A 284,532-nucleotide genomic window follows, 5' to 3' on the forward strand; every position below is an offset into this window, starting at 1 on the left:
CGACCCTCAGATCAAGTTTTGGGGCCCCCAAGAAGAAACTTAAAAGCTGGGCTCCTAATTCTTTTTCTCTGTGGCTGCCTCCCGCCCCCTCACCCTGTCCCCCTTCCCTCCTCTCTCCCCGTTCACTCCGCAGACAGGCAGGGGGCGGGCGCGGGGCGTGGGGGGCACACTCTCTGGTGCCCGCTCTGCACAGGCCCAGGCTCCCGGGCACACGGAGTTGGTTAAGTTGGGCGTTCCTGACTCCCTCCTGCCCTCCCACGGAAGGCGGCACCGAAGCGGGTGTCACTCTGATCAGGTAACTTGGGACCCAAAGCCTGGGAGGGACTCCTGCTTGGGGCCCTGGATGAGGAGTTCCCAGGGCAGGGGCTCCCGTGAAGCTGGGGTCTTTCTGGGGGACCTTTAAGGCCTGGGAGTTGGTCGTCCTCCTCTCTCCGGAAGCCCTCCATTTCTCCTCCTTCCACGCTGACCCAGCACTGCCCTCCTGGCCAGTGCCCTGATGCCCAGACTTTGTCCCGTGACTGCGGAGCTGTGTCTGCGGGTGCCGAGCGCTGTCACTCATGCATCAACATGAGAGGGGCAGCGAGGGGAGCCGCACCTCTGGGGCTGGGCCTCAGCTTGGCCACTGCCAGGTGTACAATTTGGGACAAAGTAGTTAGCCTCTCTGGACCTCAGTTGTCTTATCTGTGAAATGGCCCTGAAAATACTCAGCTTGTGAAATGAGAGCTAAGGTATACAGTGAGCCTCACAGAATCGCACAGAGGATGTGGCCTTATTGTCATTGTCTCGGCCCTCATCCTGGGTGTGCCAGTCACGGTTGGGGGGGGGCGGGGGTGTGCGTGGGAGGGCGCTGAGGAGCACTGCATTGCAATCCCCAAGGGCAAGCACCCTAGGCTGGCTGTGGTGTGGTCCAGGCTGCTACTTACTTGGCCCAACTTCTGGCCGAGGGACCTCGCAGTGTGCTTGGCCAAGACTCCTGCCCTGACGGGCCAGGTGAGCTAAAGAGGAGACCTCAGCTGTGGCAGAAGCCCACACATCCTCCCACCCCCTCCATGCCCAGCCTGGTGCCCATGTACAGGGCAGGAGCCAGAGGAACGAGGGGACTAGTGTGATTGCCTGCTACAGACCGGGCAAATGCCATGTCACGTCCTGCCAATGAGCCTGTGATGTAAATATTATTTATTTTATAGATAAAAACTAAGAGTTCAATGATGCCTCCTTGGTGTCACAGACTGCCTCGCCATGCTGGTGGCAAAGCTGGGCTCACAGAGGAGCTGGCCCAGGATGCCCTGCCAGCGCACAGCAGCCTCTTTTCCAAATGGTTCTTGCAGGCTCAGCTCCCGCAAGTGAGACTACTGGGGGAAATGGCGCAGGTCTGGCGCCCCAGCTCAAAAATTCCTCCAGTCCAAAAGGGCCCCACCTATCACCTACACCCAGGCTCCCTCTTGGTCCACTCCAAAGCCAGGGAGAGGGAGTGGGCCATCTTGATGGCTGTGAGTCCTGGGTGTCCCACTGCTTGAATTCCTCCCCTGGCCATATGAGCTGGGAAGTCTTGGGGGAAATCATCTCATCTTCTTGAGCCTCACTTTCCCATCTGCAAAATGGGGATAAGCATGGTGCCCTCCCCCCCGTGAGACGGTGGTTTGGATTAAATGAGATGGTGCATGTCAAGTTTCAGCCCCCAGAGCATGTTACATGTCCGCTCTGATTATTTGATTCCCAGATTCTCCTCCTCCCTTCCCAGATGCTCCTATGTCCTGGACAGGGCTGATCTAGGGCAGAGAAGACAAGAGAAGGAGGCATCAGGTGCAGCCTCATTGGACCTGGTCTCCCCAAGTTCACAGCCAGGGCCCCCCTCCCCGAGCCTCCCCAGAGGCTGACCGCCTCTCAGCCTCTTTCTCGTTCTGAAGTAGAGATCAGGTCAGGAGGGGCTGAGCAAAAGCTTGAAGCTCTTTGGAAATGACAGACAGAGATGATGCCCTGTTCGTTCTTACCTTTCTGATTGGTCGGTGTCCACGCTCTGCCGGCTGGCAAATATTTTTCATATCACCCCTGGTTGTAAATCTGGTTCAGCTGCATGCATTGCTTTCCCACTGTGTGTGTTCTGGTTTTAGGTTATGTGGGGGGGTGGTGAGGGAGGGAGCAACCGAGGTGACTTCCCTGGTGGCGCAGTGGTTAAGAATCCACCTGCCAGTGCAGGGGACACGGGTTCGAGCCCTGGTCTGGGAAGATCCCACATGCCGCGGAGCAGCTAAGCCTGTGCACCGCAACTACTGAGCCTGCGCTCTAGAGCCCGCGAGCCACAACTACTGAGCTCGCGTGCCACAACTACTGAAGCCCGTGCGCCTAGAGCCCGTGCTCCGCAACAAGAGAAGCCACCACGATGAGAAGCCCGCGCACCGCAACCAAGGGTAGCCCCCGCCCGCTGCAACTAGAGAAAGCCCACGTGCAGCAACGAAGACCCAACGCAGCCAAAATAAATAAATATATTTATTTAAAAAAAAAAATCAGCCTTGAACTGGGGGCTGTGTTTGGTGGAATGTAGGATTTGCTGGAGGAGGGATTTACAATTAAACCAGAAAAGGCACCACATATTTGATCCCCAAAGTGGAGCTAGTGGTAGGGCAGAGATGCACTCAGATTTCCTTCCCATGCCGGGGCCTCTGGGCCCAGTTCCTCAGTCATAAAATGGGGGAAAAAACACATCTTCCTCATAGGGCTGCTAGGAGCTAAAAAGAGCCAGGGTGTGGAAGGCTCCTGGCTCACTGTAGGTACTCATAAAAGCCGAGTCCTTCCGTGTTTCTCTTCCGCCCACCTGCTTTGCAAGCACAGACTCAGTCCCCATCACAGACTTAGCAGAATCAGAGTTAGTTGTGGACTTGAATCTCAGGGTAGCATAAGCTCCGGAAGGCAGGGGTGCCATTAGGTCCAGTCAACAAACAGTTATTGAGAGAGCGCCGAATCCTAACCACTAGACCACCAGGGAACAAACATTTCTTGAAATATCATGGTGTGCAGCCTGCCGGCCCCCTGAGGGAATACAGTGGTAGTGCCTGGTCCATGGAGAGCTCTCAGTAAGTGGAGAGAGATGAAGAGATGGACAGATGGAAGGAGAGGTGGAGGGGGGATGGAGAGGAAGGAGGGGAGTGGAGAGAGGGCTGTTGGCTAGATAAAGGATAAAAGGGTGGAGGGATGGGTGGAGGGAGGAGGGAGAAATAGAAGGAGGGAGGGATAAAGGGATGAGTGGAGGACTGGAGAGATGAATGGTTGAAGGGATGGAAGGGTGGAAAGTGGATGGAAGAATGGAGGGATGGAGAGGTGGATGGATGGATGGATGACTAGATGGATGACTGGATGGGTGGATAGGTGGATGCGTGGATGGTTGGATGGGTGATGGGATGGAGGGAGAGAGGGAAAGATGACTAATTGGCTGGAAGAAGGGATAAGGGGGAGAGTTTGAGTGGAGGAATGAGGGAGGGATAAAGAGAAGGATGGAGAAAGAGAGAAATTGATAGATGAAGAGATGGAAAGGTAGAGGGGGGCTGAGGAAGGGATGGAGAGGTAGAGAGAGAGAGATGAAAGGAGGAAGGACAGAGGAAGGGAGGGAGGGATGAATGGAGAAATGGAGAGTTGGATGGATGGATGGATGGATGGATGACAGGGTGGAGAATGGATGGATGATCATCCTCTAAGGAGCTCACCTTTACCTGTCCCTGCAGATCCTGGCACTGGGTAGGCACCTGTTTGATTTCAGGGTATGTATATTTGTTTCGTTGAACCCAACGTGGGTGGCCATGCTTTGGAAAGACTGCAGGCCCTGCAAATGCTGAAACATCCCATTTTGTCTCCTCCTTGGTCGGAAGTAGGAGGTCCTTTGAGGAAGACAAAGAGAAAAGAGGCAGGGAAGTCTGCTAGGGGGAGGAGGAGGAGAGGGCAGCTCAGCTGTTCAGTGCAAAAGTCCCACCCTGGTGGCATATGGGGAACATGTGGCCCCCTCCCTCCTGGCACTGGAGGCGTGTCATGCCAGGAAAGCTGGCAGCCAAGGGCACGGAGCGTTCCCAGAGGGAACTGCTGGCAGTTGAGCCGGAGGCAAAACTTGAAGCTACAGCCTGGAGTGGGCTCTGGAGCGGGCCCCGGGGGACCGTGGGAGGCTGGGAGAGGTGGGCTCTGTGCTGCCTGTCCCCCGGGGCTCTGGGAACAGTCGCCCCACCGGGCCTCCAGCAGGGAGCAGACCCCCGCCCATGCAGGACTTTGGAGCCCAAGTCACTCCCAGGAACCAGTGCTGTGGAAAGAGCCCTGGACTCGGGGTCCACTCTGCCCCTCACTCACCACGGGATCCAAACATGTCACTTCTTTCTGGGCCTCAGTTTCCACGTTGTTCCAAACACTGTCCTGCTCACAGCAGCTAGTCAATAAGGAGGTTTTTATCACCAAGGAAGAAAAAAAAAAGCACTGTATATTGAGATTTCCAAAAGGCCCAGTGCTTTCTGTGTTAAGAACTGCCCATTATCTTGAAATCATACCCACCTTCCTCTTACATTTTTGGCATTAAAGAGTACCGTTTCTTTTATAAAATAAGGGCTGGTAATGGTAATTTTGTCAGACAACCGCCCTTTATTTTTGTAATTCTTAACAGGGTACACAAAATCGCAAATCGCGAACCACTAGACAAGATAATTCCTAAAGGGCCTTCCAGAATGGGGTAGAATTCTGTCTTAGATGTACCCCCTCCATCCCCCTCCCCGCTCTCCTGCTCCCCATCAGGGAGCATCAGGGCCTGTGTTTGGAACCCAGGCTCCCCATCAGGGCCTGGGTTTGGAACCTCGATGTCTACAACTTCCTTCTTGAACCTTCCACCTGCCCCTGGGGGCAGCAGTGCCCTTGGGGTTCTGGTGCAGGCAAGGGATGCTCTTTGGGGCCAGAACTGGGCCTTGCCTTCAACAAGCCAGCTCAGCCCCATTTGATGCTCAGTTCACTCTCCACCCCCTACCACATACCAGACACCCGGATCAGCTGGAACCAGTTTACTCCTCCAGGGATCCTGAGACCAGACTCCCTAGAGGTGCCCCAGGACAACTCCAGACAGGACACATGTGGGCTGACCATGGCTCCCTGTGAACTGCACTACATCTGGAGAGAGTCAAGTTCAAGTTCAGCGGGGGAGCAGCCAGTTAGGTTGGGTGGATCAGACCACAGAAGACATGATTGAAGGCTTGTGCGCCTCAGCACATGTGGACTGACTACTCCGGACCCTCCGTGCTCGCACGCCCTGCCAGACGTGGGGATGGGCAGACCATTAGGGGCAGCGGGAGCTCGGCAGTCAGAGGCACTCCCAGGCAGGGCCAGAGCCTTGCTCCCAGAAGCCCCTCCTGGGACACAGCTCTCCTTTCATTTTCTCTTCTTCCCTGGGTAACCCGACCGGTGCCAGCTCTCCTGGGCTCAATAATTACAAAAGAAACGTTAAGAGCAGCCCCGGTGAGACAGACCAGCTCAGCGGTGTCTCCCGCTGAGCAGACGACAGGCAGCTTGGAAGGCCGGAGAAACTGCAGACAGGCTGGGCCCAGCCCGGCTCTCTCGTTTCCTGGATCTGAGAGTTTGCGCTCATTTATTATTTAGTAAATATGTCTTAATCACTGACTAAGGGATGGGTAAAGCACCCCAGAGGGCGTTGGGAGCATGTGTGTCTGTGTCTGCGCGTATCTGTGTCTGTCTGTGTGTCTGTCTGTCTGTGTGTATGAGTGGGTGGGGGTGGGGAGGGGGTTTCTGAGATCAGTCAAGTAGGGCCTCTGTGCACCAGAGACCTGAATCCAGCAGGTGTGCACATGGGGGAGGCCGGCGCACCCCTGTTCACAGGAGCGAATGCAGAGGGTGTCAGTAGGAGCTCCTGCTATGATGCGCCAGGCCCTGAGATGTCGTCACCAGCAAGGCAGCCCCAGGGATAAGTCAGGAGCCTTTACTTTGCTAAACGGACTGCGGTTCCCGGAAGAGGAGGAAACGTAGAAAGGCTTACATTTAAAGTTCGGGGTTTTTTGTTTGTTTTTTAATTGGTAATACACATACCATTTCACAAATGGAGGTAATTTGAAAGGATAGCAAGCCAACTTCCCACCCTCCCCACCTGCCAGAGTCACGCGCTCCCCCTGAATCTGCATTCACAGGAGAGGCTGTCCCATCCTGTCCAAGGGTGTGGTCAAGGTGAGAGCATCCCATCCGGATGAGGAAACTGAGCTGTAGACCCTGCAGGGCCTCAGGGATTATCTCAGCCAATCTCCTTCCTTCCATAGACTAGGAGAGAGACAGAGAAAGCGGGAAAGGGACCTCGAATTAACAAGGCAGGTGAGGCCGGGGGGTGGGCTGGGTGGGGGGTGGGCAGGTCTGGAACCCAGACCTCCTGACTCCCATCCATCACCCTCTCTCCTGACCCCACTGCTTCCCTGGCTACTGACCAGGGGCAGGTGGGACCCCCGAGAGGACTGACGACGTGGTCAGTGGGGGTGGGGGTATCCCCAGACGAGAGCCACATGCTTAACAAGGCCTCTGATCACTGAAGTCTCCTGGGTCTGAGCCAAAGCAGGAGCTCATGGCTGGGGGCCCCAAGCAGCCCCTGAGAGTGGGGACTGAGGCATGGCCCTGCTCGGACTAGCTTGTCACTGCTGGCACATATGGCACTCTCTCCGGGGGCCTCCATATGGTCACTCCCAAAGTTGGGATAATCCCAGAACTGACTCACAGGCCAGCGGTGAGGATGGAATGGGATGATCTGGAGATCTCAGCTCCGAGCCGGGTCCAGATGCTCCTCTCAGCGTTAGAACGAGGAGGAACAGTGTGGCTACTGCAGCAGTTATGCCACCTCCACCTTGACCTTGTTTTCTCCATGGCACCGTCCGGATCTGACATTCTATGTAGTTTACTCATTTCTTTCTCATCTCTATCCACAAGATGTTCCACGAGGACAAGGATTTTTAATTGTTTTTGTTCACTGCAAATTCCAGCACCCAGGGCGGTGCCTGGCACGGAGGAGATGCCCCATGTAGATTTGTGGAGTGAATGAATGAGCAAATGAATGAAGCATTTCGTCTTGGAATCTGAACACCCCATCGTGTCTCAGTGAAGAGTTGTGAACTGAATGAGGGAGTGAGTAGGAGGGATGGAAGTGAACCCTGCCCAGAAGAATGTTAGGGGCTGACCAGTCATCAGGAAGGTCTCCAGCTCCATCAAGGATGACGGGGACCCCATGAGCAGAGGAGCTGGGGGAGGGGCTCCCCATAGCCAGCGAGGTTTCCAGGCACCGAGAAAGTGGTTCTCCACCAGGTCATTGCCTGGAGGTGAGGACAAGCCTCAGGGTACCCCTTCCGTAAGACCCTGGGTCCCGAACGGTGGGACAACCCTGGGAAGTCTATCTTCCCTGTGCCCCCTGGGCCTCCTCATGCTCCCAAATACCCTGTGCTTCTGGCTGCCCCACCAACATTACCACAGACCACCTGGCTCTGCGTCTCCCCTGTTACTTGGGGCGGGGAGCAGGGCTGATGGGCCATTATTTACCCAACTCCTAGCATGGAGTCAAGGTGTCATCAGGACCCAAGGGATGTTGGAGGTGAAGGAAGGAAGGAATAAGTCCCACCTCACCCCCTCATCTCCATCCCTCATCCCCACCCCCCAACCCAGATGGCTGCCTCAGCACCAGCGCCTCTGGCCTTGCTGTCTGCCTCTTGTATCTTGGCCACTTATTCAATGGGCAGCCTTCGGGAAGCTCACAAAGGCCCGTCTGTGAGCACAGACCCTGCATCTTTTCCCCTCCCTTCCTCCTCCCACCCCCAGGATTGGTCTCAGCCCCTCTCCCTTCAGCTCCCATTAAAATAAACATCCATTTAACGGGATTTCCTTAGGGCACCTCCTCCTCCCAGGGAAGCCCCAAGCCTGGCTTGGAAAACTGCCTTCCCACCTCTGGGTTTCCTTTTAATTGTCCTTTTCCTCTTACTTGCTGGGGAGCAGAGGGGGGCGGTGGGCACCGAGATACAGCTGGGCCCTTCCCCGCCCCCGCTCCCTCCCCTCCCCGCCGCAGGCAAGGATTAAGTCAACAGGCTGCCAAATGCTCTGGGGCAGTCACCCCTGGCCCCTGGGCTGGGCGGCTCCCTGCAGCCAGCCAGTGAAGGGAGGAAGATGTGAGAAGAGGGGGGTGTCTGTCCCGGTCCAGCGAGGTGCTGAAACATTGCAGAACAGGGATTTAGGGGCTTCCTTCCAGCTGTTTCCCACCACCACCACCACCTCGCCCTTGATCTTTTTTCTGCTGCAGCTTCGGTCACCGGGCCTGCTCTGCTGTGTGACCTGGGCAGGCTTCCGACCTCTCTGGCTTCCCATTTACTTTCTGGAAAGTGAGGCAGAAAGAATGAGCCTGAGAGGGTGTGGGACTTCGTCCATTGTCAGAGTCCCTTTGGACTCTCCATTCATCAGTCCTGCCTTCAAGTATTGGTTCATTTAGCAAACATTTTCTGGGCCTCAGAATGTGCCAGACCAGGTGCTGGGGATGCAGGGGTGAACAAAGCGCAGAGCCAGCCCTCAGGGAGGCAGAGGGGGAAGAAACAAAGAGAATTCAGTGTGAGCAGGGCTCTTGACAAAGAGGAGACAGAACCCAGCGGGGCGCAGAGAAGGGTGTCTGTACCTGGTGATGAAGCAAGGGAAGGTTGACATCTGAGAGACAATCAGCGGTAGCCAGTAAGAGAAAGTCCTCATCAGACCTAAAACTGCCCTGCCCTACGGCCAGGGCTGCTCCTGCAGCTTCTCAGTAGAGACCCAGGCTTCCTGGTCTCATCTTCCCTGGTAATGGCTGTACTCCAGTTACAACCATCTGTCAGCTTCACTGGGGTTCTTGAATGCCCTGACTCCTAGCATTAGTCAGGGTTCTCTGGATAGAACTAATAGGAGATGATAGATAGATAGATAGATAGATAGAGAGAGAGAGAGATAGAGAGATAGAGAGATAGATAGATAGATGATAGACAGATAGATAGATAGACAGATAGATAGATAGATGATAGATAGACAGATAGGTAGATGATAGATAGATGATAGATAGATAGATAGATAGATGATAGATAGATAGACAGATAGATAGATAGATAGATAGATGATAGATAGACAGATGATAGATAGATAGATAGATGATAGATAGATAGATAGATAGATAGGTGATAGATTTATTATAAGAAATTGACTCGTGTGATTATGGGGGCCGAGAAGTCCCATGATACGTCATCTGCGAGCTGGAAACCCAAGAAAGTCAATGGTAATTCAGTCCCAGTTTGAAGGCCTGAGAACCAGGAGCGCTGAGGGCAGGAGAAGGTCGGGGTCCCAGCTGAGCAATCAGACAGGAAAGGCTGAATTAGTCCTTCTAGCCTTGGGTGGCCTCAGCCTGCAGTGGCTTGAAGCAGGATTTCGGTGCCCTGGCCAGAGATTGAAGTCAGGCCACAGCAGTGAGGGCCCTGAATCCTAGCCACTAGACCACCTGGGAGCAGTGGCCAGTGACAAGGCCCTGGCCCGTACGACTGCAGAAATGAATTCCCACAAAGACGGAAAGTAGTGGAACAAGTAAAGTGTTCATTAGGAGGAAAAAGAGTACATGTGGATAGACATACAGGTGGGCTTAGAGAGAGAGTCACGCCTTCGTGGTGGTTTGAATCACTTATATGGGGCATTTCTTCTGGGTTTCCTTTGGCCAATCATCTTACTTTGCTTGGTCCCTATTTGGTTTATCTCAGGGTCCTCCCATGTGTGCGCACGCATCTCTTAGCCAAGATGGATTCTAGCGAATAGGCCTATGGGTAGGTTGACATCATCTACTATGGGGTGACGCCCCCTCCCTTTGACCTCTGAGGAGCCTTTCTGCACCTGTGCAGTCGGGAAGGTCTTCCTGACCTCGAGAATGAGAAATATGTGGTCTCTTATCTGGGCAGGGCTTAGCTCCTCCTCCTCTTCATCTTAGAGTATGTGTCCACAGGGGACAACTCCAGCTGTTCAGCCTGGGGCCCATCTATGTCCTGCCTCACTTCCTTTGCCTTTTTGTTCTATTCAGGCTCTCAACGGATTGGATGCTGCCCATCACACTGGGGAGGGCAAACTGCTTTACTGAATTCCCTGATTCAAATGCTAATTCCATCCAGAAACGCCCTCACAGACACACGCAGAAATAATGTTTAGTCAAATATCTGGGCACCCCATGATCCAGGCAAGTTGACACACTAAACGAACCATTATACCCTTTTATTTACTTCCTTTCTGGCAACCACCTTCCACCTCTGCTTTCTTCTGCATCCAGCTTAGAATCCATGGTGGTCCACCATTTCAGTGACCCTCTGGCCAGTTCCTGAATCACACTTTTCCATCTGTCTTTTGCACCCACCTGCAAAATTGCGACCCTAGATGAGTTGATTCTCAGCTTTCTCTTTACCCGCACCAGGACAGAAGGAGGAAATCACCCCCTACAGCAGGTTGTTTCCACTGAAAATACAGGAGCCTCCTAATACCCACAATGCCCTAATGTATCTCTGGACCACTCATCTCCCAAGCCCTGAAATATCTAGTCCGGTTCCTACTGCTGCATACCAAACACCCCAAAACTCACTGGCTTAAGACAACATTTGTTTAACTCACAAATCTGTGATTTGGGGCAAGGCTTGGCTCTGCTCCATTCAGCGTCAGATGGGGCAGCTCAAGGGAGTTTGGAGAATCCACTTCCAAGGAACTCATTCATGTGGCTGGTGAGAGTGGTGGTCTGAACGCGGGCTGGAAAAGAATTTCCAGACATAAGGCAGAATGTAAAGAAGATAGAATTTATTAGAGGGAAGGGTCGCTGCCAGAACAGCGGGCCAACTTCCTAGTAGTCTAGGAGAGTCGAGCCCGAACATGTGCTACTGATCAGTTTTTATAGCCAGAAAACAAAGGAATGGTCCGAGGTGAAAATTTCATTTACTGATCGGTCGAGGCGCATATACCTTCCTTCTATAGGGTGGGAGTGGGACAGGGCATATGCCTTTCCTTATTTGGGACAGGTCCTGTTGCCCAGGTGGGCGTTGCCCAGGTGGGCTCAGGAATTTCGTAACCATCGCAACAGGGTGGAGAGGGCGATTAAGAGTGTGGTAGGGGGTGTAACTCTGAAACTTTTTCAGGCAGGGTCGTCCTTTGTCGTTGAAGCACCATTGTCCTTAGAGCACCATAGTAAGTTGGTACTGTTCTCAGCTGAGAGCTTGGAAAAAATTGTGTGTGTGCTGGGGTCAGGACATGGGGGGGCTGGGAGGGAGGGGTGATAAAGCAATGGCGTTAAATGCTTACAATAAGTGGATTTGAGTGAAGGGAATATACATGTTCATTGTACTCTTTTTATTTTTACAACTTTTTTGTAAATTTGACATTATTTCTAAATAAAGGGTTAAGAAAATAGAAGTGTACTACATAACTTCTGAACATTTGAAAATGTTGCGGTTATCATCATAATTGATTTCACAATGGTCAAAGACTAGCCTGTACTCTGTACTATTTCAATCTTTGGAAACTTTTTGAAACTTCTTTTATGGCCTGGTAGAATCTTTTGGCAAATTCCATATGCCTTTGAAAATAATTCTGTCATTATTTGATGTATTTCTCTATATACATCAGGCATTGCCTGTTAATTAGGTTATTCATATCATCTGCATACTTATTGATTTTTTTTTACCACCTTGCTCTAAAGTTACTGAAGAAGGTGTGTTAAAATCTCCCACTAAGAAGCAGCAACATAGCACAGGGAGATCAGCTCGGTGCTTTGCGATGACCTAGAGGGGAGGGATAGGGAGGGTGGCGGGGAGGCTCAAGAGGGAGGGGATATGGGGACACATGTATGCATATGGCTGATTCACTTTGTTGTACAGCAGATGCTAGCACAGCATTGTGAAGCAATTATACTCCAATAAAGACTTCTTTATTTATTTATTTATTAAAAAAAACTCTCACTAAGATTATTGATTTCTCTATTTCTTTTTGTAATTCTCTATTTTTCTTGTTGTTTATATATGACTAGGAGCACATAAAAAACAAACAGATACCAACAACAAAAATAATCCAAACAAAGCAACTTCCCTCGTGTCCTCTCCTGCCTCCCTCACAGCCAATCAATCTTCTCAAAAGACTTGCCTAACTCAGTGCAGCTCAGTTTAGGTAAGGACCAGCAGAGTCAGCATCACCTGGGAGTTTGGTGGAAAAGCAAGTTCTCTGCTCCACCCAAGACCTGCTGACTTAAAGCCCTGGGGGTGGGACCCAGGAATATGTTTGGACAAGCTCCAGGTGGTTCCCAGGCATGCTACACACCAGAAAGCACTCAACTTCATTGCTTGCCTTGTCCACGCCTTCCATTTATTCCTCTACCTATCCAATCTGGCTGCCGTCCCTCACTCTTCCAAAGTGATGGCTCCCATCAGGCCCCCAAATGATCTCCTAGCTACTACATCCACTAGGGATTTTACCCCTCAGCAGTGTTCCACCTGTTTACCATTTCTTCCTTGATTTTAGAGAACAATTCCTTGTTTTCTGTAAAAAATAATATGTATGCTTATTATAAAAATGAGTTACAAAATATGGACCTGAATAACGTTAAAAATTATCCCAAATCCCATCACTCAGAAGCAACTGTTATTAACACTTGGTTAATACAATTCCAGGCATTGCTTTATGCATACTTATGGAGAGAAGGATGGACAGAGAGATAATAAAAAAATAGAGAGAAGTACTATAATAATATGGGATAACAAAAATCCTATTTTAAAATAAAAAGTATTGCATTTAATTTTACTTGACTCTAATCGTATAAAATAGTATAAAAACAAGTTTAGTGGGGGAAAAGGAACTGACCTAAGTAACTCTGAAAACAGTTTTTTGACTCAATACTGTAAACCTAAAGAGGAAACACGGTACACAGACACTATACTCTCACCCTCCAGGTTATCCATTCTCTGTACTAGGGCTGTATATACATACATACATACATACATATATATATATTCTAGATAATGAGAGCCAGTTTTTTCACTGTTAAAGAAAGACATTACAAATAAGTAAGGGGGAAGGCTAGAATGAATGCTATAATGGTGGATTACAGTCAAGATGTCAGTATGAACTCTTGTTTATTATAATATATATATAAGTAAATGCAGAAATAAATATAGTTATGTGTGTATACATACATTTTCTAGCTCTGTCTGCTGAGAGGACCTGGAAGCAGTGACACTCCAGTAACAATAATCACACCTAGTACTCAGATCTTGATTTCTAAATATCATTCTCTAATAAAAAGAACCAGGTCTCCCTGGAGAAATGGCTGATTCTGGGACTGAATTCTAGAAAAAATATAAGATGAGCCTGGAGCATCTTGTACTGCCAGAAAGAAGTAAGAAAGTGCTTACTTAAAAAAAAAAAAAGTGGAGGCCTGTCAAATGACACAGGAGGCTATACAACATCATAAGTCATTAGGGAACTGCAAATTAAAACAACACTGAATTACCACCACACACCTATTAGAAAAGCTAAAATCTAGAACACCAAGTGCAGGTGAAGATGTGGAGCCGCCGGAACAGTCATACACTGCCGGTAAAAATGCAAAACATTACAACCATTCTGGAAGACAATTTGGCAGTTTCTTACAAAGCTAAACATAGTTTTACCACAATCTAGCAACTGTGCTCCTAAGCATTTACCCAATTTATTTGAAAACTATGTCCACACAAAACCTGCATATGAATGTTCATAGCAGCTTTACTGACAATTGCCAAAACTTGGAAGCAACCAAGATGTTCCAATAGGTGAATTGATAGGTGGATGGGTAAACAAAACGTCGTATATCTATACAATGGAATATTACTCAACGATAAAAAGAGATTAGCTATCAAGCCACAGAGACATGCAGGAACCTTAAATGCATATTGCTAAGGGAGAGGGGCCAAGCCGAAAAGGCTACTTACTATATGATTCCAACTATGTGACATTCTGGAAGAGGCAAACCTATGGAGACAATAAAAAGATCAGTGGTTGCCTAGGGTTCAAGGGTAGGGGATGAACAGACATGACACAGGGGATTTTTAGGGCAGTGAAACTACTCTGCATGATATTACACTGGTGGATACATGCCATTATACATTTGTCAAAGCCCGTAAAATGTACAACACAAAGAGTGAACCCTAATGTGAGCTATGGACTTCAGTTAATAATAGTGTGTCAATATTGGCTCATCAGTTGTAACAAATTAACTACACGGATGCAAGATGTTAGCAATAGAGGAAACCGTGTGTGTGGAGGGGTGAAGGAGGGGAACTTTCTGTATTTTCCACTCAATTTTTAGGTAAACCTAAAACTGCTCTAAAATATAAAGTCTATTCGGTGGAAAAAAAAAAAAAAAAACCCACTGGAGCCCACCTGATAAAGCTCTCAATGGCCAAGGCTGGAATAATTTAGATAACAAAACAGATGATAGTATTGGTTATAACCCAAAGAATAAAATAAACATTCATGAGTCCATACTGCCATAAACAAATGATTAGCTAAATAAATAAATGGAAGGGACAAATATTCCTTGTAGAGAATTCCAAATAATAAACGGAGAAGGAATGAGGGCAATAGAAAATCATCATTTGAACACAAGAGTAATAATTCTACAGGCAAGATCCACCGATGATGTCCCCAAAGTATCTCTCCAAAAATATTTATTCATTGCTGTGGTGGTTTTAATATATGTTCACAAATTCTTTCATACTTCTCTCTCTAGGAAGTGGAGATTAATTCCCCTCCCCTTAAATAAGGGCTGGTCTTAGTGACTCACTTCTGTCCAGTGGAGTACGGAAGGGGAAAAACAGGTTCTTTTCACAGAGGAACCTGGCAGACCCCACCTCAACCAAGTGAAACCAAGTGATCAAGGTTAATGTCACCAGTAATAACTCATGTTAATTTCACGTACTTCCTGATATGATATGAGAAGGGCATTTTTACTCTTTTGGTATTCCTCCCCGAAATCTGTAGTCTCAATCTAGTCCAGAGGAAACATCAGACAAACCCAAACTGAGGGACGTTGTACGAAATGCCTGACCAGGACTCTTCAAAAGTGTCGTTTGTGAAAGACAAAGAAAGACTGAGAAACTGTCACAGATGGGAGGATACTAAGGAGACACGGGACAACTAAATGTAGTGTGCTACCCTGGACTGGATCCTGGAACAGAAAAAGGCAGTTAGTGGGAAAATTGGTGAAATCTGAATAAAGTCTGTACTTCAGTTAATAATATTGTTTCAACGTCGGTGTCTTACTGTGGACAAATGTGGAGTGGTTATGCAAGATGTTAACATTAGGAGAAGCTGGGGAAAGGGTATATGGGGGACACTTAGCAACTTTTCACTCTAAAATTATTTCCAAATAAAAAGCCTAAAATAGGGCTTCCCTGGTGGCGCAGCGGTTGGGAGTCCGCCTGCCAATGCAGGGGACACGGGTTCGAGCCCTGGTCCGGGAAGATCCCACATGCTGCAGAGCAACTGAGCCCGCGAGCCACAACTACTGAGCCTGAGTGCCACAACTACTGAAGCCCACGCGCCTAGAGCCCGTGCTCTGCAACAAGAGAAGCCACCCAATGAGAAGCCTGGGCACTGTAACAAAGAGTAGCCCTCGCTCGCCACTTAGCCTGCACGCAGCAACAAAGACCCAATGCAGCCAAAAATAAAAAAAATAAATAAATTACCACAAGTGACATTAGTTCCTATAAGGCATTTTAAAATGAATAAAAATAATGTATAAAATATTAATTATGAGATTAGAATAATCATGTTATTTTAAAAATGACATTTTCCAACTTTATCCCAAATATCTATTGATTCTTGCTGTGAAAAAAATGAGGAAATTAATGCATTCACACTTCTTCCCACCATCTCTCCTCCAACTCCCAATTCTTGTTAGTCCTATTAATATTATCATTTTATTGTTGATGTTTACAACATTTACACTGTGTCCTATACTCCAAATTCACAAAGATTTTTCTTTTTTTTAATTGAACCATAGTTGATTTTTTATTTTTATATTTAAATGGATTCAGTGTTGATCACCAATGTGCTTACCCTGGATTCTCCATTCTGAGCCATTTATTTTGATAAATCCCCTTGTTGACTAGACTTCATTGCCCAGTAGTTTGCATGTTTCAAGAAGGACTAAGAGGGAATCATTCTCTAGGTTCTTGGATGTTTGGGAATGTCTGTCTGTGGCCTTTCTTTGAAGGCAATTTATCGGGGTATAAATCCCTTGGGTCACAATTTCTGTTCTTCAGGACTTTGTAGATGGTGGCCCCTGACCCTGGCACAGAACATGTACAGAGAGACGTTTGCAGCCAGCTGGATTTCCCCCATTCCTATGAATTGAGATTTGTACCTTGATGCCCATATGATTCTTTAGCCTTGACGTTCAGTAGTTTTATTAGAATATCATGCTTGATGCTGATGGTCTTGAATCAATTTTGTATCTCCACATTCAAATCTTTATTTCAGGACAGTTTTGCCCTGTTGTCAGAATATTTCCCATCATCGTTCCATTTGTTCTAGTTTTCTTTTTATGAACACTAACTGTGCAAATGTTTTATCTCTTGGGTCTGTCCTCCACGTCTTTTAGTCTTTCCTATAACTATTTGTTATGGGCTGAGTTGTATCCCCTCAAAAAGATGTGTTGAAGTCCTTGCCCCCAATACCTCAGAATGTGAGCTTGTTGAGAAATAGGGTTGTTGCAGATGTAATGAATTAAGATGAGGACATGCTGGATTAGAGTGGACCCTTCAGGCAATAGGACTGGTGTCCTTATAAGAAGAGGAGAGACCCAGAGAGAAGACCAACATGTGATGATGGAGGCTGAGATTGGAGCATGATACAGCCACAAACCAAAGATGCCAAGGCTGGCCAGCTGTCCCCAGGAGCTAGGGGACAGCTGTGGCACAGATTCTCCCTCAGAGCCCACAGAAGGAGCCAATCCTTCTCACACCTGGATTTCGGACTTCTAGTCTCCAGAACTGTGGGAGAATACATTTTTGTTAAGACACTCCATTGGTGGTAGTTTGATACAGCAGCCCTAGGAAACTAATATACTCTATATGTTTGTTCTTTTCTATTTATTTTTGTGTATTTTGCTGTGTGCCCTTTCTCGGGTCTAGGTTTCTGTTTATTCTGAATTGTTTTTCTTCTTTTCAATATGTCTTTTTAATTTCTAAATGTCTGTCCTTGTTGCTTCCACTTTTTCCCTGAGGGCCGCCAGCTCACTCTCTTTCTGTCTGCTGCTTTACAATCTCTTTAAAAACCTTGACATCTTAGCTCATTCAGAGAGGTTGGACTGCCTCGAATCCGAGTCCATGGAGAGCTGTGCCTGAATTCTCCCTCTGTTTTTGTTTGTTAAATAACTCCTCTTGTGCTGTAGGCTCCTTTGCCTTTTGCTTATCTCCATTTCCTCTTTTTTTTCCCCCAGTCCCGTGATGTTCCTTTGTGATTATTATTCACCTTGGAACAGGCTGGCAGTTTGTTGAAGGATGATGTTGAAAGAAACAGGGTAGGTAGTCCGGGAGTGATGAGGGTGTGTGTTCTCCAACACACTCTTCTTTTTTTTTGTTTGTTTAATAAATTCTATTTATTTATTTATTTTTATATTTATTTTTGGCTGTGTTGGGTCTTCGTTTCTGTGCGAGGGCTTTCTCCAGTTGCGGCGAGCGGGGGCCACTCTTCATCGCGGTGCGCGGGCCTCTTCACTATCGCGGCCTCTCTTGTTGCGGAGCACAGGCTCCAGACGCGCAGGCTCAGTAGTTGTGGCTCACGGGCTTAGTTGCTCCGCGGCATGTGGGATCTTCCCAGACCAGGGCTCGAACCCGTGTCCCCTGCATTGGCAGGCAGATTCTCAACCACTGTGCCACCAGGGAAGCCCTCCAACACACTCTTACTAAACCTTTCATTTCCTTTTCCAGGAGCACATCGTCCCCCAGTCTCAGCCCTCAGGGTTCCCAGGCTCTCAGGAAAAGCCTCTGGGCTGCCAAGCTCCAGAGTTGCAATCTGCAGCTTCTTCCTCCTTCTCCATCTCACCCCAGCAGTCTCCGCACGCTGGGAGGTGTTTTGTGCTGGGCAGGGAGAGATGCTGAGTCAGCAAGCTCCCTCCCCACCCCCGCACAGTCCCGTGGTATTGAGCTGGATCTGAAGCCTCTGATGCCTCCATGGTCTGTACTCAGCCCAGACCCTGTCATCCACTGAGCAGACCTCTCAACTATGCCATCTGGAGAGACAATCACTTCCTCCTTGGACCTCTGTTTCCTCTCTTGTTTGAGATCATATTTTATAGCATTCGGCAGGTATACTTTCTGGTTTAATAAAAGAAGGAGGTGCACAGCAAAGGAAACCATCAACAAAATGAAAAGGGAACCTACTGAACGGGAGACATTATTTGCTAATTATATATCAAATAAGGGGTTAATATCCAAAATCTATAAAGAACAAATACAACTCAATAGCAAAAACAAACAAACAAACAAAACAAACCCAAACAATCTGATTAAAAAATAGGCAGATGATCTGAATAGATATTTTTCAAAGAAGACATACAGATGGCCAACAGGCACATGAAAAAATGCTCAACATCATTAATCATTGGGGAAATGCAAATTAAAACCCCAATGATTTATCACTTCACACCTGTTAGAACGGCTATTATCAAAAAGACAAAAAAATAACAAGTGTTGGCAAAGATGTGGAGAAAAGGGAATCCTTGTGCACTGTTGGTGGGAATGTAAATTGGTGTAGCCACTATGGAAAACAGTATGGAGAGTCCTCAAGAAATTAAAAATAGAACTACTGTATGATACAGCTATTACACTTCCGGATATTTATCTAAAGAAAAGGAAAACACTAGTTTGAAAAGATACAGGCACGTCTATGTTCATTGCAGCACTATTTACAACAGCCAAGATATGGAAGCAACCTAAGTGTCAATCAGTAGATGAATGGATAAAGAAGATGTGGTATATATATATATATACACACACACACACACACACAATGGAATACTACTCAGTCATTTTAAAAAAATGAAATCTTGCCATTTGCGACAACATGGATGGAACTTGAGGACATTATGCTAAGTGAAATAAGTCAGAGAGAAAGACAAATACTACATGACTTCACTTATATTTGGAATCTAAAAAACAAAAAAACCAAACAAAACAAAACTCATAGATACAGAGTGGTAGTTTCCAGAGAGGAGGGGGCTTGGGTGTGGGTGAAATGAACGAAAGGGGTCAAGAAGTACAAACTTCCAGTTATAAAATAAATAAGTCATGGGGATATAAAGTAAAGCATGATGATTATAGTCAATAATATTGTATTGCATATTTGAAAGTGGCTAAGAGTAAATCTTAAAAGTTCATTTCACAGTGTATACAAATATTGAATCATGTTGTATACCTGAAATTAATATAATGTTATATGTCAATTACATCTCAATTTTTTTAATAGCAAAAAAAAAAAAAAAAAAGATGGAGATCTTGCTCTTTTTTTTTTCTCCCTCCTCCAAATTCATTGTTGTTTTTAGTAGGCTTTGGGTACATGAAGCAGAGTAAATCAGCCTTCAATCTGCCATTTAAAATTCCTGCATTCTTTGAAAACTCTCTTCCCTTAGCTTCTAGGACCTGAAATACATGCCCAATTTCCCTCTTTTCTTGCAGGCCTTGCTCCATCCTTCTGTATCCAGCCATGTGATGTGGGCAAGATGGAGATGCCTTGCTGCAGGCCACACTGCTGGTAAGGGGAGGGGCTGGGATTCCAACCTCAGGCACCCTGGCTCTACCACTAAGGGACAGGGCTTCTCGGGTGTGAGCTCATTCCCACTGGGCACTGCCTCGCATGCAGCTCCCGAGGAACTGCTATGCCATCCTCACTCCCTTCTCAGGCCAGAGTCCCTAGAATAACAACCAAGGGCTCTCACAGGACAAAGGACTCATCCCACCTCCTTCCATCAGCCACAGACCTGGGAGAGGGGGGCGGTTGGCCTCTAGGAACCCTGGATAATGACTCACCTGGAACATTATGGGAATTGTAGTGAAAGGAACACCAGTTTCCAAATATAAACAAGCCCTCAGGAAACTGTGCCCAGCCATCTGGTGCCACGTACTCAGCCAAGGAATAGATAACAGGACCCCTCGGCATTGAGGAGGGGGATAAACCCCAGACTCTGCCGTTGATTGACCTGGGGGGCACCTTGGGAACCGCCGGCCTCTCTCATCTCTTTGTCTCCATGCGTCCAATGGGTGGGGTGGCCTGGAGGATCCCTGAGTCCCTGCTGGTGCGATGCTCCAGGATTCTGGGCCCCCCTCCAAGCCATCTCCTGGGGGCTCACCTTGTTCCTCATTCCTCCTGTAATCCAGCTTGGGCAACTGAGTGAGGATTATTCCCTGAGACTTCTCTAGGGTGTGTCTGAGGCGAGGGCCAGTGGGGCAGCACTGGGGTGCTTGTTTCTGAGGACCTCACGCTACAATGATATTCACTCTTCCTTGTCGGTGGAAGAGGAGCTCAGGGCTTCTCTTCCCCAAGGAGCAACTTCATGGTTGGTGAACTGTGGGGCTCCCGAGGCTCTGAGGGAGCCTTTCTGGCCAAGGGCAGTTCTCTGGACAAGCACCTGGTCCTCTATGCTCTAAAGGAAGTCTCTACTTATTCCAGGGACACAACTTCAAGTCGGCCTACAGGCAGCCAGTGGGAGGTTACATTACAGGGCATCATTGAGAATTGGGCTGTGGTCAAAGGTTGGGTGGTAAGTGGGCTTTGAGTCTCATCTCCAGTCACCGAGACCTTTTGATCTTCCTGCCATTCTCTTGCTTCCCTTCTTCTATCCTTACTTATGAAAGGAGAGGATAGAACTTCCAACCATCCATCCATCCATCCATCCATCCATCCATCCAAGACTATCATCTGTCCATTCTCTATACATCATCATCATCCTTCATCTTCTCATCCTTTCACTCATTATCCATCCACCATCATCTATTCATTCAGCCATCCCTCCCTCACTCTGTAAACCCCTTGTTCAAAAAACCATAGGCTTAATAACAATAACAACAACAATATTGCTATGAACAATAATGGTCACTATTTATTGAAAGCTGACCATGTGTCAGGTGTTATGTTAATTGCTTTACTTGAATTATCTCATTTAATTTATGTCTATCCAGTGGGTCCCATGTTACGTTAAGGAAACTGAGATAAATAATCACCTAAGTACTCCCTGAGGATGCAAATATGAAGAAAATACCAAATCTCTAACTTCCAGTGCTCACCATGGAGTGAAGGAGACCAATCTGTGAAAACACAGGGTCTCCATAAAGTCTACAAGATAGTATAGATAATCATTATATGTTTACATAGATAATAATTATATATTTACATACATATATTTGTTTTACAGATTGAAGATATCCTTGACATTATATATAGTTATATATATATTATAGATATTATATACGTATATTATATATAATATACATATATAATATATTATACTTAATATAGTTACAGACACTCTGTACAGTAGAAATGCATCCTATGATAATTTCCAAAAGATGAAAATGTTTGCATGCTTTCGTTTTGATGATTAAATCTAAGAAATGATTTCCTACACATAAAATATTAAGAATTATGTCTGGCACGTGGTAAACTCTCCTTACATGGGAGTTATTTTTAAGGAAAAAAATGCTATTACCTTTTATCAAGGCAATACCTCCCTTTTGCAGTGATAATTGACAACAAAAGACATTTTCCTAGACTGAGACTTTGGTTCTTAGGTCAGTATTTCTCAAATCGGGGCCTGTGGACCTTAGGGTCCCCAAGACATGTTTTCTCCCGTCAAAGGGCCTACATACTAGTCAAGTTTGAATGAGAAACACAGGTTTGGGGGGCCGGGAGAGCAGGGAACCTGGGCTCAGGATACCTCTTATCTCTGCTCTCACAGCTTCCCCGCAGCCGGGATGACTTGCTTTTTCCTGAGGTTGGTGGAGACCTTGGAAACACACGTACCTTTCCCAGGAAAATGAGTTCCCGGAGAGGTCTCCCGGCCCACGGACGTGCTCCAGCACCTGTGTTCTGTAATGTAGCCCTAATTGAAATCACATTAACATTATGATTCCATTATGGGGAACAAGAGGCTGGCTGCAGGAATGTGCCCCATGGGACCTAATCAGCTGGACTGGATCATTTATAAAGGGCTGTACATCTGCTGGAGCTCAGTGTTAAGTAAGGTAGACGGGGGCCTATTCATTATTAACAAGGCTTCATGCGTTCAGCCAGGCAGGACTACAAAGCTGGCCGAAAGGCGAGTCTGATGGAGGAGAAGCACTGAGGCACTGACTGCCTACGCCCCATCTGCCTTGCCCATTGGTGGAGCCCAAGATGCCTTCACCCAGATGGAGGTGACTCCTATCCCCAAAGCCTTGCCTGTGACAACCCCTCCTGCCGATGGGAGAGATTAAGTAAATTGCCTGAGCTCCCAGAACTACTATGTGTAGAGTCGGAATTTGAACGCAGGCAAGCTGGGTCCAGAGCCCACAAGCTTAGCCAGCTTGCCGTACACAGTCCAGCCCTTGGCAGCTCATGCCTATCCTGGGTTGTGGCATTGTACCACCCGGTGTTCCGGCAACTCCAGGTCTTTGAGGTTTTGATGTAAAGGAAGGAGCCCTGGAAATCAACAAAGGAAATCAGCAAACGCGTTTGGAGGTTCAGCTCTCCTAGTTAGTTTATTCATTGCTCTAAGTCCCAGGGCTATGACAGGCACTGTGCTCGTGCAACAACTGAAAAGGTGAATGGGGACTTCCCTGGCGGTCCAGTGGTTCAGACTCTGCATGCTTCCACTGCAGTGGGGACGGGTTCGATCCCTGGTTGGGGAACTAAGATCCTGCATGCTGAGAGGCGCAGCCAAAGGAAAAAAGAAAGAAAGAAAAAGAAGAAAAGAAAAGGTGAGTGACACCCAGTCTTGCTCCAGAGGAGCTCAGAACAAGTTATAATATAATGTGTAGAAACCATAACCAGAGAAACTAATGAACTATAAGTATTCCACTATAAGATGTGTGTAGAAAATTAAATACTAAATTAACTAAATATGATTAGAGGTGATATTATATGATGGTTAGCAGTACAGTCTCTGGAATCTGACAAACCTCAATTCCAATCCCGGATTTGTGGCTTAACTGTTGTGTTCACCCCGATCATGTTATTTCAGCTCTCTGGGTTCACCCCTGACTGTTCCTTCTATCTTGCCTCGTCCTGGGTGTGGGGGATGAGGTGGAAGGACAGGCAATACTGACATCTTGTAGGAAGGGGTTTGCATAGTGTTTACAACTTTGGAGCTGGGGAAGGAAATTTTGGTCAGTAGAGTGTGGTGGTTGAGGGTATGAGCTCTGAAGGATCTGGAAGGCTATGAAGAATGGATCTGTTTCCAAATCACAGCTCTGGTCTGACGGCTGTGGGACCCTGGGCAAGTCCTGCATTAGGAATCTCAGTTTCTACACCTGTAAAATGGGGACAATAGCAGCACTTACCTTACCAAGCTATTATGAGGATCGAATGAGGTGACGGATGTAAAGCACACAGCACATGATCTGAGACACAGTAAGGATTCAAAAGAAAACAAAACACTTCAGTTATCATTTTAGAGGACTATCCAAGGTGTGAAGGGAGCATCCCTAGATCTCCACCAGCTGTGTGACCTCAGGCAAGTCTCCCGGTCCACTTGAGCTGGTAGCACAGGGTGAATATGTTTTGTAAGTGGTAACACCATGCACAAATGTGTAACTCTCCTTACTGAGCACCGATTGTATACCGGTACAGAGCTCAGATACGGGAGATGGGGGAAGGGAGCCACGGCCTTCTGCTCTCCAAGGGTACGCAGGTGGCAGTGGGAGGCATCATGGCAACTCACGCTACCCCATGTGTGTGGTATCAACTGAAAATGCAGGCCCTTGGTGGGGAGAGAGTGAGCTTATTCCTCCCCACCCATGGCATTTTGGGGGACGGTCTGTTCACTAGATATGCGCATGACCTCTCTTGTGTCTTTTTTTTAACCCCACAGTTTATCTTTTTTTTTTTTTGGTGAGAACATTTAAGTTCTACTCTCTCAGCAAATTTCAGTTATACAACACAGTATTATCAACTATAGTCAGCGTGCTGTACATTAGATGCTCTGACCGTATTCATCTTGTAGCTGAAAGTTTGTGCCCTTTTACCAGCCTCTCCCTATTTTCCCCAGCCACACCCCCACCAGACCCTGGCAACCATTTTTCTATTCTCTGTTTCTATGAATTGAACTTTTCTTTTTTACATTCCATCTGTAAGTGATACCATGTGGTATTTGTCTTTCTCTGTCTGGCTTATTTCACGTAGCCTAATGCCCTCCAGGTTTATCCATGTTGCTGCAAATAACATGATTTCTTTCTTTTTAAAGGCTGAATAATATTCTACTGTGTGCGTGTATAAATATTTACATGTCATATTTTCTTGATCCATTCATCCATGACGGACACTCAGGTTGTTTCCACACCTTGGCTATTGTGATTAATGCTGCAGTGAACATGGGAGTACAGATATATTTCGAGATAATGGTTTCATTTCCTTTGGATAAATACCCAAAAGTGGAATTGCTGGATCATATGGTAGTTCTATTTTTAATTTCTTGAGGAACCTCCATACTGCTTCCCATGGTGGCTGTACCAGTTTACATTCCCACCAACAGTGTATAAGTGTTCCCTGTTCTCTGAATCCTCGCCAACATCTGTTTTCTTTTTGTAATAACTATCCTAACAGGTATGAAGCGATAACTCATTGGGGTTTTGGGTTGCATTTCCCTGATGATTAGTGATGTTGATCGTGCATTCCCCTCCGCATTCCAGGGGACAGTTAGATTTCCTTCCTTCCTGGGTGCTGAGGAGCCTAATCCTGTCCAAGGAATAATTTTTTAAAAGCAATCAACCTTTACTATGAGCTGGGCCCTAAGTCCTTTACATTCAACCATAACAGCTGTGCTGGGAGCAGTCTTACAGATGAAGAAACTGAGGCTCAGATAGGGGAAATGACTTGTTCCAGTTTCCACAGCCCGTTAGGTGCAGCCTGTATGATGCTGAACTCACAAGTGCCCCCTCTCTACCCCAAGGATGCATTTTGTGACAGGGGCATCTTCCCATGTCATTTCTTGCTCTGATAATGAGAGAGGAAGAACCAGCATAGGAAGAGATCCAGACTACAACAGCCCCATCCCCAAATATATAGTCTAGACCACACCCTATAGCAGTGACTTTGGTTTACTTGTTCTTTCATCCCAATCTTCTCATGAAATAACAACAACGACAACAATAATCACAACAGCTGCCATCTAGCTAGTGCTTACTATATCCTCTGGTGCCGTCACTCTCCTAATCATCATGTTAACCATAGGAGGTGGTTGCATCTCTTACAGATGAGGAAGCCGAAGCTTAGAGAGGCTAAGTGAGCCTGGATGGGAACCCAGGCAGCTTTCCCCAGGAGTTCAGCTCCATTTCCTTTAATGCTCATTGAGCACTTCTTCTGCAGGTGCCACGTGTGCTAAGCTCTGCACACACACAGTCACATTGAATCCTCAAAATATCCCTGCCAGGTGGTACTACTGTTACCCCATTTCACAGATGAGGCAATTGAGGTTCTACAAGATTAAATTAAATACACAATTTAAGTAGCAGAGCTGCAGCTCGAACCCACTACTTTCTGAGGTCCAAACCCGTGGTCTCCACCTTCCCTGTCTACTTGGGAAAGGCTTCCGGTGACCTTTCTCATGCTGGGGCTGGAGCAGAGGAGTTCCTGGGGACAGAGCAAAAGCAGCCCCACAGGGAAGACTGAGGCAGAGCCTCCTTTCAAAGCCACCCAAAGCAACCAGTTGTCTCCACCCAGCTGGCCCTGATTAAAAATAGAGCCTGCCAGCTTGGCTGCCCAGCAGCCGAGCCGACATCAGAAAACATTTCCAGCAAGCCTGGGTCTTTTAAGTTATTTATCTGCCTGCATTTTTCATCATTTGCCATTGACTTGCAAGGGCCCTTCCTGAGAGCCCCTCTGGTGCCCGCCTGGCACGGCAGCTGGCTCTTCGCCTCCCTCATCCTTGGGGTTCTCCCCCTTTCCTATGAAACGGCCCAGCACCAGCCGCCTGCTCAGTGGCCTCTAAACCTGGGTCCTCCGTAACCAGAACTGCCCAGCCAAAGGGTCTTTGTCTCCCCCTTCTCCCCACCTGCACCTCCCAACAACACGAGGCTGGGAAGTTCTGGAGGAAGCAGATCTTAACCAAAAGTTCCCCCTGCCCTCCTCTCTTATACCTGTCCCCTGCCCCCCCATCCAGGCTCTGCCCCTCCCTCCCTGCCCCAGGAGGTCGACCTCTAAGGATTGCATCCCCCAGGCTCCCTTACTCTCTCCATCGTGGTTGGCGTGAGGTACTGGGAGATACTGGCGCGAGATCAGAGAGGCGAAGGAGAGAGGGGTATTTCCACCAAGGTCTTGGCTGTGGGTGCCCCTCTCGCACTGCAGCCCTTGCCTGGTGCTCAAGGGTGTCTCAGCATTCCCTTAGCTCTGTGCACACCTCTGTAAAGTCCCTTCATTAAATCCTCCTCAAAGTCCTCTCTGATGTGATTTCTGCTTCCTTCCAAGATCCTGAGTGATCTGCGGAACTCCTGGCTCCATGAAACGGAAATTGTGGACAGAAATAAAAGCTCTCAGGGTAAAGCTGCCAAGGACCCAGGAGAGAAGCACGTTTATTCCCGGTTAGAGGATGCAAGTCATGCTCCCCCCACAACACAACTTAGGTGGAATGTCTTCACCCGCCTCTCTCTCTTTCTTCTTGATGGATAAACAGAGAGGCTCTGTTTTGTCAATGCTCTTTTGATAGCTGTTTTGTCTAGAAAGGTCTGAGGCTGGATTTGCACCTCCTGGATGGAAAGGGCAGAACCTCCTGATGGGGGAGTGAGTTTGGGTCACAAATCTCCCCACTGCGCTCTGGCCTTCCACTGTCCCTGGCCAGGGCATGATTTTAGGCAACTCTACCACAGACCTCCTAGAGTACCTCAGTTGGCATGTTTTGCCTGCAAGTGATAGAAAAACCGATGAAAATAGCTTGAATAATAAGAAATGTATTGTCTCACCTAACAAGGTATCTGGAATCAGTGGTTGCAGAGTTGGCAAGTTCAGCAGCTCAATGGAAGTAGGACTCTCACTTGGCTTCTCAGTTATCCCCTTGGTTTTCCCCTCATGTTAACAAGATGGCTGTCACAGCTCCAGACAGCACAGCAAGATCTAAAGCAAGAAGATCCTGTATTGGGTAGATCAGCTGCTGTAACATGACCCAAACTAGCAGTGGATTAAACAACATAGAAACCTATTTTCCTGTCCCTTTACGGTCCAACATCAGTTCAGGGTTAACATGGCAGCCAGTGAGATTGAGGACTAGACTTCTCTAAGTTGCTGTCCTTATCTACAAGGATGAAGATGGCTCATCATTATGTAAGTATTCTAGTCGTCAGGAAGAAAGAGGGGAGGGAAGAGAGGTCATGTACCTCCTCTTAACAGGCACAGCCACAGAAGTCACACACAACACTGGTACTTATACCATTGGTTAGAACTTGGCTACATGGCCACATCTAGCTGCAAGGGAGGCTGGGAAATGCAGTCTTTGGCTGGACAACCATGTGTCCAGCTAAAAACTCATCCTACATGGAAAAAGGGTGAAACAGCTGCAGACAGCAAACTATCTCTTCACAGGCCCTGTCCCATGTCCCTTTTGAATAATAAGGAAAACCCTCCCAAGTACCCCCTACCACCACCATCAGACTCTCCCTACATCTCATTGGCCAAGGTTCATAATGGACCAATTTCCTATCTTCAAAGAAGCCTGACCGAGATGCAAATTCTGTCAGGAAAAAAGAAGGGCAAGAATGGCTATTGAGTGGTCAACTCAAATTGTCTTCCAAATGGCAGAGCTACAACCTGCAAAGCAGCTTCATTCTTGTATTCTTTTCTCCCCCGCCATGCAGCTCCTTCTCCTTCTTTTTCTTTTTCTCCATCTTCATGGCCAGCAGCAGAAACTGGCTCTGCTTAGCTAGGCCAACATAAGAAGGAATGAATAAGCCAACAGTGACTGAAACGTCACTGGATCTCAGGGACCAGAAACAGAAAATCCAATGCCATAGGGTTCTCTTTTCTCTCTCTGCAGGCTGTGCTCTTTCCCTCTCCTTGCAGACTGAGTCCTCCATGGGTGGGCGACACGGCCAACAAGATCTCTGGAACCACATCTCGAGGTTCCCTCACCAGGCAGGAACACTTCCTCCGTTCCAGGGTGAAGGCACTCTGATTGGCCCAGCTGAGATCAAATCCCCACCAATCAGCTCCAATCTAGGGGTGAGGTCCTATAAGCACAGGGCAACCCCTTCTCAAAGCACAAGATGGAGTTGGGAGAGGGTAGTACTGCCAGAAAGAAGGGTCAGGGTGGAGCCTGGGCAACAGAACAATAGGTGAGCACTTCCATTCTTTAGTAAGACTGAAAAGAGGGCGTGGTGGGTAAGGATGGTGAGGTGGGGATGATGGGATTCTAGAAAACTGTTGAGGTCCCAAGAGGTACTGTCCCTGTGTAAACTTTGTGTGGGTCATTGTTTTGATGTGTTTTCTGGTTCAGGTACAAATATCGTGCTGAGGAGTGCCTGTACACTGGTTCTCAAACTGTGCTTTGAGGAACCCCTAGAGGCTGAAGGTGTGGGATGGCGCCACTGGAGCCAGAAAAGCAGTGCCGTTTTTACCTGATTTATCTATGCTTTGGTTTCTGCATCTTTAAATTGGCAATAATAATAGTAGCTATCCATCAGGTTATTTTTAGGATTAAATTAGATAATCCATGGGTAGTGCTTAACACAGGACCTGGCACATAGGAAGTACTCAAACCTCGTTGGCTAGTGTCATTATGATTTTCTATTTTACATAAGATGTACTTTGAAATAAGGGTTCCGTGGATAAAGGAATTTGAAATGACTGGTCTATTGGAACAGAGAGGGTCCAGGGATACAAAGACCTGTAACCTGGCAACCGTGGGATGCAGGGCGAATCTAGGCCTCCTCCTGCTGACTGGACCTGCCCACCCAGTGCCCTTGTGCCAACGAGAAAACAGCCCCCTCCCACCCAACCCTGGGACACAGCCCCATGCCAGGGCATGGGACAGGTCAGCCTGGGTTTCAACCCCCTCGTCCTGCCCCTTGAGGTGGGTGCCCTTAGGCAGTGCACGCCCTGCCCGTCCTTCCAGGCCTCAGTCTCCCGTTTGGTTAGGTGGGGGTCACATAGCACCCCGCTTGTCTATCAGGGCAGTTGTGACTGTCGATGTGGTGATGACTGTGCCCGGGTTTTGAGCCTGCTGTCTCCTTGTGAAGAGGGGGTGGAATTACAGCTATGGTGAGGTGACCAGCTGAGAGTCACAGGCAATGGGAGAGCAGGTGCTAGGGGTGGGTGGAGCGGCCAGGCAGGAGCCTTGGGAAGATCAGCCAGGAAGAGCTCTTGCCTGACCCCTGGGAGAGGCCTAGGGGTGTCCATCTGCCACCCTCCGTCACTCCTCACCCCAGGGCCAGCGGAACCCATTCATCGACTGGGCCCCAAGCCCCACCTGCCAGAGCCTTTTAGATGAGGCCTTTGACCTCGCATTCTGTCCAGGCTGCCAAACAAGAAGGACGCAGGGAAGGAAAGCGGGGATAGAATAGCCCCCTACCTCCATCAGCCCCAGGGCAGCCTCCCATCCATCCCCTCTGAGAGGACGTCCATCACAGGGAGACCTCCTTCCCTCCTTCACGAGCCGTCTCTTTAGAAACCGGCCGTTGCTGTCTGGGTACTTTCTAGCTCTCTCTGAGAAAGTCACTCGACAACCTAGTGCAGGATTTTGCAAACAAGAATCTCCTGGGATACTTGTCAAAATTACAGCTTCCAGAGCCTCACTCACCTGGCATTCTGACTTAATGAGTCAAGGCAGGGCCCAGGAATCTGCATTTTACCAGCAGTAAAGTTGGAGAGTCACATAGCCATTGAGATTAAAGGGATGGGCGATGGATCCCTTCTGACCTGGGTTAGATGCTGTGTGATCTTGGGCAAATGACTTAACCTCTCTAGTTCCATCTGAGACAAAATGGGAACAACAGAGCACCTACCTCAGAGGGTCGTTGTGAAGCCTGAGACCAAGCAGAAAAATCTCTTAGAATCTGCTTCGTAAGCATCAGCCAATGATAGTGACCATTATTCTTTTTGTTATTATTATTCATCTTATAGCCAACTCCTGCCAGCACTAGGTCATTGTGTTGCTTAAGTGAAGGGAATGTGGGACCACAGGGTACCTGTACCAGCATCTAGTCCTACATTTGCCCCCTCTTGGGGCCCCAGGATGAGCCTCAGCCCTGTCTGCCCTTAGGGTCTGTTAATACCATCAGCTCTCTGGCCACACCCCTCCTGCAGCACTCAACACCTCCCCTCCCCGGAGCCCCATCAGGCAGCCTGCCTGCTTCTGCCATCAAGGCTGCCTCCACCCAGGTTGTGTCCTTTGGGGTGGAGGCTAGTCAGTCCACTTCAGGTGATGGGTGGAAAGCTGCTGCAGACCCTGGCTGGGGGCTGGGGAGGGGACACGGGTTGGGCAGGGAGTAGGTGGGTGGGTGACGCCTCCGCCTGGATGGCCGCCAGTTCAGGGTCTGCCCTTGGTGCTTGGTCAGCTGCTGAGTCCCAAACTCTCACCTGGGTGGTGCGGAGGTTGGGACGAGGTTGCCCGAGTGGAGGGGAGCAAGGTGGAGGAGTATATGAAGAGTCCCCTGCGAGCCTGAGCCCCTCCTTCCCTTGGCCCGAGGGTGTAAGGTCCCAAGATCCAGAAACCAGATGTGTTTGCGAGCTCCACAGCTCACTCTGGGTCTGCAGAGGAAGCGCCCCGGCGACCTCTCATCTCGACAAGATTTCGTGGGAAGGCTGGCTGCGAGGCGGAGGTCTGATCAGTCCTGGCAATCGCTTTTTCCCACAGCCTCCAGCCCCTCGCCCCTACCTCGGCCTATGGAAGGGGGCAAGCCCCCGGGGGGACTTGTGGAGGGGAGGGCCGAAGGCTGGGTGGAAAGGGTCCAGTGTTGCAGTTCCGATTCCTCCTCCTGCTCTTCGTGTGCTCAGGGCGTTCCCCACATCATCTCATTTAATCCTTGCACGGACTTTGTGCAGGAGGCTGGCTACTACCCTCTCTTACAGCCGAGGCAGCCAGAGGCTCAGGGAAGAGAAGGGACCCGCCCAAGGTCACAGAGCTAAGTGAAGTCAGGCAGAGCCGCAGGGGTCTAGAGCCGGGTCCACTTAGGGTCACTTTGACCGACATGTTGACCTTGTGTTGCGGAATTCGAAGGCCAAGGAGGTTGGATTCCCTGCCCCAGGTCACAGCCCAGGGCTCTCTCCACGATGCCGCCAACAGCCTGCCCTGAACACTCAGGCAGACCCAAGCCCTTCCTCTTCTGATTTCTTTACCTCTTCCCTCCATGTCCTCATCCCACATGTAGATGGACACAGGGCCCACTTAGGGGCAGGTGATGAGGCGAACTCGGGCTCTCACCTCCAGATGCTGAGCACGGTGGCAGGTACATGGTAAATTTGGTAAATCCTCAGCATGTGAAGATTTTTTTTTTTTTAAAGATTATAATCTAGGGAGCTTCCCTGGTGGCGCAGTGGATAAGACTCCACACTCCCAATACAGGAAGCCCGGGTTCTATCCCTGGTCAGGGAACTAGATCCCACATGCATGCTGCAACTAAGTAGCCCGAGAGCTGCAACTAAGGAGCCCTGGAGCCGCAACTAAGGAGTCTGCCTGCCGCAACAAAGACCTGGTGCAACCAAATAATAAATAAATAAAGATTTTTTAAAAAAGAAAAAAAAAAGACTATAATCTAGGGCTGTGTTTCTCCATCTGTGGTGTGGGAAGAAGTTAGACTCAAATGAGCTAAGGGGTGTATCCATGCTTTGGAAATCGTAAGATTTAAACAGTCACGGAGAGGGGCTCAGCTCAAACCAGTGTAGTGGTTAAGAACACAGACCCTGGGACCAGCTGGTGTTCCAGTCCCCACTCTGTAACACAGAAGCATCTTGGGTGAATTCCTCCACTTTTCTGTGTCTCAGTTTCCTCATCTGTAAAATGGGAGTAATAATAGTTGCCACCTCCTAGCGTTGTTGTGAGGATTTAACAAGTTCACCTCTGTGTGAGGGGCTTTACATGATATCAGGATACGGTTAAGGACTTTATAAGTGTGAGTTGTTACTAAAAGTCTGGTTATTAGCCTTTGATCTTTCCAATCAGTTATAGTTACAGTATTAAAATGGAATGTGAATTCTATTAACCTCGCCAATATAAAAATAAAATCACACAGCCAACACACATTAAGGATTGGTCACTAATTTCCTCACCTTTCTTGGAAGGTCATCAGTAGATATTCCCTAAAACGGACACATGAAGAAACAGGAGTGTATTTTTAAAAGTTTAGTTCAGAAAAACTGAAAGCAAACTTGGAGTGTTTGGGAAGATAGAGAAATTTATTTTTTATTATTTTTTAACCATATGCATGTATTCCTTCCATGAGAAAAAAAAGTTTAACAAAATTTTAAGGCCAAATAAATGAAATACATCCACAAAATGACAAGCAGTTGCTCTCTATGTGCTGCCTTGGAAAGATTCCTCCACTCAATATTTAGTGTAAAAACGAACTGCAGAAGATTAGATTCAATATGATCTGGGTTTTGTAAAGGAAAAACAAAATTTAAGTGAGTGGATTGGGTGTTCGGCAAAAACGTGGAGAAAGGCACATGCTCAGTTATTAACGATGCCAGCCTGTCTCTGGTTAGTAAGAGAGAGTAGAAGCCAGAGAGAATCCTACACTCCTGCACCGCTTGAAGTGCTTTGACAGCAAGCAAGAATTACCTGTAAAGAGAAAATGTGTAAAGAAAGAAAGACATTGGAAGCAAATGTGATGATTTTTATTCCTGGCAGGAAGGAGCGCGACACCCAGAGCCACGTCCTCCTCCCGTTTCCCCTCACCTCTGACCAGATCCAGGCAGGAGCCCCAGCTCGCATCCCGGGACATTGCAAAGGTCTGGAAGGTGGACATTGCGCCTGGTCCTTTTCTGGCTGGGCCGTCAAATCCAGGTGGCCTCTGCTCAGGCACCCTGTAGGCAGAACTAAGGTTATCCCAAGCAACTTCCTGACCCAGTGCGGTGCCAGCCACCAGGACCAAGGAAGCCAGTGCTTAGCTGGCCCCACAGAAGTTTCTGGAACCGGCAGCAGACAGACCCAGGCAGCCCAAACAGGTGGTAATATGAGGGGCACCAGAGAGCCTCCTTCAACATGTCTCAGGTCATCCATTCATTCCCCCATCAAACGTGTGCTGAACCCTGACAATAACATCTGAGTTCTGACAACTTCATAAGTCTCTGCATCACCAGGTCTCAACCTTCTCACATCCGACACCTTCTATTTATGTTAAAATATGTAATATCCTCTTTAATACTCTGAAATGAACCTCATGGATACTGTAACCTACCTACATACTCCTTTTTAAAAATATCCGTATATAAAGTCTTAAGTGTAATGTAAAGCAGAAATATAAAGAATGTCACGTAAAATAAAGTCTGCAGCTGCTCTAGAAGGCATAATGAAGTTGTCAGGAGCTTGCGGTCCCTGCAGAACCGCCGAGAAGGTGGCTGCTCCGGATGTGGGGTTCAGAGCGGAGACTGCAACACTCCAAAAGGGTCACCGTCCAAAATTGCGAGCAACTCCTGGCCTGTTCTGAATAAAACGAAATACAGACTTCTCTTGTTATTGCCTTTAGTCAGTTGACCCGTGGAAAAATCAGTGTGTATTCACACTGTGCAAAATGCTTTATATTTATATGTAAAGCAGAGTTAAAGTCTAGATTCATATAATTATATACATCTTTCCTCCCTAGATGAATGTCCAGCAGGACACGTGAAAGTCATGTGCATCATGGGACCGTTCTCACTGGGCACGGCTGTCCCACTTTTTGCTCATCACCTGCCTTCTCCACCTACTAACTAGAATGGTGTTCCCCCCCATCCCCAGCTTTGTGACCAGCCAAAATGCCGCCGTCCAGTTCCAAAACATCCCCTGGGGCAGTGCCCCCCAATTAAACGTGTCATTTAATCATCTCAACAAGCTGATGTAAAAGGCACTAATATTATCCCCATTTTACAGATGAGAAAACTGAGAGCACCCAGGTGGGAGGGCTGAGCCAGTACCCTCCCCTGAGCTTGTCCTGAGTCCACCCAGTGGGCTACACTGCCTCCCCTCCTATCAGGTCTGGGCTGGCACTGGGAGACCAAATATGAGAAAGGCATTCCTCCTGGGGAACAGAGACACCTACATGCCTGGGTGAAGGGCAGGCAGGGGACGTGCAGCGGAGGAGTGACCATGGAGGTGGATGAGCACTGGGGGAAGGGCGTTCCCAGCAGGGGGAACTGCATGCGTAAAGGCATGAAGGACAGGGGGTTATGGGAGGCTCCTAGAGTCAAAAGGGGGTGCAGGGACATGGGCCTGGCAGGTATGATGTGAAGCATCCAAGGGGCCCGGTTTGGGTCGGGTAGGCAATAGGGAGCCATGGGCAGTTTTAGAGCAGGGCAGCTACTTGAGGGTTTTGGTTTAGAACAATCCCTGGGAGCAGGGAGGAGGCTGAACTGCAGGGTGGGGAGATGAGCTATGGGACCAGTGAGGGAGTGTCTCAGCAGTCCAGGCTGGGGATGGGGGCATGATGGGAGAACCAATTCAGAGGAAGAATTCTCAGCCTCATGACAGACGGGCTGTGGGGCCTGGTGAGGAGGAGCCTCAAAATGACTCGGGAAAGCAGGAATAGCTGGAGGAGAAACACATTCGAGCCGAGCTGCAGGCTGGGTTGGGACGTTTTGATGTGGAACTTTCTCCCACAGGTCTCTCTACCTGCTGCTCCTTCTACCTGGAGCTGTCTCCCCCAGTTCTCACCATGGCCAGGGTGTTAAAGTTCCCCTCTTGAGAGAGGCTGACCCTACCACCCTGTTTAGACAAGCCATCCCCTCAGTTATTTCCTGTCCTAGCATTCTGCTTGGTCTCGTTATAATACTCACTCCAATCAGTAATTATTACTATTCTTGATCTGCTTGTTTTCTGTTCCGTATAAGAGAGCCAGGCTCGTCCCTATTTTAGGTCACGTCTGTCTCCCCAGGGCCTAACACTGTGCCTGGCACACAGTAGGTGCTTGCAAATGTTTGTTGAGTGAACAAATGAGATACCAGAATGTCATCAGGAGAGAAATGCCCAGAATCACTCAGAAATGCCCCTGCAGGGAATTCCCTGGTGGTCCAGTGGTTAGGATTCCGGGCTTTCACTGCTGGGAGCTGGGGTTCGATCTCTGGTCGGGGAACTAAGATCCTGTAAGGAGCAGCCAAAAAAAAAAAAAAACAAAGAAAAGAAAAGAAAAAAAGAAATGCCCCGCAGCCTGAAAGTCACAATTTGGGCTCTTTCGATGTCAGCCCTGACCTCTCCTCACTTCGAGGTCCTTTAAAGTTGCAGAGGGGGATGTCAGCTCTTCTCTCTGAGCCCCTCCCCTAGGAAGGGGTGTATCAGGCTCGTAGTGGAAGCCTGGGTGGGGCGGGGTCTCTGTGGACCTTTCTCCCATGGGCTGCAAGAGGACAGTGGGAGCAAGTTCCCTCCATTCCTGCTCTGTGTGTGGGTGTTGGGGTGGGTTAGGAGGGGTGGGAGGATGGAGGGAGCCCGAAGCCCGTATCCCAAGTCTTTCCTGGGGGCCAGAGGCAGGATGCCCAACGCAGGTGTTCCTAAACAATTCCCAGGCTTCCAAGATGCCCCGCTATCCCACTCCCTGCCCCTGACCTACCTGAGGTCCTGAACCCCTTTTCCACCCTCCCCATAGAGCTCCTCAAAAGATTCTCTGCCCTCATCATAGAAGTTAAACGTCCTCAGTCGTGCTGTGATGTCCGCTGTCTCCCTTAAGTCCCACACGGGCGCTGGAGATGGACTGTCACCAGCCCTATCTCACAGACGGGGAGCCCGAGGCTGAGGGAGGCTGCGACTCACCCAGGACAGAGCCAGGCAGAGGCATAATCATGTGCTCTTAGCTGCCCGCAACATACACCGTCATCACCATCCCGGCCCCACGTGCAGGCGCCTCCCACGCTGGCGGAGGGAGCCGGACAGGGGAACCCTGCGGCCCTGAGCAGTCCACCCCGCCCTGGAGCCTCTGAGAGCCTCGCTCCCACTATCACAAAGCTCACGGGGGTCTGCCTTTCTCTCCCTATCTCCTAGGGCAGGAAACGTACCAGGAGAGATAAGAAGGAAAGACAGGAGGGGGGAGGCCTCTGAGGAGCAGGGTGGGGCTGCTACCTCCCCATGATCAGGGCAGAAGAATAGAAGGAAATGGCCAGAAAGAGGCAAGAGGCGCAGGGGGCAGGGAGGTTATCAGCTATAAATACCCTATCTCCAGGATCCCCAGGAGAGGAGGGAAGGGGTTGAGGTCAGAGGGTCTGGTCTCTGTGGCTGGGGGTGGAGGCAGTGGTCATTAGTGTCCGCCTGGGATTCAGATCAAAGAGCCAAACGGCAGATAACAGGCTTGACCCAGGACCCTCCCCCTTGCCTCCTGCTAGAAGTAGGTGCTCTGACACTATAGTTGGCCAAGCAAGTCTTACGTTCTCGCATCTTCCGTGCATTCCTGGATCCATCCATCTACCCACCCATTCAATCAGCCACCAGTTCACCCCACCCACTCATCTATCTGTCTACCCATCCTGCCTCCCTCCCTGCCTCTGAGCCTTCCCATTTGCTCTTCCTTCTGTCCACAACATGCTTCCGTTCCTCTTCACTTTGCTAACTTGTCCTTTAGGTCCCAGTGGAGAAACAAAGTCCTTCAGGAAGCCTTCTCAGACCCCACCCCCCGCCAAGTCCAGGGCAAGGAATGTAGCGCATCAGCTCCCACACCCCTGGTCTTCTGTTTCTATGGCATTTATCAAAATTATCATTTCATACTTGCTTCCATTTCCCCAGCTCCCTGAGGTGGCTTGCAATTCTGTAGCAGCTAGGACAGCAGGGGATGAGGAGGTAATACGGGTGGGCTTCAAGGAGGAGGTGGCCCTTGAGCCGGGACTTGACTGTGTGGACATTGCAGTGGGATAAGGGGTGGGCTCCGCTGGCTCAGGAGACACACAGGCAGGAAAGTGCAAGGTGGCGTCAGGGAGGGGGCCTCCCTGAAGCAAGGGGGGCAGAGGGAAAGTGATGAAAGCAATACAGTGGCAGATGGGGAGAGAGAGAGGGAGGGAAAGAGAGAGAGAGAGGGAGGGAAAGAGGACAGACAACATTACCGAGAGAGACAGAGACAAAACGAGAGAGGTCCCAAGACCTCCTTACATGCCAGGGTATGTGGTGAGGGAGACCAGAGGATGGACCAGGTGCCTGGATATGGTGTGTCCTGTTTCTGCTTCTGAGACAGTGGACAAACAGCTGGCTCCTAATCTCTTCAAGAGAAATGGTCATGGTCATAAGGCCTTAATGGAGCTGATGACTCCCGGCTGGAGACTGCTGCCTTGTGTACACGCAGTGGGGCGCACTGCCCATGTGGAGAACGACACCACGACAGCTCTGGCAAGGACGGGATGCTGGAGCCAAGGCCGGGTGTCCCAAGGCCTGCTTACTGCCTGGATTCCTCTGATGGGGAGGAGCTGGCCCCCAAAAGAGAGGCCAGGCTGAGCCCACTTCTGAGCCTCTGGCTGGGCTGTGCCCTCCTCCCACGCCCCAACCCCTTCCTCTCTGGGATTAGGAAGGGAGGTCCTTTCCCCAAGAAGGGTGGGCTTCTGGAAGTGGGGAGGTGGGGGCAGGAACACAAATCCTGGGGTCACTGTGGGTGCAAACCAGTCCAGGACCCAGTGTGGGATCTGCCATGTCAGGGACGTCAGCATGACTGGGAGGCCCCAGAGAGGGGAAATCGGCCAGGGATACTCCTGTCCTCGGAGCAGGAGGGCCAAGCCTGGCCTTTCTAGACCTAGATCTTAGCAAACCCATGTGTTGTCCATGCTTGAAGTCCAGGGAGTACAGGTTTCTCCTTTTCCCTCTGGGAGGACTTAATTATTAAAGCAAAATCAGCTACTGCTATTTATTGAGAACTCACTTTGTGCCAGTCTTGAGGCTACATACCTTATACAAAACATTGTGCTTGATCCTCCAAAACACCTATCAGTGGTACCCACAAGTATTATCCCCTGTTTCAATTATCTATTGCTGGGTAATAAATTACCCCAAATCTCAGCAGCTTAAGGTAAGACACATTTACTGTCTCACAGTTTCTGTGGGTCAGGAAGCTGGGCAGGACTTAGCTGGACCCTCTTCTTCAGGGTCTCTCCCAGGCTGCAGTAGAGCCTTCTGCCATGGTCTCAGTCTCATCTGAATGCTTGACTGTGAAAGGGTCCACTTCCCAGCTCACTCAGTGGTTGTTAGCAGAATTCAGCTCTTTGTGGGCTGTGGCCAGAGGCTGCCCTTAGCTCCTTACACGTGGGCCTCTCTCTTCATCAAAGTCTGCAAGCCCAGAAAGCAGTAGAGAGTCTCCTAGTAAGATGGAACTCATGGTCTTTTCTCACTGAATCAGGGTTGTAGCATCCCTCAACACTGCTGTAGTCTATTGGTTAGAAGCAATTTACTCAGTGGAGAGGATTACACAAGGCCATGAACACCAGGTGGCAGGATTACGGATGCCAACTCTGAGCCCATCTGCCATACTTCCATTTTATAGAGGCAGAAATGGAACCACGGGAATTTAGTCATCCAGAGTCACAGCTAATAAGTGTCAGGGCCAAGACTGGGATGCGGGTCTGTGGATCTCCAATCCACAGGGATGCTGAGCCCAGGCTCTGGTAAGAGCCTGGCTCTACCACTTGCTAGTGGTTGAGCTCGGGCAAGTGAGTTACCACCCAAAGCCTCAGTTTCTTCTTCTGTAAAATGGGATAGCAACAATCCTAATTTAAAAATCTCATACAGCACTTCTATGAAGTGTATGAAGACTTCTGGAGAAGTAAGGCACCTTATCCTTGCCAGCACTGTGCAGTATGAGCCCTCCTGTTCTGCCCACAGCAAATCACACCATGTCTTCCCCTTACTCACACTTGTCAGTGGTTTCCCTTCCCACTCGAAGCGAAAGTCAAAGTCTCTCCACGGCCTCTGAGGGCCTGCAGGATCCTCGTTCACCCCCTCCGGGCACACTGGCTTCCGGCTGCTTCTCAAACACGCCAAGCGCATTCTTCTGGGTCTCCGACAGGCACAGTTGCCTCAGTCTGGAGTCCCGTTCCCGTGGATACAGCTGTCTCCCTGCTGCGTGCAGGTATCCACCCAAGTGTCATCTCTCAGAAGGCCCTCCTGGACCCGTTTTAAACACCACACTCTCTCATTTTTCACCTCTTTACCCTTCTTCTTTTTTCATCATGGCACCTGACAGGACATTCTATAAATACTGGTTGGTTTATTCATTGTCTGTCTCCCTCCCTAGATTGTAAGTTCCATGCAGCTAGGAACTTGTTCTGTTCACCACCATATCACGGGAACCCAGAATAGCGCCTGCCCAGCCTAAAGGCACTCGATACATATTTGTTGAATGGATGAGTGCTTGGATGAGTGAATGATGGATGATCGAATGAAAACATTCGGCCTTGAGGGACACAACCACGAAAACACCTCTGACTCTCTGTTCATCCTGGCTGTACCTCCTCCTCCACTCTTTGCCTTCTCCCTCCCAGAAACCAATCAGGGTGAGAAGGAATCCTCTGGGAATAGCTGAAAAGAAGCTCAGAGTAGGGACATAGTCTGCCTCCAAAAGGCCAGATCTGCTCTGGTGTGTTCCACCCATCAGCCATCAGCTGCCATGCCTGATGCCCTACCCCAAAACTGGTCCATCCCACTAGCCTCTCCCACCCCCCTCCCCAGGGACTGCTGATTTCCCTGCTGCCAAGTGACCCCACTCAGCTGTGACCACTCCAGGCAAGACAGAAAGCCAGGGACAATAGGATACCACCATCAGGTAGGCCTCCAGGCTTTACCCAGCAAATCAGGCAGGAGCCAGGGGCGAAGAGCACATTCCCTGTTCTCTGGAGGATACTATCCCTGAATCCTACTAGCAGTAACTCCTTCCTGGGTTAGGATTTTTGTTTGCAAAGTAATATTTCTTATATGATATTTTAATTTGGTTTAAACAATTCAGTCAGAGCAGTCTTCACTTTCTATTACAGAGACAGAGAATACAATAATAAAAAAAACCTCCACACAAGTGTGAATACAAATGCAAATACAAATACCAATAACTCATGTTTATTGAGCTACTACCAGGTGTTCTGAGCTGTAGTGTGTCCTCTCAAAATTCATATTGAAGCCCTAACCTAACCAGTGCCTCAGAATGTGACTGTGTTTAGTCTTTAAAGAGGTAATAAAGGTAAAATTAGGTCATTAGGCTGGGTCCTAATCCAATATGACTGGTGTCCTTATAAGAAGAGGAGATTAGGACACAGACACGCACAGAGAGAAGACCATGTGAGGACACAGGGAGAAGACGGGCTTCTACAAGCCTAGGAGAGAGCCATGGTTACAGAAGAAACCATGCCAGCACTTTGATCTTGGACTTACAGCCTCCAGAATTGTGAGAAAACATATTTCTGTTAAGTCACCCAGTCTGTGGTACTTTATTATGGCAGCCCTAGCAAACTAAGACACCAGGCATGGAGCTAGGACATATGTGCAATTCTGGCCAATGGGATGCAAGAGGAAGTCAGGTCAGGTGCTTCTGGAAGGTTTTTCTCCCTCTCTAAAAAAGGAACAGCAGGAGGAAGGGGCCCACTCTCTTCAGATCTGTAGACATTGTCGTTTGAGCATGTTGGACCTGGAGCTGCTGCAGCCATTTTGCACCATGAGGCAATCAAGGATGGCTGAGCAGAAAAATGGAGGAAACCTGGGTCTTTGATGTCATCACTGAGCATAAATTATGTATTCTAGTTCTAGACTTCTATTTATATGAGAAAATGAAATGTCCTTACTCTTTCGGCTACTTTGAGTTGGGCTTTATATTATTTGCATGCTACACTAGGATGTAGCACCCTAGTGATGGAAGAGAACCCTGGTCACATCTGAGACACATTGAATTTGTCTCAGGTAGCAAAGCAGCTCTGTGATGTTGTATATTGAAACCCATGAGCCCCACAGATATAACTGGGATTCAGGAAAAGTTCTGCGGGGAGGGATGGCTGGTGTTGAGTTAATATCATAGCAACGTCAGAGCTGCTAGCATCTCTCTCTCTTGACCTTCCCCCTATGGTGTTAAGATGAGGGCTGGGCATGATTTGGGGGAGTTAACCAGCAGTGTCTGCCACAAGATACTTAGTAGCTAGAAAGAGATTAGGAAATTTTGGAATGTCTTCTATCTGTACCTCCATCCGCCTTTTTTGATCATCTAAGAGCCACATACTCTTGTCCATTTTAACTCCATCATACCCTCTCAGTTTGTCCCCTGCTTGTCATCCCTTCTGTGTGGACTTTGTTTGGGCTACAAAAGCCTGGGAACCACAGCAGCTGTTAAGTGGTCTCTCACGTTCCTGCCCGTCCACCTTCACCCAACAAAGCTCATTGAGTTCCCGCAATGTGTCAGGCACTGGTCTAGGCATTTGGGCTATTTCAGTGAACAAAACAAACAAGTCCTGCCCTCGTGGAGCTTATATTCTTGCAGGGGGAGAAGCAATGATCATAACAAACAAGTAAGTTAACCAGCAGGTGGGACGGTGACCTCCGGATGAGGGAGATCAGAGGCAGGGCTGCAATTTTAAATTTGGTGAAGTCAGGCTGGGTAGAGTGGGCTCCTACTAGCTCCTTATGAAAAGAGAGAATTTGGACACAGACTTCCATATAAGGAGAACACCATGTGAAGATGGAGGCAGAGATCTACAAGCCCAGGAATATCAAAGATTGCCAGCAAACCACCCCAACTAGAGGAGAGCATGGAACGGATTCTCCTTCATGGCCCTTGCAAACAACCAACGCTGCCAACCCCTTGATTTTAGACTTCTAGCCTTCAGAACTGTGAGGCAATAAATTTCTGTGATTTAAGCCACCCAGGTTGTATCACTTTGTTACTCAGCCCCCTAGTAAACTAACACAGTGATCAAGTAAGCCTCACTGAGAAGATGACTTTTGAATGAACATGTGAAGGACGTGGGTGTGAAGACAGTGAGGGTGTCTGGGGGAACAGCACACAGGCAGAGGGAACAGCCAGTGCAAAGGCCCTGAGGCAAGCACTTGCTTGAAGTGTTTGAAGAAAAGTAAGGTGGCCAGAAAGTAGTGAGCGAGGGATGCAGTGTTGCAGAAGAGGAGATGGGATAAAGGATAGATCGTGTAAGGCCCTTAGGCCATTGCACAGACTTTGGTTTTTACTCAGCATTGAATGGAGCCATAGCAGAGTTCTGAGCTGAAGAGTGACATAATCATACTTATATTTTAATAGAATCACTCTGGCTGCCGTGCAAGAAGAGACTTGAGGGGGTGGAGGGAGAAGAGGGGAGGGGGAAACAGAAAGTTAGTGGGTATTGCAACAACCCAGGCAAGAGATGATGGTGCCTTGGATGAGGATGGTGGTGGTGGAGGTGGGGAGAAGTGGATGGAGTCCAACCACTTTTTGAAAGCGCAGCTGACAGGATTTCCTGATAGACCAGATGTGGGGGGGAGAGAAGGAGCTGAGTCAAGGATGACGCCAGGTATTTTGGCCTGAGCAGCTGGAAGGATGGTGTTGCCATCAACGGGGTAGAGAAAACCATGGTGCTTCCTGCTTCCTGCAGGTTTGGGAGGAAGGGGGGGGTAGGTGGGAAAGATCGAGAGTTTGGTTCTGAGCAGGTCAAATTTACAAGTCTCAACTCCCATTAATCTTCAAAACAGCTGCCAGAGTGATGGTTCTTTAAAAAGCAAATGAACAAATGAATGAACAAGCAAACAAAAACTCTAGGTGGCTAAGGCATGAAGTCCCCGCTCTAGCATGGATGGAAGGGGCGTCAATAAATCCTGCTGAGCATATATTTCCAGCTGTTCCCCCTCGACCCTCCATGCTCCTTATGTGTTCAGACTCCACTGAGCCTCTGGCAGCTCATTCATTCACTTACTCACTAAGCATCTGTTTAGCATCTACTATGCCAGGCACTGAATTAGGCATCAAGGCTGCAGCCCTCATGGAGCTCACTGTCACTCCCACTATCACATTCTACACACCCCAGTGCCTTTGCACAGGCTGTGTCATTTGCCTCAAATCCCACTCACCCTGTTTCTCCTACCCCTATTCACTTTCTAAGGCCCAGCCATTACCCTTTCCTCTGCGGACCTTTTTGATGCCCTAGACTCAAGGAGGTTGGTGTTTCCAGGGCCCTATGTCCCTATTATCTGCAGGGTTTTCTCAAAGGCAGGGACCTGTCTTTATCCATCCCTCTATCTCCAAATGTTTGAATAATTGAATGGCTGAATGAGTGAGTGTTAGTAAGGATTCCCCAGCTTTGATCTTGGTCTGACCCACATTTGGCTAATAGTATCCTGGTCATGAGCTCAGCTGAGATGAGCTAGCCATGGGCCTAATGTCTCTTTTCAAACAAACTGTCAGCAGCGTCCTTTTGAGACAAGTATGGCCTCCTAGAGAATTATGGGAGGTTCTCCAGGCTGGAATCCCTTGGACAGGAGGAGAAAGGCCTGTTGAGGAGGGGCACGGGAGCCAGGGGGGTGTTTCTGGTCCCAGCTAGTCCAAGCCACCAGCGCCAGCATCCCCTGTGGCCTCTGAGGAAAGCCGAGGTAACCATGGCAACCAGGCACCGGAGCCAGGAGTGGAATGGAGCCAGGCCCATGGAGAGGCCTGTGGGCCAGGCTGGACTCCAGGGTCACTGTGTGTGTGTGTCAGGCACAGGAGGAAATAAAGGGGTATCCCAAAGACCAGGGGGTGAAATGGCTGTGGGAAAGGGGGGATCCGTAAGGCACAGATTCAGGGCTCTGAGTTGATTAACTGTCCTTATGCTTCATACGGTGCAGGGTTCTCTGGGTCCCAGCCCCCTTCTCTGAGAACAAGAAAGAAAAACAGAGTGAGGGGTGTGGAGACAGAGATTGATTGACACTGGGAAAGGAGAGGCAGAGATGCACAGAGCCCAACACCGAGAGAAGGAGGGAGGGAGAAAGAGAGAGATTATTAGGTGCAGAAATCACAGAGAGAAAGGGAGAGAAAGAGGAGCGAGGCAGATTCCTACATAGAGAAAAAAAGTACCGACGGAAGACAGAAAGAAACACAAGGACACGGAGACTGAGAGACACACAGAGATGGGTGGAGAGACAAAGGGGAAAAGCTAATAAGAGACAGAGAATGAAAGAAAGAAGAGAAGGTGAGACAGAGCCAGAGGAAGAACTAGATACAGAGGAAAGGAAGGCAGAGGAAACATGGGGCAGAGAATCAGAATCAACAAGAAGGTAACACAGAGAAGGTAGGCGAGAGAGACCAGCAGAGGAAAGAAAAAGATATAGAAAAAAATGAGAATGGCCAAAAATGAGAAAGAGTCAGAAATAGAGAGACGAGCAGGAAAGGGAGTGGGACGATAGAGGCTGAAAAATGATCAAATTGGCAGAGGGCGCCCAGCCCCGCCCCACACAGGATCGGAGGCCCCACCATGAGGGACCGGGAGAAGCCCAGTCTGCTCCAGGAAAGGTCATCAGGACTGTGGCCCTTGCCTCCCCAGAAGAACAGCCAATGTCCCATCAGTGTCCCCAGGGCCAGACGCGATGGGCCCGGCTGTTCAGTGGGGACCACAGGGAATAGCGGCGGCAGCGGTGCAGCAGCAGGTTGGCTGCTGAAGTATTTCCTGGGGGCGGCTGCACTCCCCGGGTCCTCCATATGTCCCGTGCATATGTTTAACAACCTGCCTCCAAACTGGAAGCTGTATTTACACTCAAGGCGGGTGACAGTCTATTGTCAGAGAAAGGAAGCAGGAAGTGTTTTACATTTCAAGGTGTTGTTGCCATCTTCGCAGGTTGGGATTCCCAGGCAACCTGCAGCTTCTGCTTAGTGGAAAGAGAAGAGCTACTGTTTTGCCGCCAAGAGATAAATTCCTCCTAGATGATGGTGCCAGGAAAGAGATTTTTCTCTTTCAAAGAACTTAATGTGCCTTTTTTTCCTCCGAAGATAAATGAGAGCTATAGAACCCAGTATCTCCTTCTGGCCTTGGCTGCCCGGGAAGCTCACATCTAAACGGCCTTTGACGTCTTTGGATCACCAAGGCTTTCTAAGGCCCCTGAAATTGTACGCAAAATTATTTCATCTGCTCCATAACAAAGCACCATAGGTTGGGTGGCTTGAACAACAAACATTTATTTTTCACAGTTCTGGAAGCTGGGAAGTTTAAGATCAAGGTGCCAGCAGATTCAGTGCCTGGTGAAGACTCTCTTTCTGGATTGTAGATGGCTACTTTTTTTGCTGTATCCTCATATGGTGGAGAAAGGAAGCTCTGGTGTCTCTTCCTTTTCTTGTAAGGGCACTGATCCCATCATGGGGTTCTACCTAATAAGCCTAATAACCTCCCAAAGGCCCTACTTCCAAATACCATCACATTGGGACGTAGGACTTCAACATATAAATTTGGGAGTACACGTTCAGTCCATAACAATTCCGTGTATGTATATTTTTCTGGGGAGGGGTCTTCAGCTTTCTCAACGTTCTCAAAGATGTTCATGACCTTTAAAAGGTCACAGAAAGGGGGCAGTCAGGGTTAGGCTTACACCATCCCTTGGATAACTAACCCTTTCTTTGAAGCCACAGCTTCTGTGAGATGGGGTATCATAGTAGGAATAGCTGATAATTGCTGTCATGAGGATTAAGCCACCTGACACACACACACATTTGGAGTAGAGCTGATAGCAGGTCTTGATCATTGTTGGTCGTCCCGATTGTTTTACCAAGTTGCCCTCTGGTGTGACTTCTAGCATGGCGCCTTGTATACAGTAGGCACTCAATGAACATGTGCCTGCCTGCCTAACTTACTATCCGTGCTTTTCAGTGTCCCCAGTGCCTCTCCTGGGCCTGGGTAAATACGGGCTGAACTAGAGAAATTTGAGAAGAAAGGGCAGGTGTAAGAAGACAAAATAAATCCCGTTTCTGGGACTTCCCTGGTGGTCCAGTGGTTAGGACTCCAAGCTTCTACTGCAGGGGGCGCGGGTTCGATCCCTGGTCAGTGAACTAGGATCCCACATGCTGTGTGAATAAAATAATAAAATAAAATAATAAAATGAAATAAAATAAAATAAGATAAAATATAAAAGCAAATCCCGTTTCTGTCTAGGCCCCTCTCACAAATGGACTCTCCGCCCCCCCTCCTCCCCCACAGGCTGAGCAAGCTCACCTGTCCTGTCTTTTCTGTCCTTTCATTTACTGTACTGGGGACTTGAGCCCAGGTGGGGGAAAGAGGCCCCGGAGGGTTGCCTCCCTCTGTCAGGAGCACCGGAGCCAATGATGAAGCTGAGAGGGACAGAGGCATTTGTGCTTAGTGGTGCCCCCTTCCCAGGCAGAGGGCACAGCCAGTGCAAAGGCCCTGGGGTGGGAATATGGCTGGCGTGCTGCTGTTGGAGCCCGTACGGCTGGGGCAGGATAGGCCAAGTAGGAGGTGGAAGGAGACAATACAAAGCAGTGGGTGGGCCAGATCTGGTTGGGTTTGGCATGTCATTATCAGAACTTCAGCTTTTACTCTGAGAAGCAGCAAGGACAGGCAGGGCTGCCCTTTGATCAGTCTTCTACTCTGGTTCTCAGAGGTCTGCGTTGGGGTGGGGGTGTTCTGTGGGAAAACACCCGATAGGAGTGAACCCCCCTGTGGATGACAGAGAGGAAGGGCCTGGATCACAGTCTCTGGCAAGCCACAGGATGGCCAGGTGTGCAGAGGCCGGGGGATACCTAAGCCCCGAGCCCAGGTGCTCCCTGTGCCCCTGGACCACCAGCATTGGCATCGTTGTCCTTTGACTTCTGAGCCCAGCAGTGAAGGCTGGGGTTCCCTCCCAGACCTGGGGTTGGCTGAGTCTTTTGGGCTCAACATGGCCAGTGGTTCCCTAGGAAACTTGCTTTTGCGACTGAGAACACACTATGGAGAATGACACAGGACAATCCAGGCATAAACAGGATCCTGAGTAGGGGGACGACAGGTAGAGGGGTGGAGAGAGCAGAGAAATAGAGGTATTTGTACATATGCAGAAGGTCTGAGCTGGAAGGGACTCACGGCTCATCTCATCCAACCTGGACAACTCAGAAAGGGCAGGGCCTTGTCCAGGCCACCAGCATGTTACCAGCAAAGCTCCAGCCAGAATCTTGATCTACTGACGTCCAGTGTGATCAAACCCCACGCCCGCACATCCTGCTGCCTCCAGGTGTTGGGCGTATTCAGGGCTCCGTGGAGCCCTGTTGGGTTTAATTGCTCCCTTCAATTCTTGCTAGTTTGTTTTAGGTGGTAGCGGTTCCAGGCTCTAGAAAGTGGAGTATAAATTGTACAGTGGGTTTTTCTCTCTATTAATACAGTGCTGATACTTAGCTTAGCCTCACAGGAGAGGCAGAGGGGTTCACCCACTCTTCCCATAACTGGGTGTTGGGGTCTTTCCCTGCCGTGGAACATGAGGAGGGACTGGGACTGCTTCTGCCTTCATCAGGCAGCCTCGTGTCCAGTCAATTCCAAAGTAGACAGCTTTCCCCACGATCTGTGAGCATCACTGGAGCAGGGGCCGCATCTGTCGGATTCACCATTATATGCCCAGCATTCACCTGGCATAGTTGGCCCATGCGCAGGACTCTAAAATATTGACTGGATGAAGGAAACCTCTTAGTTAAAGGATCCCGCCTCAGAATGCAGCATGGTGTCTCTGAATACAGGGGGCTCAGAGGCACAGATAATCAGAAGAACAAAATCTTTTTGGCCAGAAAGAATATGTATTTGGTTTTTTTTCCCTTTAGAGGAATTAATCTTCTAATTCTGTTTTGCTAAAACTAATGTTTATTGATTATTTGATTCACGCCTTCATTCACTAGATATTTATCGAACCCTTACAAGGTGCCAGGTGCTGTGAACTAGACAGCGGAGAAGTGGCTGGTTCCGTACACTCGGTGGTGAGCCGCTGCGATCCACCATGGTGCGATGGTCTGAGGGGACCCAGGGTCTTGTCGCAAAGCTCAGCCTCTTAAAAAATGGAGCCACTATGCAAACATTCTGGGGGAGCTTTATGGAGTTCAGCTGTCCATGCTGCGGAAACATTTCTACAAACCGCACATGGGGCCTTTTATCCACCTTATAATTGGCTCGGGCTCCTCTGTAACTGGTGATAAATCAGGCATAAGCCTGTCTCTAGGTTTATTGAGGTTTACATATTTGGAATAAAAAGTAAGGGATCTGGCAGGCAGTAGCAGAGAAAGAGAAAAACCTGGGAAGAAGAAAAACCAGAAGGAGAGAAGCTGGACCAGTGGGGCTTGACCCCAGTTCTGCTGCAAATCAGTGGATGAACTTGGCTGCCATCGACCCCCTGAGATCTGTGAGGTTCCTCATCTGCACAGAAAGTCAGTTGAGTAAAATCACTTTTGATAAACCGTGAAATACTCCCCTCTTCCTCTCTTCTGGGAGTTTTTATTCCCTGTCTTCCTTCGCAAGCTCTCACACTTCCTCTTTTGTCAGAATGCTAGACGGAGGCCAGCAGACACTGCTGCGAAAAGCAAGAAAAAGTCAGAAAAAAGCCAACCATTGCCCAATACTTGTTAACTCAGGAATGAGATCCACGTCATATTTTGTTGGTGGAGGGGTCTTGAGGGTCAGTTCATTTATTGGCACATGAACTAGCTGTTCCCATTAAATGAGTCAGTCACCATGTGAACATTAATTTGAGTAAGTGAATCAGCCTCACTGAAAAACAAAGAAGATGCCATGAAGCAGTGTGGACGTGTACCAACACACACGCATTTACACAAGCACAGACATGTACCATCACACACATACACACACACACACACACAGACATTACATTTACACATATACACACATCGTAAGCACAAACGTGTCACACACACACACACACACACACACAAACACACTCAAGCAGAGGGCTAGCCAACCATCCTGGTTCCTTCCATCTCTGAGGTCCTATAAGCTCACAAATCCTGTCACTGTGACAGCCAGGTGCAGATCTGTCCTTGAACTTCGAGGTGGCCCGGCAGGGAGCCAGGTTTCTCAGCCCAGCTCTCTGTAGCTGACTGGTGCCCCAGGGCACGGAATGGACAGCAGAATCGATGACCACAACGTGGCCTCGCCTTCCTGTCACTATGTCTAGCACACACCCCAGTGGCCTGAGAGCCCCATATGACTCCTGTGAGGTCACTTAGCTTCAAAGGAGGCAGCTCTTCCAGGCTAGAGGGAACTCATAGGCCAGTCACCTGCCCTGTGTCACAAAAGTCAAGGCCATCCCAGTCAGAACATCTAGGGTTCTTTCTAGTTCTGCTGCCGCCCTGCTCGGTGAGTTACTCCACCTCCCTGAACCTCATTTTGCTCATCTGTAAAATGGGGACAATACTAATAACCACAGGGTTATTGGGAAAAACAGAGAGACCATGGGTATGAAGCAGTGAGTCAGGATATAGACTGGAACTTGGGCTCTGGAATATGACTGACTGCCTGGGTTCAAATTCCAGCTCTGCCACTCACCAGCTAGGGCGTCGAGGACGGGCAACTTAACCTCTCTGAGCCTCAGTTTTCGAAGTCTCTGTAAAAGGGGGACAATCATAGACTCTTCCTCATAGGAGTTTTGGGAGGAATAAATGGAGGTACAGTGTTTAGTGAGGTGCCTGGGGTTTAGTAAGAGCTCGATAAAGTTCTTGGCTGTGGCCTTTGCAGCTTAGCCTCCCTCTAAGCACACAGTAGGCTCGCAATGCTTTGTGCATCAGTGAGACTTGGTCTGCAAGGAAAATAGGTAGAACAGTCTTGAACACTTACCCTGTGCCCGCTGTAAGCACTTTACATGTGCTATTTCAATGAACCTTCCAAAACCCCAAGAGGTATTTACTATCTTCATTTTGCAGAGGAGGAAACTGATCTTCAGGGAAGTTAAGTCACAGCCCAGGTCTAACCTGGCCTGGAGTCCAAGAGCTGCAACACGCTGACACTGCAAGGAAACTGATCTTAACCTCCATGACTTCCCTGCTGGCTTGAATGTCCCAGATGAGGTGTCCACTGCCCATGGGCGGAAGAGCCCTTGGCCAAAGACCCATGTCTAGGGCAATTCCTGGATGTTGCCTGAGGCCCCCGATTGACCAATAAAGTGCATTGCCAAGTCCTTCTTCGGGAGTTGCTTGCATCAGAGTAGAAAGGGTGGACATAGGCTCTTAGTTTAGGGAGCAAAGGTGTGGGGACTAATAGTTCATAGAGGGGAGATGGCATCCACTCCATCTGAGAGCAGAAAATGAGGCAGGTGGTTTGGTCAAAAGAATACCCATTTGGAAGCAGGACCCAAATTCCCCTAAACCCTGAAGTCAACTTGCTGGCAGATCTTGGATGAGTGGCCCCCTGCCCACCCTGGACTTAACGTCAGTGTTTTCATCTGTAAAATAAGAGGGCTATTGCACAAGATGAGTCTTAAATTTAAAAATTTTCTGATTGTGTTGATTGTTCAGTCATCCAAATGAAGGTAGGGACCGTACACATTCTCTGTTATTACTCAGGTTTGGATGTCCAGGTATGGAGCCATTCCCTGATCCACAGTTGCACCTTCACGAATATTTATTGGATGACTGAATTGTACCGGGGCGGGGGTGGGGGGACCCTGAGTTCTAAACATGGATGATAAAGATGATTTAAAAACCCAGAACTTAGATTTGTTACTTGCTTTCTGGTTTTCAAAGCCCCTTTGCAGATATCATCTCCTTCAATGTTTACAACTGCCCTGTGGGGTAGAGGCTATCATCTCCCTTTACAAAAGAAGAGGGAGGTTGAGAGAAGTTAGGCCACTTGGCCAAGGTCACACAGCCAGAAAGTTCAATGCCAGGATGGCCCCAGGTCTTCTCCTGACCTCTTCCCTGCCTAGCACTCTCTCCCTGTCTTATGAGCATATGGTTCCAAAGGTAATGAAAAGAGAAAGGTTTGAATCCCTGTTCTTTTTTTGCTGGGCAACTTATGGGAGGTCTCTGAGTTTCCCTCTCTGTAAAACAGGCTTCCTAGCCATCCCTACCTAATGGAGTTGTTTGGAGGCTTAGCGAGCTGGTGCTTTAACAGCATTATCACAATGCCTGGCATATAGTACACATTCCTCCTGTTAAAGATTAGGAGTCTAAAGCACAAAGAGGGAAAGTGACTTGCCCAAAGCCACACAGCTGGTAAACAAAAGAGCCAGGCTTTGAACCTGGGTTTATCCAACCTTATAACCTGAGCTTCTACCCAAGTGAGCACTCCATGAATGGTAGCTACTAGTATTGCATTACTTACTATCAGTTAATAAAGAAAATGAAGGTGATGATGAGGGTTCAGAAGTATCCTTATCTGGCAGGATCTATTCCAGGGAGCTGCTTTCTGGAAAGCTGGGCTACAAAGCATCCAGAGGAAGCTTGACCCTGGCCCCTCCCAGTGCAACCATCCAGAATCCACCTCTTTTCCTGCAGAGGGTTGGGGGGAGGGAGCACATGGGCCTTCCCTTTCTTCCAGCTCCCAGCCAGCAGCATTCCTGGGGATGGAGGAGGACCTTGGCAGACAGGCCCTTGGGCCTGGTGCTGAAAACCTCAGAGAGGCTGGCCAGTGTCTGTGGGTAGCTTGCTGGAGGGAGAAAAAGAGAGAAAGAGGGGGACCCTGTAACAGGTCCAGGTCTGGGAGGGTCAAAACTATATTCATCAAAGCTCCAAAGGATGTTCCTAGGATCTGCAAATTTATTTCTATGACAATCATGGCAAAGATAAACAAATTCAATCACACTCAGTTGTACATTTAATGAACTGTCATTTTGGGAGAAATGATTGCAAATTACATATAAAAAGAGACAATTCATAAAAAAATCAGGGAGGCAGTGATTAAATATTTAAAATGCAGGCTGCCTTGCAAAAGCTAGGTTGGAAGGTCAAGATACCTCCTGGGGAAAGGATCCAGCCCGGCCAGCATTCATCCAGCCATCCATTCACACATTAGGCTCACCTTGACTGAACATTTATTATATGCCAGGGGCTTTCCATGAGACTCTCACAGCCACCCCATGCCAGAGGTGCGTTTACAATTCCCATCTAGAAATGCATCATTCATTGAGGCTCACAGAGTTTTTAAGTGGGCAGTTCAAGGTGGCACAGTTAGGAAGTGGCACCCAACGTCCCCTGAGCGCTGGCTCTGCCAGGTGCAGAGGCCCTGGAGATGGACAAGGCAGGGCCCCAGTACTTGAGAGGATTACAGTCTGATTAGCCATAAATTTATAAATGTTAGAAGCAAATCTAGTGATTTCGAATTCTTTTTAAGTGAAGGACACTTTCTCCTTAAAATCTTATGTGAGGCACCAGCGTACAAAACAGATGAAAAGGGAACCTGCTTCTGGCTAAGGCTGGGAGGGAAGTTTCCCTCCCTCTTCCACGATCTTTAGGTACCTAGGAGTGGGAACTGCCAGCCTGACTTGAAACCCACTGATCCCGCCCAAACATCTCACTCATTTTACCGATGGGAACACTGAGGCCCGGAGAGGGAAGGGAATTGTCAAGATGGCCAGGACTGGAACTTCGGTCTGTGGACTCGTGGTTTGGGGCTCTTTGCTCTGCATTAGTGCCCCCAAGGTACCAATGTGTGGCTTCTCACCCCAGGTGTCCTGTGCCAGTGACTGGAGCACAATACCTGGGTTGCCCAACTGGCCACACTCAGGTGAGTTTGGGGCTTTCATGCCAATTCAACATTTTTTTTTTCCCAGATGACAGAGAAAAATGAAGTCGAAGAGCCCCCTTGGAGAAGAGGTGAATATTTTCAGAAGAACTATTTCTACTAGACCCCCAAACACCAGGGGAGTAGAAAGGGCCCTGGCCTCGGAGTCAGGAGGCCTGGTTCAATGCCCAGCTCTCTGACCACGAGTAGGAGATGATAGTCTGTGGTTCTTCCTCAATTTCCCCATCTGTAAGATGAAGTGGTTGGATTACAGTGAATTCTCCACAAGATTCCTTCCAGGGTGGGCAAATGGGGAATCTAGAACCTTCTGGGCCAGGCCACTTCTGGGTTCATGACCACCTAGACTCCAGTTGGTCAGCAGTGGTCTTAACACTACCTTCACTCCCTCCTGGGGACTGCTGACCCTCATCCCTCCCCGCTCCCAACACTTTCTCCCTTTTCCGGCCTCTCTCCTCAGTAAAGCCCTCTCCCTCCCTGTTTCCCAACAAGCCACAAATTTGGTTCCTTTCTTGCTTTTATCAAAGGATCCCAAAAGGGATTCTAGAAGCCATTTGCCCTGGGCCCTTGTGGTGCAGGTGGCCACACTGAGGCCAGACAAGGCAGGACTTCCCCAAGACCATCCTGTGAGCAGGAGGGAGGCCGGCTCTCTGTAAACCGGATCACCTTCTCTCATCCAGGACTAAACTCTTAGGGTTCCTGACTTTGGCCAAAAAGTACTTCTTAGCTAATATATTCAGAATTGTGTTTCCTGATTGTGGGGCAGTAGAGATAGTGAAGGAGCTATAAGGGGTCTTCAGTACCCTGACAGACCTCCTGGGAAGGAGGGGTGGGCATCCCTTTCCAACTCTCAGCCCTTTTGATCACAACTTGGAGTCTTGGTTTATTGCTGCTGTGTCCTTAACACCTTTCTATCCTTGTTAATCCCCCTTTTCCAGAGACAGTGGGGCCTCTGGCTTCACACCTTCCCTAAGCAGCAGTATTGTGTTGGAATTTTTTTTTTTTTTTTTTTTACTGTGGTTAAATATATATTGTTAGAATTTAATAACACCGTTTTATTTGCATTGTATTCATTTTTATGGTTACCTTCTATTTATAGTAACGTGATGCCCATTTTCCATTTATGGTAATGCTGTAACATTTCTTTGTAAAACAAGCACACTTACTTAAAAAAAAAAAAAAGATAAAACAAGCAAATAAAAAACCCAAGAGTTGATTTAAAGAAAGCGATTAAGCAAATGGTTCTACCTGGTGTGCAGATAGGGCCAGATTCTCAACGGAGGCAGAGAACTGCTGAGGTCTGGGAAGCTCTGACTTGGAACTAGAGCTCTCCTCCCAGCTGGGTGTCTGACTGTCCAAACGGCCTGCCCTGTCCTCACGCCCCTGTGCTCCTTTCTCCCGCTTCCTCCCGCTTCCTCCTGCCTGCTTCTGCCAATCCTGTGGATCCCCAGAAACTCCATCCATCCCTCCCGCTGCCCCTGGCCTCCACCTCCTGGGCCCCAGCACCCTCATGGTAGGTTCACGCTTTTTTCCTCTTTAAATTTATGTGGTGCCTTGCATCCAAGGAGGCGCACACGGACGGCCTCTTCCAACAGCATTCCAGAAACAAGAGCCTGTGAGGTTTCTCCGCGCAAATGGTCAGCCTCTCCCCCAACCCTGTTTTGGCAGCTGAAGGGGTGAATGTGGAGCCTGAAGCCCTTTCAAGTTTTCCTTGTCCTTGTTTTACAGAAATTGCATTAGTAGAGATTTTTCTTCCCTTAGGTTAAGGATTGCTCACTCTGGGTCCATTTAAAAACTGTGGATCCAGGTTTTTTTCTTCCAGCCACACCTCTACTGTATTAGGCCCTCCTCAATTTACTCAGGGAAATAGTTGAAAGGACCTGACATCTTCCAAGTCCTTAGAAGGATGTATCCTTTTCCTGGAATGTGGGTAAGGAAAGGCAGCGACTTCCTGCCCCTGCAAATGCTGCCCTGTGGCCTGACATCACCAACATTCCTATCCAAGACTGGAGTAGGTTCAACTCCTATCAGTCACTCACTCCTTAGTGCGAATCAGTTGACAAAGGGGTCTCCTGCAGAGCTTGTGTGTGTTTGAATGTCCTGGCAGGCAGGCACTGGGTGTGGAATCTTCAGAGCTGGGACTCAAAAAATTGTTGCCCAGGGACAAGTAGTGAGCAATCTGAGCCCCTCTCCTCTGTTGGGTTAGAGAGCACTTTCACTTGGGCTGTCTGCTTTGATCTGCTTGCTTGTCCATTTTGTCTGGGGCAGGCGGTGGGTAGCTACTTCACAGAAGAGGTTCAGAGGTTAAATGTCTTGGTGAAGTCATGTGTCAGCGGCTGGGGAGGGGGCCTGTGGCTGAGGCAGTGGTACAAAGATGAAAAGATAAGCCCTGAGATGGAGACACAGGTCTGGCCTCTTGCAATCAAGTCGTTTGCATCTGGTCTGGGGTGGGCACCCCCGCGCCCCCCACCTCTTGCTTCAACCCCTCCAGTCGCCTCTATTAACAGCATCGGTCCAAAGCAGCCCAGGGAGGGTGAATCCCCCTGGCTTTCAACAGGTCCTTCCAGGGCAGCGGGAAGATGAGGAGCGAGGTCCGGATGGGGGATCATCCCACCCTCCAGCCCTGCGGTCCGGCCACGGAGGTGGGGGGCAGCGTGGAAGTGTCCCTGGAATCAATACTCCGGTCTCGCGTGCCCAGCTCCCCACTCCCCCTACGGATCTCCTGAATTCAGACGAAGCGAGGGCCCGTGAGCAGAGTGGGGAGGAGGGCAGGGGCGACAGAAGGGGACAAGGGCAGAGGGTGGCCCCAGGGGCCCCCGGAGCGAGGCCTGGATGCTGGACTGAAGGCGGGGACCAAGCCCGGGAGGGGGCAAGTGGGGCAGCTCGCCGGAGGAGACGTGCCTTCACGGCGGCCGCCAAGGCAGCGGCGGCGGCGGCGGCGGCGACTGGAGACTGAAGGGGAGGAGGTTTGCGGAGGGGAGGGAGCGCGGGGGAGAGGGAGGGAGGGACGGAGCGGCGGCGGGGAGGTGGGGCCGGCGGGCGGGCGGCTGCAGCTGCCGCCGGCGTCTCGGGGGCTCCAGGCTGCGGGGCGGACGCAGCGCCTAGCGATCCACGGCGGAGCCGCGCGAGGCCGCCCGAGCCCGAGACCGAGCTCCAGCCCCAGCCCCGAGCCCCGAGCCCCGAGCGAGCGCCGCCGCCGCCTCTCGCCAGCCGGTCCCCGGACGCGCCGCCGCCGCCACCGCCGGGAAGGCAGCCGGTGCCGAGCAAGTTGCGAGTGCGCTTCTCCGCCCGGGGAAAGTTTCCCCCGCGGCCGCCGACGGGAGTTGGCGCGGGATCCGGCCACTGCCGCTGGAAGGTAGGGGTTCCGCACCTCAGTGCCCTCCGTGCGTCCCGCCGCCGCGCTCCCGGGGACTTGGGGACCCAAGCGCGCTTCCCCCCTCCCCCGGGCGACTGTTGGGCACGGTGGGGGTGGGGGTGGAATGGGGGGATCCCAGGATGGTCCTGGGGAAGCCCAGGAACCAAGTTCTACTTCGGCTAGGCTGGGGAAGGGGCGGGGGAGACGTGCTCGCCCCCATCCGAATCCGCCGAGGGCCAGAGGCTTCCCCCGGGACAGGTGCAGCGCTGCTCGGCGCTCCGGGCGGGTGATTGGCGTGGGGGGGCAGCAGAATGGTGGGGGTGGCAGGTGTGGTTACAAGTCGGGGTCTTGGCGAGGGCTGCGTCCTGAGGGAGGGGGTGCGCGCCATGCCACTCTGTAGGGGGGCAGGTGGTGACTGGGGATTAGGAGCGAGGATCCGGGCCGTGAGGATTGCCGGGCCCAGCAGGGCCACTGAGGGCTGGTCGCCTTCGGAGTCCCTGGAAGCGGGGCGGGGCGGGGGCGCCACGCTTTCCTTCGGGGCCCCCTTTATTCTGTACTCGGTGTGTGCGGTTTGGGGAAGCGGCGACTCCGCTGGGTGCTCGTTGGATCCGAGGCTCGAGCACGTCCAGATTTAGGGGGCGCAGCGGGAGTCCGCTTGGAGGGTTGGAGGGCACGGGTGGGTTCGCGCCGGCTTTGAGTCCCGGCTGGATTGAGGTGAGTTCGCTCCCGCGAGGGGGCGCCCTTCCCTGGCCGTTTCACCCACAGGAAGGCGAGTTCTGGTTCCTGCGAGACAAATGCACCGAAATCCAGGACCGACAACCGCAGACCAACCCCCAACACACGAGGGGCCAGCCCTGAGGAGCACCCCACCCCAGCCGGAATGGGGCAGAGGGTCGGAGTGTGAGGCTGGGATGCCCCCAGTTATAACTGCGCTGTGTATTGGAAAACTTGGCTGTCAGGAGCTGGTTTTTCTTGGGGGAGCTGGCAGGATGTATGGGTGAATAAAAAATTCACCCCCAGAAAAACAAAAAGGAGGGGAACTTTACATTAACAGCTAATTGGTGTGGAGTAAGTATATGGGAGCATTAACTTTCTGAGGTTTCTTTGGAGTCTGAAACCCAAACCGCTGAATGCACCCTTTTTGTAAAAGTTGTACCTTTGTTCCCTGGATCTGGCCAGATCCCTTTCTGGTGTGGGTGGGTTGAGGGTCTTGGGGTGAATCCAATCTCTGGGCACAAATAAACTGGGAGGCACAGGGTGGGGTTGATGGGGACCCTTAAAGACTTTAACAGTCCAGTTTCAAGTGGTAAATTTCTTAGTCAACAAGAGCCCCTCCTCTTTGGGTCTGGAGTCTACAGGCCACATTCATGTGGTCATTTCACAATTATTGGTGGAAACCTGCCATGTGTCCCCTTGTGGGACCTCAGGGCCCCTGTGTGTTGAGTCTGTGGGTCTGTGCCAAGGCCTCAGGGAGCCAGACGGCTGCTGGCATCTATGAAGAGCATCATCTTTGTCATGTGTGGGCTGTTCGACATTGGAGGGACCCTGAAGGCACTGTGGCCTCATCTTTCTCTCTCATTCCCTCCCTCTTCCCTGCACCCCAAGTGAGTACAAATGAGCAAATCAAAGAATGTGCAGTGGCCTCATAGTGGCTGGCGGAAGTTTTCATCTTTCTTGTGGATGCCAATGTGAGCTCATTGGGCAGCCCCCCTCCCCCCTCTCATGTCCCCAGAGTCCCCTGCAAAGGTGATGGAAAAGGGTAGTCCCTGAAAGAGAGTTGAGGTTCTTGCTTTCAGTGTAGCAAATGTTTTTGTTGGATGCTCTCAAATTGCTCGAGGACAAAGTTGCTGTAAAGAAAGATCAGCATGGTTTTTATTTTGAATAGAAGAGGACAGACGAGTAGGGAGGAGACAGAGGAAAGGGTGGAGAAGCCCGCTGCTGTCTCTGTATTTGTCTTCAAGACATTCCATGGGGCCAGAAAACAAAAGGAGTTGTTTTGTATTTTTGTTTTGTTTTGTTTTGTTTTGTTTTTAATGACTCTAGTTTTTCTGTGGAGGGAAGCCTGCCTGGAACAGCCCTGCCCTTGGAAACTGGCAGTGAGCAAGGGGCCCCCAGAGGGCTGGCGGCTCTGCGTTCTACCCCTGCTCCCTGCCCCCCACTCACACCCAACCTGCCCCGAAGATGGGAGGGAATTGAGACCCCTGGGACTGCTGACGTCCCTGTTTGGATGTGGAGTATCATGTGTGGACTCAGACTGCTTCCAGGCAAACTCCAAGATCTCTGATTCAGCAAAATTTCAGGTCTTGGGCACTGTGTCTCCTGGTCGTCCGGTCCCCAGATCCATTCAAATGGCAGACCCTTGGTGTATCTTTACCCAGCCCGAGGCTGAAATGGTGGTATATCAGTGAAAGTTCCAGGCCACTTTCTAGAAGCATCAGTTCATCTGGAGTTGGAGTTAGGACACCTTGGGCTGATCCAGGAAGTACCCCCTCCTCCTTTAAAAACTGCCCTGTCAGCCTGGAAACAGCTCCCTGAATTAGTGAGTTTTTAATGGTCTGGGGCCGGGGTGGCGGTGGAGGAGGCGGGGGCTTGAAACTTAAAGTCAGGAGAGTCTAACGTTTTAGGGCGCTAGGCAGCCCTGCTCTGCCTTCTGTCCAGTGGGGGGCGCCGCTCCCGGCCGTCTTGCCCCGCTCCGCCCCGACACGGCAAAGTGAACCAGGTGCCTGTCCTCCATCAGACTGCGGTTTGGGGACGGAGAGGGTGATGTTGGTGATCAGTTCCTGCTGGGATCCCCATTTCTGTCCACAAGCTTGCACGTTACCTTTCTCTGGAAGCCTGTGCAGCTTTTACTCCCTCCTCTTTCCTGGGAAGAGCAAAGAGTGGGGGCTGAACTGCCCCTCTTAGGGACCCCTCTTTCCAGAGGGTGGCTCTTCTGGTCTATTTCATCAGCCATTGAGAAGGAAAATCAGGAACATTTGTTCATGCTCAGCTGGGACACAGCAAAGGGAGGGGGCCTTGGAAACCAGCACTTTAGTCCCCCAGAGCAGATGATAGGTTGATGGGGTATTTTTGCAATCTGATGCTGTTAAGTAACCCGCCAGCCTGGGCTCCTCCTGCTGCATGGGCTGCCACCTTGGACCCGCATCAGTGCTCTGACTGGGGGGTGGGGTTGTGTGCAGATAATGTAACACTCATTAAAAAGAGAGGGAGAGGGAGATGGGTCCCAGTGTTTGCAGCTGGCAAAGCAGTTCTTTCATCTCAGCACTTGTTATCTTAAGGTCCAGCCCTTGCCCCTTGTTTGTACCCAAGACTGCTGGTTTAATTAGTAACTGAACAACTTGGAGATGAGCAACAGTATGTTCACTAGTCCTATGCGTGTGTGTACGTACTGATTGGCAACAGGATGGAGTGGAAAGGTCACTGGACCAGCTGGACCAGGAGTAAGGAGACTTGTGTTCTAGCCCCAATTCTGTTATACATGGAGCTGTGGGACCTCGAGTGATTCACTGCCCCTCTCTGAGCCTCAGTTTCCCTATTTCTCTAGACGCAGCATTGTGAGGCGGTTAGGCTGCCTGGGTTTGAATGTCGGCTTCCTTCTACTTATTAGCTGTGTGACCTTAGGCCATTCAACCTCCGGTGCCTCAGTTTCCTGATCTGTGAAATGGGACTAATTATACTGTATCAGAGTGTTGTGAAATGTCAGCGAGACAAAACATGGGAAACACTTAGCACAGTGCCCAGCAGGTAGTAAATGCTCAACAAATATTCACAGTCATCATTGTCATTATTATTATCATTACTAACACTCTTATTGTGAAATGGGAGGGAGGGATCAACGTTGATCCTTTCCAGCTCTGATATTTTTGGGCACAGTGTGTGTGTGCATGTGTGTGTGTGTGTGTGTGTGTATGTGTCTGCTTTTGAGATGGAAGACAAGGGTGAATAATGCAAAGTGCTTTTCTTTCTTTTTTATTTTCTTCCTTTCCCTGCCTCACTGAGGGACTCCAGAGTTAAAATCTTGTGAGTATTCTGATGATAGCCCCATCCTTGTGGCAGGAAGCCCAATGTGACGTCACTGAACATATCCTGGTTACTGGCACTTGAGGGATGATATTTCATCAGCTAGTATATGCCCATCCTTTCCCTTCCATCCTTTGTTTCCCACCCTTAACTATAGTACGAAGACCATATGTGCAGATAATGAGTTTAAGCTGATAAACAACTCCCAGATTCACCCAAATAAAAGACCATCCTCCTAGAAGACACTTTCGACTTTAAAATAAATAATCTGGCTCCTCTGCTGCATTGCACTATGTCTGGCTGGCCCCGCTTCTCTCTCTGTGTTCTGCCCCTCGGTCTTTTGCAGGGATGTGAGCTGGGCCAGGTCTGCTGTCTGGGCTATGTCAGCCATCCTGGCGGGGCAGCCTCTGGCTGCACCTCGGCCTCATCTCCCTCCAGCAAAGGCTGTTCTCTGAGCCATCCCAGTGATGATCTTCACTATGGCAGACACTTGGGGAGTGCTCACCATTGGCCAGGAGCTAGACAATGCTTCATCTCACCTCCACCCTCAAAGTTGGTTCAGATATTGTCCCCATTTTACAGATTAGAAAGTAGGGCTCAGAAAAATCAAGGGAGCAAGTGGTAGGACTGGAATTTGATCCTAGGTTGATCTGATTCTCCCTTCTGTGCTCGAAACCACTCTGTGATGTTTCCTCTCCTATCGAAACCTCCTGTGAGCTCCAAAGCCCCAGGAAAGATTTCCCTGAGATGCAATCAGGCCCCCTCCTCCCTGCTTTTGCTCTTTTTCCAGGCTCAGAGTGCTTTATGAGATTCTCTTTTCTCATCCTGCATTGATTACTCAGCCATCCTGGGGACACTGAGGGGTAGGAGTTTTTTGGGACAAGGTTGCTTACAGGAAGGGGATGATCTTATTCAGCAACAAAAGGTTGTAATTGAAAGAGGATGTGTGTTGGAGTCACAGATGTGAACTTGCATCTTGTTTCTGCCATTTACTGGCTATGTGGCCTTGGTTTCCTTATTTGTGAAAAGCAGAATAATAGCAACAATAACAGTGTTAAGCTAAGTAACACCAGCAGCCACAGCAGATGACCCCAGACTCTCAGTGGGTTTAATTCTCACTCACGTTACTTGTCTAACATGGATCTCTGCTGTACACAGTTACTCAGGGACGCAGGCGGATGGTGACTCCACCATGTTCGTAGCTGCACTTCCAGGATGATGTGGCATCCATGGTTACCGCAGAAGGCGAAGAGAGCAATGGAAAAGGAAAAGGCACAGTAACGCTCCACTGTGTCCCCCGGAGGTGACACACATCACTTCAGCTCCAGTCCATTGGTCAGAACTGTCACCTGGCCCGAAACCAGCTGCAAGGGAGGCTGAGTATTTACTGAGCACTAACTCCCTGCATTTATATTTCCTGGATAGAGTACTTTGAGGATTAATTGAGATGATGCATTTAAAGCTTCTAGTATAGACCTGGCACATAGTCCTTAAAACACGGACGCTTCCTTTCCTTAATGATCCCTGATGTGCATTGCTCTTTAGAGATTACAGACCATGTACATGGAAATGATCTCTGGACAGATCATATAGTGCCCATAATACACTGGAGGGGTGGGGGTGGCTCGGAGAGGCCAAGGGGCTGGCCAGTGAGCACACAGCAAGGGCACTAAGCCAGACCCTTGACCTTCACCCCAGTGCTCCCATGGCCTCCTTTGCCTTACTGAAGTTTACTGCTCTTAGAACTTCTTCCAGGACCCTCCAACACCTACTTCTGCTCCTATCTCCTCCTCCCATACCCTAATGGGGAAGAGCTTCTGTATTCATCTTCTGTGTGTGCATGGGACAGGGGGACAAGGGCCAAGGGGATAGAAGGCTGGCGGGAGGCTGCAGGAACTATCTAGAAGCTGAGGGAGTAGTGTAGGGGCATGAGAAGCCTTAGTTTTAAATATTCATAGTGAAAGCCATAGGAATTTCGGCCCCATATACACTACTTTGGGAACTGCTGTGCATTCAAGCTTTGGGGTGTCCCCCAAACGACACAGAAGGTTACCTATGCTTCCTGTCCCATCTATGCAGTCTCCTGCTGGCCCCTTTCGCTCCTTGTGGGGTTGGGCAGGTAAAGAGAGGAGGCCTGATGAGGGTTTCTAGCCCTGTTTTTCTGAGAACAGTAAGGTGGTCAGACCTAGCTTCGAATCCTGACACCTCTACTTAGCACTTGTTTATCTCTCTGAGCCTCAGTTTTTTCCTCTGCAAAATGGGAAGAATGTAGAAAGCTATAAAGCTGATCAAGTGCCTGGCACCTAGTAGGTATCAATATGTTTACACATCGCTCCTCGCCCACTTGAGTAAGAAACGAGAGATGCCTTTGGCAAGGGGCCAGCACCCCTAGGAGAGGCTCCAAGTGCCCCCCCTCCCGCCCCCACACACATGCCTGTCACTCCCATCTCTTGGATGAAGAGGCTCTGGGCTCCCATCCTGGGTGGCCTGGGGCTGGGCTCTCTAGTTCATAAGAGTTGAACTACTATGGCTTCCATTTGAAATGGGAGAAGAATTTGGAGCCCCAGCCCTTGGATTTAGGCCCGTCTTTTCACGTCTAATTACCACTGTGGGCGCGGGGCCTGAGGGTGCTGCCGAGAGGAGCCCCCCTCCTGTGTTGCTGCCTCTCCGGCTGGGACAGATTGCAGCACTCTCGCTGGCCAAGTGTGCCTCAGCCTCCTGGGGGGCAGCCCGCCACCACCTGGTGCCTGACATTTAGGGCTGTCTTCAGCAGGACCAGCCCAGGGTACTCATCTTGTCTGAGTTTTTAGCCCCCAGGGGAATGAGGTGCTTCTCCAGCCAAAATACAAGCACCCCTAGAATAATGGGGATTTACTGTCCCCTGCAAAAGACCTCACAGGAATAACTGGCGGGCTGGACACCAGGGCGGAGGGCTCTTTGAGAGAGTTTGGCTCCCCAAGACGGGATTCGGAGGTGGCCCGTGGCCCCCTGGCATAGTGGATGCTTGTTCCTGGGGGCACTGAGAGAGTGGCCTCCCACTGTAGCTGCACCAGGATGCTCCTGGCTTCTTTGAAAAGTGCTGGCGGGAGGCAGGCCGGTTAGGCTGTGAGTCAGGCACGTGGGGTCCCTAAAACACATCTCATTCACTCCTGCCCCCAGACCTCAGCTTCTGCAGTCCCTCCCCCCGAAACACTGGGGCAGAGCTGTGGACCAGCTCAAGAGCACGATGAAGTGATGCATTGGTTTCCTAGGGCTGCAGTAACAAGTACCATAAACTGAGGGCTTCTAACCACAGACATTCATCCTCGCACAGTTCTGGAGGCTAAAAGTCCAAAATCAGGTGTCAGCAGGGCTCTAGGGGAGGGTTCTTCCTTCCTTGCTTCTGGTGGCTATTGGCAATCCTTGGTGTTCCTTGACTCGTGAGCACATCACTCCAGCCTCTTCCTCTGTCATCACACGGTGTTCTCCCTGTGTCTGTCTTTCCTCTTCTTACGAGGACACCAGTCATATTGGATTAGAGCCTAATGACCTCATCTGAACTTGATGACATCTGCAAAGACCCTGTTTTCAAATAAGGTCACATTCATACATACCAGGGGTTAGGATACGTGGGGCACACCATTCAATCCATAACAGGTGGGTACTGTTATCGCTCCATTTAACAACCAAGAAAACCAACCCAAAAGGCTAAGTATTGTAATTTGCCCAAGGTCACACAACTATACAACTAGTAAGTAACAAGTAAATTAATCTCTGTACATTTCAGTTTTCTTGTCAATAAAGTGGGGATTTATACCCACCTCGTGGCCTAGTTATAAGCATCAAAAGAGTAAGTGTCTGCATCAAACACACTTTGTCCACTGCTAACATTTGTCAGATGCTGTTTTCCATATTTGTTCCCTCCCAACAGGTCTGGAAGGGTGCTGGGTGTTAGTGTGGGCTTAAGAAACATGGGTGCATGTGAATTATAAGCAATTGCAGATAGGATGTTTTCTAGAAGTAATGATTTGAAAGGACCGCGTGAAAGGCACCATTTACATTTTTCTCAACTTGTCTTTCTGGAGTTGCCTGCCGTCTCCATCTCCTCTCAGGCTGAAAATATCTGGTCCAGATGAATTGTTCTTCCTCTTTATCCTGAGTTCACCTTTAGCACCGGAAGCCACTGTGATGTCGGCAAGTTGGGTTCCTCTTCCCTGGCACGTCGTCTGGACTTCTCTGCAAGAGAAGGGGGCCGAGGAGGAAATAGCCAAGGCTCCCAGCTCTGGCGCCCATCTCACAGGGGCCCAGGAGGGTTTGGAGGCTCAGCTGTGGAGGCCGAGGGTTCAGATACACCGCCTCACCCCCATGCATTGAAAGCATAAGAGGCAACACGCCATCGGTGTTAGGAGTTCTGAACATAAGGGCTCAGGTTCAAGTCCCAGTTCCGCCACAGTCCATGGCCTCTGTTTGGCCTTTGACAAGATACTTAACTTCTCTGTACCACCGTTTTATTTATTTATTTATTTATTTTTATTTAAAAAAAATGTTTATTTATTTATTTGGCTGTGTCGCATCTTGGTTGCAGCATGCGGGATCTTCGTTGTGGCATGCAGGGTCTTTTCGCTGCAGCACGGGGGCTTAGTTGCCCTGCGGCATGTGGGATTTTAGTTCCCCGACCAGGGATTGAACCCGTGTCTGCTGCGTTGGAAGGTGGATTCTTAACCACTGGACCAGCAGGGAAGTCCCTGTACCACCATTTCACTTCATAAGGTTTTTTTTTTTTAATTGAGGTGTAATTGACATAAAACATTATATTAGTTTCAGGTGTACAACATAATTATCCAATATTTGTATATTTTGAGAAATGATCACCTCATAAGGTTTTATGAAGATAAAATAAGATCAAAATGCATAAATGTATCTTTTAGGATTGAATGTGGCACTTTAAAAGTATTCAATGAATGTTGGAATTATGCTAATTATTTTATTTATGATCTGTTTCCCTCAATGGAATGAGAGCAGAGACCTGTCTGTCTCAGTCTCCATGGAGCCTGCAGTGTGTAGCTCAGTGCCTGGGATTGAATAGATGTTCGTAGACGTTCATACATGCAGAATGAATGAGTGAGGGAATGAATGATGAATTCTTAGTCAGCTTCTTAGGGATCGCATCCTTCCTTGCTATGCACCAAGGCCTCTACCCGTAACCCCCCTTAGGTGGGGGCACTGCAGACAGCATGGAGACAAACCCAGTGGGGAGCCAGGGGTGCCAGGACATACTCATGAAAGGCACTTACATCTGGGGGCGGGGGCAGCGAAGGCCTCCCCATGGAAGTAAGCACAAGTTAAAGCCTGGAGGATGAGGAGGAGATGGGGAAGGACGGCCTGGAAAGTTGTGGTCACCAGGAAACAGGCTGTGTGGTGGCTCCCTGGGGAAAGCCACGTTTGCAGTATCAGGTGTCCCTGCGACTTATGGGGGAACAGACGGCCTCAACCAGCAGAGATGCCCGCCCACACTCTGACACATGGAAGGCCAGTCCTCCTCCGGTATTACAACCTAACAGGTGTACCTCACTCGAGGAGGCCGGATGTATGAAAATGCCAGCTGGATCAGAGGATCCTCATCCAATTTACAGACAGATTAACGCTGAGTCCCGTTCCTCCCTACTGCCTTAAAAATAAAATTCAGTTTACTGAAGTTCGACTTACACACTTTGTTAGGGAAAACATCTGTTGTGTAATGTGATCGTGCTAGCCGCCTCGCGCTCTCTCTCTCTCAGAAGCCCTTCAATAGATTCTCACCTGTGTTCAGAAGGCTTTCTTGCAGCCTCTGCCCCTCCCCCACCCAGGCCTGCCTCCCTCTGCTCCAGCCCACCAGCCACCTTGCCCCAACCCAAACAGGTCTGCTCTGCATGCTCTTCCCTCATCCCTGCAATGCTTTCCCTCCCTCTTTACCCAACTCCTCTTCATCCTTTGGATCCCATCACCTCCTCCAAGAAGCCCTCCTGGACTCCCAAGTGGGCCAAATTTCCCACCTATTGGCTCTGATTGCTCCACCATCCCCTCCCTAACAGGAGTTAGTCACGATTGGGCAATTGTTGACTGGTCTGTGTGACTATTTAACTTCCATCTCCCCCACTCTAGCGTAACCCCTGGAGGGCAGGGACCCTGTCTGTCTTTGCTCATCCATCCCAGGCACCTGTCAGGTGCTCACAAAATGCCTCCCTCCATTTTTCCCTTTGTAGACCAGTCTTTTTCAGGCTGTCTTGGGTAATGAGCGCAGCTGACTTACTGATCACTTTCAGTGTGCCAGGCACTTAACGAGTCTAATCTCATCCAATAGAATGGTTTAGGGTCCCAGCTCTACCACTCACCAGCTCCGTAGCCTTGGGCAAGTTACTCAACCTCTTTGTTCATCATTTTCTCGTCCATAAAATGGGACTAAAAATAATACCTAATTTATTGGGTTGTTGTGAGGACTAAATAAGTTAATTCTTATCAATTTTATTTTCTCACAGTTTTGGAGGCTAGAAGCTCATGATCAAGGTGTTGGCAGACTTGGTTTCTTCTGAGGTTTCTTCCTGGCTTGCAGAAGGCTGCCTTCTCATTGCTCTCACAGGGTCTTTCCTCTGTGCACGTGTACCTCTGGTGTCACCTGGGGGTCCAAATCTCTTCTTATAAGGGCATTAGTCAGATTGCCCTAAAAGCCTCATTTTAATTTAATCATCTCTTTAAAGACTCAGGAGGTCTGAACCCCAAGCCCGCTCTCCAGCATTACATGGTCTGTTCCCTGGCTCTGCTCCTCTGTGGGACACCAGGGTCTTCCCTGTTGGAGCCAGTCCATGTCTTAACAGCCAGAGTGGGAGAAAATCAGAATCTGGGGTCTTGGAGGCCTCTCACCTGGCCCTTTGCTCCCCCTCCAGTCCTTAATCCCCTGTTCGATGGCAGCTGTCAAACCCCTAAGGGAATTGGGACCTATTGTCCTGCATGTGGGCTGAGAGGGAGGCCAAGGGTACGAGGAGGTGAGAAGGAAGTGGGAGGGTTCTAGGAAGTGAGGGGGATTATCGATTCTGGGATTTTCTCCCTCTCCGTACTTCATTTATTTGATTTTCCAGGAGTTATCACAAGCTCTTTGAAACGAATCACTTTTTACTGGTGAAAGACCTAAGAAAAAAATAATCAGAGTAAACATAGTAAGAGAATACGGAAATAGATCAAAAGCATGTGCAATGGAAACTTGAGTCTTAAGCCAGTCTCCTCACCGAGAGACAACCAGTGTGAACAGCCCCCTGTCCCTGCTGAGTTGTTCTCCCAGTAAATGAGCACAGCTGTGTACATGGTGCCTGCCATTCCTATATACCCTGCGGCGTTGCATCCCTTCGACTCTGCATCTTGCATTTTTTCAATTGTTCTGTCTTAGCATGTACACTTCTGCCTTGGTTTAGTTGGGGGTTTCCAAAAACAGACCCTGAGCACGGATCTGGGTACATAGAGTTTATATATGATGAGGTTGGTTCCAGAGAGGTGAGTGGGCAGGGAGGGGAGGGGAGCCAACAAAAGATGCCCTAATTAGCAGCCTCCCGCTGTGGGCACCTGGGGCCCTGTCCCACTGGGGACCCTCCCAGGGACTGTGTGAAGCACACCTCAGAATCGACCCAGTGAATGGTCACCGACTTCTGTCTCTCATTGGTTGAGGGTTGCTCCTGGGGACATCAACTTCTGGAAGCTTCCAGGCTGCCTTCAAGCCAAGAGACTGAAGGAGATGCTTGAGTAGGGGCTACCAGAGTGAGCGGAACTGTCCCCTGAAGCTGTAGGGGGTCTCCAGGGTGGACCATGGGGTAGGGGAGAGGCACAGCTCACGTGTCAGTTACTTACCGCGTCCTCTTGTGATGGATGCCTAGTATATCCCTGCGTGGACAGCCGTGATGTTTTGCCTGATGCCCTACGGGCGAACTGAATTGCTTTTCTGGAACACACCTCTTTCTTGCTGCTCCACCCAGCAGACAATCTGTGGAGACCACCTACTGTGGAGTGGCCAGCTGGGTCAATGGCCATCTTCTCTCTCCCATAGTTGCTTGGTCCTCTCTGGCCTCTTCCTGCCCCCTGCCCATCCCCACTTGGTCCCTACAGATGTCGTTTTGACCCTTTCATCTCATGGGGTCCAGGAGCCTGGGCTAGGTGGGGTCTCTGAAAGACCCTGGGGCCCTTTGGAGAACACGTGTGAGAGGGAGGCCAGCAGGTCACTACAGAGGGTGGTTTCCACCTTCCTCCAGGGTTGGACAGGGACGTCCGTTGGCAGATCAAGAGGCTTTTTGTTGTTGTTTTATTTTCCTTTCTAGCGGCTTCTTGCTGGGGAAGCAGGCCGCGGAGCCAAGGCAAACAGAGCGAGCTCTGAGGCCACTGCCTGCCGGTTCTGCGAGGCTGAGGAGATGAAGCTTTGGCGCTGCGGAGGGGAGAGCGCTGGGGCCACAGGTGGCGGCTGTCCCCGGGGACCCTTCCCGCCTCTGAGCCCAGAGACCAAATGGGGACAACGCGGGCCGAGCTCAGAGCCCGATGGGCTCAAGGAGGCCTGGGATTTGGGGGAGGAGGGCGGGGTCACCAAGAGGGCTGGACCGCAGACTAGACTCAACCCCTGAGTTGCCGTCCTTACCGTCCGCAGCTGAAGAGATGGGGAGAGCCCTGGACTGGGAGTCCAGAGAGTCAGAACCTGGAGCCGAACCCCGTTTGGGCTCCAACTAGCGCTCGTGTCCGCAGAGGACCGCTGACATCGCGCCCACACACGGGGGGGTGGGGCTGCTTGTCCTCCATGTCCCCTCTGACTCTAGAACCTCCCTTTAGAGTCTGCAGTGGGGGCTACAACCGGAAAGGCTCGAACCCTCTGGAGACAAGCGCTCAGGAAGCCGAGGCGTGGTTGTTCATGGAAGCGGGGGTATTCAGTAAATTAAAAGTGTGGGAGGAAAACCCATCAGCATGATTCTCAATAGCTGGGATGATATGCATAACATTTCCTCCCTTTCACTTGATCATTTTCTCTTCCCAAAAGAGTTCGAAGAAAGAAAATGTCTGATGATTCGCCGCACACTAAGCTCAAATAAATATGCTCTTAAAAAAGTGGTTGCTATGTAATTGAATTCATATAATGGGCACATTTTCTTTCTAAGTAGCCCTACCACTCACAAAGGTCTATTCAAACCTGCTGGAGAGGTACGTGTGTGTGTTTGTGTGCAAAGAGAAAAAGATCTCACCGATAAGGAATTTTTTTGGCCAGACAATAATAATGATAACAATATATTTAAATAAAGTTGTGTGCATGTCTGCTGGGGAGGAATGTACGGGATTAAAGTTAAATGTTCTTCGAGAAGGAGGAGTTCCGACGGCAGCTGTAGAGTCCAGGTGGCATTCGAGTAGGGCTGTAAGCAAGTGGGAATTCCGGCTTCTGAATCCCACAGTTCAAATCCTGGCTCTGCCCCTCACAAGCTGCATGACCTTGGCAAGTTTTTTATCCTAATCGAACCTCAGTTTCCTCATCTGGAAGAAAAAGGGACAGGACAAGCGGGATCCACTGGGCCCTGGGCTTGGAGTGACCTGCCACGTCGGCCCTCTTTCCTTCCCTTTCCTCTCCAGAAGCACAGCAGAATTGTTGCATGTACCCAGCAGACCCATATATATGATCTCATTTGATGCCCCACAGTCTGATTGTGGTGAGATTTTTAATCCCCGTTTTATGGAAGGGAGACCTGAGGTGCTGAGATTATGGAATTCCATACATCCCCCAGTTGGTTGGAGGGATATGGGAAACTGGGAGGGTTTTTCTGAAACATTGCAAGGCCCCACCTTTTCCATTGTAAGGGGATCTTTGCCTGGGAGGCCTGTTGAATCAGTAAAGGAGCTCCTGGTGTTGCTTGGTGTAGGCGTTCATTCATTCTTTCTTTCTTCCATTGTGTGTCCAGACAGCCCTCCGCATCCACAGATTGTGCATTGGTGGATTCAACCAAATGCGGATTGAAAATATTCAAAAATAAAAATTTCAGAAAGTTCCAAAAAAGCAAAACTTGAATTTGCCACACTCCAGCAACTATTTACATAGCATTTACATTGTAGTAGGTACTATAAGTAATCTAGAGATGCCAGGGATACAGGAGGATGGGTGTAAGGTATATGCAAATACTACACCATTTTTAAAAAATAAATTTATTTTGTGTATTTATTTTTGGCTGCGTTGGGTCTTCATTGCGGCGCATGGGCTTTCTCTAGTTGCAGCGAGCGGGGGCTACTCTTCGTTGCGGTGCACGGGCTTCTCATGGCGGTGGCTTCTCTTGTTGCAGAGCATGGGCTCTAGGCACGCAGACTCAGTAGTTGTGGCACATGGGCTCAGTAGTTGTGGCTCGCGGGCTCTAGAGCGCAGGCTCAGTAGTTGTGGCGCACAGGCTTAGTTGCTGCGCGGCATGTGGGATCTTCCCGGACCAGGGCTCGAACCCGTGTCCCCTGCATTGGCAGGCGGATTCTTAACCACTGCGCCACCAGGGAAGCCCATACTACACCCTTTTATATGAGGGACTTGAGCATCGGTGGATTTTGCTATCCATGGAGGCCCTGTAACCAGTCTCGAGCGACGACTGTACCAGACTTTCACTGAAGGCTTGAGGTGGAGGGCGGTACATCCAGAGGGTGTGTAACCGTCCAGTCCAGTACTGCACAACAGTCTTTTCTGGTCTTGAAGCCCCTGAGCCATACCCACCAGGAGGAGCTCTCTCCTGGGTCCCTGACTCAGGCTGGGCCCTCTCGCTCACTCTTCTCACCTCCCAAGCTTCTCCCAAGTCTCAGGCCCCCTCGGCCCCTCCCTCTGAGGACGCGGAGTTTCTGCTCTCTTGGTCTCACCTGGAGGATCCCCTGCCCCTTATGTGGGTGACTCAGGCTTGGTACTGCTACCACGCAGAGAGCGATGGGGACACAGCCTCTCCAGTACCCACCTCGCCCTCCTTCCCTGCCATACAAAGTTGCCCTTTGCCAGAGATGCTTTCTTACCGGGTCCTGGCGGGGCTCCCGACCCTCACACTCCTGATGCCGCCTGATTCTCTGAGACTGTCTTTGCCTCGGTACCTAGAGGTTCTTGAGAGAACATTGTCCTTAAGAACCCCGCCATGGGGAGTGGCGGGTCATCTTCCTAGCTCACATCTGTAGTCTTGTCTCTCCTGCCAGTTTACAGGAGGCTGTGAACAGAAGCAGCACTTTTTCCCCCCAACAAGGAATTCAGGAGTTGATGTCGCACGTACGCATACACATGTGTGCACTTGGATGGGTTTTGCTGGGCCCTGAACCTGGGCCTTAAGGTGTCACCCAGAGCCTTGTTGGAAGTAAGTGTGATGTTGAAGGCAGCAGATGACTGTATCTTTGGGATGAGGAGGAACGGGATTAGGGCAAAGTCCATTCCGGTCATTTCAGTAGGTAATGGGAAGAGAGCCTTGTGGGGCAGTGGTTAGAGCCCGGGCCTGGGGTCAGGCCATCACGGGTAGATTCTGGCCCTGCCACTTTCTGGCGTGTGTGACCTTGGGCTGGTAAAGCCTTGATACTTCTTTCCGTTCCATGTGAAACTAGGTAACAGCAGTGCAGGTTGGTGGGAGGCTGAGTAACCGAGTCGGGGCCCCGCCATGAACACAAGTCCCCAGAAGTTTGGAGAGAAGTGTGTGCAGGAATAGGAACTCCTCATATTTTGAGTTGCCCTTGGGTCCTTTTTCCCGTCGCGTTAGTCCTGCCCCCTCTGGGAGTAGCCAGAAGTCTCCCAAACGCTGCAGCCGTTTCTGGTCTTGCCTTCACTTCCTGATGTGGATGTGGATGGGCATGCTGGGTGCCTTCCTCTGCTGCCCCTGGAAGCCCCAAATCTCCATAGAAGGCAAAGACTTGGAGGTGCAGATACAGCTGTTCCTGAGGGAGGAGATGCCGTTGTAACACAATCCGAGGACTCAAGTTTCGGGCACCTTTGGCTAAAAATGACCTTGAAAGTCAGGTCTGCAGATGTTAGGGAACTTTTAGTATTTTTGAGCTTAAGAAAAAAATTCTAGCATGAGTGAGGGGAGAAGAGCAAGAAGGAGCCCTGTGGCCTGGTTGAGGGAAGAAAATGAAATTGCTTGGTTTTCATTTGTAGCAAAACACACTGTGAGTTTTTCTGCAAATGTTAATAAAGACAGAAAGTGGTGGGACCACAGAGGCCCCCCTGGGCTGCTGCTGGAAGCACCTCCACGTTGGAGCCCCTCCCTGGGTTTGTGTGGATTATCGCTTTGGAAAAGGGCAATTTTTAGTGATGTCGGATCACCAATCTCAGCCTCATTAAGGAAAATCTCTTTCTTAGAGCCCAGGGATCAGCGTGAGAATGACTCCTCACCAGCTCTTGGCCGCGGCCTTGTCTCTGAGCTGAGATCCCAGCCTGCAGCCAGCCTGGGCGCTGTCTCCACTGTTTACTGCTTAGCAGGGAGAAGTGAACCAGATGTGATTGGTTTGAGATGAATGAGGTTACCATCGTGTTTCTGGCTTTTCCAGTAGTTCCTAATTGGTTGTGAGAGGCCCCCTGGAGTAGAGTGAAAGAGCCCTGAATTAGAAATGGGGAGATGGTTCAAGTTCCCCTGGGGCAAGGCACTAGCCCTCTCTGGGCTTGTTTGCCACCCATAAAACCTGTAGCCAAAACCCCAAACCAACAAAAACACCCCAGGGCAGACATAAATTATCTTCAAGGCAAGCGTCATAGGGTTGGCGTGGGAATCAGAATCAAATAAGCTAAAGAATGGGGCCAGGCTTGGGTTTGGTCCTTTCTCTGTTTCTTACCCATCCTGGGAATAAGAAGGCTGAACCACTTGAGAAAATGGCAAGGGTTTCCGGGGGCCAACACTGAATAGCAGGTGTGGCAAATACATTTCATCTCAAATGCCAACGCTGATCGATTGGTAGGGCCTGCTGAAGGGTAGATGAGGCTGGGTTATTCGGGCTCAGCAGGAAGGAGTGCCAAGATCAATTACTGATGTCTGTTACAGTTGCAGGAGGGTGGAGTGCTAGCCCACAGGGTAGATTTGGGGAACCCTGGGGTGCTAGGTAGAGCCTAGCCACTGGGAACCTGGGTGCTCTGCCGTCACTGGCTTTGAGATCTATGGCCTCAGGCAGTGGGTCTTAATTGGGCTACATTTCAAAATAATCATGCCTGGCTGTCCACATCCTCAGGAAGTCCGGTTGGTACTAGTGCAGTGCTGGGCATGTGTATTTTGAAGAGACTGCTCAAGTGATTTCAATGTAATTTCATCCTTGTAGAGCAGGGGTCCCCAAACCCCGGGCCGTGGACCAGTACCGTCCGTAGCCTGTTAGGAATCGGGCCGCACAGCAGGAGGTGTGCGACGGGCGAGCGAGCGAAGCTTCATCTGCCGCACCCCATCGCTCGCATTACTGCCTGAACCATCCCCCGCCCCCACCATCTGTGGAAAAAATTGTCTTCCATGAAACCGGTCCCTGGTGCCAAAAAGGTTGGGGACCGCTGTCATAGAGAAATGCTCACTGAAGGACAGCCATTGACAGCTTACTGAGGCCTCATTCACTCAGCAGTTTGGTGGAGGGGATTATGAGAATTTTCCCCACTGTATCATATGAATTTGTGAGGCACCAAGGAAGATGGTCTGGCCAGTGCCTAAAATGAATGAAGCGCACAGGCCAAAGGTGCAACGTGGTGGCCTGCAGGCCAGATCCAAGCTGCAGATGTATTTTGTTTAAGGTGCGCAATGTTTAAAACATGAAACTGACCCAACATTAAAATGTTGGGAAATGTAACTAAAACATACACATACCGTATGACCCAACAATTCCACTCTTTGCAACAGAAAGCGTACATGTGCTCTCCAAGAGGCATGTGTAAGAACGTCCGTAGCTTCATTCTCTATGAGAGGCCTGGAAACAACGCAAATGTCTATAAATGGTAGAATGGATATGGGAGCACTACACAACAGAGAATGAATGAACTCCTGCTGCTGATGGCAATCTGGGGGGAATCTCAGAGTCCTGATGCTGAGCAAAAGACAACAGAGGTGAAAGCAAGTGATTCTATTTACACAGAATTCTATCTACACAGAATGATTCTATTTATATAAAGTTCAGAGTCGGCGAAGTGAAGCTATGGTGTTAAAAGTCACGACAGTGATTCCGTTTGGGCAGAAGTCGGGGAGGGCCCGGAAGGAAGCATGAGGGGCTTCTGGGTGCTGGTCTCTTTCTTTTCTTATTCTGCTTGGTGGTTTCACAGGTGTGTCCAGTTTGTGACTATTCATGGAGTTGTACATTTCAGACCTACGTACTTTTCTGTATATATATTTCAAAATTTTAAATTCTGTTAACAAAACAGAAAACAGAATGAGGATTCTAACCAGTTGAAAAAGAGATGTAGCATAAAACTCTAGATTTCTTCCTTCCTTGACAAATAGGCCCCTACGTGGCAAGAGCAGGCAGGGGGTGAGCAGGGGCTGCCCCCTTGGGAGGGTGCACACCTCTCTCCCCTTCTGTTTCAGGTTGTTTGTTGGGATTTGCCTTTGAAACTCGTAACAAAACGCTGCCCTCTGGGACTCCCAACCTCCGTCAGAGAGAAGGGCTTTGCGGGTGAGTGATGGATGAGGTAGAAGGAGCAAGGTCTCCTTGTCAGGCTGGGTTCAGTCCTGACTGTGCGTACGTACACTTGCAATTTTGGGGACTTTGGGCGAGTGATTTAGTCTCTCTGAGCCTCGGTTTACTCATTTGTAAAGCGAGGAGAGTAATAACAACATCATAGGATTGTTTGGGGGTTGGGACTAGTTTACGATGAGAAAATGCACGGCGTGCCTGGTGGCCGTGGCTGCTTTGGCAGAGCTACATTTGCCTGCTCCCCACAGCCGGCCCGGTGCTGTCCCTTCATGCCCACTGGGAGTGGAGACTCGGCGGTTACTGAGACGTGGTCGCCCGGACCCAAGTTCCCTTTGCTGAGGTTGAGGTGGGAGATGGGAGACCTGTTCTCTGGGGCCCTGGCAGTGCCCTCCTCTCTGGCCCAGTCCTGTGCATCAGGCCCCAGCTTGCATGGAAGGGCAGGGCTTTCCTCTGGCTGGTCAGGGCCAGGCGCCCGGGTGAGGCTATGACCACAGCTTTAGTAGCTAATACTGACCATCATGGCGCCAGGCATTCCTGCACAGACGGGCATCTGCTTTGCCCCGTGGGGCAGCTGGGAACATTCCGTCCACTCCCTGCTTGCTCCTTGGTGCCTTGCTTCTCCATCCTGCTTGCAGCAGCCAGAGTGGCCCTGCCTCAAGGGGACGGTTCTCAGGAACACCTGGCGCCTCCAGGTGACACTTGCTGGTTGCATCTCCACTGCACACCAGGCTTCCTGATTCCAGGAATCACCCGGACAGGGAGGTGTAGGGACCACGTGACTTACCCTCTCCAAGCCTCAGTGGCCTGATCTGGAAAGTGGGCGTTGATCACACCTGCTCATCATGGCTGTTCAAGAATCCTAACTATGACTGTGAACGTTGCTGTCGCCGTTATTATTGGTTGCGAGAAAGCGTCACGTGGACCACTGAGGGTCTATTTTGGTGTAAAGGATGTGGTTTGAAATGGCTTCTTTGTCTCAGAACAATCTGTTTTGATTTATTCGGCTGTGGGAATTTGAAAACGGCCCAAATGTTTTTCCTCCTCTTGTTCTCTCTCCAGCACTCGGATTTCCTCCCACTCATTCACTCACTCCCCGCTCACAGCCCTCTTGCTCACACTTGTTCACACTTATCTGCTCACGGTCCAAGGGCAGGCGGGACGTCAGATGCCCCATAGGTTTTTCCCTCTCCCTCAGAGGCTCATGCTCTCACAACTGCTTACACTCAGAGTTATGAAGAGTCATTTTCACACTCAAACTCCCCTCCCGTCTCTCGCTCCCCCTCATCCCCTCCACCCCCCGGCCCCTCCAAGTGCCAGCAGAGCCATGAGGTCAGGAGATCTGGTTCTCACTCTGTCTCTTTTATCAAAAGCCACTATGGCTGTGTGACATGGGCCAAATCACTCAACCTCTCTGAGCCTTGGTTCCTCCCTCACAACAGGCAGAGCTGCCAGTTTTACTTTTAAAGAGATCATCACTTTCTTCTGCAGTATCTCAGATGGTCTGAGATGAGGTTCTTCCCGCATCTTGATTTCCCTGACTCTGCAAATGAGTGGATCCGATCTCATTAGGCGGACCATGTGCCAACCTGAAATTACTCTTTAGCCTTTTCCTGATACTGAAGAGACATCATTTTATTTGGAGCTAGAAATTAACATGGGGTCAGGAGAAACTACAAAGTTCAAGAGGATGATTCGTTCTTAACTTTGGAGAGACACAACGTGATAGCATCTCACTGGGTCCCATTCTTCTTCCTCTCGGTGACCCCAGTAGAGGTGACTAGGGAAACAGGGATGGTGGTCAGTTTGCTGCTGCTGATGGAGGAGGGGCCGTGGACACCAGGATAAAGACCTTATGTTTCCTGCACCAAGCCCATCAGCAGGATCCACTTTATTTTGTGTGCCTGTCCCCGCCCCAGGTTCTGGCCCTAAGAGAACTAGAATTTATTGAGAATACATGACATATACTGTCCTGATGAATCCTTGCGACAGCCCTACAGGTTATGTATGAAAATCATTCCTGTTTTAAGGATGGTGAGACAGGAGCCTGGGAGGCAGAATGTCACGCAGTCGATCAGTGGCACAGCTGGGTCTGTAACTGGGCAGTGATCTGCCCTTGCACTAAGCTTTGACCACCAAAGCATGCTGTCCTACGTGGCCCAGTGGTGCCAAGGTGGAGTGGAAAGACATAGGATTTCAAGACGGGAGTCTGAGTTTGAATCCTGCTCTGCTTACAAACTCATTATGAACCTTGGGTAAGTCCCTTACCCTCTCTGGGCCTCAGTCACTCATTGTAAAATGAAGGAGAGGACCAGCTGATCCCCACGTCCCCTTCCGGCGTGATATCTTGTGGCTGTCTGGGGCAGTATACGCAGTGATTTCAGGCAGTGATTAAGAGACAGGGTGCTGGGATCAGTCTGAAACGGACAATCTGATCACGTGGATAATCTGTTTAATGTAGATGCTGAGCAGCTCTCCTGCCTTTGCAACGGCAGGATGCAAAGGTAATTATTTAGGATTTAGGTAATTATTTCCACTATTCAACCTCACCTTTCCTGGGACAGTGTGTAAGATGGTCACCTCCTCTTAAAAAATAAATTCTTAATGTTAATAACTCTGATCTGTGTGACTAATCTAAAGATGTTTAAAAAGGAAATTCATTGACCAGTACTGTCAAGCGTCCTGATACAAGGTGATCGTTTCCCTATTCATAGCAGAGATGAACACCCTGAATTTTGTGAGGTTTCTTTTTTAATACAACAGCTTTATTGATATATATTTTAAATAGCATACAATTCACCCACTTTAAGTATAAAATTCAATGGCTTTTAGTATACGTGCATAGTTGTGGAACCATCACCACCATAGATTTTAGAACGTTTTCATCACCCTGAAAAGTAACCCTCTATCTGGTAGCAGTTACTCCCCATTTGCCCCATTCCACCACCTGCCCCGGCCCCTGGCAACACTAATCTACTTTCTATCTCTATGGATTTGCCTATTCTGGACATTTTTAATAAATGGAATCATAAAAGAAAAGAGACAGGGTGCTGGGGTTAAATCCGGTCTGAAGAGCTGTGTGTCCATGGGTAGGTTACTCAACTTCTCTGACGTGCAGGTTCTCCGTCTGCAAAATGGAGAGAAGATCAAGGCCTGTTGCATAAAGTTGCCACGAGCACTGAGAGAGATTAAAGTATATGGGACAGTGTAAGTGTTCCCGTGTGTGCCACCTTTATGATCTGTCTTGGCAGACTCTTTTGCTAGGGATGTGGGCTTGCTACCTGACATAGACAGCCCGTCCCAGAGTCAGAGGCATTCCATCCCCACGTGATAGTATACATGGATCACCATGATGCCTTTGAGTAAAAACCATTTGCCTATCAGAATGCCTGGGAGTTTCTTAACCAAGGTACATACAAGATGCTAAAGTGAAAAGAAGCTGTGATGACTTAGCCCAGTGACATTCAACTTACTTGTAGTCACAGACCTCAAAGAAAGTTCACCATGGAGCCTTGGAGCCTTCAGAATAACTCAAAAGGGAGCTGCCCTGTTGAAGCAGGCATAGGGGGCTGGTCCCCCCTCCGCCCCTCCCCCTCCATTTGGGTGTCTCCTGAGGAACCCCTGGGAAACCCATTCTGAGAATCACAGGCCATTAGGTGCTAGAGAATGAAACTGAGACCCTGAAAGGGGCAGTAACTCACCCAGGAATCAGAAGCAGGCACGTCTGCTAGAATCATTTTCATTAGCAGTATCATTTCCCGTTTTTATAAGAGGGCTGTCCTGTGTTTCTTTTGGCCACTGATCCTAATTAATCACCTAGAGATGCGTCTTTCAATATTGACGCTTACTTAGTGGCTGACAGTTATTCTGTCTCCTGCCTTCCTCACAGTCATAGGTAGAGGCTGGATGGATATTTATTGTTAAATCAAGGAAAATGAAGCTTTTTATTTGGAATCTTTTGAAAACAGTGTTTACCCAAACAATCGTGCCTGACTCTGCAAGCGTATATGACCCCAAAATAAAAATAAATAAATTGCGACCAGAATGAACCCATAGATGGGGTGATGTGTAGGGGCTCTCAAGAGCCCTACTGAGATGAAGCATCTCTCCCCACTCCCCCTTTTGCAGCCCTCCACCCCAATTTGGTTTTCCAGATCACAAGGTACTCCTCCCTCAAAACCTAATTTCCGCACAGATTTAACCAGCAGTGACCTGCCACGTGAAGAGCTTTAGTGAGAATCAATAGGTGTGGGTCTGTGGTGCGGGCTCCACGCCTGCTGCATATAAAACACCCCGGCAGCGAAAGTGAGATTGATGCTGGCAAAACATCTGGGGCATCATAGCACAGTGGGTCCCCCTGCCCATTTTAAAGGCGAGGTGATGGCCCAGAGACGCTTGGTGACTTGCCCAAGGTCACACAGTGATTTAAAGGGAGGGCCCATGTCCTCCAGGTTCCTAGGTCGGGGTCCTTTCCAACACACTGAAACCCCTCTTTGCTGAAGCCAGGCTGCGCTTTGCTTTATGATCTAGATAATAAACGAGTCTGTAGTGCCTGTGTGGGCAAAGAGAGAGATGGAGTGAACTATTAATTAGAGGCTGGCTTTTAGAGTCCCTGAATGGAGTATGCTATCAGAGCAGGGAGAGAGGTGCTCTGAGACATTTGCTGAGCATCCACTGGGGTCCAATCCCAGCCTGATGGGAGGTTCAAGAATGGAGAAGAGCAGGTCCCTGCCTGCAAGTGTGGGAGAGGAGAGACACATGTGAATTCAATTCAAGGCTGGCGAGGCTCGCGCTTGGCTTCCCAGCACACTGTGGTCTGGGAGGGGGTGGGAACACGGTCTTCTCCAAGCCTGACCCTGGCAGCCCGGCAGATGTGTTTATTTCTTCCTTTTCCACTTGGGAGGCAGGCGTCTGGCAGGGCGGTTAAGCAGGCAGCCTGTAGGGCCAGGCTGCCTGGGGTTCAGATCCCAGCTCTTACTGTTGAGATCTGTGATCTGAGGCTAACTACGTGATTCCATTTCCTCATCTGTAGAATGGGGAGAGTAACGGTGCCTTTCGCCTGGCGTGGCATGATGGCGAGGCCTTAATGAGGTAGTCCTCTTAAGTGCTTAGAGCCCCACCCACTCTGACAGATGGGATAAGCAAGCAACTGGTATTAACTGTTAGTCTGGGGAATCTTACATGGGTGTGTGTTTCTTCATTTAAAAAATAATGTTTATCACTTTTTTCTGATTATAAAAGTCACTTGTATACAAACGCCAGCTACCTAAAGATACCCATTGGTAACATTTTGCTGTAGGTTTTTCCATCTTTATCCCTGTGCATTGTGTGCGTGTGTGTGTGTGTGTGTGTGTGTGTGTGTGTAATTGGGCATGTACTGTCAAAGTATAAGTTTCAAAAAATTATAAATCCTATAGAATCACATGTACATCTAGAATGAACATGGGTCAGAGACTGATTTGACTTGTGAATGAGGAAGCCAACAGGAGATGCTCATTGGTAAAGCTGGAGAATTAGAGAAACAGCGGTTATGTAGGCATGGGAGAAAGAGTACTGGAAGAAGATGGCTGGATTGTATACACAAAGGTTAATCCTAACCGTTGGGTTATCTTTTCTACCAGGCCGAAAAAAATCTACAAATTCACCTGTAAGCTCTCATGAGTCAAAGTTACATTTCTCTAGACTCCCCTAGATAATGACCCCTTGGGTGAGTCTGCTAAACAGTGCTCCAGTATGATGTTGAAAGTTTGGTTATCACTTACCTTAACAGTATCTATATATTTTTTCTGATCATACACTAGAAAACTACACACCTTGCCTTCTACACTTACTATTCCATCACATTCATTTTCAAAAGAAAGTTTTGAGGAAGGACCAGGAGTCCCCCAAGGGTGTGACCAGCTCTTCAACCCAGCTTGATTGAGGTGCCCCCATCCCCTGCCATCTCGAGGTCCCAGGGCAACTGCATTTTATTGTGTTCGTCCATTTCCCTCTCTCTCTCTCTCCCCATCTAGACTGAGTTTCTTTTTTTTTTTTTAATTTATTTATTTGTTTGTTTTTATTTTTGGCTGTGTTGGGTCTTCGTTGCTGCGCGTGGGCTTTCTCTAGTTGCGGCGAGCAGGGGCTACTCTTCATTGCAGTGCGCGGGCTTCTCATTGTCGTGGCTTCTCTTGTTGCAGAGCACGGGCTCTAGGCACGCAGGCTTCAGTAGTTGTGGCACGTGGGCCCAGTATTTGCGGCTTGCAAGTGCTAGAGCACAGGCTCAGTAGTTGTGGCGCACGGGCTCAGTTGCTCCGTGGCATGTGGGATCTTCCCGGACCAGGGCTCGAACCCGTGTCCCTTGCATTGGCAGGCTGATTCTTAACCACTGCGCCACCAGGGAAGCCCCTAGACTGAGTTTCTTGAGGTCAGGGATTTGTTGAGCTGAACTGTCTTCCTGATCCTTCTCTCTCAAGCACCTAGTACGTGGCACATGGTGATTCTTCCAAGATGCTTGTCGAGTGAGCGAACAGGGATGTTAAGAGGCCTGGCCTTTGTCAGTTACAAAAGGCGAACCTTGCCGTTGGAACAAGCAGGGCTCCACTCCGGAACTGGCCGTGTCCTTCTGTTGAGTCAGAGAAGCTCCCAACCCCCGCACAGTGTCACGGCCTTCCACCTCCCCCATCCCTGATTCTGCCGTTTAATTGTGTTTGGAGGGCTCTAGACACTTGGTCTAGAAAACCCAGCTGTCTCTTCTCTGTAGGACTCTTAAGACTGAGCTCTCTGAGTTCCTAACTTTCTATCCTAATCAAGGTCTTAAAGGGGTAAAAAGTTCTTGGCCACTTCCAGCTGTGGAGGGAGAGATGTGATGGAAGGATTAATCTCTGTGCTGTGAATTTTAAAGCTCTCTTGTTCCATGTGTTGGGAAAACCTATCAAAATGTTAATAGATCTGCCCGTCTTCCCTCCCGCAGACGCTTTTCTGCATTGGAATATATTTACAGGGACTTGAGCAGGGAAGAATTACAAGGAGTTGGGGTGCCCTTTGCCCAGATTCCACTGCAGCCCTGTGGGTTATAAAGTCTGAATTAATAGCCCCACGTTGCGGAGGAGAGCTGTGGTTGGCTGTGGGGTTGGCCCTTTAGTGATGAGTTCTCAGCTTTTGGCTTCCTTGCTAGCGGCAGGGCAGCCAGTTTGGAAACATCTCTATTACTGTCGTGTGGCTTTTTAATACTGCTTCTCTCAGAGGCAGAATATCCTCTCACAGGCGCTCCCGTAGGTGTATGACTGACTGCACAGCGGATCCCCGTTGAGTTCAAGGTCTACAGTGTGTTGAGACACATTTTGTACCAAAGTCAGCTTCAGCACTGAGACAGACTTAGCTCTTCTTGAACCCTGTGCTAGAAGTGCTGGATTGTTCTTGAAGCCTTTGAAACACCAGGTATCTTTGTTTGAACAGCCCAATGGCCTGAGAACCTCTCAGATGCATTGTTGGAAGGACAGACACTATGGGGTTAGCCTAATGCAGGCTGGACTCAGGCGAAGTGGCTCCAAGACTTTGGCTGCAGACAAAATCGTTGGTTCTGGTCCTGCCTCTGCCTGGTCCAGCTCTGTCACTGCAGACAAGCTGCCTGACCTCTCTGAGCATCACTTCCTTCCTTTGCTAGTGAAGAAGAGAATGCTGGCCACTTGGTACAAGAGTTATGGGGCTCACATCTTTCATTTCTTTGCTCACACAGATGAACAAAGGCCAGGCAAGCCAGGCTACATCTTCAGAGATAAGTCCCTTAAATGATTAGGGCTTCCGGGTCCCTCTGGGCCCAAATGCTGGGCACTTGCCCGGCAGATCTGCTGGAGCCCTATCTCCTTGTGAGAATGAGTGAGCCTTCCTTAGCAAACACTGTTGTTGATTCTATTTCCCTTTCTCCACGAACTAAACCGATGTTTAATTACATAAAAATGCTGTGGCTCAGGCTCACTTTCCTCATCTGTAAAATGGGAAGAGTGGTAATATTGTCCTTGCAGTGTGGGAAGAAGAGGAGTGAAGATCAGAAGTAAAGTCAGCTCCAGTGTATGCATAGCCCTTGTCCTTACCCTCCTCAGGTACCAAAAAAGTGCTTCCAGACAGGAAAGAGGGCGAGCAGATGCAGGGCAATGCCCGCTGGTGACAGGGGGTCTCCCCAGTTCTCCTTCCTGCTCCGTAGAGCATCTTGGCGGTGGCGTCTGTTGTATGCATCCTATGGGGGAGGGCATGAGAGACCCTGGCTGGCATGTGCAGAAAAGCTCCAGACCTGCCAGCAGGTGCAGAGAAGGGGAGATGATCACTAATGACAGTTGCATTGAGAATAAACAGCTTCACATGTTAATTTATGGGGTTGGTACATCCCTCTTCTGGGTCCTTTCACCCTCCCCAAGCCACCAAGAGCCAATGGGCTCAGATTGGGAGTCCCTTGCCCATCGGGCAGACCCTCCGGGGCCCTTGCTAGCAGTGCCAGCGCCCACTGCACTGTGCCCAATGACAGGTAAGGAGTGGCCCTCCACTCCCAGAGCAAAAGTAAATCATAAATCCCAGCCTTTCTGAGGCTGTCATGGCTCCCCCTTCAGCCCCACTGTGACCCTGGGGCACATTAACCGGCTCATTCAGGGACTCATTATGGGAACAGAGGGTGATGGGGCTGAGTGACAGGGCGGGCGGCAGTGGGAAGCGCTCTCACTCCCCCAGCGAGACAAGTGCAGGTGGAGAGACAAGGCAGAGACACGATGCGCTCAGGCGGCTTCATTAAGGGCTGCCCAGGGGATCATTGAGATGCAGGACGCAGCAGGAGCTCGCCCTGAATAAGCCTTGGCTCCTCTCCCTCTCCCCCACCCTCACCACCACCCCCTGCTTTGCTAATTTAAAACAAAGCAAAACAAAGCCCCAGCTTTGCTTTGGAGCCATAAACTGCAGAGCTTTTATCCGTCAACAAGCGATGCATCAGGCTGGCAGTGGCCCAGCCTGGATCCTGTGGCCTGGCATCGGTGTGGGGAGAGGGGCCCGAGGATGAGCCGGCTTCTGGGACTCGCTGAGGACGCTGCTGCCCCTTCTTGTGGCACAAGACCAAGAGTCCTTGTGGTCACAGAACTCAGAAGGATGGCTGGTCCACTTTGGGTGGCTAGAGTGGAGGGGGGGTGGTGTGGGGAGGGATTTCTAGCAGGAGCTAGTCAGGAAGAGGCTCATCATTGAGCTGATCACCTTCCTCCCTCTCTCCTTTCTTTGCTGCCTCTTCCAGGAAGCCTTCCCAGCTCTCCACCTTCTCTGAAATCCTACTGACTTGGGATTCTAGGCTATTGAGAGGCTCTAAGTCACCTTCAACATTATGTGGAAACTTAATATATAAACGATCAGAAAGTCCAGCTGTTGTGAATTAAGTGGTAGGATGTATATATGGAGTGTAGGCTCCATCTGTTCTGAATGTAGACCCCTGAGGGAGAGAGGGAAGGGTCTGAGGAGTATGACTTGGAACCAGTGATCATGGCCACTACCCTTTTTATGGAGAGTATCAGCAGGTTCTACTTTACATAATTCCTGTGGCCTCCAAGGGCTCATTCTGTCCCGAGCACCATGGGAATCACTTATAATCCGTTAGCTCATCTAATCCGCAGCTCAGGCCAGTGAGGTAGGACTGTGATGGTCCATACTTCGCAGGTGAATAACCTGAGGTTTAGTGGGATAAGGAACTTTCCCAAGGCTCCACGGGTGGCAGGTGGCCTAGCCGAGATTCAGACCCAGGCCTGTGGGATAGGAAAGCCTGGTCTCTTGACCACAGTGCTTACTGCCATTTGATGCTGAAGGCTCCCACCTACCACCTACCCTGCTGCACATTGCAGAGAGGCAGCAGGCTCTAGTGGGAGATACGTCCCCACCCAAGCCCACTAACAGGTGACCATCCAAATACTGCTACACTGTCTACCTACCCTGACCCTTCAGCCATTTTAGGGTTCTTCCAAATGGCATCTTTTCAGAGGAGCATGGAACTTCCATCAGCAGTTGGCCTGTCCCAGGCCTATTGCACACAGCTGGCAAACCAACTGCCCCTCAGACTGGGGCTTGACTCAGACACAGGGAAACTTTGGTCTCCTTGTGGCACTGTTCTTCACCACTTGGATCAGCCAAGGCCAAGGCAGGAGGTAACTCTGACCCCTCCTTCCTAAGGCCTCATCTTGTAGCTCCACAGCCAGAGCAAGTGTTGGAATGGGGTGGACCTGGGGGCTGACAGTGTTTGACTGAGTGGTCTCTGCCTGGATTCATAAAGGACTAAAGCAAAGTACATTCATAGATGCAAGAGGCTCAGCCTCTCGGGGTCCAGAGAAAATTATACAAGTAGTTGAGAGTCATTCGTTCCCTCTCTTATCTCTATTAACCTGGTTTTGCCTTCCCACTCTTCATTTAACCCATTCTTTTACAGATATATTCACCTTCCAACTGTCCTGTTCATTTCTCCATTTCTCCATCCATCCATCCATCCATCCATCCATCCATCCATCCATCCATCCATCCATTTCTGCTTCCATGCATCCATGCATGCTTGCATTCATTTATCCTTACATTTCTGCATGCATCCATGCATGTGTCCATTCATTCACCTTTCTATCCCTTCAATTATTCATCCATCCCTGCAACCAACTACAGCCTAGTTCCTCTTTTTCTCTTCTACCATTCTGTTCTTGTATAGATCCATTCCCTACTCATCCATCTATCTATCATAGCAACTATCCATTCATCCAACTATTATTATCTGAGTCAGGAATTGAGACATCATCCCCATCTCTCAGGAACTCATAGAGCCCAGAGAACAGTGATTAATCATGCCTGTGGAAGTCTGGGAAGGTTTCTCAGAGGAGATATCCAAGGAAGGTTTTACAGGATGGGTAGGAGTTTGCCAGGTGATTTGGGGAGTGTGGGGGGTGCTGCAGTTCAGGGTTAGGAAAGGAAGAACGGACTTCCAGGCAGAGTGAACAGCAGCGAGTTTGGGCTGAGTGTGTTGGTGGGGCGTGTGAGTCCAGGTGAGTTCAGTTTAACTGTGGGGTCTGTGCATATTGCGAGGACCTGAAGATGGGCCTGAAAAGGCAACTGGGGATCAGATGATAAAAGGCCCTGTGTATAGGCAAAGGGAGGCCAGGGAACCAACTGAAGCAGGAGAGAAAGACATTTATGGGCTCAGTCTGACAGCAAAGGAGAGGGCAGGTTGGAAGGGACAGAGGCTGCAGGCCGGCAGACCAGCAGGAGCCTGTTTGCAGCAAGCAGATAGGCAACGATCAGGCTGAGCCCAGGCGGGGCTGGCAGGGGCAGTGAGGATGGAGAGGCAGGGATGATCTGGGAGACATGGGATGGTAGAGAAACATTGACTGGGAGAAGAGTGAAGAGTCTTTGATCTGGGTGTCCTGTTACACAGGTGTGCTCTGTTCTAGAGTAGGAATCATCAGGGTAGATATTTAAGTCTCTCATCTGGGTCCTATCCAGGATACTGAAGTGGCTATCAGAATTTTTCTTATAAATTGAGGGCTGGTATCCCCACCCAGTGCAGATTTGCTTTGATTGGAAGAAAGAAGAGGAGGAAGAAGGTCTAAGTTTTGAACTAGACCTTGCAAAATGGGCGCACCTGGCCAATATCATCACTAAGTACCACTGATTAAGCTCTTACTATATATTTCATGGATTCTAAGGCACGCTTTTTTAAAAAAAAATATTTTAAGGTCTCTAAAACCAGGATGCATCATACAAAAAGTGACATGTCATAATTAGTTTAACAGGCAGTGTTTTCTTTTTCTTAGAAATCCATATAATAATGGTACGATTATAACCCATGGAGTCTTACATTCAAGAAATAGGGTATCGTGTGCCAGGCTCTCGGCTAAGTCCTGTGTATACATTCCTCATATAATCCGCACAACCTCTTAGGAGGCATCAGCTGCTGTTAACCCTATTTTCCAGATGAGGAGTTGAGCACGGAATAGGAAGGTCATTTGCTCAAGGTCACAGAGCTAGTTAGAGTTGGACTCAGGATCCCAACCTGTGCCACTTCAAACCTGGGGGCGGCGGAGATCTTTGTACAAAAGCAAGAGCAGGTCTGGGGCCAGAACCGTGGGGGCCTCTCCCTTCCACGGCACAAGACAGCCCGGTCAACGGCGACCACCATCACCCAGCCCACCACCTTTCAGCGCTGCCTCTTGTCACCCAGCCCCAGTTCCCGTCTTGGCCCTAAACCTTGGGATTCTTTTCCCCCCTCCTGGGAGGGCTCCGGGCCTAACATCTGTAGTGACCTCCCTCCCCCATGGAGAGGAGGGGGCTGGAATGAGATCTCAGGGGAAAGGGGGAAGAAATTCCGAGCGCAGCTGGTTTCCCTCACACAATGCAGATCTGCTTAAATGGGAATTAGGATTAGTGCTGGATTTTGCCTCTCCTGGCAGACTGGTAATAAACTAATCTCCTCTTAGTCTGCAGGAAGGCAGAATTCCATCGAAGATGGGAGACAGCTTCAGGCTCGGGAGTGCGAAACCTGAAAAGTAATTTTGTTATTGACGGGCCTTGCCCGTACTGCCAGATGTGCAGCCCGCGGCTCCTTCCCGGCGTGGCTGCAGCCTTTAATTTTGTTAATGTGTAACATTCTCCCAGGCTGCGTGGCTGACAGGCACACTTGACATTAATACGTGTTCTTCGCGGTCCCCAGAGCTCATAAAAGCTCATTATCAGTTCTGAGCCTGTAAATGTAGTTCCCGGCTCAGGTGGGCCGGGAACTGGGAGCTGCTCTGGGGGAAGTGGAGGGGTGGACCTCTGTGTGAGCCAAGAAATAAACTCCTCCCTCATCCAGGGGATGCGACCTCCCAAGCCACCAGGAGGGGAGCAGAAAAGCAACTCTGTAGGCTGAACCCTGGGTTCAAATTTGCATTCAAGCAAAGGGGCTCCTGCCCTGCTATTTGAGGGGAGTTGATCCAGTATTTGGGGAAGGCAGTTTGCCAAATGTGATGTGTGCAGAGCCTCTGCCCGGCGGTCCCACTTCGGGGCATCTGGGCTTTGGAATTGCATGAACTTTTCCACACAGAAATGTGGGCACCAAGGGGACCGTTGCCGCAAGGTGGTAATGGCTAGAGATGGAAATATCCACATATCCATGGTGGGAGAGGTGAGTGCATTGTGGTCCACACCTCCCATGGGATACTGTGCAGCTGTGAAAAAGACTCCAGAAGATGCATGTGTGCTCACTCACAGAGGTAGACATGGTATCACTGATAACTGGGGTTGTAGAACATGCGAGGTAAGATCCCATTTGTGTAAAAAATTGCCACTGTCTGCTTGTGGGCCCCCATGGGCACATGCTTGTGCACACATGTACACACATGTGTGATTACATGTAATATAGCCTACAACGTCATATTACAAAGATTTTGCAGTGGGTTTATCTGTTAAATAGGATGAACGAGTATGGAAAAACTTTTCACTTTTGTAGTTAAAAATGAAAATTATATACATATACATCCATATCCGTATGTATATGCATGTGTATGGATATGGATATGGCTGTATATGTATATGGATGTGTATATGTATCATGAATTCCTCTGACTAGCCTTAGTCTGGCCCATGACACTTGAGGTCCCTTGGGCTGACACTGCCTGGGTGGACGTCTGAGGCAGAGATAGCTAAGTAAAACGAGATCACGTCCTCTGGCCAAGCCCTGTTCCCCGTCAGTTAGCAGGGAGTTCTGAGAACTTCTTTTATGCCCAGAGTGCACTGGTGTTGGGGTCTACAGGGTAGACCTTGAACTCACTGCTCTCCTGATCGCTCCTCTCCCGCCGTGGAGATGCACTTCCGAGGGACTTGACTTGCCACGGACCTGAGTGTAGCCCTGGCCCTGCCCCTTTTCAGTGGTAAGACCTTGGGTGAGTTAACGCCTCTGAATTCACCATGGCCCATCTCTAAAGTGGCCGTACTTTCTCATGGAATTGTTGAGGGCATCGGGATTACTGTCATTATCATTTGAGACAATGTGAAACTTGATCAGGGCTTCTTCTGTGCCGCCAGGTTGTTGGGAAGGGAAGGATGGGGGTGCTTAGCCCTCCCCGCTCCCACTCTGCTGTGAAGTTTTGCCCTTTTGTTGCTCAGCTGGGCATGTGAACAAGCTAGTCCCCTGGGACTGGCCTAAGCCTTGGCTGACAGGTATGTGGCCTGGACATGGTGAATTTGATCCTTCTCCCGTGACCTGGGGACTCTTTGTCAAACTGACAGAGAGGAGGCAGGGGTCGGGGGAGAGGCTGGACTTCTGGCCCCTGCACTCTGGGGCTGGGTCATTTTTTTCACCACCAAAGATTTCTCCACTTATTACTCACCTCTTCACAGATACCAGATCTTGAAAATATCGGTCTGCCCCAAAGCCTGCATTCATTAGGCAATGATTAGTTCGCTTTTGCATTTTCAAAATGACTCAGAAAGCCTTTTTTCTGCCTGAGGAAAATGGAGTTCCCACACCAAGATGATACTATTCTAGCTAGAAGCAAAGCGACACGATGTGCCGCTGTGGTTACAGCACGCTCCGTGTCATCACAGGGACGTTGTACAGGCTCCTGGGCTGATTTTGGGAGACTGAAAATATGCCCCAGTCCCTAGGCTCTGGGGATGCCATCCTGGGACCCTCTGTGGGGTTGGGTGCTTGCTTCTGTCTTTCTTTTTTCTTTTTTTTTTTTAAACTTATTTATTTATTTATTTATGGCTGTGTTGGGTCTTCGTTTCTGTGCGAGGGCTTTCTCTAGTTGCGGCAAGCGGGGGCCACTCTTCATCGCGGTGCGCGGGCCTCTCACTATCGCGGCCTCTCTTGTTGCGGAGCACAGGGTCCAGATGCGCAGGCTCAGTAATTGTGGCTCACGGGCCCAGTTGCTCCGCGGCATGTGGGATCTTCCCAGACCAGGGCTCGAACCCGTGTCCCCTGCATTGGCAGGCAGATTCTCAACCACTGCGCCACCAGGGAAGCCCCTGCTTCTGTCTTTCTGGCCACGGGGGCTGTGGCTTCTGCGCCTTCAGAGATGGGAGGAGGGAGCGGGTGCACATCTGGACGAAGTGGCCCCCAGAAGCCACATGCCCCCAACACTTGCCTTTTTAAAATGTATTTCTCCCTCTTTTCCTTCTAGAGTTTATCCTGAAGCTACCATCAGAAAGAGACTTCAAGAGAATCTTGACGCCCCTGAACGGAAAAGACACCAGTTGAAAGAGGTATGATTGGCGACATGGGAGTGTGGATCTTAACGTATTCAAATACGAGGGTCTAATCTTCTCTCTGCTCCCTGCCCCTCCAGACTCTCCATTTCTGAGTGAGGAAGCTCTCAGCTCGTGCTGGAGGGCAGGGCAGGCAAAGGGCGGCTTTTCTCTTGTCCTCACCCCCAGATGTTTGCTCACGGATGGGGAGCAAAGGTGAGGGGTGAGGAGACAGAGGCTGATGGGGTCTCACCAGACTGGGTGCCGCCCCACTGACGGAGCCGAAGGTCGTGCTTGGTCCTGAGTCGATCCAGGAAGTGAGGGTTGAAGGGTTGGAGGGAGTGAGCTCTCCAAGGGAAAGCAGAGCTCCTGGGGGATCACGGAGGGTCCCGCCTCTGTCAAGGACCCCTGCCACGCCTCCCCTTCCTCCACACCCACCATGGTCTTGGGATTGTGGGAAGGAAATACCTTCCTGGGGTGATTTCCAGCCCTTCCCTCACCCCATCCCCTCCCCCCATTCCAGGACTGTCGTTTTGGATAAAGTTCAAATCCACAAAGACTAGGATCAATCACCATATTCCATGACGGAATTGGGAACGGAGAAGACTTGGTCTGCTTCTTGGGCTCTGGGAGCTTCTTGGGCTGCCCACAATCCCAGGACTGGTGACGGGCTGGGTCACCTCAGGGAAGGTTCCTGAATGAGGAGCCAGGATATCTGTCCTCTGGCCCAGTCTGTGGCACCATTGTGCCTCAAGAGCCCTTACAAGCCATTTCCCTCATTGGGCCTCATTTTCGCATCTGTAAAGTGGGGCAGCAGTGACTTGAATCTCTGTTCCAGCCCGCAGGTCCTCAGTTGCTGAGGTCCCAAGACCAGGGCTGAGCTGGGGGAAGGGCAGGTGTGGGAGCAGCAGGGAGGCAGAGACGGAGGTGGGGCTTGGGCATGGCTGTGGAGACGAGAGGGGATTTGGAAGCTCTGAGATTTGATTGCCAGTCTTGAGCAAAGGATGACTCAGAGCCTCAGGGGAAAGACCACAGGGTCTGAGGTGCAGATGCGACTGTGTTTGAGTCCCAACTAATCAGAAGAGTCAGATTAACCAACACTGAGTGAGGGCTTCTCCGTGCCAAGTGGAGGGCTATGTGCAATCCCTCTACCAACAGCCCTGTTATCACCTCCATCTCAGGGAAGAGAAAACCAGGCCTCAGAGAAGTTAAGTGACTTGCTCCAGGTCACACAGCAGCAAGTAATGTGGCTTACTTGAAGCCCCTCCCTGAACTACCCAAGCATTCTTGTGCATTTTGCTTACCAGCTCTATGACTTGAATCTTAAGGTTAAAAAATCCTTGAAGCCAAATCACCTCTCTGAAATTCATTTCCTGAAAAAAGACATGGAAGTGATTTCTTTCCTAGAATTTTTTTTTTAAACGTTGGGCTCTTCGAAAAATCTCCGTGAGTCTTGATTTTCTGATCTCTGAAATGGGAACATCACACTTATTCATGGGGTTGTTTTGGGGAGAAGATGAGATGAGGGAGCTGAAGAAATCTCCCCACACCATCCCTCCCTACAGACCCCCTCCACCGGCCTTCCCCCTCCTGGGGCTGCTGTGAGGGTGGATGGCGTGTACCCACGTTAAAGTGCTGTGCCCAGCCGCCTGATGGCGTTTGCAATTTCAGCTGCCTCTGTTGCCCTTGGTTGGGAAGCACTGGCCACTTTCTGACTCACTGATCTGATATTCACCTGGTCTCCAAGCTCATCCTCTTAACTTTGGATGTGCCCCCTGGCTGGCCGGGATTATTTTAGGCTGGAATCCAAGGCAGGGTGGCCAGGTCCTAGCAGCAGATAAAACAGGGCCACGTCAAGGCCCACCCAAGTGGTCAGTGGCAGAGGAGCAGCGAGGCCGGGGCCTGGGGGGCTTCTCTCACTCCCTCGACAGCGTCTGTGTCCCACAGCTCACCCTGCTCTGCCAGCCGCCTGGGCCATAATCTTCATTGTAAGCCTCCTGGCAGCAGCCGCCCTGATCCCTGCAGGAAGCTATCACCTTATCACAGAGCCTGGATCCCGCCAGATTTTCTTAATCAGGAGAAGGCACTGAAGCGAGTCAGAAAAAGCTTAACTTCCTTGGGATCTTTCTGCAAGGGATGTTTCTCCATCAGGGGAAGCCGTGGGCCTCAGACGAGAGGAAAGAATCTCTTTAAGTACAGAAAAAAGCAGCAAGGGGGCCGTTGTTCTTGGTTTACCTTCAGCAGGGCTGCTGAGGGAGCAGAGTAATTTTGCCTGGGCCCCTGTTGTTAGTCAGGAAACAGAAATTATAGAGTCACAGGGAGAATCCAAAGATGACTGTCAGCAACGGGCAGACTGGCTTGAGCTGTTGTGGGAAATGTTTGCTGGGGTCTGGTAGCCGGGCTGGTGGAGGCTGAGTCGAAGCTCTGCCCTTCAGTAGCTGTTTGACTCCGGGTGAGTGCTTTGATTGCCCAGAGTCTCAGTTTTCTTATCTATAAAATGGGCAAACAGCACACACACACACATACACACACACACACACACACACACACACACCCCCCCAAGGTGGTTATGAGGGCCAGGAAATCACCAGCGAGATGATCCTGTGTGCTTTGAACGAGGGCAGCCCCCTGGAATAATGTGGGTAGCCTCCCAAGGTGACCTCCTTGAAGAGGCTCAGGCTCTTGGGATGTGAAAGCTGGGTGTTTGTGACCACACAGTGGGGTTACCCTGGAGACACATACCTCTCTCTGTGCGTGGTCTAAAAAAGGCCTGAGATGAAGGGCCTGGGTTGTGTCAGCTCTCTGTTCTGACACCCCTGGGGCATGGGGCCATCTCGGGTGTGAACAGTTCTCCCTGAGCCTTTATCCCATGGTTTACACTTCACTCCTGGTGATCTTTCCCGGGCCCTTTCTGTAGGTAATCACTGATCCTCCCCACATCCCAAGAGGCAGGGATTAATAAGCTCTTTTTAAGTGAGGACAACTGAGGTTCAGAAAAGTGGTAAATTAATCCAGGGTTCACCTCTAAAAAGCAGCAAGGTTAGGACCCAAACATGGGGCTCCTGCCCTAAGGATAGTGTGTTTACCATAGCCACCCACGGCACCCACAGTGCCTGCAAAGGCTCCACACCTACAGAGGTGCCCTGTGTGTGTCCATAGGGACTCCCCACAGCACTACAGTGGCTCCCCATGGTGCCCATAGAGCCACCTAAGGCATTCGTGAAGCACCCCCCAGGAACTCACAGCATCACCCCATGGCATTCATGGTGGTCCCCATGTGTCCCCAGAGCACCCCGCATACCCACAGCTCCCATGGTCGCACGGCTCCTGCGTTCTCCATCCAGCCTTGCGTGGAGTTTGGAGGTCAGGCAGAAAGGGGACTCCCTTGATGCTTTTATCTCCCCAGCCAGCCCTCTATAGCCGGCTGAGCAAATGAGTGAAGGCAATTTTTAGGAGGCCTCTGGATTGTCCTCCTGCTGAGATCTGACAGTGGGAAGCAGGTGGCTGGTGGGGGTGGGTGGTGGTGAAGGAGGCCTGACTGCCACCACAGCAGAGCCTGTACCTACTTATCTATTTTTCCTTTTGTTGCTTGTACTTTTGGTGTCATAGCTAAGAATCCATTGCCAAATCCAAGGTCATAAAGATTTACCTCTGTGTTTTCTTCTAAGAGTTTTAAGGCTTTAGCTCTTATATTTAGGTCATTGATTCATTTTGAGTTAATTTTTGTATATGGTGTGAGGTAGGGGTCCAACTTCATTCTTTGGCCTGTGGATATCCAGTTACTCCAGGACCACCGTTGAAGAGACTGTTTTTCCCCATTGAATAATCTTGGCACCCTTGTTGAAAATCCATTGGCCATAGATGTATAGGTTTATTTCTGGATTCTCAGTTCTATTCCACTGGTCCATATGTCTATCCTTATGCCAGTACCATGCTGTTTTGATTACTGTTGCTTTATGTGTAACTTATGGAGAAGTATTATTATATTTTAAAGCTCCCCAGGTGATTCCAATGTGCAACCAAGGTTTTGCACTACTGGTGTTTAGAGGAAGATGAGGCACAGTTAGGGAGGCTGGTTGAGAGGCTGCTGGAGTGATCCAGGGCAGTGCAGGGTGGAGAGGATGTGGCCCTGAACTAAAGCTGCAATCGTGGGGGTGAAGAGGCCATGATAGAGTTGAAAGAGGTTAGTGAGGGAGACATCCTGATTCTCCTTGATTACGGGAAGGCTTTAGAGATGCCAAAGGTGAGAACAGAAGCCAGTGGTCCAGGTGAGCTTGATTAACTTCTTACCCACCCCAGTGTGATTTGGAGGAAGACCTGAGTCCCAGTCCAGCTCTGCTCCACTGTGTGACCTTGGGCAAGTTGCTCAACCTCTCTGAGCCCCTCCATTGCCTCTGTAAGGTGAATTGATATTCTCTGCCTGCTCGTTCAGAGGGTTGGGTGTGGGTCAAGCAGGTCAGCTCTGCAAAGGCTGGAAGGGACTTAAAGGCCTTGGCAGATTCTTGGCAGAGAATGCTTGGCAGATTCTCCACCCCAAAGTTCCTGCCAGGTGGTTGTCAGTATCCGCCCAACCAGGGACTTGAGGCTCATAGCCTCCACTGCAGCCTATGCTGCCTTGGGCCACCTTGGGCTGTCTCTGACAGGTCAACATGTCTCCTTGTGCTGCACTGAAATCTATTTTCTTGTACCTTTCATCTTCTTGCCCCAAATCTGCTTTGTGGGGCTGAAGGGAACAAGCATCACCCCTTTCCCTCCCGGCCATTCTCCTGTATCCCCACCCCACACCTTCTCATCTTCTGGGTGCAGGGTCATCGTTACCTCTGCCTCCCTCTGAGGATGCAGGTCTAGGTGCTCTCTGGACTTCTTGCTCTCTTGACCCTCTTCTGAGTGGACTCTGGCCTGAACTTGGCACTCTCATAGTTCAGCCCGCAGAGCTGAGGCCAGAGCTCCAGCTGTGTTCTGAGTCCAGCCAAGGTGGGTGAGACCATCATCTCCCTCAGTCCAGAACTTTTATGTTTGTTCATGGAGCTGAGGTGGCATTGGGATCCAGTGATTCCCGCATCCTGTTTGGACTCAAGCTCCCATCTTTTCATTGACCAAGTAGAAAAGGGATTCACTCTTGCTACTTACATCACATTTCCATGCATTATTTGTAAATCATAAGGCAGGTTAATCCAGAAGGGAGAGCATAGCTTTGGTATTAGATGAATTTCAGGGCTATTTCTTAGCTGGGGCAGATGAACTCAGTTTACTCTCCTGTTAGATGAAGATAGTCATTACAACTGCAGGCTTCATGGTCAAGATTAAATGAGGCGATGGATATCAAGTGTGTAGCCCACTGCCCAGGAAGGAGACAACATTCCAGGAAGTGGTGGATCTCATTACCTGTGTCGTCCCAGTACCACCCTTCCTTTTTGTCCAATTCTGACTGATGGGGCACAAGCCCTGAGTTTAAGGGCAGGAAGGGGTCGCAGCCCCAGGCCTTGTCTCCCTCCTGGCTTCCCCCTCGCTCTCTGGGAGACGTGTGTGAGGGGACAGGGTGACAGGTTCTCACCACCCCAGTTTCCTGCTTACTCAGCTCAAAGTCTGCCAGAACTTTCTGGCCTGGGGCCAACCCTGTGTCCATATGTGACTCATGACAGCAACCTGGTCCTTCTCTGCCCTCTAGGATATTGTCTATCCCAAACCTTTTCCTTCTTTTCTTTTTCAAGTTGTTTTAAATTTGCACAAGAAGGTTCATCCCAGGACCACACACCCATTGTCCCTGATGGGAGGCTCAGCCGGTGGAGCTTTTCCCTCCGAGCTGCCCCCTCTCCCTGACCTGGTCGGCTGTGAGAGCAAGGCCAGACCACCCCCTCACTCTGTGGGGTGACCATTATTTAACATCATGGAGAGATAATAATAAGTCTAAACTTCCTCTTCTAAAGAATGAGCAAATCATTGTTTTTCTGTTCATGCAGCAAAAATTAGCAAAACATGCCCTTAAATGGCTTTATTATTATTTTTTAAGTAATGACATATATACACATTGTGAATCACAGCTGAAGAACTTTCAAACAACCAGATGTGGCAAAGAGGGAGGGAATAGAAACCCCATTTTCAGATGCATGTCAGCCTCAGAGAGGGGAAGTGACTTGCCCGAGGTCACACAGCTATGGAGTGGTAGAGATGGGCTCAGTCTGTGAGTCTTCTGACCTGGACTGGTGATCATTCTGCTGCACCCAGCTGCCTCTTTTATTATTTAAAAGTGTAAAATAATGTATTTTAATTTATAGCCTACAAATAAAGGAAGAAGTCCAAACTGGCTGGCAGTGATGCTTTGGTGGCTGTGGTAGTGTATTATCTGAGAAGAAATGAATGGGGCCATTCCTTGTGCTTTGGGGTTTGCCGAGCTGTCTTCCCTTTCTGGGCCATGGTCAGGGCTAAGTTATGAAAGAAAGGCACTGTGGGATGGAGGAAGGAGATTGGGCTGTGGACTCTGAAGCTTTTTTTTTTTTTTAATAGACTATTTTCTAGAGCAGTTTTAGATTCACAGCAAAATTGAGGGGAAAGTGCAGGGAATTCTCACATTCTCTGTCTCTATATACATCCCTACACACATGTGCAGCTTCCCACACTACTGACATCCCGCACCCGGTGGCACATGCATTACAATTGATGAACCTACATTGACACATCGTTATCACCCAAAGCCCATAGTTTATACTGTGGTTCTCTGTTGGTGTTGTACATTCATTCTATAGGTTTTGATACATGGCTAATGACATGTATCCACCATTATAGTATCATATAGAGTAGTTTCACTGCTCCGCCAATTCATCCTTCCCTCCCTACTAAGCCCTGGCAAAGCACTGATCTTTTTACTGTCTCCATCGTTTTGCCTTTTTCTTCACGTCATAGTGTTGGAATCATAGAATACGGAGCCTTTTTAGATTGGCATTTTTTCACTTAGTAGTATACATTTAAGGTTCTTCCATGTCTTTTCATGTTTTGATAACTCCTTTTTTTCCCCTATTTTTTTGTTTGTGGTAAAATATACATAACAGAATTTAATGTTTTAACCATTTTAATTGTACAGTTTGGTGGTATTAAGTGCATTCAAATTGTTGTGCAACCGTCACCACCATCCATCTCCAGAACTCTTTTCATCTTGTAAAACTGAAACTATACCCATCAAACAATAACTCCCTATTCCCTTCTCCCAGCCCCTGGCAAGCCCCATTCGACTTTCTGTCGCTGTGATTTTAACTACTCTAAGTACCTATGTAAGTGGAATCATACATTATTATTTTTTTTACTGCTTATTTCACTTAGTGTAATATCCCCAAGGTTTATCCATGTTGTAGCGTATGTCAGAATTTTCTTCCTTTTTAAAGCTGAATAATATTTCTCAGTATGTGTAAACCACATTTTGCTAATTCATTCATTTGTTGATGAACACTTGGATTGCATCCACATTTTAGCTATTGTGACTAATGCTAAGTTCATTTCTTTTTAGCACTGAATAGTATTCCATTGTCTGGTCGTACTACAGTTTGTTTATCCATTACCTACTGAAGGACATCTTGTTTGCTTTCAAGTTTTGGCAATTATGAATAAAGCTACTATAAAACTTCTGCGGGTTTTGGTGTGGACATAAGTTTTCAGCTCATTTGAGTAAATACCAAGAAGCACAACTGCTGGATTGTACAGTAAAAGTATGTTTAAATTTGTGAGAAACTGCCAAACTGTCTTCCAAAGTGGCTATACTGTTTTGCATTCCCACTAACAATGAATGAGAGTTCCTGTTGTTCCACATCTTTGCCAGGATTTGGTGTTGTCAGAGTTTTGGATTTTGGCCATTTTTATAGGTGTATAGTGGTATCCAATGTTGTTTTAATTTGCAATTCCCTGATCACATATGGTATAAAGCATCTTTTTATACGCTATTTTCCATCTGTGTATCTTTGGTGAGTTGTCTGTTCAGGTCTTTTGTCATTTTTAAATTGGGTTATTTGTTTACTTATTGTTGAGTTTTACAATGCAAGTTTACAAATTTACAAGTTCTTTGCATATTTTGTATAATAGTCCTTTACATATATCTTTTCCAAACATTTACTCCCAGTCTGTGGCTTCTTATTCTCTTGACAATGTCTTTCACAGAGCAGAATTTAAAATTTTAATCAAGTCTAGCTTATCAATTATTTCTTTCATGGATTATGATGTTGTATCTAAAAAGCCATTGCCATACCCAAAGTCATCTAGATCTTTCTCCTGTGTTATCTTTTAAGAGTTTCATAGTTTTGTGTTTTACTTTTAGGTCTGTGATCCATTTTGAGTTAATTTTTTTGTTGGTTATAGTATCTGTGTCTAGATTAGTTTTTTTTGCATGTGGATGTCCAGTTGTTGCAGCACCATTTGTTGAAAAGACTACTTCTTCTACACTGTATTACCTTTGCTCCTTTGTCAGAGATCAGTTGACTGTATTTATGTGGGTCTATTTCTGTGCTCTCTATTCTCTTCCATTGATCTAGTTGTCTATTCTTTTGCCAATGCCACACTGTCTTGATTACTATAGCTTTATAGTAAGTCTTGAAGTTGGGTAGTGTCAGTCTTCTGACTTTGTTCTTCTCCTTTAATATAGTGTTGGCTATTCTGGGCCTTTTTCCTCTTTATAAAACTTTAGAATCAGTAGCTGATATCCACAAAACAACTTGCTGGAATTTTGATTGAGGTTGTACTGAATCTATAGATCAGGTTGGGAAGAACTGACATCTTGACAATATTGAGTCTTCCTATCCATGAACATGGAATACTCTCTAATTATTTAGTTCCTCTTTGATGTCTTTCATCATAGTGTTGTAGTTTTTCCTCATATAGATCTCGTACATATTTTGTTAAATTTCTACCTTGTTTCATTTCTTTTGGTGCCAATGGAAATGTATTATTTTTTTTGTTAAATTTCAAATTCCACTTGTTCATTGCTTGTGTATAGCGGAGCAATGGACTCTTGTATACTAAACTTGTATCCTGCAACCTCACTTTGCTATAAATACTTATTAGTTCCAAGAGGTTTTTTTTGTCATTTCTTACAGATTTCATATGTAGACAATCATGTCATATGTGAACAAAGGCAGTTTTATTTCTTCCTTCCCAATCTGTAAAATTAAAACACCTGTAGAAATTTAAAAAGCTTCCTTCCCAATATGTGAAAGTAAAAAACCTATGTCTTATTGCATTAGCTAGGACTTCCAGTACAGTACTAAAAAGCAGTGGTGAGAGTTGTCGCATTGTTCCTTAATGCGAGAGTTTCTAGTTTCTCACCATTAAGGATGATGTTAGCTGTAGGTTTTTTGTAGATATTCTTTATCAAGTTGAGGAAATTTCCCTCTATTTCTTGTTTTCTGAGAGTCTTATCATAAATGAGTATTGGATTTTGTCACATGCTTTTTCTGTATCTATTAATATGATCATGTGATTTTTCTTCTTTAGCCTTTTGATGTAATGGATTACATTAACTGATTTTTGAATGCTGAACCAGTCTTACATACCTGGGATAAATCCCACTTGGCTGTAGTATATAATTCTTTTTATACTTTTTTCATTTCTATTTGCTAATATTTTGTATTTTGTTGAGGATCTTTGCATCTATGTTCATAAGAGATATGGTCTGTAGTTTTCTTTTCTCGGAATGTCTTTTTTGGTTTTGGTATTAGGTTAATGCTGGCCTCATGGGATGAGTTAGGAAGTATTTTTTCTGCTAATATTTTCTGGAAGAGATTGTTGCAAATTGGTACACTTTCCTCCTTAAATGTTTGATAGAATTCACCAGTGAACCCATTTGGGCCTGATGTTTTCTCTTTTGAAAGGTCATTAATTAGTGATTCAACTTGTTTAATAGATACAGGCCTGTGATTGTCTATTTCTTCTTGTACGAGTTTTGGCAGGTTGTGTCTTTCAAGGAATTGGCCTATTTCATCTAGGTTATCAAATTTATGGGCATAGAATTATTCAAAGTATTCTTTTATTTCCCTTTTCATGTTTGTGGGAACTATAGTGATGTCCTCTCTTTCATTTCTGATATTAATAATTTGTATCTTCTCTCTTTTTTTCTTAGCCTGCCTAGAGTCTTTTTTATTTTTATCAATTTTCTCAAAGAACCAGCTTTTGATTTTATTGATTTTCTCTATTGATTTCCTCTCCTTTGAAGCATATGTTTTAATCTGTCACTATCTGAGGGATCTTGAGGGTAAATCCCTTCTATTCTCTGTCTCAGTTTCCACATCCGCAGAATGGGTATTGTGGCAACAATACTTAGCCCAGTGTTAGTTTGAGGGCAGATATCAAACGTGAGTCCACATTCATTGATTCAATAAGTATTTGTTGAGCCCCTACTATGTACCAGGTTTTGCTCTACATTCTAGGAATATCATAGTGAACAAAAGAGCAGGGTCCCTGCCCTCGCGGAGCTTGGCTTCTAGTTGCAGGACACAGAGATCAAACAAACTGAATGTCAGGCAGTATTAGAGGCAGGAAGGGCCAGGGAGTGGCCAGGGCTGTGCTATTTCGCATAGCGGGTGCTTGGAAGGCCTTCCTGATCAGACGTCATTTGAACAGGGACCTGCAGGCAGTGAGGAATGAGCCTTGACTTCATCTGGGGGAAGAGCCTTCCCGGTGAAGGGAACAGCAAGAATAAGGGCCATTACGCAGGCAGGCGGCTGGCATGTTGGAGGACCAGCAAGGAGGCCAGGGTACTAGAGGGAAGGAGGTAAGGAAGGAGAGGCCAGGAGGGAGCTGCCAGCCAGGTGAAGATTTTGGATTTTCACTCTAAATATGATGGGAAGCCAGTAAACAAGGAAGAGACAGGATCGAATTTACATTTTACCAAGATCACTCTGGCTGCAGGGTGGAGGACAGACCATAGGGGACAAGGAGACCGGGGTGGAGACTGATGTTAGAATCCAGGCAAGGGATAAGGTGATTTGGAAGAACAAAATGGTGGTGGAGGTGCTTCGAAGCCAAAACATTCATCGTCTGTTTTGAAAGTAGAGCTGAAAGACTCACTGATGGGGTGGAAGAGAAAGAGAGGTGTCAAGGGTGACCGTAGAGTTTTGTAAACGGAGGAGCCTGGGTGGCTAGGCTTTGGAGGAGTCTAAGGAGAACGTACTGAGTTCTCTTTTGAGGCATTTTAAGTGGAGACATTTATCCATCCAAATGGACGTGGCAAGAACTTGGATGGAGATACAAACCTGGAGTTCAGGGGTGAGGTCCGGGCTGGAGAGACAAATTTGGGAGCCATCAGCTTATAGAGTATTTCAAGCCTTAGTGCTTAATGAGACCCCCTGGGGGTGAGTGTGGATGGAGAAGATGATCGGGGAGTGCAGGGTCTTGGAGAACCTGTAGAAGGTGCCCACTGGCTGCTACCTGGAGCTGCCCTGAGGGTGGCCCATCCAGGACACCAGGGTGAACAGATAGTTTTGCATTGTCCTGGGAACTGTTCCAGAAGAGAAGCCAGCTGCAAGAGCAAGCCCGGGCTTAGCCTGCCCTGAAGGCGGGCGCTGTTCAGCTGTCAGTGACCGACATAAAATAGAACAGGGGCAGCAGGACATACCTAGGATATTCAACACCTGGAGAAGATGGCTTTTTAACACCAGTCATCTCTATACAACAAAATTATTTTCAGTAACAGTGGTGAAGTAAAACCAATTCTAATAATGGTCAGAAAAGAAAACAGTGAACTGGGCTTCCCTGGTGGCACAGTGGTTGAGAATCTGCCTGCCAATGCAGGGGACACGGGTTCGAGCCCTGGTCTGGGAGGATCCCACATGCCGCGGAGCAACTAGGCCCGTGAGCCACAGCTACCGAGCCCGCGCGTCTGGAGCCTGTGCTCCGCAACAAGAGAGGCCGCGATAGTGAGAGGCCCGCGCACGGCGATGAAGAGTGGCCCCCGCTTGCCACAACTAGAGAAAGCCCTCGCACAGAAACGAAGACCCAACACAGCCATAAATAAATAAATAATTAATTTAAAAAAAAGAAAAAAAAAAGAAAACAGTGAACCTTTCCCTTTAGTGGACTTCGTATATAGAACCATGCCAGTCAACAAACAAACAGACATTACAGTGCAAAAAATGGGGGAAAAAGTAATGGGTTCATACTTGTTAATTACATTAATGTATATTTTGAAAAAAGAGAAAAAATACACAAAGTTCCAAAAGAGTGAACCCCACAAGTTTGGGAGAATGAACAGAGGTGGCGGCCTTGGCAATAATCCGTTTCTGTTTCCTCATCCTTACAATCACTGCGCTGTCATTGCCTAGTTAAAATCTACTGTTTAACTGTGAGAATATCTGGTGGCCTAGGGATTGGAGCTGTGTTCAAAGAGGACTCCAGCGATTCTGAATTCTTATTCTCACAATGAACGTGTGTAGCAGAATTGGCTTGTGTTGGGGAATAAGTGGGTGTTCTCTGAACTAACGTTCATGTAAACACAATGTTTATTAAAGGTCAAGTAATAAAAATGTGCTCATTTGAAGCTTCCACACGTATTATTAAAACTCAGCTGTGATTACAGCAATTGTTTAGAACCTGGAGCAACAGGATTTTTTTTTAAGGCGTATGTTTTATCATTGACATTGTTTAGAATTGTCAGCTTTCAGTCGTTTTTTTTTTTTTTATTTTTAGAATAACTCTAGGATGATGTCATGGTTGATGCCTTGAAATTGTGAATGGCTTTTTTAAAAAAAATTAATTAATTAATTAATTTTTATTTTTGGCTGTGTTGGGTCTTCGTTTCTGTGCGAGGGCTTTCTCTAGTTGCGGCAAGCGGGGGCCACTCTTCATCGCGGTGCGCGGGCCTCTCACTATCGCGGCCTCTCTTGTTGCGGAGCACAAGCTCCAGATGCGCGGGCTCAGTAGCTGTGGCTCACGGGCCTAGTTGCTCCACGGCATGTGGGATCTTCCCAGACCAGGGCTCGAACCCGTGTCCCCTGCATTGGCAGGCGGATTCTCAACCACTGCGCCACCAGGGAAGCCCTTTCAGTCGGTTTTATGTTTGTTTTTACATTCCCTACAGGCAATTCATCCCCTATGGACCCTGCGCAGACCGCTCCCACTGCCCCGCCCTTGTCAGATGTTTCCACGAGGGTCGTTGGGCGATGGAGGGGAGGGAGCGGAGAACTCTGAGGAGGAGACCCTGTGGGCTGGTCCTGCAGTATGGCCAGCTAGTTTCCAGGTGGACATAGGTGCAGAAAGGCCTTCCAGGTGTCCAGTACACACTGAAGAGGGAGGCAGGATGGAGCCTGGTGTCCTGGGGGACCCTGAGTAGGTTGGCATTAGGCTCTAGTTCCTAAAGGCCACCCTGGTTCTGAGCACCATCTGTGCACAGAGTTTAGTATTACAGAGAGTCGGGCACCGAAAGCTTCATCCGTGGGTGACAGTTTGCCCTGGTGGATGTGAGGCTACATCCCTCCCGGGGACACATCTGGCCCTGCCCAGTGGGATCCCTACCCTCTCTCCCTCCCTATCTCTCCTTCCCTTTCCCTTTCGGCAGAGCAGTCCGTGAAGACAGCCGTTCTAATGAAAAATCTCATAAATACCAGGAGATAAGCATCCAGGACTTTGGGTTTTTATCTCTTCCAAGACTCCCTGGAGAGCCTTCTTGGTAGGAAATATCCCTTCGGAGCTGAGATTTTCTCCCGGGCTTCAAAGATGGGGCTGGCTTCTTAGGAACACAACATCTGTTTAAACTGAACTTGAACCGAGAGGCAGGCGCGTCCCACGGGAGGGGGACAGGGCAAAGCAGGAGGGTGCAGAATCTGCTGTCTGTCTCTGGGGGAAGCCCCGCAGGCCTGTTCCTCCTTCTGGCGGTGCATCCCCCTGCTGGGCAGTGGCTTTGGGTAAATGCAGAGCACTGCGGGGCAGGGGGTCACAGACCTGCGGCTGTGTGCTGCCTGCTCTTCAAATAGCACCCAGGCCATGATTGTGGAGACCTCCTCAGCCAGGAGAGGGAGCGAGGAGACTCAGGGCGATAGAGTGGCTCCTCCAGCCTGGGAGGTCCCCTTGGGCCCCAGGAGCCCCTTTCCAAGTGCTGATTTCCCAGCTCTTGGCATTTGTGCTGACAACATCCTCCCTCTCTCCCTCCCTTTCTTCCTTTCTTTTTCCCTCCATCATTCACTGAGCATCCACTGGGATACAGGGATTAAAAATTCCCAGTCCTCGACTTCAATGAGCTCAAAATCTGATAGAACAACCTGATTCCTCTCAAAGATAAGAAAAGTCGAGCCCTTTGTGTGCTTGGGCGTGTGTGCCAGTGCACGCTGTTATTGTTAAGGCCGTAAAACAACATTACAGAGAGCTTGGAAAATGAAGGGAAGAGAAATCATTCAGTGCCCCTCTCAAGACAAGAGGCCCATTCGTTTCCTGCTTTTGTTCCCACTCAGGAGCGTGTTCGGCAGAGATGCCTCCAGAAAGGCCGCTGAGTTCGGCTTCCTGCTTTTCTTTGCGCACCAGCTCCCGCTGCAAAACAATCGCGTAGTACTCCTTCCTGGGCAGCACTGGGTTAGGGGCCCCCTCTGTGGGCATGCAGCTTGCTTCCAATGTCCACCAATGTTAGATGCTAGATGCGTGCCTCCTGGAAACGGTCGCTAGGTTAGCAAATAAAACTACAGGATGCCCAGGTAAATTTGAACTTTGTATAGCCAGTGAATCATTTTTTAGTGCGAGTATATCCCATCAGTATTAGTCCCATGGACTATTTGGGACATAAGCTAAAACATTATTTAGTGTTTATCTGAAATTCAAACTTCACTGAGCATCCTGGATTTTATCTGGCAACTGTGTGCCTGGAGTGTCTTGTGGCGTGTGGGTATTCAATGCTGCTTTATTTAATGATACAGAAAACTAGCTGCTGCTATCTTTTCTTTCCTATTTCATGGGGGGAACACTCTCCCTAACTTGAATCTATCCTTTTTTGCTCTTGATCGTGCCTCCCCGACAACTCTGATCTCCACGGCTCTGTGGCTTAACACACTTGGAGGTCAAGGAATCTAGCCCCTGTGGTCCCTCTGAGCGCATCCTTTCCCCGGCCTTTTTCTGGAAGCTTCCAAGGACTGCAGATGTTTGGTTTGCTTTGTGGAGGGAGGAGGAGGGGCTGGTGGGAGGTGTGAATTAGCACTCCCCCTTGGGCCCGAGGAACTGCTTCCTCTAGAGCCCACCAGCTCCTTTGGCAGCCACGGATATAGGCAGTGTACTTGCCTTTGCCCTGTTAGAGAGAGCAAAGGTTTGAGGATGTTGATCCAGGGCTGCAAACCCATAGAGGTTTATGACATCCTTCTCTCCATCAATGAACTTATTTTTCATTCTAAGGCAGCTTCAGGGAATAAAAATATAAATCGAAGTGGCAGACAGTAAAGAAAAAAATGATTGACTGGAGAGTGGGAAGACAGAGTGATGCCTTGTGGTTAAATGGATTTTCTGTTTAACTGAGGGTTAAGTAGAAAACTCATTTTGATTCATCCTCTGCTCTTGCAAATCTTTCTGAAATGTATTAGGCTGCTCCCTGGTTTTCCTAAGTGCACCATAATGACCATAATTGAATCTCTTTGCTGGCAGAGCATCCTGTGGGCGTCGGGGTGCACTGTTGTAAATGTCAATCCTCTAGGTGCGGCCAGGACTTGGGCTTTAGAGCCTGCGGCGTAGGCTGTGCAGTGGCCCTTCCTTCACTTTCGCTACTGTCTCACTCTGTCTTCCCAGCCACCCTGGGCTGGGGCTCAGGAAAGGACCATTTTAGAGATGTGGAAACTGAGGTCCACCAGGTGAAGGACTTGCTCCAAGTCACTCTGGCTGGTAGAGGAGCTGGGCCTGAAGCCAGTAGAGGTGGCGATGGTGAGTTGGTCTGGATTCAAATACTGGCTCTCACTTCCTGGCTGGAAGAAGACCATTAAGCTTCATGAGCCTTGGTTTCTCCATCTGTGAATTGGGCATAATAACCTTTCCTTACAAAGCTGCTGATGAGATTAAGTGAGGTAATCATGTGGGTGGGCTGCATACCTGGGCCTTTATATATTTAAAAGAAAAACAGCACACACACTCCCTTACCCCCAAAAGTCCCACACACCCTGGTCCTGGGACCCTGCATCCAGCTTCTTTCCACTTTGCTGTCCTTCCTCCTCTGTGCGCTAGTCATTTTGCGAGACTCCAGGGCCAGAATGTCTGGGTTTGAATCCTGACTCCATCTCCCACTCCCTGTGTGGCTGTATTTCTGGGCCTCAGTTTTACCATCTATAAAATGGGGATAATAGTAACCTTCCTCCTAGGGCTGCCATGAGGATTAAAAGCAAGAGAGCTTGTCCAGGCAAGTGCTATGCAAGGATTTGCCATTGTCCTTCTAGGACTTGCTTAAGTGAGTCCAGGTTCACCAGTCTTTCAGGATTTGGTCCATATCCTGAGCATGTTAACAGGAGTGGGCTTTGGGCCCAAGCTCCCTCTTGGTGCCCCAGGAGCTTGCACGGTCAGTCTGGGGAGAAGGAAAGAGCCCCACTTTCTTCCTGCCATTGTCTGGCTTACGTTTACCCCTCCCCAGGTGCTCAGAGATGGACACCAAGAGGGAGCCGTGGTAACTTATGAGGGGCCCTGGTCACTGGATGGAAGACTTCTGCCCTGACAGGGCCCCCTAACCAGAGGTCATTGCCCTCCAATAGCCTGTCTGTCTGGGACCTTCGTGCTCCCTCTCCGTATGTCATGGATTTCTAGCATTTCAGGAAGGCATTTGTTTTTCTCCTTATCAAGGGATCCACTTGGAGCACAGAGGCCTGTGTGTGACCTCTGGACCCTCCCTGGGGTCAGGGTTAGGGGGTGGGGAGTACTCTTCTCCAAGCCAAACCCCGGCCAATGAGGCCACCTGTTCTGGCCTCTGGGCTGCTGGGTCCACAACTCCGTGGGTCTTGTAGGCAAATCTGCTCCAGCTCCAGAGTGATCAGCACTGACCCCTACCTCTGCTGAGCCCCCTCCCGCTCTGGGACTCTTTCACGAGGGTTGCGACTAACGAAATAGTCACCCTGGTACTTTAGGACAGGAACAGCAGCCTGGGTGCAAAGCCCTGGGTAGGCTGGTTTATTTATGCATTTATCTTTAACAGGAGGGCTGAGAGAAAGTGCGCGGTTTGTGAATATTTACAGGCAAATTACTACGGGGAGGAAATGAATTCATTCTCTCTCCTCTCCCACTGTTAACAGATCACACTGTGGTTCCCCACCGCCTGCCTCTTGAAGCCCTCCCTTTCCTTTCTTGCAATTCCCTGTAGGCTTTACTCCAGCTCCAGAAGGGGCGGCCGGGGAGATGTGTCAGTATAATTCCCCATGCACTTATCGAGCACCTACTGTATTCCAGCCCCGGTTCGGGTGCTGGGGGTACTGAGGCGAGCAGCTCACCCGACGTCCCGGGCCTCTCTGTCAAGGGGGCACGTGGACAAAGAACAGCAGTGTCTGTTGGAGGAAACAGTTGCTTCGAGACCTGAGGGGACAGGGGGATGGGCAAGATGGGCTCTATCCGTACGACTCTGGGGAAGGCTGGGCAGAGGGGCTGCCTCTTGTCCTGGGCCTGGAAGGATTTGTTTTCTCAGCAGAAGGGGTAACTGGGGCAGCGGGAAGAGCACAGAGCCTTGGAGGTATGAAGGACGGCACTTCCTGGGGGGCAGGGACATAGCACCTGTGGAAGGAAGCAGGAGGAGGGGGAGCTGCCGAAATGCGGGTTTGGCTGGATTATTTCTGGTTTTGAGCTGGGGAAGGTACTGACAAGGGAAGAGCTGGCCCAGGGTTGCCCAGTTTCCAGAACTAGCCGGGCTGAGCCTGCTTCCCGCCTCCTGTGGTAAAGGACTAAGTTGGCAAATAATGGCCTCTATTGAGAGATGGGAGTTTTCGCCTCCCCTCCCCCCTCCCCTTGAGGCCAGGAGTAGCAAATACGAGGCAGATGTGCTGTCACTCCTCCCTCCCTTTCAGAGACATCACTGATTGATTGTGGCACTTTCACTGGACACAGAATCCTCAGTAAAGCAAGGGAGGCGGGTACTTATAACCAGTGTAAACCAGCCCTCCCAGAGGAAGGTGGAGGCCTTACAGTGGACGGCTGGACCTTAGGGTAGCCTCGGCAATGGATTGGTGATGAGAAAATTGCTTCTTTTCTCCAGGCCTCAGTTTTCTCACCTGTGAAATGGGGACAGGGATGGCCCACTTGATCTCTGAGGAACGTCCCAGTGGCTAGCCAATATTTGTTCATCCACTCATTCATTCATTCTCTCCACATTGTGCACGTACCATGGCTGGCACTGGGGAGGGGGTTCCTAGGAATATACTGGTGAGTCAGGCGGCCAAGACCTGGCTTCAGTCGTGGTCTGAGCTGATGGTCCTGTGGTCTGTGGTTTTCAGAATCTTAAGTGTTGAGGTCAGCTGTGACCAAGGACAGGGCTGGGGACCTTGATTGTTCCAGACAGATGGCAGTCTATGTGGCCACCTGTCCAGTGGCCAGAGGGCACGGGGGTCTCTTGGGACATCGGGCTTCGTCCCTGGGCCCACACACCAGGCATCCCCACACCGGTTGGTCAGGTGCCCATCAGGTCTAACCTGTGCACTGAGAACCTCGGCCCAGGCTCCGGGTCCTGCTGAGCCGAGGGAGGAGCTAGTCTGGTCACTGTGGGCCTTGTGAGGGCTGCAGGCTGGACCCAGTGTATCTCTCCTGGGAGCCTGCCCCGGGATTGACCCCTGGGCTCTTCTCAGCAGGGAGAACCTTCTATCGTGCTCACTTTCCTTCCAGCTTTGTGTGTTCTTCCTCAACCCGCCTCCCCAGATTCCCTGCTGGCTGCGTCCTTAGTTTATCCCAGGTCAGGTGAAGTAAGACCAGCCCTTTATCCTCAGGATTCTGATATGGGGCCAGGGAGGGAGCAGAGATTTCAGAACTGTCTAGGACCTCCTCTGGCCTGGCGCCCTCAGATGCTAATAAAAGCACCATGCTTTTTGTATTCAGGGAGGGCCCTCCCTGACCTGCCATAGGCGGAAGGGAGTGGGGCAGGCCAGCTGGGGCAGATCCCAGGGAGGGTTAGTCGGGGGCAGCAAGCTTCCCAGGCTGGGAGCCTTTGGGATCAGGGCTGTGGTTGAAATGTGTTACCGTGGGAGCTGATGGAGCCCGCCACCGTGGTCTTGTTAAGACACAGATCAATTGCTTTCAACTGCTTCTAATGGGCACACACACCTGCCACACCCATGCCTTAGTGCTCACCGTCCCGCGCACACGCTGACCACATACCTGTGCACCTACGACACGCCTGTGCATACCTACGCACTCCTGCGCACGCCACGGACCACTGCACACGCCCATCCACGCAAACGCCTTCACACCCCTGCACGTGCCTCTCCTCCACACCCACCCCGGCTCCCACTGCCCACCCATGGCCTTCCTATGCACACTCCGTCCTTCCCACAGAGTTCCTGTCTCCAAACACAGGTCCTCCCTGCCCCGCCCCACCATTCACACGTGCATGTGCGCGCGCACACCACACACACACACACGCACAGGCTGCAACCAGACTTTTGGATGATCTTGCTTGTTTCTCAGCTCTTGGCCTGCAGAACTCTGGATTATCTGGGACACTTTTACCCGGACGCTGAGCCCAGCAAGAGCTCCAGGGAGAGTGGGAAAGTTGAACTGGGGACTAATCCTGGGCCCAGTGTAAGTGCCCTGTGAGGCTGGTGCATTTCTTGACTCCTCCTGTTTCACACACCCATCCATCCATCCATCTATCCATCCCTCCATCCATTCATTCATTCATTCACATATTCATCCACCCAGTGATTCATTCCAGCACATACTGATAGCAGTGAGGCAGGCATTTCCTTCAGATTTCTGAGGTTTGTTAAGGAGAAAATGACATGGGGACTTGATACTTGTTTTTGGACCCAGAAACTCTAGAGTCAAATTTCTGCCACTTGCTAGCTGTGTGGCCTTGGTCTTGTCCTGTCATCGCCGAGCCTCAGTTTCCCCACCTGGAAAATGGGGATCATGGTGCCTCATCCCAGGAAGAGCGCTGGGCCCTGTGGATGGCAGCTGTGAACACCAACTTGGGGACTTCTGTGTCCATCGTCAAAACCCTCCTTGAAAACTCTAATTTAGAAAGATACATGCACCCCAATGTTCATAGCAGCACTATTTACAGTAGCCAAGACATGGAAACAACCTAAAAGTCCATCGATAGATGAATGGATAAAGAAGATGTGGTATATATACATACAATAGAATACTACTCAGTCAAAAAAAAGAATGAAATAATGCCATTTGCAGCAACATGGATGGACCTAGAGATTATCATACTAAGTGAAGTAAGTCAGAGAAAGACAAATATCATATGATATCACTTATAGGTGGAATCTAAAATATGTCACAAATGAACTTATTTACGAAATAGAAACAGACTCACAGACATAGAAAACAAACTTATGGTTATCAGAGGGGAAAGTGGGGGAGGGATAAATTAGGAGTTTGGGATTAGCAGGTACAAACTACTATATATAAAATAGATAAACAACAAGGTCTTACTGTAGAGCACAGGGAACTATATTCCGTATCCTGTAATAAACCATAATGGAAAAGAACATGAAAAAGAATATGTGTATGTATAACTGAATCATTTTGCTGTACACCAGAAACTAACACAGCATTGTAAACCAATTATACTTCAATTAAAAAAATAAATCAAAACCCTCCTTAAAACAGGGATGAAATGAGGTGAAATAAACTCCCTGCAACCTGCAAGCTTCTGGGGCTGGAATGAGAAGTGGGGATGCGGGTGAAGAGTTTCCAAGTCCTGGTGTGTCTTTGGGCCTGAATGTGGAATGCCTACTTTTCAGCCATGGTTGGTCAGTTTCTATTTTTCTGTTCTTTTAAGAGAAAGCGATTGAGAAAGGACTGGCTTATTACACACATTAAGGAAATGTGAGGCTCTAGAGGTTTCTGCCAAGGGCTGGAGGACCAGCCAGAAACCGGTGGCTTAGTCATCTTGCGGCTGCACTGGAGGGCCCCCAGCCAGTTGTGCTGTCTGTAGAGACGAGATAGTGAAGCTGTTGGCGGCTTGGAAAACCTTGCTGATGGCAGCTTGTTGGGCCTTGCTGAAGGGCAGCCCACAGTCACCAGATCCCACTGAGACACCCGCCCCCTCCTCACCTGCCTCCCCCCTCCCTCCGCTACCCCGGGGCCTCCTTGATGCAGGTCCAGATGTTGGAGGTGCTGAGGGCCTGGGGGGATGAAGAGGTGGCTGAGTGGCTATTTTTTTTTTTAAATATTATTACACTTTTATTGGTTAGTGGAAGCTATGACGGCTAACTTCGTGAGAAGTGAGACACACACACTCACACACACACACACGCACAGGAGGACTGTTAGCTCATTGATGGATGGGACGTCACCTTATAGGCCTTAGTTGCTCCAGAGGCCATAGTAGCACACAGTAGGGGTAACAGATCTTTGTTGGATGAGGAATGAATGGAATGTTCCAGCAGCTTGCCTGTGCTTGCCTCTGTCTTTTCTCCCCTGTCCCTGGCATGTTTGGTGACAATGCCAGACTATGGAGCCTCTAAAACACGGGGGAACAGGAGAGATGTCCTTTAAGGGTACAGTCTTGTAACTAGGAGACAAATAAGTCCTGGAGAGCTAATGCACAGTCTAGTGAGTATGGACACTATTGTATTAAAATCACTAGCCTTGCTAAGAGCCTAGATCTTAATTATTCCCACCTCAAAAAAGAAATGACAATTATGTAACATGACAGAGGTGCTATCACTATAATGGCAATCATATTACAGTATATACGTGTATCAAATCAACAAGTTGGACACCTTGAATTTACACGATGTTATATGTCAAATATATTTAAATAAATAAATAAATAAATAAATAAATACACTTGTTAAAAAAATAAATAAAATAGTTGAAGGACTTATATATATTTTGATCCAGCAACTTTTTTCTTTTTCCCGCAAAGAATTTGAAACTTTATTGAGGTACAATTTATATACAGATCTAAAGTGTTCATTCCATTTTGACCTTGTTTACTTACACCCATGTAATCCACATTCCCAGCAAGATAGAAAACTTTTCCATCAGCACAGTTTCCTCATGCCCCTTCCCAGCTAACCACTGATCTGCTTTCTATCACTATAGGTTAGCTTTGCCTGTTCTAGAACCTCCTATAAATGGAATCCTACAGTTTGCCCTCTTGTGTCTGGCTTCCTTCCCTCAGCTTGATATTTCTGAGATTCATCCATGTTGTTGCCTGTATGGGGAGCTCATTACTTTTATTGCTGCACAGTATTCCATCTGATGTATACACAATCTTTATTTATCCATTCATCCTTTGATGGACATTTGGATGTTCCCAATTTGGGGCTACTATGTAATCAAGCTCCTATGAACATTTGAGTACAAGTCTTTTTGTGGACACGTGCTTTCTTTTCTCTCATGTAACTACCTAGGAGTAGAATGATTGCATTATAGGGCAGGTGTGTGTTTAACTTATAGGAAACTGCCAAGTTGTTTTCTAAAATGGTTGTACCATTTCACACCTCCACCAGCTGTGTCTGAGCATTCCAGTTCCTCCACAGCCTGATCAGCATTTGGTATGGTCAACACAGCTTTTTGATTTTAGACATTCTGTAGTTGTGTAACGCTATCTCATTGTGGTTTTAATGTACACTTCCCTGTTTGGCTAGTGAAGTTTAGCATCTTGTCATGCATGGGCTTATTGTCATCTGTATCTTCTTTTGTGGAACATCCATTCAATTCTTCTGGCCATTTTTTTAAATTGGATTGTTGGTCTTTTTATTACTGAGTTAAAGGAATTCTTTAATTTCTGGAAGAAAACATGGGAGAATAACTTCACGACCTAGTAGTGGGCAGAGGTTTCTTAGAAGGGACAGTAAAAATAGGAACCTTTAAAGGAAAAACTGATGAATTGGACTTCACCAAAATTTAAAACTTCTGCTCACTTCTGTCAAGAAAATGAATCAGAAAGCCAGAGAGTAGAAGAAGAAAATCATAACACATGTGCCCAGGATGTACCACAACCATTTGTGAGGACTAGCTTATAGCCGGCACTTTCCCAAACCTATGAGGTCTTACAGCTCCCACTCCCCCAGCAGCCAGGGTGCTCTTTGTTGAAACACTGGTCTGTTCCAGCTCGCCCCCTGTTGAACTTCCAGCACTCAAAGGATAAATCCCAACATCCTCGACGTGGCCTGAAGGCTCTGCCCCATCCCTTTCACTATCTGTGCCAGTGTTGTGTGCACTGGCTTTCTCTCAGTCTCTCAAGGCTCTAAACCCTTTCCCTCGGGGAGCTGCCTTCACAAAGGCTGTTCTTCGAGAATACGCTTTTCCTGGCTGTTCACGCTACCTCTCCTCCCCCTTCAGAACTCACCTCCAGTGTGGCTTCCTGAGGGGAACTTCCCTGGACCCCAGAGGCAGAGCCTGGCTCATTTCCGGGGCTGGGAAGGGAGGGGAGAAGTCATGGTACAGCCTGCATTGCTGGCTTGCGGGGAGAGATTGAGGTACGATTTAGAACCCCATCCTTTGACTCAGGGGCAAAATGCCAGCTATTTAATGACAGATGGGTACTGGCACTGACCAGCCAAGGTAGACACTGGTCATAGTGCTGGGTCCCAGAGGTCTCTAGGGCAGGGGCAGACGTCCCCTGCTTTAGCTGCTGGGGAGGGGCTGGGGAAGCTGTGGGAAGACTTTGGAGCCCAGAGCAACAGCTAATTACCAACCAGTGCCAGCATACGGCAGGACTGTGTTCTGTCGTGTGCAGGCGGGCTCTTGGCCCTGCCTAGTCGGCCTTCTGTTCCTGGCTCATGGTCTTGCCTTTACCCTGTTTTCTCTAAAGCCTTTTTATTCATATCAACCCATTACCTTTCCAACAAGCCTTCAGATTATGAGAATGTGTTCAGGCATTAATGCCCCCACTGCTGCCCCTCAGACCTGTTGAACCCTTTGCCATAAGCTCTCTGGGGACCCTGAGCTATCACTTCTCATATTTCTCTCGATGTAACTAGGTACTATTATAATATTCTTTGTCCACTGTCTCCATTCCTGGACTGCAGCCTCTGAGAAGTCTTCTGCCGCATCCCCTGCCCTGTCCCCAGCACTCGGGGCTGAGCCCGGCACACAGGAATTGCTCAGTGAGTATGTTACCAATTAGTGAATGTTAACCAACAACCACCCGGCAAGATAGACAACTAAGTACATCCTCCCATTTTCCCGATTGGGAAACTGAGGCTCCAGGAGGTTCAGTGGCTTGTTCAGGGTCTCACAGCTGACGAGAGGTAGAGTCACAAGTGAAAGGCAGATCTAGTTTCTAGCACTTCTGCCCTACGACGGCTGCATTCCTTCCTTCTAAGTTTAAACCCAATAATGCAAGTGGTGAATGCTATAAAAATGTGGAGTGTTATATAAATAAAAGGTATCATTAAAAATGTCTATGGTGATTTTAATCATCCCTAACCACGATAAAGACAAAGCATTATTCTAAATATGGGCAGGGTTAGTGCTAAAATCCAGATATTTCTTAGGGGCTTGATATGTCTCACGTGTAAATGCTTCTGTTGAAAGTTGATGAGATACGAAAGAATATTTATCAAATAAGTGTAGGGAATCAATTATAACAATACACTGAACACGTGAGTACCCACCGCCCCGACCTAGAAACACCAAAGACCTCACCCAGCCTGAGGCAGCGTCTTCCCATCCTGGAGTTTGCATTTATCCCCCTCTTGCTTTTTTTTTTTTTTTTTAATGGCTTTTCCACATCCGTTACTTTAATATTTTCTCTTCATTGAAATATTTATCCAGCAAATGCCTGTAGAGCTCTACTCTCGTGGGAAGCGTTACAGAATCTCCTGGTCCCACCCCTGCAGTTGTTAAAAGGGAAGAAAGATAGGTGATTTTTTTTCCGCTGACAAAAACAAATTCTCCTGGTGGTATGTGTGCCCCACGGCCCACCACTCCCTGAAGCCAGCTTTTCCCCTCAAATGCCTTATTTTCATTTTGGCCCACACTGCAGCCCACTGTGAGTTTTTTCCACAAAATATTTGTGGCTTTAGCACGGTGGCTTATACCATTAATAGTGTTCCCTTTGTCCAGAGGTTCCCCCCTCTCTGTTCTACTCTGTATGCATCGGGTCATTGACTGGACCTGGCAAAGCAGAACTTTGCTCCCAGGCCCTTTAATTCTATTTACGTTTTATTGATTGAAATTTAATAGCCACATGTGGCTAGTGGCTGCCTTAGTGGAGAGTGCAGGTTGGAGGAGGGATTTCCTGCAAAGGGACGTGTTTGACAAGAGCTGGTGGCACCTCGCCGGTAGCTTTATTTCTCCTGTACCTGGAGAAGCTGGCCAGGATTGAGGAGGTCACGTGTCAGAGTTGATTCCTAATTCCCTCCCCACTACTCCAAGGAGAGGAGAGAGCAAGAGAAAGGAAGAACCCAGGAGTTTGGCCGCCTTTGCCTTTCTGCAGACAAGGCTGTGCAGGGTGCCTGGGCATCCAGAGAGGAATGGGAACAGCAAAGGAAGAGAAACGTGCAGCAACTTTGAAACACCACCCTCGTGTCAGTGGCTGGATTTCATTCATGCAGGGAGAAGGGAGTGTTGTATGAATTCATCAATGAATTCTTTTCACAGCTTAAGAATGTTTACGCGAGGCAGGGCTGGAATCGTCAGAAAAGCTGAGGTTCTCACTTCCCAACAAAAATAAGTCATGGGCGGGGGAATGAAACAATCACCCAGTGGTAGATCTTATAGGGTTTTTCCCATCTTTAGCTGACGCCAGGATGAAATTGTCCAATTTGGAACCTTGGAAAGGAAAATAGCTCTATTGGCTTTCATATCTGCTAAGAAAAACAGCTTTCCATGATTTGTCTGTTCCTTTGTGAACTTGCTGTATGCCTAAGATAAGTTACTTCACCTCTCTGAACCTCAGTCTCCGGTGGGCAATGATATCTTGCAGGGGGAGGAATTTGCCGAGACAGAAAGCAGGGCTGTGATATGGCAGAGAGAGGTGTGCTCACGAGGAGACTTCAAGATTAGTGACGCTGATTCAGGAGCAAGCCAGGGGTGGGTTGTGTGCCAGAAACCCAGAATTATGGTATTTGTGGAATGAAAAGAAAAAATACCCCACATCAGTGGAAAATGAGTCTTTATCTTCATAGTCTGTCAGCAGGACGCTGCAAGCATCAGAAAAGGAAAAACAATAATTGTCCATGTTCAAAAGGCAGCCCTGGCCCCCTCCTCCCAATCCTTATCTGTGGGACTGTGTAGGGTGCACGGACCAGAAGGACCCCTTCTGGAGCCTTCGCCCCATGCCAGAGCCCCTTTTGAGTGCTTTGGGGGCCTGGGGGATGCCGGCTGGTATTCCAGGGAGCAGGGTCTCTTGGGATTTCATGGGCTGTGAGAAGGACACCCATCATGAGAATGTCCTCATCCTGTCCCTGTCTCCAAGACCTCAGGCATCATGGACTCACTGCCCTTGGTTAGTTACCCGGACAGCAACTTCACTGCTGGGCTATCGGGGGCCAGGAAGGTGCCTGGCTGCTGTGTGTGTGCATGTGTGTGTGTGCACGTGTGTGTATGTGTGTGTGTGTGTATGTGCCTGTATGCATGCTTGCTCTGAGCTCTCGGAGAACAGAAAAGGAGATGGGATGGCGGATGTCTAAGGACCCCTGGAACCTTGTCAAGCAGAGTGAGGTACCTGAAACGGGGACACCACAAGGTTTAGAATCCTGCATTTCCCCTAGGAGCCTCAGCTTCCTCATCTGTGAAGTGGGACCGTGGAAAGCTAATTCACAGGGGTAGAGAACAGGTCAGTGCAGGGCCAGGTGCACAATGGTAGCCAGGACAGGCTGCTCTGGTGACAGTGTCATCCTAAACTGGCTTCTTCTTGTGGATCCCTTTAGGAAAGGGCATTTTTGTGTCAGAGGTGGGAATTTCCTAGTGCATCTAGGGCAGGGTCTCTCCTGAGAGCCTTCTCCAGGCCCTCAGAAAATGAAGGCTACACTGGACCCTTCATTTTCAGCCCTCTGCAGCCCCAACCAAGCCCAGTGTGAGTGGCAGCCTTCTGGGGGGTTCCATTCCCTGGGAGCTTTTGGAAACTGGGCCTAGGGTGGCCTATCCCATCCCCTGTCTCCTCTCTCACTGCTGAAACATACAGCAGGGATGGAAGGCAAGGTCAGCGGGGATGCCCCTGGCAACTCTCTGCCGTTGATTGACTCCAGCCCGGGCCTCCGGGCCTAGTGAGTGAGTAAAAGGACCAATGTCATTGGGCCCCTGCTCCTCCTGCTTTGGGGGGGAAGATAGAGGTATGCCTGGAACACATCCATAATAATATGCAAACTTTTGAGCTAATGGGCTCATAAGTTCAATTAATAATGGACATACTGGGTCCTGTGAAGAGGCTGGAGAGCTTTCATCTGGACCCGCAATGTGGGGAGGCTGGAAGACTTGGCAGTGGTTAAGGAGCTGGTGGGGACGTCTTTCCGTTCTGAAGAATAGCTACCCCTGCCTCCACCGGCCCCACATCCTCGTGGGCACCGAGAGATGCTCAGAGGCAGCCCAGTCAGCTCTTCGGTGGACCATCTCCTCCTCCAGGTCGCCACTATGTCCCCTGCCATGGAGGAGCCATCACCAAGATCTGGGCATCTGCTCTGGAAAGAGGGGACAGGCTCCAGGGGCAGCACGCTGGGTGTGGTGTTGCTGGTGAGGGTTCATGGTCAAGTCTGGTGGTCAAACCCCAGGACTGTGGAGCCAGGACGCCCTTGGTCTCTGTGGCCTTGGGCAAGTCATTTCACCCAGTGAGCTTCAGTGTGTAATAGCACGTACATCAAAGGACTGTTTCTCAGCAGTCGATTAGGGGCTCGGACTCCATTCATTCATCCAAAAATATTTATTGAGCATTTATAAATGTGCTGCAGCCACTATTCTGGGTACTGGGGTTACAGCAGTGAACAAAGGTCTCTCCTTTCTGGACCTCGTACTCTAGTGGGAGAGACAGACAACTAAGTATATGGTCAGCATGAATTGATTTATGTTCTATAAATATTATATATTTAATTGTATGCCTATCATTAAATATATATTTATTGTAGGCTCTTATATATAAACAAATATATATTGAAGGTAGTGAGAAAATCAGTGAGCGATGATGGGGAAAGCTGTTTGCAACAGAGGGGTCAGGGAGAGCCCTCTGAGGGGGACATTAAGTGGAGACCAGAGGAAGTGAGGGAACAAGCCCAGGGCTTCTGTGGCACAGAAGGCTGCAGACAGAGGAACCGCAGGCAAAAAAGGCTTGGGGTGTGATGGGCTGCCGTGTCCCAGGACTGGTGTGGTGAGTGGGGGGACGAGTGCAAGGAGGTGGGGGGCAGCCGGGGCCATCATATAGGGCCTTGCAGATGTGGTGAAGACCGTGGGGCTTGTCTTACCACCACTCGGCACAGACTAGGTACTACGTAAGTGCGCTTTCATTCCCTCATTCGGTGTTTGTTAGCACTTCCTCAGTGATGGACCCTGAGCGGGCCGTGAGGATGTGGAGATGAAGGCACACCCTGCCCTGGGGGCTCACAGCTGTCTCCGGGACACCAAGTACATCTTCTTCAAGATGGGGCTTTCGTGGAAGTGAGGTAGAAACAAGGAGGTCCCGTGCCCCTCTGAGCCCCTTCAACGGTGGCTGAGGTTTAGGGAAGGCCTCCCGGGCGAGGGGATGCCTCAGCCAGCCCTTGCAGGGCACGTGGACCTCAGCCCCAGGAAGCAGCCTGAGAAGGAGGCGCCGAGCAGAGTGCACAGACCAATGGCACGTGCCAAGGCCCTGAGGTTCGGGAGAGCGCGGCTGTGGGGAAAGGCGGTCTTTCAGTGTGGGTGGAAGTCCAGGGTGTGCGGGGGATGGGGAAGTGCTGAAAGCCAAGGTCTGGGTATGGGAGCAACTCCAGCATGACCTAGTGTGTGATCGAGGTCAGGCTGTCCCTGGAGCAGAGCCCGAGAAGAGGGTTCTGTGCAAGTGATTTGTTAAGGATCTGCTCCCAGGGGAATTGCCAAGGGAGGGGAGGGGAGAACATCAAGTCAGGGGATCCCAGGCAATGTCCCCCCAGAAGGTGGCTTCCACTGGACCCCACAGGGGAGCTCAGAGCTTGTCCTCAGCCAAGACCAGGGAACTGGGCTTTCCTGTCGGCTATCGGCTCAGGGCCCCCCAGCATGGTGGTGGGTGGCTTAGAGCACTTCTGACTCTGCTTGGCGGGTAGAGCAGCTCCAGGGCCCAAGAGCCATGTGAAGAAGAGTCACAGGTGTAGGTGTTAGCAACAAATACACAGGAGGTGGACCCACCATCCATTTGCCAGGGACCAAGGGGTTTCCTGGGATGCAGGACTTCGAGTACTAAAACCAGGATGGTCAGTCACCCAGAGCACCACCACAGCAGCCACTACCATGACCTCACCTCCTAGAGCCTCAGTTTCCTCTTCTGTAAAACGGGGATCGTAATACTACTGCCAACTTCATGGGGGTGCTGGTGAGATTCATCACAAGTAACCCAAGCAGAGCCCATTGGCCAGACTAGAAGCCGCTTTGAAGAATGTCTGTTCTCTGAACCCTCCCCTCCACTTGCCGGGCACCAGGTGACCCCAAGCCTCAGAAGGATGAGAGCCGACATTTCCAAAACCAGGGGTCCTCCTAATTCTTGGCTTCCCACTACACTCACCTCCTGACCGCTCCCCAACCACTTGACAACTGCCCGTGGACTGAGGCCCCGAAGAGCAGGAGGCTGTGTCTTTAAGTGTTCCGAACAGCACTGAAATGTTATGACAGCGCATCTCACAAGGGATGCAGTTTCCACGGCAACCCCACACTAAGATAAGCAAGCCGCCTGTATTTTTTTCTGAAAGGTTCAGGAACAGGGAGGGAATTAGGCGATCTGTCAGCGGGTGGGACTTGAAAGCAAGAGCCACGTCCATTAATCCTTGAGCTCTGATTGCGTTATCCAGAAATGAACGTGAGCCATTAGAGGAATGAGAAGCGGGGCCCCTTCCCCTGGCGCCCCATCTCACGGGCCAGAGCAGGAGCTGTCTCTGAACGCACAGCAAGAGGAAGAAAGAGAAAGAGCCACGGTCAAGTTTTGTTTGAGAAATTGTAGCCCTCTAGATTCTACTAGCTCCACCCCCACCAAGTGTTTCCTAGTGCCCAGAGAGTTAAATCCCAAAGTGTGTGTGTATGTGTGTGTGTGTGCGCGCGCGCGTGTGTGTGTGTGTAGAGCTCAGGGGGGTTAGTTTGTTGGTTGGTTTTTTTTTTGGCTGCGCGGTGCAGCTTGCGGGATCTTAGTGCTCCAACCAGGGATTGAACCTGGACCCTTGGCTTGGAGTCCTAAACACTGGACTGCCAGGGAATTCCCAGGGGGGTTAGTATTAAGGACTCAGTCTCTTCGCTCACAAAGACATAGTTTCAAGTTCTGGCTCTGCCAGTGGCTGGGGTACTGGACAAGCTCCTTAACCAGTGGAGCCTCAGTTTCTTCATCTGTAAAATGAGATAATAACAAAAAGAACCTGTGTATTATTGTAAAGTAAATCATGTCATAAGTAAAACTGTGTCGTGGGTTAGGCATGAGGATTTAATGAGAGAATGAATGTATGTAACAGTGCTCAGCATAGTACCTGGCACACAGTAGGAGCTTAGTAAATGCTAGTTATGAACATTTATATTTATTAGCTGAATCAGTGGAGGTAAATGGTGCCACTTTGGTTGATGCATGAAAGACGTGTCATAACTGGCTTTGGGCAGAAATCAACGTTATTCAGGCCTGTCCCTAAGAGCTGCTGCCGCTGTATCTGCTGTTGGAACCCTGCCCCCAGTGTCTTCCCATCACACTTAAAGTCAGATCTAAACCCCTCACATGGGCCGGCTCCTGCCAACCTATCTTCCCCCCCTCCCCCTCACTCACTCTACTCCAGCCGTATTGGCCTCCCGGGGTTCCTTCAACACAGCAGGCCAGTTCCTGTCTTCATACCACCTGCTTCTATGCTGGGACCACTCTTTCCTCAGTGAGTGAGATGTTTGACATCATACAGAGGATGCCACTGTCCAGTCCCCTAGTCCTGATCGTTGGCATCAGATGATGCTTAAGAGGCTTGCCCCAGAGCCTGAGTTCAAATCCCCTGTCCCACATCACCTACCCCAGTAAACATGAGCCAGATCATTTCTCTAAACCTTAGCTTCCTCATCTGTAAAATGGGCATAATGATAGCCTTACCTCCACCCATTCATTCATTCTGCCAAATAATAGGGCAGAGGCTCAGGAGAGCGGGTAGGAGGCATTAGTCCAAGCAGACGAGGGTGGTGGCCACCTGCGGCATACAGGAGTGAGGATCACACGTGCACCAAACTTCCAGCGAGTTCACACCCAGGAAATGCCACCTTCTTAGTCCTGTCACTTCTGGTGGTCTAGACCCGATTTCCTGCTCTAGGAGCAGGGAGAAAGGTGGACTCTCTCACCAGACACCCTGGAGGAATCAGTCTTGGAATCTGATTAGTTCTCAGGTGGTTGGAGCCTTAGGTTGGGTAGCTGCGGGATGCACCTGTTTCCTTAGTGGAGGCACGTGGGACCACCTCTGGGCCCTGAGCCCACAGCAGACTTGCTCCAAGGGTCTTCTGTGACTCTGGAGTGAACGGGACTGGCCAGAGCCCTTGCCCTTAGGCCTGCTGAATGTGGACTCATAGCCCACAGACTTGACCTGTCACCGGCACTGCCCACCCCAAACTGCAAGGGCGTGCCACGGCTGCATATACACCTGCCAGTTTTTTTCTGTGCCCCCCCCATCACCCTTGGGCCCTTTCCACCTCTCAGCTGTCTCTCACTCACTGTCTCAGTGTCCAGAGACCCTTCGCCCACGGTCGTCAGCTTTTACAGAACAGCCAGCTGAGGACTCACACAATGGCAGGGAGGAGGAGAAACGAGGCTCCTGGTTCTTTGCTAATTTATTTTGACAACTGTAATTTCATTTTAATTATTTATGCTCACGTTTCGGAGTTCCCTGGCAAATGGCTGGAGGTGTGGTTTTCGTGTGGTGGAGAAGGCATGGAATAAGAAATTTGTGTTTTCGATTTTTTTGCTGATTCATGGGAAGGGAATGTCAGGGTCCTCTGCCTCCACCTTCACCCCATGGGTTCCTCCACCATCGCTGGAGAAGTATTCTATTTTCACACCACGGACATATTAAACAAGGGCCCAGTGCTCAGGGTCATGTGGGCGGGCCGAGCCTCCATCCCAGTTTTAGGCTGGGCTGCTCCCCCTTGGATTTTATTGTTGGCTCCCTGGGGGGCTCGGGGGTGGGGTGGGAGTGGCTTGTTCATGGTGCCCACAGTGGAACCCGGAATATCGGGGTGGGCAGAATGTCCACCCTGGTCTTGCCCTCTTGTTTTGTGCACGAGGGAAATAATGACCAGAGAGGGACAGGCATATCCTCAGTCATACAGCAACAAATGAACCCCAGACCTGCTGACCCAAGGCCAACTCAAGCCCACCCACCCCTCCTCGGTCTGCCCCTGTGCTCCTGCCCTGGCTGCAAATTAAAACAACCGCAGCACAGCTCATTGAACATGCATATTCCTGGGTCCCAGGCCTGAGTCTGCAGGACTTTCTCAAGCAAATGGTTCCCCTTGAGACACTGGCTTGGTGTGGTCCCGAATGGGGTTTCATCGGGGCCGTGGCTGGTGGGTTTCTTCTGTTATCAGCTTTGAGGGTGTTGAGGATACCCCCTTGCCCCCAAGTAACACATCTCATTCCAGGTGTCACCAGACCTGACATTCTAGCACGGGAGGGTCTTTCTTTGGGGATAAGCATTGCCCTCGGTATTTTTTCTAACGCAGATGCACCTGGGAGGCATTGCTCATTAAGGCCATGAGGGAACTTCTAATAATGACCATGTATGTCTTTTAAGCATGTTGCACTGATGGCTCATCTGATTTCCCACAACTACCCAGGAAAGCAGACAAAGCAAGCCTCACTCTGCCCATTTTATAGATGAGAACCCAGAGGCTCCAAGAAGTTGACTCCTCCCAAGGCACAAGGCCAGTGAGTTCACAAGCCAGATTCTGGACGTTTGAGCCCCTGCTGTACCCTGATGGGGGGTGGGTGTTAGGGAACAAGGGAGGATGGGCTGAGGGGCTGCTGAAGGGGGGAGAAGTGAGAAGAGGAAAGGCTTTGGTGGGGGCCACCACGGCCACCATTGTTTCCCTCCCCATTTTGGCAGTTAGGAGGTCCATTCATTCATTCATTCATTCATCCCTCACAGCCTCTAATGGTGGACTGTTTTGGAGTGAAAGATCTGTTACTGATCTGCTGTTTTACAGACTGGCTGTGTGACCTTAGCTATAATTAGAGGGGTGAAACCTACCTCTCAGTGTTGATGTGAAGGGTTTAAACTTACCTCCTGGGTGTAAAAGTGCCTAGCACAGCGCTTGGCACAATACCTAGCTATAGCTCTCCAAGTGGGGCAGTCTCCTGGCTGTTTGCTCAGGACCTGGAGCCTGTGGCTGATGACGCACAGGAGTATTTTCCCAGTTGGACCAGGACCAGGGATCATCCTTGGCAATGCTAACAACCCAGTGACTGTCCCCACCACTGTCTACTGAGCATTCTTCCTCACTCATCCTATCAGCAAATATTGCTGGGACACCTTCTGTGGTTAGGCATTATGCTAGATACTAAGACTAGAACAATGCATAAGGGAATCCCGTGCCCTCATGGAGCTTCCTACCTTACAGTGAAAGAAGAGAGAAAAGAAACATGGAAACAAATTAAGTACAAAACTTTCAAATGGAGGTAGTCCTATGAAGGAGAGAGGGAAATGTGATAGCAACTATGACCACTGGGATGGGAGGAGCTACTTTGGATGGGGTGGTCAGGGAGGGTCTCCTAGAGAAGGTGGATAATTAAACAGACTCCTGACGTCTGTGTGAAGCTCCAGAGGATGAGCATAGCAGGAAGAGGGACCAGCAAGTGCAAAGGCCCTGGGGTGAGATCCGAAAGGAAACTGGCAGAGCTGGAGGATAGTGAATAGCAGGGTGAATTGTGTGCAAGTTGCTGGGTAAGGTGGGATCATGGCGGGCTTTAGAAGACAAAGCAAGGAGTTTGGGTTTGGTTTAGTGTGAGAGAAAGCCATTAGACAGTTCTAAGCAGGGGAGTGGCATGATCTGATTCTGTTTAACTCTGTGGAGAAAAGACTGGTGAGGCAAGAGGGAAGCTGGGAGATCAGTGAGGAGGCAACTGCAATATCCAGGCAAGAGATGACGGGCACTGGGACTAGTGCAGTAGTAGTTAGGAACGGTGAGCCGTGATTAAATTTGGGACATAGGGCTTTGCTGATGGATGTGAAGGATGATGAGCAGGAGGGATAGAGAGTGGCTGAGAGTTTGGGCCTGAGCATCTGGGAGAAGAGTCCTGCCATTATCAAAAATGGGGGAGGGGATAGACACAGTTGCAATGTCTCCCTGATGAGACAAAAAGATTCTTCAGGACTGTTTCTGTGCCAGATGCATCATTTGATCAACCTTGTGCCTAGTGCAGGGCCTGGTGGGATGAGGTTCTCATGAATGGTTTGTGGAGTGCAGATGTGAGTGAGGGAGGGGAAAGGCCTCATGAAGACAGGAAAGTGTGAATAAATGAAACAGGAATTAATAACACTCCCAGGCCCAAGGTGGAGCAACATCCGGCCTTTCCCTGAGTGGGTGACAGAGAACACTAACCCCTGGCTCTAAACTGTTGTGAAGCAGAGAGGTTTGGGAACCAGCGTGTATTCTGCCTCCCTTTCTGGAGATTCAAGATGCAGATTGGGTCAAACAAAGGCGCTGATGAGTCCCACACAAAAGATCCTATTTAACTTGGGTTAAGCCAGCATTTCCCAGACTTCACTGATCACAGGGCCTTTTTCTGCTGGTGCACTTAACATCTGAACACACTTCAAGAAAGGCTCTTCAGGCCAGCCTCCCTCATATCTGCTTAATCGCTGGCTGTCATTGAAGAGGGTCAAGGGGCACAGTGCCCTCCCACACTTGGCTCTTGGGAAATCACTGTCTGTGGTTGAGGATTATTCTGAAATGGTGCCATCATTAGCATCATAATAATAGACACTCTTTACTCAGTCACACCCTGGACCAGGCGCTGCTGTGAGCAGTTCCCAGGCATCTTTCATTGAAAGCCCTGGGACACGGATACTGTCACCGCCATCCTCATTTTACAGATGGGGAAAGCAGGAGTTGGGAGGATTCAGTGGCTTCCCCAAGGTTGCCCAGCTGGAAAGTAGCCGAACCAGGATGTAGTCACAGGAAGGTCCCAGAGCATGCCCCTCCCGGAGCCTAACCACTACCCTATCCTGCTAGGGGCTGGTACCCTCACCCACCCATCCCAGGCCCTGGCCCAGCCACCCTAGTGCCCCCCCATTTGGTGTCTGCATCGCTAGCTTGCTGGGAAGCCCACCCCCCCGCCCTACCGCCAGCCATCCCCGGGGCTGATGCTGAGCATCTCAGAAGCCCATGGAATTGGAGAGTTTTAAACAGGAAACTGGTATAATTTTGGTCAGGAGCTAAGGCAAGAGGGAGAATTCTGCCAGGCACAGCCACGTCCAAAAGAAATAGAGAGGGAGGGTTTAGGGTTTCAAGTTTGTGCATTTAAGGGATATTAAGACAAATAAAGGACTTTTATTCAGCCCCGTCCAGGCTTGGCCGTCTCCTGCTTTTCTAGTCTCTCCCATCCCTCACTGAATTGAGGGGGACTGGGGTCGACCAGGGGAGCCCAGCGCGGGGAAGTCACCTCCCACCCTGGCCTCTGTGACTTGGCCTATGGCACCCCCTCCCCGCCCCCTCTCCCAGGCTCCGTCCCAGCCAGTGCTGCCCCCTCCTCACCCTTCCCCTCCCTCAGTTCTTTGTTCTTCTGGGAGCTCCCCAGAGACCCGGCCACTGTTGGGCCTGACGGTGTGGAGAGGACACAATGGAACCCTTGTGAGTCTGTAGACCCCTCCTGCCCCCTCCCCAAAGGGCCTGTGGAACATTCCTCAGCCTTGCCCAAGACCTCCCTGAACCCTGTCCCCTTGCAAAACCAGACTAAACCGGTCTGGGAGGGAGAGGGATGTTCTCGGCCCCAGGAGCCTGTCCCCCACCCCACTGCCCTTGCACAGCCCACACCCATGGTGCAAACAGCACAACCGCAGCCCAGCGCCAACCTTGGGTTTAGCGATTTTATTAGGTCAGCCAGTTCGTTCTTCCCTTAGGTTTCCCCAGCCTCCATTCAATTGCATTTCAATTCCAGAAACATCTATTAGCCCCTCACAGTGTGGGAGAACAAGCAATGGCTGGTGAGTGGGGAGGAGACACAGTGGTGGGGAAAGGGCAGATGACCAGGGCCAGGCTGTTATCAGGAGGAGCATTGGTTGAGTGTTTATGACGTGCCGGCCATGATCTCTGTGGTCACAACAACCCTGTGAGGTGGCCGCTACTATTATTCCCTTCCTGCAGGAGAGGAAACAGAGGCAGGGGGAGCGATGCTCCTTGCCCAGGGTTACGGTCAGCAAGTGGCAGAGTCAGGATTCGAACCCAGGCAGGCCGCTTTCAGAGCTGCTCTTCGACGTCCCCTGCGTTTATCAGAGGACTTTTAGCAAGCATTTGTGAGCCACGCATTGTCTCTGCCACCCCAACAGCCTCTCTCGAGGGCACATGCCTCAAGATTCGTGATGCTCTTTCCGATTCTGGTCTTCAGGATGACCATATGGGGATTACAACACCCATTTTGATGATGGAGAAACTGAGGTTCAAAAGGAATTGCCAGAGGCGCCAGAGCCAGGATCGGAACCTCTTCTGGCTCAATTGATTTTCATCTGAGCCCTTGGGTCAGGGTCAACACAGCCCATGTGCTGTGAGTGAAAGCCAGGTTATTGCAGGAGACCAGCGCTCGGGTCTGGACAAGCCCCTCTGTCTGTGAGAGAACCAGTCACCGAGCCCAGGGCTTTTCCTGACTGACCAATGGGCTTGTGTTTGCGTGGTGTTGGGAAGCTTTGCACACAATGTATTTGTGACTGATCTCCCTGGGGAGCCTCTTCCTGGGCTGCCTGGCAGGACTCTGGGTGACACCTGCCTGTGGAAGTTTCTGGTTTCCCCACTTGGACCAGATATCCCCCAGGCCCTCTGTGGTCCCCTCCCTGAGAGAGTGACTTCCCAGGACTGGGGATGGGTGTGGGTCAGGACCTCTTAGGCCATCTGTCAGATCCTAAATCAGGGCCAATCGCAGAGCTTTGCCCCGAGAGGCGCAGTGTTTTCAGGGAAGGCTGTCTCCTGGGAAAGGAGATTTCCAGAAGGCCACAATGGCTCTCTACCATGCAGGGACCCCACCGGGGCTTCGGGGATTGCAGGGGGCTTGACCTACAGCCCCAGGCCGCACAGCTGGTTAAGGGTGGCGCCAGGACCTAACCTCAGATCTTCTGACCCCGAGTCTGATGCTTTTCCAGCTACACATGCTTATTTATTTATTTTTGAATAGCATCAGAATAAGAATGGCGGGATTGTTGAGGCTGAGTGATTGGTCCACGGGGGTTCACTGCGGCATTCTCTCTGTGTGTATGTTTGAAAATTTCCACAATCGTTAGTTAAAATCATAAACTAAATATTACCTCCTCAGAAAAGCCTTCTCTGAATGAAAATATTAGATTACCATTCTCTGCAGCCCTTCTTTGCCTCCTCCACAGAACTTAGGATAACTCACGATTCTTTTATTCTTTGTTTACGCCTGTCTCTCCGTGGAGCGTGTGCTCCTGCATTGGCTTGTTGACTGGTGCATCCCTTTCTGTTAGCTTGGAGCCGGGCGAATAGAAGGCACCCAATAAATACCTGTGCAATAAAATAGCATGCATACAGCATCTGGAGAAGCCACCCTAGCTCCGGGACTTGGTAGGGGATAGTGGAGAAGATAATAAATATCTCCGTGGGCCGAGCACCTCCGGGCAGTGGCTGAGCCTGCAGAAGACAGAGGAAGCCCAGCTCCAGTTTTCCCTGTAAACTTGGGGGAGTCTCTGCCCTGTTCCAGCCCCCATTTCTTCACCTGTGGAATGACCACCCTTATGGTTCTAGGCACCTGGCACATACCGAGTGCTGCCTCCAAGCAGTGGCTACTCTCCTAGCTCCAGGTCCCCCGACTGTCCGCTAAGTGACCGTGGGAGCATCATTTAACCTCCCTGGACCTTCTAGGCCACCTTCACGAAGCAGGGCTGTTAGTGCCTTATTTATCTAGAGAGAGGAGCTGGACCAGGCTTTGGGGAAGCACCGCTTTCCTCCCCACAGAAGCTTTTTATTTCTGGCTTGGCTCTGGCTGAAAAGGACCTCCAGTATGTTTCCCAAAGTCCTGGGCCCACCATCTCCACGAACAAGGGAGAAACTCAGCTGCAGTGGTCCTTCGGAAAGAGGTCTGCGGAGCACTGAGCTTGGGTTCTGAGCAGGTGGAACCTCTCAAAGACGCGTTCCAGGAGCCACCAGTGCCAGGGGTCACCTGCTTTGTCCACCACCCCAGGCACTGGATGCCAGATTGGAGCCTGGCTTGGTCTCTTGCTGCCACGTGACTTGGGGCCAATTTCCTCCACCTCATACTCCAGTCCCCACTCCAGTTCTCAGAGCTGTTTGTCCCTCTGCAGACCTGAGGGGTCCACCCAGACTCTAATGTGGATGGGAGGGAAGGAAGTTTCATGGGTGAAGGAGCCAGCTCTGTGCCAGAGGGATGAGATCTGTGGGATGACCCGGGTGCCCTTGAGACCCACGGTCTTTCTAAGCAAGGCCCAGGGCAGGGCAGTGTCTCGTTGATGAGGTCATCTTGATGTCCATCCGAAGATGAGCTCCCATCTTTGTTCCAGTTTAATACATGAGGAAACTGGGGCACAGAAAGATGGAGTAACTTTCCTAGGCTATACAGCTAGTAGGGGGTAAAACTAGGATTTGAACGCAGGTCCTGGTGGCCAGCACTGGACTTGAAAACTTTAATATAATCATTCTTAGCACCCAGGAAAGTATTGGACAAAGACAGAGCCCCTGCTCACTCCCTTTTCTACTTAAGCTACCCTGGAGGTCTTGGAGTTGCCTCATTAGGAAGTGGGGGAAGGTCCCTCAGCGGGTGGAGAAGGCAGTAGAATGGGGAACACTGCGCTGATCTCCGGGGTCTTTGATGGGTCAGGAACCCATCAGGACACCGCAAACACAGGGGCTCTGAGGTGTGTTCAGGGACTCAGAGAAGCAAAGCTCGATGTGGCTGGGTGGGTGGGGCGCGAGACTGGGGGAAAAGAGACAGGTGAGTGGGCCACAGGCTATGAAGAGTCTGGGTTTTATTCTAAGTGCAATGAGAGACCTTCAAAGGGTTTAAAGCAGATGAGCTCCAGGTTCTAATTTGCATTTTAAATAAATCTCTGGCTGCTGCATGGAGAATGGATTACAGGGCCCAAAGTAGGAGCCAAGGATCTGGAGGAACAGAGACACAAGACAGGACTCCCCCCTCCCCCAGGAAAGACCTGCTGGCGGGTGAGCATTGCTCACACACACACACACACACACACACACACACACCCTTCTGCCAGGTGGGCTCAAGAACCTGGGGGAGAGGCAGCTGGGGGTCTACAGGTGGGAGCTAATTAGGGAGAACCCTAACATCTAGCTGGGAGGTAGGGGCCCTCAGTTTGTCTAGACTGGTCCCCAAAATAGTGGGAGGAAAGATGAAATGGTGAGAGAAAATTATACTGAGAACTTTACTAGGGAAGCTCCCCCGAGTATGCACGAAGCTATTGATTTAATTATTGTTGTTCATACTTTTCAAGTTATTATTTAAACATTAATTAATAACAAATAAACATTTTTAGTGTTATTTTGTATAACATTTTAAAAATGTTATTATTTTGACATTGAGCTGCTATGGTCAACTGGTATACCAACCTCTTGACCGTAGGGGAGAGTGGTGGGGATAGTGTATGGGGAGAGGAACAGTGGAGGTGATTTCATTAACCACCCATTAACTGAGAACCTGATGTTTTCTGGGCCCTATCAGGTATTAAAAGGTATTCACTGGTTTCTGCCCCTAGGAATTCAGCCTTGTAACTATATATGTATATATGTATATATGTATATATATGTATATATATAACTGAATCACTTTGCTGTACACCTGGAACTAACACAACATTGTAAATCAACTATTCTTCAATAAAAACATGAAATCTGTGCAATAAAGTAACAGACAGTCTTAAAAGAAAAAGAAAAGAAAGGGAGTAATTACAGACTATAACACTAAAGTACGGTATGAATGGTGCCAGAAGCAAAATCCACAAGGATAGTTAAGACTTTTTAGGGGACAAAAGTGAGAGAGGGGTGGACAAAGCCTTTATTGAGGTGGCCTTAGAGGACTGGGGTTGGGAGGACGGCATTTCAGGTGGTGGGGCAGCATTTGGCAACACTTGGACATGGGAAAGCATGGGGTGTATACTTTCAGCACAGAAGGAACGATCTCTTTTGATGATAATTCTGGGAACATGTAGAGGAGTAGTGAAATATTAAATTTGAAAGGTAGGTTTGAGCCCGATTATAGGCCTTGAATTGCTGAGTTTGGATTTAATTGTTCAGCCACTCGGGGCATGGTGGGGGTTTTGGAGGTTTCAGATCAAGCCAGTGGTCTAAGGGGTCTTGCTCTGACAGGGGTGTAGAGGGTGGACTGAAGAAGTGAGAGACTGGAACAACTTGCCTACTGCAGGGATCCAAGCAATAGAGGATGCAGGTGTCAGGTAGAGCAGGGAAGCTGGGGTAGAGATAAAGGGGCAGATGCAGGAAGCCATGGGAAGACTGTATAGGACTTTGGTACAAATTGGGAGGAGCAAGAGCAGAAATGACCGTGTCTGTGAGTCTTTGACCTGAGATGCCTAGGAGATTGCTGGGGCTGCTAAGAAAAACAATGGGAATCCAAAGGATGGGGAAAGAGCTAGTTGGAGGGGCCAGCGAGATGATGAACTCAGCTTCGAGCAAAGAGTTATACTTCTTACTCCATCACTGTTCCTACGTCAGAATTCCATTCTAGCAGTATTCTCTCAGCACTGAGATAGAAGTTAGACCCGCATTTATTAAGGCTTGAAAAGAAAGATAGAATGTTGCCAGCCCAGAGCCTGTCTGTATGGTCTTTATCAGATTACATTGCTACTCATCTTTACTCTGTCTCTTTGACTATTTCTGCTTCCAGATGTTGAATTCATTTGGGGCCATGGCTGTTCTTTTTCACTCCTGTGGACCCAGAATACATTCCTGTGTCTGGTAATAGAAGAGTCCAACAAGTATTTGTGGATGGAAGGGAGAGAGGGAGGGAGGGAAGGAAGGAGGGATGCCTTATTCATCTCAGTTCAGCACTGAGCCTAGCCCTCCCTCAGAAGCCTCTTAACTAATATTTATGGACCGGTGTGCAGCGGAGGAGTGATTCTTTGCAGGCTGAAGTTTCAGAGCTCCCCTCTGGTAGCTGCCATGCTTACAGTCAATGGTGTGTTTATCTTTAAGGTTTGGATCTAAATTTTCCTTTCAAGTCCAAAGGCATTTACACACCCCGGCCTAAAACAACAAGTGGACTGCATTTCTGAGGAGATGGGGTGGTGCGGGGGAGGGAAGAAGCAAGGGGAGAAAACAAGAAAACTTCTCCACTCCCCACCCCCTGCTGATTTCTGGGATGGAGGTAAGAGCTATAAAAACAGCCAGGGGTGTTTAAATGGGGTGAGCAACCAGCCCAGCCCCCCGGGGGGGGGTGGTGGGGGGGCGGGGAGCCTGGGAAAGATTCAGGGGGAGGAAATCAGTTTATGGAGAAGTAATAGACCTTCTCCTGGCTGGCTGCATTTAGCAGGGAAAACCTCAGCCAACCTGGGGGAGGCATGGGGAGTGCCTGTCTGGCGTGTTGGTAGTGGGAGTGGCTGAAGCAGCCTGGTGTGGCCCACTCAGAAGGAACTGCTCTGGTTATCGCTTTGCATAAAAGTTGGGTCTGATCGATGCCTGGGTGGGGCTTCTTGGCAGAGGAAAAAACCAGCTCTAAGTGGAAGCTGTGGATGTGCACATCTGTCCAGACAGCCAGTGAGAACACGTGGAGAGACTTGGCTGATGACAGGTGGCATTTCTGGCCAATTTTCACAGCTCTTTGTGATGTAGAAGTGGAAAAAAAAAAAAAAAAAAAAGCTGCTTCCACTGAGGCAAATACAGTCTCAGGTATTTTCCCAGTGTTCAAATTAAAATAGGGAAGGTTGGGTGTAGGATATGCCTACCTCATGTGCTAGCTGCTGGTTTCTAAGAAGCTTCTGTTCCTCTCAAGGTGAGATCAAGACCCAGCCTGGAAGGTTTGAGTTTCAATCCCAGATCTCAGATTAAGTAATTGTGGGACCTCAGCTCAATCCTTTGCTCTCTCTGGGTCTCTGTACTCACCTTCTGTGTTAGTCCTAGGACTGCTATAACAAATTACTGCAAACTGAGTGCCTTAAGAAAAGTGCAGTCTTTCACACTTCTAGAGGATGAAAGTCTGAAATCAAGGGGCCGGCAATGGCTGTGCTCCATCTAAGGCTCTAGGGAAGAATTCTTCCTGCCTCTTCCAGCTTCTGGTGGTTGCTGGCAACTTTTGGCGTTCTTTGGCTTTGTAGCTGCATCTCTCCAATCTCTACCTCTGTCTTCCTTCTGTGTGTCTATTTTTCTGTGCTTCCTCTCCTGTTATAAGGACACAGTCATTGGATTTAGGACCCTCCCTAAGCCATGATGACCTCATCCTAACTAATTACATCTGCAAAGACCCACTTTCCAAATAAGGCCACATCCTGAGGTTCCCATGGTCATGCGTTTGGGGGGAACACTGTTCAACCCAATACATCTTCCTCCTTTAAAGAGTCATTGTATTTTATGAAGTTCAACATATGTAGTTCATAAACAATTATTGAGTGCCTTTTGGATGCAGAGTCGGGGGAAGGGGCCTCCAAAGATGAGTAAGACACTGTTTTGGATTTGTCAGCTTCGTTCTTAACAAGCCTGCATCAGCTGAACTTGAGCTAGGCCCGTTGGGGGCTGGGCGGGTTCCAAGAAGCCAGTGCTTTTTCAGAAGAAATGTAGCTGCTTAACTACAACACCAGTGGTGTTTGCATTATACAACCCCAAACTTCCTTGGACCTCTAAAGAAAATTGTCAGAGCTAGCCTTTTTATGTCACTTGTTCCTCTATAAGACTCTGTCTCACTTGTCTTGGGGCTGGAAGAACATTTTCTGATTCTGCAGACTCTCAATCCGACAACTGTTGGAATATTGGCTGTATAATTTAAGAAGTCTTCGGCACATCTAAGTCAAACAGAACTTTGGGAGGCCAGTTCCTTCACCACTTCCAGAGCGGGGAGGAAGTACATTAGCAGTCAGCGGCCTGTGATGCGTTAGATGATTTTAGGTGGAACTCACGTGAATTAGAGCACTTTTCATTTTAATGGTTATATAGCTATTTGAATGAGTATTTGGTAAAATATATTTCACATCTCCAACCCATGGTTTCCTGGATAGTATTGCTTAAGACAAGGTTAGGTTTAAAAAAATGGGTTAGTTTTAAGTCATTGGAAAGAACAAGATTCAGTAAAGAATAGTAAAGGTGGGATATCAATAAGGTAAAATGAGTGAAGGAAGGGAGTATGCAGCGGGTGTGAAGATTGCAAATATTGTGATGGGGTTATGGGAGCGACTCAAGTTTGGGGAACGCTAGCTGAGTGGATTAGAGAGGTTGGCATTCATACCTGGGTTTGGATCTCCGCTGCACCGCTTACTGGCCTGGTAACCTCAGGCCAGTCACTTAGTGCCTTTGAGCATCAGTTTCCCCATCCGATGGCACAGAGGGGATCATCCCTGTGGAGCTCTGGGCATGGAGGGAGAGCTGATATGCACTGGAAGTGGCTATCCAGTCAGAGTTGCCTCCAGTGGCATCCAGATTGGAAGATGGATCCAAACTCCAGTTGCCCAAGAGAGGGGGCAGTGTGGGCTGGCTGAGTTCCAGGGCTCTGAGCGGGAGGGGTCCCGTAGAATGTTTGAGTCTATGGAGCGATCCTGAGAGGCAGCCTTCTGCAGTTCTGAGGCTGGAATGGGGCCAGGAGAAGAAACTGAGTAATTCAGGAAGCTTTGGTTTGATTTTTTAAAGTTCCTACTATGTGCCAGGTGCCTCACTTGGATTTTTATCACTCCTGAAGCAACCCCATGGGAAAAGTGATATTATTCCCATTTTACACATGAGGGTTCTGAGGCTCAGAGAGGTGAAGTAACTTGACCAAGATCTTATAGCTAGAAGAGGTAGAGGGAGGGTTGGAAACCTTCACTGTCTTGCTCTAAAACACTGCTCCTACCGCCCTCGGGATGGGTGTTTCTGAATCTGGATCCAGGGAACAGCTGTAGTGATGGACAGACCTGGTGCAGGAGAAGAGACAGGAAATTGAACAGAAAATCCTACACCTCTTTGTACATAAGGATCCCCTAAGTAAAGGCATCCCACAGGCTTACACTCTTCATTTCACCTGTCTTTCTAGAAATGAGACACCAGGGATCATCATCTGATCTGAGGCTTTCACATTTCTCTGCAGCATAGGAGCCAGTAAAATTGTCCAAATGCATCCTCTAGAGACCACGGGGTGGGGTGGGGTGGGTTGGGTTGGGGGATGCAATCTCATGGGATTAAAAAGCAGTTTGAACATGAAATTACTCCCCAGGGCCTGGAAGCTACACAGGGAGGAAGATATAATTTGACATTCCTTGGAAATTGATATTCTCACTTCCCAGTAGATCTGAATTTGTGGGACAGTCTCCTGGGCTACGTCTCTCTCACCATGGTTGTGATAACTGCCGATTGCCCTTATTCACACAAGGCTCCCATTTGCACATGGACTTTCCCTTGAAAACAGGCCTGAGTTAGTTTGGCATTTGGATCTATCGTGTTTCACTGGGTGTCTGTCTGAACTTTGTGCCTTAACTCCTCCCCAGGCCTACACTCTGCACAGGCAGAGACCAGGGTGATAATAATAAGAGTTAACACTAATCGTATAGCAGTTACCACGTGTCAGGTCTTGTTCTAAGCACTTCACATGTCTTCAATTATTTAATCCTCAGCACAACCGTTTGAGGCAGGTACAATTAGCCTCGTTTTAGATGTGAAGCACAGAGAGGTTAGGTGACTTGCCCAAAGTCACACAGCTCAGCTGTGAGAGAAGCAGGGTTAGGACCAGCCTGCCTTCTTAACACTTCGCCACACTGAGTGTCCCATGAGTTCCTTGGACACACACCCAGTATATCCTGAGTAGACGTCTATCACTGAGTTTATGACACTTGAGAGTACTCATTTATTTTCCTATTTTTCTCCACTGCAAGGTCTTTGAAGCTGGGGCCTGGGCTTACTCAGCTCTGCATCCCCAGGACCCAGCATGGCACTTGGCACATAGAGAGTGTTTGATAATGTCATTTTTGCAAAAAAAAGGATTTGAATTTGAAGTTCACTTTCAGGGAAATTCATAGCAGTGGGTGCCAAGAAATCAGGAAGAAGCCATCTGAGGAGCAAAGAGCCCACAGAGGCAGCTGGTTGGTGAAATGCGGGGCAGAATGACCTGGCTCCTTGCTCGACGTTGAACATTCGTGTGCAACTGAGGTGGACTCGTGAGTCTGGAGGGGGTGATGCTTGGTGCTTATCTCGAGATGCTCTGAGCACAGCGTTAGCCAGCTCTCCTGAACAATGGTAGGGAGTACGACGTGAGCGAGGCGGTGTGGCGTCATGGTAGAGCAGCCTGGGATTGAACTCTGGCTCCAGCTCTGATTTTCTTTAAGCCTCATAATCCTCATCTGTAAAATGGGTTTGTTATGAGGAATAAATGAGAAAAAAAAACCGCGATAAATGCTGAGCACAGTAACTGGCCCATGAATCTTCGATAAATGTTTGCTTGATACATCTTGATTTTCAAAGTCACTTCCCTATCTAGCACCTGCTGGACCCTTCTACAGCCCAGCAAGCCCCCGTTTTATAGAGGGGGAAACTGAGGCGAGGGAGCACAAAAATGATTGCCTTAGGTTCCAGGGTTAGAAAAAGTTGAGCAAGAGTAGCCCCAGGGCTCCTGACTCGTAACCCAGTACCCTGCATCACCCGCCGCCTTCTTATCACTGGGAAAGCTCAGGCTTTTCTTACAAATTTTTAAGTAAAAAAAAAAAAAATTCATTGAAGTGAAATTCACGTACCATGAAAGTAACCATTTTAAGCCGAACGATTCAGTGGCATTCAGTTCATTGAAAATCTTGTGCAATCCCCTATCCCGTTCTAAAACGTTTCCGTCACTCCATAGTAAAACCCCTCACCCATTAAGCCGTTTCTCTCCCTTCTCCTCTTCCTCCACCTCCTCCATCTGCCTTCTCTCTCAATAGACTTACATATTTTGTATTTTTCATATCAATGGAATCCTACAATATGTAACTTTTGTGGATGTAACCTTTCTTCCACTTAGCATGATGTTTTAGAGGTTCATCCACGTTGTAACATGTGTCAGTACCTCATTCCTTTTTGTGGCTAAGTAGTATTCCATGGGATGGATATACCACAATTTGTTATCCATTCATCTGTTGATGGGCATTGGGTTGTTCCCACCCTTTGGTTGTTGTGAATAGTGCTGCCCTGAGCATGCATGTACATAGACTTGTTTGACTATTTTCAAATCTTTGGGGTTTATACCACTTTCTTTAAATTGTAAAGGAATAAGCAGATGCGTGTTGCACTGTCATTTCTTAATATTACTAAACCAGAAGGCATTGATAATTCAAGAATTTGGTTAATATCTGTCTCATCGCCCAAAATAACAGACTTCCTGCTCTGCAAATATGGTTTAAATACCTCCACTTCCCTGGTTCACGTTTTAAACACACAAGTGCGTGTGCACGCGCATACACACACACACACACACACACACCTGAGCCTTCTCACACTGTAGCCACCACTTCTGCGCTGGTTGCTGGTCCAGCTGGGAGATTGAGTCTCTGTTGATGCTATTGACATAATCTGATGTTTGGGTTCATAACTGCCTCTGTTAGGTACTCAGCACTACCCAAAGGATGTGAGAAAAGAGAGGCGGGGCGAAAGCACACTCTCCAATTAGCCTTGGAGATGGACTCAGAAACACAAGCACAATTAATCGTCCAGTGACAAACTCCTTGATGGCATGTACCATATTGTATGCTTTTTGAAAAAACATTTTCTTTAGCTTTAGGTGTAAAGTTGGGGCTCTGCAACTATTTGTTCAGTGAGTGAATCACAGCATTATTTTGATGTGCTGACAAGCTCCTTAATGAAGAGAGCTATGGGTGAAGTGAGGGACCACCTAGAAGGAGACTAGAAGGGTCAGCTCCCTTCCTGGGGTGACAGCAGTCACGGTTAACCCCGTGCTCAGCCTGTTTCTCCTGCTGCACCTGGTGGAAACGCCCCTCTCAGTGATTCATCCAAACAAGCCTCCCGGATCGCCACCAGATGGGCCTCCAGGCTGGGCATGTTCTGTCCTCCATGGCAAGGCAGGCCTAACCAGGGCAAAGAGCATGTACTTTGCAGATCTGTAGGCCCGGGTTCAAATTCCCAACCTGGCCACTTCCTGGCTGTGTGACCTTGGACAAATGACTCCACCTCTCTGAGGTTACAGTAACCATGAAATGAGTGTGAGCTCGTAATGAACTTAGCAAGGTGCCTGGTGCACAGTAGGGACTCAGGTCTGTGCTTGTCATTACTGTGCCCTTTCCTTCCTTCCTCCAGGCTCCAGACATTTTCTGTTTCTGGTGTATGATAGAAGCTATGACTCATCTGGTCTCCTGGAGGGCAGTCCAGGGGGATGATAAACAAGCAAACAGAATCATGGAGGGTGTACCACGTGCTGCCAGAACACAGGGTGGGAGCAGCAAATTCTGCTGCGGGGCCTGGACCCGTCTTTCCAGGAGTGACTCCCTTTCTGGCTACTGGACGGTGAACAGCAGTCTGCCTGGTGGGGAAGGCGGGGTGGCATTCATTCCCACGAGGGCCCAGCCTGGCCAGAGGCAGGGAGGTATTTCAGAGCAAGGCGAGCAGAGTGCCCTGAGGTTAGGCCGCTCAAGGTCTCCAGGTGCATGGGTATGTTTAAGGTGAGATCTGATAATGCCTTTTTTTTTTTTCTTTACATCTTTATTGGAGTATAATTGCTTTCCATTGTTGTTGTGTTAGTTTCTGCTGTATAACCAAGTGAATCAGCTATACCTATGCTTATATCCCCATATCCCCTCCCCCTTGCATCTGCCTCCCACCCTCCCTATCCCACCCCTCTAGGTGGTTGATAATGCCTTTTTACATGAAGCCTAAGGTGAGTTAGAAGTTAGGGTTGGAATTTAGGGTCTGTCTTTGGTGTGGGAGGAACAGTTACCGCGGCTCTTGTTCCCTACAGAACTAGCCAATCCCAGCTCAAAGAGGGAACTCAAAAAGGGAGCCCAAGAGGAAATGGGGGCTCAGCAGATGACAGGATGACCTCTCCAGCTGCCCGCCCACCCCACCCCTGAAGGATGTGGGGCATCACGATCAGTAAGGCAACATGCCAGGTTCATGAAATAGCTTCACTGGGCTGGAGGAGGGGCTGGTGGATTCTTCGCCAAAGCGGGTATCCGAGGAAGGTGAGGGGATGCCTCCAGCGGCCCCCAGCCCAGTGATGCTGCTGCTTTTGGCACCAGTGGGCCTCTTGGGTTCCCAGGAATGCCAGGACCTAGCAGTGCACACGCGCACACACACACACACACGCACCATGCACAAAAGGGCACAAATTACTTGTTTTGCTCTGTGACAGAGATAAATGCTCTGTGTGTGAGTTAATTAGTGAAATGACAGAGCACAGCCGTGTCTCTCTGTGACGCTGCCCAGCACTAGGCCTGCCCTTGCAGATGCTCCCACACTCTTCACCTGGCGGGAGCCTGCTGTCGCTCGATGCTCAGCTCCCGGTCTCGCTCAGAGTGGCCCTGAAGCTTTGATGTCTCCGAGTCCCAGATTTTCTCCAGCCGCTCCTGGTCTCAGCAGCCTGGCTCTCCCTGCTTCTGCAAGACAGGGGCTCAGCCAGGCTGCTTCTAGAGAAATGACCCTATGCAGAGAAAGGCCAGCTTGAATGCCCTGCGAACAGGGACTTGCAGCCACGACTTGGGGACAGACACAAAGAGGGTGGAGCAGATTCAGGCCCGATCCTGGTTCCGCCACCTCGGATTCCTCGTGCGATCACGGGCAATTTCTGAAACCTCCCAAGCCTCAGTGTCCACAGGGGAGAGTGGAGCTCCTGACACAGGCTTGCGTCTGTGGTTGGGATGATGCCCTGAAGGGCCTGGCACAGCCCAAGCACTCCACGCCCGGGGGTCTGAGCACAGGGTGAGTAAATTGGAGACAAGCTTACGTTTCTCACGTCTGGGACAGGCTGCCAGAGCGCTCTTGAAGTTTCTGCTCATCAGGCACTGCTGGGAGGGAGACCTCTAAGAACTGGCTTTGCACCTTTCCTTGCTGTGTGACCTTGAACAGGACAGTGGGTCTCTCTGAATGCAGCTAAAAAAGAAGGACTCCCAGTGCCAAGGGCCCCAGATACCTCCACCGCAAATGTACGTCCAGTGCGGTTATTTTGTCTTTTTTTGAAAGAGGCACAAAACCTGATGCCGAGAAGCCCAGAAAGTAGTGTGTGGGCCAGAGGGCAGTCGGCACTGCCAGACCAGCATGAAGGACCGAGCTGGACTGGGCAGAGCCCTTCTGGGTCCTCCAGATCCATCAGCCTGGCTCCGCACACCTGGACAAGCACACCCAGACTTGGAGGAAAGTCTGAGCAGCACAGGGGCCAAGATGTGACAAGAATCAAGGGTGCAGAGGCCATGGGGACGGGACCTTGGCGATAGATCCTTCAGAGATCATCGAACTCTATAAAGCAGTAAAACTACTTTTTCAAAGGGAGCCCAAAATAGGAAACAGACAAAAGCAAAGGAGTCCTGTGGAGGTTTAATTCTTCTTTGTTGGTGGAAAATGCCTCATTGTTTGGGGCATGTCCGCAGAGCACCAGGGTGGGGAACCCAGACTTCATTTCCTTTACCAATAAAATTACCAAAAAAAAAAAAAAGTCAGGACTGACATCTGCATCTGGTTGACAACCTCTTCCTGTTGCAGAATAAGGATGTTAAAAGAAGACAACTACCACCTCCCAGCACGGTTATTTCACAGAAGAAAGATTTGCTCCCTCTCCACCCCAATTAGGAAGGACAGGACTTTGCAAGGAGGACACTCGTCTTCCTGAAACCTCACTGCCCCGTCTGGAGTTTGCTCATTGGCTGATTTGAAACCTGCAGCGGCAAAGCAGCCAGTGGGAACCGTTTCCAGAGGGTTTCCAGCCACGTGGTTTGAAGAGTGTTGACTTGTTCGTATGCCTCACTTTACAGATGTGGAAACTGAGGCTCTGAAAACAAGACAGCTCCTTCACTGGATGACATTTCCTAAGTGTCTGTTCCATGCAATGCACCATGCCCGGGTTAGTACTGGGGCTTCAGAGAGCAATTCCATCGAGGAGGACTGGATCCCACAGGAAGACTCCATCATTCGTTCACTCATTCATCAGTAGCTTTTTGAGCCACTGCAATAGACCAGCTAACACAGAGCCATTAGGTACCACCTAATGGGGTTTAAAGTCTGACGGAACAGACAGATAAAAGGAAAACTAAAGCAAGCAAAGAAATAAGATGATTCTAGGGAGTGAAAGTGATACACAGATAAAGGATAACAGGAGAGAGTGACAATGGGGTGGTCTGGTGTTTCCCTCTGATGAGGGGATATTTGCGTGAAGACCTGAAGCATGAGAAGAACCTGGCAGTGCAAAGTACTGGCAGAGGAACATTCCAGACAGAGGAAATGGCAAGAGCCAAAGTTCTGAGGTGGAAATGGGCTTGGCGTGGGGGAACAGCAACATGAAGGTTCCAGAGTGGCAGCTGGAGGTGGTGAGTAAGGAGCGGAGAGGAGAGAGGGAGTGAGAGCAGGTGTAGAGGCTCCGGGGAGGTGGGGAAAGCACAAGAATCTAGAGACCTGAGTTACTGTTGTGCCTTCCTGTGTGACCTGGGGCAAGTCTATTGCTTACTCTGGGCTTCTGCTCTGTAAAACAAGACTGCTGGACTAGACCAAGGATGAGAAATAGGTTTTACTGTTAGTGCCAATTCAGACCGGTGATAGCAGCTGCCAATGCACTGGGCTGAAAGGATTCTGAGGACCCTTCTGGGTTGATCAGCAAAAAGTATTGTAATTGATTAGTGATGTCTACCATGGGTGGGAATTAGAAGGTGGTTGCATGCATGCCACACATTTGCCGTTCCTGTCTCACCTGTGACTAAATTGGCAGGAAACTGCTTTGGATATGTTTGTGCATGTACCCATCTTCAGCATCTGTGTATTTTCCCCTCTGGTCCATCGGAGTATTGAGTCCTTGTGCAACCACCCTTGGCACAGACTAACATCAGAGAATAGTATTAGCTAATGTGTTACACTGCCTTAGAGTTTACACTGGGCCCTGGTGCTCATAACCCATGAAGTCTTCATAGCAACCCTGGGGGTAGGTCTTAGGTCTTTTCTCCTTATGCCGGGTTTTGAGGCCCAGAGAACTGATTTCTGGTCATGCAGCTGGGATGAGGCCTGGAATGGAACCCATCTCACTGCAAACACCATGCTCTTTCTGCTGTAACAGCTGCCTTCTCAGAGAAGGGGAGGGCCCTGCACACATTTGGAGACTGTGCCTGACAGAGAATCACGTGGGGAGTGAGTCCACGGGAATAGACGCTGACTGCCTGCTTCTGTCCCCTCCTGCTCCCCGCAAGCCTGCTGCCTCCCAGTCAAGGTGAATGTAGACTTACTCGAAGGAGCTGTCTCCCCGGCTGCCTGCTGTCTGGGTACAGGAGGTAGGGTGGCCCAGCAAGAACCTGGCAACTTTCTCTTCTGACTGCTGTCTGCTCTCCCTCTTCCTCCATTTCACCTGGGTCTGTCCCTGCCAAGGAACTGTGAGGGGATGATAAATCAGAATGCCCAGCCCTGGGTGAGGGTAACCTTTAGGGCAGGGGATCCTGTGGCCAGCTGGGGTCTGGTCCCAGAGCTGTGGTTAGCAGCCCAGATGCAGTCTGATGGGGCTACTCTAACTAAGGCCTCCTCTCAGGAAAGTGTGAGGCTGGAGGGGTGGACGTTGGGGTCTGCTTGGTGACACCCCCCTCGGGGGGCACCTGGTGGGCATCGCTGCCTCAGCCTGCTGGAGGGGCAGCTTGAGGGCGTACCCCAGGGGGCCGTCCTGGGTTTCAGCCCTGACTTAGCATCGTGAGCTTGAGCGGGTCACTTAACCTCTCTTTCTCATAGTAAAATGGGAGTTACATTCGTTATTACCAAAATAATGCCACGTAACAAAAGGCCCCAAAGCTCAGTGGCAACATTTATTCTCATGTTCAAGGACTGTGGGTTGACTGCACCTTGCCTGGGCTGGCCTGGACTCCAGGCTCTGGCTGCAGATTGGGTTTGAGTCTGTTGCACGTGTCTCTCATCCTCCTCGGACCAGCGACTGCAGGGGCTTGTGGTCTGCTCTATGCACGTTTATTCTGCAGGCCAGGCTGGAGGGGCAGTGGCTACTGAGACATGTTCTTTTCATAGCATTTGACCAACACCCAAGAGAGCCCTCCCAGCCAGGCAGGGACAGCCGTGCCTCTGCTCTGACATCCTGTTGGTCAAAGCAAGTCACCCATTCAGGCCCAAAGTCAAGGGGTGGGTGGTCACTGCCCATGTGAGGCCATGGCAAGGGTGTGGATGAGTAATTCTATTACAGGGGAGGCAAGACTTGGGAACTCTAACTCCAGCCACCACCAAGGTACAGAAGGACTGACACACCACCGCCAGCTCAGACTCACCTTGCACCCACTATGGTCCAGGTACTGTGCAAAGTGCCTCAGGTGCATCACCTGAGTGGCGGCTATTCCCCAGCCTGTCTCCTTCACAGGTGGGGAACTGAGGCCCTAGGAGCTGAAGTCTCACCAGGCCACCCTTCCCTGGGTCCAAACCCTTAGTCACTGTGGTCCAGGCACTTCCCCCAGTGCGGATTCGCTTACGTCTACACTGACAAGCGTCCCCAGAGGTACTTGTGGTTATTCCTGCTTTGTAGATGGGCTGTCTGAGGCCAGAGAAGGGAGTCCCATAGCTGAGATCACCCATCCATCCAGGAAGCTGGAGAGTCTGTCCACAGACCTCTGATTCTTTCCACACTGAGTGCTAATATCTGTTCCTTTTAGCCTTAAATATTTATTAGGCTAGGAGGGCAGGGAGTATTAACCTGCAAGTCAGGATATCCAAATTTTGGCTCTGGCTAGGTGTGAGATGTGGGCAAGTCTCTGTTGTTTGACTTGGCCGGTACGGAACAGACGGTGAATGACAGGAAAGCCCATTTCCCTCCACGAGCCCTGCCCCTGGAGAAGACGCTATTTCCATACATCCTCCAGGACGCAGCTCTCCTGGGCCCTGACCCTGACCTTCCTCTGCCCTGGGCTCTGAGGCCAGGGAGAGCCTGGGGCCCGAGGGCCGGAGGATTTCCTGGCTCGGCCACACCAGCTGGCCAGAGAGCGTGCAGCAGGCCCCCCACCCAGGCTCCTCGCCAGGGTTCTCTGTTCCCAACTCATCAGAGCAGGCGGAGAGGGTGGCATGGGGTTTTGAGGGGTGACTGGTCCAGTGTCCTGCATTTGTCTGAGAGCCGGCTGGGACTCAAGAGGCCTAGGCCTGAGTCCTGGCCCTGCCACTAAAAAGCACATGGCCTGATTTTCCTGAGCCTCGGTTTCCTCATCTGCCAAGTGGCCGACCATCTGTCACAGCACTCCTGACCCTGATGTTCTAGAGACGGGCCTGACGGGTCCCTTGTGAGCAAACGCTGCGGGTCTTTGCCTGTCTGAACAGGGAGAGTCATCTCAGACCCAGGTTTTATGGATTGTGTAGAACATCCACTGGTATGTAAGCTTCTGGTTTCTAGATGTGAATCTGGCTCTGAGGATGGAATCAACTTGTTCTGAATGTCCTTCCTTCAAAGTTGCCTTAAGACTGGCCCTTATCCTGAGTGGTTTGGGCTGGTCTTGCCATAGGCAGGGGTCTGGACAAGATAACCCTGCCGCTTCCTTTAGGCTTCTGGTCTGTGCGCCCGTGTGGGAATTTGCACCCTGACCAGCATCTTCGTGCTAATTAGAGAGCTGGGAGGAGCTGGTAATTACAAGGAGTGGGGTTGGGGTATCTTGATTTCTGGAGTTGGAGGCGGGGGCTGCATTTCATGCTAATCACAGGGGCCCAGGGAACCCAGCTGTGTGTGTGTGTGTGTGTGTGTGTGTGTGTGTGAGGTTCTTTAAAACTGCTAATTGTCAGGGTGAAAATATTTTCACACATTTGCTCTCCAGGAGAACGTTATTACTGAGCCCACTGGCAGCCTCGTTGAAGTCAAACGGCCACAGTCAACATGGAAATCCTAATTAATAGACGCTCATGCTGCTCTCGGGCACGGCAGCGGAAGTAATTATCATGATTTAATTGACTTTTCTCCCCTCTGTTATGCACTCTGCTTTTTCCATTTTCTTGAGCTGGGAAGGATTTTTTTTTTTTTTTTTTTTTTGAAAAAAACCTTCTCTCTCTCTCTTTTTTTCCCTTTTATACAAACTGTCTCCACACCAGTGCTCTATTTGTCAAATCCTATTACAGTAAATATTGTGACAGCACAAATCTCTATATTACAGAAAAGTCCAGTGCCTGAGCCAATGGCTTACTTATTAGGAGCGTGTTGGTTTTGTAAAGGTGCAGTCAGACCCAGTGAAGGCGTCTGGCAAGCAGAAGCGGAGTCAGTTTTCTCAGAGCTGCTGGTTTCAGCAAGCTCCTTGGGATGGCAGGGGACAGAAGCCCACGTGCCCTAGAGCCACTCAAGGCAGGTTGCTGTCAGGACACATCCAGAGTTCAAGGCAATCCAAGGGACAAAAATGGGCTACTTCCAAGCTCCTAGAGCTAGAAAACCATCTGAAGAATTCTAAGCTCTGGTCAGGCCCTTCAGGGCAGCTGTATGCTCTCTCAGCTTTGACTAGCAGGGTCTGCTAATTTGGACTCTGACCCTGGTGAGTGGACCCTGCGTTCTCATGGGTTTCACTCTGATGGCCAGTGCCCTCGGAGCCTCCCTGGGCGAGCCTGAACGCCTTCCCCACCAGGCCATGCCTTAGGCTGCCAAAGGTCAAAGGGTGGGCTGCCCTGGCACAGGTGTCCTCCCTGGTCCCATCATCTGTGGCAAGTGGGCGGGGGTCTGTGGTCTGCTGTCCACTCCTCAGGAGCTAGGGGCAGAACCTGTTGTGAATAGATGGGATTGTGGGAGCTGCCAAGGTAGCCCTTGAGAGCTTGACTGCTTGGGTTCGAACCCTGGTTCAGCCACTTACTTGCTGTGCATCCTTGGGCAAAGTACTTAAACCTTCTGCATCTTGGTATCCTCATCTATAAAATGATAGCCCTTACTTCACAGGGTTGTTATGAAAGATAAATGACTTCAATCTGTGAAGCACTGGGTAAGCGCTCAATAAAACGTTCACTTATCAGTAGGGACAGGTGGACAGGGGAGGCAACTCCCAATGCCTGATCAGCAAGTGAGAAAATCCTAGAGTCACAGACCTTGGGGACTGCAGGGAGCCCGAGTGTCCATCTAGGTTAGCTCTCTCATCATTACACAAGGGGAAACTGAAGCACAGAGAGGAGATGTAACCTTTTAATAATTTCATAATTAGTTAAATAATTTTAACTGATATGATATTGGGCTATTTGGCATGGAGCTAAAATTAAGACCAAGACATTTCCTTAGGTATCATTGGGGGTGCTTAAGAGTGCTTGACTTTTTTTTTTTTTAACATCTTTATTGGAGTATAATTGCTTTACAATGGTGTGTTAGTTTCTGCTTTATAACAAAGTGAATCAGTTATACACATACGTATGTTCCCATATCTCTTCCCTCTTGTGTCTCCCTCCCTCCCATCCTCCCTATCCCACCCCTCTAGGTGGTCACAAAGCACCGAACTGATCTCCCTGTGCTATGCAACTGCTTCCCACTAGCTATCTATTTTACATTTGGTAGTGTATATATGTCCATGCCACTCTCTCACCCTGTCACATCTTACCCCTCCCCCTCCCCGTACCCTCAAGTCCATTCTCTAGTAGGTCTGTGTCTTTATTCCCGTCTTGCCACTAGGTTCTTCATGACCTTTTTTTTTTTTTTTCCTTAGATTCCATATATATGTGTTAGCATACTGTATTTGTTTTTCTCTTTCTGACTTACTTCACTCTGTATGACAGACTCTAACTCCATCCACCTCACTACAAATACCTCCATTTCGTTTCTTTTTATGGCTGAGTAATATTCCATTGTATATATGTGCCACATCTTCTTTATCCATTCATCCGATGATGGACACTTAGGTTGCTTCCATGTCCTGGCTATTGTAAATAGAGCTGCAATGAACATTTTGGTACATGACTCTTTTTGAATTATGGTTTTCTCAGGGTATATGCCCAGTAGTGGGATTGCTGGGTCGTATGGTAGTTCTATTTTTAGTTTTTTAAGGAACCTCCATACTGTTCTCCAAAGTGGCTGTATCAATTTACATTCCCACCAACAGTGCAAGAGTGTTCCCTTTTCTCCACAGCCTCTCCAGCATTTATTGTTTCTAGATTTTTTGATGATGGCCATTCTGACCAGTGTGAGATGATATCTCATTGTAGTTTTGATTTGCATTTCTCTAATGATTAATGATGTTGAGCATTCTTTCATGTGTCTGTTGGCAATCTGTATATCTTCTTTGGAGAAATGTCTATTTAGGTCTTCTGCCCATTTTTGGATTGGGTTGTTTGTCTTTTTGTTATTGAGCTGCATGAGCTGCTTGTAAATCTTGGAGATTAATCCTTTGTCAGTTGCTTCATTTGCAAATATTTTCTCCCATTCTGAGGGTTGTCTTTTGGTCTTGTTTATGGTTTCCTTTGCTGTGCAAAAGCTTTTAAGTTTCATTAGGTCCCATTTGTTTATTTGTGTTTTTATTTCCATTAGTGCTTGACTTTTATTAGACCATTACAGATAATAAAATAAAATAGAAGAGAAGATGAACCTGGGATTGTTCAATTTCTTCACTTTGTCTCCATCTGGGAATTCTGAGTTAGGCTCATAATAAGGTTTTAATTTTTTGAAGGAGGTGCATCATCTTCATTGATCTTCTTTTTCAGATGATTCCTGTGTGTTGGGTCAATGGGCAAGATGTCACCAATCAGCTATGTCATTTTAGACACTTAGCTTTTCTGAGCCTCCGTTTCCTCATCTGAAAAATGGAGACATATTACCCTACCTGGACTGAAAGCTTCTCAAGAGCAAGGATGGTTTCTTATTTACCGCTTCTTCTACTTCTAGAATATTGTCTAACACATAGTAGGTGTCTACAGGAATTTCTAGAAATGAGCTGAATGATCTCTTGAGGTGTAGTGAGGGCCAGGAGGAGTCAGCTTTGTAGGTTGTGTGGACAGCTGTGCTCCTGAAAGGTGAGGCCATTTGATGCAGGAACTAAGGTTCCAAGAAGTCAAGATACTCCAAACCTTGGTGGGTATAGAGAAAGGATGACCTTTGCTGGTCTGTTTCTTAGGATGATTGGGGATGGAGGCCAGACTGGAGGGGGTTGAGAAGTGAGTGGAAGATGTAGAAATGGCGACGAGAGGTGTAGACAACTCCTGTGAGAAGTATGACTGTGAAAGGCAGAAAAGAGAGGGTCATCGCTGTGCATGGGGGGGAGGTAAAGTAATGGGTTTACCAGAGGACTTTTACCTGTTGGTGAGACGGGGCCAGGTATAGGAAGCTCCGTAAATGTTTCCTGAATTAAATGAACTCTTAGCTGAGCCTCTGGGGTTGCCAGGATCTTTCCCAGCATTCTCAATAGTGGTTGTGGAGGAGATGGTTGTAATAAACGAGAACCCAAGGCTAGCGTATTGGTTAAGGCAGTGCTGAGTGCTGTAAGAAGTAAAAAGCTTGAATCTCAGTGCTTTAACACAATGGAAATTTATTTCTCACTCAGCAACAGTTCAATGAAAGTGGAGGGCAGCTTTCCATACAGAATTTAGGGCCCCTATTTCCTTCCATCTACAACATGTGGCTTCCAAGGTCACCATGGAAGGAGGAAGAAAAGGTAGAGAGGGTTCATCTGCTTCCTCGTCACACTGGCCTAGGAGAGCTCACATTACTCCCACTCCCATTGGTGGAAATGAGTCACATGGCCACATTGGTGCAAAGGGGGCTGGGAAATGTAGTTCCTGGCTGAGCAGCCCTTTTCCAGCCATAGTTCTTCACTCTGGAAGGAAAGCATGAGTGTTTGGAGCACAGTCTCTCTGCCCAGGAATTACAACCCCTTTCAGCTATCTGAGGGGCACTTTCCAGCAGCCTGAGGAGACACAATCTATCTAACTGAGAAAATGTTAGACCCCAAATGAAGACCAGGCCCTGCTCCTGAGGGCAAAAGAGAGTTAGGTCATTGATCTGGGCCTCAGTTTGCCCACTTGTATAATATTAAGTCCTGCCAGACCAAGTTAAGGGGATTAAAGGAGTTAAGGGTTGGCAGGGGCTGAGTTTGAGCACTTGATCTTTCACCCACGAGCTGGATGGCATTGGGCAGGTTTCTAAACGTTCTGAGTCGTTGTGAAATCCTCCCTGAGCTGCCATGAGGATTAGCAAGATGCTCCTGGCATATAGTTGCCCTCAGTAAACGTGAGTTGCTGCTGTTAGTATTCACGTCATCTCTCCTTCATTACATCACCAGAAATGAAAGGTCTTGACTCAGGTTTAAGGGCAAAATGAATAAAATTGATATTGCTGGGAGATATTTTTGTCTTCATCATTTTCCATCCCTCTCTGTGACAATAAGAGGAGCTCTTTGAAGTCAAGTAGCTGGAGTGGGGGAAGAAGGGGAGAAGGAGAAAGAAGTCAGCCACTGGGAGCTGGGTCTCTCCGTCCCACTCACACTGGAAGACCAGGATCGATGAGGCTTACTTCTCGCTCATCTCTAACAGCTACTGGAGTTCTGCTGTCTGGCGGCTGCTGTAAATCAGTTAGAAGACAAGGCTTGGTCCTGAATCCCACCCATCACCCCCTACCTCCTGTTTTCTGGGTCTTCCCTCAGTGAAAAACCTGCCTCCCCACCACAGTCGAAGGTTTGGAGTTAAGGCCTTTGAGTTTCCTTGAGCTAAGTGGCGTTCTAAGAAATCCAGAGGCTCCTGGTGCGTTTGCATGCCCTGCTCCATGGATTTTCCCCTCTGCTAGGGAGAGATGGAGTGGTGCACTTCCCCACCCCTGCCATTCCATGCCCCTCCTGGCGGTCATTATTTAGCGTTCTAAGTTACCGGTCCTGGGTACTTATTTGGCATGGTATTTTTTTTTTTTTTTTTTTTTGCATATTCCCTGCTTTAGCTAATCATTTGGCTTCTTGGGGGCCTCCAACCACCAGCCAGCTAGGGATGTGGGCAGGAACAGGGGATGTGGAGGCCTCCTTGTTTCTGAGGAAACCAAGCTGTGAGGGGGAGGGTCCCTGGGAAAGATCCGAAAGGAATGTGTCTCCAGGAGGGGAATGGGCCATTCTGCTTTACCTTGTACCTCGGCCCGTCAGGGCCACTCAGTGACCTCCAAACAAAGCCAGGCCCTCGGCCTGGGGCTGTGGGAAGCCAAGCGGGGACAATGGGAGGAAGGAGAAAGCAGGGAGATAAAGCCCAGGGCCCTAGGGTCTATGCCTGAGATTCCGGAGGCTGGCTTCTCTCACCCCAGTGAGAGGAGGCTGCAGTGTAAACACGGCTGGGCTTCCTGTGGTTACAGGGCCAGTACCCTTTTTATTGTGCTGTGATTGTTGAAATTATTATTCCATTTCAGGAGAAGCCTGAGCAAGGACAGACTGCCTGTCTGATGCTTCCACAGGGACACTGCCATCATTCATTCATTCATTCATGCCACAGACATTTATTGGTACCAGCTGGTACCAAAAGCTTTGCTTGGTACTGGGAATATAAAAATCAACATCCACCCACCCCTGTCCTCAGTAAACCCTTCTCTGGTCCTGGAGACAGACACCAAACAAATCCTCATAGGTCAGTGTGGCCAGTTGAACAATAGGAGTGCACCCAAGTTTCAGAAGTGATGCTGAGAATGAAGCAATGCACTGCCTTTTGGGGAGTGCTCACTGGTCAGGGCCCTGCTGGGAGGCCAGGGGTGTTCTGACCCAGGCACTCTTAATCCTTCCTGAGTACCAAAGGTGGTCAGAGAGTTCCCTTTTTTGATCTCTATCTGACTCCAAACCAAAGGACTCTTAGAAGGCCATCAATTAGGAGGCTGACATTTATCCAGCACCTTCCACGTGTCAGAAACTATTGTGGGAGCTTTTACAGATTATTACCCCAGTGATCCTTTAATCCTCAGGACACCCTATGAGATAGGGCTGACTTTTATCCCATTTCACAGATGAGGGGACTGAGGCCCAACCAGGTTAAGTCACTGGCCCAGTTCACATCACTGAGGAAGAGGGCAGCTGGGTGGGAGCCCAGGTCTGTGGGACTCCAGGGCCCTCACACTTCTCACTGGGTCTCGCCGCCTTTTGTAAACCTGGCCCCCTCGGGGTGCTCACTGCAGGTTCTCAGGCTCCTGCAGAGGCTGAGCCCTGCCTAGGACAAGGCTAGTCTTGCCTGACTTGATGCATCCCAGAGGAATCCCCTTCTGTGGGGGACCTCCTGACGGACCTGAGCTGGGAACAGGAGTCAGGGTCTGGCTATCTCCTTAAAGGTTTCTGGCAGGTCTCTGGACCAGCCCTCGAGCCTGATAGAAATGTGTCAGGGTGGGTTGTCTGTGGGTTTCCGTATCACCTGGGGCCTGTATTCTTTTACAAGGCCATTTCTTGGCTTCTCAGCTTCCCCACTTTATACACAGAGACCCTGCTGGGCTTGTTTTTCCCTCAGTATGTTTAGAGGTGGGTGATTTCTCAGCATGTCTCACAGCACACGCAGGGCGCGGTGGCCTCAGAAATCAGGCTGTGTGCCCTCCCTCTTCTCCTCCCCTGACTGTGGGGCCTTGAGCCAGGAGCTTCGGCTCTTCCGGCCTCCGTTTCCCATCATTAAAATGGAACAATGATAAAAAATCTCCCTTAAAGGGCTGGAGAAAAGACGGTGGGAGAGTATAAAATGTAAAGAGTATAAAGAGTATAAAATACTCTTTACATCCCAAAGTTAGAGGGATACAGTAGAAAGAAGGGCTTTCCTGGAACAGGGGAAGCGAAAAAAAGTTTGTGTCCACCAGTACATGAACTGCAGGCATTTTTGGATTGTCCCTGTGTCTTCTGCCTGCAAATATCACCAATATTAGCACCTCAGCTTCTGGGTGCCAGACACTATGCACAGGGCTTTACCTGCCTCATCTCCTCTCACTAGGTTGAGAGATGAGGAAACTGATACACAGAGTGGTTATGTAACTTGCCCAAGGTCACACAGCTGACAAGTGTTAGAGCCAGGATTGAAACCAGAGATCTGACTCCAAAGCCAGAGCCCCTCATCCCATGGGTCTGCCTCTTAACATCTGGGTGGCCTGTGGCTGGACACACACAGGTGCTTGTGATCTGAGCAGGGCATGAGTCAGCCGTGGTGTGGGGAGTTGCACTGGGAGTCCAGGGGAAGGTCATGGCTTTACTCTCTGCATAATGTCATTTCTCCTGTCTGCCTTCTTGAGAAAGGCAGTTTGGATCCACCATGCCTCTCCCAGCATTCTGTGCTCCTGCTGCACTTAGAATAAAATCACTGCTCCTGTGGTGGTCCGCCCCTGTCCTCCTCCCAGGTCATCTCCCCACGCCCTTCCCCTCACCCACCCCACCCCATCCCCACCAGCCTCATCTCAGTTCCTAGAAGAGCGTGAGCCCATTCTTGCCTCAGGGGCTCCACAGAGGCTGTTCCCTCTATTTAGAGCACTTGTCCAGCCTCTGCACATGGCAGGCCCCTCTCATTCTTCAGTGTTCAGCCTCCGTGGGGAGCCCTCCTTCCTCTTCTCTCTCATTGCACTCTACTTATTGCCTTTGTGGCACATGTATCTCTTAACTGGATTTACAGATTGATTTGAATTTAATAACAGTGATTTGACTTAATAGTAGTGTGCAAGTGCCATGGAGGCAGTGACATGTCCATTTGTTGTTCAAACGCAGCCCAAGGTCATGCCTGTCGCTTGGCATAAATGTATTGCTCAGTTTTTACTTGCTGATTGGAGAAGGAAGGGCTGGGCCAGTTTAGCCAGACAGGAAAGGGATGGGGAAATATTTATGGAGCATCAATTAGGTACCAGCCATAGTCTGGCCACATTCATTCATCTTCTTTGATTTTAGGAGGAAAAATCATTTGTACTTTACAAGTGAGGAAACTGAGACAAAGGGTGCTTAGGCCAGGGATCACTCAAATTTTTACATGGGCCAAGCAGCAAACACAAATAACTGAGTAGGTTGAGTGACAAACAAACAAACAAACCAGGAGCCCAGGCTCAATGATAATGGGCATTTAAACCATGACTTGATTGTCTGGGAGACCCTAGGGAGCGGTGGGGACTGCGGTAAACTTCAACACGCACTCCATCTGAGGAAAGAAGCTACTTTATGGAGCATCAGTTAGGTACCAGCCATAACACTGGAGCTGATGAATGGTGTTACACTTTTTTGTTCATTGCTTTCAAGGTCCTTCACCTAGGCCTTTGCCAGTCCCAAGAACCCCAGAACTTGGCTTTGGAACAAGCAAGCCCACAAATCCACACCTGACCATCACTGTGCTTATTCACATAGCCTGTTCACCACTCCCTGGTCCTGCTGGAGAAGTTTGGGTCATCAGAGTGTCTGGGTCATTCATTACTCACCCATTGATTCATTCACAAATGTATGTTTTTTTAAAATTTAACTAGAGTTGATTTACAATATTGTGTTAGTTTCAGGTGTACAGCTTCAGATTCTTTTCCATTATAGGTTATTACAAGATATTGAATATGGTTCCCTGTGCTATACAGTAAATCCCTGTTGTTTATTTTATCTACTTTATATTTAATATATATCTGTTAATTTCCATATTCCTAATTTATCCCTCCTCCCCTTTTCCCATTGATAACCATAAGTTTCTTTCCTATGTCTGTGAGCCTGTTTCTGTTTTGTAAATAAGTTGATTTGTATTCTTTTTTTTAGATTCCACATGTACGTCATATCACATATTTGTCTTTCTCTGTCTGACTTACTTCGCTTAGTGTGATAGTCTTTAGGTCCATCCATGTTGCTGCATATGACAATGTTTTATTCTTTTTTATGGCTAATAGTCCATTGTATACATATACCACATCTTCTTTATCCATTCCTCTGCTGATGGACACTTAGGTTGCTTCCGTGTCTTGGCTATTGCACAAATGTATGTTGACGTCCACTCTGTGCTGGGCAATATTCTCCATGCTAGGGAAACAGTGAACAAACTCTCCATTCCCCTGGAACTCTCCTTCAGGGAGTAACTGGTGGGGTAGGGAGCTGCCCAAGACAGAGTGGTCCAGGAAGCCCTCTTGGAGGAGGTGACATTTGAGCAAAGACCTAAATGAAATAAGGGAGCAAACTGAGCAAAGATCCAGGATCAGAGATTCTAAGCAGAGGAAGCACCAGTGCCCAGATGCCCCGATTACCTGAGTGGAGCAGCTTGGGGTGTTCAAGGAATAGTGAAGTGGCCATTGATCAAAGAGGGTGGGGAGGAGGAGAGGGGAGGAATCCCTCACTCCCTTTACTGCGTTGGGTAGATGCCGGCTCCTGTCCGGGCTCTTGACTAGTGTCATATGTCACTCATTTGATTCCCCACCTTATGAAATGGGCATTATGAGACTCACTTCTTCACGTGAGGGATGTGAACACAGAGAGGTTAAGTAACTTACCTCAAGTTGGCATCCATCCCGAGTGGCCAGTGTGTGGGATTCAAACCCACTGCCTCTGAGTCTCTTCCTTTTCACAAGCATGTTTTCCGCATCTTGCCAATGTCTGTACATCTAGCACCCAGCGCAAGTCCTAGCAGCGTCCATGTTGTGAGGGAACGAATGAATGACTCTTGTACGTTTCCCTCTCAGTGGAGAGGAAACTCCATTTTTCTCCTCAGCTCCCCTCTCTTCTTTTTTCCTCCTCCTCCCTCGTTCCCTTCTGCTCCTTCTGTCCCTCCCCAGCCCAGCTTCCGTTTCCACTTCTCAACCCAGGGCCCTCAACTTCCACGTCTGGAGTCAGATCCTCCCCCAGTCTGGAAAAAATCTTCCCCAGTCTGAGCTGCTTTTCTCCACGTTGACGTTGACGGCTGAAACATAAGCCCGGAACAAGCCTATCATCTCCCCCTCAAACCACCACTGTCCCCGGAGAGAGCTGTTTCTCTGCGGCATCCTCGTTCTCCCAAGGACCGCAGGGAGGAGCCTCCCATCCGCCCAGCCTCCTCCTCTGGCCCCACAGCCCAGGGCTGTTGGTCTGCTGTGGCCAGGCCTCCCAGAGCTGCCCCTCCTCGCCATGCCGGCTGCCCTGGAGCCCGCCCGTTCCTGCTCTTCCCAGCCCTGCAACAGCGCGTCTGTTCATTCGGCTGACAGACCCCTCACCAGCTTCCCCGCTCACTCGTCCAAAGAAACCTCCCAGTGCTTGTCTTCACTGCCGTTTTCAAGGCCTTCTACAGAGGATGGGCCTGGATGTCCTGGATAGCTGTGGGACTTTATTTGCCAACAATGCCCCTTTGACATCTACCAAGTGAGGCTGTTCGCTAATACCTCTCTGCACTCCCACTCTGTGCCTGTGCCCGCACAGTCCCCTCCACCAGGAAAGCCCTTCCTCCCTCCTCTGCCTGCCTAAAGCTTCTGCAGCTGGAAGACACTTCCTCCAGGAGGCCTGCCGCTCCACAGCACACTGTCTGCCCCTTACCGTCCACTTCTGTGCCTGGCTGTTCATGACTCAGGGCACAGGGCGGGGACCTGGGTGCAAATCCTAGCTTTCCTTCCTGTTGGCTGAGTGACCTTGGGCAAGTAGCCTAACCTCTCTGATCCCATTCTGTCATCTGTAAAGTGGAATACTAAGATTGCCTTGGTGGATTCATTTAATGACTAGAGACTAAGTGAAGCCCCCAGCTCCATGCTGGCATGCCGCACATGGTGGCTGTGAGATAATAACTCCTCCTTTGCCTCTAGCTGCCCTGATGCCAAGGGTGTTACCTTCCACCTCCTCCAGGGAGCCCTCCCTGGCCTCCCAGGCTTAGTCCTTCCTTCCTCTTACACCCCCAGCACTTCATTAATGACCACTTTTTCCCCCTTAGAACAGTTATTGAATGATTTTGTCTTTTATGCTAGATTCAGCTTATGAAGGTGAATGACATAATCTTACGTCAAGGAGCTCTTGGCTGAGTTCACCGCGGATCCTTGTAAACCCAGAAGGGTGGCCAGCAGGGAAGAGGAACCAGGAGCAGGCAGGCCACCCTGCCGAGCAGAGAAGGTGCTGTGTGCAGACACCAGATCTGATGCGCACTTTACCTCTGCCTTGATTTTTCCTTCTTAAAAGTCACCTGGGTCTCTGGGATCTGGGGACTTGCAGGGGAATAAAGACACCCCCGCATTCCTGATCCTCTGCAATTAAGTGCTCACTCCCATCTAGAAGAGGAGGATGCTTTGCCCATAACCTGCCTAGATGGAGCCTGCTGGGCAGGTAAATAACACACAGAAAAGGAATTTATGACGACAGCTGGGAGATCATTAATTACTGCTGCCCCCCTCTGCCCGGCCACATGGAGCCCAGGGATCAGCCTTTTGTTTCCAAGGTTTAAACCCAGGCAGGAACTGTGAGGTCTCCGAGACCAGGAGCAAAAAGGGACCTATCTATGATTTTCTTTTCTTTCTTTCAAAAAGACTCACGGGGAGATGGGGGGGTGGTGCATTGAGGCACTGAACAGCGAGTCATTAGCTTCTTTCAAGCCTTGTACCTCGGCCACTCTGGCACAAGGACCTGCCAGCTCCCACGGCCCCCTAGAGCCTCCCCGCTCTGCTGAGGAGACAAATCCCTGCCTTAGCTGGGCTTTGCGTTGGCTCAGAGGGAGAGAGTCTCAAGGGTTCCTTCTCTGGCAGGGGGGGAAGCAGCCCCAGGGAAAGGCCCAAAAGATTGGGCTTCAGATCACACTGTGTGCCTGAGTTGGCAAATGATGAATCTATTTTGTTTTTATTATTGTTTTACTTTGATGAAACCCAAGACCCCACAAGGGGTTCTCACCCGTTGTCCTTTACTAGATGTATCTCCCTGGCACCCGTTCCTCCATTTTCTTACGTCTCCAAGGAGTTGGGGAAGTCATCACACAGAGAGGAGGTGAGGCAAGCAGGCTTGGTGTCAGGCTGACGTGGGTTCAAATCCCACTCGGGTACTTACTCTGTAACTTGGGCATATTGCTAAACTTCTCTGGCCTCAGTTTCCTCATCTGAAAAATGGGAATCATCACAGCACTCACCTCAAAGGGTTGCTGTTAAATGAGATGATATATGTATCATAGTCTGGATGCTGCAGAAGTAGACTCCAAGATGAGCATTTGTGGATAAGGGATTTATTAAGGAAGAAACCAGAAAAAACCAGTAAGAAGTTGGGGGAGCAGAGCAGGCAAGGAGAGGAAGCCAAGAAAAGGAGTGATGGCAGGCGCCGTCCTGTAGAGGCTGTTCCAGCCTGACCCTGCCAGGAATTCTGGGGTGTAAGTTACATCTCTGAGTTTGTCTCAACTTGCGACAAGAGAGCTGGGCTCTCATCCTCCCACGCCCTCAGACATTGGCTGAGGGCCACCCGGAGCATGGGGGAGGCATGTAAGCTCCCAGACACTTCTGGCTCCCTGTACACGGGGACAGAGGGTTCCAGCAGCCCAAGGGCAACCTTCTCATGAGAGTGGCAGGTGCAGGCCTTCAGAGGAAGAAGCACACGAGAGGGGGCCCTCGGAGGATCCCTGACAGCTGCTGTATATGAAGTGAGTGTGCAGCTTGTGGTATCTGGGGTCAGAGTCACTGGACAGTTCATGAAGATAAGGGTCACAGAGAGGTTAGGACCTTGACCTGTAGACGAACAGCCCATCCATGCAGGGGCTGGAGTCAGTAAATCCTTTGGCAGATGTCATAGTCCTTTGGAGTGCTAAGCTGAGATCTTATTCTTATCACCTATGAGTCCTTCTGTGCCTTCCCTGGGAGTTTGGACTACTCCCAGGGGCCCGATTCTGCTGGGAAAGTGATCTGTAGCCCAGCTCTGATCCTGCTTCGTCCTATTTCACTGGGTGGCTGGAGGCACCAAGATGTGTCCACTCCACTGTTGATGAGCCTTTGAGAGGAGTGGTAGGCAGAACAATGGCCCCCCAAAGATGTCCATGTCCTAATGCCTGGAACCTATGAACATATTTTCTCACATGGCTAAAGGGCCTTTGTAGACATGATTAAGTGAAGGGTCTTGAGTTGCGGAAATCATCCTGGGAGATCTGGGTGGGGCCAGTCTAATCACGTGGGTCCTTAAAAGAGGCAAAGGGAGGTTTGACTACAGAAAGGGAGTGTCAGGGTGATGCAGCCTGAGAAAGATGAGGCTGGCCTTGGCTGACCTTGAAGACAGATGGGACCATGAGGCAAGGAACACAGGCAGCGTCTAGAATCTGGAAAAGGCAAAGAAAAGGCTTCTCCCTAGTGTTTCTGGAAGGAACACAGTCCTGCTAACACCTTGATTTTTGCCCAGTGCGTCCCATTTAAAAGGACTTCTGGCTTCCAGAACGGTGAGATAATAATTGTGTGTTGCTTTAAGCACCGACATTTGTGATTATTCGTTACAGCAGCCAGAGGAAACCATATTAGGTGGTGTGATGTGTCAGCTTGGCGAGATTGTAGTACCCAGTTACAGAAGCAAACACCAATCGAGGCGCTGCCCTGAAGGTGCTTTGTAACTGTGGCTACCGTCTGCAATCTGTTGACTTTAGGTATGTAGGAGGGCCTTATCCAATCAGTTGAAAGCCTGTAAGAGCAAAAACTGAGGTTTCCCAGGAAAGAAAGAATTCTGCCTCAAGACCTCATTGACTCCTGTCTGAGTTTCCAGCTCAGACTCCTATGGGTTCTGTTTCTCTGGAGAACTGACCGGTACAGATGGCTTCCAATGTTGTAGGCTATTATGGACAGTGCTGCTATGAGCAGTGTGGTGACACACATAGACGTTTCTGCTCATTTACCTCCATGGGGGAGCTGCCCTGTGGTTCAGAGCATTAGCGCCTTGGAGCCTGGTCTCCCAGCTCCCATCCTGCCCTCCCTCCATGACGGCTGCCTCCTGGCCTCCTGCAAGGGGAAGCCACTTCCCAGACACCCTCTGGGACAAAGCCAAATAAATGAGCCTGTGTCTGCCTATTTCCCTCTCCTGAGTTTCTCTCTCAGGCTCTTCGTTGCCTTTTCCTGGGGCCTCTGGTCCGTCTCCCTCCCTCCCATGGGGCCTCTGGCGTGTCCTTGCATCTCTGTCCCCCCTGCACATCCTCTCTCGAATCCAAATCCCTCTGCCACTCTTCCCCTCTCATCCAGCCTGCCTCCTCTCTCTACTCCCTCTCTCCTCATCCCCCGGAGTCTCTCTGCCCCAGGGGTCTCTTTCTGCCAACTCCTCCCCCCACCACCTGCCTTCTCTCTGCTTCACTAATCTTGTCTAATTGCTTTCTGGAGCCAAGATTGGCACCATCGGAGCTGAGCCTGCGATGGGGAATAGGAGGTGACAGAGTGATGCTCCCAGACGCTCAAGGACCATTTAGGGGTTAGGAGGGCCTTTGGCCAATGGGGAGTAGCCGGAGGGCAGGGTGGGCCAGTGACTCTCCATCCAAGGAGGTGGAGGTGAGCACGATTTGTTGATTCCCCAGGGCTCCCCAAGCAGGAAGGCCTTCCTGGGGCCCAGAGCTGGGTCCTGTCCCCCCAAGCACACTCCCCATTCTGTGTGCACACTCCTAGATGCCACACTCAGGGTGGGAGGCTGTGCTCAGCCCATCGCAGAGAGGAGCCCATGGCCAGGACCTCCCAGAGTGCAGGGCTACCCTAGGAATGAGAGCGTCCCAGGTCGTCCTGGGCCTTGTTCTTCATGAAACAAAGGTGCCGCCTTGGCCAAGTCCTCCATGGGGAGAAAACTTCACCACTACAGCCGGGAAACCTTGTGCAAGGATACTTGAGGCTCAGTTTACCCATCTATAAAATGGGGCTGATGGTGATGCAGAGCTCAGTGCTGAGTGCACAAGGAGACTGCTGGAGAGGGCGTCCCACGGTGCCAGGCATGCAGTGAGGGCCCCATAAAGACAGCCAGCGTTGTCATCTGGGAGTGGGGTGAGTGTCCTCGCCTGTTTCACCTGGAGAGGCGACTTTCTCTCTCTTTAGGGGGAGTTGATATAATCAGAGCTAGAAGCCTCGGAACATCAAAAGGCAAGCAACATTTGCATAACACTTTGGAAGGAATAAAAGCCCTTTTCATAGGTGATCTCATTTAATGCTCTTAACAGCCCGGGTTGGGGGGGGGTGGAGAATTATTCTTCTCATTTTGCAGAGGAGAAGATGCGAGTTCCAAGGCGTGAAGTAACATGCATGCCTGAGTGCACCCAGCTCTGAGCTGGGTTGGAGCAGGATTCCAATCCAGGACAGGCTGGCTCCAGAAGGTCCTCTTTCCCCTCGCTGGTCGCCTCCTGGCGGGGCAGGCACAGACTCTGACGGGCAAAGCAAACCTCAGGCTCTTTCTGTTTCAACATCAGTGCAGCTGCACGCTGCTTGCCGGTGTGCAAAGCATCCCACCTTAATTATCCTGCTTGATCATGACACAGGTTGCAGTGCAGGCAGGAGATCTTAGCCCCACTTTACAGACAAGAAAAGCACGGCCTGGAGAGATGGAATCACATGGCCGCAAGTGGCACAGAGCCATCTGTCTCCAAGCTCAGGGCTTCTGGTATGTGACCGTGGGCACAGCTCTTCACTGCTCTGAGCCTGTCACCCGACTAATCCTACCTCTGAGGGTTGTAGTGAGAATTAAATGACACAAGGAGGTAGAGAGCCTGGCATCGTCACAGTACCTGCTGGGTTCTCTATACATGAGCATTTTCTTTCTTTGGGAAATTCTTACATGAGCTTCTGAGGGCGGCTAGAGCTCTGGAGTGCTGCCTGAGAGGATGAAAAAATGCACAGATACTTATTGAGTGTCTACTGTGTATATGTCAGAGGGTTCAATGGTGACAGACAGAGTGGCTGCCCACATGGAACTTACACTCCAGTGCAGAATACAGAAAATACGGAAGCCACGAATTCATCTAATGACCGCATGTTGTAATCATTGGTATGAAAGTGGAAAAAGAAAACACAAGGAAGGAGGACTGCTCATCTGGTCAGGGAAGGCCTTTGAGAAGGGGACCTCTGAGCCGGTGCCCTAAAGCAGGCAAAGGCTGGACATGCACAACCGGGGAGAGGGTTCCTTGTTAAGAGGGCAAGGGGTGCAAAGGCCCTGGAGCAGGAATGGATCTGAGTGTTGCAGGATGAAGGGAAGAGCATTATGGCTGAGGCCCAGTGAGAGGTGAGGGAGTGGTTCCAGCCAAGGCCGGGGAGGTTGGCAGGGACCTGACCGTGAGGATCTGGTCATGGGTCTGGACTTTATTCTAAGTTGAATAAGAAGCCGTAGATAAGGTTTTAAGTGGGGAGGGACATGATGTAATTTTGACCTTAAGAAGTAAGCAATTTATAAGCTCATAAACAGTTCTAGTTGAAAGGATTTCTAAATATGATCTAGTTCACCCTTGTAAGGTGCAGTGGGGAAACTGAGGTCCCAAAGGTGAGAAGAGGTGTCCAATGACACCCAGCACATCAGGGCAGAAGCAGCCCTTGAACCCAGGACCCCAGACTCCAGCTTCAGTGCTCCTTCCTTTAAAAGGCCAGCAGAAGCCCCAGGCCAGGCACCGCCTCTGTCTCCTTCAAGGATCATTCCTGCACGGCTCTGGCCGATAGCCTGAGGGACCACACCAGAATCTGTGCCTTCCCAGGTCAAACCAGTGGCCATCCCTTTCCCATGATGACTTTTGTTCCATGGCCACCATCTTAGATCCCTTGACACCAAAAAAATACATGTGGGCCAGGTTTGAGTTTTAAACCACACCCTCGCCATAGTAATTGCAATTCTGCCTGGATGTACTTGACCCCATGCAAAGAGACATCTGCTAGCAATTCTGGGAATGCAGTTAGCATTTTTGCTCTGTGATGCACAGAGCGTTTCCCGTGCATGACCATGTTTCTCCCTCTTGGAGGGGAGTCCTGGCAGCACGACCCTCTTTTTGCAGATGGGGTGATGAGGCCAGGAGTGGCTGACTGACTTACACAAAGTCAGAGAGGGAGAGGGAGCAAGAGAGGGGGCCTCTCTTGGCAAGTGAAAGGGAAGAGAAAGAATTAAATGAGCACACCATCTCCGAATTCCAGCATTAGAACCTAAGAATCATTCTCCAGGCTCTGAGAATCATAAAATGATAGGGCTGATAGGCCTTAGAGATGACTTGGTCCAATTGATCCTCTGGTAATTTTTTTAAAAATCCTATTTGGGAATAATATATATACAGTAAAATACATACATCTCCAATATACAGCTTAATTATTTTTTTATATACCAAGTAACCACCGTGCAGATCTAAATATAGGTGAAGCCTGACCATGCAGAACTGGGGAGAGGAGGGTTCCAGATTGAGAGGGCAAGATGTGCAAAGGCCCTGGGGCAGGAATGGATTCGAGTGTTGCAGGATGGAGGGAAGAGCATTATGGCTGGGGACTAGTGAGAGATGAGGGAGTGGTTCTAGCCAAGGCCGGGGAGGTTGGCAGGGACCCATGCCATCAGCTCAGAAGGCTCTCCTGTGTCCCATCCCAGTTGATACTTTCCTTTCCTCACCCTCTTCAACCCCCAGGTAACTACTGTTCTGGCTTCGATCACCATCAGGCTGTTGTTCTTGTTCTTGAACTTTATATAAATGGAATTGTATAGCATGAACTCCTCCAGACCTGGCTTCTTTCACTCAACATGATGATTTTATGATCTTTCCATGCATGTTGTTGCACATGACAGCAGTTCTTTTTTTTTTTTTTAGCTTCTGTGTAATATTCCATCGTGTGAAAATATATATATATATATGAAAACTGATTTATCCATTTTTCTGTGGATGGACATCGAGTTGTTTCCCGTTTGGAGTACTTATAAATAAAGCTGCAACAAACATTGTGGTCCAGGTCATTTTGTGGGCATATGCAGGCATTTCTCTTGGGTGTGTAACTGGGAGTGGAAATACTGAATTGTCATGGGTTTGACTTTAATAGACAGTGCCAAAGAGGATGGTTGTACCATTTGATGGTCCTAGCAGTGCATGAATGTTCTAGTCTGTCCATCTCCTCACCCATGCTTGGTGTCATCCCTCTGTTCATTCTTAGTCAGCTGGTGATTCTGTATCTCATTATGGTTTTTATTTGCATTTCCCTGGTGAGTGATGATGCTGGGCACATTTTCATATACTTATCGGCTATTTGGATATCTTCTTTTGGGAAGTAACTTTTCAAGACTTTTGCCCAATTTCAACTGGGTTGCTTTCTTACTTTCTTATTGATTTGTAGGCATTCTTTACATATTCTGGATACAAGTGCTTTGTAATACGTATGTATTGCAAATACGTCCTTCAGTCTGAGGTTTGTTTTTTACTCTCTAAATGGTCTGAGGATAGTTTGAGAAGGAAGAGAATAAATACTTATTGAGAGCTTCCTTTGTGCCAATCCAGGTGCTCTGCAAGTCTGTCTCACCTTAGCTGACACTCGTCACCACTCAGGGAGGTGAGCATCGTCACCGTCCACCTCTCCATGCCCCCACACCACCTGACAGTAAGGGATTTAAGGAGCTGGCCCATGATCTCAGGGTTGGCAAGTGGCTGGGCTGGATTTCTCTGGTCCCAAAGCTCCCTCTCTCTGCTTTGGGTGTCAGTTGGAGAGGTAGTGGTCCCCCTCAACCCCCCACCCCTGTCCTTAGCCTGTCTTACCATCAACGGGCCAAGTAGAGAGAAAGATCAGGGAAGTGCATGTCTCTTTGCCTTCCCTGGAGTGAGGGCTTCCTAATTTAGCCGCCTTGTTTTGTTTGAAGTGAATTTCTTGGCATCTTTAACTAATTCACATTCCATTGCAGATTCGAAAGAGCTTCCAAAAGCGTCTTGAAAAGGTTGGCACTGTCTGGTGTTTGGGATTATTCTTAATGCCAATACCTTAAATGTATATAATTCCTTTAGTTTAGAAAGTGCTTCCATGATGAATGTCTTATTGCATATTCATTAGATAAGCATGACAACAATTATTAGAGAGATCGTGTTCAGTAGGCTTTTATGGAGTCCAGAACTTCCGATTTGTCCTGATCTGCAGAACCTGGGGCTGGAGGTGCCTCGTGGAGCAAAACATCGGGACTCAGTCGGGGCCTGGCTGGTCCCAGGAGCCTCAGACATTTAACAGAAACAGCAGACTTTGGGTGTGTGCGTGCCGGGGCCAGCATGGCCAAGAGGAAACAGAGTTGCATTTATTATAAACTGTGAACCAAGACAGGCTTCCTGCCCAGCAGGAGAACAGGTAGGAAAGTGGCTGCTTGTCCGGGAGTTTGTCTCTCCCCTCGCATTCCACAGTTGTTTGAGGAGTGCCCCTGGGAGCAGGGCCTGGGCCAGGGAAGCAGAGATGAGCCCGCAGGTCTCAGCGCTTCAGGAGTGAACCTGGCCGTCAACAAGCACCAGTGATTGAGCGCTCACTGCCTGCCAAGCCCAGAGTGGAGAGCTCCGCGGGCATTCGTGTTATTTAACCCTCACCAGGACCTGTGAGTGTGATGACCCCCTCAGGCTGGTGGGGAGCGAGGGAGAGCCCTGTGCACTGCTAACTCTGGCAGGAGGCGTGGGGCAAAGCTGACCGGGCAGGGCACGGGGCCGGAGGGGCTCCAAGTGGAGAGGACTCCGAGGAGATAAGGAAGGCTTCGGGGAGGGGGTGGCTTTTAACCAAGGCCCTTGAAGAATGGGTAGGATTTCGAGAACAGAAATGAGGAGAGGGGGTCTTGCTGGCCAAGGCAACAACAGAGGCAAAGGCCAGAGATGGGAAACCACAGGACAGGCAGCGGAGGATGGTGGCCAAGGGCATGCCCTGCCGTCAGCAAGACCCAAGTGTGAACCTGGGCTCCCCCACTTACCTGCTCTTTGACCTTCAGTGCATGACATCACCTCCCCCTCACCAGCCTCCCCCAGCTGTTTTAAAAAATTGAGGTGAAATTCACATGACAGAAAATTAACCATTTTAAAGTAACAATTCAGTGGCATTTAATACACAGTGTTGTGCAACCATCACTTCTATCTAGTTCCAGAACCTTTTCTTCACCCCAAAAGAAAACCCCGTACACATCAAGGCCCCCTCCCCACAGCGCCTGGCAACCACTAATTTGCTTTCTGTCTCTATGGGTTTACCTATTCCAGACATTTTATATAATTAGAATTATACTATATGTTGCCTTTTGTACCTGGCTTCTTTCCCTTAGCATAATGTTCTGGAGGTTTATCCATATTGTAGCATGTATCAGTACTTCATTCCTTTTTCTGAGTGAATAATATTTCATTGAAAGCCTATATTACGTTCATCTGTGTACTCATGTAAATACTGATGGACACTTGGGGTGTTTCCACCTTTTGGCTACTGTGAATAGTGCTGCTATGTGCAGTCGGATACAGGTGTCTGTTTAGTCCTGGCTTCGGTTATTTGGGGCATAGACCCAGGAGTGGAATTTCTGGGTCATATGGTCATTCTGTGTTGGACTTGTTGCGGAAGCATCACCTTTTTGAACCTCAGTTTCTACATCTATAGAATGGGGATGATAATGATAGCTTTCTCATACAGGGTAGATGAGACAAGGTTTTTGAGGATTAAATGAAGTCCAACGCCCAGGGTAGCGAGGGCTCAAGGTACCTTGGGAGAGGCCCTGTTACAGAGGGCTGAAGGTTTTGGGCGGGAAGGATGAGGGGGCAGGGGTCCTTGTGCCTGGCCGGGCTCGGCTCTGCCCCGAGCAGTGGGCTGTTGGAGGCCTTCTGCCTTTTACTCACCAAGGAGGGGGCAGATGGCTGGTGCTCTGGGAACCAGGCCCCCTTCCTGCCTTTGGATCCAGGGAGGCTCGCCTTCCCTGGCCCCGCTGTGCCGCCCTCACCCAGGGGGCTGGCTGTCGGATTCACCCCTGGAGCGCGGGCCACTGCCTGCCCCTCTCCCTCCCCTCCTTCTTTCAGAGCCTGCCATGGAGCTGTTCAGGCTTGGCAAGCAGCAGGGGTTCAGAAACCAAATTAACAGGTAAAAATTCCCATTCTCTGCCTGTTACCCGCCTGGCTGAGCCGCATGATCTGTGACATAACAGGAACAGGGGGAGGGGGACCGGGGAGGAACCAGGTCCGGGAGAATCATTTAAGAGCGAGAGACCCCCGGGCTTGTGATGTGGAAGAGTGGCACCAGGGAAGCAGTCTCCGGTGACCCGCACTCCCTCTCCACTTTCAGAGTCGCCTCCCCCAGGCTGTGGGCCCTGAGTCACAGGGCCCAGGAGGTGGCAGAGGGGGACAGCAAGCTTTGCCCTGGGCATGACCCTAACCACGGGGCCTCCCTGCTCTCCATCTCTGCAGATGTATTCAGGTCCCCTTTGTTAGTGGGAGGCAGGCCCTGGGGCCAAGCAATCAGGCAGAACTGAGGTCTAACCCAAGTGCAGCCACATAGGAGTTGCAAGTGACCTTGGGCAAACTGTAATCCCTCTGAGCCTCAGCTCCATCCGTACAATTGGAGCTAACAAACCCTCCTGGCTGGGTTGTTGTTGGTATTCAGTGATATCAGGAGGGAAAGGGGGTTGCACAGCATGTCATAAGATTGGGGGGGGGGTGGTCAGTGGTCATGGTTGAAGGGACCGTGTCATGGTCAGTCGGTGTCTCAGGTTTGACTCCTGCTGGGCGTTGACTCTCGAGAAGGCAGGAACCGTGTCTGTCTCCTTTGTGTCCTAGGTCTGGCTCTCTGAAAGCAGTACCTGAGCGGGGATGGTTGTGCAAGTGAATTATTGAGGAAGGATTCTCGGGACCAGAGAAAGGAACAGGATGAGGCAGAGGAAGAAGCTAAGCAAAGACGGGGCTCAAGAGCACTCTAGCCTCAGCCGGATCCCGGGGGAGCTCTGGAGAGTGAATGACATTGCAGAGTTTGTGCCCAGTACCCTCTGTCGGGGGCTAAGGGCTATGCCTGGGGGTGGGGCAGGGGTGTAGCCTCCCAGGCATCTCTGGGTGACGTGAATCCAAACAGCCAGGGCCAGCAATCCCCCCCGGAGAAGGGGCAGGTGGAGACTTCTGCATCCAGCGCTGCTGCGTCGAGGGAGGGGTGCGCCCTCCAGGCGAGGATGCATACACCCTAATCCCTTACTTTGGAATTAGGAAGAAAACTCCTCCGGCTGTGGCACCTGACGGACTTAGGTGTGAAGCCCCTTTCTACCGCTTACTAGAATCATCCACCTCCCTGGGTCTCCGTTTAGAGACCCACCTCCCACATAGGATCCAGAGGAGGACACATCAGATGCCATGGAGACAGCAGCTCCACCGTAGCCCCTGAGCACATTTTGGGTGGGTGGAGTCAGGCTTTCTGCTCTCACCGTCTGCATGGAGACCATCCCAGGACGGATGTCTCCTGCCTGGCCTGGCCTGGCCTGGCCCGTGAGAGCTCCTTCCCTCCTAGAGACGGGAGGTGGACTAGTGATCTCTAATAACCCCTGTCCCCAGGGCCAGGAATGAGAAACACAGCCGGAGCCTTCAGCGTCGGGGTCAGCCAAGGCCTGGGATTTCCCCAGAGGTGTTTGTCCCCAAACGATTGATTTATTCTCATTGTTATTTAGCAAGTGATACATGGATACATTCCCCTTATTCAAAAAAAGGACACATTTCAGAGAAGGTTAGAAGCCCTAATGCCAGGTTCCTTTCCCCACGTCTCTGAGGAGTCGCCACGGTTTGTCCAGAAAACTGATATTAAGTCCACAGCCATGTTTGCATGTGGCCCAGGTGTGGTCAGGAAAGCCCACCTTCTGGGCGGGGCTGCCAGGGGTCTGGGAGGGACCCACAGAGCAGTGAGGGAGCTGCGGCTGGGGTTTCCCCCGATGTAGATGGAGCTGTAATTGTAATACTAATAAAAGCTTCCACTTACTGAGGCCTACTCCACCCAGACACCATGCTGGGCAATCTCCTTGTGTCTTCTTGTTTAACTTTATGAACGAGAAGTGTCACGTCCCCATTTTACAGGTGAGGCAACTGAGGCTTAGAGGGGTTCACATAAGGTGTCCAATAGCATAATGAATGGTGGGCCCAGCATTTGAATTCAGCCTCAGTCACCGATGAGGCTGCAGGAGCCCCTGATTCTCATTTCCGTCGGTACCGGGCCTGGTTTTCTCCCAGGTACAGGGCATGTCATCCCGGGGACTCAGGCCCTTCAGATTCTTCCTCACCTCACTTTTGCCCATCTGCGGGGACTTAGCCCCCTTCCTTTCACTTGAGCATTGAAAATCATTGAATACCTCGCCTCATTTTGTAGAGGAGAAAGTAGAAGCCCAGAGAAGGCACATGACCTAAACGGGGCACACAGCAAAGCTGTCCCAGAGGTGTGACTAGAATGAAGGTTTCTACCTCGTGGTCAGCATTCTTGATCTTTTGACCTTATTGCTTTAAGCCAACACCAGACTTTGCTGTGGGTGTGGGTGTGTGTGGGTGTGTGTGGGGTTGGGGGTGTGTGTGAAGAGCCAGAATGTGTCGGGAAGGGGGCACAGGAGGCCCATGGGGAGAGGAAGGAAACACCTCTGCTCGGCCACTTCATCATATATAGCTGAGCACGGGCCAGCAGAGCCTGGCTGGCTCTGAGTGAAAACAACCGCATCCTGGCTTTGTGTGCCCCTCTCTACATCTACCTGGAGAGTCACGCTTCCTGTTTGTCATCTGGGTTAGTACTGCATCCGCGGAGGTTGGTGGCCAGAGCACTTGCCCTGTGGCTGAGCAGGGAGCCTTACGTAAATTCCTATTTCTCAGGCAAGAGAAATAGATCCAATGTCCCCCGGAAAAGTTTTCATCAGCCTCCCGGGAGGGGGCTTCAGAGCTCCAAAGACCAAGGCTTGAACTTCAGACGAAGAAGGAAAACCCTGGACCTGAAGTGGCCCCCGTCAGCCCCTCCATGAATTTCCTTTGGCTCCCCACTAGCCCAGGCTCTGTCTCAGCGCCCGTGACCCACCGGCTCCCTCTCCTCTCCCGTTTCACGCCTCCGCCAGAGCGCAGCCTGCTTGCTGCCCCCTCCACCTGGCGTGCAAGTTGAGGCCCTTGCGCCACTGCCTTGGCCCTGCCCTCTGCTTGGAAAGCCTTTCGTCCCCTTCGCCTTCTCCTTGGACTTGAGCCTGCGCATCTAGGAGCTCTCCCGCATCTTCAGCAGTGCTGCCGTCCATTCATCTAGTGTCCAGTGGCCGGCAAGTTGAGGCTTTGGGGGTACAGCAGTGAGTGGTTTAGAACATTCCCCAGCCTCTGCCCTCTTCCAGCTACTTGTGATCAGCACCTTCCACTTGGCCTCACTGCAAAGACAGGGAGTCCCTCCGCCCTCCCGCGGCACCTAACACAGAGATTTATACAGTAGGCGCTCAATGAGCGTTTGCTGAATGAATAAACGAATGACAAAAATCACTTTCCTACCTTCCATTTTAATGTTCTGCAGGGCCTTCTCCACCCGTTGGTCTAGTACTATATGCCATGTTCTGCTTCAGGCATTGAGTTTCTATGTTCCCAGGGTTTATTAATTCTTATTATTAATAATAATAAAAGAGCTAACTTTGGTCTGGCTCTTCCTGTGTGCCAGATGCTAATCAAAGTGTGCGTTACCTCCTCACAAGAACGCTATCGGTAGGAGCTATGATTAGCCCCATTTTACAACTAAGAACCAAGGCTCAGAGAAGTTCAGGAATTTTCCCAAAGTCACACAGCTAGTCAGAGGTGAGAGGATTCTAACACCAGCGGTCTGACTCCAGAGCCCAATGTTTTACGTTTATCAAGTAAATGAATGACTCATACTACTTGATATTTTTGTAACTGAAGGAGTTAAGTCACACAAGTAGCTACATTGGCCCTACTTGTACAGACGAAAGTGTGCACACCATGTACACATGCACACACAAGCACCCTCCCCCTTGGCTCTCTCCGTGTGCCATCTGTGCTGGAGTTTGTCACCGTGTCCCTTACACTCATCTCTCGAGCAGACCACACACTGGCCCCTGCATCTGAGGGTCCTTATATAGTCTCTTTGCTCAGCTGGACCTGTGGTTTCTGTGCCCTAAAAGATGGATTGTTCTTAAATGCATCTGGTTTGGGGAAGATTTTTGTGGGGGGAGAGGGGAGGGAAAAAGTGGAGGGGAAATGAACAGTGAGGGATAAACCCCAAGTTCCGGGATAAACCTCGAGGCCAGGTTCATAAAATGCTCTGGGACATCCCAGCTTGGTGGGTGTGGATGCTTCTCAAATCTAGCAAGACATTCATTCATTCATTCATCTTCAAAAGCTTAGGTGCTCATGCACCTAAGAAATGAAGGTGGAATTTGGGGCATTAGTGATCTTCCAGCGGAGGCAGGTGGACCTTGCTGCATAGGCAATGATGAGCTACAGAAGGTTGTTGAACGGGAGAGTGGCCTAGTCCAAGCGCTGCTCCTTGAAGATCTGTCTCCCCACCCAGTGGAGGATGGAATTGGGGGTGGGGAGCAGCAGGGAGATTGTGAGGAGGCTAATGGCTGTGGGCCAGGTGAGGGAGGATGAAGGCTCGGATTAGGGAAGTGGAGCCCATGGAGGTGGCAGGTAGAGGGGAGGGGGCAATGTAAGGAGATGTTTCCAGGTAGATGGGACCGAGCTCTCTCTCTGAGGGGTAGAGAGTGGAATCCAAAAACCTGAACATTTGGGAGACTCTGTGATTCGGAGGATTCCTGGAGGGGCCATTTCTGGGTAAATAATAACAGTGATATTATAATAGGTATTACTGGAATCTGACTGTGTGCCAGGCACTGGCTAAGTGTTTTACGCATTCTATCATATTAAATACTCACAAGAAACCCCTGAGGTAATTACTGTTCTCGTCTCCATCTTGCACCTGGGGAAACTGAGGCACGGTTAACTTGACAGAGACGACACAGCCAGGAACTGATACAGCTGGGATTCAACTCCAGGCATCTGCCTGCAGACCGTCCCCAGGTAACCCCTGCCTGCCGCTGCCTCTCCATCCGCAGGCCGGCAGGAGGCCGGCTTCATTTCTGGAAAAGACATGCATTTCCAAGCTGGAGACCTGAGAGGAGAGGACTGGGGGCGATTTAGGGTCACATGAAAAGCGGTGAGAGGGCAGAAGTGGCACCTCGGGGAGGAGGCCGGCAGCCCGCCTGGGCTCCCCGTTCTGTGTGGTGGGGACATCAGCCCAGAAGATTAATGAGAGGGCAGGGGAGGGAGAAAAGGAAGGAAAGGAAAGAAGAAAAATTGCTGCCCATTATACCTGTCCTTTGGCAAGGCCGGGTAATTAGCAAACCCTCGGCACTAAAATATTTCGTTTCGGTGTAATTGCAAAGTAATTATGTGGTATGGGTTGTGTATTAATCGTGTTGATTAATAACACTCAGGTAGTAATTAAACATCTGCTTCATAATCGAGTGTAGGCTGAAGCTTAACATACACGCATGCGTTCCTGTGCCACATGCAAAGCTCCTTCGTCCCTGTGTGTGTGTGTGTGTGTGTGTGTGTGTGTGTGTGTGTGTGTGTGTGAGAGAGAGAGAGAGAGAGAGGGAGAGAGATAGAGAGCACGAGCCTGGCTGAGTTAAGAGACCCCTCCCTTCCCCACTGTACCATGAGGCCTTTGTGCCTCCAGCCCCACCTGGAACACAGGGAGGAACTGACATGGGCCTGGGCTGTGCCAGCCTGCAGCCCCTCTCAGAACAGAACCCAACGCTCCCAGTGTGTCTCTTTCCTGGCTGAGCTGCCTGGCAAGCTGGTTGCGTACAGGGGCTCAAGGGTTCCATACGCAGCAATGTGCTAGAGTGTCTTAGAACTCACTTTGCTATCAGTATTAGACTGCTGGGCTTTGAGGGTCCTTTCTTGGGCAGAGTACTTTTCCCCAGAGCGGGGAGAAAGTTCTTATTATAGGAATCACCCGGGCTAAGGCCCAGGGAACATCCCTGCACATCCCTTAGGGCTGGATTTAATGATCTGATCACAGATGCTGCAGGGACCAGAGCAGGATGCCAACCTGGGTGCCTGGAGCTCAGGTTCTAGCTTGGATCTTACCCTTACTTGCTGTGTGATCTTGGGCAAGTAGCTCTCCTTCTCTGTCCCTTGGGTTCCAGGTCTATAAAACAAAGAAAACTGAGCTTAAGGTCTCAGTCTCCAAGGGCCTTTCCAGATCTGCTGTACTCAGATTCTAATTTGGTTTGTACTAATTAGGAATCAGAGACAATTTAAATTCAATACATATGATCCTTAGTGAGTAAACAATTGGAAATAATTCCTTTCTTTATGACTTCTCAAAGGCTCATTCATGAGCAATGAGAACCCAAGCTAAAATCAATAGCTTTTATTTCCAGACAGAGAAATTGCAGATTCTTTGAGCTGCTGGGCATTGCAATTCATTCTTGTATTTTAAAATTTTATGTTTATGTTTATGGACTGCCATTAGGTAATATGGATCCGTCCTGAAGGTTGATTTTTTTTATTAACTTAACTCATTTTACTTATTAGTTCACATTTATAGCTTGGGTTTAATAAGCACACGGCGCAGAAGTCATAAAACCGCCCTTTTCTTTAGCAATATTTTAAAATCAAGACTCTTCTCTGAGTCATCCCACGTTTATTTGCTCATAATTTGCTTCTCCTATGATTTGAGGCCCAGCACTGCCAATTCCAGCCACTCGTTTGACTTTGAACTTCAGTGTCCTCACTTGTAATAGGGGAAGGTCACCACTAATTAATAAAAGCAACAAATGCTTACATTGCAGGAAGCAAGCATCCAACAATCACTTACAATCTTCAGAGTGCTTCTCGTATATTATCTGGTTGAATCTCACATCTCTTTGAAGCGGTTTTATTTTTTTCACTTTATATGGGAGGAAACTGAGGCCCAGAGAGGTAAACTGACATGCCTGAGAGCACACGGTGACAGTGGCAGAGCCGGGATGCAAATCCACCATGTCTAAATCCAGTCATCATCTTTCCCCCCACATCTGCATCCCCTCCCCACAACCTGCCGGTTTCAGTATCCCCCCTACCTTCCCCACCCCTCCAGCATCCCTTTATCCACCCCCACCATCAGGCCCTGCCCATCCTCCTTCCATCCTCTCATCATCTGTTTCCACTTGCCTGGGCTCCTTGCTGCTTTTCAACCACCAGAAGCACACCTCTGCTCTGTGACCTTCAGTGGCTCCCCTTTTTCTATGGATAGAGTTCATCATCCTCGGCCCAGCATTCAAGGACCTTAATCATCCAGCCCCTTCCTATTTCATTTCCCATTCTACCCCTACAGGCAGCCTTGCCTCCTGGTCCTGAATACTCACCTCACACTTGGGCACCTCTGTGCCTTTGCTCACCCTGGTCCCTTTGCTCACAGTGCCCTCCTCTCATCCCCATACATTCAAATCTGCCTCCTCCTCCAGGAAGCCTTCCCTGGGGCCCAAGCAGGAAAGGGTCCTTCCCTCCTCTGAACTGAAAGCAATGTGATGAGCCCTCCTAAGCCACCTTGAACTATGGAGACAAGGGCACTGTCACTCTTCCCCATACAGGAGCTCCTTTGAAGGCATAGTTGGTGCCTCTCTCATCCCTGGCACCCCCGGAGTCCCCAGTACACAGCAGGTGTTCAATTAATGTTCACCAAATGAGTGAATGCTCCCGTCCCTTGAGGTCTCCAGGAAACAGAACTCCTTGTGTCTTCTCTGTGGCATTCAGGGCCAGCCCAATGCAAACTTGGGGAGAGAGTTTGTCCAAGTTCTATCGACTTCCAACAGCTCTGCCCCCCTCTGTTCCTGCATGCTTCCTTCTGTCTTCCTAGAACGATCACATTCCTTCTCAGTCAGCGACTCGAACATGAAACCATGAAACCTCTCTCCTCCCATCAAAACTTACCTGTCTTGGGCCCTATTTACTCAGCTTACTGCTACATGAATGGCCTTCTGGTTTCTGGCAAATGAAATCCAGCTGTGATGTTAATAGCGAATCATGGTGAAGAAAAGTAGACACGGAGGGCCTGAGCACCACTCCGTATCTGAGTCTGAGGACCCTTTGCTTTATAGATGGGGAAACTGAGGCCCAGGGGAGGGGTGAGGGGGACTTACGTAAAGGCGTTGGCTGGATTGCTAGTCATGGCTCTCTAGGGAACGCTACTAATTCCTGGGTTATCTTGGCCACTGGGATTCGAACTACAAGCCCTGTCTGTGGGCACGGCACTTTATAGAATGCACGCCTTTTCCCTTAGGTAGTCATCTTAGCAGCTCTGTGAGGGTTCACTGCGGCTCAGAGAGGCCGGTTGCATGCCCTGATCACACAGCCAGTGGCTAGTGGCTGGAGTACAGGTCTGGCTGGTCCCCAGCGGGTGCAAGGTGCACTCACTTGCTGGCTTCCCTGCCCACTGGCAGCAGCCCCGGGTATATACCAGGCTCGATCTACAGGATCTGTTCCCGGCTGGGACAGGCATCCCGAGGGACCACGGAGGAGACTGAGCCGAGGAAGAGGCCGAGGGCAGGATGTGCTGCTCTCCTGGGCAGCAGTCAGGGGAGTATGGGATCCGGAGACAAGTGATGCAGGCCAGGCCCACACAGCAGGACCCGTGAGCACAGGCCCAGCTCACAGCCCACAGAGCAGGGCTGCCTGGGCCACCATGGGATGGCCAGGGCCTTCTGCCTGCCCACTCGCCTGCCCCATTGGCCACTCGGCCACATCCTCCCCATTCGGCATTTCTGGGCCCGGACTCAGGGCAGCAGCTTCATTCAGCAGTGAGCCACCCACATTTACAATGTACACACGTTCACACACTAAACTCTCCCACCCCTCCCACGCAGACGTGGGTGTTGCCCACCCTCACATATCATGTGAGCTCTTTTGCATGCGTTTATGACACACACGCTCCTGAATTTCTCTCGTGCTCCTTCTATCTTAAACAGTCTAGGCAGTGGCACCCCACAGCAATCAAGAACTTCTGCTCTTAAATCAACTATGGGGTTCAAATCCAATCGGTGCTGTTTAACAACCACGTGTCTGCTCATTACTTAACCTCTCTGAGCCTCAGTTTCTCATCAATAAAATGGGAATGCTGGCAGTGTTAGGATTAAATAGGAAAATGCGTGGAAAACGCTGACCACAGGACTCTTCCATCTCATTTCCCAAATGCCTGTCAGGCAGCCTTGGCTCCAGGTCCCCCCCTCAACTTGGTATCTCCATGCCTTTGCTCACCCAGGCCCCCTGCCCACAGCGCCCTGCTCTTGTCTCCACACACACACATCTGCCCCCTCCTCCAGGAAGCCTTAACGTGCCTGCGGGTGTCATCAGTGCTGGTGCCATAAGGACATTGGAAGAGGAGGAGCTTTACATTGGCATCTCTGCCTGTGAGTTGGGGGATTTAGAGCTGACTCGGAGACGTTGTCGGGACTGATGCTGTGTCCTGCGCCCCCTTTCACAGAGGGAGAAACTAAGGCCCCACGAAGGGGAGGTTGTGCCTGAGTGCTCACAGCAAGTTAGTGCCGTGTTGGGGCTGGAACCCAGAATGCCTGCCTGCGGATCCGTGGGGTTCAATGCTGCCACCTCCTCCTAGTAGACGAAACCCCCCCCACTGCCATGTTAATTGAGGGGGTGGTCTGCTTCTCTCAGCAGGTTTGAGGGAGCGTGGGCTGGGGTAGAAATGAAAGGTGGAAGCTGGGGGTCCCCCTGATGAGCTTCTTCATCAGCTGTATGTGTGAAGAGGAGGCCCAGAGAGGCTGAGACACATCTATCATCCGGACAGGGGCTGAAGCAGGGACCACAGGCAGCCATGGTGAGCCCAGGAGAAAGGCACAGCTCCGTAGCATGCTGCTAGAAGAACGGTCTCCATTGTCACCTCTTTCCTACAGCCATTTACTTATTTCTTCATCATACCCTTATTGGGAAAAGCCAAGAACGCCACGCCTCCCGGGGAATTCGCCCCCCACCTTCCACCCCTCCCCAGTTCTCATGCACTGGCTGCCGTCTGGTGACATTAGCTCACCAGCTTGCAGAGTGCTAATGACATTTTCATTTTGCTGGCTGGTGAAATGCGGGCTGGGGTGTGGGGAGCCCGTGGGCAGGTGGGGAGTTGCAGCTGCGGGGAGAGGTAGGTATGCTGGGCTGGGGACCCACGCTGGTCCATGAAGGCAGAGACGGGGATGGACAGTGGGAGCAGCGGGAATGAGTCACTGGAGGCACTGAGAGAGTTTTGTCTAAAGACTTGCCGCGGGCACAAAGCAGCTCCCCGTGCAGTGCTCTGGCTCCCTCTGCAGCACTCACAATACCCTCCCTTGTGTCGCCTCCCTAACGTTTATTGAGTGATTGCTGTGAGCCAAATGCTCTGCTGGGGCTTCACAGACTTAGGAGTGTCATTTTCACTCCCTGCAATCCTCAAAGAGAGATGCTATTAGTATCCCTGTTTTACAGAGGAGGAGACTGATGCTCTGAGAGGACCCCTGACTTCCCCGGGGTCTCCCACTCCTGGAAAGAGTTTGCCCCAACAAGTGACCGAGGTCCACCTGCCTCCAAGCCCATGCTCCCGGCCACCGTGGGCACCGCCTCCCATACCTTGTCTGGGCTTGGACGAAGTCAGGAAACAATTCTCCATTCTGGCCTGTGACCAGCATTCACCTGTCAGGCAGGCAGCAGACCCTGTGCCCAGGCTGCTCCAGGGGTGCAAGTCTGTCAACGACAAAGGAGGGTGTGGCCCGGGAGAGAGCACCTGGCCATGATGAGTCAGGAGGGACCTGGGGTTTAGGCCTCACTCTGACACCAACTTGCTCTGTGACTTGGGGCGAGTCACCGCCCCTCTCTGGGTGTCGGTCTCCTCACTGATAAAATGAGGCCATTGGTCTGGCTGGATGGAGCATCCCAGGGATGGATTTTCACACGAGGAAGAATCTCTCCACCAAGGCGCGCGAACTCTCAGAGTTTCCTCCCACTCAGACATATAAGATTATGTTTCACATCAAAGCAAATCAGGAAACATTTGTCAAGCCTCCCGCTCTGCAAAGGGCACCGTGCTAGACACAGTGGGCGTGACACTTGCGTATTTTTATTCAGGACATACACACACAGGCATATACATATCTTTGTGTCTTGGAACTTTTTGCAGGCAAGTTCAGCTGGGACCTAGACGATGGCTCCCCAGTCCTGATGCCCAAGCCCAGGCTCCTTCCGGCTGCCCCTTCACACTCTCTCCTCAGGGCCCGGAGCACATTTCAAAAAAAAAAGAGACCTCGGGCAGTGTGAGCGATGGCATCCCCCCCACGAGGCAGTCACGGCTGGTTCTGCTTGTCTTGACAGGTGGGCATCTCCTGGACAGCCCTGAGCTTGCAGGGAGCAGACCTTCCGACCCCATCATCCAAGCTACGTGAACCCTTTGAATTTGAACTTCTAAAAACGTGGGCACGATCTTTTTCCAGACTTCTCGACGCAGGCTACCCAGGTAAGGGAGCTCAGGCTGTTCAGCACGGGGTTTTATGCTGCTTTTGCTGTTTTTGTTGTTGCTAATAGCAGCCATCAGAGGACACCCTATCATTCTTTATCACCCTGTCCTGTTTTATTTCCTTCACTAGCAGGAGAACCCAGTGGTTAAGGCTTTAAAGTCCAACAGACGTGGGTTCAAATCCTGAACCTCCAATTACTAGCTGTGTGACCTTGGGCAGGTTTCTCAACCTTTCAGTGACTCTGCTTCCTCCCCGGTCAAATGAGGAAGCAACAGCACCCGCCTCTTGGGTTTGTGGTGAAGATAAAATGAGGTAATATATGATAAGCGCTTAGAACAGGACACGCAGTAAGCTCAGAGTGCAGTAAGCATTAGCTGTTACTAATAGTATTCCTGTACTCATGACAATCCGTAATTAATTCATCCTCACGTTGATAGGCTGCCTCCTGCACCAGAATGTGGACTCCAGAGGACAGGAGTTTGTCTGTTTTGTTCTTAGTTGAACCCCCAGATCCCAGCAGAGTAAACTGGCTATTATTTGCTGAATGAATGAATGAGTGAGTGAAGCTGTTTTACCTATATTATGCAGAATCCTCAGGACAATCCTTGAAAGTCCTTGCATTTGTTAGGATAATCATTTGGTTGCATGTGAACAAAAATGCAAAATAAAAAAGAGACAGGTTGATTTTTCTCTAAGGAAAATTCTGAGCTAAGGGGATTCTTTGACACAAAAACATTAGGGGCCTAAGTTCCTTTTGTCCGGAGGCTCTAACCATCGCTTGTCTACATGATCCACGATGGCCCATGCCAGTCTCTCCATTCTGGTCAGCAAGAAGTGGGAAATCAGAAAAGGAGAGGGTGCTCCTTCCTTTAAGAGGGTGCATACATCACTTCCTGTCAGGTCCCATTGGCCAGAATGTAGTCATGTGGCATGCCTAGCTGCAAGGGAGGCTGGGAGATAGAGTCTTTATTCTGGGGGACCATCTGCCCAATTATAATTCTCTTAAGAAGAAAGGAGGGGCAATGGATACTGGGGCACCCTCTGCCTTGTCAGATAAGATGATACCGCCACACTTTTTTCATCCTCCCTCCCTTCTTCCTCACCCCCAGTCACCAGTGATCTTTTTACTGCCTCCTTTCTTTTTTGCCTTTTCCAGAATGTCATATAATTGGAATCATACACAGTAGGTAGCCTTTTCAGATTGGCTTCTTTCACTTAGTAATATGCATTTAAAGTTCCTTCAGGTCTTTTCATGGCTTGAAATCTCATTCCTTTTTATCGCTAAATAATGTCCCATTGGATGTATCACAGTTTTTTTGTCCATTCATCTATTGAAGGAAATCTTGGTTATTTCCAGTTTTGGGTGATTATGAATAAAACTGCTATAAACATTTATGTGCAGGTTTTTGTGTGGACATAATTTTTCAGTCAGTTGGGTAAATATTTAGGAGCATGATTGCTGAATTATATGGTAAGTGTATATTTAGCTGTTTAAGGAACTGCCAAGCTGTCTTCCAAAGTGGCTGTACCATTTTGCATCCGCACCAGCAACGAGTGAGAGTTCCTTTTGTGCCATCTCCTCACCACCAGTTGGTGCTGTCAGTTTTGTAGATTTTTGTCCTTCTGTCAGGTATGTAGTGGTATGATCCCCACTTTAAAGTTGAGGATCCTGAGACTTAGAAAGGGCAGCTTGCCCAAGGTGATACAGCAGGTAAGAGATCCAGGAACTTTGCCCACCTGCTTGACAACTGAGCCCAGTCACACCCCACAGCCTCTGCCCATAGCAGGTCTCTCTGAGGCCGTGGACCAAAGCCACGGGGTAACTCTTCCCACTGCAAGTTCAGGAGTGACTGGATTCCAGGCCCCTTGTTCACTATGTAGTGTCTGTTTCTCCCAGCAGAACTGAAGTTCAGTGAGCAGGACAAGGAGGGATGGGGGCAGAGTGAGTGAATTTGAGCCCAGATTAGAGGGGTCTCACTAGATCAGCCAAAACAGAACCCTAGGCGGGGCCAGACAGCTGGGAAGGCTAGGGTACAGGTGAGTCCAGCAGGCTGCTGGCCTGTGCCCAGTCCTTGGGTCTGAGGGGAAGGCTAGAGCTGCTGCCCAGGTCAGAGGAACCAATGACGGGCCAGAAGTGAAGGTTGGCTGCAGGGGGAGACAGGGTGAGGGTGGTGGGTTGAGATGGGGTGATGAGAGGCCAGGCAAAGGCTGAACTGAGGTCAGATGCTGCATTGTTTGCAAGCCAGCACTCAACTCAAACCTGATTAAGCAAAAAGACAGGCAATTTATTCGTTTTTTATTGGTTTCCAATATAGTGGCAATTGGGGGCCTGTTTATTGGTGTCCAAGGTTCAGATAATGCCCAGGTCTGTGCCTTCTGCTTCTCTCCTTGTGGGTTTCAGTCCCCAGTAAGCACTCCCCACGTGGCAGTGGGGCAGTGGCCAGCAGCTCCAGACTGACATCCTGCTCGTTGCAAATCCAGTGAAAGGAGAGCTTCTTTTTCCCAGGAGTTCCTACAAAAGTCCCAGAGTTGAAGCTTATTTGCTGGCCTTGGGTCACATGACCATCTCTGACCAATCATTGAAACCAGAAGGAGAGACTATGCTGATTGACCAGACTTGGTCAGTGTTGAGGGGTCTGTGTTTGGGGGTGTGTGTATGGGTGGGAGGATTCAGCCTGAAGGTGTGAGAGGGCTGGTACCCCAAAGGGAAAACCAGGTGCTATTTTCAGAAGAAGGAGGAAGGAATGTTGAGCAGACAAAACAACAGGTGCTCCATATCGGAGCCATGGCAAGGGGTGAGGGGGCTGATTTGTCCTGAATGGGTCCTTCCTGTGGCTTACAGCACAGGGATAGCCTGTCTCTGACAGGTGCGCCTCGGTTTCAGTGGATCTGGTATCTGAAAGCCTGATTTACATACACACACACACACACACACACACACACACACACACGATGTATCTGCAGGTGGTGCTTCATTTTCCAAAAGCATTACCCCAGGAAGTCCTTCCCATAGTGAGTCCTCATCCTCCCTAGGGGCCACCCCGCTATTTCAGTCACTGCTTATCTGGCCGCTTTGGGTTGTCCTTCGCTTGCTGGGAGGGCCTTTTGCTTTCTTTACACCCCACCCTCACCCCCACTCCCTCATCGCTGGGGAAAGTTCCTTGAACCACTTTAGCATTTATTTGTCCTAAATAGCCTCCCAGAAGACCTGGCCTGTGACGGCCGGAGTAGGGCCGCAAGCCTCCCCTCAGCCACCACCTTCCTGGGGCCTCTCCGAGGGAAGGGGAAGGAGAGGAGGCCGTCACTGGTCAAGCAGGAGCAGCCCCAAGAGTCTGCTGGTTTGCAGGCCAGCCTCAGCCCCAACTGATATCCACCGGGGAAGCTCTGTTATGCATTTAGGGTACGGTGTATGATTTCATTTGAAAAAACATTGCTCTGCAGAAAAAAGATGGAAAACCGCAGTGTATGATACTGCCTCCCAGGCAACTGTGGCCAAGTGCTTTTTAAGATCTGTCCTTTGTTGATTTCGGTCAACCACAAACCTCCTGGCCCCGCACCCATGTCTCTCTCTCTCTCTCCATCTCTCTAGCCTGTGAATTCTACAGCTCTGACTCACCATGTAGACCAACTCAGCGTTCAGCACCACCCTGCCTTATATGGGATGCTCACTGCCCTTGGGTCAATACGTATTAATTTATTTCTTCAGCCGTTGGCTATTGAGCTTGTACTGTGTGCCAGGCACTGTTTATTTGCTGGGGATTGGGAGTGGGCAAAGCCGAATGGTCGCTGCCCTCTAGGATCCCTGCTGTCTCCTCTGTGAGATCCACTGAGGGCAGGACCCTTCCTCTGGGTGTCTTGCCCCCCACCCCTCATCCAATGCCAAACCATAGCTGGACTTGGTGGATGTTCATCACTTAATTATTTTCCACACTATTTTTTAAAACCCCCACTTATGACTGATGCTACAGAGATACTAGAATGATTTGGTCCTCACCCTCTAGGACTTAGAGTTTAAGATGCAGCTGGTGATGGGTCCTGGAGAGGGAGAGAAGGCCACAGTTTGAGATCTGTATGCAAACCCAGTCAGGGGTGTGCACGAGTCAACAAAAAGAAGATGCCAACCTCTCCACTCCCAGCCCCTCTTTGTTCACTCAGCAGCTCCTCAGAGACTACCGCTGAGAGCCCCTCAAGGAGCCAGCCTGTTATAAGGGAGACAGACATGAAAGTAAATCCTGTCATTCAAGGTAGAGAATGGGAGGGTTCAGAGCAGAAAGATAAAGGAAGGCTTAGAGGTTCCAAGACCAGATCAAGAGGTCACTTTGGGGTGGTGACAGTGGTGGGAAATCAGGGAAAGCAGTGCATTTGAGCTGGGCTTTGAAAAGTGAGTAGGACATGAGACAGGCGAGGATGCTGGGAGAGGGCATCCCAGGAGGAAGAAACAGTGAGAGCAAAGGCCTGGAGGTGGGAGCCCTGGAGCTTGGAAGACTGTGCCACGCAAGAAGTGAGATGAAGGCAGTCAGCTTCTTCCATGCAGTCCTCCAGGCTTGGCCACACAGACCTGTGGCCATCTTCAAGGCTGCCTTAAATCACAGGCTGGATTTGGAGTTGAGTGGCTCTTCTGTTTTCCCTTTAAGCCCAGGAGAGGGAGTTTTGGAGGGGCCCTTTAGAAAAGATGGTGCTGCACAGGGACCAAGAATAATTGATCCTCCCATCTCGAGTTTCTTTACAGAACTTAGAAATCGTCTTCATTTACAGTGTTGCAAGCAGCAGGCCTAGTGGCAGACCCTGGGCTGGAAGTAGGGGCACTCGAATTCTTGTCCCAGCTGTGTTACTGGTGACCTCAGCCTCCCTGAGCTGTAGTTTGTCCTTTGTAAAATGAGGGGTGAGGCCACTTCCAGCTTTAAACTTTTATTCCAAGTTAGACCTGGGTGCCGATCCCAGCTCTGCTAGTACTACAGCCTTGGCCCTCTGAGCCTCAGTTTTCTCATCTGTAAGTTGGGGGTAATAGTACTCTGTGTCTCACAGGACTTATGTGAAGATTAAATGAAATAACTAAGTGAGATAATGTGCTTGACAGCACACCTGCCAGAGGGTCAGTACTTTGTGATAGCACTGATGCTATTGGTGTTATTATTATTTATATTTTCATTTTCATAACTCTGTGGGAGGAGTCCTCAACAGAATCTTTGTATAGGTGCCTGCAAGGCAGCCTAAGTCCATGTCCCCCAAAATTTGGTGGTGGGGCTGAGAGTCACACCCCTCCCATCTCCAAATGGGGGCAGAGCTGCCTTCCTCAAAACCACATTTCTTCATTCATTCATCAAACATTTATTGAGCACTTGCCATGTGCCGGGACCTCTGAAATGCACGTGGGATCCTATTGAATAGGGCACCCAAGCTGCCTGCTCTCGGCAACTCAGGCTGCGCTTGGAGCAGCCTCTGCCTTCTGGCTGGCGCCATGGACACCGTTGGCCAAAGGAGCTCATGGCCAGCAGGAGTGCACTGAAGTCTGCAGAATGGAGCCCTGGGGAGAAGTCCCACCCTGCCTCCCATCGCTCCTGGGGCTTTGTGTAACCCCTTCCTTTCCGTCTTGGGGCTAAGGGATGAAATGCCAGAGATCCCACCATATTTAGCTGGTCTCGCGTTGTCCCTGGACCAACGAGATGGACGGGACTGCCAAGACCAGGCTCGGCCTTATGCAAACGAAGGCATTCGAGAGAGGAAGCCTACCAGCGAGCATGGACTACAGGGCTGTGTTTTATTCTCACCGCCTGTAATGCTTGTTTGGATCCTGAATTGCAAAGGGTTTGGGGGTCTTTCTGGAGGATGCAAAGCTGGCAGATTGGAAGGTGCTGAGGAGTCCAATCTGCCTTGTGCTCACCTGGTCCTTTCCTGGTGGCCAAGGGCATCTCACCTGCTCTGATCTCCAGCGTCCAGCGCAGAGCTGAGCATGCCAGGGTTTGTAATCAGGGATTGGTGGATGGTTAGACAGGTGGGCAGATGAGAGTGGATTCACTGTCATACACACTTTCCGAGCCTTGGTCCAAATTTCCAAGGTGGTTGGTGACACCAGGCCCTGGGTTTGTTTTTCTGTGACGACTTGATTTGGGCTCCTGTGCAAAACCAGTGGTTTTCAAGCAGTGGAGTAGATGCAAAACAAATGGCTTTTGGGCCTGTCAGTTTCTCCGTTTCAGTTTCAGGAGGCAGCATAGTGTGTGCCCTGATCTAAGGATGAGACCTTGCCGGCTGTCAGACTCACGAGAGTTCAGACCCCTGCTCCAAGGCTGGGTGACCTTGGGCATGTTATTTAGTCTCGATCAAATTCTGTTTTCTCATCTAGAAAATGATGGCACTAATAGCTTCCAACTCATAGGGCTGTGATGAGCATTAGATTGGATAATGGGTGTTAAACCATGGAGCAGCGCTCTGGGCACATGGTAAATGCTCAAGAAAAGATGATGATGATGTATTTAATGACCCCTTAAGCTAATGGGCCATAAACTTCTCTCTTCCAAACAGATTTTTGCAGACTGCTTTGCATTTTTAAGGCAAAAATTATTTTTGAAAGTTATTATTACAGAAGTAATGTGCTCCTTAAAAATTTCAATGATCTGAAAGGATTTAAATTTAAAAGCAAATGTCCCCCAACCCACCCTCTGCCATCTTCCAGCTCTTTCCCTCCACTTCCCCAGCAACATTCTCTTTGAATGTGGAGCTTCCCAAGTCTGGAACTTTTCTCCTTTTTTTCCCCTTAAAGAGTAGAAGACAGGTACACAGTCAGGAGGGGACAGTTGTCCTATTGGAGCCATGGCAGCCTGTGTGCCCTTGGCTCCGGTTTGCTCTGAGCCTTGAGGGTCTCCAGTGTTCTGTGTCCTGGAGGCCTGGGGCGGTGGCCTGAGGTGCCACATTCAGGCTAAGCTTGGAGTGAGAGGCTCGTAGACGCCATGTCTGGCCATGTGCCCAGGCCCCCTCTTCTGTCACGGTGCCCCAGGGCTCAGTCCAGCCCAAGCTTCCATGTTCCTGGTCCCTAGCCACCTTCTGACAGCCTGCGCTTTCCTGCCTGTGTCCTCTGCTGCCTTCCAGAGGATTCTGATGCAAGCTCAAGTTTGAGAACAACAGGCAGGTGGCCCGGGTCTAACACACTGTGACGCAGCCACACGTAGAAGGAGTGAAGGAACCCACGCTGGAAGGGGGAGGTGCTGGGGAAGGCTTGGATTATGAATGACTTAAAGGTGGACAAAGAAATCTGTGTGTAACTTGGGGGAGGGGAGTGGATTCCTGGCAGAAGGATCAGCCCGTGCAAAGTCCCTGGGGCGTGGTAGAGCCAAAGCATTCAGGGAGCTACAAGTGGTGCTGCTGGAGTGGAGTGAGAAGAGGGCGTGGGGGAAGGGAGGGCATAATCAATAGGCTTCTTGTGCTCTGAGTTTGGGCTTTTCCCCAGGAGCGCTGGGGAGCCGTGGAAGGGTTTATGCAGAGGAAAGATAGTGGGGAGGATGGATGGTTGTGTGGGGCCCCTGGACCGCAGCAAGTGACAGGCTGTCTTCTGGAGGGCAGGGCTGAGCCTGCAGTGGATGGAGAGAAGACCCTGGAATACCCTGAGTCATGGAGGGGCCCTGCCCTCTTGCTAGAACATTAGGACCTTGAAAGGATGCTGTGACTGTCTTGTACTGCATTTAGTCTCTGCATTCATGTCTTCCACCCCCAGAGACTCCAGTTACTGTTTCTGGGGTAGAGGAGACTAAGGTGCCCCCTGCATGTCTAGGATCTAGGTCTGAAGTGGAGGCACCAACATAGGTAAGAGCAAACCGAGATTCCTTCTGAGGGTGGAGCAGGGTGAAGGCTGGGAGGGGCCGGGAGGGGCCCTAAGGTGGATGACAATGGGGGTCAGGAGGGCCCCTGGCCTCCCCACCTCAGTGCTGGCTTGGGGAGCCCCCTGGAGAGGAGGTGGCAGGGGAAGCCCCCAGACCAGCCCCTGCCTCAGAGGCCCCAGCCTCTCTCAGTCTTCCCAGGGCCAGGCAGGAACAAGAAAGGGAGCTGGGGCCTCTCACGGGCCTGGGGCTCTTGTTTGGGAAGGGGTCTCTGATGAGCTCATCGTGTGGTGAATCAGAGCTGAGAGGATGCTGAGTCCTCGGGGAGGCCAGAACCAGGGAGAGGGAGGGTGGGGTGCCCCCGCGGGGCAGAGGTGGGGCAGGTGTGAAATAGGCTGCTGGCTAGAGGGCCAGACAGGGTCCCATTTGCCCAGCTGAGCAGCAGCTTTGGGTTGGCAGCTCCTGATTCCTGTGCCCCCAGTCCCGGGGCTAGTTCAGGCTGAAGTGCAGTAGCCTGGAGCCCGGTGATGCTTGCCATGGCCTGGCCTGTGTGTATTCAAGTATCATGTTAGCCCCAAGCAGCAATCCGTGGTGGTGTGTGGCCAGTGCTCAGAGGAGCTGTGGTTCCAGCGGAGGAGGTGCCAGCCAGGCCCTGCCCACTAGGTCCCCTCCCTCCGGGGCTCAGAAATGGCTCAGGCTTTTCTACTTGACCCTCAGTCCAGATTTAACTCTCAAGGAAAATGACCAGCAAGGATGTGTGGCCTCACAAACTAACTGGACTTGGGAGGACTTTCAAGGTCATCTGTTTGGACTTCTTGAGAGTATTCATTAAGCCTCTGCTTACATACCTCTAGCAATGGGGAGCTCACTACTAACCAAGAGATCAACATTCATTCAGATCGCTCTGAAAGTTATTCTCCTGCTTTACATGGGCCCTGGGTTCAAATCTTACTTCTGCTACTTCCTGTGTGGCCTCAGGCCAGTGACGTAGCTTCCAGAGCTCTGGTTTCCTTTCACGTTAAATGGGTTTGATAAATGCCCACCTCTCATTTACAAAGAAGTTTAAACCAGACAGCTTTACAACCATGAGCAAGTCAGATCTTTCCACAGTGCATAGGCCTGGTGCCCAGACAGGGTTTCTCTGCTGGTCTCCCGGCCCCATGGCCAGTCCCATCACCAGGGTGAATGTCCACCCCTCCCTGGCACGTAGTAGGTGCTCAGCAGATGATTGGCTGCATCCCCTCCTCCCTCTAGTGGACCCACCGGTGCCTTACAAACAAGGTCAGGCCAAGTCCTTGGCTTTTATCTTAACTCAGAGACGCCGAACCACGAGGTGCCCTGAGCTGCCACCCAGTGCTGGTCACCAAAGGCTTCCAGGAGGCCCGTCTCCTGCAGGCCTCCTCCCTCATGCTCCCTCCCTCGGCTCCTCACATCGCCTGGGGTTCACTGGAGGCTTTTAATGAGGTCGGCTGGTGGGTCTGTTCCATTTCCTCACATCTTACAGAGCAAAAGATAACAAGGAAGTGCCAATGTGAATCCGCAGGTGGAGGAGACTGGAGGTGACCTCAGGCCTCATGACCTCTGACCTCAACCTGCTACTGCCATACTTCCCATGGGGTGTGGGCATCACCCTCAACTACGCCACTGGTTCCTCTGGAATCCTGCTTTATTGGTGGGTGTTTTGTTTTTGTTTTTAACAGCTTTAGAGAGGCAAAATTTATGCACCATAAAATTCTCTAACTTTAAGGGTATGATTCAATGATTTGTAGTAAATTTTCAAAGTTGTGCAACCATCACTACAATCTAACTTTAGACTATTCCCATCACCCCCAAAAGAAACCTGGTTCCTATTTGCTATCAGTTCCCATTCCCACTCCCTGCCCCAGGCAACAACCAATCTACTCTTCTTGGTCTCTATAAATTTTGCCTTTTCTGGACATTTCATATAAAGGGAATCATGCATCATGTGTGGACTCCTGTTTTTTATAGCCTGGTGAAGGTCGGTGGAGACTGTGTCCACTCAGTGATGTGCCCATCTTCCCATAGCCAGCCAAGGCCAAGTTGTAAGTGTGCTTTTTTAGAGTTGGAAGAACTCATAAGGACACTGAGTGCAGTCTTTACTTCAGTGCAAGAAAGAAATCCTCTGTACCCAATCCCACACTATGACTCTCTGACATCTGCTTGAATACACCCAGTGTCGGGCAGCTCACTACTCCCCCAGAGACTGAAGGAAACTTGCATATCCTGATCACATGCTAAGTGCCAAGCTTGTTGATGTCTTTTGATCTTTGGTTCCATTCTCTGAGAGGAAATCATTTTACAGCTGAGGAAATTGCACCTCAGAGGGGTAGAGGCACTCACCCAAAGGTAGGAAGTAGGGGAAACCAGGATTTAAACCTTGGACCTCTCAGATTTCAGAGAGATGGGAGATACTTATCTTTGTATCAGGGTGAACTCTCTCCCTGTAACTGCCACCCATTGTTTCTAGTTTTGCCAGTAAGACTCACACAGACCACCAACCTGGACATGGGGAGGTGGGAGAGAGAGTTAAGGAAGACTTCTTGGAGGAGGTGATGTCTGAGCTGGGACTTGAAAAATGAGTGGAATTAACAGGCAGAGCTGGTCGGGAAGAGTTTTTTCCAGGGACTCTTTTAACTGCCAGCCCTTCTAATATTTCACAGCTGCTTGAGGCTGGGGAGGACTGTTGAAAATATCTACTCTTGCTGTTCGTTCTTCCCCAAACATCACCAGTAAGTGGTGGTCCAACAACAGTACTTGAATACCTTCAGGGACAGGGAGCTTACCACCTGACCTGGGAACCTTTTCCATTGCGAAGTTGCTCTGGCTCTAGGCCAGGCTGAAGATGGCCTCGCAGTAGCCACAATCAGCTTGCAACCACATAGCATATGGTCAGTCCGTCTTCCCACCACCAGCCTTCAGGATGCTGAGCATAGCAGGCAGGTCTTGGAAGCAGCCTAAAAGTCTTGACTGAGATGTGCCAAGTTCCTCCATCCGTTCTCCTTGGTGTAGACTGTCCATGCTGCTCAGGCCTGGCCACCAACCTCTGGGATGCCCAGCCCATGCCCTTGAACTTGGAGGCAGTTTCAAGTAGTGGTTGAGTGTGGGCTCGGTAACCAATACCTGGTTCATATCCCAGCTCTGCCACTCCCCCAGGTGTGACCTTGGGACAAGTCCCTTAAGTTCACCATGCCTCATTGTTCATGTGTCAAATGGGATTAAGAATGATATTACACCATATTAGGCAGCTAGAGCTGCCATAACAAAATAGCACAGGCTAGGGGTTTAAACAGCAGACATTTATTTTCTCACAGTTCTAGAGTCAAGGCGTCCAAGATCAAGGTGCCAGTGAATTTGATTTCTGGTGAGGCCTCTCTTCCTGGTTTGCAGACAACCACCTTCTCACTGTGTCCTCACATGGCCTTTGCTCTGTGTGTGCACACGGGGGGAGAGAGAGAGAGAGAGAGAGATCTGGTGTCTCTACCTCTTCTTATAGAGACACCAATCCTATTGGATGAGAGCCCTACCCATATGACCTCATTTAACTTTATTCACCTCCCTCAAGGCCATATCTCCAAATACAGTCACATTGGGGGAGTCACAACTTCAACATATGAATTTGTGGGGACACAATTCAGTGCAAAGCAAGCACCAACCTCAGAGGGTTACTATGAGATTGAGTAAATGTGTATAAAGCATTAAGAGCAGTGCCTGGAATGTGGTAAGAGCTATATTAGTGGATGCTATTATTGCCACATTTAGCATTAAATTTGGGGGTGGAAGAAACCCCTGTCCATCCTTGCTGCAAGTCTAGACACTGTGAAAACCTAACATGGGACTTCCCTGGTGGCGCAGTGTTAAGAATCCGCCTGCCAATGCGGGGGACACGGGTTCGAGCCCTGGGCCGGGAAGATCCCACATGCTGCAGAGCAACTAAGCCTGTGCGCCACAACTACTGAGCCTGTGCTCTAGAGCCCACGAGCCACAACTACTGAGCCCACGTGCCTAGAGCCGGTGCTCCACAACAAGAGAAGCCCACACACCACAACGAAGAGTAGCCCCTGCTCGCCGCAACTGGAGAGAGCCTGCACCCAGCAACGAAGACCCAATGCAGCCAAAAATAAATTAATTAATTAATTAAAAGAAAAAGAAAAACCTAATGAGTACACACATATAGTAATAGCAGATATTTATGTTCAACCATAAAAAAGAAGGAAATCTCACCATTGCAACAACATGGAGGAACCTTGAAAGCATTATGTTAAGTGAAATAAATCAGACAGAAAGACAAATACTGTATGATCTCAGTTATTTGGGGAATCTAGTGGAGCTGAACTCATGAACTAGAGATCGGATTGGTGCTGGCGGGTCGAGGAAATGAGGAGATGTTGGTCAAAGGATACAAACTTCCAGCTACAAGATTAATGAATTCAGTAGATGTAATGCACAGCACGGTGACTATAGTTAAACACACTGTATTGTATACTTGAAAGTTGCTAAGAGAGTAGATCTTAAATGTTCTCACCTTAAAAAAAGGGAAAAAAACACCAGCATCTATTTATATCATGCTTACTATAGCAGGCTTTCTATGTAAGTGCTTTACATAGCTGATTTAAGCCTCACACCAGCCGTATGAGATAGATATTCTTGGTATCCCAGTTGTGCCAATGAAGAGACTGAGGCACAGAGGGGTGAAGTGACTTACCCCAGGTCACACAGCTGTCAAGCACCTAGTAAATTAATAGCATACAGTTATTTACTCAAGTAATATTCATTAAGGGCCATCTGACTGTGCTGGGAACTCAACCCCTGCCCTCCAGGAGTTCACAGGCTGGTGGAGGAGACAGACCCATGGGCAGGTAGTGGCAGTACCGAGTGCTGAGTGCTCTAATGGGGCGAACCCAGGGAGCTGTCATGGAGCTGAAGACATGACATCTGTGCTGTGGCATCGAGCAAGGCCCAGGGAGACACCAGGGAGGGCTTCCTGGAGAAAGAAACATTTAAGCTGAGATCAGGAAGAAGGTAGGAAAACAGCCTGAATGAGGAGCTGAGAGTGAGAGTGTGCAGTTGTGGGTTGTTGGAAGCTTCATAAGCTGATAATGTCCGCTTTAAGATTCTCCAGCTGTCCTGTGACAGCACAGGGGTTCTTTGGTGGCCCAGGGTCTCTGACATCACAGGGTTTCTACATGGCCTATACTTCCTGGAGCAGCCCAGCCCCCCATGGCAACCTAGGGCTTCCATGCCAGTTCAGGGAATTATATGGTGGCCCAGAATTTTTTCTGGCATGCAAGGGACCTGTGTGATCTTGGTGCACATTGACAGCCCAGGGATCTGGAAACTCCCAGGAGCACTGTGGCAGCTTCTGAGGGTCCCAGACATTTTCTGGGGCTCTGTGACAATCCCGGGGATCGCGTGGCATCTCCAGGGTCCTGTAGCCTTGTTCTTTATGGCTTCAGAAAGAAGAATATGCAGACTCATAGTAGGCAAGTCCTTTGATTGGGGAAAAGGAAACAGCATGGAAGGGTCTATACCTGGAGGCTCATTTGCAAGGCTTAAGCAGGCAGCAAGGAGATGTGCCTGGAAGTCCTCTGCCTCCAGAAGCCTGTGGGAGCCAAGGAGTCTGGATTCCTTATGGTTTATTTCCTTCTAGAAAGCTGAAAATTAGCCACTTAGGGAGGTCTGTGGGGAGCACTGTCCTTACTTGCAGGCCTGTGACTTGGAGAGGACCAAGGATGCACCTGTTGCCTGGATACGGAGGTACCGCTCCTCAGAGCCCTCCGAGCAGGTGCATCGTGCAGGGGCCGGAGGTTGCGGCTGCCCATGAGGGGGCTGGCATGCCTCCACTTACAGACACCAGCATTAGCCCCTCAATGGGCTCCTGTGAGCTGAGCATTCCCAGACCGGCATCGCTGGGTTAATCCCAGCCCCACTCACTGCTCCAGGTCAGCTGGGGGACCTGTCTGGGCCTCAGACCCATGCCTGCAGAATAGGGATGACACTCCCGCCTGTTTCCCCGGGGGGTGCGGCGTCGAGTGGGATGGGGGAGAGCCCTGTATGAAAGCATGAGAACACGTTCCTACTTTACCACGGGCGCTGTGCTCTCCTGGGCAAACTCCTCCATACCACAGGGCCCTCAGTTTCCTCATCTGTAAAAAGGGGGTGGGCCTAGCACAGCATAGGAAACACAATAGTTTCTCAACCAATGCTAGGTCTACCCCAAATCCTTCACCTCAAACCAGAGACTGCAGCCAGGTATCCTGGGTGTGGGGAAGAGGGTGGTTCTCAAGCAGAAGAGCCCATCTGGCCCCAGGAAAGTCAATGGTCTTTGTGCCTTTGCCTCTGAGCAAAACCTCCTTTCTTTTTAACCCTGGGCAGAGCCGACACGAGAGCTACCTTTGTCAGGCACTGGGCTGAGAGTTGGACACTCATGATCTCATGTAGTCCACCCTACAACACTATAAGATAGTCTTAGTGATCCCAATTTACAGACAAGCAAACTGAGGCACAGAGAAGGCAGCTAAGTTGCCCCAGGTCACCTGACAAGAGCAGAGCAAGCATTCGTACCCATGTCTGTCTTGATTGCAAAGTCTGGACACTAATCACCTTTCTTCCCAGGTATCCTAGAAACAGCCAGGGGAGAAAGAGAAAAATGATGAGATGGGAACCAACTGGAGAACTAGTTGAACACTTGGTGCCTGGGTGGGTACATTGTTTGTCCTTCAGGTCTAGGGCTGGCCTGGCTGGGTTTGACCCGGGCTGGCTCCTTAAACCATTTGAGGATCCCCAGCCCTCAACAGACTGGACGTCTCTCCTCTAGTGGCCCTTTATTAGAGAAACTGCTGGTGGAGGATGTCAGAGACTCTGGTCTGAACAAGAACCAGTTCTGCCTGCACTTCAAAGGTCTTCCTCTTGGCAGGAGGGAAACAGACATGTAACTGGGAGAGGAGGAGGGGTCTGGCGGCCCAGTGACCCATTTTGCTTTTCCCGCCAAGTGGGACTCGGCATCAAACAGGAGGGCAGGATTCATTTCCCCCACCCCCACTGTAGCTAGATCTGCCCAGGGGCTGGGGTCTCAGGCCCCATGCAGAAGGGGGACCCCCCCCCAGGAACCAGCCCCTGTGCCCCAGCCTACATTCTCCCCCGCGGGGCCCCCCAGCCCAGAGCCAGCCTCACTGATGCCACTGCCAAATACCAGACCACTTATCAGGCTTTTCCAGGGAACCGGTGTCCCCAAGCAGAGCTCCAAGCCTGCAATTAGGAAAGCAGCAAAGGGCTTATCTTTCTCTGGACTGTGGGCCTTTCAGTGGGGAGATAAGCTTGGTCTGGATTAAGCTGGAGGGTAAAAAATATTTACTCTCAAACAATGCTCTGTCTAGGAGCGAATCTGGACCCTGGGGCTTCCGGGGGTCGGGGTCGCCAGGGGGTCTGCCCTCTCCTGCCAGGTCCCCAGACATCTCCCCTCCCTACCCACCGTCAGCCGAGCTGGTTCCACAGCCCAGTTCCCCCCAGTGCTTGCTCTCATTATGAAAGGAAAATGAGAAGAAGCTATAACGTTCAGTGCATTATTCTCTGCAGAGCAGCCGGCCTGTGCAATTGTCTCCTCCAATACGTATGACTACCTTGGGAGTCGGGCTTACTGATCTCTAAATAGATCTAGACTCAAGTCCCAGCTCAGTCACTTTCTAGTTCTTGACCTTGAGGAAGTGGTTTCATCCCCTGTGAGCCTCAATTTTTCACCTGTAAAATGGGAGTGATAATAGGCGCCTCAAAGTGTGGTCATGATGAGCCATGGTGTATATAAAATACCTAACCAGGCCCCTGTTCCCAGCAGTGCTTAATAAACGGTAGTTTGTTTTAGGAAATAGTAGTATTTCTGGTAATGTAAGCCTCATATAGGTGAAATCAGAGCTTTTGTTCAGTGGCAAAGCTGAGATTCAGACTCAAGACAACAAAGTCCTGGCCCTGTGTGAGCCCGGCCTCCAACCAACCAGCCAGGGAGGGGCCCAGGACAGGAGCCGGGTGGGCAGGGAGGCCCTGATCGGGGTGGCCTTGCAGACACAGCCTCAGGGGCCAGAGCGGGAGGGAAGGCCGCAGTGCTTCCTGTCTCCCATCCCCTTGGTGGAACAACAACTGGACCATTCTCCGCTTCTACTCCCCGTGTTGCACTGATTTGTGCCCCTGGAGGCTGGGAGAAGAGCACCCTGGCTCATTCCTGAGAACAAAGACGGAGGTCAAGGCCATCTCTCCTACAGGGCAGGCTCTGGCTCCAGGGAAGGAAGGGGGAACTGAGAATCAACTAGTGCCTGCGCCGACCTCCCCCTCCCACACTGCCCGTGCTGTAAAAGGAGCCCTTCTGGGTTCTAGTGCAAACTTTACCACCCGTGACCTAGCTGTGAGGCCTGCGGAGGCCCCTGCCCCTCTCTGGGCCTCATCCTCTCATCTCCAAAATGAGGGGCTCAGAAATAAACAGAACGTTAGCAGATGCAAACTAATATGTATAGAATGGGTAAACAATAAGGTCCTATGTATAGCACAGGGAACTATATTCACTATCCTGTGATAAACCATAATGGGAAAGTATATGAAATAGAATATATATATATATGTATAAATAACTGAGTCACTTTGCTGTGCAGCAGAAATTAACACAACACTGTAAGTTAACTATACTTCAATAAAATTAAAAAAAAAGAAAGAAAGAAACAGAAGGGACCACTGCCTATGCTGGAGAAATCGGGGAAGGCTTCACGGCTGAGGAGACATCAAGCGGGGCATTGAAGGGTGAGAAGAAGTTCTCCAGGCAGAGAAGAAAAGAAAAGGTATTCCAGGCCCAGGTTGCAATATGCACAAAGACCCAGCAGCTTCAGAGTGTGAGGTTTAAATGGCCCTTTTGCAATGATTTGTTTTAATTATATGAATAATACATGTTCCTAGTAAGAAAAAAAAACACCTGAATGTAAAGAATAAAAGAAAAAAAATCACCAGTAGGCAGTTAATATTTGATACCATTTTTAGCCCTTTTTAATATGATTAAGAAAGGGGCCTTTAAGCTCCCTAATATATGGAGAATCTCAGATTCTAGGCAGAGAGGGAAGAACAAAGAACTGTCTTCTGGAAGCAGAGCCAGGCCCCAAGCGCTGGACAGACGGACAGCGTTTCCTGGGAGTGGGGACTGGGGAGATCACACCAGTGGGGACAGACGCACAGGCAGACACTCGGGGAAGCGGGACAGCGCCGGCGCCTGCTCCCCGTGGCCCCTCACAGCTCAGCGCCTGCAGCGGGACTGCCAGGGCCGAGGAGGGGAGGCCAGGGGAGGGTCTCTGTGAGCATGAATGAGGCTTGTGGGAAGGGCCAGCACTGCTGCTTCTGGGAAGCCCCTGAGCCTGTCAGCTGGCAAAAGTGGCCGTCCGCCGCCAAGCAGCTGAGGGGTTCCCCGTAATGGCCTATCTTGGTTTCCTAAGCTGTCTGGCTGCAGGGTACGGCAGGCTGGGGAGGGGCCCAATGACACTGTGAAGTCACTGCTGTGATCTTGCCAACTCTTCAGCGCCACCTTTAAAATATGGTTCATCTTAATGGACAGGGGCTACGAGGGCGGTGGGCAGGGGCAGGGTGGGCGCCCAGGACAGCCGGCCTGAGCTGGCAGCAGTGGGTCAGCATCGGCGTGGGGTGGTCTGTTCACTCCTCGGCCTCCAGGTCCAAGGCCAAACTTGAGGTCTCTTCCTGAGTAGCTCCACATCTTCCTTGGACTCCTGCCTCATTTCTCCCAGCCCCCAACACCAGCGAATTTTCCCCAGAGGCCTTACTCAGGCCCTCCTCACCTACGTGATGTAGTTAAAACAGCTCACGATGGAGCCCCTGCCCACCTGCCTCTGTCATCCTGGGCAGTCTGGGCATCTGGGGTCCCAGGGGGAATCCCAGAGCCTTGTGGATGGAGCAGGGGGACACAGTGACCACCGGAACCATCGTCACCTTGGCTTTGAAAACAGGACAGGGTGTTCCATGTCCTTCATGGCCCCTGTGAAGTCTGTTAACAGTAATTATGAAGTTATGGCGAATTCCCAGCCCTCCTAATTAGTGTTACTACGGGCTGGGTGAGCTAGTCATGGGAAAATAGATGTCTTTGTTTGCATTCTCGAAATTAGACCACTGCTTCTGCCTTTAGGTGTGATTCAGCTGCGTTCTATTCTCTCCCCCCGTCTCTTAGTCCTATGCCCGGCATTGTGAACGGACACATGGTGTACCTGCCCGCCGACCATCATATGCACTGTGTGCACACACATATACATGTACACATACGCACACACACAGCAGCCCAACAGACTACAAGTCTTTGGATGCTGGATTAAGACATCATTTTGCAAAGCAAACACCAAAAACCAAAGAGCATTTCAGCCATGTTCCCGGCCCTCTTTGGCGATACCATTGGAAGCCCCCTCTCCCATGCCGTACCCCGACCCCAGAGACCCCCGTGCGCCGGCCTCCCCAAATTAGTCCGTATTAACAAACCATTACGTGTTCCAATTAGCATGGCAAGTGAACCTGGCTGGCTGAGCAGGGTAATAACGCTCTCCTCTTGCTGTTAACAGGCCGAGGCACATTTCCCTAGGAGGGAGGCTCCCCCCGTCTGTTGGAATAATGAGATCTGTGCCAGGCTCTCTGCCATCTGAGTCTGAGGCCATCCTGGAGGAGGTTCCCTTTGGACCAAGCAGGAGGGAGGCAATGAGTGAGGTGATGAAACTAATATTTATTGTGCGGTGTTGGCTGTTGAGCCTATGCTAGGATCTCCTACCTAGGATGGTGCTTTTTCAACTGAGTTGTGGGTACTCACAGGGCCTGGGGTACTCCTCCCCAAGCCAGGGGGTACACAGAATCTCAGGATTAGCCCTGCGTGTCCTAATGGAACATCAATACACTCAAAGATTTGGAAGATCAATACCTTATTTTTATATTAAAACAACTGTGGATATACTTTGCAATCAAATGAAAAAATATATATAGATGGCATGAATATATGAGGTGAAACAGGAGATTTCCAGGCAATTATGCTCTCCCACTTTCTCCTCTGGGCTGGGCCCCCAGATTTCCAGATGAGTGGGGATAACAGGATTCCTTCCATAGTCACTGCAAGAACTGAGGAGGGAGAGTTTGTGAGGTTCTAAGCCATAGCGTAATGCTGTGTGACGTTGGGCAAGCCACTACACCTCTCTGATCCTCCCATCCCTGAGCAGCACAGTAGAAATGGTAATAACACCTCCTCAGGGCCAGCTTCACAGGTATGCAACCTGGGCAGTGGCACAGAGCCTTGCATTTGGTTTAATGCTCTGCTGTTGCCATCTTGAAAGTCTTAATAACTTTTGAATAAGAGACGCCTCATTTTTACTGGACCCCACAAATTCTGTAGCTGACCCTTCATCTTCTGATAGCGTTTTAGCAAGAGTTAAATCAGAAATGTGTGAAAGAGGCCCATGCAGAGATTGATTCCTCCCTCCCTCTCTTCCTTCTTTCCTTCCTTCCCCAAACGTCCATTGAGCACTCACTCTGTGGCAGGTACTGTACCAGATGCTGGGATTCAGCAATGAACAAGACAGACAAGTTGCTGCCTTCCTGCATTCAAGGGAAGGAGGCAGAAGAAAAATAACTGGAAGAGAACTTTGTTGGAGATAAGTGTCAACAACAAGGGGATAGACGTGACTGGGGAGAGGGACTATTTTAGGTTGTTGGGGAGCAGGGTTGGGGGTGGTCAGGGAAGATCTCCCTGAGGAATTTGATCAGAGACCTGAATGAAGTGAAGGAATATGCTGTGTGGAATATCAGAGGGAGAGAGAGTCCCAGGCAGAAGGACCAGCAGGTGCAAAGGCCCTGAGGTAGGCGTGTGCTTACCATGTGGAAGAGATCAGTGTGGCTAGAGCTGGCTGGAGTGGGGTGAGGGAGGAGGCGGGTGGTCGGAGATGAGCTCAGCGAGGTGTGGGGGGCCTCGTAAGCTGTTGCGAGGATGCGATGGGGGTAAGTAAATGACTGGGGGGTAGACGATTCCTTCAACCAGAGCTGGTTGTTTCTGGTCCCCCGTGGTTAGTTAGTACCTGGAGGCCAGAATGACGGGGGGAAGGATGAAGGTGTCCCATTATCCTCTGGAAACCCAGAGACAAGCTGTCTCTGGGCAGGAATGAGTGGCAGCCCCTCTGCTGTTGGTGAGGGATGACTCCTGTCTTAGCTTTCTTCCTCCTCCGACTGGACAAGAGCTGTCCTGGTCCCAGGGCTGTGAGGCTCCATCTCTGGCAAGCTGTGTGCAATCAAAAGGCCAACCCAAAGGCACCCCGACGGTATCTGTGCCAGAAGATCCCCCAAGGCGGCCACTGCAATGCATCTTCATAAGCTTTGTCCCCTTCCTCCAAATGAACTCCAAGATATGTAGCATGAATACCAGGGAGTGGGGCAGCCAGCCAGCCTCAGTCTCAGGTCCGGAGGACAGAGCTGGAAGCTGTCCTGTGCTGGCTAGTGGTTATACACAGACCCCTACTCCCTGCCAGTGGCCTCAAGACAGAGGACCACAGCTTCTCTTCCTCCAAGCTTTGTGACCCTGGGGAAGGGGTGTCCCCTCCCTGGGACCCCATCTCCTCATCTGTAAATAGGGATACTAATAGTGACATCAGGATTAAATGAGAAGGCAGCTGAAGCACACAGAACATGGGAAGTGTTCCCTCCCTGGGACTTTTTGGGAGTTGGGGCCCAGCCCGAGTGTCACCTCTGAGACTCTGCAGCTGGCCACAGCCCACCTGAGAAGTGAACTGCAGAGAGCGAAACCATCTGAAGACCAGCTCATAATGCTGAAGCCCTTCAGAATATGCTATGTGACTGGGGGCAGGTCCTCAGAGCCATCATCTTTAACATGAAAGAGACAGACTCTAGGACCTCGGGGGCCCCTCAAGCCTTGACGTTCTCTAAGATGGGAAAGTGTTGGAGTCCTCCGTGACAGCCCATCCACCAGGACACCACTCCACTCTGGTTGGGGGCAGCAGACTGCAGGCCCCACATACACCTGGTGGCCCTAGAGGGACGGGCCTGCAGGCTGGAGGCTCTGGCTGTCAGTCCTTCTGCAACAGGCCTAGGGCTCCTGCTACCACAGATGGGAGAGGGGCAGTGTCAGGCTGTCGTTACAAGCCTAGACTCTGGAGCAGCCCTGCTGCTTTCTAGCTGTGTGGCCTTGAGCAAGTGACTTAACCTCTCTGAGTTGTCACAGCTGAAAAATGGGGGTAATAAGAGCATCTACCACATAGGGTTGCAAGAGCCAGTGAGAACCGTGTGTGGCCCATGCAGCTCTGTAGACGTGCAACACATTCTTATTGTTTGTTCTCTCCTGGTGAACTGGTTCCGCAGATGAGGGCGGGGTCCCTCCTTCCCAGGTCCTGGCTTCTCAGACCCCTGCCACCCTCTGAACCTCTGCCACTGCCCCTGAGGGCCAGTCCCTTCCAGGAGCAGCTGGGCAGGTGTAACCTCATGACAAGGACAAGACATCCTGGGAAGAAAGGGTATCTTTGAGCATCACTGATGAAGTCGGGCAAAGGATCCCTAAGTCCATATTTTGGAGGGAAACGGGACCTTAAAATGGTGTGAGGTAACTGAAAAGTAGCAGAGAGAAGGGCACAGCCCTGGGCTTTAGAATGCACATAGGTCAGCCCTAATCCTAAATCCTTCAGGGTGTTCATCCTAGTTTTCTCCTCCATGAACCAAGGGTATTATACCTTGCAAAGTTGTCAGAAACCTTCAGTGGGATGTATGTGAAACTATATATTCTCCACCCAGGGCCCAGCAATGCGAGTGGGCCTTCACAGAGGCCCTGCTGTATGCCAGGCCCTGTTCTAAGCATACTCCATATTTCATTCATCCCAATTGACTGGGAGGCACTGGTTGCCCCAGGGCACAGCTAGGAGGTGGCTTATCCCCACCCCCATTGCCTCACTCGGGTAATGGATCCAGGATTTTCTTTGGGCTTATCTCTTACTGGAACGTTTACCTTGGAAAGTCCAATATGAGGACTCTACAGAAAATGTTTCCCACAGGATCTGTTCTCCAATAACATTTACTGTTCAGAATTACACCCAGGAAGAGACAATTGCTGGAGTAATGGCCTGAGGCAAAATTCAGAGCTATCTGGCCAACACTCACCTTAGCTCCCGGTGCAACCCTGCTGCCTAGGTCTGCCTGGATGTGACCCAGGTCTGCACAAGCGGTCAGGGACCTGGTGGCTCTGGAGTCACCTTCGAGGAGCTCAGAGGTGCTTGCTCAAGGTCACGTGAGCGCCTGGGGATAGGCTCAGACTGGAGCCCAGGATGGCCTCATCCTAAAGCCTGCTCTGTACACCCACCCCCCTCCCCATCCCTGTGGGGTCCCTGGGAAACCCCAACCTTGCCCCTTGAACTTGCTGAGTCTTCCTCTTTCTTAATTATTGGGCAGCCAGGGGGAAATGAAACACCTGCCACGTTCTTCCTTTTCTCAGCAAGGAGGCTCCCCCAAGATCCCTCTGCCCCAGCAGGGCGCCGGCAGTCCTGAGGCTGCCTTGGGCAAGCAGCCTTTGTACAATGGTTCACACGTGCAGATCCTCTAAAGTAAACGTGGCCACTGCCCGCTGGGGGTCACACTCCCAGGGTAGGGCTAGGGGATCTACGTCCAGGCCCCCGATGAGGTGGGGTTTAAGAGAAAATGGTTCCAGCCGCCATGAGCTGGTAGCCTTCCACCCCTGCAGGAAGTGGTCCCAGTAGTGTGTGTGTATGTCTCTGTGTGTGTGTCTGTGTGTGTGCACACATGTGCACGTGCATTCAGAGAGGGGAGAGAGCGCAGACAGAGTTGAGAGTCGGAGGTGGAGAGGCAGAGGGGAAGCCCGGCACTCAGGACCAGAGACAGAGAGAGGGGGCTTAGTCCAGCCACAGAGCCAGCTGGTAGCCGTGAAGTCCAAAACTGAATCCAGATCCCTGGACCTTTTATCCTTATGTCCTCTGGGGTTGCAGAAAAAGTACCAATTTGCCTGATGGGAGCCTGGCCTGAAGTCCCCTCTGATAGCCCTCTTCTGAGCACACCGTCCCTGACAAAATAGGGGACACACAGGCAAGTGGCACCATTGCTCTGTGTGCTCTGCAGGGCAGCTGAAGCACGTGTGAGTGGCTGTGTGGCCTCCTTCACCGCCACGCTCAGACATACCCTACGCACCCTAAGATTGGCGTTCACCAGGGGTGAGACCACCTGCCCTCAGCCCCCAGTGTCCTTGTTTCATCGGGCCCTTCTTAAGCCCCGACCCCTTTATTTTGCTGACATTTAGCTCTGGAGGCTACAGACTGGGCTGTATTTACATTTTTAAATGATGAGGTCTGCTCATCAAATATTCAGGCCACCATTTCCATTTCTAAAAGGACAGTGAGTGAGTACTCTCCACCCGAAGTGGAGCCAATGACACCCCGGTGTTTGCTCAGCGTTGGTGCTGGGAGCCACAAAACTGTGGATGAGCAAAAGGCGTGGCTTCCAAATGAACAACAAAAGCTTCCAGTTCTAGAGCTTTCCGTGGCAGCACAGTCCCATCCACGTTCACAGGACCTGCAAGATCGCACGTTCGTTGAGGCTCAGAGGGGCCAAGGCCACGGAGGTAGCGAGTCGGGGAGACAGTTCCACCCAGCCATTCTGATGCCTTTGGCCACACTGCAAGCTGCCTCTGCAGAGAAGCCCCGGAGGCCGGCGGGTGGCAAGTAACTTGCTCGACCTCACATGGTTAGTTAGCAGCAGAGCAAGTTCCAGACCCTGAGCCCCCAGTTCCTACTGCAACACTCTTTTCTAGTGGGTTTTCTAATTCTGGAGAGCTCCATGGTTTGCCCCACAAACTTCGGGACATCTTGGACACCCTCTAAGCCCAGATGCTGGAACTACCTGCCTGGGTCCAAATGCCAGCCTAATAGTGTGTAACTCAGGGCAAGTTAATTTACTTCTCTGTGCCTCGGTTTCCTCATCTGTAAAATGAGCATACTAATTGTACCCACTTCATAGATTATTGTGAATTAAAGGTTAATAGATACGAAGCGTTTAGAATGGTGCCTGACACATAGTAAGCACTCTGTAAGTGTTAACTCTGATCATCACCACCATAGCCACCCTGCTCCCCTCCCCAGGGATGCAGAAGCCATGACTGGCTCAGACCCACCCAAACTGCACACCAGACTCTCTGCCCCTTCTAACTGCTATTGGGCCTCAGCAGAGAAGAGAAGAGGCCTTCCAGGCACAGCAGACTAATCCAAGGGCACATCCTTGGCTTGTAATGTGCTCTGCATGGGTCATCTGTCATCCACTAGAGCCTCAGAGAGGGGCCAAGCCTGCAGCAGGCAGGCTGCCCAGGGCTGCCCAGACACTACCGGCCCATTAGATGAACAAAGTGGGGCTTTCTGCCCCATTCTACAGATGGAGAAACCAAGGCCTGGAGAAGTTTTATTTTTTATTATTAGTTATTATTTTGTCAAAAGGAAATAGAAATTCTCTCCTGGGGCTCTGTAAGATCCAAATACTTGCTTATCCCTACGGCTTCCTGGTGGGACTGCCAGCATCCTTCCTGGCCTGTAAATCACTGATGTTTGGTGGCACTGGTGAACAGGCTTCTGTGGAAGGATGAAGCACTCCCTTTGTCTGAGCCCGGTTCCTGTCTCTGTCTAAGCCCAGCCCTTTCCCTAACCCCACCCCTGCCCACATCTTTCTTTAGGGCTCCTAGGAGCAGCTGGGATGATTTTTTTATGGGGAGGAAAGAAAACAGGTCTCTCTGACTCTTGCCTGTTCGTCTACTCAGGCCCCGGCCCCGGATCTTCCTTTTGATTCATTTCCTCTCAGGATCTTCTCAAGCCAGGCAGGTCTCTCAGTCACGGTCTCTCTGCTTTTCCATTGTTTTTCCTCCTTAACTCGAGCTCCCAATACCTGTAGTCATTCCTCTTATGGCAAGGGGTTGTGGCCTCCCTAATTCGGGCCAGGTGACTAGAATGAATTGTAGTTGCCCTGGGAAGACCCAGTGTCTCTAATATTTACTACCAAGCAAATGTAAGTGGGGCAATGCGCCCTGTGGGCGTAAGGCTCGGGGCGGGGCTTGGCTTCTGCTCTGGGGACAGTTCCTGGTCCCTGGGGAGTCGAGGGAGCCTGCCATGGGGTGGAGGATGCTCTGAGAAGGAGAGGACAGCCTCACCAGTCTGCTCTCAGCACAGGAAAACTCCTTTCTGGGGAGGGAGGATGCGGTTGCCTCTGCGTGGGGGAACTCCGGGATCACCCAACTTTGAGACGCCCCCGTCCCCCATGCTGCACCAGGGCATCACTCAGGCAGGAGGGGTGTGAGCCAGGGCCAGTGCCGTCCCCTCGCTGAACACTGACAGGCTGAGATCCAAGGAGGCTCATTGCAGACAGGAGAAGACAAAGTGAAATCCATGGGACATTGATAGCACCTGGTGTAGTTCAAGGAGCCGTGAAATCAGCAGCATATACCTGGGTTGAAGCCCAGCTCCAATGGGAGCTGTGTCATCTCAGGCAAGCTCCTTAACTTCTCTGGGCCCTACACCCCATAAAATACTATAGTCATCTCTGCTCTGCTTGCCTTGCTGGATGGCTATGAGGATTAAGCAAGAGCATAAAAACAGGAGGGCTTTGGGAGCCGTAAAGCAGAGTATTGATGTCAAGAGTTGCATTGTGATTAATGTAAAGCAGGAGGGAATTTGGTTAGATGCCAGGAAGAACTTCCCTACTTCAGGAGGAGACATCAGAATGAGGTTATGGGGATTGTCCTCCTTCCTGAAGATCTTTAAGAATAAGATCAGATCAGTTTGGCCGTTTAAAATAGTCTTGAGGTTGGCAGAGGCATTGGCCAAATGACTTTGGATGTCTTTTCTATCTTTCTCCTGACGCTATAGTCAGTCAGTTCAATCAGGCAGAAAGCGACCAGAGGCCACATCTGTGTGTGTGTGTGTGCCTGTGTAAGTACCTATGTGTGCACCTATATCTGTCTGGATGTCTATACGAGTGTCTGTGTATTATACGTTTGTCTGTGCATGTGTCTGTGTGTCTGCAAGGCTGTGTCTACATTGTTGTCCATGTGCCCATGTCTTGTGTGTAGAGCAAGTTGCTGAAGCCAAAAAACCTCAAGGCGACTCATCTTTATTACTAAGTAGTTGGAAGGATTTCCTTTTGCCGCCCTATCCATCTTGGGAGGATGTGGACAAAGCACCAGGGTGAAAAATGATTTTAAATTTGATCTTTATTTATTTGTTGTTGTTTTTGTTATACAACTTTCTAAATTTGGGCTAAGAACTAGATGAAGAATACCCGCTCTGGAGTGTCCTGCTGAGGCTGGAATACAGGCTTCCCCACTTCCCTGTGATCTTGGTATCTGACTTCCCCTCTCGAGGCCTCAGTTTCCACATCTGTAAAATGGGGGCGCCTCCCTCACAGGGTAGTGGTGAAGATTAAGTGAATTAGAGCCTGTAAAGCCCTTAGCACAGTGCCTGGCCCTTAGAAAGGACTTCATACATGCCCGCTGTTACAGGTATTAGCTATCAGCGATGTTTCTGGCCTGGCTCCTGATAGATGTAGCTGAAAGAGCACTGGCTGTGGAGCCACCCGGCCTTGGGGTCAAGTTTGCCACTCAGCAGCTGGGTTCAAGTTTGCCACTCAACAGCTGTGTGGCCTTGGGCAAGTCACTTCACCTCTCTGATCCCAGTTCTCAGCTGTAAATTGGGAACAATAGTATGCCTGCCTCATAGGATTATAGTGAGGCTCAAAGGAGAGAATGTAAGACCTTAGCATAGTGTCCGCTGCACTGTAGGCACTTAAGAAAAATAGTCCACCTGCAACAGAGATTCCCCTGGACCCTCTCCCGTCCCATTACCCCCGCAGTGGAATTCCGTGTCTCACCCACTGCCTGGGTTCCTGTTTTATCCTTTCAGACACTAAGCACAGCAACAGAAGCCAGGAGCCCTAGGCACCCTTCTCTGATGGGGCTCATGGGGGAGGGGGCTGCTCTGGCAGGAGCTGCCCGGGCTCCCCGCCCCCTTACCCCAGTTCAGACCTGTGCCCTTTCCCGCCCAGTTCCCAGGGCCCCTTAATACCCGCGAAGCCATTAAATATTTAAATTGGGCTGTGTGGCAGCCAGGTTGCCCCAGCAACAGCCCTGCATATTTTGGGATGGACTACCAAGTCTTTCAAAGGGTCTCCTGCTGCTCCAGCCCTAAGAAGGATGAAACGTGGGAAGCGAGAGCGAGTGGGAGGGAGGGCTGGGGGCTCCTGCTCCCCACCGAGGCTTATAGATGCAGTCACCGTGGGAAACAGCCAGAGGACTCGAGGGTCAGAGAGAGGGCAGGCTTCTCCCCAGTTTTCAAGAGTCTGGACTTGAATCCAGGACTCGTGCCAGCCAGCCTGTTCTCTTCACCTGCTTCCGTCTTGTGGGCCTGGAGTCTGGATTGGGGTCTGAACCCCAGTTCTGCTGTCACCAGCTGGGCCACTGTGGGAAACTTGCTCACCTTCCCTGGGCCTCCGTGTACTCCCGGGTAACTTGGGGATAATTCACCCATTTCAGATGATGTTGGAACAGTGCTCAGCATGGCTCCTGGCCCTCGCAAAGCAGGAGCAGTTATTATATTGATAATATTCCATCCAGTACCCCCTGTGTGCCCTGAGGGGACTCAGAGGAAGTGGGAGACACAGCCCTGGCCACCAAAGGCTTATATCTGGTGGAGAAGGTCTGCCAGCAATGGTAAGTGCTGAGGATACATCCAGTGTTCCCTGGCCCTGTCCCCTCCAATCCCGGTGTGAGTATACAGTGGCTGCGGCCGCTGAATCCACACTCACCTTTCCCAGGGGCCTGGCGTTGCCTGGGATGCGTTTTGAGGCCGGCCCCCAGCGTGTGGCAGGGAGCACCCAGGCTAGGAGTCTGGACTGTGCCGTCCAGCCCTGACTCTGCTGTGTGTCCTTGGGCAAGTCCCTTCCCCTCTGGACGCCAGTCTCCTTGGCTGCAGGATGAGGGTGACTCTGAGTCACTTTCTCAGGCAGCCTCCCTTTCCAGCCAGCACAGATGCACCAGCAAACCATAAGGATGGCCTATTCCCCGCCTCCACTTCATCCTGTGAGTGCCCCTTAGGAAGCGAGCCCGAGGCGATGAGGCCAGGCCTGCAAGTTCCTTCTGATCTCCACCTGGACTCTGCTCTTTAGTTCTCAAAGCACCTCCTTTCCTATATTTTATTCCATCTCAAACCCCTGGGGGAAACAGAAAAGACTGCTGCCTCTCTTCCCAGCCCCAGGCTCTCTCCAGAGGCAGGAGGGTTTCCCGAGAATTAAAATCTCCACTCCAGACACTCCAGGCACTCCAGACACTCCAGACACGTGCTGGCTGGTCCCAGCGGGAGGCCAGTGGTGTGGAATCGTTGTCCAGTTTTCCTCCCTTGGAGGGAAGGGGGGAGACGGGAGGCTGGGAGGAGGCCCTAAGCCACATGCTGGATGCTGGGTCATGTCGGAGAACCTGGGCTCTGGCTGCCCAGGGTGATGGGGGAGGGACGCTGGGCATCTGACTGGCAGACAGCCATTGGCTGGTTCCATGGTTACCCTCCTAGATTTGGGGAGCATGATTTTCAGCCTGCTTGGAGCCCTGACCTTCCAGATAGACCTCAGGGGGGGTGCTCACCTTGAGGTCTTTGAACCTGACAGTGTAGACCGCCCCCCCGCCCCCCCAGGGATGGATCAGAAGGAAAGACCAACCGGTAGGCCCCTCCTTGAGCCCACAGAATCCAAATCTCAGGGCTGGAACCTGGAAGTTCGAGGGCTTAACAAAGTCCCCAGGGGCTTCTCAGACTGGCTGGCTCCCTGGCCTCCACTTCCACCCAAGCTGGCTATTCCTGCCCTGGGCAGGAAGGTGGCCACGTGTGGCTATGGTCAGTTTAGGGTTCTGACACCCCTCCTCTTCCCTGCCCCTATGGTCCCATTTGCTCCTGCTGTAAACTTTCTGCCCCTCTGCTGGGGGTGGGGGCTGAGGGGAAAGGGCATCCTCTGTCTGGGGAGGGATGGAGATTGTTGAGTGACAAACTGGATTGATGAGCCACAGATGGGGTGGGGTGTTACCGTCAGGGATGAACTATGTCTAAGGCAGGAGTGCCTATCCCAGGGTCCATGGATGACATGGAACTCGAGGAACTGGTGAACTTGGGGGAGAAGATTATATCTTTGCTTTCACTAACATTTAACTGAAATTGAGCATTTCCTCCAACTATGATCACAGGCAACAAGCCATAGCTCCATTAGCTGTACTCGTAATGTTGCCATCAATAGATAGAAGCAGATACTTTCATATCACCCCAAAACTGTTGCAGATTTCAATAGTTACCAAATCTATCACTAGATCTTGAATTTAATGGGTTGATAAAGAAGTATTTGCATATTACAAATGTTTTTTAAATATTCTCATAACCATATTTTAATATAATTGGTTTAATCCTATGTATTTTATTTTATGTAGGGTTGGGGGAAAAGTGAGAGACCCTTGCTAAGAGCTCAGCTTTGTGATCAGGCCAGGGGACCCCTGCAGCCTGGCTGAGTGACCTGAGGCAGGCCGCTCACCGTCTCTGAACCTGGTTCAATCACAGGTCAGTGGGGAGCAGACCCACCTCCTAGGATTCTTGTGAGGATCTGTATGCCGTTAGTTCAAGGCCAGGTATACAGTAAGAGATAACTAGCTGCAGACTCTGGTTAGCATAAAGACTAACAAAAGCTTCCAGGAGGCACCCTGGAGAATAATGAGACAGACTCAGCCAGGTGAAGCAGAGGTGTCGCCAGAAGTCACTGCTTCTTGTGCCCGGCTGGGCGGAAAACCCACGTCGGGGAGAGGGCTGCCTGGAGGCTGGGGACACAGTGACACTTCCTAGCACAGGAGGAGCCGCAGAGACAGTCTACTGGCAGATCCCCCAGACCCAGGTCCCCCAGGGCTGTGGGTTCTCCCCAAAGGCCAAGGGTAAATGGGGAATGACTGAAACAACATAAAAATGAATGGAGTGTTTTCTGATATAAATTGCCACAGAATAACGGTTGGCTGGGAGGGAGCTTGTTTTTTGTTGATCCAGAGAGGCCGTGGGGTGGACACTCTCTGGATCCCATGGAAGCAGCCAGGTTGCCCACCAGCTTTTGGTGGAAGGTGCAGAGCCTTCCCAGAGGCCTTTGCAAATGGGCCATCTCAGTGCAAAGGCAAGAGGATGGAGCCATGGACCCATCCCAGGAAGTGTCGGGGATGAGCGCCTTCTGTGGCTTGAGTCCAGTCCAGGTCCATGGGGCAGGGGGCAAGGATTGTGGCAAGGGTCACTCTGGGGACCAGCAGCCCAGAGTCCCCAGGGCCACACCTCTGGAGGACGGCCAGGGCAGAAGGATGGGAATCCTGCTTCGTCCCAGCAATTTCTCCAACCTTGGGCCAGGGATTTCATCTCTCTGAGCCTCAGTTTCCTCATCTATAAAACAAGAGTGCCTATCTCCTGGGGTGGTTGGGAGGATTCGATAAAATAATGTGTGTAAAGTGCTTTCAGAAGTCAAAATAAATTAAGATGTTCATCTTAGGGGGCTGCCTTGAGTGGTGGGAAGAGCAGTGGGCTTAAAATCAGGAGTTCCTGGTTCTGGCGCTGCTGTGTGACTTTGGGCCAGACCCTTCCACTCTCTGGCCCTCAGCATCCCCCAGTGTGAAAAAAGAGAGTTGGAGTCAGCCCTCACTAAGGCTTCCTTCTTTGAAGATTCTCTGATGGCAGAGGAGAGGGCTTGCGGCAGGAACACGCAGTGCCCAGACCTGGTTCTGCTCACAGACTAGAGACTGTGCTTTCCCAGACGCTGCAGCCACTCCGCTTCCAGTGTGGAGGCCGGGGAAGGCTGTCATTTAGGATCCGCTACATCCACCACAGGCTCTGCCCTCAGGAGCCTAATTAGATGTTATCCCCCATCAGCTGTGTCCATGTCCCCGTGTCCGTGCTATCACCAGGCACGCCAGGATTTCAGGCCAATTGCTTGTTTATGAGACCGTCTATCTTGAGATGAGGCCCAGCAGGCACCGCCAGCAAGCAAATAAGTTCTCCCCCCGCCCTCAGCTTGGAACCTGATGGCAAGAATCATCGTTATTCTGACAAGCCTCAGCCCCAAGTCCTGATGAAGGAACACTTGCGTCTTAAGAGTCAGGCAAACCTGGGTCAGTTCTGGCTCTGGGGCCTTTCTAGCCCCTTGGAGCCTTAGTTTCCTCTTCTGTAAAAGGGAACGATGGTTATTTATCTATTGATAATTTGCAGATCTCTTTGGAGGATCATTATAGGTAAATGCCCATAACACAATGCCTTGCAGTATTCACTGAGGCTCAATAAATGTCGGTCCCTGCCCTGTCCTCCACACACAGGCCCCCCAGCTTCTAGGCGCCCCCTGCAGCCCCACCAGGCAGTCAGCACTTGTCTCCCTTCCTGCCCGGCATGCCCTTGGTTGATGTGGCTCACACTCCTCTTTGAGTACCAGGTTATTAATTCTCAGTAGGCTCTAGTGAGTCCTTGAGGGAGGGAAGCCACTGGTCTCCGTGCCTTGGACCCAGCCCAGTGCTGGCACTAGCAGGTGCCTGGCGTGCACAGGAAGGAAGGAACTGGATGTACAGCCGCTCAAGTGCTTTTTCCTACACCATCTCTCAATCCACGCAATGACCCTGGGAGTTAGATCTGAGAATGCCCATCTCACAGATGGAGAGATGGAGGCTCAGGTGGTGAGAAGCTGGCCCACGTCTTACAGCTTGTTGGGGGCAGAGCCGGTACTGGTTGGGACCCAGGTGAGGCTGCTCCCCTGGGACCCCCTGAGGCTCTGCCCTGCACCACAGCGCCCTCACCTGGCCAGAGTGCAGACAAGACGTTTCTCAGCTCCCTCCAGCCCAGATCTACATTTGCTTCCTCCGATGGGGGCTTCTCCATCGCCTCTGTCCACCTGCCTTCTTTTCTCTCTCTCCAGAAAGCATGCCCGGGGGCCTGGAGGCGGTGAAAGTAAAAGGAGTGATTTATGAACTGAGCTGTTCTTCTTAATCAGAGAACCCCTCCTGGGCCTACTCTATGCAGATGGGACTGAGCCGCCATCTGGGGCAGTGGGAAAGACAAGATTAATAAAGCTGTCTGGCCCAGGCAGGGGCCTGCAGAGGAGAATAGAGCGGCGCTGCGTGACCTCACACCGTCTCTGCCCCTCTCTGGGCCTCAGGGCTCCCATCTGTCAAGGGATGGCAGGATGGGGTCATCCCCCAAAGGCCTCCAGCTGGCACGGGGGAGGATGCTAGCCAGCTCCCTGGGACGCTGCCTGGTTGCCTGACTCAGGGCAGAGCAGCACTAGGTTGGAAACTTTGGAGACCGAGGCATAGCACTCCCTCTTTCTGGTGTCCTCTCTCTTGTGCCATGTCCATGGATCGATGTCTTATCAGGTGCTCTCGTTTGGAGTCTAGCAGACTTAGGCCTGATTCATGGCCAGGTCTTACTAACCATGTGAATGAATCCAGGCCAGTTAATTATATTCACTGAGCCTCAGTTTCCTCATCTGTAAAATGGGATAATAATGATAGTGACCTCCTAGGTAAGATTAAATAAGAGGATGCAGGAGAAATGCTTAGCAGAGTCTGGTACATGGTAAATGCTCAATACTACTAGTTATTATTAGGCTCAATTATCACAAAATTGGAGCAACGAATTTGACTTTGGGGCCATTTAAAGGAAAGATATTTATATCCATCCTGACCAAGCCAGATGTCCATGGTCTGCCCCACACCGACCTCCACTGATAACCAGTGAACATGGTTTGGGCATCCACCTATTTTCAATATATGAGGATGCTGATAATAATAACTCCCCATGGGAACAGTGTTTCCAAGTGTTTTCACATCATGTCACTTCATTTCATGAATTCTTACAACCACCTTTGGCTTCAAAATTGAGAATCACAGTTTTCAGAGGAGAACCTAGCGTCTCAGGGAGAGTAGTGACTTTCTGAAGGTCTCCAGGGTGCTGGCCAAGGCAGGTGCCATCCTAGGCTGTGCAGAAGCAGCAGTGATGGCTAAGCGGGCAGGCATCACCCAGGCCATCCTTTCCCAGCTTCCCCTTAGTGCAGATCTTCACTGGGTCAGAAAACAATCAGGGAGGGGGCATCCTGGTGAAGAGGAGGTGAGGAGACACTGGAGATTCACACGGAGTTCAGCACCTCCTCCCCGCCCCTGGGTGAGCCTTCTGCATCACCCAGGCCTCTCAGCCCAGCCTCAGTGTCCAGAGGAAGGTGGTTTGTGTCACACTCAAGATGACCACCAGCCTGAGATGCTGGGCAGAGAATGGTGCTTTTGGGGCACCAGGGCTGGGATGGGGCAGGGGAAGAACGGGGGTAAGAGAAAACTATGACCCCCTCCCTGCTTCCCTGAGCCCTGGGGCTGGGTGTGGGGTGCATCTCCTGAACTAGACATTGGGGCTTCCATTCCTTAGGCCACAGAAACCCGAGCTCTAGGAAGGACCCTGAGTTGGCTTCATCTTGCCCTATGAGCCATCCCTGCATAGCGTTCCAGCCCAGAGCTCCTTGGGCCTTGCCTAGACCCCGGGGGCTTCTCCCCCCAGATGTCCACCCAGGTGGCAGTGTCCTGCCTGGTAGTGACAGTGTCCTCCCTTCCCCACACCCCCGGGATCAATTTCAGGGGATCTGTCACTGTTCAGATGGGGCTGGGCTTCTGCCCTCTTCCCCCCTCCTGGCCCCCAACACAGTTTTTCTAACATCTTGCCTGGAGTTTTAGAAAGAGCCTCGAATCTCAGGAGGATGCAACAGCTTTGCCACAGTTAAGCCTCAGTTTCCTTCCATAAAATGGGGCAATAGTCCACCTTGCAGATCTGTCTTGAGGATTCACCATAATCATATGAGTGAATGCAGCCCTTTCCATGAAAGCTAGTTTTGATTCTGACTGCTGGGTGTGGATTCTTGGTCCATCACTTACTAGCTGTGTGATGCTGGACAAGTCACTTCCTTCTCCAGGTCTCGGTTTCCCCATTGTAAAATGGAGGTGACGGTATGATATCTACTTCCTAGGGTTGTTCTTGGCATTTAATGAGCTCATGCATGTAAGCATATAGCCCAAAGCCATACAGCAGATACCGAGGCAGGCAGTTGAAGAACTTGCCACGTGTGTATGTTTAGGCTAAACAGGAGTGGGGTACCAGTTCCTGGGGCCTCAGAGAGCTCTCAGGAGGGCCCCTTCTCCTGCCTTTCCCCACCTCTGCCCATCCCCACCTCTACATTCCCTCAAAATTTATTCCCCTCCACCATCCCCTTCCCGGTGAAAACTCCCTAACTGCCCCCAGTAGAGTTACACCAGTGGAGAGTTTGTCCTCCTTCCTGTGGGTCCCCAGCCCTATTGTCATCCCTTCCCTTGCCTCCCCCAATCTCCTACCCCCACTGCCACCCAAGTGTTGAGTTCGTGCTTGTTTGTATCTCCATTTCCTAACACAGCACCCAGCGCACGGTAGGAGTTGCTGAGCAGATGGGTGGAGGGATGGAGGGATGTAGGGAGGGAGAGAGAGGAATCTTTCACCTACCGCCCCTCATCCCCACCACTGATGAGAATGGGAAGAAATCTGAACAGGTACCCAAGACGCAGAAATTCCCCCTTCCTGCCCATGGGAAGGCCCACTGCAGCCCAAGCTCCCCCGGGCCTCAGATTTTCCCTGGAAATGTCCTCTAGCCCAGTGTTCGAGCAGGAGCCGGCTATGGAATTCCCCGCACATGTGATAGGACAGGAGTCTCCATCTGGGCCCGTTTGACTGCTGAAATCACACCCTCATTTCCACTGCTGGGAGCTGGCAGTGGAAATGAGGAAAGGAGCCTTCTGGCAAATCCTTATGCAAAGCCTAAGGAACCCTTTCCAGCATCAGATTTCTCTCCCCTGGGAGTCAGAGTTTCTGGGGAGGGTGTTTGATTTACGGCGCTCTGCCAGCACTCTCTCTGCTGAGGCATCAGTGCAGATGCCCAGGTAGCATCCAGGTGGCATCCAGGTGGCATCCAGTTGTACAGGCCACCATACCCACCCTCTCCTCCCAGTTCATCAGCCACATGCAGTAGCACGTCAGCAGAGCTGAAGCCCGTGCCAGAAACCACAAGTCTCTTGAAGATGTGGTTCCCCATGCGGCCCCAACAAGGGCACCCGGGAGCTACCATCTGGGCAGAAGGCGGGCATGGAGTGCGGGCCTCCCCAGCTGGAGTGCCCCAGGTGCTGAGAGCTTTTCATTAGCGCTAATGGGCCCAGATCAGCAAGACACTGGCCCAGAATGTGCGTGTCCGAAGGGGGGTCGGGTGTTCATAAACAGCTTCTTGAATGTGGCTGCTCCTTATTGGCTTCCTAGAGTAACTGAAAATTTTCTCTTACAGGACAAGCTGGGCCAATAAAGGAAATATACAGGAACCCCTCTGACCAAGAGACTGTCCTGCTGACATCAGAAGAACTGCCCAGGTGACAAGTCAGCAATTGCTCCCCCCTCCCCGTCCCTGTGCACCCCTGTGCCATCCCCTGATACCATCCTGTCTCCCCAGCAGACCTTTCTCAGTCTGTCTGTCTGTCCCTTCCCGTATCTCTTCTTCTGTCTCTTTCCCTGTCTCTCTCCTTCAGTCTTTCTCCATCTTTCCCTCTCTTTCTGACTTTGTTTCTCTGATTTGCTGAGTCTCTACTGTTCTGTGTCTGTTTTCTCTTTTCCCACTCTTCCTGCATTTATTCATTCATTCAGACATAGGAATTGAGGACCCACATGTGCCAGGCACTACTCTGGACACTAAGAATATGGCAGTGAACAAAGCAAGTCCATGCCTTTCTAAGCATACATTCTAACAAGGGAAGGTGTGTGCTACCAAAATAAATAAGTAAAATATTGAGTGTGGAGAGTAGCTACCGGGCAATGGCCTGGGCTTCAAGACACAGGGCTCCAGGCCCAGATCCCTCACTAATTGGTTTTGTAACTTGGCCACTCTCCCCTTCCCTTTCACAGGCTTGGTTTTCTCATTTCCATGGTGAGGGTGTTGGGCCAGATCAGTGCTGCCCTACCTTTTCATGGCCAAGAACTTCTTTTATTGAAATGCTGGCGACATAAGTTATACAAGGGCTGGATTCTAAATCAGTGCTTACACAAACAGTAGTGTCACGTAAAAGTTCCCCTTAAAGGCCTTAAACACCTGGCTTTGTTACACATGAAACAGTCAGTGGCATCTGGGGTCACGTTGAATGTTAAAGCACCCATCTGTAAGCACCAACCCTCAGAGGCCAGGGGCGGGGGGCGGGTGCTGTGAAGGGCACAGGTGTCTTGAGACCATGAGAGCCATGGCAGCAAGTCCACGGCTCCCACCCAGGCTCACCCTGGGGCAGGCACCCACATGGAAGGGCAGCTGGACCCACAGCACCTGAACTGCATTCCCAGCATGCTTTCCCTGCGCCTGTGGGATTTGAATTCACACGAGGGCAAGTTTGCCTGTGATGCTGACTCCTGCATTTCATCTCTCTGGGCCTCAAGATTTAAAGGATTTTATCGGTCAAACAGCACTGCCTTTACCAAGTCATCATTTACGAAGTATATCTTTCTCCCTAGTTCATGTACTGCCGCGTCATACATACCTAGCAGTTAGAGCTTCTGAACAACATGACAAATAGGGTTCCCACCCTGGGGTGGTTTAATGGCTCCAAAACCCAAGACACTTGCCCCTTGAGCCAGCCGGTGGGGAGGTGATGCTTTCTGAGGTGTTACTTGAAATCCTGAAAACGGCTTTGGGAGATTGCTAGCCTCGGGGAACCCAGTATGAAAACCACTGACCACACGCCTCCTCCCTGAGCAGAAATCCTCCGGAACAGAGTCCTCCCCTCTCAGGGTCTGAGAGAGCAGGGCAAGGAGGGAAGGGGACGCACCGCCGTGTGTCAGCCCTGGCATGAGAAGCCCTACATACGTGATTTATCAGTTAATCCTGAGTCCTCTGATTTCCTGAGCAGGTCAGCATTCCTGGCCCCATTCTGCAGACACGAAAGCAAAGGCCCGGGGAGCTTACGTGATTTGTCCACTGGCCCCGGGGCTAGAAGGTGGTGGAGCCAGGACCCGTGTGACCCTGCAGCCCCACCGTCACTGCCACCCTCCCCTCCGGGACCCTGTGGGCTCCGTGGAATGGGGAAACCTCAGTGGGCCTTTCACCCCCGGCCCCAGGGAGGGCATGGCCTTTCCATTTAGCAGAGATCCGCCCCCTCTGTCTCCTTCATAAGTGCCTTTCGAACATCTTTTTTGAGGAACAGCCAAGCCTTTGTACCTCCATGGTCTGCAGTTTCTTCTCAATCCGCCTTCCAGAGACTATGTTCTACTCTCCTTAGAAGTAAATTAGGGCACTGCGTGGTGATGGGCTTAGCGTCCAGAAGGCTCCGTGGGTGGGTGGAGCTAACACCCAGATCCAGGCAGCGATTGGCGGTGCCATGTGTCTGTCACTTTTGTCTGGCCAATTGGCCGTGGAGGTGTGTCCCCACATTCAGGAGGCCCTGTGGCTGGTGGAGCTGGCAGTTGTTGGTCTTTTGATTTTAGCCTGGCCGTGGGCGATGACGCAGGAGGCCGTGTCTTCTGGCCACTGGGAAATAAAATGGCATAGGAGGTGTGAAGACGGGCCTGAATTTTGGAGGAAAATGGATGAATGGGACGAGGGAATTAGCATTCATTGAAAATGATGATTAAGAGTTGTGGCTCCAGATTAAGACAGACATGGGTTCAAATCCTGGTTCAGGCACTTCTATGCTGTGTGACCTAAGACAAGTGATTCCATCTCTCTGAAGCTCAATTCCCTCGCCTGACAAAAGGGAAATGACATTACGTACATCCAGGAGCCTTACGAGGATTCAATGAGATTGTGCGTGTTCCTTGGCACATAGCAAGAACTCAAGGGCAGCCAGCTGCTACTCGCTGTTGCTGTTATCAGCTACCATGTACCAAGCTCTGTTCTCAGTGTTTTACATACATTATGAGAAAGGGATTATCTTTTTATACTAATTTTAAAGAAAGGGAAACTCGGATGTATGCAGTTCAAGAACTTGCCCCAGGCCACCAGCTAAGCAACTGGGATGTGCTGCTCTGTCAGGCTCCAAAGCCCTCTGTCCACCCTGCACCCTGCCCTGGAGCTGACGCCTGGGCTTCCCTGTCTCCATCCACCCTCCAGCTCACATCATCTCTTTCTCTACCTGCTTCACCTTTGAGGTTGTCAGAGGCTCTTCCCAGGAGACACATCCCCTTTTATTGCACTCGTCTGGGAGCCCAGCACTCCATAAGCCACCCATTAGATGTAATCTCTAATGAATGTGGTACATAATAAATACAGGTAGCCCGTTTATGAGCTGCCATATTTATTATGCCCCTTAAATGCCAAAGAGCCAGAGCCAGCTGAAGCCGGATCTGACCCTGGAGAACAGCTTTGCCTGGGTAGGCAGAGGAGGGGGCCCCAGAGCCTGGCCCCTTGCAGACTTCTCAGCATCTCACTAGGGCCGCCCCTCCTGCCCTCTAAAAACCCACCCAAGTCAGAGCCTGATGGCAGGAACTGACAGCCCATCAAACTCCACCTCCATCATTTTGCAGATGAAGACACTGAGGCCAGAGAGAGGAAGTGACTTGCAGAGCTGGAGCTTGGGGCTCCAGACTCCCAGTCCAGTGTTCCTTCTGCCCTGCTGTTTGCCTGAACAGTGGTCCCTGGACCAGGTGGAGCCCAGGATCTGGAGTGAGCTGAGGGGCATGCTTACAAGCTCCAGGATATTGGGCACCTTCACCTCCCTGAGGCTCAGTGTCCTCATCTGTAAAATGGGCACAGTGCTTCCTGCCTCATGCGGTTGTTGAAAGATTCAGGACAGTCACTTCATGGAGCTGGCAAAGAGTCGGCACTCAATGAATGTTCTTTCCTGTCCTCTTCCCCATTTCCAAGGACGACAGGGTCTCAGCAGATGTATGGAGTTGCATCAGCCAAGTGCCCAAGGGAGAGGGGGTCAACATGCAGTGCCTAGGGTGCAAGTCTTTGCCCTGGGGTCCTGATCTCATGGGCAATGATAGCCCAGTGAGTCACCTATGACTGTAAAGTTAGGTGTGTTCCTAGTAAGAGCTGTTCACCCCACTCTGAGCCAGGTGCCGTGGGGAGCCCTGACATAGGACGTCTCATTTAATCCTCACAACACGCCACGATGCAGGTCCTAAGTGCCCACTTTCAGATGAAGAAACTGCGGCCCAAGACGTTAAGTCACTTACCAAAGACACAGAGGTAGAGAGGTGTGACGAGCCAGGATTGGAGCCCAGGTATGTCTGACTTCAGAGCCCATGGTTGGAACTGCCATGTTTAGATGCAGGTTAGTTGCTGCTTCTAGAAGGTGAGAGATGGAGGAGATAGAGGAGGGCTGGTGGCTTGGTGTGGGGACCTGTTCTGGAGGAAGAGAGCCTGGGCTTGGGCATGATGAAGAGACAAGGATGACCCACCATCAAGGATAATGGTCTAACAACTGGTGCGCGTGGAATGGACCAAGAGATGCTAGCTAAACAGGCCCGCCATACCCGTGGGTCCCCACTGAATCTCAGCCCTCCACTGGCTGCTGGGAGGATGGGGCCTGGAACAAGGGAAGGAGTAGGTCCTCCTGGGTCTGCCCATCCTCTCCCCAGGGCCGTCAGGAAGAAAGTGTAGAAATATTGAACATTGTATATTGAATATGACCGTGACTTGTGCACCTTGAGGGATGACTTGCGATAGCAGATGCCGTCTGCTTCCCCCGGGCATGGGGGAGGGCTACATCTTGTTTTCAAGCCCCAGTGCCTGGCATCCAGTCGTTGCACAATAAATGTTTGTTGAATAGAATTGTATTCAGTGATCCGCTACCATGAGCATACGCTTAGGTAGGGACGGGGAGACTCCAGAGGGAGGTGAGATGCTGTAGGTCTCACGATAGAGGTAGTTAGGGCGGGGGAGCATCTGGTGGCTTGGGGCCCCAGGAGGTGCCTGCAGCTCTTTCCCTGCAACACCCCTCCTCACTGGACAGGTCCTTCGAGTTGGAGGGTATGTGGGGTGGTAGGTAGTTTGTCGGGCCTGGGTTCTGATCCTGCTCTAGGACCTTAGCAAGTCCCTCAAAGCCCTGAGCCTTAGTGTCTCATCTACCAAATAGGAGGCTCATGTCTGCAATCAAGTAACATCATGATGTCACACCTCTGAGCACCTGCCACACTGAGTACCTGCTAAGCATATTTCTGCATTATTTCAGTTAATCCTCCCAACACTGCTAGGGAGGAAGCTTCTGTTTTTAATCTCCATTTTCAAGTTGGAGAGAGCAAGACTCAGAGAGGTGGAGTAATTTGCCCAAGACCACACAGCAAATGAACGGTAGAGACAGGGCTTGAACCCAGGCAGGCTGGCTCTCGAGTTCTCACTCCTAACTCTGGCCTCACAGGGCAAAGCACCAGCCCTGTGATAAGGAGGTTGTTGTCAGCTGCCCTCTTCCCCCATTGGCTACAAGGGCAGGCTGGCCACCGGGACACCCCAAGGAGGAGGAGAGGAGGGAGGGGCAGGAGTTCTTTTTGGATGGGGTCCCCCAGTGGGAAGACTGAGAGGGCCTTGCTGTTTTGTAGGGGGAGCACCATGGAAGGCGACTGTCTGAGCTGCATGAAGTATCTGATGTTTGTATTCAATTTCTTCATATTTGTAAGTATTCCTGGAACATGCCCGGGGTCTCCCCAGGCCTCTTCGGGGTGGGCAGGACTGACTGCTGCTTGAAAGTCACGTGGGGCTGAGGCCCAGGAACAGGAACAGGGGCCAGTGCTAGAAGCAGCTCTACCTGCCCAGCTGGGGGCTCACGGCGGGGAGGCCCCCAGCAGTGCCCACCCCACTCCTAGAGCCCACCATCACAGGAGAGACGTTTTGCACAGCCCCTGGGATGATGCTTCAGCTACTCTAGAAAAGAAAAGATAGGGGCCTTAGTCCTGGCTACTGTCTTGAAATCTGACCTCTGGTAGGGAGTTGCTGGGGCAGGGGGTGGGTGGGGAAGGAGGATGGGGGTGATCAGAGGGCAGCAGTTACGGACATCGACATCGGAGCTGGATGGGCGGAGCTGACGGAGCCACCTGATGAAATCTGAAACCTCTCTGGGACCAAGAGACCTGGGTTCAAAGCCCAGCTCTGCATCTCTCCAGCTACGTGATCTGAAACACATTTCACCCCTCTGAACCTCAGTATCTCCATCCTTTAATCTCCTCCCTCAACAGGTTTTTTGCAAATGAAGCAAGATTAGTTTAGGAAGTGCCTGGAATGTGTCGGCTCCATCCCCATCCAACCTATGGATTCTATGCGTGAAAGGACAGAGGCCCTGGGGGCTCAGGTGGCCAGCCCAGCACCCTGTAGCACAGCCCACCTGCTCTGCTCAGACCCATGGCCTCTCCCAGGAGCAGAGCCATGCTCATCGCGTGACCCCACCTCAACCTTTGACCTTAGTGCAGCCAAGACCTCGATGAGTAAACATCTACTAATGTCCCCCAGGGCAGGGTCACTAGGAAAGAGAGGCCTCTTCTGGTCAAGACTGACTCTGTCGGTCTGTCTGTCACCATCTATTTTTTGTACATTTCAGCAACTCTCCTGGATTCCCTCCCCTGCCCCTAATCCTGAAGAGCAGGGAGCCCCACAGACTTGAATTCTAGATCCAACTTCCAAGCTGGGTGGCCCTGGGCGACCCCAGTGTCCCTAGGTGAAATGGGGCTGAGTCATCCTGGGCCGCCCAGCTCATGCCTGAGCCCCGCCCGTGAAGCAGAACTCAGCACACAATTATTAAGCCCCCAAACCTCCAACAGCTATGAGAAGGTTTCCCTGGAGGTTTGTGGGGAGACCAAGGAGAAAGGCATCGCACAGCAGATGGCAAAAATGTAGATTCTGTCATTGGCTGTCCCTGGGTCCCTCAAGCCTCTCTGCCTCCCCCCTCCCACCACCGCACCTGAAAATATCACCTCTTGCCCCAAACCATCCAGCTCTTCCCCCAGCTTACAGACCCCTCAGCCAAGCCAAAGCTCAGCGGTTTTCTGTCGTTCCTCAGGTCCTCCCACAACACGGGGATTTCAAACACTTCCCAGCCTTTAAAATCTGATGATGCCAAATGGTTTCTCCTGCAACAAGTCTGTTTCCAATACTGGTCTGTGCCCAAGACCAATGGAACGGATGTTTATTGAACCCTGATAAGCACCTTCACGTCCGTTCTGTCCTTTCTTCTTATTCAGGGCCACCTTGGGAGGTGGGAAACAGTATCTTCTTTTAACCATGGGGAAGCCAAGGTTCAGAGAAGTTAAGCCACTTACCCAAGGTCACACAGCTAATAAGTGGCACAGCCCTTTCTCTGGACTAAGCTGCCTCTCTCCAAAGATAAGTAAGGCATGGAGACGAGGGCCATGAAGATGAAGACATAAAAAGAATGTGATGTGAGAGTGGTGACCCCAACCCAACTGAGAGCTCCTGTTGAGGACAAAGAAGATGGCTTTTGTCTGTGTTTTCCCAGCATAGGTGTCAGAGCATGTTCATGGATTTGGTGAGGGTCCTTGGGGCTGGAGTCAGGGAGGCCTGGGGTTCAGCCCTGGCTCTGCCATGAACTTGCTGTGTGACCTTCGGTGAGTTCGTTGGTCCCCTCTGGGGCTCAGTGTGGAATCAGAAGGTTGGACTGAATGACCTCGTCACCCAGCAGCTCTAACATTTAAGGGGAATATAAAAGTGGCAGATAAACTCTACAGGACATGGTTCTCAGCAGCCCGAGGCGGGGCGTGGGTCAGAGACTGGATCTGGAGGTTGCGTGACACACCACAGGTCAGGGTAAGTAGGGGAATTCAGAGCAGAGGAAAACGCTGCCAGGACATTGACTCGAGCAGCAAATGGAGTTTCTGCCCCGTCCACCGGGCACTCAGCGCCCCCGCCCCAGGGCCTCGCTCGGGGAAATGGCGTGTGTGTGTTGAGTGTCTAACCTCCGTGTCTGCCTGTTTCTTCTCCCCTCTCCTGACTGGCCCCGGGGAGCAGCTGGGTGGGGCCTGCCTGCTGGGCATCGGCATCTGGGTCATGGTGGACCCCACCGGCTTCCGGGAGATCGTGGCCGCCAACCCCCTGCTCATCACGGGCGCCTACATCCTCTTGGCCATGGGGGGCCTGCTTTTTCTGCTCGGCTTCCTGGGCTGCTGCGGGGCCGTCCGGGAGAACAAGTGTCTGCTGCTGTTGGTGAGTACCCCATCCTCCACCCCACCCATGGGTGCCCCGGGCTGGGCGTTGGGGGCCCTGTGTCCACACTACGGGGGACTCACACTGAGGTCTGAGCCAAGTAGGCCGTCCTCCAGGAGCCGGAGGACCACCGGCCCTTCCTATATGCATCTGCGCGTGGACCCGTGCCTGACGTGTGGGTGAGCCGCTCCCAGGTGGGCAGTGGCCTTGGCCTCCAGGTCTGGACAGCCAGGCTTCTCCAAGGCAGGGTCAGCTGAGAACGTTGACTCGTGATGCTTTCTACTTGCTTATAAGACCTCGAATATATATTAACTCTGTGGTAAAAGAGGTAAGATAGCTATCAGATAAATCATTCAGCTTTCGCATTTCCACTTCTAGAATAGAAATGATATGACCTCTGAAGGGCCTTTATTCATTAAATAAACAGTCCTTGACCCGCTATTACAAGCCACGTAGTTCACTAGGTGCTATAGATGCATCAGGGGCCGAGTGGCTGTCCCCTCCCTGGCGGACAGGCTGGTGAGAGGCAGGCGAGCCCACGAGGATGAGCTGGGCAGAGCTGGGCAGTGCGCTCTGCTCTTGTCTTGTAACTAATTATGTGACTCCGGTCTAGTTTCTTAACCTCTCTGAGCTTTAGTGTCTTCTCGTTAAGTGAGGGGCAAACCAGCTCAGCTATAGGTTGGAGCCAAACAAGACAAGCGGTGGATGTCCTGTTTCTCTGGTCTTCTGTGTTCACATGGGCTGTGGCCCTTTGGGCCTCTGCTTACTTCCCTAGCCTTGGTGATGGGGCTTCCTCTCCTACGAGGTCCCGTGCCCCCGGGGCTAGGAAATCCGGGTAGAGCGCAGTCCTGTTGGAGGGTAGGTTAAAAACAGCCCAGCTTAGAAAAGCGTGTGCGTGGATGGGCCAGCTTGCAGACGCTCCTCATGGGTGAGCAGCTGGGTGGGTCGGGGGTTAAGTGATAAGGAGACGTGGGCTGGTCAGTGACGTGGGCTTGCAAGGCGTCTGTCCACTCCTGCCTATGAGCCGGCACCAGTGGCTTTGGGAGGCAGAGATCTGGCACAAATGTCTCCTCCCCAGATTAGAACAGACTGTAGACTCCCCATTCGTGTCACAGAGAGAACGTGAAATCAGCTGTGATGTGTGTGACACAGGCGCCCTGGGTCCCTCTGGCCTTGGGCAGCAGTGCAAGCTTTCCACCTGGAGAGAAACAAAGAACCCAAGGGCGCCCCCTGGTGGAGAGCTCTGTACAGTGTCCGACGGTGCAGGGAAAAGTCTGGGCTTGGGGAGCTGGGGACTTTGAAAGGAGCTGAGTATGGGTCCCAGGACACACCAGAGCTCCCTTCCTACATCCCTTCTCTGCCCACCCTGCATTTTGCCCACCCCCAGGGCTCATCCAACGTTAATGGGCTCATCCCTGAAGCCAAGACAGGAAGCTGGGCTGGGGGTCTGGGCCAGGAGCAGGCTGGAGGCCTCGCAAGCCCTCTCCAGCTAAGTGGCTCCCTCAGAGCCTGCCAGCTGGACAAGACATCGCTCTCCCCAGTGCTTAGGGGAGAAGGCTGAGACCCCGGGGGAGGAGGAGGTTTGCTCCAAATCCCCTGAGAGTTGAGTCCCGGCTGTGGCCGGTGTGCCCACCGAACCTTAAAGTCACCCCTTCCCATCCCCTCTTCTGCCTCCTTCCTCCCTTTTGTCTCTTCAGTCTCATTGTGTCTGTTTCTCCCTTTCTTTTCTCGCTCCTTCTCTGCCTCTGTCTTCCTGTCTCTCTATCTCTGCCTTTCTCTTGATCTCTTGGTTTCTGTGCCTGCTGCCTTTCCTTCTCCTTCTCCTGGACCACCCCCCACTCCCCCGCCTGCCTCTGCCCCCTCTCCCTGCCTCTGTCTTTCTTTACTTCCCCTGCTTCCTTTCCCCCTTCTCCTCCCCTCCCCTCTCTCCCCATCCCCTCCCCTCCCCTCTCTCTCTCAGAACCCTAACACACATGACCCTGAGGTCACAGTGCAGGTCAAAGCCAGGGGAGTCTTGGACTCAGGTCTGCTGTCTCTCAGACCAGGGCTGATCCAGAGTCTCCTAACCTGGAATGGACTCAAGTGGTCCAAAACCTACCCAAAATTACGTGCAAAATATGTCAGGGCCTCCATGTGTGTGCCTGTACCTATGTGTTGTATGTGTGTACGGTATGCATGCTTGTGTGTTTCTAGGGCCACCACAGCTTCTGGAAGGTTTTCAGAAAGATTCATGAAAAATAGGAAGAACCGCTTTCTCTTCCAACCTGGACTCAGCTGTATGGTGGTTCCAGCTGAAGAGGGGCCCCAGGCCTCACCCCTCCCGGCAACTGCATCCTTTTAAGAAGTCTGAGCCACCTCCTTGCCCTTCAGGGAAGGAGGGAAGACTTATCTTGAGAGAAGCCAAGAGAGAGTGACTTTAGTCACCTCTGGAACTGTGGCTTAAAGGCTTGCAGAGAGAGGAGGCCTGGGGATAGGAGTTAGCTGGGCACCCCTCTGCCTCGCTCTGAGGCTAAACCCCAAGGGGTCCCAGTGACCCTTAGCCCTGGGGACAATGAGTCTAATGTCAGCTAACAATCAACTCTTCTAAAAACACATTTTCCAGACACTCCTGTTGATCAATTTTACAGCATTTGCACGTACCATGGAACAATTTCAGCCTATTGGTGAGATTGTGTGGCATCCCTTTTTTCCTAGTTGCTTACCTATAACTAGTTCAAGGAATGTTTTTAACCCATTTTTTGAAAGATTCACATTTTTAAAATATTTTATAACCAAGACATGCTAAATTGGAAAAGAGAACAGCAAAAAGAGACGAGTGTAATTTAAAAGTGATAAATGAGCTGAATTGTTCATGAAGTATGTAAATTTGGTAAATATTATTAGAAATGAGAACTAAAAGCTGACATGCTGTAGGCAGATGGGTTAGAAAAGTCTGGAAATGCTCACAAGTAGGCAAAATAGCAGTTTTTACCCCTTGATTAATTTTCTGAGCCTAAGCAAAGTGTGATAAATTTGATGTTCAGGAATTACTGGCAAATGTGTCCTTAGGCAAATGGGATGAGGTCAGATTAACTCAAGGCAAACAAACCCTGGGAAAGGCCCTGGTTAGGGGAAGCCCCAGGAAGCATCAGCCCTGTGGCCAGGTCCAGGAGGAACCCCTCCAAATAACCAGTAGTAACCCTGTCAAGCAGGAGGAAATTATTTCATGCCGGAGAAGTTAGCAGAAGTGACAGTGTTACTGATGTTGGCCCCAAAGCCCTGCACTTTCCTTCAGGTGACTTAAACTCACACACTCATGTCACCCCTCAGTCCCCATGCTTGGGGAGACCTGCTCCAGGCAGGAGCAATGGCCAGGAGATCTGCAGACCCCCCTCCTCTGGGGAGGCTCGCTTTCCCCATCAATGAGTTACCAGGTTCATTCTTTAATTTCATCTCATGAATCTTATGTTTTTCATCTCATGAATTTCATTTCATGAATCATGAACCTTGGCTCAATGGAAACTCCATGAAGATGGGGACCACATCTGCCTTAGGTGTATTTGTTTACCAGTACCTAGCACAGTACCTGGCACAGTGTAAGTGCTCAATAAACAGCCCTAGAATGAAGGAACAGAGAGGAGGTAGTCTCAGAGGTGTGGGTAAGAACATGTGCTTTGGAGTCAGAAAAACCTTGTTCTAATCCCTGCTCTGCCACTTCCTGGCTGTGTGACCTGGGGTCAGTTACTTAACCTCTCTGAACTTCAGGTTCCTCATATGTAAAATGAAGATAATAATACCTCCTTCCCAGCCATAGTGTTGTGATCAGGGTTCAGTAAGAAAATGTGCATCTTGCTTAACTCTGTTCCTGGCACATATAAGCATTTGATAAATGTGAAAGCAAAAGGATTGGTGTCGATCCACAAGAGACCCTGCAGGCCATCTGAAAGTCTTAAGACTTGGAGGCTCTTCTGGGTTCCAGGATAACATGGTGTTAGGAGGCTGTGTTCTGGAATCAGAGTTCCTGTGTTTATCCCATCTGGGCCAGCTTGGTCAAGTTCTACCCTCTCAGGGTTCCAGTTTCCCCATCAGTAAAACAGAGGTGTTGTTGATAACAGCAGCTGCTACTCCAGGCTGCCCAGAGGGTTCAATGAAATCACCCATGTAACAGCCACAGTGCTTAGGTGTTAAGCACCCCATAGATTGTAGCTATTGTTATTTTTCCAGAGATCGCCCACGCCAGCCCTTGTCTTCAGGAAGGCCATGCTTCCTCTTGGTTCTGAGCCACCATCTGAGCCGTGCTCACATCGTGCCAGCCTCGTGCACAGCGCTTCACCTGCATCCTTTCACTGACACGGTGCTAAGTCCCCTGGAAAGCGCACACAGGCTCCCAGAGTGATGGGCACGCAGAGTTCACGAGTTCTGTCTCATCCATAGTTTATAACTGTCTAAGCCGAGGTTGATAGGCAGAGACAGCTCAGTTGCGTCGCTGGGGTGGAAACCATTTCTGAGGCCGCTCTTTGCCAGCCTGAGGACTGCCAGCAACTCCACCGAGAGGGCAGAGGGCGGGGCGGGGCTCCGTGGAGGCCATGTGAAAGAGAACCGGATGACCGTCTGTCACCAGACAAATGGAGATGCCAGGAGCCCTGCCAGGGCCCTCCATCACTGTCACAGGGATGAGAGGCTGCAGAGGTGGGGAACATACCTCTTAGCCCAAGGACCAGCTCGTGGAAGCAGAGGGGGATGGGATGGGCATCGTGGCCAGGGGCAGCCTGCCCGGGATGCAGGTGTCCCTCTGTCACTCTCCTTTCTGGTTAGGGAGCTCTGCCTCCCAACCTCAGTCCAAGGTCACCCCACACAGCTGACTATAGTAAGGCTGCCCCTGACCTGCTGGAACCAGAGCCCCAGGGTTCAGAAGAGCCACTGCCCGGCTAGCCCTAAACTGTGCTCTTCAACAGAGAGAGAGAGGGGGTAGCGTGGTGCTCTGAAAGGAGCTGGATTAAGAGGACAGGATTTGGTCTCAAAATTTTGAGCTGCACACCTTTGGAAGGGAAAGTTATTCTCCTTCTCTGGCTTGTTTCCTCCCCTGTGGAAATGGGGGCTAAACAGAAAAGAGACCGTGGGACAGGTGTCGGGTTCTGATGCCAAGCAAGCCTCTATGAGACCAGAGACCATGGGCTTGAACCTGGCGAGACCTCCCCCCCGCCCCCCGCCCCTGTGGCTAAGGAGTGAACAATGCATGCCTTGTGCTGGCTGATCTGTTTAAGCCAGGGTCTCTCCTTGGGTTTGGACATTGAAAAAAACAAAACAAAGCCTTTGGCAGGTCTAGGAGATGTTTCATGTCTGCATCCTGGACGGATCATCTCACTCTGCCTCCTAAGCTCTCCCCGAAAGCAGTCCTCAGACCAAGGAGTTTGGAGAAACCTCGGGACCTCTATGGGGCAGCTACTGTTAGCGCTGAAAAGTCAGGGAGGGTATATGACTGGGGTCTTCCTGGGATGAGGATAAAGTGACAGAAACCTTCTGACCGGAAGAGACAGGATCCAGGAGAGAGATAACCCTGTTGGCTCTAAGACGTGTTGTTGGTGTGTTTATCATGAAAAATGTCTGGCTTATGGCAGTTAAGTTCCTCAGTCTTTCAGAATCAGTACGTTGCGTCAGTTGTGTGACAGATGGAAGGGCGCCTCGGCAAGCGGTCACCTGTCGCCTTCCCACCCGCCCTCGGGGCTCACGAGCCTGCCCCCTTCTCTCTGCAGTTCTTCCTGTTCATCCTGACCATCTTCTTGGCGGAGCTCTCGGCGGCCATCTTGGCCTTCATCTTCAGGGAAAACGTACGTACTGGGCCCCGCGTGCTCCGGCCCCATTCATGGCCAGCCCCTCCCTCCCCAGAGGGTCTCACAGAGTCAGTGCCCTCTCATCCGGTAGTTCCAGCCCAAATCACAACCCACCGGCCCAGCAAGGCCCCACAGCCCAAAGAGAGACCCCCGTGAGCCTCTCCCTGCAAGGGCTTTTCCAGAAGGTCAGAGGCAGAGGGCCCTTAAGGGTCTCTGCTCTTCCCAAGCATCTGGTGCAACCCCACACCTGGTTCTAGAATCTTCCATCCCACACCTTGCCCAGCTGTGGCCCAGCAGTAGTCATCTGACAGTCTGAGGATAGTCAAAGAGGCTGTCCCCCCAGCACAGAATGTGTGCCATGCAGGAGAACAGGACAGGGCCTTCTTGGATAAGGCCCTGGCAAGTATGAAATTTGGGCCACTTGCCCCCATAGACCATCTTATCACAGAGGCTCCAACCACCCGGGTCCCCGCCCTTCCCTGCAGCAGGGAGCAGGGTCATACCTCTCACACGGTGGCTTCTTCAGGACCTGGGACGCAGTGCATCCACTTGGCTCTGTCTGAGGAAGAGCTCAGGGCGGGGGGCGGGGGGCGGTGGCATGAGGGGCGAGCGCCCCACTGTGGACCAGCCCTCCCTCTGGGAGGAGCTGCAGGGCCGGTGGAGGTTCCCAGGTGGCCCTGGCCTCAGGCTTGCCGAGGCCCGTGTGGGTAGACTGCGTTTTCATGTCGGGGATCTGACGATGCAGGGAGGCCACAGGTCCTGGGGTTGGAGGTGAGGGCCTGCCCCAGGTTAGCTGCCTAGGAGGAGGATCACTGGCACCAGGACCCTGAGGCCTTCCCCCTCCCTCCCCCGGAGCAGATCACTGGAGAGGCCAGGGAGGGGAGCGGTGTCAAGCTGCTGTAGATCTCAGCCTGCCCCCTCCCTTTGCCTCCAGCTCACCCGCGAATTCTTCACCAAGGAGCTCACCAAGCACTACCAGGGCAACAACGACACAGACGTCTTCTCTGCCACCTGGAACTCCGTCATGATCACGGTGAGTGGCCCCAGGGATGCTGTGAGCATTCAGAGCCCTGATGCCCGGTGCAGCCAGTGTCTGGCCTCCAGAGCCCGCCTTGTTCACGTGTCTGCAGAGGCATCAGTAATCAATCAGGCACTGCTCCACCCAGCCCAGACCGGGCCTCAGAACCCTCATTCGCACAGCATGCTGGCAGCCATTGCGCATCCATCAGAGTCCAGACTCAGGAGGAAACCTGTTTGCTCTCCCCGTCTTGAGTCCTCAAGCAATTGTAACAGTCATTGATGATGGTAATCATAGCAACTATTTATTGAGTGCTAAGTGCCGGTGAGGTAGGAGTGGTTACCACCACCCTCACTTTACAGATGAGGACGCTGGAGGCTCAGAGAAGCTGAGTGACTTTCCCACGGTTGCGCAGGAGGAGCAGGTGCAGCCAACCCACACCTGGGTCTTGACTCCGCCCCAGCCCGCTGCTTCACAGTGGCCTTTGAAGTGGCTGTGTGTCTCTGCACCCTCATACCTGGGTCCAGCTCCCATCCCCCCTTCTCTTTGCTCTCCTCCTAGTTTGGTTGCTGCGGGGTCAACGGGCCTGAAGACTTTAAGTTTGCATCAGTTTTCCGACTCCTGGCTTTAGACAGTGACGAGGTGCCGGAGGCCTGCTGCCGGAGAGAACCCCAGAGTCGGGACGGGGTCCTGCTGAGCAGGGAGGAATGCCTCCTGGGAAGGGACCTGTTCCTGAACAAGCAGGTACCAGGCCCTGCTCCCCCAGGCAGGGGAAGCCTGTCCATCGGGGCTTGGGTGGCCAGAGCTGGGTGGGTGACAGTGTGGGCCCTGAAGGTCTGAAGGCACTCAGGGAATCCCATGGAAATGTTGGCTGTGATATGGGACTCCTGAACGGGGGCTGAGGAAAGCTCCATGCATGCTCCTGAGATCCAACCAAAAGGGGGAAAGGATGAGAATGTCAGACAGTCCATCAATGGCTGTGAGCATTCAGAGCCCTGATGCCCGGTGCAGCCAGTGTCTGGCCTCCAGAGCCCGCCTTTTTCACGTGTCTGCACAGACATCAATAATCAATCAGGCACTGATTGAGGAGTGGGCCTTTTGGCTGGGGTTCAGGGGTGACTAGGAGTTTTCCAGTGTTTCAGGTAGAACACTCCCTGAGCTTCTGCTAACGCAGGTGTCAGGAGCCAGAAACAGAATTACACAGTGGGAGCCCCTCCTCAGCTGTGCATTTTATTTGGAGGGAAGCTCACCTTTGCCATGTGGGAGCACCTCCGGATCCCACGGGAGCAAGGTTTCCCTGACCTTAGTCTCCAGGGTCTGGGAAGCTCCTAGACTTCTTGGCTTCTTTCACAACCCAAGGACTTCATCTCAGTCTCAGAAGAAGCCCTTTCCCTTCCTGTGTGTGCCACCTCTGGGGGCTGCAAGGGCCCCTGCTATGCCCCCTCTGTGAGGCAGACAGTGCCCTTGATCTTGATCCCCCTTCCCACTGACCAGTCCCCATACACCTCAGGGGTATGTGTGAGACCAGGCTAGGCAGAGCAGTGGGTGGAGAATGAGGGTGACCTGAGCCCCACAGCCCTCACTTGATTCGGCCTTTGATGAGACTCTCATGGCAGAGTGCCAGGTGCAGGGGACACAGCAGGGGACAGCAGACAAGACCCCTGCTCCTGCGGGGCTTACAGTCTGGTTAGAGGAAGCAGACGATAAGCAAGCAGCCAACACATAGTAAGTCATAATTTCACACAAAATAATAATTTTACTATAAAGAAAATAAAACTAGATGATGAGCTAGAAGGGACTGGGGTGGGATGGGGGCGAGGCTCAAGTCAGGCCTCTTAGAGTCCCGGGGGATGGGTGGGGGATGGGAGTTGGGCTGCGGCCTGACCCGGACTGTCTGATGAGACTCTTTCCAGCCTCAGCTTTGCCTCATGAACTCAGCACCCTCATCCCCTGCACCTGCTCATGTCATGTCCAAGGACTCATCAGGCCCCAAAGCCACATTCCTCTACCCCTTATGGTCCTGCCTCCCTGCACTGGGGGAAAGAAACCTAAATAAAGAAACACAGGTCCTGGAATCAGGCTGCTATGAGCTGGGGGCAGGGGCAACACCGCAGGAGTTAGGTCTCAGCCGTGAGGAGAGGCTGCAGGGCGTGGGGGGATGTTTCAGGCTGTGATGTCAGGCAGACCTGGGCTGTTAGCAGCTGTGTCACCTTGGCCAAGACACACTCTCCGGACCTCAGATTCCCGACACAGTGGCAGAGACTGCTGGCTGCCCCCATGCTCGGTTCATGCTTCCTCCTTGGAAAGAGGAGGTTTAGAGACCCCACGACCACCAGGTAAAGCCCCCCTTTCCAGCCTCCCTTGCAGCTAAGCCATATGACCCAGTTCTAGCTGAAGGGAGGTGGGCAGAGGTGATTTGTGCAATGGAGTCGTGTCCTTAAGAGGAAGCACTGTGCCTGCCCCTCCTTCTCCCCCCCAACCCCTGGCTGGTGGTGACAGCCATCTTGGTGACAGCCATGGTGACAGCCATCTCAAACCTTGCAGAGGAGGGTGGCCCCCTAGAATGTCAGAGCATCAGGGCGCCTGGGCCACTGACAACTCCATGGAGCAGAGCAGCCAGCACAGCTTGGGGGTTGATAAAGACAAACAAACTTCTACCATTAGGACTGCCTGCTGCCCACAGCCAAGCTTCTATCCTAAGGCCCCTTGTGAATTGTTTAGGGAGGCTTCCCATGGGCCCTGTTCTTTTAGGGCTTCATCCTGACAGGCTTCCCATTTCTGGATTCATCTGCCATTATGATGCCTCCTTCCATCTCCTGGGTGTGGCTTTGAAATTGAAGTTCATCAGAGAGGTCCCTGTGCGGCTACATTAGTTCTTTACGATGACTCTTCCCCTGTTTCTCATGAGGATTACCAGAGATTGACTTCTGGGATTCCTTTTCTGAGACACTAGCATCCCTCCTGAGCATTCTTCCCTTTTAAAAGCCTCTGCTGAGGGACTATTTCTATTTGATTTTTCTCCAAAGCCCACTTCCCTGAAGCCCAGGATGCATTTCTGAATTTGCCTCACATCCTCATCACAGTTTTGAGTCAGTGAACAACAGGTTTGATTCCAAGTAACTGAAAATCTAAACTAAAAGGGTTGAAGCAAATGGCAAGAATTCTGGAAGACAGTGGCTTCTCATATTTATCAGTGGCTCCATCATGTCAATCAAGGCCTAGTCTCTGTGATCCCTATGGCCTTTCTTTGTGCTTAGTACTTCATGGTGGCAAAATGGCTGCCATGGCTCCAGACATCCCACCCATGTTGAAGACAGGAAGAAGGTGGCACCAGCTTCTTTCCCAGAAACTCCCATCAGACTTCTGCTTCTGTCTCACTGGCCAGGACTCAGTCATATGGCTGTCAGGAGCTAAGGCAGAGTGCACTCATCTATGGGTGTTGAGTTAGTCCACCAGCCCTGTTTATCACTGAGTGCCAATGAAGAGAAATAAGGAAATCCCCAAAGGTGATCCATGATGAATAACCGGGCTCCTCCATTGGTATGAGTTGAATCCACCATGGCAGCTTCTCCTGCTCATTCCTCAGCCTTCCCTGGGTCAAGATAGTCACCCAGGCAAGTCGAGAATGTATTCCCCTGCTGGAAAAAAAATATCAGGGGGTGTACCAGGAGATGGTGATCTTGCTAGACCTTGACTCCAGGCCAGTATGGTGACCACCAAGAGGAAAGCATCCATTTTTCCCACTTGTCAGGGTGGTCTTAAGTGTTCTCTCCCCACAGCATCGCTGTTTCTCTGCTTTATCCTCAGCGCTCCCCACCCGCTTCCTGGTGGGTTGTGACTATGGGTGCTGCTGTGTCTCTCCTAGACATAAAGTGCTACACTCTCATCCTCCTGACGAGGGAAAAGCACTCCAGCCAGAGAGTGAGAACAGCCTGTTCAAAGGCCCTGGGGTAGGAGGGAGCATGGTGTGTTCCAGGGAACCAAAAGAAGGCCAGTATGGCTGGAGCACCGTGAATAAGGCAAGACTAGCTCAAAGCGAGGGTATCAGCAGGGCCAGACCATGCAGTGCTGATGGGCCCATGGCAAAGATGCTAGAAAAGCAAAGAAGCCCATGTCGAGTTCTACGTGGGGTTGTGGCCATGTTGGCACTCTGGCTGCTCAGTGGCCAGGGGTTAGAGATGGACCTGAGTGAACAGGATGGATTTTTACACTGGTCCCAGTGAGAAACAATGATGGGTTAGACCAGGATGGTGGCAGTGGAGACGCAGAGAGGTGTATGGATCTGAGAGATGAATCAGGAGGTAAAATGGTGGTAGGCCGACTTTGGGGAAGGCAGGATGAGGCGGTGATGAGGGTGACTCCATAGGTCCTGGTTTGGGGGAAGATCTCAGATCTGGTCTGAGGCAAGCTGAGTGTGAGGTACCTTTGGGACCTCCAAGCAGTGGTAGCCAGTGGACAGTTGGACTTAGAGGGCTCGGGGGAAGGTCCATGCTGGACGTATAAATGTGGGTGGCCTTTGTGCTGGCACCTCTGGCCTAGCTGCCCTCTGTCAGATTAGGTTGGGGGGGGGGCGACTGGTCGGGAACCAGGGGTGGGGGGATGTTCTCTCTCTGCAGAGACGGAGGCTGGGTGCTGGCGACAGCGGCACAGCTAGGGGACTCGCAGTCTGTGGCGGCAGCCTGGGGAGAGATGGTCCCCTGCAGCGTCTCGCTGGGCAGGGTTAGGATAAGGGGTGGGCATCCATCCTGAGGGTGAGGAAGAAGTGATACCCCGGGCTGTAGGCAGCTCCGGGCCCTGAGCCAGGGACCCCGCCTGGGTGAGTGAGAACCGAGGCTTCCTGATGCAGCTCCTGGGAGCTTGGACTTCCCTCAGTGTAAATACGCTTCCCTGCCTCCTTGGGTGTGACCATGAGCAAGTAGTCAGCTGCTCCCTCCCTCCTTTCCTCTTCCCCGAGGGGCTGGAATGGGGACTAAGTCATAACAAGCACATGAGGCCACAGCAGAGTTCTGGCCAGGGCGGACACTCGCTAGGTGTTGGCGGCACCTTCCGTTCACCCCCTGCCCTCACTGCTCCTTCCGAGGGCGTCTCAGTACCAGGGCCTCCATCAGCCAACTGGTCTGCTCGATTCAGCCCAGGGACCCAAAGGGTCTTTGGTGCCACAGCCCAACAGAGGGCAGATGCGCAGTTAAGGCCCCAGGTACCTCATCCACAGCAGATGAGGGGCGCAGGGACGTCTTCCCTCTGGGGACAACTCCCACCCACCGGCCCGGGTGAGGCACATAAAATCAACTTCAAGTTCAGGAAGGGATTTACTGCTCCTCCTGTCCCCTTGTAGTATAGGGGTGTGTGTGTGTGTGTGTGTGTGTGTGTGTGTGTGTGTGTCGTGCACGGATCCCCAGGGCGTGTGTGTGTGTGTGTGTGTGTGTGTGTGTGTCGTGCACGGATCCCCAGGGCGTGTGTGTGTGTGTGTATGTGTGTGTCTCGTGCACAATCCCCAGGGCGTGTGTGTGTGTGTGTATGTGTGTGTCTCGTGCACGGATCCCCAGGGTGTGTGTGTATGTGTATGTGAGTGTGTGTATGTGTGTGTGTGTGTCTCATGCACGGATCCCCAGGGTGTGTGTGTGTGTGTGTGCGTGTGTATGTGTGTGTCTCATGCACAGATCCCCAGGGCCATAGAGGGTAAACCCACACACCCAACTCCGCACTCAGACATTTCCCACCACCCAGGGGCACAGAGAGAGAGAGCATGGTCCTAACGGGACCGAGGGCTGGCTCCCTGCCAACACTGTTCAACGTGCTTTGTCTGGAGCATCTCATTTTATCCTCACACAATCCTATGAAGTAGTTAGCCTACATAGCCCCAGTTTCTGGATGGGGCAAGTGAGGCCTAGAAAAAGTAAGTACAGGCCCACCTCAGAGATACTGCGGGTTCCATTCCAGACCACCGTGATAAAGAGAGGGACACGAATTTTTTGGTTTCCCAGTGCCTATAAAAGTTATGTTTACACTACACTTTATTAAGTGTGCAATAGCCTTATGTCTAAAAAGACAGTGTGCATACCGTAATTTAAAAATGCTTTATTGCTAAAAAGAATGCTAACCATCTCCTGAGCCATCAGCGAGAGGTAGTAGTAACGTCAAAGATCACTGATCACAGATTCCTGTAACACATCTAATAATAATGAAAAAGTTTGAAATACTGTGAGAATTACCAAAATGTGACACAGAGACACGAAGTGAGCAAACACTGTTGGAAAAATGGCACCAACAGACGTGCTTAACGCAGGGTTGCCACAAGCCTTCAATTTCTAGAAAAACACGATATCCATGAAATGCAATAAAACGAGGTATGCCTATCAGTTCGCCCAATAAGCAAGTGGCTGGTGTAACCACCACTCCTCCCCGGGTTATTGGTGCTTCTTGTCTGGAAGGCCCCCAAACTGCACGACAAAGCCAGTGTCGGGGTAGAGGGGTGGTGTGGAGCAGTGGGTGCTGTCGTTGGCCCCGGGAGGCAGGTGGCAGCCAGAGGGGATGACGGGGGGCCAGAAGCATCCCTCCCAGGATCCTCCCTGTCTCCCTTCCCTCCCGAGCGGGCCAGCTTTCTGCTCCCATTGCTCTGCGTGTTGGGGTTCTGATGCTTTAAAAAGAGCTAAACAGACCAAAGGGGTTGGCAGTTTGAGTTCTGCCCTGACACGGGTCTGCAGGCAGATCCAGGATGGCCCTGGCCTGGCCAGGCGGATGGGGCTTCCCTGCCAGCTCTGAAGTTGCCTCCAGCCACTCTGGGTTCCTGACCAGCTGGCCTGTGGGAGGGCGCCCTTAGGGCTCCGATCACACAGCCCTTAGCTGCGCTCCCAGTGGCACTGCTGAGACAAGGCCCGAGGTCAACAAAGACCTTCTTTCCTTGTCGTCCTTGCTGGGACTGTGGTGTCTCAAAGCCCGGCCATGGCAAAGGCATTAGAAATCACCTGGGGCATCTGCTCACGACGTAGTTCCTGGGATCCACACCAGACCCCCTGATCCAGAGTCTTGGGGGTGAGGCCTTGGCATCTGCATTGTTAACCACCTCCCAGATGATTCTGACACACCATCAGCCCCAAGAGCACTGTGGATCCAGGTCATCGTGCTGGAGGGGTCTGTTTATCTGGGTACATCCTATTTGCTGCTGAGTGCTCAAAGGGGGGCCTGTGGGAGCCTTCCCTGCCCAGCCCCCATCAGCCTCCAGCAGGAGGGTCTCATGCCATCCACCTGGCCACTCTGCCCAGATCACGTCCTGCTGTCCACCTGCCTGGGCGCAGCCTCATGGGGCGTCATTTCCACTTCCGGCCAATGAGGCGGGGCTTCTGGGTGATTGACAATGGGCGTGAACACCCAAAAATCACCTAAGAATCACCCAAGAATCATCTCAACAGAGCTCAGAAACAGCCAGAGTCACCCAACAGGGACCAGGCATGATCCCCACCCCCACCCGGGGGCTCTTCCCCTTGCAGGTCCTCTGTCTGGGCCCAAAGAATATGCAGCTTCTCATAAAAGAAAGAAAATTCTCCCCCTTTAAAAATACATTTCATTCAAGGCAACTACCATGCATCAGTCTCTGGTCAGCATGGTGCCGGGGGAAGGAGCACGGACATGAAGATGACCAAGACGTGAGGCACCCAGGGTCGGATGGGGCTGAGGTCACGTGCTGGCAGCTCCTGGCTTTGCTCGCATGCCATCCCTCTCTTTCTCTTTCTGTCTTACTGGGTTCATCTCTATCTCAGTCTGTACATCCTGAGGACTGCTTGAGAAAGCAGTAATAGCCCAGGAATTCAATCCATTTAGAAGGGGCCCTGTGAGAGCTGGGCTGGTCCTGGAAGGCTGCCTGGAGGAGGTGAGGTATGTGCTGGGTCTTGAAGAATGGGCTGTGTTTCCTTAGAGCAGAGGCTGCGAAGCAAAATCCAGCTGCCAGGCTGGTAATGGGAAGGAGTAGAGAGGGTGGGTGTGGGACAATAGGGGATGGTGGCGACTGTGGTTCCCGAGGGAGCACCTGTCCCCAGGTACTGCCACGTAGAAATGATGGCTTACCTCGCTGCATCTTCTGATTTTATGAGAGAAGCAAGGAGCCCAGATATTTATTGGAAATTTCCCAATATTCCAATCAAAAAAGAAGAAAGGGTCTGTGGCTGATTCGGCAGCAGTCAGGCCGGCAGTTTTCAGCCCCGCCTGAGGGGCTGGAGGGCCAGGAGGGTCTTTGGTGTATTGCTGCTGAGTGGCTGAGCTTATGGGCCTCCTGCCTCCCCCGCTCCTCCCCACCAAACTGTCCCAGCAGCGGTGTGACAGGGTAGGCCTGCTACTCCCTGAGCGTTGGGGCCAAATGCCAGTTCCCAGGCTTCACACCCCAGTCCTGAGGCTGGCCCTTGACCTCTGTCCCTCCTTCCTGGCTATGGCTTTACCTCTGGTCCTTCCCTCCCAGGGCTGTTACACGGTGATCCTCAACGCCTTCGAAACTTACGTCTACCTGGCTGGAGCCCTCGCCATAGGGGTGCTGGCCATCGAGGTAAGTAAAGGCCCCCGCTTCTGTGGCTCCTCAGAAGCAAGACAGACACCTACACAGGGTCTCAGGCAGATCCCCCATGGCCTGCACCCCCAGCCTGCCTCTGTCTCCATGTCCTTAACCCAGGACCCAGTGGGTCCCCACTGCAGGGACGATGGGCAGGTAAGCCCAGCCGTGTCTGTCTGCTGCCTGCGAGTCATCCTGGGACTCTGGACACATCTGAGCAAGTCTGCGGGCAGTGGGGATGGACAAGCCCTGAGAGTCACTGCCCTCACCCCTACCCACGGTCCAGAGTGAACTCTGACTGAAGGATCAACGCAGCTGATTTGAGGGAGGGGCTACAGCCTGTGCTTCTAGATCAGGCCCATTCTCTGTGGGGTGTTCAGGGCCTGCGGGGCCTTGTGAACCTCACAAGCGCACGTTGAGCCCCAGAGGTGAAGACAGAAGGGCCCTGAGCCCCCTCAAACGGAAGGCAGCCGCGGACTCTTGAAGCCACCACTAGGTGGCGCTTTGGCCAAAGGGCGGAGCTGCCCCCTTCCCTTCCTTCTACCACCCTCTCCCGGATCTCAAACCCGCTGCCCTGGGAGGTTGGACAGAGGGCTTTGCCCAGGCCCGCCCATCTCAAGAAAGGGGCCGCCAGTCTTCGGCCAGCCGGGAAATGAAATCAGGCCGCCCTATCCTCAGCCTTCCCCCTGCCACCTGGCACCATAAACATGGCCTTGCTTAGCTTCTTACTGTGTCCTACAGCCCTGCTTAGAGCAGTTTTGTGGAGACTATTGAGGATGGGGAGAGGGAGGGGTCATTCACTCATTCATTCGTCAAGCAAAGATTGAGCCCCTACTGTATGCCAACGCTGTTCTAGGTGAACAAGTCCTCTCCTAGGAGGAAACAACAAGAAACACAAATCGGTACCAGGCCCCCTGGGAAAACGCAGGTGTGGGTCCCCTGCAGGAAGAACATGGGCTTCTAGAGTTCAACTTCCAGCTCTGCCTCTCCCCACGCACAGGATGCCCGAGCCACAGTTTCCTTATCTGCAACATGGTGCTAAAAGCCTGCTCCTAGGGCACGGTGGGGCTTACAGGTGCTGGGGACTACGTGCCTGGCGTGTAATAGGGGCTCGCTAAGCAATGCCTGTGTTCCTGGCCTGCTGCCCTCACACCCAGCCCACAAGCCCAGCTGTGGCCTCTGTGCCAGGCAGAACCCTGCTCTGATTCGGGGACCTTTACCGTATGCTTTGCCTCCTCCACCCCACTGTCCCTCCTGGAGGTTCGGCCATGAGCCTGTGGTCTGGGGACTGCGCCTTGCCCTACTTGCAAGAGCGCTGGCACAGGGGCATCAGCCAGTCCGAAGAAATGGGCGTCTCTGAGTCAGGGTCTCTGCACACCCCACTACCCCAGGGCCCTTAGACAGGTGTTCAGTGACTGTGCTCCTAGTTTGGAGAAGGGCTGCATCTTCCTTGCCTATTAGTAACAATCCTGGTAACTTCTAATTAAGCATCTACTATATAACAGGCCTCATTACATCGTTAATTGCCTTAGACTTCAACCTCACCTCCTTCCTGTGAGCTGGAAGGAGGCGAGTGCAGGGGCTATGAGCATGGTCTCTGGAGTCAGAATACCTAGACTCCAATCCTGGATCCTCCATTTGTAGCTGTGTGACCTTAGGTGGGTTACCTGACCTCCCTGTGTCTCACTTCCTGGTCTGTGAAAATGTTTCTGAGACAGCACTTAGAACCGTGCCCGGCACATGGTAGGCTCTTGATACATACTCAGGCCCAGAGAAGGGAACTCAGTATTGGCCCAAGTTTGCTGCTGGCAAATAAGGGAGCTGGATTTGAACCCATGTCCAAAGCCCCCTTCTTTTCATGACTACACGGCATGAAGGGGACCAGTGACTGGCAAGAGGGGCTTGCCCCCAGGGCAGTGTCAGGAGTGCCAGCGGCAGGAGTGTGCTAAGAGTGATGGGTGAGCCCCCTTCCTGTCCCAGAGCAGACAGCCCCTTCTCGTTGGGGAGGGACAGCCCCCTGGAGGGCTGTGAGCCCAGCCTGACAAGCAAACTCCTACTTTCTTTGCAGCTTTTTGCCATGATCTTTGCCATGTGCCTCTTCCGGGGCATCCAGTAGAGGGTGTGGCCTGAAGATTGAAGACTCACCCCACCCACCACTGCCCAGCACCCAATGCCCTCCCCTCCCCCTCACCCCTGCCCTCTTGGCCCCGGGGGAGGAGGTGAGGCCATGATGAGTGGCCAGGAAATGGGGCAGAGGAAAATAGCTATTTTTTTTAACAAAACAAAATGAAGGCAAAAATATGGACTGATGTAGCCCGTCTGGACTCCGGAATGGGCGCCATGGGGTTCTCCGCAGGGGCCCGGGCACCTGAACCCAGGATGCAGTCTGCACTAGAGACCAAAGCAACACCAGGGCCAGGCCCCCTCCTTGGTGCAGCCAGATCTGGCAGCCCGGGACCTGGGCCCTCAACTCACAGCTTCAGGATCTGGTGCCAAGGAAGTAATAAGGATTTAGGCAAGAAGGAGGCAAAAGAAAATTGTGGAGAAAGGTTGGCAAAGCCCAGGGGCCCCGAGGAGACCTGGTCACCATGTCCTTGAGGACTTGGAACCTACTTGGAGTCCCTGGTCCTCCGAGGATGGAGTTGTCCCTGCCTCAGGCTGGGGCCAAGAGTGGGCTGCAGATGCTGGATCCAAGGATGGCCCAGACGGTAGGGTCCGTGCTTCCCCATCTGTTGGAGCAAATAATCTGGAAAGCCCAGAGAGGAGCAGTTTCTCATCCACAGTCACACAGCACATGCGTGACAGTTCTGGACAAGAACCCCGCCATCCGCAGGCTGCCTGTCACTCCTTCCAAGGCTCTGTTGGTCCCAGCAGACCTACTGCTCACACCCCTCCCTGGTCTCTGCATCCTGGTTTCCCCAGAAGAGAGTGGGCAAGCTGGTCAGGAATTGCCTCTTCCCGGCTCCACAGCTAAGAAAATTCTGGACTCTGCCCTCCCTGCTCTCCCTGCCACCTCCCCACACTTTTCTCTAAGTCCCAGGAACACACACATGCACACACACCACAGCCCGTTTTCTACACTGCCCACCTTTCCTCCACCAACTCCACCAACTCCCTGGTCCCCAGGGCTGGAAGGAACCCCCAAGATCATCTGGTTCTCCTCTCCTCACTCAGAACTGCCACTCGGATGTCTTCCACAAGATCCCTGCCAAGACTTCTCCATCTTCTTCTTGCACACCTCCAAGGACGGGGAGCTTACTACCTCCCAAGACAGCCTTCTCTTTGGACTGCTCTGACTTTAGCATCAGCTCAATACATGGAAGAGGTTTCTGTTTTTCTGTGGTTCTGTCCATGGCATCCCACTTGCTCTCTCTCCTTCCCAAAGCGTTAAGGCCACACGTTGTCCCCCCGAACCCCGTTATTTCCAGGTTAAAGAACCCCAGGGCACCTCATCATTTCTGCTGTGACACGGCTTTCCTGTCCCTTCGCTGTCCATAGCACATTTCTGAGTGTTTCCTCCAGGATCTGGCAGGGAGAGGTTTCCCCACAGACTCACACCCACACAGCACCCACAAATCAGCCCCTCATATGCAGGTCTCAAATTCTAGACCAGTGTTAGCAACCGTATTGCAAGATGCCTCGACCCTGATCAATCAGGAGCGGCTGCCAGAGGCTGTGCGGAGAATCTGAGGCTTGGTCTGGGCTCAGTGGGGGAGGACAGTGTAATCTTGATTAGTGATGTCTGCCAAACAACTCAAGCTTGTTGAGGGATGGGTGTGGAAGGGACAGTATGGTGCCTGCTCTCCTCTTTTCATTGTCCCTCTTCAGGGTCAGGGAAGAGCCCATTCTATCTCAAAGGCCCTGTGCCAGCTTCCAGCCTCCCCTCCAGCTTTCCAGCCACTGGGAGACAGAGCAGTGGCCTAGAGCCCAGTGTTCCCCTGCTCTGCCACCTACCCCCTTCTGAGATGCAGCCAGAGCTCTGTGCCTGCTGTAAAGATTTGGTTTGACCCTCCCCCCATTTCTCCCCTTCCCCCTTGCACTCACCCTGCTGTCCTCACCAGTCCTGGCCCATTCTGGGCTGGGTCTTTCCATATTGTCCCTGTAACAGTCTGCCCTGGCAACTCCATAAATGATGTTATGAACTCCCTAGTGACTGGGCAACCCCAGGACCCAGGGGGCCGTGCAGCTTGTACCCCAGCGCAGGTCTCTAGACCACCCACAAATTGGCTCCAACTTCCTGGCAGAGGCAAAGGGCTGGCGTGAGGTTGACAAAAAAAAAAAAAAAAAAAAATCAGGCTGGCTAGGCAGGGCTTAGGGTCAAATTGGGCAGCTGTGTGACTTCGGTCCAGGGGCGCCCCAGGAGTCAGGGCCCCATCTGGTCCCCACTGCCCAGGAGAATCTGGGGCCTTCAAGGTAAGAAGAGCCGGGCATTGGGCACTATCCCCTCCGGGCCCCCAAGAAGAAAGGCTCGTGGAGGAACACCTGGGTGAGGTGGGTTTGAGGGCAGATGTAAGACTCTCATCCCCAAGGGCTCTCCAGAAAGGGGCCAAGGAGCCCTGGTCTGCCCCCACTGACCACATTCTGGGGCTGGAAAGGGGAAGCAGGCGTCTCTGCTCTGCAGCATTAACGCAGGCTGGTAGCTATTTTCAAGGCTCCCAGCGGCCATTCTGAGGGGGCACGAGAAGGCAAAGGCCAGCGGCAACAGCCCATAATAGGTGCAGATGGCAATTTGGGGCTGCTGGGGGAGGCGGGAGGGTAGGAAGTCTCTTTGCTGAGACTTCCTGACCCCGCTAACAGGCCAGGTGCCAGGGGAGACCTTGCACTTGGTCACATAACCCGCCCAACACCGAAGGCCACCTTCCCTGCTTAGTGGCTGGGCACTGGGGCCCCTCCCCAGCCTCCCTTGTCCCCTCTCTCCTCTCCATGCCTAAGGGGCCCAGACAGGATCCCCCCAAACCGGCCGAGGCCCAGCACCCCCATCTCCCTAGAAGCCCCCTCTTCCCCTCCCCGGTGGGTCCTATGTCGAAAGTCTATTTTGAAAACTCTAAGTGTTCCTTGCGGTAGGTAGCAGAGCTAATTTATCAAGTTTATTTCCTGTGAGCCTCCCTTTTTTATATTCTATATCAAGAGGAGTTTTTGTAATATAAAGCAGGACGCCCACACTGATGGTTTTGCACTGGTTTTTGTGACTGTTTCTTACAAAAAGAGAAAGGAACGAAGAATAAATAGTGACCGTGAGGAAAGGTGGTCCTGGTTTGGGGGCGGGGTGGGGAAGCTGGGCCGAGGCAGGCGGCTGGCAAGTGAACCGGGGAAGGGGCATTCTGGGTTCTCCCAAACCTTTAGGAGGGACAGAGCCAGGACAGCATCGTCCCGGCAGGTCCGCATTACCACCCCGGGGGACAAGGTCCTGCCACCCTCCCTCAGCTTGGCTGGCTCCGCCCCCGCGGACGCCCGGCGCAAAGCCAGGCTCCAGCGCCTGGACTTCCCCCTGCCCTGCTAGCCTCCCGGGGGAAGTCCATCCGCCAAGCCCAGCGGTCATTAGGACAGACCATCCGCCGCTTGGCGGCGTGCTAGCCAGGCCTCAAAAAGCATGGGTCAGCTCAGAGGACATGGCCTTGGCTTGGGGGCACTGCCCACCAGCCAATACCACTTCCCAAAGGCTGCCGTGGCTCCGGGCCTGCCTGGGGCTCGGCGGTTGGGGGCAGGGTTCTGCGAAGAGGCATGAACTTCAGGCTCCAGGGATGGAGGCCAGGAGAGGACGGCCCCTCCCTAGTGTCCAGCCTCCCTTCCTCTCGGCCGCAGTTACCAGCAGCACAGCCTTGGGCGCCCAACCTGCTGGGCCTCTCTCCTCGGCTGTGTTAACAGCGGTGGTGCCGTGCTCCACTGGGCACAGGCCGTGTCCCTGGACGTGTGGCTGCAGGGACAGCTGGGCACGGGGGAGGGCAGCGAGGCCCAGCGTGGGCAGGGCCCGGGCCCAGGGCGCAGCAGCCAGAGCTGGGCTGCACCTAAGGACCAACCATCTCGCCCCATAGACACTCTCTTCCAAGACGGGAAGCAAGTCTGGGGCCGGGGCTGCTTCTCTCCACATCTGTCCCCAGGACACGGGGGTTGCCATTCCTGGGGTGCTGGAGGGAAGGGGGGCGTCGGGTAAAGGACTCACGGGGCGCACACAGGCTGCTGGGCCTGCAGGGGTGTTCATCTCTGAGGGAGCCAGCTGTCGGCCTCCTCCAGGGCATTTGATGGGGGCTGCGCATGAGAGGAGGCGGCTTGCTGAAATATTTCTATTTTTTGCCCCTGCTGAGCTTGAAGGGCACCCAGTCCTACCCAGCCGGGCCTCAGAGGCACCCCAGCCCAGAGGGCCAGAGGGCAGCACCCTGGGGAGGGGGGGGAGGGTGGATAAGGGGGCTGAGCCAGGTGCACATCGGACCCTGGAGGACATGCCAAGTGATGAAGACATGCTTCTCTCTCTTCCTCATCCACAAACCCCGTCACTTACAGGTGGCCTCCATCTGGGGTTACCCAGGTGTCCATCTGTCAGGGCCGGCCTGTGGCTGAGGCCCTTGGCAGCCTCTGGACCCAGGCCAGTTGGGAGAGGGGGCACCTAGGGGCCTTCAGGAGCTGGGGTGGAGGCAGAGCAGCCAAGAGCGAGGCCCCAGGAGAGGCCGTGGCGGCCGGGGCTGAGGACGGGGCCCTGCTACCTGCAGCCCACCTCACAGAAGGCAGAAAGGGAGGTGCCAGGGGTCAAAGACGGACCCCTGCCTGCCAGCCCACAGCTGCGCTGTGTGTTTAGGGGGCAGAGGGTCCCCTACATGTGGAGAGCGCCCGCATGGAAGGGAAGGGGCCCGGGGTCAAATTCTAAGGTTTTCCAGGCATGGGCAGAAGCCAAGTTCAGCTGCTTGGGCATTAGACTGGCTGGAGGCCTAGGGAGAGGACAAGGAGGCAGTCCACAGCCTCTCAAGAAAGAAGGGTCTTGTGACAGAGGGGCAGGAGCCTGGCCTTGGCCGGATGCCTGTGACTCAGGCTCTTCCTTGAGCATCTGTCCAGGGGATCCAGAGGCCGAGAGACCCATGAATGGGAGGCGTCACCGTGTGGGGGGAAGGATGGGGTGCAGAGGCTCCATCCCTCCCCAAACCTGAGGGCCCAGGAGATCACAGCGTTTGGGGAGTGCCCAGGAGGAGAGGAAGGCGGCCACTCCTGCCTGCCTGGGGCAGGGTCCTTCCTGCCTTCCGGAACCAAAGGGAAACCGAGGTCCCCAGGCCTCCCTGCCCCAGAGGGGCCCCCTGGCCCGGCAGGCGGCTACACTTTCTTGGGTTTTCGGCCGACTTGGTAATAGAAGTAAACGCTGATGGCGACAAAAAGGAGGCGGCTGGCCAGGAGCAGCAGGATCCCTAGGGACACGAGGCCCGTCTCGGCTAGCGTGGCAGTGACCACTGTGGGAGAGAGGCCGGGAGGGGACACAGGTCAGAGGTGGGGCTATCCCTGACCCCCAGCACGGGATGCCATGGGCCCCAGGGTGGCTGCCTGACTGACCCCCGCCCTGAGCTGGGGCACCCTATCAGCTGCCCAACCCCATAGATGTGTCTTCTGTGATGTGTCCCACGCGGCAGGTACGGGGGGCGATCATGTGGGCAGAACTGGGTGTGTGCCATCACACCTGTGCTGGGTCCACAAGTGAGCAGTGGATTGTGGGTGCACGGGTGTGTATGCAGGAGGATACAGGCACATATCAGCTGCGTGAGCACAGGTGTGCAGGTGTACAGGTCAACCCAGCCACACGAGTCCCTCCCCCTCGCACAGGTTTTCATCACTTCCCAGAAACCAAGTGGCAAGAGTTGGGAGGCCAGGGGCCAAGCTGCCTGCACCCTGTACCCCATCAGCTTCCCCGTCACTGCCCACCTCAGGACTCACCCAAGAACTGCACCGAGAAGTAGCAGGCTTCGGTGAGCAGAGTCCATCGGATGATGACCTTCTCAGCCGTGTAGAGAGCGTTCCACATGATCAGGGAGATGCCTGGGGTGGGGGACAGAGAGGGGAGTGGGGGGCGGAGCAGCCTGATCCACCCACCCCCCCTGGGGGACGGGCAGGGGGCCTGGTCCTCCTCCCCCTGACAAAGTAGCCAGGATCCCGGACACGCCCTGCCCCCACCCCCACTGCTCAAATTAAAACTCATCCGTCATCCAACCTGACCCATAACCCCGTAACGCTAGCTCTCCCATTGAGTGGCTGAAGGGCCTGAAGCCGTCCCAGTCCCCACCCCCCAACCCCACCCCAGAGCCACTGGCGCTGGCCCTTGAATGTCGAGTAGAAGTGCAGTTGGCACAAGGCTGGAGAAACTGGGTTGCAAAGTCGCGGAGGCCTTCTGAAACGGGGGACTGGGCCTCAGGAGGTGCGGCTGGAGTCCGGGGCCCACCGTGGGATGTGGGGGAGGGAGGTTTGGAAGGCAGGCTGGATCCACCTGAATATCAGATGACCCTGAATATCAGAGACCAGGAGGAGCTGGGACTTCAGTCTGCGGGTAATAGGGAGCCATAGAATGTTTTGGAGAGGAGGGACACCACCAGTGCTGGGTTTTAAATGCTGTCATTTAGCTTCCTAACAGGCACTGCTGCGTGTGACTCAGGTTGGAGAGGAAACGGAAGTGGTTCAAATGGGCGGTCCAAGGGTGAGGGTTTTACAGACACTGTGTTGATTTTGCCTCCTCCTCTAGGCTGTGAGGCCCTGGAGGGCGGAGCCTGGGCTTCTTTCATTTCTCTACCCCAATGCCCAGGTGGTGCACTACACACAGCAGGCACTCAATAAGCGCTTTGTCCCAGATGATGCCAAAGACAGAGTCCCAATCCACTGGGGACATTCTACCAGTGGCCACAAGATGGCAGCACACACCCAGCAGAGACAGACGTTGGCTGAAGCGTAGGTTCTGAGAAAGGGAGCCCCTGCACAAAGAAGGCTCCCCATGTTCCCTCAGCCCCTGTTGGTCCCTCGGCTGCCTATCACCTCCCCAGAGTCTGCCCCAGCAATACTCACTGAGGAGGGCGCCGCCATAGAGGCGGATGGGGGTCTTGCTGGTCACCTGTGCTCCATCAAAGACTGCATCATAGAGCTGGTCAGGAAAGGTGAGGGCCTGCGGACAGCGGGCGGGAGGCTCAGGGTGAGGGGCTCACTGTGGAAACTTCCCCTGGACATCTCCTTCCTTTCCCCAGTAGCAGCCCAGGGTCAGGACACTGACTGCCCCCCGACCCCTCCATACCAGGACAGAAGATCTGAGGTTCCAGGGACAAGGAGATGGGACCAAGGACCATGGGAGCTAGGATGCTCCAGGGCAGGGCACGGGTGGGGATAAGTGTCAGGAGAACAGGTCATGGAGGCAGTCAGAGAGTCTGGACAGATGGGGCTTCGATATGATGGCCGTGCGGAGAAAGGCAGCAGGGGTTCCAGGGCAGGAGAGGGGGCCAGGTCCCAGGGGTGGGGCAGGGACTCACCATGATGGCAATGCCGGAGAAGAGCACAGCAGAAACAAACTGCCAGACCCTGGGGAGGCATGGAGAGGAAGGTCAGAGCCGGACCCCTTGCTGCCACCCCAGGCCCCACAGGACCCTTCCCTCTCCAGCCAAGATGCCCAGGGATGGCTGGTCTGGGGGAGGGAATTTGACGGGATGGAACCAATGACAAGACTACACAGGGGCAAGGCTGATGAGCCCCTCCCCCAGCTCTGCCCCCCACCAAACTCGTAATGCTCACCTGAGCCCCAAAGGCTCCCGAACAGCAAACTTCATCTCATTGCCCAAGACCTGGCTGATCTGTGGACACAGAGGGGTCAGAGGCAACCAGGCTGAACGCAGCTCTGCCTGCCCAGTCTACTCACCCCCTTCCAGAGGCCCCTGGATGCCCAGGTGGCTCGGCTTAGCCAAGGGTCACCCAGGCCGGGAGGGTCACACTGAGGCACACCCTCTCTTCCTCCTCTTGACACCGGGGCTTATGGGAAGCTGAAAATACAGTGGCTGAGGATGAAAGCTCAGAGGTCTGCCAGATGTGGGCTTGAAGGCTGGCTCTGCCACTTATTGGTGTGGCCCTGGGGAAGTCCTTAATCTCTCTGAGCCTCAGTTTCCTCATCTATAAAATGGGTTAATAACTGACCCTATATCTCCCAAGGTAAATAATGCTTATAAAGTAGCTGGTGCCATAGCAAGCAAATAATAAGCACCCAACTAATTCTAACGATCCATTTTCATTATTGCTACTATTCCTCTGACATATCCATTAGATTTCTAGAAAATATGAGCTAAATCTGGGGGCTCCCTGCAGCTATAATGGGTCTCAGCTATTCTTCTCCCCAAACAGTGGGCCAGATCTGCCTCCCCAAATTGGTGCTCAGAGGCAGACCCCCATGTGGCTGGTTCAAGGCCCCTCCTCCGAGCTCTACCCACCTTGGAGCGGTGGACCTCCCCATCGTCATCCTCCCCGCCCACGCCGAGGATCTTGCGGGTCTTCAGGCGGCTCACAAGGTCCGTCTGGCTGTGTTTCTTCATGAGAGGTGGGGGCTGCTTGGCTGCCATCTTGTCCTGGAGCCCGGCCTCTGTAGGAGGGCTGCAGGGAGACACCAGCCTCAGCCACGGGTCCTGCCCAGCTTCCAGATCTCAGAGGGCAGCCAGACCCCAGCCCAGGGCCTGGGGAGGCCTCCCCGTCAACCTGGGGCAGCAGGTGGACACTGGAGGAGGCATCTGAGGGCCCAGGTTCAGTACTGGGCTCCCTAACCACCCGACTGTGTGATTAAAAAGGGTCAAGTCACTGCCCTCTCCTGGCCTCAGCTTCCTCATCTGTAAAATGCGTTAGGGCAGATGGTCCTAAGGCCTTCCAGCTCCGCCAGCCGGTCTGGCCTAAGTGGATGTGGTACACCCTAGATGACCAGGCCGGAGGGAGCATTACAGACAGCCCTGGAGGAGGTATAGGCCCAGGACAAGGCATTCAGGCCTGGATAGAGACTGTATCCAAAGGTTCCTGGGGGCAGGGGGTAAACTGGGGTCTGGGTCAGCCTTGCCAGAAGAGGGAAGGGTCTACCCAAGCCTGGGTAGGGCTCCTGAGTTCTGGAGTCCAGGCCGCCATTGAACTTTTGCCCAGACAATTCCTCTGCCCAGCAAGCCCTCCCCGACAACCTCCCTCTAACCTGCCAGCACTGAAAAGAAGGGGAGGGGGTGACCCCAGGACCCAGCTGAGCCAGAGGAGGGATGGCCAGGAGAGTTGGCAGGGCTCTGTGGCAGCAGTCCAGGCCTTGCCCCTCCCTGCTCTCCCCTCACCCCCCTAGGTCTGCCCACGATCCTGGATGGCCCCCAACCTCCGTCCTCCCCCCAGCTCCACCTCAGACCAGCTCTTGAGCACCTACTGTGCCGGGCAGTGGAGACGCTGATGTGAGTTGAGTGGCCGTCCTCACCTTCAGTCAGAACAAAATCTATGTGGAGGAGACAACAGCGTAAACCACAGTGAGGTAAAGGCTTCCAGAAGCTGGCCCTGAGGGGGCTCCTGTGATCACAGCCGCCCTGCAAGATGGGTACTATTTACACCCATTCTACAGATGAGAAAACCAAGTTCAATGAGGTTCGATAGAAGACCGGGTTGAAAAATGGTAGTACCCCCCACCCTATCACGTGCCGCACCAGTGCTGGGTGCCTCCCATATCCCTGCACCTCTTTCCCACCCACAGCTACTCTCCAGCAAGGCAGGAAAACCACCCCCGATAACAGACAAGGCTCAGAAGTTGCCTGTCCCTCAACCAGGGACCTGAGGTGGGCTTGCTGGACCCCCCAACCAGGCATCAGACTCAGGTCTTTGTGTGGCCCCCGGCAAGTCTCACCCTCTCAGCCCCAGCCAGAGGCAGGGCACAGAAATGTCCCCAGGTCACCTCCAGTTTTCCAGCCTCTAAGACACTAAGACCCAGTGTCTTAGAACAAAATAAAGCACCCAGCAAATAAACATCAGAACAAAGAATCAAATGGTGGGGTGTTTGGAAAACATGGCTTTACACTGGATGAACTGGGCAGGAAGCATACCAGCTCGAGTTTGGAAATAATGGCCAAGGTCATTACTGGAGGTCTTTAGTGAGTAATGTCCAGGCCCCACTGCCCTCCTAAGCCCCCTGGCCTAGTTCCTCACCTGTAAAACAGGGGCAGCTATGCTTTCCTCTCCCACGTATATACATCCCGGGGAATGGGAGGCGGCGGCTGGTGGTGACCAGGAAGGCAGCTCAATGAATGCCTGATGCTGGTCAGTGGGGGCAGCCGCCCGGGGCAGCCAGGGTTTAACCAGGCTCCTCGGGGGGGCCCGGGCACTGTCACAACACCTCAGCCACTTGCTACCACCTTCTGGTGAATCCAGGTAGAAGCTATGATCAGCCTGGCGTCCCTCCCACTTGCCAGGTGGACCCGCGGGAGGGTGCCCCCCGGGAGCCAGCAAGCCATTGGCCCCTCACCCATCCCTCCATGAAGGAAGCACCAGGCAAGCTGGTCGCCACCCTTCCTCTTCCGGCCTCCCCTCTGGCCTTTTATTTTTTAATTTGCATACAGTGAAATGAACCTTCTTTGGGGTCTGTAGTTACATGAATCTTAGCACATGTATAGATCCAGGTAACCACCGCCTCCAAATCAGGACCCAGGGCAGCTGCAACACCAGTCAGACCCTCCCCTCACCCCTAACCCCAGGCAACCACCGATCTGTTGTCTGTCACTATAGTTTTGTTTCTGTTTTTTCAAATGTGTTACATAAATGGAATCATGTAGTATATAACCGTGGGGACCGGCTTCTTTCATTCAGCATCATGCCTTTGAGGCTCATCCAGGCTGCTGTGTATATGGACGGTCCCTTCCTCTCGGCAGGAGATTGGGAATCAATGTACCAGTACCTGGCGTCAACGTACCAGTTCGTTTACCCTGTCACTCACTGAAGGACATCTGAGTTGTTTCAGAGTTTGACAATTATGAATAGAGCTGCTATAAACATTCATGTGCAGGTTTTGGTGTGACCATGAGTTTTCATTTCTCGAAGGTAAATACCTGGGTGTGGAATTATATTGAGTTATATGGTAAATCTACGTTTAATTCTAGAAGAAAGTGCCAGACTGCTTTCCAGCGCAGTGAACCATTTCCATTTCCCCACAATGCATGAGTGTTCCCATTCCTCCCCATCCTCGCCAGCACCGGGTATGCTCAGACTTGACTTTAGCCCTTCATATAGGTCTCCATAGTGTTTTAACCCTTCTCACCCAGGTCGGTCAGGCTGCCTGACTCAGTCCTGCTGTGCCCCTTACTGCCTATGTTTAGTGAACAAGTCACACTGCTCTGAGCCTCGGTTTTCCCCATCTGTGAAATGGAGCTGTAATTCCCAGCTCCTAGAGATCCAGGGGCAAAAGGAGAAGCTTGGTCAAGAGCATGCAGCACAGCACCTACACATTTAAATGAAAGGACTGCATTTAGTGAGGATGTGCTGTGAGCCATGTAGCGGGTGGTGGGACTGGGTGTCTGCCCTTAAGTAGCTTACAGCCTGAGCAGGGACAGGGATGCTGATCTGTCAGGCACGAATCAGAGCAAGTTGCCTCTCTGAGCCCCAGTCTTCTCATCTGTGAAATGGAAACAACAATCCTTACATCTTCCCTAGGCCTGGTCAAAGCAGAAACAAAATAATGGACAGAAAGTATTTTATAAAGTGCCAGCTAACTGCTAAAGCCAGAAGAGCTTAGCTGCAGAAGCCATACACTCTGAGTTCAAATCCCAGGGCTACCACTTCTTAGCTGTGTGCCTGTGGGCAAGTCACTTACACTCTCTGTGCCTCAGTCACCCCATCCATAGTTGGGGAAGCAAAGGGTCTTCCCTCATAGGGATGCTGTGAGAATACAAGATGTGACCTCCGTGAAGAGCGTAGGGTAGTGCCTGGCCCGTACCAAGTGCTTGGTTGACATGGGCACTTAGACACAGACACCCCCTCCTCCCCACGTCCCCCATGTGGCAGGGGCTCCGGGGTGGAGGCCAGGGAGGATCAGGAGAGGAGCCTAACTAGCATTTCCTAACGTCTCCACCCCTTGCGCAAAGCCCCCAGACCTCAATCCCATGGCGTAAGGCTGACATTCGGGCCACAGCACACCAGGCCTGGGCTGTGTCAGCGACCCCCGCTCAGAGGGTCGGCTGCCTTCCTCTGCCCGACGGTCCCTCCCCACCAACACAGGCACAGACCTCCCCTCGGCACCACAGGCCCAGGGCTGGTACAGAAGGGGGGCTACAGGGTCCTGGGCTCCATTTGACGTCCGGTATCACTCAGGCACAGCCATCAGGTGCCTGGGCTGGTGGGACCCACTGCGGCCGTACCCAGAGCCCCAAGCCCAGCAGCAAGCTCACCACCAACAAAGGGCCCTACAGCCTCCCAGGGAAAGTGAGATCTTAAACATTATCTCCAGGGAGCAGGGTCCCCAGCACCTGGCCCTACAGAGTTAAGTGCTCTGAGACCTAAGCCCTATTGCTCCTTCACCCGCAGGACTGGACCCCATCTGGAGAGGGCAGGCGGGCAGCTGCCACACTCACACGCTCACATACACACACACGCACGTGTGCGCACAGCAGCCCCTAAGCACCCCACCGCCGAGACACACCACACCCCCTCTGATCTGCCCATGAACTTTCCTCCCTTTCAAGGTCACTCCAGGTAGGACTGGCCCCATTTTAACCTAAGAGAGGACAGAGGACAGCTCCCCCACTCCCTCCTTGTACCCCAGCTGAACACTGGCTTTGGGACAGCCAGACCTGGGTTCAAATCCTGGTTCTGTAGGACACCGCAGCTCTCCCAGCCTCAGTTTCTGCCCCTGTGCAATGGGGCTGATGAGAAGGCCCACTCTGCAGAAGGGCTGGAGGAGAGAGCTAACAGGCAATACCTTGTGGCAAAGTGCCCTACCCGGGGCCAGGCAGGGCCCCGCTCCTTCTCCTTCCCTCTCCTCACTCAGCCGTGCACAGTGGAAAAAGCCTGCCTGTCACAGCCGTCATGCTTCCTTTCCCAGGCCCCACTGCCTCCTGAAGGGCCCCCCGGGTGCCAGGCTGGTGCCAGGTTGCCCCAGGCTAGGGGAAGGGCTGGGAGGAGGGCTGCCCTTGCTCCTAGATGCTCACTTGGGAGGCCCTGCCAGGCAAGGAGAAGGGAAAATGCGGCTTGCAGCCCCCAGACCCAGTGTTCACGATCCTCTGCATTCTGCCCCTGGCCAGCCTCTCTGACCTCAATTCCCAATAAACTGGGAAATCACTGTCCTTTGAACAGTTGTTCTCCCTTCTGAACCACTGCCTTCCACTCCCTCCATCCCGATGCCCCCTGTTCCTCAGGGTCTTTGCACGCCCCCTCCTCCAGGGAGCCTTCCCAGGGCACAGTGCCCTTCCCCTCTCTGGACCCTCAGTGGCGGCCAGGGCCACTTCCGGCCCATCCTCCTCATCATTTCAGGGCCAGGTGGCCTCCCCGAGACCCAGTGATCTGAAGGCAAGGCTGGTATTGTTCCCACCTGAGAACCTCCCCGCTGGCCCCGCTGGGACACAGAGGCACTTTGGCAGCAGAGGCGAATGAGGGATGGTCAGGCCAAGGCAAGCAGGTCTCCCTAACTCTACCCACAACACTCAGGATCACACTCAGTTAGACCTGGCAGGGCCCAAGGGGAGGCTCTGCTCCACACACACGCTGGACAGGCCAGAGAGCTGAGGCCCAGAGCGGGCGAGCTCTGCCCCAGGCCACACGTGAGCTGGTGACACAGGAGAGCAGGGAAGGAGCTTTGTGGTCAGGCAGAGCTGGGTTCCAATCCGGTACCTCCTCTGGCCAGGTGACCGTGCGCAAGCAGGTCAGGGGGTGCTGAAGACTCCAGGAGAGTAGGTGGGGTTTTCCCTGGCATCTGGGGTGCCCAGGAAATGACTGGAGGTTGGGTGAGAACGTTGGGTGAGACCCCACTACCGCCTCAGAGAGCGGCAGCCATCTCTAGGTGAGTGCCACGGGGCAGGGGTTACTGATGGTTTTGTTCACCTGGCCTGGACAGCTCCAGGCATGGGAGGAGCTCAACAAAAATTTGGGACAAAGTAAAGTTGGGGGAAGGGTTTCGAGGCCCCCTGCCGGCCAAGATCTGACCCCCTGTAGCCCCTTCCTCCTTCCTCATCTGAGGCCAGAAAAGAACATCCCCAAAGAGCTCCTAGCGGCGGCAAGACAGAAGGGACCATGATGGCACAGAGGCCAAGCAGAGCCTCGAGATTGGACCAGGAAGGGAAGGGCTCATGGGGGGACAGGAGGAGTGTTACAAATGTCAGGGGAGGGGCGGGGGCGGGCATATACTTAATGATGAGGCAAACTTGGACTCAAACCCCCAACTCTTTCTCTTAATTGTTCTGTGACCTCAGGAAAGTTACTTAACCTCTCTGAGCCTCCATTTCCTCATTTGTGAAACCACACGACGACTTCTTAGCTCACAGGGTTGTGTGATCAGACAGACTGAGAAAAGGCAGTGGAGGGGCCTGGTCCCTGGTATGCACTCCCCAAAGGACAGCAATTAACAATACTAAAGGGGTGGCTGTCCAGGCGCTGCCCTGGCAGCAGATCCAATGGGGCTGAGACATCTTTCCCATGCCAGTCCTGGAGGACCTCTCCCAACCCCCCTGTAGCCTTCCCAGGAAGCCTGGTTTCCATAGAAACAGATGGACTGCAGAGCTGTCCCCTTCATGGAGAATGTGCCACCATGAGGGCTGGCTTAGGAGGGGCTGGGGGAGAGAAAGGGGCCTGGGGCCCAGAGCACCCACCAGCCGCCGAGTCTCCGGTGATTCAGGGGGGAGTCATTGCTGTTGAGTGTCAGAGCCAAGAACCGCTTCCTTTGCAAACAAGACCCTCTGCTGGAGGGGTAGCGTATCTGTCCCTCCCCATCTGGTAAGGAGAAATGCCCCCAAAACTTCCTCCCAAGGAAATGAGGCAGGGGACAAGTACTTCTAGACCAGGAATTCCGTGTAACCCCCATAGCCCTATGAGAACAGCTGTACTATGACTCCCATTTTACAGATGAGGAAACTAAGGCCCAAGTGACTTACGTATGTGTCTCTTGGGGGTAAGTGGCAGAGCTGAAATTCAAACTAAGTTAACTGTGCCTAACTGGATATTCAGAGAGGAGCTGGTGTGTGTGCACGCGTGTGCATGAGCGCACGTGTACACGTGCATGTGGTGGGGGTGTGGTGTGGTGAACATGACATCCAAAAAGAACTAAGCTCTAAGCCATCTTCCCCATCGCATCTCCCCGTGAAAGTCCCTGGCAGGTTGCCAGCATCTGAACCCCTCCCTGGGGTCCAGCCTCCCTTGGATTAAGGCCCTGTGACTCCAGCAGGACCTGGGAAGGGCTACAAGGAGACCCATTGATCGGTTATCACGTTGGTGCAAAATAGCTGGAAATGGGGTCTGGGACGGGCAGCACAGGAGTGCGGGCAGTGAGAGACGGAGCCTCCCAGCCCTGGGCAGAGGGAAGGGGAGGCAGGGAGAGCCCCAGCAAGGGGACCATGGGGGCTGGAGGGTCCAGAGCCTGCATCATCCTTCCTGTGGTCCCTTCCTGGGGCAGCCCATCAGCCCCTTGGGCGAGATGGGGTGTAAAGAACCCCCAGCCCAGAACCCTCCACCGGGGCCCTCAGGCAGAGTGAATCTCAAATCTCAAGGATCCAAATCTCTCGGCTCTGCATCATTAGTCCTGTGTCTTTGGGCAGATTAACTTCCTGGAGCCTCCATTCCTTCACTGTAAATGGGGTGACAATGCCTGACTTACTAGGTTGTCAGCAGGGTTGGACTAAACTAGGAAGTCACACAGCTGCATCACCGACATTATCACAGTGGCCTCTGGGGTGCCGGTTTTGCCGGGTGGGCGTTTCCTCAGGGTACACGGGCTAAGGGAAGAAGCTGAGGCGAGGCTGCCACGTGGCAGGGCTTCCTTGCAGTGTGTCCCTCGAGAGCAGAGTGCAATTATTCTAAAGGCCAGCCTGCCTTAGGCGGCCTTGCCTCTCAAGTAGCCGGTGAGCCAGTGGAAGGTGGGGCTGCATCATCCATCTCTCTCTGTACCAGCATCACCACCGGGCTCAGGGCTCTGTGTCAAGGGCAAGGATGACAGAGTAGAACTGGCGGGGGAGAAGAAAGAACACGATGCGAACCTGCTGGGGTACAAACCAGTCCCCATGACAAAGCTCTGTAGTCAAGAAAGGGATTCCACACCCCATTTCCAAGAACTCCAGGAACACAGGAGCTGGCAAGGGAGGGTTTGACTGAAGCTGGAAGGCTGAGCCCTGAGTCACTGGGCTGGGAGACAGGACAACTGAGGTCACCAACAGATTCTGCCATCACAGGTAAGCCAGGGCCGGGCTCTGGGACTCAGCTTCCTCGTCTGAAAAATGGAAGTGTGGTCTCCAGGGCCCCTCCTGGCTGTGATATTCCTGATCTGGCTTCCAAACCTTGTCACTCACCAGCCGCACTCCAGCAAAGACCCCAGCACAAGCTGCCCCGCCCCCAAGTCCTACCACCTCTCTCACTGGCTCTGGAAACACACATTTTGCTATTTCTCTACCAGTTCTCTTTCTTTCAAAGCTGCCTAATTTCCAGAAGGACAGAGGGAAGCCCACATTTTCATCACAAATATCTCCAAGCCCTCAGGGACAGAAAAAAAAAAACATTCCCTGCTGTGTTGGAGAGGGTGAGAGGGCAGGGCAGGACAAGGGGCAAGAAGGAGGGGACATCCCTGGGGGCCTCACCCTCTGAAACTGCTGTGTGGGCAAGGGGGTGTCCAGGCCTCGGATGGCCATCCACTGCCACACAGAAGTCACTGAGAGGGGCTTCTCTGTCCCTACTGTCACTCACAAAGGGCAGAACACATGGAGAATTCCTGTCCTTTCCAACCCAGGAGTGGGCCAGCCTCCCCCTCAGCCCAGTGACCACATCAGGGCCCTCAAAGGCAGCTGGAGCTTCCAGATCCCATGGGGCCATGGTTATTGGGACAGCCTGGCTTCCAGATCCCATGGGGCCAGAGCTCTTGTGAAAAGGCAGTGGCCATATCCCTCTCCCCTCCCACTCCTTCCACCTCCCCCACCCCTGTAGATGCTCAGAAACTTGGAGAGGAGGAGAGAAGGGCGGGAAGGGAGTTTCCGTGAAGAGATGCCCCACTATTTTGGGCCAACTTTTTCATAAGCAAGTAGTTATTTGCCCTTTGGGTGGGCTGGGGGAGGCAAGCAGAAGGATCCCTGTACTTTTCCCAGTACCCTGATGGGCCAGAACCACAGTCCAGAACTAACCATCTCCCCCAGGGTTTAGGGGGCTCTGGCATGACTCAAAAGGCCTGTGCTGATATCCTGGCTCTACCACTTATTAGCTGCATGGCCTTGGGCCAGTGATACTACCTCTCTGGGCCTCAGTTTCTTCTTCTGTTAAATGGGTGTAATAATGACACCCACCTCCCACTGATGAGAAGATGCACAAAAAACTCCTAAAACAGCTCCTGTTTATAGTGAACGCTCAAAAATAATGTTGCTCTTATTTTCAGACAAGGAAATTCAACTTCTTTGCCTCAGTTTCCCCCTTGACCATACCAGCTTCAGAACAGGTCCCCCTGTAGAAGCCACATGTGGATACAGAGTGGGGTGCTTACAAGGGAGTGGCCACAGGAAGGACATGGGAAGAGAGAGAACTAGGGTCACTCTGGCTCAGGAGGAAGTTGCTGCCCTGAGTGTACTGACAACAGGTGGGCAAGGGGAACCTGGGAAGGGGGCTGGCAACAGGCTGCAGAATATGGAGCCCCTTGGGGTACTAAGCCTGCGTGGCTCCCCTCCATATCCCCAGCACTTGGCCAGGCCTGGCCTGGGGAGGGGCACAACCATTGTTGTGAATAAATGGTTGAGATGCAGGGTGAAGGGAAAATTATTACGGGCTAGGAGTCAGAACACTAGGCACCCCACCCTGCAGCTGCCACTCCTAGGCAGCTTGCCCTGCGGTTACTTATGATATCTCTGAGCATCACCTCCCTCATCTGTGAAATGGGGAGGCTTATCCCCTCTCAGCCAGCCTTGTCTCCTATCTCTTCCCCACCCGCTCACTCTACCCTAGCTACACTGGCTCCTTACAGTTCCTCACATACAGCGGGCACATTCCAGCCTCAGGGCGTTTGCACAGGCTGTTCTCTGCCAGATCTTTAGTCCCTGAAGCTATCCCCACAGCTCACTCCCTCAAAACTTTAGCTCGTAACTCACCTCCTCAGGGAGACCTCCCTGACCACCCTATTTAAAATGGCGACCTCACCCCTGGCCTCAGCACCCCCCAACACTCAACTTTTCCCCCTCACCTCCCAATATACTATATAATTTGCTTATTTACTTTATTAGTTATCTGCCCCTCCCCCACTGTAAGTGTCAGCTCCAGAAGGGCAAGAATCTTTTAATTTTGTTCACAGCTGTCTCTCAGGGCCTAGAACTGTATCTGGCACTTTGTTCATTAAATCATTTTTGGCCTAGCCCTCACAAACGTTTTGTTCAATAAATGAAAGAAAGTAAAGAACAGTTCAGCGCTGTGTGAATATCACAGGTCACTGTCAATTCCACTGTTCCTCCCACCCCCAACCCCTGAACTGGCAGGCCCTTCCTCCAGCAGACACAGAGGGGGGCTACCATAAGATCTTGGGGGAGGGGAGGCAGTTGAGTGTGGGGTTGGAGAACTTGGGGTGCGGGTGGCGGGCCTGAGCTGTGGATCCAGGAAGTACTGACAGCCAAACATGGGTGGAGGGCTTTGGGCCTCAGCCCTCCACTCCAAATTTAGGACAGATTAAGCTGACAGCAGGTGGGCAGAAAAGGAGAAGTCAGGTCGGCTAGTTCCCAAGACAATGGGGCCGGGAGGGCATCTTGGGGGGCAGAGGGCCCCTTTTACAGATGGGATAACAGAGGCCTGGAGAATACGTAGTCTTATTTACTAACAACCCAACAAGAAAAATCTTTGCTCCCCCTGGGCTAAGTGTGAGGCCCGGCTAAAAAATGGACTCTGCCTCCCCCTGGCTCTCCAACAACCCTCTCACCTCCCTCCCCACCCCACACCCCTCCCCCATCCCCCATCCCTGTGTCCCTGTCCCTCCCCACCCCCCACCCCTCCCCCCATCCCTGTGTCCCTGGCACTGCGGGCTGGAGGAAGTGAGGGCATCAGCTCCCTCTCCACAGGCCACCAAGACTGGAGGTCCAAGAGGCCTCTCAGTTGGGGTGGGCACCCCTGCAGCCCCGGTGCCTTCTCCCCGCAGGGCAGCCCCACCGGGAAAAGTTTGTCTGAAGGAAATCAACCAGGAAGTGCGGGGCGGTGGGGCGGTGGGGCGGCGAGGCGGCCTTGGCCGTCGACGCTGGGCTCTGGGCTACAGAGACGCCTCGGGGTTCTCGGCCTCCACCCTCCACCCGGCTCCCGCCCCCACCCCCTTCGCTCCCGCGTAGAAATCCGCTCCCCCCGGGGCCGCGAGGAGGCGGCGGGAGCCCGGGACGGGGTAGGGGCGGGGGAGGGCGGAGCGAGAGGACGCCGAGCTAGGTCCCAACCGTGATAGGGGCGTCGGGGGTGGGCGAGGCGTCCTGGCGGTTCCCCTACGGACCGCCGGAGTGGGTACGAGTATACCGCCCAAGGCAGGCAGTCCCAGGCTATTCAGCGCCAGGACAATGGCACCACGCTGCCCCCGTCCGCTGAGCGCGCGACTTGGGAGAGAGTGGGGAGCGTCGGTCTCCACCTGTCCTTCCCCTAACCTCCTCCCAACAACCGGGGCTTAGGCTCGGCTTCCGCTTCTGCTCCCCCCACCCCTGGAGGCTGGGGTCTCCCGGTCTTGCTCCTCCCCCCTCCAATGTGTCCTTTATCTCCCAGCTCCAGATACCCACCCACTTTCATAGAGGGCTGGGGGCTCCAGGCGGGAGCTCCTGGCTGTCGGACGCCTGCGGTGCTCTGGCCCAGCACTCTCGCCCCCACGGTCCCCCGAACCAGAAGGTCGGGCCAGACTTATGGGCAGCGGGAACCCCGCCACCTCCAACCTCGACCCAGCAGGGGGCGAGGAAGGGGACTCGCAAGTTTGTGCCGCACACACCCCGGACCCGGGAACAATGGAGGGAGGACGGTGACAGGGATGGAGGGGGGAGGGGACAGAGAACCGAGCGCGGGGACCGAGTCAGACCCCGGGGAGGGAGAAAATGCTTTCCGCTCGGTTTCTCCCTCGCTCCGAAGCGGAGAGCGCGAGCCCAAGAGGCGGAGGCGGAGGGCGGAATAAACCGTCCTAGAGGGAGGAGACGGCGGAGGGAGGAAGCCGGGGGAGAGAGGGAAACCGAGTCAGAGGAAAGGGAGCAAGCGGAGAGCGCGAAGGAGAGGACCTGAAGGGGCTGCGGGACGGCGCCCGGGAGAACCGCGGAGGGGGGAATCCCTGGAGTCCCGGCAGAACCCTCCGGCGCCAAGAGGTGCTGGGGCGCCCGACTCGCGCGCACGGGGTCCCCTCTGTCCTCGGCGGTCCCTGCGGCCGCAGGAGCCCCAATGGGCTGCGCTGCGCAGGCACCGGCCAGCTGGCGGCGGGAAGGGAAAGTGCGAGGCTCCGAAGCGGCGGCGGGGAGCAGAACTTACGTTCCTAGCGCCTGCTGGCGCCGGCGCTGCGCGGAGCTGGCGTGCCAGGGGGACTCTCGGGCCCTCGGGCGACTCACATCGCGCCGCCCGCGCCGGGCAGGGCAGGGCCGGCTGGACTGCGCGCGGGGCCCAGCGCAGCGGGGCTTTGCCCGAGTCTGGCGGCCCGAGCTGGTCCCTCCTCTCAGTTTCGTGCACAAGCCAATGGCGCGCCGTCCCCTCCCACGCGCCGCGCTGCCTAGCCCCCGAGGGTGGCCGCCGGGGCGGGCGGGAGAGAAGGGTTGGGGGGACTGGGCCCACGGGCTCCCCAACCGAGGCTTTCCCGGAGATCGCCGGCGGGGGGCGCGCACACGCCCCGGGGGAAGGCGGTTGGGAATCCGAACAGAGGGCCCGCGCCGCCCAGGGAGACTTTCGTGGCAAATTCTCAAGACTGCGCCCCTTTCGTGAGACTATCAACACCCTCATAGGTTGGCAAGCCACCTTGTCTTAAATATCCCTTGGGTATCGCCTGGGGCCTAGGCCAGTGTCTAAAACGGAAAGGAATGCTTTGGCTGGTAGATACCCAAGTGTGTAATAACACAGTTACACAACAATGGTCCCCGTCTGCTGAGCGCCCGCTCCGTGCCAGGCACCGTGTGCTGAAGGAATTACAAGTATTAACTCGTGATTCTCACAACTACCTATGAGGCCGGGATGATTGATCCCATTTTACAGACGGTGGTCGTTAATGTTTGCTTTCATTTAGTCTTCTGGCTTCCAGCCTAGGCTCACCCTTTCTAGTCCCCCCTTGCTTGGTGTGACTTTGTCAAGTAACATGACACCATCAACCCCCCCCCCACCACACACACACGCACACGCACACACACCTTCATCCTCCAGCCTAAAATCCAGCCTCAGCTACGTTGCTATAAATTGCACTGTCAAGGGACAAAGATCTTAGCTGGGGCTCATTGGCACGTGGGGGAGGGAGGAGGCACAGTGGCGAGACCTTTTGTGTCTGCACATCCTGTGGAGGGCAAGGGGGGTGAGAATGGAGTTTGGGGGTCCTGGAGGTTCTCTGGGAGCCTTTCAGCCTAAAACAACTAGATTCCTACAGCAATTCCCCCCCCCCAAGATTCTGAGCTCATTTCAATCCTTTGTGACTAGTAATATATTTCCCCACCCCAACTCCCACCAACCTCCTTCCTAGAAAAGAACACCTGCATCTCTTTATCTTGGCTGATGGTCACAATGGGAGGGGGTGTGGAGGAAAGAAGAAGGCGAGGTTGATGACAAGCTCCATTTCACAAGATAAGCAAAGGGGGCAGAGAAAGGTGAGTGGTTCCCCAGGCTTCTACCCGTACCTTAAGAGTTGATCAAGCAGGCTTTGGAAGCAGACTGCCCAGGTCCAAATCCTGGCTCAGGCTTTTGGAAACTGTGTGGCCATGGGCAAGTAACTTAACCGCTAGGTGTCTGGTTTTCTCGGTGTACAAAATGGGGGCAACCAATAGTAGGAACACCTATGGTTGTTGTGGAGATTTAAATGGCGGCAGCTCATGCTTATTGGGTGCTGACTGTACCAGGTGCTCAGGGCTGGTGTGCCAAGCAGACTCCCATTGCCCTCCCCGGAGCTGTGACTGGGCAGGAGAGGCTATGCCCTTTACACAGAAGTAAACAGGAAGTGCCTGGCTCATAGTAAGCACCCAGTGACGGTTAGCTGTCTGATTACCAAGGTAACACTCTGATCCTGAGGCAGTGCTGTGGCCCACAGTGCCACCATCCCTGCTCCCAGCCAGTGATAGCCAATAATGAATGAATGAGTGAATGAATGAATGAGTGAATGAATATGACTACAGATCAGGATAGTTCCTAGCTTTGTTGGGTGAAGCACAGACCCAAAATCCACCTGACTGAAGTCTCAGGGCTTGATAGTAGTCTTTGGGACAATTTAGAGTCTCAACTCACTGCCTTAACAGAGCTGGCTCAAGCAGGGATGATGAATTCATTTGTTACTCCTTCTGCCTTCCCAGCATTCTGGGCTCTGGGTTGCTGAAGGGCAGGCACCAGCCTCACCTGTGTGCAGTGTTACCCCTGATTGCCCCCCTGACTAGGAGACACAACTAGTGCTCCCCTAGGTGTGACTACTGGATATACCCGAGAGCCTGACTTTTATTAATAGACGGAGGGACTTTATAACAATCGCTCCAAGATCTCCAACACAGAAGGGGCTGCTTTAGTAGTAGTGAGCACCCTGTCACTAGCAGCATGCAAGCAGAAGCCAAAGAAGAGTTGATGAGGATGCTAGAGGAGGGGTTCATGCCTTAGGTGGTGTTTGATGTGGATAAACCTTGAGCGCTGGGTGACTTGATCCTGTGTTCTTGTTTCCCAAGCCCATCAGATGGGAGGGTGTGAGCACAAGCCGTCCCATCATCCTTCACGAAGGAGGCAATGTTGACCGGGCCCTTCCTGTGTGCCAGGCAAGGTGCTGGCTGTTGGGGCCCCAGTCCCTGTCCTTGAAGAGCTTACAGCTCCTGGGAGACAGATGCACGCACCAATAGTCAAGCGCAGCAATGGAAACAACTCACAGTAACAGCCAAAGTGCTTGGGGGGGCCGGAGGAGAAGGAAGAGACATTCTCCATTACCCCTGGCGTCCACTTTCCCGAAAGAGCCCATTAAAAGCTCTGTTCTCTTCCTTCCTATATGATTTTCTAAAGTGATGTGCCTGTACTTCAGAACATTCTTTAGACTGCCATTCTGCCTTTAACATTTCTGAGTTACCTCATCTTTACCTTGGACATAAATGTAAAGAGGATAAAAACTGACATTTGTAAAGTGCTCCCCAAATCTAGGCAAGAATAGGTGCTTGACGCGTGGTAGCCATGAGGTGTCATCATTATTTACAGTGCAGGCCAGGGAACATTAACTGAGAGGGCGAGAGAAGGGCGTTAGGACCCTGGCTCTGCTCCTAACCAGCTGTGGCACCCTCTGCTGCTCCTGAAAAACGAGCTTGTGAGAGTCACGTGAGGTGATGAGATGCAAAAGGTTTGCAGACTGCAGATGCTGATTCCTATTATTATCATTATTACTGTGATTCTCATTATTGTGAAATGTTTCCCTCAAAGCCCCAGGAGGGTGGGGGTGGGGTAGAGGTGGAGCCCAGAGCCGTGGCTGGGGGAGGGTCACTCCCCTCCAGCCTCCCACAGGAGCCTGGGAGCAGCTGGGCCTCCATCTGCCCAGGTTCCAGCCAGCAGGGGCGGCAGCACCTCCTTTGTGTCTGTGTGTCTGTGTGTGTGCCCGTGCAGGTAGGTGTTGGAAGGTGGAGTGGGCACAGGGAATGCCAGTGTCTGTGGCTAGAAATCACTTGTGGATTGTGACTCCCCCGGGAAGAACGCAGAGGCAATTAGATTTCAAAGATGCCAGCAGTGGGACTACTGTTGGCACCCAAGAGATGAGGAGAGAGGCTGGGGGGAGTGAGGGTTTGGCCTAGTCTTTGGGGCTAGGGACAGGGGATAGGTCTTACCAGGGACCCCTCCCTGGGGATGGCGGTGAGTGTAGAGGAAAAAGATGTTGTCAGAGGCCTGTGGTGGTTGAGCCCAGGGGTTTTGGAGCTGACAGACTTGGGTTCAAATCCTAGGGATGGGCCAGTGATTTCATTTCTCTAAGCCTCAGTTTCCTGGTCTGTAAAATGGGGATAATAGTAGAGCCTATCTCCTAGAGGTTATTGGGAGTTTAAGAGAGAGGATACATGTTAAGCTGTTAGCAAAGAGAAGGCACATAGTAGACTACTGTTGCTGATATTATTCGTAGGAAGCCCAGAAGAAGGAGGGAGGGAGAGGGCCTCGGAGGTGCCAGTTCTTGGTAAACTGGGAAAGTAGCTCTGGGGTGAAACCTGTCAAGCCAGGAGGTGGTGGAAACTGCCACAAGGAGCACCATCTTGGCCCAGGCCGAAAGAGCCACTGTCCCAGCACACAGCGTGAAGCAGAGGAGCTGGGCTTTCATAACTCCTGCCACTTCCCTTTGCTGGTTCCCCTCACTTCCTCTAGAGTGTCTTTCTTCCCTGTGAGCCTGTCTGGTAAGAAGACCTCTGGGTCTTTCCTCTGCAATTCCAGTGGGCCCAGGCTGAGCACAGCTTTGGGGACTGGGAGCTCAGGGACCCTGAGACAGGCCTCCCCCACCCTGCCTGGCCCCTGCCTCCACGCCGGGGAGACTGTCCAGGCCTCCTTCCCTCCACCCCCGCCCTCCCTCCTATGAATCATCCCCACCGCTGCCGCTGCCGTTGCTGCTCCAGGACCGCAGAATGTCATGCAGCTCCTCACCTGTGGGAGAGACAACCCATTAGGATGCGGGTGGAAGCAGTGAGGCTCAGCCCTTCTAAAGGGAGGACGTGGCAGCTCAGCTCTGGGACCGGAGGACCACAGCCAGCCCTTTTCTGCTTCCACTGGGGAGAGCTCAAGGGGGCAGGTGAGAGCAGAACTTGGGAGTTAGACCATCCTGGATCTAGGGTCAAGGCCCTAATTCTGCTTATTAGGTCTGTGGCCTTAGTCGAGTTACTCAGCCTCTCTGAGTCTCAGTTTCTTCATCTGTCAAATGGAAAGAGAAGAATCATGCTGAGGCACAGGGGACTTGGAGGATTAAGTGAGGCACAACTTGTAAGTCCTGAGCTCAGAGCCTGGCTCACAGTAAGTGCTCAATTAATGTTCACTGACTCAATGAATGAATGAGCAGGCGACAATGGCGGTGAGTGGCGGTGCAGGGAGGTGCATGTGACTGCCTTTGGGAAAGCCAGCCTCCACCAGCTGGCTTGGGGCGGTGGGGTCACTGTCTGGGGGCCCAGGACACCTGTTGCTCTGTGCTGGTATGAGAGAGGCAGCTTCCAAAACTCAGAACAGAGTACGGACTATCCCTTGTGGGCACAGCTCACACTGCTGCAAGTCAGATAAGAGCCTCAGGCTGGGTGCAGACTCTCTGAAAGTGCTGAGCCCTGCCTGACCAAAAAGAATTGCTGTGGGGTGGGGGAAAAACAGATAGTGGATCTTCAGCTTGGGAGACCCCCCAAACCCCTTTACAGTGATAGCATAGAGCAGCCACTCTGGGCTGAGAGGTCAGGAGCTTGGACCTTGGGCAGCCAGCTAGGGCCATGAGCAGCACCTCACCTGCCTCCTGCCCAAGGGGATGCTAGGCCACTTGGGTACCACACCCTAGAGAGCGCTATCATCTTCTCAATAGATAGCTTTCTGAGCCCTTACCATGTGCCAGGCCCTGGTCTAGGTGCTTTACATGTATTAACCTTAACAAATCTCATGAGGTTGGTACCATTATTACCTCCATTTTATAGATGAGGAAACTGAGGCCCACTGAGTTACATAACTTGCTCAAGGCCACAACCCAGAGATCAGTGAGCTCAGGATTGGAACCCCAGGCCCAGTGCCCCAGACGGCTCTGGCTGTGCTGCTGACCTGGGCAGGGATGGCTGATCCTCCCTGGCCTGCCCTGTCCCCAGTGTAGTCATCCAAGTTTGGGGCAAGGGCATCACCTTTACATTTATAAAGGTAATTTATAAATGGCTTTTGAGCAGTGATTCTCAAAGCAGGTTTGCAGGAAACGTGTTAGAAATGCAAGTACCTGGTCCCGCCTCAGACAACACAGAATCAGAAACTCTGAAGGGATAGAGTTGCCGGGGCCGCAATCTGCATTTCAACCAGCCCTCCCCGTGATTCTGAGTCGAGCTAGAGTTTGAGAACCACTGCTTTAGTCTGCAAAGCGAACTAAATTCCTAGATTCTCTCATTTAAACTGACACTTTGGTATTATTCGGCCCATTTTGCAGGTAAGAGTAACGAGTCTCTCTTTGCCAGATATCACCTACCAGGGAAGTGGAAGAGATGGGCCTGGAACCCCCAGTTTTTCGTTCTGGATTTTTTTTTTTTCTTTTTCCTTCTTGAGACCAGACTGTTGACCAAGGTGAGGATGGGAAGGGACTCTGACAAGAGGGGCTGCGACGGGGGTGGGAGAGGAGGGGAGCCCGCTGCCCTGTTTCCCACGGGAGGCGGCGGGCCGTGTTTATTATTCTTTCGGAGGTGCCCCTACCCAAATCGACACAAATAACGCCCAGCCCGGCGTGTTGAGTGATCGGTTTATTAATACTCGCAGGGCGCTGCCGAGGCGGATCGCAGAAACAAAGGCGCACCGCACGGGAGGCATCATTATGTAATTGCTCCGAGGAGGAGCGGAGGGCTGGGCGTGCCCGAGGCTCAGTGCGCCCGCGGCCGCCGCCCGTACTCGGAGGGCGGGCCGGCGGGCGGGGGGGGGTGGGGGCTCTGCCGGCGGGGAGGCTACGCTACGGGGCGCCAGGGCTCCGGGCGGGGCGCGGGTGGAAGGAGCACCTGCAGCGGAGTCCTCACCCGGCGCTCTTCTCCTCCCACGCCCGAGCCTGCGGCTGGGAGGCAGGTTAACCCCTGCGTGGCTGGGTGCAGCCCTCCGCTCCGGAGGAGGGGGCCCCCAGAGGCAGACCCCCCCCCCAGTCCCCCTGGCCCCCGGAGGCTGAGCCAGGGCCTCCCCAACCCCACTCACCGCCGCCCGTCCGTCCTCGCCCCACCCTCACTCGGAGTTGGGGTAGAGAGAGAAAAAACAACACGCTGGGCAACCTGTGGGTGCAAGACCCGTGCTTGCATATCAAACCTCTGCGAAGTGGCCCATTTTATAGATGGGGACCTGAGGGCCAGAGAGGGCTGGCTTCATGCACCAAGAATTCCAGTCCGCAAATCTGTCAGCTCCAAAACCCACTGTTTTCCCCTGGTACCCCACAAGGGGTCTTTATAACCACCGTGGGTCAGTTATTGCCTCTGTTACCCTATTTAGGGTTCAAGTGCGGGGATGCTGGGGATTGGGTGGATCTCCCCATCAGGGGCCTGCGGAAGGGGTTCGGCACAAGCTGCACTGCAGCTGGGAGGCTGGTGTTCCTTGAGCAGTTGGCGCCAAGGGCACGCTGTGGCTGTTTGGGTGAGTGGGGATCAGCACCCCAGGCCCTGCCCCACACTCCTCACCACGCCCAGACCCCCGAGAACCGACCCTGCCGTACCCCCAAACACTCCAGTGCTTCAGCCCTCCTGGCCTTTGGCCCCGGCTGAGCCTTGTGCCAGGAATGCCCTCCTTCCATCCTCCAGGCAGTCTCACTTTTGAGAGGTCCTTCCCAGCACACCGCCCCCTGCATCACTCATGTACCAGGAAGCTTTCAAGGCTGTCTCTTCCAGCCCTGGGAGCACCTGGTGACTGCACCTGACACACTGCTATGTAATCTGTCTGCCCTCATTAAGCCACACCCCTGGGATGGCGGGTCTGTTGCTGACATCTTCACATGTATTAACCTTAACAAATCTCACAGCCACCCTCAGGCTGGCACACAGCCGGCCTCTCCTAGAACTGGGTGAACTTGAGGTGGAGGGTGCAACCCTGAGATGGATTGGATGCTTGGTGACGGTCTTCAGACTCTGGCTTTAGAAGTCTACGGCCCTGCCTCTGGCTCTGCCAACTCCCAGCGGTGTGGCCCTGGGCAAATTTGTAGCATCCCTGCGCCTCTGTTTTCCCATTAGCAAAGAGGGACAATGGCAACCTTAGTCTCATGTTGCTAGTTAGTGCTTATTGAGCACTTACTATATGCTGGGCAACTTCATGGACTCTATAGGCAGCCTTGAAGATGTAGCTGTTATCATCTCCACTGTGTAGGTAAATAACACTCCCAAATCACCAGCTGATAAGGGACAGAGCCTGGCTTCAAACCCTAGTCTCTAAATCTCCTGTCTTCTAATTCCCTTTTACAGGATTATTTTGACAATTGGATGAGAAATAGTTCAGGACCAGCATACAGTAGGTGCTCAGTAAAGTGTGCCCCTCCACTCGAACTCCCAGGACAGAGCTCCCTTTGCCCACTGCTTGCCCGGGCCATTCTGGGAGCCCCTCTGTGGGTGCGGGGCTGAAGGAAGGGGTTGCAGGAGGACCTTGGCGGAAGGAAGTGTTCTGGTTTCTCAGTATGAATAAATTATTGTTTTATATCCTTATATTAAGAGAAGGGCACAGTGTGCATTTACCAATCTAAGCATGTTGAGCTGCAGCTTTCCTGTGTTTTGCCGATTGCTAAAATGTATTTTCAGCCCAAAGCAGTAAACAGAAGACCACTCTGCCTGACCGCTCCCACAGTCCTGGGGCGGGGAAGGACGTCCGACCCCAGCCAGGCCTACAGGGAGAGTAGGTGTCAGTGGGCATCCTGAGGCAACGAGAGAGTTCCTGTGGGTCCCCTCCAGGTCATGAGAACTTCAGCAGGACTCTTCACCTCTCTGAGCCCTCAGTTTACACAGCTGAAAATGGGCCTATTACTTGTGCCCTGTCCATGTCACAAGGTGAGAAAAGTGGCTGTAAAAGTGCTTTGTACTCATGAATCATCTTATTATTGTTGTTATTCATATTGAGATCAGTAAGAGTACCCTCTCTATTTTACCTCTTCAACTCAGCTACCAGCACCTACCCTAACATGCTACCGAACCCTAACCCAAGCCAAGATCAGCTCTCACTGGGACTGCTCCTAACTTGTCCCCCAGCTCTTAGCTTTGCATCCTCCAACTCTCTCTCCACTCAGCAGTCCAAGAGAGCTTTGAAAAAGTTGACCAGAGATTATGAAATATGGCTTTCCCTGCTGCTTTGAGTAAAATCCAGACTCGTCACTGTAGCCAGCGTGACCCTGCATCCTCTGCCCTCCTCTCATTCCCTTTGCTCCACCCACACCGCTTCCACCTGCCTAGTTCTTTTTTTTTTGGCCACACTGTGCAGCTTACGGGATCTTAGTTCCCTGACTAGGGATTGAACCTGGGCCCGCAGCAGGCCCAGTGAAAGCGCTGAGTCCTAATCACTAGACTGCCAGGGAATTCCCCCACCACCTTCCTAGTTCTTGTATCCGCTGAACTTGTTTCCACTTTGGGCCCTTGGCACATGCCATTCCCTCTACCTGGAATGCCGTTCCCGTCAAGCCTTCCCATGGCTGCCTCTCTCTCTGTTACCACTGGTGTCAGCTGATAGGTCACCTCGGAGAGTCTTCCCAGCCACCAAATCACAGTTGACCCCTATCACCCAACTGCTTCCCCTGTTCACTACACTTATAACATGTGTCACCATCTAAGATTATCTTTCCATTTTAAAATGTATCTGTTTCTTTTATCTGCCTCCTCTAGAATATACCCTCTTTGAGGAGAGAAACGTCATTTGTCTCACTCACCGCTGTATTCCCAGCACCTTATTCTATGAGAGAGAGAGAGAGGGAAATTAATAAGTGTATTGAGAATAATTACTAATAAATGACAATGCAGAGCAGAACCAATGGGTATTAATCCTACTGCAGAGGGAGTGTTGCAGTGCACAGCCTGTGCAGCAGTATCCAGCAGCCCAAGGGTAAAGGCCGTCATAGACCTACCACTTCATTTTGCAAGATTTTAAATGAACTTATATTGTTCCAGCTAAAATGAATATAGGAATATACATACATAAAACGAGTGATTTTTGCATTAGAGAAGCTTGTAATTTGATGGAGGAGATAGACATCTGAGCAGATACTACTCTCAGTTGCCCTCTTGTGCTTTGCTGTGTCCTGTGTCTGGATCCGTCTTGTGTGCTGTTCCCTCTGCTGGGATGCTCTTCCCCCACCACGCCCCAGTCTTCATCTGCTGGCTCTCGCTCACGCTTCTCTTAGCCCAGCTCATCTCCTCTGGAAATTCCTTCCTGACCTCTCACCTGCACCTCCCATACTCTAGCCCAAGGTTGGGTTCCCAAAGGCCCCCAAGCCAACCTCAGCAGCTCTCTTAAGGCACTGGTGGATTTGAGACCTAGGTTCTGAGTGCCTGGGGCTGGCTGAGAGCTACTTCCAGGCCGGACTGTGTCTGTTTACTGCTGTACCTGTGTGCCTAGCACAGTGCCAGCACGTGGTGGGTGTCTGAGGAGTGCAGGGAGTGTGGGGGGGTGGTATGAGGGGAGACTGTGAGAGCAGGGGTGGTCTCGGCCGCCCCTCTCCTATACACACCCAGCTGCCCCGGCCCAGGCTTTAATCCCTGGAGTCCAGGGAGCCAGATGAGAACCTCCGGTGGGTGCAGCTACCCTCTGAATTACACCCCACACCGACTGTCGCCCCCCCAGCCCCTCTGCTACTTTCCCTCACCCTCACCAGGGGTCCAGGGCAGCCCCCAGTCATCCTGGCCTCTCTGCTCTGTGCAGCTTTCCCACCCCATCTCTTTTTCTTTCTCCTTCTGCTTTGCTTCACACTCAACCCTCCTCCCCCGGCCTGGTGAATGCAAACTGAAAAGAAAAAAAAAGAAGTCCCCCTTGGCAGCAGTGGCGTCAACAGTGAAAAATACCCAATTTAAGGAGTAATCGCTGCTGTAATGATTGCCAAAGCCCTGAGTCACTACAGAAAATCAGACTGAGGCTCTGGGACTCCCAGGCTCCCTGAGTTGTGCCGCTTGGGTTGTTTAATACCCAGGACTCAGTGTCTTCACCTATAAAGTGGAAGGAATAATATCGGCCCAAAGGAAATAACAATCCCATGACTCTCCCTGGGGCTGCAAACCAGAGGTCAAGGTGGCACACACAGCCGCCGTGGGAATCATCATGGGAGGGACATAGTCTTCCTACGTAGGGCCAGTGAGAGGAATGCAGTGCTGGGGTGGGGGTGGGGGCCTGGAAAGGCGCATAGCTTAGGGGTCTTGGGAAAGGCTTCCTAGAAATGGTGACATTTAACTGAGCTGGGAAGGACAAATGAGAGCCATGGAAAGTGGTAGAGTGAGGGAGAGTCGGCCCTGAAAGGGACTAGAGACCTTTTCTGGCCCCACACTCTCATTTTACAGATGGGCAAACTGAGGCCCAGGGAGGCTGTGGGAATTGCTGAAAACCACCTACCCATTAGTGGCATAGCCCCAGTTAGAAAGCAGGTTCCTTGACTCCTGTTCCAGTGCTCTTTCTTCTGATGTCACTCTAGCTCATAGCGACAATAAGGACAGTGTGTTGAATACTTACCGCGAGTCAGGCTCTGTGCTATATGCCTTCTGTGCGTCTGTGTGTGTCTGTGTGTGGGTCTGTGTGTACTATTTCCTTTCATCTTTGGATAATCCTATAAGGTAAGGTTAGAATATAGGTCCTGTTTTACTTTAGTAAGGTTCATAGAGCCTGAAGTCCCTCCTGGCTTCTCCATACTCCAGTACCAGCTAACACCAGTGGTCCCAAGAGGAGAGAGGGCAGCTTCTGGGCCTCATCCCTGGGAGGGCTGCCCTTCTCTCTCCTCTCTAAAGAGGATTAGGGAAGAGCCCTTTCCACAGAGGGGTGAGGAGGGAGCCTGGCCTTTCTCTCAAAGCTCCCACAGGAAGAGAAGCCTGATGGTCAAGGATATGAGAGGCATACATTTCAAGTCCCCATCAATGAGACTCTGCCTTGCCAGGGCCCATCTGAGATAGATGCCAGGCTTCCCTGGTGAGTTCATTCCAGCTCTGGGGGGAGGAAATTGGGTGGAACTGGGGGAGGTGGGGAGGGACCAGGCTCAGGGATGAGAGGGCTGCTCTCAGTGGCTGACTGGCCCCTCGCCCAGACTCCCACATTGGAAAGGGCACCCGGGACGGTGAGTCATCTCTTAGGAAGGGAGGATATTGCTCCGGGCACCACAGAAATGGGCCATCAAATGAGGGGAGGTGTTTTTAAAGAGTTTAAATTTTTTTAAAATGCGAAGTATTATTGTCATCATGGGATTTCCTTACAGCTATTTTAGAGTTTAGTGTTGTTTTTATTTAGGGTTGCACTTCGGATAGAGGGAGACACCATCATCTTTTCAGGACTTCGGGCTTTAAGTGTTATAAGTGGGTGGAGGGGAGAAGTGGTGGGAGTGTCTCAGGGCCATTCCTGCTCTCCCCTGGGGAAATGGCAGGGGACTGTTGTCCAAAACCCATTAACTAAGGAGGCAGAAGTATTCAGTACCAGGCCTGGCTCTGGAAGGACCGTACTGTGTGAAATTTACTTTGTGAAATTGTGTGCCTTTTTGGGGCCTCAATTTCTTCACCTGTGAAATGGGTATAATGACTTGCCTACATCACAGAACTTTAACTGCCATTCAGGCTAGAAATAAACAGGGAAGACAACCAGGATGGCAGCACCTGTGAGGCCTTCTGGGAATTGCCTGGAAAGTTTATCAAGAATGCAGATTCACAGGGCCCTCCCTAGAACTTCTGAGTCAGAATCTAACCACTGCTCCCCACCCCAAGTCAACCTGAGGCCCAGGCAGACTGAGGACCACAGCTGTGAGGCGGTGAGGCTCACCAGGAGCCAGAGATTCGGGTTCCGGTCTTGGCTTAAACTTTGAGGAACTTGTGGTCTCAGGCAGGTGGCTGGTGCCTTCTTTGTGGACCCAGGGGACTGGCCTGGGTGGTGTCTGAGGGTGTGGCCTCACCCTCATGGTGCTTCTCTGAATGGTTAGAGGTGGGGCTGGCTGGGCAGTGGGTGGTGAGGAGGGCGCCAGGCCTGGCAACTGAGGCCCAGTGAGGTAGGGGCCCAGGACCTGGAATCGGGCGACGACCACTTCTGTAAGAGGAGGGCAGACCCCTCTGCCTCCGGCTTCCAGCTGGGCCTCAAGGCTCCCCAGCCTCTGGGGTGGGGTGGCAGCGGGCCAGCTGCTCAGGCCTGGGCCCGGGGAGGCGGGGAGACACAGGCAGAGAGCGCTGAATGGCCTCCCTGTTGGGACCCAGCCTGAAGAACAGATGGCCTGGAGGCCTCTGGCCTGCCCCCCTCAGCCCTGCGAAGTCACAGAGTCCTCTCTTCCAGGGAGACGAGGCTCCCGAAGGCCACTCATGGCGACAGCAGCCAGGAAGATGTGGGTTTAAGGGGGATTAGTGGGGCCCACCAGCAAGCTGCTGCAGGGAGAGGCCTGGGAAGTCGTGTGACACCTGCAGCCTCAGCTAAAGACAGGCAGGAGGGCGCCCAGTGGGGAAGGGGCGTGGCTATCAGAGCCACACCTGGCCCAGGCCAGCTTGGGGTTCACTCTGTCTAAACCTCTCCCACCGGTTTTGCCAACTGGGAAACTGAGCCCTGGGAAGGGGCAGAGATCCCACTCCACATCACCCAGCAAGTCAGCGGCAGAGCTGGGAGTGGAACCCAGGTGTCCTGATTCCTGGTTTGAGGATCTTCCTATCATACCTCCCCCTTCCCTTCCAACAGCCTCCCCCTCCCCTCCCCCTCCCCCTCCCCTCCCCCTTCCCCTCCCCCTTCCCCTCCCCCTCCCTCCTCCCCCCTCCCTCCTCCCTACCCTGCAATCAGGCCTAGGCTGCCTCCCCAGACCTGGCCCTGGCTTGCCCACCTGTGTGACCACTCGAACTTTTTTTCTGCTGCAAATCCTTCAAGACCCAAATCAAGTTCCCACTTTTGGGGAACCTTCCAGCCCATCCTCAGAGCCTAAACTTCTGAAATGGGAGGCCCGTGCTGTTGGCTTTGGGTGATGAAGGCCGACCCCTTCATGGTAAAGAAGTGACTGAGACCCAAAAAGGGAAAGATGTTTAGAAATGGTCCCCACCATGTCCTACCCCAGTCATTCTCCTGGGCTTCAGTTTTCTTTAAAAATATATTAAAGAGCTTCACTTCACCAGAGGCTGTCAAGGAAACTGGTGAAACAGGGTCCCTTTGGGTCTGTTTCTTGAAAAGAGAGATTTTTTTCCTGCTTTCTCTCTAAGCTTTCCCATAGGGTCAGATTTCATGTCTTTTCAGAGGCAAGCGCTGAGCGGGAGAAGCTGGGGTTGGTGCCCCTGAAGGAGCTGCGCCTGTCAACACCCAGGTGAGGCCGGCAACTGTCCCTCCCCGTGTGCCGCGGAGAGCGAAGGGCGATCCAGCTCTGCTAAAGCCTCCTAACGCCGGCTCACAAAGAGGGGCTGCGGTGGGGGAGGGGGAGAGGGGTCACCTTGGGCATGGACAGACCCGAGTGCGGTCCGGACTCCACTATTTACCGCCTGTGTGAGCTTAGACCCGTCTCTGAGCCTCATCTGTGCTTCTCTGACCAGGCTGCGGGCACATCCCACGAGGGCCTCAGGAGGGTCGTGTGAGCAAAGACTCCAGCACCCAGAGGGGGCAAAGTCAGACCTCAGCCCCTGCCCCACGCAGGGGCCCAGCCCAGGCGATGGCACCCCTGCCCTCAACAGCTACACACCTCCCAGTTGCCTCGGTCCCCTGAGCCAAGAAAGCTCCTACTATCTCTCCACCTGAGCTCCTGGCAGCGCTCTCCGTCCTGACCTTGCTGTGTGTCTTTAGGTTCAACCCTACCCCTCTCTGACACGCTGGCTTCTCGGCCCTCAAAGGAGGGGAGTGGACACCTCACTCTTCATAGCCTCTTCTGGCCCTGGAAAACCACTCCAGGCTCTCTCTGAGCACCTTGGATGGGTACAGGTACATCTGGCCTCCCCGGTGTAAGGGAGGCTGGAGAGGCCTGAGGCCGGGGAGGGGGAAGCCAGTTCCCCATATCGTGGAACTTCTAGTGGTGGCCAAGAGACAAGCCCGATCGAAGAAAACACTTGTAGTTTCACCCAGACCTGATTCATTCATTTCATTACTCATTTGCTTAGCGAGCACCTACAATACGCCAGGGACCATGCTGGGCTCTGAGCACATAGCAGTGAAAAAGGTGGGCATGGGGGCTCCCCGGTGGCCCCCAAGCTTGTCATCTGGTAGAAGAGACAGCAGAGTCCACAAACAGATTGACATAGCGACAATGTGTGATTGATGCTTTAAAGGTTATGAAGGAGCACGGAGGCAGAGAATAATTGTGGAGGGGAGGGGAGATTAATAATCTTTAGATGAGGGGCTGACCCTGGCCTCTTCGAGGGGTGACCTTAGAACTGAGACCTGAAGGGTGAGAGGGAGCCAGCCACATGTCTTCTTAGGTGAGGTGGGTGACTGTGCCAAGGGGCCCCAGGAAGCCCTCGTGGCGGAGGCAGAATGAGACAGGATGGGGGAGGCGGGAATGCAGGGGAAGTGGGAGAAGCAGCCAGATCTTATATGAAGTTTTACTTTTTCCCCAAGACCCATGGAAGGCCCATGAGATGCAAGGAAGAGGCAGTGACTTGATCAAACCCACATTTTCCACATATTCGTAAGCTCCGCCAGCTCCTGTTTGCAACAGAGATGGTTAGGGAGTGAGGGGGCCAGTGAGGAGCCTGACAGAGGTCTCCAAAGTGGGGTGCAAACACCCCAGGAGGTGTGCAAGGTAATTCTCTGAGGGGAAAGGAATATTAAGAATTGTTATTTCTATTTCCATTTCATCCAAGAAAAAAGGAAAAGAATTCAGTTTTACCAGTATTTATAGATTGACGCTGATGTCCATATTTGGTCTTTATGTCAAACATTACTGCACGGAAGATTGGGCTGACAGGCGGCCTTTTTCTTCGCTGTCAGCATTTTGAAGAACTTTTCTCTTCATGTGAGACCAGTTCAGCAGATTTCTAGATGAGAATACCCTTCAAGTGATTTTTCACCAAGTGGACAGAGGACTTAAAAAGAAAGCAGGAAAAAGAGGGATGAAAAAGGAAGAAACCCTGAACATAATGCATGCACTTGAATCCAGAGCGAGGCATGGTTGTGGGCCCTTCACTCCCTGGCATCTGCTCCGACAGCCACCAGAGAAGCAAACACTGTGATAATCCAACTGGGTCTAAAAAGAAAATGGTCCCCAAAGTTCAAATATGAGTGAGAAGACAACTTGCAATAAGAATTTATATCCACTATCATTACTAATGAGCCTAACTATAAGCATAGATTTTTGGTTTGCGATCTTAGCTAATGATGGCATAAAACCATTCACACTTATTAAAACATTAAAAAATATTATTTTAATCTGATTTAATTTAACTTTATATTTTTGTGCCTGTTTGATAATATTCATAATACATTAGTACAGTAATGCATGATTATTATTTATAGATGAATAAATATATTCAGTAGGTGTGATCAGAACTTTTTGCTGTGTCAAGGGCATGAGAAAGCTTGATGGAGACCCCTGGGCTGTGACGTGAGGGCTTTTGTCTGGGAAGGCTTTTCTTTTAAACTCCCCAAATGAAACAGAAGTTCATTCCCTTAAAGGGTAAACGGCAGATCCTGGCAAGGCTTTCCGATTGTTTATTCACTGGCCAGTAATAGAAGTGAACACATATCCTGGCTGGAGGAGAGGGTGCTTCCAGTGGCTGCACATGGGGCTGGAGCTCTGGAGGCCAGGAGCTTGCCCCCTGCGAGGTTTGCCTGCCGGCCACGTCTACACCAAGGCCCTGCATTTCACATGTGTGATTACTGTTTCCCTCCCTCGGAGCCCAGCATCAGGCTGGCAGCCCCTCTGGGGGAAGATGCCTCCTTGCCTTTCCTGTTGCTTTGGGGTTTAAGATCCTCCGCAAGTACAGCACTGCTGCCATCTCCCCCGCCCCTCATCATACACTCAGGGTCCAGCAGACCCAGGGGAAGATGTGTCCCGCTGCCTGCAGCCGGGCTAAGCCAGGCTTCCAGCCCCAAGCATTTCCAAGCGCTCCGACTGGAGGGTCAGGGCACCAGCTTCCTTCCTATCCACATCCTCCCAACTCTCCTTTTCCCAAAAAGGTCTTCACAAACTCCAGAGGTCCTTGGATGCCCCCAGAAGCCCTAAATTGGGCCATCCGGCTGCCTGCCTCCCTTCTCCCCCTAGATCACTGTCTGTTTCTCCTGTCACCGCAATCCAGCCAGAAAACTCCCCAGAGCATGCTCCCACTCCTGTTCCCAGGCAGCAGTTTCCATGTTATTGGCATCAGTACACATTTATTAATAAAATGAGCAAAGTAACCAAATGCTTTGGCAGCTCCTGAAGTTGCCAGAGGCTCTCCACATGTGCAGTGGCACCAGAGGACGGAGACGGGCCCTGGAGAAGAAGTCTGTGGGGAGCCAAAGGGGGACAGGTCCCTGATCGTTGGTGAGACCTTCCAGAATGCACAAGAGCAGACGGGCCCACATGCCGCGGCTTGGGTGGCTTTGGGGGAAGGAAGCCATGATGGGGGCAGGGTGGCCTGCATATGGCTGCTTGGAGGACCTTGCTCCAGAGAGCCCCACGCAGCCCCACTCCTCGGAGAGAGGGCCAGGCCAGAACCACACCACCGCCCCACGCACTGCCAGAGCCCCAGGGAGCGGTGGAGAGTAGGTTAGAGCCCACCCACCAGTGGAAGTGCTCTTTGTGTAAATGATGCTACTTCCGCAGTCAAATCCTGCCTCTGCTCGGCTTTGCCAGATCTCCTAGTGCAGCTCCCTACTTCCAGATCACCTGGGATGCTACTACAAACGTATTATCGCATCCTCGAGTCCATCCTAGACTCACAGAATCACCCTCTACAGATTCAGGCCCAGGAACTTGGTTTATCACATGTTCCCCACGTGCATTTTTATGCGGTCAGGTCAACGTTCAGGAGCCACAAATTTAACCTCTCAATATTCATCCCCCCCCAAAACAAAACAAAACAAAACAAAAAACTGGGGGTAAGGGGAAGAAGAGGACAATTGTTCTAACTTTTCAGGATCATTATGAAGATTAAATTGACGAATGTATACCAAAAAAAACCCCAAATCTAATCATTCACTAAGACCACTGTGTGTGAACTCATTTAATCCTCATCACAACCCTAGGAGGTAGGCACCATATTAAGCCCATTTCTCAGATGGGGAGACTGAAGCTCAGAGATATTAAGTAATTTGCCCGAGGCTGCACAGATGGTAGTGGCCGGGATCCACGTAAACTGCTTGGAACAGTGCCTGGAACTTAGTAAGTACTCATTAACTGGTGGTTTATTTAAAAGAAAAAAAAAAAGGGAACTCAGGTCTGTTGCTTAGTCGTTTGGAGATGATGTTGTCCCTGGCTTGCACCCCGAACATTCTTCCCCACCCCTGGTCAACCTAACCCTGACCAAGAGGATCTCCTTGCAAAAGCGCCCCAGCTGCCCAGGTCTGCAGCCAGAGCCGGCTGCCTTGGTCCCAATCCCTGCATCTCCAGGCTCCGAGGAGAATCTTGGAAGCTGCCTCCAGCGTGATCCCTCCGGTACCCAGTGTACCCACTCAGCACCCGGCCGTTTTACCCTGAAGTCCGTGGAGGCTTTCTCACCAGGTGGGAGAGGGAACATGCATTACGCTTCCTGAGCTCACGTCTGTGCATTCAAGTTCACAAGCGGTGCTTTTCTTAGAGCAGCGCGTCATTTATGCTACCAGAGTAAACCTGACATGAGGGAGGACTGCGGGGGAGGGAAGGAATGTGTGCTAAACCAGGCACTGGGGTGGGACTTGGGCGTGTTGTCTCGTTTTGTCTTTCCAACTGCCCTGTTCAGGATACCTTCTGGATGCTTACCCTCATTTCACAGCTGAGAAAACCGAGGCTCAAAGGTTAAGCAACTTGTGATGGTAATTTATTGAATGCGTCACATGTATCGACTGACCCCTTTAATTCTCACAAGTACCCTTGGAGGCACTGCCATTGTCCCCACAGAGAAGACAAGTGACTTGCCCAAGATCACCTAGGAAGTGACAAAGCCAGAATTCGAACCCAAGTTGGTGTGGGTCCAAAACACTTCCCTCTGTCTCTAAATGTCCGTGTTTTAGAATTTCATGGTTTCTTTTAGACACTGGAAACCTGTCCCCAGGTTCACTCAAACCCCCTTCCGCTAGGAACCCTAAATTTGTAATAAGGAGCATTGAGTTTGAGCCTCCACTTGCTGGGCGACCTTGGACAACTTGCTCCACCTCTCTGTGCTTTGGTATCTTCATCTGGAAAAGAGGGAGAGTGATCCTTGTCGACATTACTGACTTGTGGGGATCTACCTGGAGAGACACTGCACGTATAAGACACAAATAAAGGGCCTGTAAGAGGACTTGGTCTCATTCAGCCACAGCTTAAACCACCTTCCTCCTGCTCTGGGTCACCTTTACTTACTATATTTCCAGTCAATTCAATTCAGCAAATGCTAGTGGCAGCCACGTGTGCTCAGCAGCGCTCGGTTCCAGGGGTGCAGCGGGAAGTAGGGCCTGCTGGAGTCTGGTGCCTGCCCACCCGCCCCAACGTCTGCCCTTGAGTTCGCTCTGCAGCCAGCCTGGGCCACCCCCACAGCTGTCTTCACACGGGTCCTCCCGATGCAGGTCTCTCTCTCAAATGTCTCTTCTCCACCGTCCAAATCTCACCTGTCCTCTGAAGCTCAACTTCCACCTTCCAGGAAACCCTTCCTCATCGATCAGGACCTCTCGGAGCTCCTCTTGTAATCTCCTCCAGCCAGGCCACGGCCATGTGCTCATTCAGTCCTGGCCATGACTTTGTTGTGTGCGACGTGGCCTCGCTAACTAAGCAGAACCCCACAGCTCTGTGCCCAGCAGCCTCCAGCACAGAGCTGAACCCGCCCGTTTGGAGGGCTTCAGTACCAGCCCTGCCAATCCACAGGGATGTCGGCGGGTTGCTTCACCTTTCTGCGCCTCAGCTTCTAATTCCATAAAGTGAGGATAATTACGGTATCTGCTTCATGGTGTTGACACGAAGGTTAAATGAAGTACAATAATTCGTATAAAGGGCTATGCCCAGTGCCTGGAATATAGGAAGACCTCGATCAGTGATAGACAATAATAAGGATAAGGATGAAAATATTAATTCCATTGATGGGATAGAGCTTGAGCTGATGAATTACAGATTGCTTGAGACCTAGGGCCAGTGGAACATTTTTAAAAAAGGTTCTTTGTGGGCATTTGGCCAGAGTGGGGATGGGGAGAGGGGAGAAGGTAGGAGGTGGGTGCGGAGGTAGGTCTCTGGCCACAGCCCCTCCTGGGGAGGTCTGCACAGCCTATGAGCGGAAGGCCCCCCATCTCTATAGCAACTTCTCCCTCCCCATCCCCAAGGGAGGGTGCCAGATTGTACTGCATGACCCCACCCTAGCTAGGGGTAATTAGACTCGAGCTGGACCTGTGACTCCATCTGGGCCAGTCAGTTGCCTCTCTTGAACACTGGGACTTGGGAAGGGAAGGAGAGGGAGGGACACAGCCGGCTGGTCTCTCCACGGGTCTAGGCTGAAGCCAAAAGAGTGACCCCAGCTGCTCGGGGCAGCCAGGGCCTCTGAGGAATGGAAACCGCTGCTTGGCAAAGAAGGAGAGGAACAAAGCCAGCTGGCAGAGGGGAGCCGAGATGAGGAGGGAGAGATTGTCCCGATGGCTTCCCGCCCGGCTCTAGTCTCCCCGGACCTGGCCCTTCCTGCCTGCCCAGCGTGGGCGATCTGGAAGACACCGCCGGGGTTTCATAAAGAAGTCCTCCTTTTTGCTGAACCCAGCTTCAGTTGGTTTCTCTGACTCAGAGCTCCAGAGCCCAACCAGTACAGGCCAGAAAACACCCAATGGGGGATCACCCATCTCCAGGGTTCGTTCATCAGATAGTCTGGGAGAGAAGATCTGAGAACGGGGATGCTTGCTCTCCTTGGGTTCTGGGGGCAGAATTGGGGCTCTGTAACCCAAGAAGCTGCCAAGGTCCAGGGGCTGCCCTCTAACGTCTGAGTATGGGGCAGTGGCTAGAGCTCACGCTTGTTCTGGTCTGTGTGGTGTTGAGCCATTTCTGAAAACTTGATCCCAAGACAGAGGCCTCACTACAGATGCTCAGTAGTAACCTAACCACGGTTCCCACTTATTCAGCCCTTTAAATGTGCGGGTTGCCATGCCACCCTCTGGGAAGTGTTCCTGGACCACCCATCAGACCAGCATGGTCTTTCTCCTCTGCATCTTGGACATCCTTCTGCTGTGGCTGTCACACTCTCCGAAAGAAGCAGACTGCGGGTGAGGGCGGAGCACATGCTTCGAGGGAGGTAAGGTGGGTTCGAATCCCAACCCTACCACCTGTCTGCATTTGTGAAATGGGGATAGAAATCTCCCCGTGGAGTACTTTTAAGGATCTTATAATACCACGTACCTGAAGGGCTCAGTACAAAGCCTGACATTTAGTGAAATTTCAAAAAGCCTATTCATTACTGTTATTTAGTTTGCTTATGCGTGTCTGTGTTCCCCACTGACTGTGAGGGCTTTGAAAAGAGAGACAGGCTATTTATGGCTGCAGCCCGGTCACCAATACTGAGTTTTGGATCCACAAGCTTCCCTAAGAGCCCCAACCACCAATGGGATTGACCGGGCAGCATTCTGCCTGGGCCCCGAGTGGGATTCGAACCCAGGTCCTGCTGAGCTCAAGCCCAGGTCTAGTCCCCACTTTGCCAGCTTGTGTTTCCCTCAAGACCAGATGAATCCCAAGCTCATTTGGAATGAGACAAGCTGTGGAGCCTGGTGTTCCGCTCGAGGATGTACACTACCCATCCCAGACTGGGGTTTCTCCATCAGACCCGAGCCTGAGAAGGAGACAGGGTGGGGGGACATGGCAGCCTTCCCTGGAGGCAGCCCAGCCGTGAACCCCTGCCCCAAATGGCCAAGGAGTGCTTTGTTGAGTTGTAGGGGTTCAGTGCTCAAAGCTTCAGAGGAACCTGGGTCTCTAAGATTCTCAGAATCACCCACCCAAGGGTCCCCATCTCAGGTCTCAGGGTCCCACTCTTTCCCCAGTAGGGCTCTGACTTTGCTTCAGAGATCTGTCTAGACTGTGCACTAGTCTCCTCTGCAGCCCTACGCGCCCCCTCCAATTTCACCCTGAGCCTCATCATCAGTGCAGGGTGCAGCCTCCCTTGGGCTGCAGGAGGAGAGAGTCTTTAAACAGTACCATGGAGGGTTTGGGTCTTCACAACATGCCGTGAATTGCCACATGATTGACATGAGCCTGCTATTTTCTTTCTTTAAGGCTTCCAAAGCAGGAGCCAGTCAGCCCCACAATCTTTATCATTGCCAACAATCTTAATGCCTGTGATGCTCAGTATGGCAGCTTGTCATACCCGCCCATCACACTGCAATGGGGTCCTCACTATATCTCACCAAGCAATCCAGGTCCGGAATGCCACCCTGTGCGGTTGCTCTTAGGGCCACTCTAGTGTCAAATGTCTTGGCCTAGAGTCCCCTCAAAATAGGACCCAGTGCACGGACATGGGTACAGGGACTTAATTTTGGAGGTGCTCCCAGGGAGCAGAAATGAGGGATCAATCGGACTGAAAAAAGAAAAGCAGAAAATCCAAGGTAACACTGCATCACAGGGTCACTGCTGTGGGTGACTGGGGCTCAGTGCTGCCGGGACCTTCTAAAAGCAGTGTATGGAAGGACGCTCCAACTTGTCGGCCAGATGGCGAGCTGGCAGGAGCCTTCATCCTTCAGCTCCCGGGCCCCACTGGTTGAGGTTGGCCCAGAGGAAGCCAGCTTCCCTCCACACATCCTCACGCTGAGCGTACTCCTGCCAGCAGCCCGTGTTGGGCACCGCACAAGCCCCAGGGCAGAAAAAGAAAAATGCCTCGTGCTCACATGAGGCGAGATGCTGTCAGTGCAAAGTGAATTGAAGCCCGCGTGGAACTGTTTGCCACAGCGTGGCTGAAAATAGAGGTGTCGCTGAGCTCCTGGGAGGCTGTGAATATGGGCTCTCGAGCCAGACTGTCTGAGTTCAAATCCTTTTACTGTGTTTCGTTTTCCTCTACTTGTAAGAGGGGGAGTACTAAGAGGAAAATACTAGACTACATTGTTATGAGATTAAGGAGAAAATTCACACAAGGTGCTTAAAAACAGCGCCTGGCACGTAATAAGCCCTTAATAAAGAATGATGTCTATTATCCCCATTTTAAAGTTGAGGAAACTGAGATGTAATTTCTAAGGGATGGAGAGAGAGAAGAGGAAGAGAGAGAGGGAGCGACTTCATTTAGACTCCACTCAACCTCCAGAGAAGCCTCCGTTTGCAACTCACAGAAAAACCTGGTTTTTCCAAGAAGAGTCCCTTGCCCTTTCCATGTTTCTACGCCCACTTCCTCTATCACATGAGGGGCTGCTGGAGGGGAAGCAGACACTCTTTCTTGCCCTGAACACGCATTCATGCTTCCTCCACCCCAGCTAAAGCGTCCGTAGTGTCCTTGTGATGTCACAGCTGGTTGCTATGGAGACCAGGTTGCTGTGAATGTCAGTCTGGGTCCAGGAGGAGCACAGCGGTCAGCATGCTAGCTGGGTCCAGGGGGAGAGGAAAATGAAGCACCCCGGGAGGTCTAATAAACACCTCTCCCCCATGCCCCAAACACACAGACACATACAATGGAGCCAGCAGGCCTCCCACACGTTCCCTGCCCAACCTGCTTGGTTGAGATCTGACAACATATGTCTGGGGGCAAACCATCCCAGCAGCCAGGAGTAGGGTGACACACCGTCAACATCAGCCACCATCCCCTCCCACTTGCCCTCCCTGTCACCGCTCGCAGGTGGTGGTGGCATCCCAAGGGTTCCCATGGCAACACTGAGGTCAGACTTCCGTGTGGTGACCTCACTCTGGGGCCACTGGGCTCAGGCTGGGCCGTCATTGCCACCAGAGGAAATGGAAAAGCTGTGAAGATGCTCTCCCAAAAAAATGAATCTGCCCTCCTGGGGCAATGGCTCTGGGTGAATCCATCCCAGGCCTCCTCTGGTTTATAGTGAGGAGAGAGGCTGCTGGGCCGGGGATTGGTTTCTCACAGGGCACAGCTGGGCCTACAGGAAGTGGCTTTCCTGTCTCTGAGGACAACAGACAGCCTCCTTAGAAAGGGCTGCCATCACCCCCTAGCTGTTTGGGTCCCCGGGTGGCGGCTGCTCTGAGATCCGTGCATGGGAAAAGTCCGCTGGCGGGAGGGGGCAGAAGAGAGGGAGCACCCTCTGTCCCTCTCTGGATGTCGGGGGGGGGGTCCCCCCACACTCTAGCCGGGTCCTGTGCCCTCCCTGGACCGAGTCACCCCTGCTGCTGGTTCACCCCACCCCGCTGCCCTGTCCTAGCTGGACCCCTCCTCCTCCCCAGCCCAGTGTCCCACTGCAGCACCTGCCTGTTTAAGACACTTCTTCAGGAGGAACTCCCACCTTTCTTGTGCTGGACCCTCGGAGGAAACAGGTCCTCCTGACCTGGACCTTGACCCTGTAGCTGGGGCCCTTCATTCTGCTGAAAGCGGGAAAGAAACCACAAAGTTGTATTAAGATGCAAAGCTCATCGCCACCCCTTCTAGAGGTGTGTCACATCCCCTCTCTCAGGGCTGTTGAGAGGATTAGACAGCCCTATCAGTGTTCATATCCTTCTCCCCGATTCCCCCTGTCTGGACCCCCAGATGCCACCTCCCTAGAGGCCCTGTACCTACCTATGCTCTGCACATCTGTTGTGTTACCTGTTGCTTCACCTGCCGCTTCACCTGCCCTCCCCCTCACCAAGGCCTGTGGTTTTTTCTACACCTTGCTCTTGCTGGCTCAGTGGGTGTGTCTAACTACAGTCAGCCCTGAGCCTTCTCCCCCTGTCCCTTCCAGAGAGGAGGACCACCAAGAGCCCGTGGCCGGCTCCGCATTAGGATCTGTGATGGACACTCCACACCCAGTACTCTATTGAATTCTTCCCACAAGCCTGTCAGAGAAGTATCCCTAGTCCCATTTTAGAGATTAAAAAAATGGAGACTTACAGAAGTAAAATGACCTGCCCAAGGTCACACAGCCACCACAGCTACCACTTATTAAGTAAGCATTTCCCTTTGGTTGAGTTTAATACTAAAATGCTTTATACACATTATCTCAGTACAGAGTAGGAAGTTAAAAGCCTGAACTCTAGGGCCAACCTGTCTGGCTTTGAGTCCTGCCTCTGCCTCTTAAAAGCTGTGTGTAATGTTATATGTCAATTATATTTCCCCCCAAAAGCTCTGTGTGACCTTGGGCAAGTTACTTAACCTCTCTGTGCCTCAGAGTCCTCATCTGTAAAATAAGATAGTAACAGTGCTTCCCTCATAGGGTTGTGATGATGATTAAATTAGGAATACAAATGCTTACAATAGTGCCTGGCACAGAGTACGTGCTATATAAATAGTGTTCGCTGAAAATGAAAAAAAAAAGAAGGGGTGGAGGTGATGAAGGCTTTGCATCATCTTTTGGGGTAGAGTACTACTGTTAATTGCAACTTGGGGGTAAACAGGCTCAGAGAGGTGAGTTAATATATCTGAGGTCACACAGGCCTGGGATTGGAGCCCAGGGGTCCTGGTGCTGGAAGCTGTGCTGGCCCTACCTTGCCAGGCCACCCTGCTGGAGGGAACAGCAGACATCCTGCCAGAGGGCTAGAATGGAGGGAGGGGTGCCCAGAGACCCAGGAGGCGGCCCAGGCTGGGGTAGGAGGACTCAGGGGAGGGGAGAGGTGAGAAGGGGAGGGGGAAGGAGGCCTGCAGAGGCTTACAAGTTCCTCTGGGCTACACCCCAAAGTCCCCCACTTCTTGCCTAGACTGAGCTTGAGCCCTTGTAAATATTTGAATTGACTGTAGTCACGTAAAGCCGAAGCCCTCAGAAAGTTGGGAGCTGCCGCATTTGCCCATTTCCTTCTCAAGAAGCCTGGGAGGATAAAGGGAAGTGGCTTCTCTCACCCACTCCCAAACCACGGTCCCAGCACTACCTCTGGCCAGCTGGCAGATCTTGAACAGATCACTTCCCCTCCCTGAGCTTCAGTTTCCTCAACTGTAAAATGGGGACAGTAATAGCACCTAACCTTTTACTGCTGGTTTGGGAGGGTCCAGTGCTATCACATTTATGATATGAATTAACTTTCCACTCAGAGGACATTCCATAGCTGGAGCTATTCTTTCCAATTCTGTGCCCTTAGACAAGGGCCTTGCTCTATCTGGACCTGTGTCACAAGGTTGTTACAGGGAATGAGTGAGTTCACAACATGAAGCTCTTAGCACAGTGGCTGGGCAGTGTGGGAATTCAGTGTGTGGAAGTCCCCTTCCCCCTGCTTGATGCCCATGGACCACAGTTGACCCTTCTTAGTAGAGAGTGTCCAGAGAATGCTTGCGTGCCCGGGATGGGCACTCAGTGTGCCTTTGTGGTTATCTTAAGTGGAAAATCGGAGGCCCGCAGATGTCTTTGCTGATTCCTTGGGGTCTCTTGGAACCAGAAACCTGGCCTTAAGAAATAACTATGGGGCGTACAGCCAGCAGAAACATAATTGGGTTTTCACCTTGCTCTTCCTACAGAATCATTTTGGAAATGACAGCAGGTCTTGGCTCAGTTGAGGGGAACGAAGAGAAAGGGGCTCAGGCCAAGCTGGAGGGGACTGTGCTGACCCCAGTGACCTCCTGAGGGCAGCATGGTGGTGGCAGCAAGACAGCAGCTGAGTGAGACCCCAAGGGAGACATGAGACTCAGCAGGACATGGTTGGATCGCTCCCACATC

General features: G+C 51.3%; 2 protein-coding genes and 1 long non-coding RNA gene across 13 annotated transcripts; 2 read left to right on the top strand and 1 right to left on the bottom strand.

Moving 5' to 3' along the window:
* The first annotated feature begins 56,094 nt into the window (after positions 1 to 56,094).
* On the top strand, positions 56,095 to 237,893 carry TSPAN18 (tetraspanin 18). 4 transcript variants are annotated; one of them, XM_061201611.1, is made up of 12 exons: positions 56,095 to 56,377; positions 90,148 to 90,229; positions 176,987 to 177,128; positions 195,542 to 195,683; positions 212,379 to 212,460; positions 217,610 to 217,682; positions 220,026 to 220,220; positions 225,953 to 226,027; positions 226,965 to 227,063; positions 227,610 to 227,792; positions 235,498 to 235,581; positions 235,705 to 236,725. In XM_061201611.1, the coding sequence occupies exons 6-12, from the start codon at positions 217,620 to 217,622 to the stop codon at positions 235,873 to 235,875; spliced, it is 870 nt and encodes a 289-aa protein (XP_061057594.1). In that variant the 5' UTR covers positions 56,095 to 56,377; positions 90,148 to 90,229; positions 176,987 to 177,128; positions 195,542 to 195,683; positions 212,379 to 212,460; positions 217,610 to 217,619; the 3' UTR covers positions 235,876 to 236,725. The 4 variants fall into 4 exon arrangements, with proteins under 4 accessions (XP_061057594.1, XP_061057596.1, XP_061057593.1 ...); XM_061201613.1 differs by lacking the exons at positions 195,542 to 195,683; positions 235,705 to 236,725 and adding an exon at positions 237,653 to 237,893; XM_061201610.1 differs by lacking the exon at positions 195,542 to 195,683.
* A 2,857-nt stretch (positions 237,894 to 240,750) lies between these two features.
* Positions 240,751 to 259,667, bottom strand: TP53I11 (tumor protein p53 inducible protein 11). 3 transcript variants are annotated; one of them, XM_061201615.1, is made up of 8 exons: positions 259,545 to 259,667; positions 246,962 to 247,027; positions 246,009 to 246,168; positions 245,323 to 245,381; positions 245,064 to 245,112; positions 244,609 to 244,705; positions 243,493 to 243,594; positions 240,751 to 243,014 (listed from the first exon to the last, which is right to left on the bottom strand). In XM_061201615.1, the coding sequence occupies exons 3-8, from the start codon at positions 246,135 to 246,137 to the stop codon at positions 242,881 to 242,883; spliced, it is 570 nt and encodes a 189-aa protein (XP_061057598.1). In that variant the 5' UTR covers positions 246,138 to 246,168; positions 246,962 to 247,027; positions 259,545 to 259,667; the 3' UTR covers positions 240,751 to 242,880. The 3 variants fall into 3 exon arrangements, with proteins under 3 accessions (XP_061057598.1, XP_061057597.1, XP_061057599.1); XM_061201614.1 differs by lacking the exon at positions 259,545 to 259,667 and adding an exon at positions 258,205 to 258,294; XM_061201616.1 differs by lacking the exons at positions 246,962 to 247,027; positions 259,545 to 259,667 and adding an exon at positions 258,205 to 258,494.
* A 1,712-nt stretch (positions 259,668 to 261,379) lies between these two features.
* On the top strand, positions 261,380 to 274,078 carry LOC133098679 (uncharacterized). 6 transcript variants are annotated; one of them, XR_009702240.1, is made up of 7 exons: positions 261,380 to 261,483; positions 262,470 to 262,642; positions 264,008 to 264,141; positions 266,328 to 266,573; positions 271,954 to 272,020; positions 272,244 to 272,625; positions 273,259 to 274,078. It is a non-coding gene; the product is annotated as an uncharacterized LOC133098679 (long non-coding RNA). The 6 variants fall into 6 exon arrangements; XR_009702236.1 differs by having other exon boundaries at positions 272,244 to 274,078; XR_009702237.1 differs by having other exon boundaries at positions 264,036 to 264,141; positions 272,244 to 274,078.
* The last annotated feature ends 10,454 nt before the right edge of the window (positions 274,079 to 284,532 follow it).

Source organism: Eubalaena glacialis, chromosome 10 (assembly GCF_028564815.1).
Source record: "Eubalaena glacialis isolate mEubGla1 chromosome 10, mEubGla1.1.hap2.+ XY, whole genome shotgun sequence".
NCBI classification, from domain to species: Eukaryota; Metazoa; Chordata; class Mammalia; order Artiodactyla; family Balaenidae; genus Eubalaena; species Eubalaena glacialis.

Excerpts from the sequence above, each read along its gene's own strand:
- TP53I11 (XM_061201615.1), bottom strand. The coding sequence starts at position 246,137 with ATGGCAGCCAAGCAGCCCCCACCTCTCATGAAGAAACACAGCCAGACG. Across the intron at positions 245,382-246,008 it reads GGGAGGTCCACCGCTCCAAG|ATCAGCCAGGTCTTGGGCAA; the intron begins GTGGGTAGAGCT and ends CTGTGTCCACAG. Across the intron at positions 243,015-243,492 it reads CTTCTCGGTGCAGTTCTTGG|TGGTCACTGCCACGCTAGCC; the intron begins GTGAGTCCTGAG and ends TCTCTCCCACAG.
- TSPAN18 (XM_061201611.1), top strand. The coding sequence starts at position 217,620 with ATGGAAGGCGACTGTCTGAGCTGCATGAAGTATCTGATGTTTGTATTC. Across the intron at positions 226,028-226,964 it reads CCTTCATCTTCAGGGAAAAC|CTCACCCGCGAATTCTTCAC; the intron begins GTACGTACTGGG and ends CTTTGCCTCCAG. Across the intron at positions 227,064-227,609 it reads GGAACTCCGTCATGATCACG|TTTGGTTGCTGCGGGGTCAA; the intron begins GTGAGTGGCCCC and ends CTCTCCTCCTAG.